This window comes from Heterocephalus glaber, unplaced genomic scaffold (assembly GCF_053883595.1).
Source record: "Heterocephalus glaber isolate CG9 unplaced genomic scaffold, H.glaber_assembly_v1.0 deba00001755, whole genome shotgun sequence".
Taxonomy (NCBI): Eukaryota; Metazoa; Chordata; class Mammalia; order Rodentia; family Bathyergidae; genus Heterocephalus; species Heterocephalus glaber.
The window spans coordinates 6,000,396-6,288,753 of record NW_028258453.1 but is presented as its reverse complement, the minus strand read 5'-3'; the positions used below and the strand labels follow the sequence as shown (position 1 = coordinate 6,288,753).

The following is a 288,358-nucleotide window of genomic DNA, read 5'->3' as shown; positions in this document are numbered from 1 at the left end:
TCAAACCGGCACTCCAAAAGATTTTAGACAATACCCTAAGAAAAGACAATGAGGATCACAACCCCAGGAAATCCAGCAGAAAGAATCCACTGGATGTGACAAATTAAAAACAAAGGGGGAGAATCCAACAAAAAGAAAAAGTCATGTCAAGACTTTTAAAACTTTTAACTTCATCTCTCTAATGAGTGTATAATTCAATCTTGTTATTGTACTGATTAGTATTTTTCTGATTCTAGAGTTGCACACCTTTCCTTGTGCTGTACTGGCTATTTACCATCTTTTTATGTCTACTTTTTAAATGGGTTGTCTATTAATGAGTTCTAAGAATTCTTTATGTATTCTGGTCATAGGTTATATACATTGTAAATATGGTCTGTTTAAGGATTACTTTTCATTTTAATGATGTCATTTAAAGTTCTAAATTTTGATGGAATCTCATTTATCAATTTTTTTCTTTTATACATCATGTCTTTTGTATACTAGGTAGTTCTTGCCTACCCTGAATTCATAAACATTTTCCCTTATAATTTCTTCTTAAAGTTTCATACTTTTAGGCTTTCATATTTAGGTTCATAGATCCCTTCAAGTTATTTTCATGTATGGAAAAAAATGGTTGAGGTTAATTTTTTATATACGAATACCCGGTGTTCTAATGCCATTTGCTGAAGACACTATCTCTTCCTCAGCTCTTGAATTGAGTTTATATTCTATAAAATGCTAATGTTAAATAATCTTTCAAAACTCAGTGGACCACATATGTGTAGTTCTATTTCTAGATTCTCTGTTTTATTCCAATGATCTATATGTCTTTCCTTACACCAACACTGCCTTGATTACTGTAGCTTTAGAAGAAGTCTTAAAATTAGGTACTAAACATCTTCCAACAGTGTTTTTTTTAACTTTTCTAGGTCCTTTGTACTACTACATAACTTTTAAATTTCAATATCCAATTCTTCATTTATAGCAAGTATACATAGACCTGAATTTTTATATATACCTTGTGTTTTCTAATCCTACTAAATTCAAATACAAGTTCTAGGGGCTCCTAAAGATTTCTTAGTATTTTCTCTGTAGAGGATCATTTCATCTACATATAAAGATTTTGCTTCTACCTTGCCAATCCTATCCTAATTGTGTCATTTTATTGCCAGACCATTTTGGTGGGGACTAGGTTTCAAAGTTTAATGGACAGATAAAGAGTAAGCATATCTGCCCTTGTTCCCCACCTTATGGAGAAAACATTGTATCTTCTCCATTCATACAAGGCATTCTCACTGAAAGTATGGAGTACATGTCTTTAATCTGTTGAGAAGGTTCTGTTCTACTTCTAGTCTCCTGATAGCTTTTACCATGAACAGCTGTAGAATTTAGTCCAATACTTTTTCTCCAACTAGTGACAGGATCATATGGCTTTTGCTTGTCCTCTGTTAAAACGATGACTTTTGGGAGTGGATCTTCCAATGCTGAACCAACACTGCCATCCCTGTAACAAAACCACTTTCTACATACTGCCAGCTCTGACTTCTATTAGTTTGCTTTCTTAAACCAATTTCTATCTATGTTCATACTTTTTTCTTCTATTATCTTTATCCAGTTTTAGGATTAGCACAATGTTGAGTTCCTAAAATGAGGGGAGATGTGTTCCTTCTTTTTTCTGCTTTAATTGTTTGATATAATTTATCAGTTAAAATGTATATGAGCCTGCTGTTGTCATATAAGTATGTTTTCAAGCTAGGAATATACTTTCTTTAATAGGTGCTATTCAAATTTTATATTTCCTCCACAGTTAGTTTCATTAATTTGTCTTCCAAGGTACTTCTTAGAAGTGGTCAAATTTATTTCAAAACAGTTTTTTGTAATATGCTTTCTATATCCTTTTAAATTCTGTAAAATCTGTGGTAATGTCTCCTAGATCTTGGTATTGTAATTTTAAAAATGTATAATTGATATTGTGTAATAGGAAGAAAAGGTCTAAAGGAACAGGGGAAGTGGGAGGAGTAGGGGAAAGGAAAAAATATGAGAAAAGGAAAAAAATGGAATCAAAGTCTTTGCAAATAGGGAAGGGTGGAGGGGGTGAAGGGAGGGCAAGGGAAGGGGAAAAAAATAAGAATCAAGATATTCATGTAAAGGTACAAGATCCCAATGATGAATGTAACTGTATTTTATACCGAAAATGTACCAATAAACTTAATGGGGGAAAAAAAGAAAAAGAAAATAGTGAAATCACAATAGACCCTGCAGAAATCCAGAATATCATTAATATTTACATCTAGAAGCCATATTCTAATAAGATGGAAAATACAGAAGAAATAGACAGATTTCTAGATACATATGAATTACCAAAACTGAATCAAGAAGCTATAGAAATTCTAAATAAACCAATATCAGCCAACGAAATTGAATACGTAAGTTAAAAACTATCAACAAAGAAAAGCCCTGACCCTGATGGATTCACTGCTGAATTCTACAAGAAATTTAAAGTAGACCTAATGCTGCTACTTCTCAAACTATCTAATGAAATTGAAAGGAAAGCAATACTCCCAAATTCATTCCTGGAAGCAAGTGTTAACCTGACTCCAAAACCAGAGAAGGATCCAATCAAAAAGAATTACAGGCCAATCTCCCTAATGAACACAGATGCAAAAATCCTCAATAAGATATTGGCAAACAGAATACAGCAAATCACCAAGCTTATACACTTTCTTGGATTCATCCCAGGGATGCAGGAATGGTTCAACATTTGCAAATCAACAAAATATAATACACTATATTAACAGAGCCAAGGACAAAAACTTTATGATCCTCTCAGTAGATGCAGAAAAAGCATTGACAAGGTCCAAAACCCTTTCACGATAAAAATTCTACAGAAAATTGTTATAGATGGTCTTTATCTCAATCTGATAAAAGCCAATTTTGACAAACCAACAGCCAACATCAAACTAAATGGACAAAACCTGAAAGCTTTCACTGTAAAATTAGGAACAAGCAAGGATGTCCACTATCACCACTCTTGTTCAATATAGTTCTGGAAACACTAGCCAGAGCAATTAGACAAGAGAAAGAAAAGGAATAAGGATAGGAAAGGAAGAAGTTTAATTATCATTATTTGCAAATAACATGATAACTCTACATACAAGACCCCCAAAACTACACCAAAAGACTTCTCAATTTGATAACTAAATTCAGTGCCATAGTGGGATACAAAGTCAACACTAAAAAACCAATAGCCTTCCTGTACACTAATAACAAACTCAGAGAGAAAGAAATTAGGGAAACAATCCATTTCACAATAGCATCAAAAAAAATGAAATACCTAGGAATCAATCTAATGAGGGAAGTAAAAGACCTCTACATTGAAAACTACAATACAGATTTAATGCAATCCCAATCAATTTTCCAACAGCATATCTCACAGAATTAGAAAAAACAATCCTAAAATTCATTTGGAACCAGAAGAAACCTAGAATAGGAAAGGCAATTCTGGGCAACAAAGGCTAGGCTTTAAATTATACTACAAGGCTACTGTGATAAAAACAGCATGGTACTGGCATAAGAACAGACCTGAGAATCACTGGAACAGACTAGACAATGCAGAAACAACTCCAGACATACTCAGCCACCTATTCTTTGACAAAGGAGCCAAACACTTTCACTGGAAGAAAGATAGCCTCTGTAATAAATGGTACTGGAAAAACTGGCTTTCCACATGTCAACGATTGAAACTAGACCCATAGCTTTCATCACACACTAACCTAAAATCAAACTGGATCAAAGATCTAAATACTAAAATGGAAACACTAAATCTGCTGGAAGAGAGACTAGGTGGAATGCTTGAGGACATAGGAGTAAGCAAAGATTTCATGAACAAAGCCCAGACCACACAGGAAATACTACAAAGAATCAACAACTGGGGCCTCAACTTATTGAAAAGCATTTGCAGAAGAGAAACCGCCAAAAGAGTAAAGAGACAACCTACAACATAGGAAAAAATTTTTTGCCAGCTATTCATCAGATAGAGGACCATTGTCTAGTACTATTATCTATATAAAAAACTCAAAAAAATCAGACCCCCCCCCAAATTTAAAGACCCACTCAAAAATGGTGATCTGAAATGAAAAGACACTTCTCAGATGAAGAATTAGAAATGGCAAATAAATATATGAAAAAATGTTCAACATCACTGGTGATTTGAGAGATGCAAATTAAAACTCTGAGATTCCATCTCACTCTAGAAAGAATGGCTGCTATCAAGAAATCAACAACAGGGCTAGGGATTTAGGTCAGTGCCACCTGAGTTTGATCCCCAGTACCAAAGAAAGAAAAAGAAATCAACAACAAATGCTGGCAGGGCTGTGGGGAAAAAGGAACCCTTCTCCACTGTTGGTGGGAGTGTAGACTGGTGTAACCATTGTGGAAATTAGTGTGGAGGTTGCTCAAAAAACTAAAACTAGAGGTTCCATTTGACCTAGGTATTTACCTTCTTACTATCTTCCCAAAAGAATTAAAAGCATCATATCACAGCAATATATGCACACCCAGGTGTATAGCAGCACAGTGTGTAATAGCTAAATCTTGGAAACAGCCCAAATGCCTATCAATTGATGAGTAGATAAAGATGTGAGGTTTTGTTGGTACTGGGGATCAAACTCGGGACCTTGCACTTGAGAGGCAGGTGGCAGAACCACTGAGCTAAATCCCTGGCATGTGGGTTTTTTTATACACTGGAGTACTAGTCAGCCATAAAGAAGGATGAGCTTTGGACATTTATGGCTAAATGGATGGACATTAAGACCATACCCTTAAGTGAAGATACTTTTTTTGTGTGTGTGCTGGGGATCAAACTCAGGACCTTGCCCTTGCGAGGCAGGCAGCTGAAGCACTGAGCCAAATCCCTGGCTAAATGTATGAATAATCTGGTTTTTTTTTTCAGTACTAGTGATCAAACTCAGGTCCTCGTGCTTGCGCAGCAGGCAGCGAAACCACTGAGCTAAATCCCCAGCCCCCCATAGCCTTAAGTGAAATAAACTGGACACACATGTTTAAGTACCACATTGTTTCTCTGCTGTGAGAAACCAAAAGTGGAAATAAGGACTAAAATGTATAATAGATATTGGGAAATAGGAAAAAAATGTTCAAATAGGAAGGGGAACAAAAGAGGAGGGAGGGAGAAAGGAAGGAAAGGACAAGAAAAAAAAGTGAAAATGGAAGGAAAAAAATGGAAACAAAGCTTTTGTACATAGGGAAGGGAGGGGGTATAATGGAGGGAATTGGATAAAATAAAATTTATTTTAAAAATAAAAATAAAAAGAGAAAGGGTTTAAAAAAAGAACAATGCTACAGTTTATATCTGGATGCACTCATAGGTGGGGCTTTTGGGGGGAAAGTGATTGGATCATGGGGTCATCTTTTGTAATTAAATGTGCTTTGGAAGGTAAAGCCTGGTTGGAGATGGTTGGTCAGTAGGATGTGGGCTGGAAGGGCAGATCTCCCTCCCTCCTCCTTAGATCTCTCTCTGTTTCCTGCTGCCATGTCCTGAGGAATTCTCCTTTGCCATGGTGCCCTGCCTTGGAGCCAGCCAACTATGGACTGAAACCCCTATAAACTATGAACCAAAATAAACCTTTCCTTTAAAAAAAAAAAAAAAAAAAAAAAAAAAGAACTAGAGAAAACAATCCTAAAATTCATACGGAACCAAAACAGACCCAGAATAGCAAAAACAATCCTGGCGAACAAGAGCAGAGCAAGAGATAGTACAGTCCTGTATTTCAAGTTATATTACAAAGCTATAGTGATTAAAAATAGCATGGTACTGACACAAAAAGAGACATGTGGATCAGTGGAACAGAATAGAGTATGCAAAATCAACTCGAGGCACATTCGGCCATCTGATCCTTTCCAAAAGGGCCAAAAAGATAAACTGGAGGAAAGATAGCCTCTTTAACAAATGGCATTGGGAAAACTGACTATCCACATGCAGAAGATTGAATGTAGACCCATATCGTTCACCATGTACTAAAATAAAATAAAAATGGATCAAAGATCTAGATATTAAAACAGAAACAATCTGCTAGAAGATAAAATAGGTAAAACTCTTCAAGACATACACATAGACTTTCTGAACAGAACCCCAATTGCACAAGAAATAATACCAAAAATCAACAAATGGGATGATATAAAATTTAAAATCTTCTGAAAAGGAAACAACAGACAATGAAGAGAAAACCTACAGATTGGGAAGAAATTTTTGCCATCTATGTCTCAGACAGAGAACTAATATCTCGGATACATAAAGAACTCAAAAATATTAGACCCCTCAAAACCAAAGACCTAAACCAAAAACCAAAAGACCCAATTTAAAAATGTGCAACTGAAATGAATAGACATTTCTCAGAAGTAGTACAAATGACCAATAAGTAATGAAACTACGTTCAACATCTCTGGCCTTTAGAGAAATGTGAATCAAAACAACACTCAGAGCTTACCACCAGCCACCAGGACAGGGTGAAGAGGACCTCCCCGGGCAGGCCCACCAGCTGACGGCTGGGCCAAACTGAGCCAGCGGGGCGGAGTGGGGCCAAGCGGTTGCAGGCTGACTGGGACCTGCTTGCTCTGGCTTGCTCCACCAGTTTGCCACCAGCCACCAGGACAGGATGAGAAGAACTCGCCCCCCCACTCAGGTCCACCAGCTGACCGCTTGGCCGCGTGGGCGCCTCCAATAATACTGACCCCCACCCCGGCCTCTGGTCTTTTGGCTGTGCAGCTACTTGGTTACAGACTGCAGAGGCACAGGGGGACAAAAGCCATTGTCCTGAGCTCCAGAAGTAAACAACAGAGAGAGTGCCTGTCTCAGGCTCCCTGATGAAAACAAGCCCACTGGAAAAGTGAAGGGAATCTCCGCAATAAAGGCACACCAGACCACCGTGATTGGTAAATTGGAGGGATTATCACCTCCCATCGGAAACTGGACTTTCTTCACGGGAAGAGCAGCTGAAACCTGCAGTAGAAACTTGCAAAGTGGGTCCGGCCCGCGAGGCTGCGCGCGCAGCTCGGGGCGGGGCCGCCGGGGGCTGACCGGCCGTGGCTGCCGAGGCGGCGGGGGCAGGGAGCATGCGGTAGCGGCCGCCCGTGCTCCCCGGGCCGGCGCCAGCGCAGGCGGAGCTAGGGCGTCTGCACCGCCCCCGCCCTCCGCGGGGCGGACCAGGCCTGAGGAGCCGCGCTTCTGCACGAGGCCGGGATGTGCTCGCTCCCGGCGTCCGGCCTCCCCGCCGCCGCCGCCTGCCCCTTAGGGCTATGACTCATTGATTACAAAGGACTTTTCCAGATATTTTGCACTTTTGGTTGTGTATTACGGATACCAAGGAAGAGAAGAAGGAACGGAAACAAAGTTATTTTGCTAGATTGAAAAAGAAAAAACAAGCCAAACAAAATGCAGAGACAGAGACGGCAACAAGTATAGCTAGCTACAAGGCCTCCTCCTGGGAAAGACAATGCGAATTCTGTCATTTTGGAACAAGACAAGTGCAACATTGCTGTGGAAGAGAAATATATTACTGACGAGAAGAAAAAAAGGAAAAATAACCAGCTAAAGGAAATCAGGCGTACAGAGCTGAAGAGATATTATAGTGTTGATGACAATCAAAACAAGACACATGATAAAAAGGAGAAGAAGATGGTGGTTCAGAAGCCCCACAAAACCATGGAATACACCGCTGGAAGCCAGGACACCCTAAACTCCATAGCTCTGAAGTTTAACATCACTCCCAATAAATTAGTGGAACTGAATAAACTGTTCACACACACTATTGTTCCAGGCCAGGTCCTCTTCGTGCCAGGCGCCAGCTCTCCCTCCGGTTCCTTGAGGCTCTCCTCCTCCAGCCCTGGTGCTACCGTCTTTCCCTCGTCGTCAGACACGGAGTACGACAAGCTTCCTGATGCTGACTTAGCAAGAAAGGCCTTAAAACCCATCAAAAGAGACTTGTCATCTACTTCAGAAGATGAGCCAGGCGTGGTGAAATTTCTAAAAATGAATTGTTGCTACTTCACCGATGGAAAGGGCGTGGTCGGAGGCGTCATGAGCGTCACCCCCAACAACATCGTGTTCGACCGCCGCAAGTCTGACCCCCTGGTGATCGAGAACGGCTTTGAGGAGTATGGCCTCATCTGCCCGATGGAGGAGGTCGTGTCCATCGCGCTGTACAACGACATCTCCCACATGAAGATCAAGGACGCCTTTCCATCGCCTGGAGAGTGGGAAGACCTGATGTCAGAGAGGGACCTCAGCCCCTTCAGTAAGTTCAAGTCCGTCAGTAAGGAGAAGCGGCAGCAGAGCAGGGTCAGGACTGGGGCTTCGGGCCCCATGCGGGCAGGATCCGCGGAGGGCGCCCCCCAGCACCCCGGCGACACAGGCCCAGGGCCCGCGGGCGGCCTCGGCTCGAGCGGCTCCGGGTATTGGAGACGCGAGGAGCTGCGGCCCGCCGGGGAAACCTTTCCCGCTGGGAGCGAGCCCGGCAGGGAACCTGCAGGTCCATGCCCTCACTTTAAATCTGCAGCCAAAGAAAAGTGCCTGGAAGGGGAGGACGATGACTTCGTGGACTTGGAAGAGATTACTTCTCTACTGAGAGCGGAATGAAGAAAAGCGACGCCTCAAAGGAGCACCTTTCGGTTGGTCCAGAGGAGCCGCGAACAGACTCTTCCGCTGCCGCGGGGCTGGAAGGGGACCGTGGACTCGGAGGCCTTCGAGGAGCGAGCCTCCGCGCAGGAAGTGGAAGCGGACACGCAGTCGGGCTGCGCAGAAGGCTGACTGGCAGACTCCTTGAGCTACACGAAGACCTCGATAAAATGAAACTCATTGAGTTCTACCTCGCTCAGAGCAAAGAAGGGCCTTGGGAGGCCAAGAATTCGCAGGAGGCAGAATTGAGCGACCGCGCGGACATAGACATCACTCTGAGCAGCGCTCTTCCCCAGCAGGCGACGCGCGACTGACAGCCCCCAGGATCCTGGTGAGGCCCCGGAAAAGGAGACAGAGCCTCTCGCCCTGCAAGGGGACCCTGATGCGGAAGAAAACAGCATCGAAGGGGCTCTAGCCTCCCCTGTGGAGCCAACCCTCGATGACAGCCGCCCTGGCGTGCAGATGAACAGCAAATCCGAGATTCAGTTGTGGCTGTTAAAGAGGATTCAGGTGCCCATTGAAGATATCCTTCCCTCGAAAGAAGAAAAGAGCAAGACCCCACCCATATTTCTGTGCATCAGAGTGGGCAAACCCATGAGGAAATCCTTCGCCACTCACATGGCTGCCATGGTGCAGCAGTATGGCAGGCGCAGGAAGCAGCTGGAGTACTGGTTCACCGTCCCTCGGAAGAGGGTGGATCATTTGTACACGTTCTTTGTCCAGTGGTCTCCCGATGTCTATGGGAAGGTTGCCAAAGAGCAAGGCTTCGTGGTGGTGGAGAAGGAAGAGCTGAATATGATGGACAACTTCTTCAGTGAGCCAACAACGAAGAGCTGGGAGATCATCACCGTTGAGGAGGCCAAGCGCAGGAGGAGCATGTGCAGCTACTACGAGGATGAGGACGAGGAGGGGCTGACTGTGCTGCAGCCCCACAGCGTGCTGCTGGAGAGCATGCACATCGAGCAGCTGGCATGACACCTCCCAGCACGGGTGCAAGGCTACCCTTGGAGACTGGTCTAACACACGCTGGGGCACGGGACCATCCTGAAGATGCTCTACTGGAAGTCTGTGTCGCTGGACAGTCCAGTGCTGCTGGTCATCAAAGACATGGATAACCAGATCTTTGGAGCACATCCGATGCATCCCTTCAAGTTCAGCAGCCACTATTACAGCACAAGAGAGACTTTTCTCTATACATTTAGCCCCAACTTCAAGGTCTTCAAGTGGAGTGGAGAAAATTCATATTTTATCAATGGAGACATAAGTTCTTTAGAACTTGGAGGTGGAGGGGATGATTTGGTTTATGGCTAGATGCTAATTTATACCATGGATGAAGCAACTCTTGCAGCACTTTCAATAATGATATTCTTTCCAAAAAGGAAGACTTCATAGTTCAGGACCTAGAGGTATGGACATTCGAGTGAACTTCAGTCTGCCTTGAACTATCACATGAAAAAGACTGGGTTAGCTCAGTCCTCCTGACGCTCACCAAAAGACGAAGAAGGTCCAGCCCCTGCTGCCTCATCCGACCACAATGCTTTTTTTCTGCCATCAGCTCTGAGCATGATCACCTTGCAGAAAGACCCCGAAAGGTACGTGTGGTGGGCAGACACTGGAGAAAGACCTTTAATGGCCAGATTTCTGAGAAAAGACTTTGTACTTCCACTTCTTCCAAATGCACACTGTGAGGAATCAAAGTGTTTATAGATGTATGAGTGGAATGCAATTTTTATTTTTGGTAACTGTGGAAAAAAAATACTGTGGAAATATATATATCTCTTGTGTATTTATCAGCGTAATTTTCATTACCAAAATGTACAGCTGTTGTTTGCCATAGAAAAGGTTAATCTCATTTAGAAAAATTGAAAGGAAATAACACTTAAAAAGAATGTATGATTTTTAAAAATTGTTTTATTTATTTCTAGTATATTGTCTGGAGTGTGTTAGCAGGGTTTTTTTCTTGTTAATATGTCAAATCTTGAAATAAATGTATACATTTTGTGCTATGTTTTGGGGGAACACCTTTGTTTGATTTATATAGTTTTATAATGATTTTTTTTTGCCCTGATTGTTTAGGGCAGTGATAGATCTTGAGCAGTATGTGTATATGTATGTGTATAATTTCTGAATTTTAAAAAGCTCATTACCAATGTTCATTGATTGTTATATAGGCCAGCTTTTTTTTAGTCATGCAAAGGGTACGTTTTAAATTACTTCCCCTGAACAAATTTGTGTAAAGCAGAAATATCATTTCTCACAGTCAAAAGTTCATATTTATAAAATGAATACTTTTATGAACCTAGAACAAGCTCTGGTTCTGAAAAGAAAATGTTTCGCTTCTTCTAAAATCATGTGTGCTCAGGTCATTCTCCGGAATAGACCACATGCTAGCTCATAGGACATGTCTAAGTAAATGTAAAAGAATTAAAGTTGCCCCCTGAATATTATCAGACCATAGTGCAATGAAATTGGAGATCAATAACATAAGAAACCACAAAAGCCCAACAAACACATGGAAACTGAATAACACCCTCTTGAGCAACCAATGGGTCACAGAAGTAATTAAAGAAGAAATTAAACAGTTTCTACTAGTAAATGAAAATGCCAGTACAACATATAGGAATCTGTGGGACACAATGAAAGCAGTTCTACACAGGAAATTCATAGCAGTGAATCCCCATATTAGGAAAACAGAGAAAACTCAGATAAAAAACCTAATGCAGAACCTCAAGCTCCTAGAAAAAGAAGAGCATAATGAATCCAAAGCTCATACAAGAGAGGAAATTATAAAGATTAGGGCAGAAATCAATGAAATGGAGACTAAGAGAACAATGCAAAAAATCAATGAATCAAAGAGTTGGTTTTTTGAAAGAATGAGTAAAATCGATAAACCTTTAGCCAACCTTATCAAAAAAAGGAAAGAAAAGGCACAAATACATGCAATTAAGAATGAAAAAGGTGAAGTCACAACAGATCCAACAGAAATCCAGAGGGTCATCAATACCTACTTCGAGAACCTCTACTCCAATAAAATGGAAAACGCAGAAGAAATGGGCAGATTCCTAGATACATACAAATTGACAAAGTGAAATGAAGAAGATATAGAAATTCTAAACACCCCAATTACAATGAGTGAAATTGAAAATGTAATAAAATATTTACCAACAAAGAACAGCCTAGGTCTGGATGGCTTCACTGCTGAATTTTACAAGACATTTAAAGAAGAACTATCACCATTACTCTTTAAACTCATCAAGGAAATTGAAAGGGAAGCAATACTTCCAAATTCATTCCTGGAAGCAAGTGTTACTTTGATTCCAAAACCAGGGAAAGACCTTACCCAAAAAGAGAACTACAGGCCAATCTCCCTAATGAACATAGATGCAAAAACCTTCAACAAGATACTGGCAAACAGAATACAGATCAAGAAGATCATACACCCTGAGCAAGTCAGATTTATCCCAGGGATGCAAGGATGGTTCAACATTCATAAATCAATAAATGTAATACACCATATTAACAGAGTCAAGGACAAAAACCATATGATCATCTCAATAGATGCAGAAAAACATTCGACAAAATCCATCACCCATTCATGATAAAAACCCTACAGAAAATTGGCATAGAAGGTCTTTATCTTAACCTGATTAAGGCTATCTATGAAAAACCAACAGTCAACATCATATTAAATTGTCAAAAACTGAAAACTTTCACACTAACATCAGGAACAAGACAAGGATGCCCACTATCAACACCCCTGTTCAATTTTCTGGAAACTTTAGCCACAGCAATTAGAAAAGAAAAAGAAATAAAAGGAATAAAAAAAGGAAAAGAAGAAGTTAGACTGTCATTATTTGCTGACGATATGATACTTTATATAGAAGACTGAAAAAACTCTGCCAAAAGACTTCTAGACTTAATTGACAGATTCAGTAAAGTAGCTGGATACAAGGTCAACACTCAAAAAACAATAGCCTTCTTGTACACAAATAACAGACTCACTGAGAGAGAAATTAGAGAAACAATTTCATTTACGATAGCATCCAAAAATATGAAATATCTAGGAATCAATGTAACAAAGAAAGCAAAAACCTCTACACTGAAAACTACAGCACTCTGAAAAAAGAGATCAAAGAGGATACAAGAAAATGGAAAGACATCCCTTGCTCCTGGGTAGGAAGAACCAATATAGTGAAAATGGACATACTTCCAAAACTACTATATAGATTCAATGCAATGCCAGTTGAAATTCCAACAATATACTTCACAGAACTAGAGAAAATCAAAAAAATTCATTTGGAACCAGAAGAGGCCTAAAATAGCTAAAGCAATTCAAAGCAACAGAGACATGGCTGGAGGTATCACAATCCCCAACTTGAAACTGTACTACAAAGCTACTGTGATAAAATCTGTATGGTAATGGCAAAGGAACAGACCTGAGGATCAGTGGAATAGATTAGAAGATGCAGAAACAACTCTAGACATGCTCACCCACCTCTTCTTTGACAAAGGAGCCAACCACCCTCATTGGAGGAAAGATAGCCTATTTAATAAACGGTGTTGGAAAAACTGGATTTCAACCTGCCAAAGATTGAAACTAGACCCATATCTATCACCATGCACTAAACTAAGATCAAAGTGGATTAAAGATATAAATATTAAGACAGAAACACTAAACTTGCTAGAAGATAAGTTAGGTAGAACTCTTGAAGACATTGGCATAGGGAAAGACTTCATGAACAAAACCTCAGCATCATGGGAACTGGCAGAAAGAATCAGCAACTGGGATCTCATCTTATTAAAAAGCTTCTGCACTGCAAAAGAAACCACCAACAGAGCTAACAGACAACCTACAATATGGGGAAAAAATTTTAGCAGCTGTACCTCAGACAAAGGACTACTATCGAGAATATATAAAGAATTGAAAAAAATCAGACCCCCCAAATTCAAAGACCCAATTCAAAAAAGGGCATCTGAAATGAACAGACATTTCTCAGACAAGGAAATAAAAGCAGCAAACAAATATATGAAAAAATGTTCAACATCCCTGGTCATTCGAGAGATGCAGATGAAAACAACCCTGAGATTCCACCTCACCCCACAAAGAATGGCTATCAAGAAATCAACAAATAACAAATGCTGGCAGGGTTGTGGGGAGAAAGGAACCCTTCTCCATTTCTGATGGGAGTGCAGACTGGTGCCACCACTGTCGAAGTCAGCATGAAGATACCTCAAAGAACTAGGACTAGAGGTCCCATTTGACCCAGCTATTCCCCTGCTGGATATCTTCCCCAAAAATTAAAAGAATCATACCACAGTGATATATGTGCACCCATGTTCATAGCAGCACAGTTTGTAATAGCTAAAGCTTGGAAGCAGCCCAAGTGCCCATCAACTGGAAACTGGGTAAAGAAAATGTGTTTTTTTTTATAAAATGGAGTACTACTCAGCCATAAAGAATGATAAACTAGAGTCATTTATAGCTAAATGGATGCATATCAAGGCCATACTCTTAAGTGAAATAAATAGGACACACGTGTAAATACCGAATAGTTTCACTAGTGTGAGAAACTGATTGTGTAAACAAGAGTTAAAATGATTAAAATGAATAATTGATAATTTGAAATAGGAAAAAAGGTCCAAAGATGAAGGAGTGCAGGGAGGGGAAGGGGAAAGGAAAAACTATGAGAAAAGAAAAAAAGAAGGAAATTAAATCTATGTAAATATGGAAGGGTGGAGGGGGTGAAGGGCACACAAGTAATGGGGAAAAAAATAAGAACCAAGATATATCATGTACAGGTACAAACACCCAATGATAAATGTAAACAAATTGTACACCTAAAGTGTGCCAATAAAATGTACCAATAAAATTAATTTTTTTAAAAAAAGATCCAACCATGATTCACAAGACAAAAAGAAAAAAAATAAAAAATAAAATCATGTGTGCTAATAACAAAAACTTTTTTCATAGTGCTTTCTTGCACTCCCAAAGTGTTTACATTAATGAGCAGGCCTTTGTTAAAAGGGACCAAGTGTTTTAATATTTACATTTCTAAAATCAAATGAAAATGTAAAATTGGACTAGTTGTCTCAGTTTCTAAACTCTTACTTGAGAAAAGTAATATAAGGAAATCTATTCATACTAAAATTAGCTGGAAGTATGGAGTATATGTCTTTAATCTGTTGAGAAGATTCTGATCTACTTCTAGTCTCCTGATAGCTTTTACCATGAACAGCTGTAGAATTTAGTCCAATACTTTTTCTCCAACTAGTGACAGGATCATATGGCTTTTTCCTTTCCTCTGTTAAAATGATGACTTTTGGGAATGGATCTTCCAATGCTGAACCAACCCTGCCATCCCTATAGCAAAACCACCTTCTACATCCTGCCAGATCTGACTTCTATTAGTTTGCTTTGTTAAACCAATTTCTATCTATGTTCATACTTTTTTCTTCTATTATCTTTATCCAGTTTTAGGATTAGCACAATGTTGATTTCCTAAAATGAGGAGAGAAGTGTTCCTTCTTTTTTCTGCTTTAATTGTTTGATATAATTTATCAGTTAAAATGTATATGAGCCTGCTGTTGTCATATAGGTAGGTTTTCAAGCTAGGAATATACTTTCTTTAATATGTGCTATTCAAATTTTATATTTCCTCCACAGTTAGTTTCATTAATTTGTTTTCCAAGGTACTTCTTAGAAGTGGTCAAATTTATTTCAAAACAGATTTTTGTAATATGCTTTCTATATCCTTTTAAATTCTGTAAAATCTGTGGTAATGTCTCCTAGATCTTGATATTGTAATTTTAAAAATGTATAATTGATATTGTGTAACAGGAAGAAAAGGTCCAAAGATGCAGGGGAAGTGGGAGGGGTAGGGGAAAGGAAAGAAGGGAAAAGAAAAAATATGAGAAAAGGAAAAAAATGGAATCAAAGTCTTTGCAAATAGGGAAGGGTGGAGGGGATAAAGGGATGGCAGGGGAAGGGGAAAAAAATAAGAAGCAAGATACTCATGTAATGGTACAAGATCCCAATGATGAATGTAACTATATTTTATACCAAAAATGTACCAATAAACTTAATGGGGAAAAAATTAAAAAATATATAAAAGTGTGTATATATATATATATATATATATATATATATACATACATGTGTGTGCATCTGGGTGCATATGTATATGTGTGTTTTTGCCTCGTGATCATTACATGGCTGCACAAATCTAGACACAGCAACCATATCCAAAGACAGGAAGCAGTAATATTTTTCTTGTGAGACCATCTTTTATTAAGAATAAAAAGTACTTCTCAGGAGACTTCCAAAGACTCCTTGTATCTCATTAGTCAGAGCTGGGTCATACACTGATTCCTGGACAAATTGTGAGAGATAACCTGACTCTATTTGTGTACCTGACTCCATTTGTGCAAAGTTGAGTGATTCCACGTGGATTCTGGGTGGTCGTCTTCCCCTTCCCCCTTAGAAGTCCCTCAGACCAACCAATTTTTGAGGACCTAAGCCCACTCTGGATCATCCAGTTTATAATAAAGGATTCCATTTAATTCAGAGTCTGGCACATCTCTATAGTTCCAACCTGCCTGGCCCTATTACAAAATCACTGGCAAGAAAAATGATAGAAAATACAGTTGCTGGTTGATACAAATCACTCATGGCTCTGAGAGAGAGACAAACATTCTCAGAGAATATGGCCTCTCTACCCATTCCTGAACCCAACTGTGGTTCTCTGAACAACTCTTGGGTGGACAATAATGTCTGCTACATCCTTACATCTAAGAATATTCCATATTTTTAAAAAATTAGTACTTTGAAGCTTCTACTTTGAATCACATTAAATTAATACATTAATTTAGAGAGAAAGCATTTTATGATATTTTCATCAAGATATGTTTTTTATTTACCTCAATCTTTGTCATGCCTGACTAGAGTCCTTCACAAAAAAGCAGGGCAAGGCAAACAGGCTGCTTTCAGCAAACAACAGCAGCTTCTCAGTAAATAAAACAAATGGACTCAAAATGAAGTATACAACCAAGCCCCTTTGCCAAGAAGTCCAGTTATTGTAGAGAGATAAGTTAATTAGATATTTTGTAGGCAGTTAGACAGGGCCAGCCCAGAAGAAGCCAATATGGAGGACAGTCAAGGAGCCAACATGGAGGGCAATCAAGACACATTCACTGAAGGCCAGCATTGGAAAAGAGGAGAAACTACCACACCGACACAGGATGAATAGCAGTGACTGGTATCCTAAATGGGTATCAATCAGTTGGGGGGGGGACCAATATCTTCCAAGAAAGATCCCTGACCCACCTCTTAGCACTGAAAATCCTTGCTCACTCCTTGTACACTTGCTATGTGACTTGTTTCCTCATTGGATCCCCATTTAATTAATATTACCTAAGCAAACTACCCTTATCATAATCTTTTGGTTGTTCATAGTTTTGTCCACCTTGTGATTTCTCATTGGATCAGTGTTACCTAAGAAACTGTACTTGCAATCTCACTAATTGACTATAGTTTTGTCCTACCTTGAACCCACCTCACCTCATGGCTTTATCCCATAAAACACCTTTGAGAAGTTGGGTGAGTGGGCAACCCACTTTCCGGTCCCCCTTCTGTCTCTCTTAGATGGGAGCTATCTTTCTGTCAATAAATTTTTCCTACACTTAACCTCCATTGTTCCTAGAATTCATTCTTTGATTTTAGAGAACACGAATTTGCACTTCCGATAGCTTGCAGGTTTGGGAGTTACATCTATTCCCCCTATATTACAGTGATTGTCTACACACCGATGCAGACTGTCCTTGGATTCAATCATAAATATTTCACCCCAGATTTCTTAGCCCATTCAACACCTATATAATCCTAATTCCTTTCCCAGTTATCTGCTAATATCACTCTCCTAGTGTTAGCCCATTCAAGCACAGATGAAATCTTTCCCAGATAGCTGCTATTTCTCTCTCCTAATGTCAGCCCATCTACACATGGATGTAATAAACTCAGCTTTTCCCAGGTAGATGCTAGAATATCCCTGTTTTTAGTCCCTGTTCACTGGAATAAACTTTTCCTCACAACAATAAAGCCTATTTTAAATGGATGGGTTCATATGCACTGTCTATAACAATCTTTTTTTTTTTTTTTTGGTATGGGGGATCAAACTAAGGACCTTGCCCTTGTAAGGCAGGTGGCAGCACCACTGAGCTAAATCCCTGGCCCAATATAACAATCTTATTTTAAGAGCTTTAGTAACACTTCCAGGTTGTTCACATTAATTCTGTAGCTTTCCAGTTCAATATAGGCTCATATAAATATTTTTAGAGTATTTGTCACAATCATAAGTGGCATATTTTTTTCAGTGTGTATTTACAGGTATTTATTGGTATATGCATATATCCCTTCTATTTGCCATTTTTCTAACTTGTCCCATGAGAAGCAATATAGCACAGTATTTCATATCAGAAAGTCAAACTGCCAGCATTTAATTACAGCCCCATACCTTTTGAGCTGTATGAGCTGGACAAGTTACTCTCTCAGTTTCCTCATCTGTGCAATGGGTACTAATAACTCTTCCAAATATTATTAAAAGAATTTAATAGGGCTGGGATTTAAGCTCATTGGCACTGCACCTGACTTGCAAGTACCAAAAAAATGAAAACAAAAACAAAAAACAAAGAATATTAATAATATTGCTTCTCAGCCTTTTGGTGAAGATCAGGTGTAAGAATTTAATAAAGTACATGCCGAATCAGCCCACTGCACACAGGAAGTTCTGTGCATGCCCTACCGAGTTCCTGAGTCATGCGGAAGACACCAAATCACCCTGCTGCAGACAGGCAACCACCTGGTTCCACACTACAAAGACACAGAGGACACCAGACCACCAGACCAAGGTACTGAGTCATGCTGTTCCTGGCCCAGAGGTAGGGGCTTCTGAGCTGTCATCCCACTGCTCCTGGCCCAGAGGAAGGGGCTTCCCAGCCACCATCCCTCCCGCTGCTCCCAACCCAGAGGAAAGGGCTTTTGGGCTATGTTCTGTCCCCCTGCTCCTGGCCCAGAGGAAGGGGCTTCCAGGCCACCATCCCTCCCACTGCTCCCAGCCCAGAGGGAGGGGCTTCTGAGCCACCATCTCACTGCTCCTGGTCCAGAGGAAGGGGCTTCCCAGCCACCATCCCTCCCACTGCTCCCAGCCCACAGGAAAGGGCTTTTGGGTCACCATCCCTGCTGCTGCTCCCAGCCCCTGTCCCACCTCACCCAGCTCAGAGGAGGTAATCCGGGCAGGTGCTAACAGCCACCCACCCCAGTTGAAATGAGAAAACAAACAAGTCTCAAAACCAGACTTCCAGATCACCTACAGCAACTACAAAGGGAAATGAGATGGACCATTCTGATACTCAACCACCTGGACCCACTGAACTGGCAACAAACGGGGATCTGGAAAAAAGGAAATCAGAAATAATTTCTCAGATAACAGGAGAAATTGTGCCCCTAGTGCAAGACATGATGAAAAAATCTAGACAGGAGCTCAGGAACATGATGGAATCCCAACATAAGAAACAAATGGAATCCACAAAACAGATGCAAATAGATTTCCAGGACATGAAAAACTCCACTGAAAGTCTACACAGCAGAATGAGCCAATGTGAGGACAGAATTTCAGATATAGAAGATAAGATTGCAATTAGTGACCAGGAAAAGAAAAATTGCTTCAAAATTATAAGGGAACATGAGAAATCAATCCAGCAGCTGCTAGATGATGGAAAGAAGAATAACATAAGATTGATTGGGCTCAATGAAGAAACAGGAGAGAGTGGAGATGACATAAAAAAGCTCTTCACAGAAATAATGGCAGAAAACATCCCAACCAGGGGAAAAGAACTTGACATACAGATAAGTGAGGCATATAGGACTCCAAATAGCCTTGATCAAAAAAAATCTACACATAGGCATATAATTGTTAAGATTCCAGAAACTCAACAGAAGAACAAAGTTCTCCAAGCAGTCAGAGAAAAGAAACAAATCGCATAAAAAGGAAAACCCCTCAGAATCACAGCACACTTCTCAACACAAACCATCAAGGCAAGAAGAGCTTGGAGTGACATATTCCAAGCCCTAAAAGAAAACAGCCTCCAACCCAGATTGATGTACCTTGCAAAACTATCTTTCAAAATGGATGGAGAAATAAGATACTTTCATGACAAAGAGACATTAGGAACTTAGTGAATACCAAACCAGCACTCCAAGGAATTTTACACAATATCCTAGGAACAGACATTGAGGATCACAACCCCAGGAAGCAAAGCAGAATGAACCCATCTGGCATGACAAGAAATTAAATGGAAAGGGGGAGAATCCAACGAAAAGAAAAAGTCATGCCAATGACAAGTCAATACGTTTCAGTTATAACCATCAACGTTAATGGTCTCAATTCACCAATCAAAAGAAATAGACTGGCAGAATGGGTCAAGAAGCCAAATCCAACAATATGCTGCATACAAGAAACTCAATTAATTCAAAAGGAAACTCATAGACTGAAAGTTAAAGGGTGGAAAACAATACTCCATGCGATGGGAACCCGAAAAAAAGCAGAAGTAGCTATCCTCTTGGCAGATCAAGTAGATTTCAAACCAACACTGATGAAGAGAGACGAAGAAGGACACTACATCCTTGTACAGGGAAGAATCCAAGAGGAAGAGATGACAATCATAAACATCTATGCACCAAACACTAGTGCACCCAACTATATAAAACAAATACTAATGTACATGAAAAGTCATATATGCACTAATACAATTGTAGTGGGGTACCTCAACACCCCACTGTCACAAATAGATAGATCAACTAGACAAAAAATAAGTAATGAAATACTAGAACTCAATTGAACTTTTGAACAAATGAACTTAACAGATGTTTACAGAGTCTTCCACCCCACCAAATCAGAATACACATTCTTCTCAGCTGCACATGGGTCATTCTCCAAAATAGACCACATACTCACACATAGAACATGTTTAAGTAAGTGCAAAGGAATTGAAGTTATCCCCTGTATATTATCAAATCATAGTGCAATGAAATTGGAGATCCATAGCAAAAGAAATTTGAAAAATTTCACAAACACATGGAAATTGAACAACACACTTCTGAATAACCAATGGGTCACAGAGGAAATTAAAGAAGAAATCAGACAGTTCCTTCAATTAAATGACAATGACAATACAACATATTGGAATCTATGGGACACAATGAAAGCAGTCTTATGAGGGAAATTCATAGCAGTGAATACACATATTAGGAAAACAGAACAAGTTCAATTAAACAACCTGATGCTGAACCTCAAGCTTCTAGAAAAAGAAGAGCAGGACAACCTCAAAGCTCATACAAGAGAGGAAATTATAAAGATCAGAGGAGAAATCAATGCAATGGAGACTAAGAAAATGATACAAAAAATCAATGAGGCCAAGAGTTGGTTCTTTGAAAGAATCAACAAAATTGACAAACCTTTAGCCAACCTTATCAGAAAAAGGAAAGAAAAGGCCCAAATCCATGCAATTAGGAATGAAAAGGGTGAAATGACAACAGACCCAGAAGAAATCCAGAGTATCATCAATACCTATTTCCAGAACCTATACACCAATAAGATGGACAACACAGAAGAAATAAACAGATTCTTAGATACATATGAATTACCAAAGTTGAACGAAGAAGACCTAAAAATTCTGAACAACCCAATGTCAACCAATGAAATTGAAAATGTAATTAAAAACTTATCAACTAAGAAAAGCCCAGGCTCTGATGGCTTCACTGCTGAATTCTACAAGACATTTAGAGAGGAACTGATGCCACTACTGTTTAAACTCTTCAATGAAATTGAAAGGGAAGCAATACTCCCAAATTCACTCCTGGAAGTAAGCATCACCTTGATCCCCAAAGCAGAGAAAGACCCAACTGAAAAAGAGAACTATAGGCCAATCTCACTAATGAACCTAGATGCAAAAATCCTTAATAAGATACTGGCAAACAGAAAGCAGAGGATCATCAAGAAGATCATACACCCTGATCAAGTGGGATTCATCCCAGGGTTGCAGGGATGGTTCAATATATGAAAATCAATTCATGTAATACACTATATCAATAGAGCCAAGGACAAAAACCATATGATTATCTCCATAGATGCAGAAAAAGCATTTGACAAAATCCAACATGCATTTAGGATAAAAACCCTACAAAAAATTGGAATAGATGGTCTCTACCTCAAACTGATAGAAGTCATCTATGAAAAACCAACAGCCAATATCATACTAAATGGTTAAAAACTGAAATCCTTCACATTAAAATCAGGAACAAGACAAGGATGTCTACTATCACCACTCTTGCTCAATATAGTTCTGGAAACATTAGCCATGGCAATTAGACAAGAGAAAGAAATAAAAGGAATAAAGATAGGAAATGAAGAAGTCAAATTGTCATTATTTGCAGATGACATGATACTCTATATAGAAGACCCCAAGAACTCCACCAAGTCTTCTAGACTTAATAACCAAACTCAGTCAAGTAGCTGGTTACAAGGTCAACACACAAAAATCAATAGCTTTCCTCTACACAAATGACAGATTCACTGAGAGAGAAATAGGGCAAATAATTCCTTTCACAATAGCATCCAAAAAACTGAAATACCTAGGAATCATCCTAACAAAAGAAATCAAAGACCTCTTCTCTGAAAACTATGGCACTCTGAAAAGAGAGATTGAAAATGATATCAGAAAATGGACAGACATCCCCTGCTCCTGGGTAGGAAGGATTAATATAGTGAAAATGGCCATACTTCCAAAACTGCTATATAGATTTAATGCAATTCCAATTGAGATCCCAGCAGCATACTTCACAGACCTCGAGAAAACAATCCAAAAATTCATTTGGAACAAGAAGAGGCCCAAAATAGCAAAAGCAATTCTAGGTAACAGAGACATGGCAGGGGGTATCACAATCCCCAACCTGCAACTCTACTACAAACTACTGTGATAAAAACAGCATGGTACTGGCAAAGAAACAGACTTGAGGACTAGTGGAACAGATTAGAAGATGCAGAAACAACACCAGACACACTCAGCCATCTCATCTTTGACAAAGGAGCCAAGCAGCCTCACTGAAGGAATGATAGCCTCTTTAATAAATGGTGCTGGATAAATTGGCTTCAACTTGCCAAAGATTAAAACTAGACCTATATCTCTCACCATGCACTAAAGTAAAATCAAAATGGATTAAAGATCTAAATATTAAAATAGAAACTCTGAACCAGTTGGAACAGAGGTTAGGTAGAACCCTTGAAGACATTGGTGTAGGAAAAGATTTTTTGAACAAAACCTCAGTAGCTCATGAACTGGAACAATCAACAAATTGGATCTCTTCTTATTAAAAAACTTCTGCACAGCAAGAGAAACTACTAGCAGTGTGAAGACACAACCCACAATGGGGGAAAAAAATCTTCACCTGCTCTTCCTCAGACAAAGGTCTACTATCTTGAATCTATAAAGAACTTAAAAAGATCAGACTCCCCAAATTTAAAGACCCAATCCGAAAATGGGCAGCTGAAATGAACAGACATTTCTCAGACAAAGAAGTAGAAATAGCAAATATATACATGAAAAAATGTTCAACATCACTGGTCATTGGAGAGATGCAAATGAAAACAATGCTGAGATTCCACTTCACTCCAGAAAGAATGGCTGCTATCATGGAATCAACCAATAACAAATGCTGGCAGGGCTGTGGGGAAAGAGGAACCCTGCTCCACTGCTGGTGAGAGTGTAGACTGGTGCAAGCACTGTGGAAATCAGTATGGAGATACCTCAAAGAACTAGGACTGGAAGTCCCATTTGACCCTGCTATTCCACTGCTGGGGATCTTCCCCAAAGAATTAAAAGAATCATACCACAGTGATATATGTGCACCCATGTTCATAGCAGCTCAGTTTGTAATAGCTAAAACTTGGAAACAGCCCAAATGCCCATCAACTGGAGACTGGATAAAGACGTGTTTTTTTTAAATAAAATGGAGTACTACTCAGCCATAAAAAATGAGAAATTAGAGACATTTATAGCTAAGTGGATGCACATTGAGGCAATACTCTTAAGGGAAATAAATGGGACACACATGTGTAAATACCGAATAGTTTCTCTGGTATGAGAAACTGAAAGTGTAAATAAGGACTAAATGTATAATAGGTAATGTGAAATAGGAAGAAAAGGGGCAAAGGGGAAGGAAGTGGGAGGGCTAGAGGAAAGGATAGAAGGTGTAAGACCGAGGGCCTTACCAAATGCTCTGAGGAGCTGACTAGTGAAGCACACCCAGGAATCCCAGCGGTGCCTTCAGAATGCAAGACCAAGAGCCTTACCAAACACTCCAAGGAGCTGACTACAGCGAAGAACACCCGGGAAGGAACACACCAGACAAGTTGGAAAACAGACCTTTATTAGTCTGGCCAGATGGCACTCCCAAAGCAAAATAGCTTGGAGAGGCAACTGGCTCAGAATCCGAGGCTGTTTTTATAGGGGGCTGAGGGGGAAGTTAACATGTAGAATTAAAGAAAAGGGGACAAAGGTTAGTGGTCGACTGTCACATATTGATGGTCAGCAGACATCTGCAGCTTGTTCTAACAATTATGGTGCCTGGAATATCAGTTCCGGGTAAACAAAGAGTTGAGTAGTTTACTCTGGGACTCTAGGTCTGTTACAGATCCCTATCTAGCGTCCCTAGACTAACAAGCATCTCCATCCATTAACTCACATTTTAATCACAATGGGGCTGGAGAAAAAGGAACAAAGGTTATGCAGTCCCACAAAGGGAATGGGATTAATATGAGAAAATGGAAAAATAGGAACAAAATCTTTGTAAATAGGGAGGACTGGAGGGGTTGAAGAGAGGGCTGGGCAAGGGTGAAAAATAAGAACCAAGAGAGACTATGTAAAGGTGCAAATTTCCAATGATGAGTGTCATTATATTGTATACCTAAAATGTACCAATGATTAGAATGAATAATCGATAATGCAAAATAGGAAGAAAAGGTCCAAAGGGATAGGGGTAGTGGGAGGGGCAGGGGAAAGGAAAGAAGGGAAAGGAAAAAATGATGAGAAATGGAAAAAATGGAAATAAAGTCTTTGTAAATAGGGAAGGGTGGAGGGGGTGAAGGGAAGGCTAGGAATGGGGAAAAAATAAGAACCAAGATGCATTATGTAAAGGTACAATTCCCAATGAGAAATGTAATTGTGTTGTATACCTACAATGTACTAATAAAAGAATTTAATACAAAAAAAAGAATTTAATAAAGTAACACATGTGAAGGCATAAAATAGTTCCTGAATAAGCATAAGTAAACTATATATTTTCTATTATTAAAAACTAATATTTTATTAATTGCAGTCCTTTTAAAATAGAGTATCTTAGGTTATCTACTGATTCAATCATTAATAAGAGTCTTCTGTTCCAGGGTTTATACTATTTAATTATTTTCTATTTTTCATCTCATTTTATTTCACTACAGTGGAGATATAGGACTAGTTCCTTAATTAAAATCAGCATTTTGAAATTTAAGATATTTGCTTTCAGGTCTTGGTAAAGCAACTTTATTATATTAAAGTGATTTGCTTTTATTTCTATTCCACTTAGAGTGAGTATTGGGAAATGTCAAATTTTAACCAAATCTCTTCTCAGCATCTATTGCTATCTAAGGAGTTTTGTTGCATTTAACTTCCTCACATAGACTGATACATATCGAGGCCTATCAACCCTCTGATCTGCCTAGAGAGGGGGACAGCAAGGGCTAAAAAAATAAAGACAATAAAGACTTCAAAGTACATAGGGGTGCTGGGAGGTCAATGCCAGAGTGGGCAAAGTCCAAGACACTCTGAGCTAGCCACTATTTATTGGGTATGCACAACAATTGGAAGGAGTATCAGGTGACTCAGAGGGCAGTGGTAATCCTATGTTGATGAGGAGCTTAGATTGATGAGGATCTTAGGTCACTGAGGGTCTTGTTTTGATGACGATGGTGAGATGGGCAAAGCATTCTTATAATAGTAGGTGAATGAGATAGGAGGCTAATAAGGAATTTGTCCTTCCCCCAGGTGAAACCTTTCTCTTTTATCATTATTAGGTCCTCAGGGAAGCAGGATGTCTTTAGCTGATGTAATCTTGCCCTTGAGCATCAAAGCATGACAGGACCATTGAGGGCTCAGCTTGTGACCAGAGGCAAAACAGAATTATGTTTCCGCATGCCATAGCTAACTCACAAGCAAGGAGGCATTAGGCCTCAGCCTTAATCATAATTTAATTATGAAATGATTTTTCCCCAAAATTATAAGGAATGGCTCTGAACAGATATATCTACTGATATTGACACTTACTTGTATTCCTGAACTAACTCTATTTGGTTATGGAATAGCAAACCCCATAATTTCCAACTTTCATAATTTTTGCATTTTAACATCACTGAATTTGGGTCATACATTATATTATATTGATGTCCTACAATTGCTATTGACTAGACAGTAGTTATCACATAGGTTGTCATGGGCTGAAGACCCATCAATGTGACCTAGCTGCTCACATTGTTGACCTTTTATTTGAATTACATACATTGTTTTCACTCCATGACTTAAGTTTAATTGCTGTATAAAAGCAAAAAGTTACACTCTGAATTGACACCGAAATGAAAAAGTTATTATACATGCATAGATTCATGGAATTGGAACAATGGGACATGAATTTGATAATAAACCAAATTTTGTCATCAGAAATGACTTTATTTTCTTTCTTTCAAAGCAACAATTAAGATACTTACAGAATAGAGAAAGAAAACTACACACACATGAAATCTATTATGTTTTGCTATTATGATGCCCACAAAAGAATTGCAGTATACTGGAAAAGTTGCCAAATCTCTTGAAATGGATAAAAGCAATTCCAAAGCAATTCATGTGTTTTGAAGGACTATCATTAAGAAAGTGAAATTGCCCAAAACTTCCTGCTAACTTTGAACAGAACACTATATAGATGGAGCACCCTTTAAAAAATGCTGCATTACCAATATTGCTAAAGGTCAAATGACAATATTGTATGCAAATCCAAAAATCACTGACTCTGAGTCCAAAAATGGTAAAGAAGTTGTATCAATTAGGGTTTATTAGAGAAACAGATTTTTATGATCATGTAGAGTACAAGGTAGGCTTATAATGGCATCCTGTGGAAACCGGTGGAAGAACACAGAATGGCCTCTGTGCTGAAGGGTCAGAGGAGCCACTTGAAGGTTGAAGGCCTAGTCCTCAGTGAAGAGCCTGGTGTGAGTCCATGTTGGAAAGCTGAACGGTCTGTGTTGGAAGACTGAGGAAAAGAGACTGTGCTGAAAGATGGAAAGAGATGAAGACAAAAGTCCAAATGCAATGGTAAAGACTAGAGCTCCTCTGAAAAAGCAAAATGTGGATTTCTTACTTCTATCCCTTTTTATTCCATTCAGCCTACACACATACTGGTTGGTGACACACACATAAAGTGTGGTCTCCCCTTCTTAGTCTTACTAGTCAAGCAGTAACAAACACATCCAGAGCTTTACTAATCTGCTAGGTTGTTCTGGTTCTTAATCAAGTCATTGACACATTACCACTATCACAGAAGTGTCAGACTTTGACTGTGAAGTTATCTAAGGAATGTCAGCATAGTTCATGTCTATATATTTTTTCCAGTGCCAGGAAGGACTTTTATTTTTTATTTTGAATCAGAGTCTCTTCCTAGTCACTAAGTTACCCAGACTAGTCTCGAACTTATGATCTCACCCAGAGTCCTGGGATAACAGGTGTGCACCATCATACCCAGCCTGAATTTTCTTTTTTTTTTTCTTTTTCTTTTATGCTCATTAAGTTTATTCATACATTTTAGTATAAAATATAGTTACATTCATCATTGGGATTGATAGGTCTCCCACTACCTCAGCAGCTATTATGTATAGTAGCTACCCTCTTCCTATCATGCCTTGCCCCTCCCCTGTGTGACATCATGCCAAGATGGTTGTTCCCACCAAAGAACAAACCCTTCTTCCAGCATGCCCCTGTTCCCACCTAGAGAGTAACCTAATACTCACTGACCTCCTACCATCTAGTGACATCACCGGCTCCTCCATTCCCTAGTCACTACCTCACTCAACCCCAGCTCAGCCATTACAAACCCCACCCCAGTCTCTATAAAAGACTCTCCCTGCCCCAGCCATATTGCTTTTGTCTCTCCTTTATTCAGAGACATCCTGGCAGATCTATTCCCCTAATAAAGACTTTTTGTGGCCTGGTCTGGTCTTGGCCTTCGGCCTTTTCCCTGACATTTCTGGTGCCGTGACTCAGATGGTAGATGGTCCATTAATGGACAATCCCCTGTAGGATGGGGTTGATCAGCCTTTTGGACATCTCCATCGGACCGTATCTGCTATGCCAGGACCCTCTGGGGCTTTCTACTTTTGCCATTGCTGACGCTACACATCCACACTGGTCACCAATGTCTGGGTGAGTAGGGAGTTCAGCCTCCCTCTCGTTGGATTCTCTGTCTCATTCTCTCTCCCTCCAGGGACTTCTCAGAAATCCAAGTGCTTGGTCAGAGAAACCTCCATGGCTACTGGGCCCAGGACTGTGCCCCTGGGAGACATCCCATCAGCCTGGCTCCTCTCATTCTCTCCCTCTGGGAGACTCACTCAGAGATTTTCAAAGGAGACAAGGACGCTTCTCCCCTTTATACTTCTCCCAAGGAGCTGCCTCCTCCTCACCTGCTCTAACAAGGGGGCCCAATGATCCAATCCCCACCCCTCAACATCTCTGGTCTGCCTCCTGGTACAACTCAAACCCCTTGGATTGTTGGGACCAGACTTTAAGCCAAAAAGACTTGTTTTCTATTGTAATCAGGTTTGGCCTCAGTATAAATTAGATAATGGGTATCCATGGCCCAAAAATGGCACTTTCAATTTTAGCATACTGTGTGATTTACACAACTTCTGTCAGCAGAATGGCAATGGTAAGAAATCTCCTACATGCAAGCCTTTTTCTACCTATGCTCTTGACCCTCCCTCTGTCAAACCTGTTTTCAAGTACTCCTAGTCTGAGCCTATCACTCACCACTCATACCTCCCCCACTTTATAACCCTGTTGATAGAAAAGAGTTTTAAAGTTTAGTAGATTAGCTATTAAAGTAGTTGTGAAAACAAAATAGGTAGTGTATCCCTTTAAAAGCTTGCCTTAGCCCATTGCTTCTGTTGTTTAAAGTGAAGGGTATATAACTCCTTTGATTTGTAGCTCCACTATAGATAACATCCTACCTCTGAAGAACAAAGTGGGAATCCCTGAACAAACTTGTGATATATGTGCCTTAACTGTCATGTGTTTAGGGCTATAATCAGTGACAGAAACCACCTGTGTCTAACTATTAAACAGGAATTGGAACTTTATTTACTTAACAAAGACCACTAGGGATGAGATAATCACTGGCAAAAGTATAAAAGGTTTATAGTGAGTCAGAGGCAAAATATTTAAAAAGCTATAAGTAAAAGATATATTTTTTATATAAAAGGATTTTATATGTTTGTCTTATTAACAGGACAAGACCAAAAGGCCTAGGTACATCCAGAAGGTGTGTGGAAGTGGTTTATAAAGGAAATATATATGCTTACTTGTTGGTTTCAAGTTTGTGATAAAGGTTTATGGGAATAGAGTTTCCATTCCTTCTGATTTTAATTCTACAAGAGATCTCTGTTAATTGACTTACAAAAAGTTTTGAATAGTCTTATTTACAATTATAAACCTAAAATTATAAAGAGATTATAATTCCATTGGGCTAAATACATTTGAGTGCACTCTGGTTTTATAAATTGTCTTATATCTTTGTTTTTTGTCCAATTGTACAGCTGTTTTGTTTATAGATAAAAGTTATTAAGTTCAAGGCATGCTCCCCTTGGTGAACAGAGGAGTGGCCACATGGAAATATTTTCCAGTCTTTGTTCACTAGGGGGACCTCAACAGTTTTCATCTTACAACAGACTGACCCAATAGTTTTCATAGCCTTATAAAAGACTTACATCAATAAATATTACTTCAATATATTATTATACTATGTTTACATCAGTTGTCATCAAAGGGATAAATTCTAAATATGTTATTATAGTATGCTTACATTGGTCATTTTCAAAGGTCTAAATATCCTTTAAAAAACAATAACAAGGTTTTATTTTTTCTAGTGTACTAAATGTATTTATACTTTCTGACTGTAAAGGTTTTCTAATATTTGTTTATGATAATAACCTCTTTTTGATTCAGATATTTGCCTTTTTCACACACTCCAGCTACTTATGACAAGAGATACATTTATGGGCTGAGATATTTTCTTTAGATGGTATCCTATCAAAAGATAATTATTTATTTATTTATTTATTTTTAAAGATTATAATTTAGGTAAAAACTTTTGGTGTTTTTAAAAAATGAGTATGTTTAACAATGGCTATTTTATATCAAGTGGACATATAAATGTGACAAAGGTAAAGTCATCATAATTTTCATGTTAAAATATTATTTGTGGCTCTTTTTTTGTTAATATTCTACAGGAATTCAAATACTAAAACAACCATGACTGATAACAATAACAGTTCTCTATATTTTAAATTCCAAAATCCTTGTTATTCAGGTAAAATTATAATAGTTAAATTCATTACTCTTGTACAATACTAATGCTATTGACCTCTTCTTCTGGGTGTTCAACAACTAAAGTTTGGACACCAAAACTAAAAAGGTAACTGGGCTATGAGGACAGCCAATATTTAAGCCCTGGCTCCTCAAGGTCAACAGAGATCCAGGACATGAGGGAACCTTCTCTACAGGGTCCTACATCTTTGGTAAGTCTCTCAACCTCTTAAACAGGGAGATTGCTGGACACCAGAGGACAATGTACTGTGTACCAAAGGAGGGTCACCAAGAAAAAAATCTCCCATGATTTCACTGAAAGCAACTTGGTCAAGTAAGGCCATGACCCATCCTGATGGCTGACATTGACAGAGGAGCAAAGAGGCTCTCTGCATGGTTCTAAAGTAATGGCCTGGGGAGACTTAACTGACCTTAATAGATAACAAGAGGTTCATATTGATTGACACAGGTCTCACTTTAACTTGGTCTTAAACACCTGGCAGAAAAAAATAACCAAAAGAGGCATAAAACAATGACATAATAATAAAGCTAGACTTCAGAAAACTTAAGACATAGCCCACCCATTAAAATCTTTTGGTTCACTCATGACACAGCCATTTCAAAAAAAACAAAACTTTGGGGACTAAATAGAAGGGAAAATCATTAATTAGCTACAAGTGTGTATAGATTCTTTCCAGAGAAATTAAAATAAGTTCTTTACAGGTGTCCAATCCTAGAAACCACTTGTCTCCAGATCTCTCCCTTTGGATGTGTTTTTCTGATTCTGTGATAACTAATTAACTGTCATATAGCGATCAAAAAAAAAACCCATAAAGTAAGAGTATTGGGAAAAAAATCATCTGCTTGTTAGCCACAGTTAGGATAATTTCTATACCAAGCAGCTACAAGATTTATTCCCTTTAAAATAATGTACATCCTTGTTCTCTGTTTATGAAGCGTCTTCTCTCATTGTGTTCATATTTCCTGGATATCTACTCATGTCTAAAAAGATCAAGCCTTTTATGTTACACTTGATCACCTTAAGTTGGCCAGTGTCCTTGTTGAGGTTAACAGTTCTCTTTATTTTTAAATATATCTAGGAGGCGTGCAAAAACTGAGAGATACAGGAGTAAAACTGTCCTTTACACAACTATTCCATGGCTTTGATGGAACTATCAACCTAAAATGTGTGTTTTCATGGCCTTGAATTTAAAGGACAAGTCAGGTTCATAGTAACACTACACTCATCGGTATGTTGGCCTCCAGAAGACATTTGCTCAGTTACATACACCTTTTATAGTCAAAAAAAAAGATTATAATGATCATATAAATTGTGTTTATCACTTTTTCATTCATTCTCTAAGAACAAGGACATGACACATGGGGCCTTAGATCATGGTCTATGATCTCTTATTTCCATAACAGACTCTTCTATAACAAATGAGACCCTAAACATCCAGCTGTCTCTGTAAAACCTATGTAAATAATGAAAAAAAATTACATGTCAAATGAAAAAAAAATTGACTCAATGGGCCAGATAGATATGGCCCCCAAGGTATTAATCAATGGTGGGGTACGTTTGGTTCCTGGAGCTCATGAATCCCCTGGCTATTACTACTCTTGGGACCCCTCAGTATTATTTGTTTAATTCTCTGCTTTGGACCATGCCTGGTTCGCTGTTTTCAAATTTTCTTGCAGGAACGAATGAGGGCATTCACCAGCCAGACAGTCACAGAATTCATCATGGCAGGGTACCAGCCAGTACAACAAAAGAAAGAGGTCCCCACTTGACATGGGCCTCATCAGAGCCAGGTCTAGCCCCAATCTTCACCCTTTGTCAGCAGGAAGCAGCTCCAGAAGAAGAGACCTTTGCCCAACTATCATAAAACAAAAGCCTGGAATGATAGGTCTTCCATTACCTCAGCAGCTATTATAGTAGCTACCCTCTTCCTATCGTGCCTTGGCCCTCCCCTGTGTGACTTCATGCCAAGATGGTTGTTTCCACCAAAGAACAAACCCTTCTTCCCAGCATGCCCTTGTTCCCGCCTAGAGAGTAACCTAATACTCGCTGACCTCCTAACGCCTAGCGACATCACCGGTTCCTCCATTCCCTAGTCACTACCTCACTCAACTCCACCTCAGCCACTACAAACCCCACCCCAGGCTCTATAAAAGACTCTCCCTTCCCCGGCCATATTGTTTTTGTCTCTCCTTTATTCAGAGACAGCCTGGCAGATCTATTCCCCTAATAAAGACTTGTTGTGGCCTGGTCTGGTCTTGGTCTTCTGCCTTTTACCTGACATGGATCTTGTACCTTTACATGAGTATCTTGGTTCTTATTTTTTCCCCTTCTATTGCCCTCCCTTCACCCCCTCCACCCTTCCCTGTTTGCAAAGACATTGTTTTCATTTTTCTCCTTTTTCTATATTTTTTCTTTTCCCTTCTTTCCTTTCCCCTACCCCTCCCACTTCCCCTACTCCTTTAGACCTTTTCTTCCTATTACACAATATCAATTATACATTTTAAAATTACAATATCAAGATCTAGAAGACATTACCACAGATTTTACAGAATTTAAAAGGATATAGAAAGCATATTACAAAAATCTGTTTTGAAATAAATTTGACAACTTCTAAGAAGTAACTTGGAAGACAAATTAATGAAACTAACTGTGGAGGAAATATAAAATTTGAATAGCACCTATTAAAGAAAGTATATTCTTAGCTTAAAAACCTACTTATATGACAACAACAGGCTCATATACATTTTAACTGATAAATTATATCAAATATTTAAAGCAGAAAAAAGAAGGAAGACTTCCCCCTCATTTTAGGAACTCAACATTGTGCTAATCCTAAAACTGGATAAAGATAATAGAAGAAAAAAGTATGAACATAGATTGAAATTGGTTTAACAAAGCAAACTAATAGAAGTCAGATCTGGCAGTATGTAGAAAGTGGTTTTATTACAGGGGTGGCAGTGTTGGTTCAGCATTGGAAGACCCACTCCCAAAAGTCATCATTTTAACAGAGGAAAGGAAAAAGCCATATGATCCTGTCACTAGTTGGAGAAAGAGTATTGGACTAAATTCTACAGCTGTTCATGGTAAAAGCTATCAGGAGACTAGAAGTAGATCAGAACGGTCTCACCAGATAAGTCATGTATTCCATACTTCCAGCAAAAATGCCGTATATGAATGGAGAAGATACAATGCTTTCTCCCTAAGGTGAGGAACAAGGGCAGATACGCCTACTCTTCATCTGTCCATTAAACTTTGAAACATAGGCCCAAACCAAAATAGTCTGGCAATAAAAAGATACAATTAGGATAGGATTGGCAAGGTAGAAGCAAAATCTTTATATGTAGATGAAATGATCCTCTACAGAGAAAATACTAAGAAATCTTTAGGAGCCCCTAGAATTTGTATTTGAATTTAGCAGGATTAGAAAACACAAGGTATATATAAAACTTCAGGTCTATGTATACTTGCTATAAATGAAGAATTGGATATTGAGATTTAAAAGTTAGGTAGGAGTACAAAGGACCTAGAAAAGTAAAAAGAAAAAGAAAACAGTGTAGGAAGACATTTATTACCTTATTTTAAGACTACCTCTAAAGCTACAGTATTCAAGGCAGTGTTGGTGTAAGGAAAGACATGTAGATCATTGAAATAAAACAGAGAATCTAGAAATAGAACCACACATATATGATCCACTGAGTTTTGAAAGATTATTTAATATTAACAATTTATAGAACATAAACTAAATTCAAGAGCAGAGGGAAAGATAGTGTTTTCAGCAAACTGTACTAAAACACCTGGTATCCATATGTAAAAAATTAACCTCAACCCTTTATTTCCATACATGAAAAAAACTTGAAAGAATCTATGAACCTGAATATGAAAGACTAAAACTATAAAACTTTAAGAAGAAATTATAAGGGAAAATGTTTAAGAATTTAGCGTAGGCAAGAATTTCCTAGGCTATAAAAAACATAATGTATAAAAGAAAAAAATTGATAAAGGAGATTCCACCAAAATTTAGAACTTTAAATGACAATATTAACCAAATGAAAAGTAGCCCTGCCCCACTTTGATCCCTGGTACCAAAACAAATTAAAAAAAGGAAAAGTAGTCCTTAAACAGACCATATTTATAATGCATATAAACTATGATCATAATATATAAAGAACTCTTACAGCTCATTAATAGACTACCCAATTAAAAAGTAGACACAAGAAGATGACAAATAGCCAGTACAGCACAAGGAAAGGTGTGCAACACTAGAATCAGAAAAATACTAATCAGTACAATAACAAGATTAAATTATACACTCATTAGGGAGATGAAGTTAAAAGTTTTAAAAGGAAAAATGTCAGTTTAGGTGTGAATGAGTTAGAATTTTCTAATACTGCTAATGTGAATGTAAAATGATAAAACCATTTTGGAAAACACTACAGAAATTTCTTGTATTACTGCTAAGAACCAACAGTTCTGTTCTTAAGTTTTTACTTAAGAGGAATGAAAACACATGTTCACAATAGATTTGTGCATACAAGTTGAGTATCCCTTATCTGAAATTCTTGGGACCAGAGTGTTTCAGATTTTCATTTGAAATCCATTTGATCTGCAAAGAGGATAGCTGCTTCTGCTTTTTTTTTCCAGTTCTTGTCACATGGAGTATTTTCCACCCTTTGACTTTCAGTCTATAAGTTTCTTTTTGAATTAAATGTGTTTCTTGTATGCAGCATATTGTTGGATTTTGCTTCTTGACCCAGTCTGCCACTCTATTTCTTTTGATTGGTCAATTGAGACCATTAACATTGATGGTTATAACTTATACATATTGACTTATCATTGTCATGACTTTTTCTGTTTGTTGAATTCTCTCCCTTTGCATTTAATTTCTTGTCATGCCCAATGGATTCATTCTGCTGGGCTTCCTGGGGTTGTGATCCTCATTGCCTTTTCTTAGGACATTGTCTAAAATTTTTTTGAGTGCTGGTTTGGTATTCATGAAGTTCCTAAGGTGCTCTTTGTCATGAAAGTATCTTATTTTTCCATCAAATTTGAAAGATAATTTTGCAGCGTACATCAGTCTGGGTTGGAGGCTGTTTTCCTTTAGGGCTTGAAATACATCACTCCAAGCTCTTCTTGCCTTGAAGGTTTGCATTGAGAAGTCTGCTGTGATTCTGATGGGCTTTCTTTGTATGTGATTTGTTTCTTTTCTCTAACTGCTTGTAGAATTTTGTTCTTCTGTTGAGTTTCTGGAATCTTAATAATTATATGCCTATGTGTAGACGTTTTTTGATCACAGCTACTTGGAGTCCTATGTGCCTCACTTATCTGTATGTCAAATTCATTTCCCCTGTTTGGGAAGTTTTCTGCCATCACTTCTGTGAACAATTTTTTTATGTCTTCTGAATTCTCTCCTGTTTCTTCCTTGACTTTGATCAGTCTTATGTTATTCTTCTTTGCATCATCTAGCAGGCACTGGATTGATTTCTCATGGTTCCTTACAATTTTAAAGATTTTTTTCTTTTCCTGGTCACTAATTGCAATCTTATCTTCTATATCTGAAATTCTGTCTTCACATTGGCTCATTCTGCTGCATAGACTTTCAATGGATTTTTTAATCTCCTGGAAATCTGTTTTATGGATTCCATTTGTTTCCTATGTTGAGATTCCATCGTGTTCCTCAGGTCCTCCATTTTTTTTTAATCTGTGTTCTCTCTAGATTGATTAATCATGTCTTGCACTATGGGCACAATCCCTGCTATTTTCTGAGAAATTATTTCTGATTTCATTTTTTCAAGATCGTCATTTATTGCCAGTTCAGGGAGTAAAGGTGGTTGAGTATCACAGTGTTGAATCTTGTTTCCCTTTGGGGTTGTTTTAGATGATCAAGAAGTCTAGGTTTGAAACTTGTTTATGTGTTTTCTCATTTCAACATGGGGGTGGGGGATGCTGCTGGTGCCCACACAGCTCACCTCCTCTGTGCTCCCCCATTTTTCTTTTTTCATGTATGTTCGATAATATGCAGACTTAGACTAATCAGACTTCAGCAGTTCTGACCAAAATGATTGAGCAATAAGAATGAAATCCTGGGCTTTGTTCATTCCTTCATCTAATTCTTTACTTCCCTATGCTAGATACTGGGAGCCTTCCTATGACCACAGGAGAACCAGCCTCGGCATGGAGCCAATACATGGATAAAAGAGTAGGGAAGCAAAAGAAGCTGGACAGTTGATAACATTATCAAACTGCAAGATCACTTCACAGCAATTGTTTTTGTTACTTGTTAACCAAGCCTTCTTAACTGAATGAAGTTTAGTGAATGTTAGTTAATAGTGCAAATGGTGGTGAATGAAGACACTTGAGCAGCCCTGCTTCCTTAGATGGGAACAGACTGATGCTATCATGTAGCTCTTAGCCATTGACTCATCTGGTAAGCCACAGCCCACAACTATGGAAGGCTCTGGAGAGTCCTACATGTGTTGATGTGAGGCACAATACAGAAGGAGAGCTTCTTTATGCTTCAAGGAGAAAAGATTTAAGGGAAATTGGAAAGTAGGCAAGATAATCTGTGTGCACTTTTATTTATTTATTTGTTTGTGTGTTTTTTTCATTCATAAACAATTTTTGATCTTGACTGGACTTGGGCATCCACAGAATTGGGAATCTGGGCCTCAGACAATGAAGTCAAGCAGCAATTTTTGGTTTATTTTCACCTCAATACTAGCTGATTCCTGAACTGTCACTTACCTACCTGAGGTCAGACACTGCAGGGCCACCAACTGAAAACATGTCAGAACCAGAGGCCCACCCAGATACCATTGGTAAGGGTGCACAGACCCCAGCCAGAAGCCCAAGTGGACAACAGTAGGGTGGGTACCCAGGTATCAGTTGGGGCCCCATGCAGACACCAAGGGCTTGGGCACACAGACCCCAGCCAAAGCCCTACCTGAGAAAGAGCTGCACAGATGTGCAGGCCACAGCCAGGGCCAGCCCAGATTCCAGCAGCTTGGGTGAACAGGCCCCACCAAAATGTCCAGCTGGAAAAGAGCTGTGCGGGTGCACAGGACACAACCAAAGGCCCACCAAGATACTATTGGTAAGTACGTGCTGCCCCAGCCAGAAGCCCACTCAGCACCAGCGACTCAGGTACACAGTCCCCAGCCAAAGGTCCTCCTAGACAACAGGTTTGCAGATGGGCAGGCCCCAGCCTGAGGCATGCCCAGATACCATCCCAAGTGTGCACAGGCCCCAGCCAGAACCTCACATGCACAACAATGCATGGCAGGGATCCAGAAGGCCATCGTTCTGAACCCAAGAATTGGCACAGTGGTGAACAGCAGAAAGAAGGCCTCTCTGATGCTAGCTGAGAATTTAAGCCCACTGGGTGAAAAAAGAGTCATCTCAACATAGGCACAGCAGGCTGCATCTATTAAAATGAGAAGACATGTAAACAAGACTCAAAACCGGACTTGTAGCTCACCAAAGAAAATCCCAAGGGGCAACGAGATAGAACAATCTGATACTCAACCATCTGGACTCCCTGAACTGGCAACAAAAGAGGATATGGAAAAAATAAAATCAGAAATTATTTCTGAGATAACAACAGAGATTGTGTGCATAATGAAAGACGTGATTAATAACCCTAGAGCAAACACATTAAAAAATTAAGGAGCTGAGGAACATGATGTAATCCCAACATAGGAAACAAATGGAATGCATAAAACAGTTGCAAATAGATGTCCAGATTAAAAACCCCATTGAAAGTATACACAGCAGAATGAGCCAAAGTGAGGAGAGAATATCAGATATAGAAGACAGGATTGGAATTAGTGGCCAGGAAAAGAAAAATTTCTTAAAAATAGTAAGGGACCATGAGAAATCAATTCAGCAGATGCTAGATGATGTAAAGAAGAACAGCATAAGACTGATCAGAGTCAATGAAGCATCAAGAGACAGTGCAAATGACATAAAAAAAACTGTTCACAGAAGTAATGGCAAAAATCTTCCCAAGTAGGGGGAAAGAATTTGACATATAGATAAGTGAGGCATATGGGACTCCAAAAAACAATCTACATCTAGACATATAATAGTTAAGATTCCAGAAACCCAACATAAGAACAAAATTCTACTAGCTGTTACAAAAAAGAAACAAGTCACATACAAAGGAAAACCCATCAGAACCACAGCAGACCTTCACAACACAAACACTCAAGGCAAGAAGAGCCTGGAGTGTAGTATCTCGAGCCCTGAAGGAAAACAGCCTCCAATGGAGGTTGATGTGCCCTGAAAAACTATCTTTCAAAATTGATGGAGAAATAAGATACTTTCATGACAAAGAACACCTGAGGAACTTCATGAATATAAAACCAGCACTCCAAAAAATTTTAAACAATATCCTAGGAAAGACAATGAGAATCACAACCCCAGGAAGCCTAGCAGAATGAATCTATCTGGCAAGACAAAAAATTAAACACAAAAGGGGAGAATCCAACAATAGGAAATGTCATGACAAGGATGTCAATACATATTAGTTATAAACATCAATGTTAATGGTCTCAATTCATCAATCAAAAGAAATAGACTGGCAGAATGGACCAAAAAGCAAGATCCAACATTATGCTGCATTCAAGAAACACACTTTATTCAAAAGAAACTCATAGACTGAAAGTTAAAGAGTGGAAAACAATACTCCATGTGACAGAAACCCCCCAAAAAGCAGGAGTAGCTATGCTACTTGCAGATTAAATGGATTTCAAAACTACACTAATTAAGAGAGACAAAGAAGAACACTACATCCTTGTAAAGGGAACGATCCAAGAGGAAGAGATTACAATCACAAATATATATGCACCAAATACTAGTGAACCCAATTATATAAAACAAACATTAACAAACATGAAAACTTAAATAAGCACTAATACAATAGTAGGGGGAACCTCAATACCCCATTGTCACAAATACATAGATCAACTAGACAAAAAATAAACAATGAAATGCTAGACCTCAATCATATTCTAGAACAAATGGACTTAACATATGTTTACAGAGTATTCCACACCACAAAATAAGAATAAACATTCTTTTCAGCTGCACATGCTTTGTTCTCCAAAGTAGACCACATACTTGCTCATAGAACATGTTTAAGTAAGTGCAAAGGAATTGAAGTTATCCCCTGTATATTATCAGACCATATTGCAATGAAATTGGAGATCAATAGCAAAAGAAACAGCAAGAATTTCATAAACACATGGAAACTGAACAACACACTTCTGAATAACCAATGAGTCACAGAGGAAATTAAAGAAGAAATCAGAGAGTTTCTACCATTAAATGAAAATGTCAATACAAAATATTGAAATCTATGGGACACAATGAAAGCAGTCTTAGGAGGGAAATTCATAGCAGTGAATAGTCATATTAGGAAAACAGACTTAGCTCAATTAAACAACCTCACGCTGAACCTCAAGCTTCTAGCAAAAGAAAAGCAGGACAAACCCAAAGCTCATACAAGGGAGGAAATTATAAAGATCAGAGAAGAAATCAATTCAATGGAGACTAAGAGAATGATACAAAAAGATCAATGAAGCAAATAGTTGGTTATTCAAAATTAATAAACAAAATTGACAGGGGGGTGAAATAAAAAAAATTGACAAACCCTTAGCCAACCTTATCAAAAAAAGAAAAGACTCAAACCCATGCAGTTAGGAAAAAAGGAGTGAAATTACAACAGACTCAGAAATAATCCAGAGCATCATCTACTCTGAGAAACTATACGCTAATAAGATGGAAAACAAAGAAGAAATGGACAGATTCCTAGATACATATGAATTACCAAAGTTAAACATAGAAGACCTAAAAATTCTGAACAATCCAATATTAATCAATGAAATTGAAAAGGTAATTACAAACCTACCAACTAAGAAAAGCCCAGGATTTGATAGCTTCATTGCTGAATTCCACAAGACATTTAGAGAGGAACTATTGCCACTACTGTTTATAAACTCTTCAATGAAATTGAAAGAGAAGCAATACTCCCGAATTCATTCCTGGAAGCAAGCATCACCTTGATCACCAAAGCAGAGAAAGACCCAACCAAAAAAGAGAACTATAGGCCAATCTCACTAATGAACATAGATGCAAAAATCTGTAATAAGATACTGGCAAATAGAATGCAGAAGATCATCAAGAATATCATACACCCTGACCAAGTGGGATTCATCCCAGGGATGCAGGGATGGTTCAACATACACAAATCAATCAATGTAATGCACTATATCAATAGAGCCAAGGACAAAAACCATATGATCATCTCAATAGATGCAGCAAAAGCATTTGACAAAACTCAACAGGCATTTATGATAAAAACCCTACAAAAAAATTGGAATAGATAAGTCTCTACCTTAATTTGATAAAAGCCATCTATGAAAAACCAATAGCCAAATTCATACTAAATGGTCAAAAACTGAAATCCTTCACACTAAAATCAAGAACAAGACAAGGATCTCCACTATCACCAATCCTGTTCAATATAGTTTTGGAAATAGCCCAGGCAATTAGACAAGAGAAAGAAATAAAAGAAATAAAGATAGGAAACAAAACACTTAAACTGTCATTATTTGCATTATTTACATGATGCTCTATATAGAAGACCCCAAGAACTCCACCAAAAGTCTTCTAGACTTAATGACCAAATTCAGCAGAGTAGCTGGATACAAGGTCAATACACAGAAATCAATAGCTTTCCTCTACATGAACAGCAGACTCACTGAGACAGAAACTGGAGAAACACTCCTTTCACCACAGCATCCAAAAAAATGAAATACATAGGAATCAACCTAACGAAAGAAATCAAAGACCTCTACTCTGAAAACTACAGCACTCTGAAAAAAGAGATCAAAGAGGATATCAGAAAAGAGCAAGACATTCCCTGGTCCTGGGTAGGAAGAACCAATATAGTGAAAATGGCCATACTTCCAAAACTGCTATATAGATTTAATGCAATCACAATTAAAATTCCAGCAGCTTAGTTCACAGAACTTGAGATAACAATCCAAATATTCATTTTGAACCAGAGGAAATTAAAATAACAAAAGCAATTATAGGCAACAAAGACAGGGTAGTGGGTATCACAATCCCCAACTTGAAACTACATTACAAAACTACTGTGATTAAAACCAGCATGGTACTGGCAAAGAAATAGATCCAAGGATGAGTGGAATAGTTTAGAAGATGCAGAAACAACTTCAGACACACTCAGCCACCTCATCTTTGACAAAGGAGCCAAACAGCCTCACTGGAGGAAAGATAGCCTCTTTAATAAATGGTGCTAGAAAAACTGGGTTTCAACTTGCCAAAGATTAAAAGTAGAGTATATCTCTCACCATGTACTAAACTATAATCAAAATGGATCAAAGATCTAAATATTAAAACAGAAACACTAAACCACCCAGAAGAGAAGTTAGGTAGAACTGTGGAAGACATTGGCGTAGGAAAAGATTTCATGAACAAAACCGCCTTTGCACGTGAACTGGCCCAAACAATCAATAAATGGGATCTCTTCTTATTAAAAACCTTCTGCACAGCAAGAGAAACCACCAACAGTGTGAAGAGACAACCCACAATGTGGGAAAATAATTTTCATCAGCTGTACCTCAGACAAAGGTCTACTGTCTAGAATATATAAATAATTTTTAAAAATCAGACCTCCCAAATTTAAAGACCCAATCCAAAAATGGGCATCTGAAATGAACAGACATTTCTCAGACAAAGGAGTAGAAATAGCAAATAAACATGAAAAAACGCTCAAAATCATTGGTAATTTGAGAGATGCATGTGAAAACAATGCTGAGTTTCCATCTCACTCCAGAAAGAATGGCTGCTATCAAGAAGTTAACAAATAACAAATGCTGGTGGGGTTGTGGGGAAAAGGGAACCCTTCTCCACTGCTGGTGGGAGTGTAGACTGGTGCACCCACTGTGGAACTCAGTATGGAGAAACCTCAAAGAACTAGGATTGGAAATCCCATTTGACCCAGCTATTCCCCTGCCAGGTATCTTCCCAAAAGAATTAAAAGAATAGGGGTCGGGGATTTAGCTCAATGGTTTCACCGCCTGCTGCTCAAGTGCAAGGACCTGAGTTCGATCTTCAGTACCGAAAAAAACAATTAAAAGAATCATACCACTGTGATATATGTGGGGCACAGTTTATAATAGCTAAAACTTGAAAGAGCCCAATTGCCCGTCAACTGGAGACTTGATAAAGAAAATGTTTTTGGTTTTTTTGTTTGTTTTTTTTGGTACCGGGGATTGAACTCAGGACCTTGGGCTTGCATGCAGGCACGATCCCACTGAACTAAATCCCTAGCCCAAAAACGTGTGTGTGTTTGTGTGTGTGTGTGTGTGTGTGTGTGTGTGTTTTATAAAATGGAGTACTACTCAGCCATAAAGAATGAGAAACTAGAGGCATTTATGGCTAAATGGATGGACATTGAGGTGATAATCTTTTTTGTTTGTTTTTGGTATTGGAGATCAAACTTGGGACCTTGTGCCTGCAAGGCAGTCGGCAGAACCACTGAGCTAAATCCCCAGCCCTGAGGTGATACTCTTAAGTGAAATAAATAGGACACATATGTATAAATATCAAACAGTTTTTCTGGTGTGAGAAACTGAAAATGTAAATGAGGACTGAAATGTATAACAGATAATGTGAAATAGGAAGAAAAGGTCCAAAGGGGAAAGGCAAGTGGGAGGTGTATGGGAAAGGAAAGAAGGAAAAGGAATAAATACCAGAAAATGAAAAAAATGGAAACAAAGTCTTTGTAAATAGGGAGGGATAGAAGGGTTGAAAAGAGGGCAGGTGAATGGGGAAAAAAATAAGAGCCAAGATGTATTATGTAAAGTTACAAATTTCCAATAATGAAAGTCAGCATATTGTATACCTAAAACGTACCAATAAAATTAATGAACTAAAAGAAAATATCACATCATGCTTCTGGCCGCTGCTGCTGCTGCTGAGCAAGCAGATGAAGCCAGCTGAATCAAAAGGAATCACAAGTCTCCCCAAATTTGCTTCCTGCTCTTAGTGTTTTCTATCTGCTCTTTGGGATTTGTGAACGACTGAAAAATACCCCAGCCACTGTCAAGATGTTAACATCTGTTATCTAAGTTGTCACAAATCTTGTCAACCAGTTAAATTCAAAACCTAAGGATATTCTATGGTCTTTATAACATTAGAATTATCTTTTTCTCTTTAAAAGTAGGCGGACTTTTGGGAAGTTCTAGGGTTTTTTTTTTTTTCAGGTTTTTTGGTTTGTTTTTGTAAGTTTTGTTCGATTTATCCTTGAGCTTCTTGAAGAAGTTTCTCTGTGCTTGCTTGCCCATAACTTTTTTGGGGGGCTGGTGGCAGTTGAATGAATTCAGTTTGTGCCTTCTTGTACGAAAAGAAAGTTGGGGTATGAGAAGCATATTAGTGAGCTACCAGATCCAGCTCCGTTTCTGAACTCCAGAGCTTTGGGATGTTCCAGAAGTGTAAATATATCACAGTGTTTTGGACTTGGTTAGGAAGTATATCTCAGCTAAGCCCTCAGAGCCTCTCCCATCCCACAGTTCTGCTATTCCCAAGGCACTGGCACTAAAGGTCAGTTTCTGCATGAATGTGTCCAAAGGAAATGGCACCCTGTTTTTTTCTAAGTGGCTTTCCTTGCAAACTTTCATCTTTGACCAAACTTCCTGTTTTAGGATGAAGAAATCAAGCCTTCTCCTGCTCCTCTTCACAGGTAGGGAGATACAGGCAGGTGTAAGGAAGGTCCTCTAGGGATGAGTAAATTGTCTTTTCATGACTATAGCCACATTGCACAATATATTTTCTGACCTTCAAATCAGATCCTTGCTCTTGTAAGAAAACTGCATTAGCTCACAGGTTGATCGATCCTTTTCACACCCGAATTTAGACCCACCCCTGTGTTTCACAGCACTTTTCAAGTATTACACCTGGATGCTGGCACAGGTCCCCACTTGGGACCTAGAGGTGAAGCAAAGAAACTCACAATCTGGTTAAGGAGTGACCCTTTGCATAGACTCCACAGTCCCCAGTGTTGTCCTCTGTATGGAAGGTGCAGTGGGACCAGAATCCAGGAAGGTTAACTTGGGAAGCTTCTAGACTTTGTGCCCAAGCAGACACTCCACAGGTGAGGGGGCAGGAGCTGTAGGAGGTGGCCACGACGACCATAGGCAAGGCAGCCTGCTCTGCTGCTTCCTGGCAAGCCGCCCTGTGCCCGGGCTCCTCAAGTTTTCAGGGATCTTTTAAATCTTCTATTGTGAGACAGCTAATCCTGTCTCTGAGACCATGTTCTCCAGTCCACCTCTATTGCTGTGACAGTGTGGGCACCGTGGAATAAAGGTATACTCGTCATCTTCGCTGTTCTGTCTGATAAGAACCTTTGAGGCTGAAAAGGAATGTGGGGTGAGGATGGAGGATGGCAATTTTGCATTTATTCTTAAAGCTTAAAGGAATGCTCGTTAGAATTCGTCAGTCCTAAGTATTCTCTCACCATGCCAAAAAAAAAAAAAAAAAAAACAACCCATCAGAAAACCACTCCTCCACTTGGGGACAGGTGCTTCTAGATCAGATTAGAGTAGCGGCCTAAAAGACGAAGAAGAGTGAAACAGCCAATGCCGTGGGAACTAGGGTCCAGTCCCGCAAACGCTCTCCCGGAGTCCGCGAAGGGGCGGAGCCGGTCACGTGGGAGCGGGGCCGGTCACGTGCGGCAGCGCGAGCGCGAAGCTGCGCTTGCGCAGACGGCCCCGGGACCCGGGCGGGAGGTTTTGGTCCTAGGCTCTGTCCTCCCACGGGGAGAAAGCGGGTGGGAAGCACCTGCGGTGGCCGCCTAGCACCCAGCTCTGCCAGGCTAGTAACGTCCACGGAGGCGGGACCGCCGCGGGAAGGTGAGAATCCGGGTGGGGCCAGGTGGCTGAGCAAATGTCCCGGTGGCTGAGCTTGGGTCCCGGGTGCGACCCCAGCCCTCTCATGCTGCCCCGACCCCCTTTTCGGTCACTACGCGCCGCGGTCGGTGGCAGATCCTGCGCGGGAACTCGGGTCTCTGCACGGAGAACCTCGTCTCCCCAGCCCGCAGGCTTTGAGGGAGGCGGGTAGCACGGATATGTCCGAGTGGCCGGGACTAAGGACTGAGGAAAGAGTTGGGCAACGCGGGGTGGCGAGGAGTGACGGCCGGCGCCCTCTCCCTGAGCTTGTGCACGGTCGTGTTTCACGAGCACATCAGTACAAGTTTTCTTACGATCTCAGAGGCACCTGTTCTCCCTCTTGCAAAGGTTACAAATCTGACTTGAAATTGGAACAAACTCGAGGGTCAGTTGTAAAGCAGTGGAGAGGTGCGAGGATAAGGTGAACCGGGCAGCCTGTGCTCGGTGTGGATGCGGGCCTTCCGTGGAGGAGGCATGGAGCTCGCTAGGGGCCAGGTGGGCAAAGTTAAGGCCATCCTGGCGTCTGAGCCCTTCCCTGCCTTTGCACAGATCGATTACCTAGACTGCATCTTAGCTTTGCTTTTATTTTAACAAATCGTGCTTTGAGCCCAGTAGATGATTTTTCTTTTTAAGTGAAAGCAGTTAGAACTTATTTTGAAAAGTATCGTCATGGAGCTGGCTTGTTCAGTCTTAGATACTCCTTTGGTAGAGCCCTGGAAATAGAATTGGGATTCAGACTTGCAAACCCTGACTCTACGGAAGGCATTCATTCAGCAGAAAACTCTCCATTTTAGGCCGGGGATTTAGCTCAGTGATTCTGCCTCCTGCCTCGCAAGCTCACGGTCCCGAGTTCGATCCTCGGTACAAAAAAAAAAAAAGAAAGAACGAAAAAGAAAATTCCTCATTTTGTGTATAAAGAACAACTGGGGGGCAATTAATTGAGAAATAAGCATTATCCATCATGATGTGCTTTATAAGGTAGCTTACAGAGTGTCTCATACATTTAATCCTCTGATTCTTTCACCTCTGTAGAAGGAGATTTGGGAATCATTCCCATTTTACAGAAACAAAAGCGTCCAGGTTCACGCAACTTGTCAGAATTAGAGTTAGATAGTAGTTGTTCTTGGTCTGGCATTTCCCCTATTCCACATCGTTTAGTTGAGACTATGTATTTTTGTTGAACATGGTACAAAGGACATTTCTGATGATTGCGCTGTCAGCTCATGTGTTACAGGGAAGGCTTAAGACTGGAATTCTAGGGTCCAAGCCCAAGGCTCTGTCAGTGTCTTAGGAAAAAAGCCAGTCTTCTTCCAGTTGGGTCCTTGTGGCGATGGAGTTGAGCAGAGGGCTACAAGCCTCGTTTGGTGGAGGTTTGTGTGGTGCGAACTGCTGAGTGAGGCTATGAAGAGTCAGGCTCACCTCTGAGCTCAGTGGCCTCTGGCACAGGGAGGTTTCAGCTGAGCAGTGCCCTTTGCCTTCTCTGGTGCTACTAATGCAGAGGGCAGTGTGGGTGGCCACAGGAGGGGCACAGATAGTGGGTTGTTGATTGAAAAACAGCAGTGGGGCAGAGATAAGCCAGGGATCCCACAGATGTGGAGCTTCTGCCCTAGAGGCAGCCTGCAGTGACACTGCAGGAGCAGTGGATCCATGTTTGCCCTGCTCCAGGTGCCCTGCCCTCAGGAAAATGAGTGAATGTGAGCCCTGCAAAGAAGATAATGCTAGCGCATTGCCGTGTTTCACATTACTCTTCACTGACCACATTTTGAGAAGCTTTGTTTTTAAGAACATGTTGAGGGACACAAGGGTGAGATAGATGACTGCTCAGAGTCACAAAGTGAGTTTAGGATTCGGGTTCTGGAGCCCAGTCTGTTGTTGTATCACCCGTGGCTTCCTGGCCACCCCCATATGAGCTGATAGGTGTAGCCCAGACTTGCAGATGAGGACAGGATAGCTGGATTTTGGGGGGGATTCTGCAGCTTCAGAGTCACTTCTCAGAGGAAAGGACCTCTCCCAGCCCCCACATGCCTCATCTTCTCCATGTCTCAGAGCTTCCCTGGTAGCTGGTTATATTGTCTTCTGTTCTGAGCATCTGTTTCAAACTTTCTGAATCTGGCATCTGAGCAGAGGCCTGGGCAGAGCCAAGCAGAGCTGAGAACTGGAGACTACAGCAGATAGGTGAGAGCTCATGCCAAGTGGCTAGTGCTGTGGTCCTTGAGGACACAGGGGGGTGCAAGAACATCTGCCATTGCCCACTGTGTCATCGCACTGCTATACTGGTATTTTAAAGGTTTCTCTTTAGCATCTAGAATTGATAGGGCCTTGTTACTCTGGGTAGGAAAAGTGCAGATCAGCTTCTCAGCTGAGAATGGGCAATGTGATCCTTAACAAAATATTTGGCATTAGTTTATAAGCTCTTTGCCAAGTCTTGGGCCCAGGAGAGGTTTGTGTTCTCTCTAGGCAGCAGATTTCCCAGGCCCATTCTAAGGCCAGACTTGGCTCTTAGCTTGCTTGCTTGATGCTGATGATCAGATTTCAGAACCTACAGGGACCCTTTATCTGAGCTCTAACCCCTACACTATTCTAGATTTAGAGATCACTGGTCCTTGGCTGGCTACTTGTGGCACCTGGAGTGTGCAGTGCAAGATAAACAGTCATAGTCTGGAAGGTGGGAAGGTGGGAGGCCCAGACCTGGGTCTCATCATAGCCACTGACAGCCTGTCCCACTTATGTGACCAGTATTAGCCAGCCCCATCTCTGGGCCTTAATTCTCTCATTTACTCCGGAAAGGAGGAGCTGAATTAGAACATCCATTGAGGGAAGAAGGGAACAGAGGAGAGGAGAATGAAGCATCCTTCCAGCCTTATTCACTGAGGGGCTGAGGCAGGGAGGCCCACATACATATACTGTTCTTTTGTCTCCCACTTCTCCTTTCTCCCCATCTGCCTCAGGCTAAGTCATTTTGAGGAGGGCGGATTCCCTGGGTAGGGCTGGGCTGGGTAGGTGTACCCTTGATGTTTAGAGTATGATACTGCCTGTACTTGTTTCAAACATGAATTAATCCACCCAGTCCTCTGCTTTATTTATTAAGACTTCAGCTGTTCCTGCCAGAGGCAACTTCTTGAACAGACAGGAGTTAGGCCAGGGAAAGGGGTACAAAGCCAGCAGGAGAGCAGTGTTGGTTGGTACCCCATTGCTTTCTGGAGTGCCCTTAGATCCTTGTAGCTGCAGTCATGGAATAGAGTCTAGATGTCAGAAGAGTTGGGATGTCTTCATTTCTAGTTCCTCCATCTTTACAGATGAGACCCGCTCCCACAATGTCTTTGTAGCTTGTGTCAGGAGCCTTTGCTAGAAGCAGGGCTAGGACCTAAACCTGAAAGTTGATGGTTATGGTTTTCTTTAATGTCAGGCCAGCTTTGTCCAAAATTACTTTCCAATTTCAGAACAAGGAGCTAAAATTGAATGGCTATAAGTTATTTACAACTACCTCACTGTGGAGGTTCAAGGGCCCTCATTAGACCTGTAATGTGTCTAATTATCAGGATTAATTATCAGGATGAGTTAAGATGGTAACGCCTGTCCTCAGACTATGCTACTGTAACTATGAAGAGACATGTAACCAAAACACATGAATACATGAAGTCCATTGGTGCGGTGTGATGGTGTGCATGAGTTCACACATCTGTGTACACTACAATCAGCAGTGAGGGAGCAGGCAGTTGGCAGGGCCTTTAGGAAAGGGTTTAGAGAAAAGGTGTTATTTGTGGTGGGCCTTACAGAAAGCTGGGCAGTCTTGGGCGCTGAGGATCTAGTGAGGCTGATATAGTGGTGGGAGCTAAGGCTGGGATGATGGGTTGAATTTAAGCTGTGCTGTTAATTGTAAGTGGGAGCTGGAAACGAAGGGAAGGGTGTGATCAAGTCCCTCTGGCTACAGCATGCAGAATAAACTGCAGAAAACCAAAGTAGAGCCCTGCCAAATTCAGTTCTGTGGCTACTGAAATAGATGAGGTATAAAATACAGTAACTGGCCAGGACTTGGACAGTAGCAGGGAGGTAGAGAGGATCTTGGATAGCAGATACATTTTTTAAGATGGACAGAAATTCCTGACTGAAAAGTGTGGGCAGTGAGGGCCAAAGAAGGGTTTTTGGCTTGAGCAGTTGGCTGAGTGATTGTGCTATTTTCTGAGATAGGGAACCTGAGAGGAAAAATTGATTTCAGTGGAGTAGCCACCAGTTTGGGACATGGTGCAACAGAGATACATTCAAAAAAGTGGAAACTTTGAGCCAGAAATAGGAATGGGGACCCAGAGTCAGTACAAAGATGGCATGAAGTACTGAAAGGAGCTGCCGTCACCAGGAAGGGAGTGTGAGTTGAGAGAAGCCATTTCAGTGGCAAGAAAAAAAAAGACTGGAAAACAAAGGGAGGAAGTGATGGTTCACTTCCTGGGCAAGGGGTGAGGAATGGGCAGGGGGGCAGGTGGCACAAGGAGCCATGGAGAATAGGACATCTCCCTTTGATGCTGTTTATGTGTCACATGGGCTGTGTTGAGCGCTTCGCTTCATTGGTCTGCACCGGATAGCTGGGGGTGTCTGCTGGCACTTGGGAAATGTTATAATCTGCATGACTGCAAATGACTCAAAGCTTTGCTCAACTTTTTGAAGTCCAGGGGGCCTTGGCAGCTCTCCATTTTGATGTTTTCTGGAGATTATCTGTTGAAAGCTGCAGGCCCCCCAGGGTTTCTGCATGGCCCAGTCCTGCCTGTGGAGTGATAGAGCTTAGGGACCTAGGCAAGACTCCAGAGCCCCACCTCCACCCCTCCCCTGTTGCCTGCCTGCACACCCTGCCTGCTCAACTGTGGGCCAGCCTCATTGTCATCAGAGGCTGGGATGTGAGCACTGCGGATGGTGAGTGTCTGTGCCCAGGTCTGACCTGCCCAGTATTGGGGATGGGGTCCATGTGGGGAGAGGAGGTACTTGTGAAGAGGCAGCCTAGGCAGGAAATGGAATGGGCAAGACGGGTGCGTATGGAGGGTGGTGTTGGTGAACAGTTAAGAATGTTCTGACTCCAAAATCAGCTGTTTGTGTTCGAATCATGAGATGTCACCAAGAGCTTTAGGAGTCTTTGTACCCCCCTCATTTTATAGATGAGAAAAATGGAGCATGGTGAGGGAGGCAAACTGGGCTCCCCAGGCCAAGCTGGTTGGTACTCTCCCTGCCTCACACCCCTCTTCACAGACCAAAGCTGCCTCGTGATCTTTCACTGTTTCGCTGTTGTCTGTCTGCTTCACCTTCTCCAGGAGAAGGAGGATCAGCCAAGCCCCACATGGAGAACTGAATTCTGCTGTGGAAGTTTGCTCTTCTGTAAACAGCCTTACTATTCTCTTTCAGAGAGACTGACCCTTTCCTTAGTGGAAGAGGGATAGAATGGGAGGAATGAAAAGGGACATCTGGCATATGGAAAATTTCCTAGAGCAAACACTTTGAATGTATTTGATTCATGACTTAATAAGTTGATCTTTTTAAATTCTCTAAGACAAGGGAGACCATACCCTGGAACTCCACAAACATACTTGTGAATACATGGTAAGGCAATGTGTGACAGCAGAAAGAGTATAAGGTCAGTTCCTGTTGACAGTGGTCTATGTGGCAGGTCCTGATGGCTATACCAGTGGGGAAGGTACTGAACTCTGAACCTCAGCCTTAGCAGCTGCAGACAAGCTGATCTCTGCATTACAGAACTGTTCAGTGAGTGAGCTCAGGCTGCCTATGTCAGGGACCCTAAGGAAATTCAGTGATAATGGTCTCCCTGCATCTCTTGTCAGGGAGCCAGATGGAGTTGCATGGTTCTGTTTCTACAATAGAGCTCCTCCTGCTACCCTTTTTGTTAGCAGGAATAGTGATTCAGGTGTGTAGCAAGATGTAGGGTTAGATGCTCCAAAGCTTGCTGGCATGGGAGGCCCCATGTAGCTTTGGGGTCTGGCAGAGCAGCTGAACCTATGTGTGCTCTAGGAATCCCAGGAGTTGGCTTTCACTGTCCCTGGCCGTAAAGCCATGCTGGGGACCCACTGAGAACAGCGTGTCCACTGAGGACCTGACTCTCTCCAGTAATTCTGATAATGCTCTCACAGCCTGGTGCTGTAGGACCTGAGGATGGGGGCCACCTCCCCAGAGGGATGACTGGTCACACATTCTGAATCATGGCTGGGGATGCGAGTGGGGCTTGGTGATGGAAAACACTCCTGGGGATTTTGAAGCCTAGATGTTGTACACCAGCTCTTGAACTTGAGGTAGGCAGATGGGAGCCTTTGCAGCATGGAAATTTGAGTTCTCAAGGTGCCTTCAGCACTTACATCTGCCCCCCAAATCAGCCTGCTCATTCCCAGGCTTAGTCAGCTGAGGCCCAGCCAAGCCATTTTGCCCTTCTTCCTGCACCCTGTGCCACCTTCAAAGCCACTTTCTCCCCCATGTTTCTGTGGCTTCCCCGACTGGCGCTCATCCTCCACTGCCATGGCCTCATTCATACTTGCCCCAGACTGCCTCACCTTCCCACTTGTCTGTCCTTGTGTGTCTGTATCTCCATGAGGACTGTGTATTGTTCCATTTCATGTCCCCCCAGAAATCCATTTATTGAACAGACCAGTGCTGAATAAATGTTTGAAAATAACCATTGAGTCTAGCTGAGTTGAGTCCCTTTGGGCTCATCAGCAAGCAGGCTAAATACCTGTGGCTGTGGAGGGGGGAGATGGAGCCCCTTGCCCCTCAGTGCAGCAGAGGTGTGTTGGAAGAATGCAGAGCTGTCAGGGTCTCTGGGCTTCCTGAATGCACTGTTAAGAGCTCTAGAAGTTGGAGCAAGTCCATTTGTAAGACAGAGGTAAGCTGGCTTTTGCATATTGATTCAGAAATGTTGACCACTCGTGTGGTTTTGAATAATACACACCTGTCAGAAATCCAAGATGTTTTTGAGGTATGTAAAGGCACAGACAGTGTTCCAAGCTCTGCAGAATCTCCTGTTTACCATAGGTTGTGAGAGCTATGATTTATTTCCTAATTGTCCTGTGAATTATAATCTAATAATGTGTAACTTTGCCACATTAAAAAATTGGAACCAGACCTGTGAAACATTCTTTCCTACTTGGCTCTGGAACTTGGTTGTCTGTAAGTTGTCATCGTCATCATTCAGTCCTATCAGATTCATTTTAGGTCACGTTTTGAGTGGTGGGGTTATAAGACCTCTGTCCCAGCTGGAGCCCCTCACATTGGAGACATCAGAGCAGCACCCCCTCTCCCAAAATGTGTATACTGACCTCCTCTTCTTTTTACACTGTCCTAATACATAGATGCCAGATTCCTCTTCCTCAGATGTTTTCTCTATGTGACCCCTTGCCTGGGGGTTCTTTTTTATCTTTTAACTCATATCTGAGCTTTCCAGGGTGATCTCAGGGCTACTCGGGCCTACTGTTTTCCTTCCCAAAGTTATCCCACTGATTGATTTTCTCCCATCTCAATGGGAGGCATCTATGAGTAGATGCCTCCCTCACAGTAACACAGATTTATGGATGGACCTTGGCTTGATCTTTGGAGAATTCTTACTAAATCTTAGGAAATCCTGAGAATTCTCCTGCTCACTTGAGTCTGAAGTTGGCTGGGTCCCCTCTCTTACCCACAGACCTATCCCCAGTGATCTCAGCACACAGAATCAGGGTGATGCTTAGGGAGGAAGGCACTGAGAGGCACCAGATGGAAGGATAGGTGTTGGAATCAGCAGGAGAAGGAAAGCTGGATGGGTTCCTACTGCTGTTACAAGGGTAGGATGCTTCCAGGGTTTCCCACATGGGAGGATTATCATTAGCAAAGCACCTGGGCTCACTTGAGAACCAGACTGGATTCCAATGGCACCTTCCTGAAACTCTCTTTCCCTTGCAGAGTCCCCTCCTCTACACAGGCACCTTTTGCCCAGCCTCTTCTGAAGCAGACACCCACCTGCTCTCCTGTCTCCCACACATTCAGCAGACCTTGATGCAGCTCTGTTCCCAGGGCACACTGGTGTCAAGCAGTGACCATCTTCACTTCAGAGAAGATTTGTTTTCTTGGTTTTATGTATTGCCTCTCTTTTAATTTTTAAAAAATTTTTACCATGGAACTATTTTATTTCTATAATGAGTAAAAAATAAAGCTCCTCTTAGTTGAGAGAAATGTACTGAGATTGCCTGCCCACCATGTGTGAGCCCCTCCTGGGCACTAGCGGGGGCCTTGATGAATAGGATATGGGTCCTTGTTTGGGGAATTTTCAAAATAAAGAAGAAAAATTGAGTAGCAAAACAAATGTCATCTCAGAAAGCTGCCCCTACCCAGGGAGGTTATAGCTAAGCCACTTGGGTAGTGACAGGCAGGTATCATTGCGAAGAATAGGCAATTATTCTGCCACCAGGTTACTGCAGGGCAACCACCACCACCTCGGGCTTGAGGGGAAGGAACAGCAAGAGAAGAGCTGAAAAGGGTGTCATTTCCCTGGACTGGCACCTGACTTCCTGGTGAGCTCCTTGGGATGAACCTGCACATGCCATTCCCTGAGCTCTGGGAGGGCAGGTGCTCTGCAGCCCTGTGCAGTCTGGTCTCTGACACTGTGGCCCCTCCTCTGCTGGCTTCCTGGCTGTCCCCTACCCCTTCAGCCTTGCCTGGCAGATCAGATTCCGGCTGTCCTGTGGGAGCAGTAACATCCTCCTTCCTCTCCATCTCCAGAAATGTCTTTCCTCCAGGACCCAAGCTTCTTCTCCATGGGGATGTGGTCCATTGGTGCAGGAGCCCTGGGGGCCGCTGCCTTGGCCCTGGTCCTGGCCAACACAGACATATTTCTATCCAAGTCTGAAGAAGCAACACTGGAGTATCTGGAAAATATAGACCTGAAAACATTGGAGAAGGGTAAGTAGTGACCCTGCTGCTCCCAGTACTTTTCCAAGGTGCTGAGGTACAGGCTTACTTATTTTTTTCTTTCTAAAATAAATCTTTCTTTTTCGAAAAAGCAAAATAACAGCTAGGGAAATTTTAATACTTTTTAGATTACCAATCTAAATACTTTTTAATACCAATCTAAATTAATACTTTTTAATTACCAATACTTTTTAGATTACCAAATTAAACACTTTTTAGATTACCAATCATTCCATTACTCTTAATACAATCATTGTTTTTATTTTGGCCTATTCTTTTCCATGTATACACCTTGTTATATTGTTATGATTTTGGTATAAGTTGCTATTTTACCTTTTTATTTTCAGGGTCATTTTTCACTCTGTTGTCCCTCTAACTGCACTGATAAATTACTCAGTAATACTTAGTGATGCTATAACAACACTTAACAAACCAGCCCTTCCATGGAGTGTTCTGAGGAATTCCAGACTTGTGGTATCTCTCTTAAAAAAGGAATTCCTGAGTCCAAGAAGTCTGAGACTCACTGTTTGTCCAGTTCCATGTTCCTGATGCTCAGCATCGGGCCTGGTACACAGTAGGGATTTGCTTATTGAAGTGGGGGTCTGGGTTGCTACTGATGAAGTATGGTCAGCCCCCTCTTCAGTCTAGCACTATGGAACAGACCTATGTGTCTGCCTCCCCTGGGGACCCACCCAGAATCCATTGTAGTGACAAAGCCACACACTCAGTCATGGTTGCCCTGCCTCCACACTGGCTGTATGCATCATGTAGGCTGTAGCTCAGCAGGGCTCAGTCATGCCCAGATACACACTGGAGCTTATGGGCTGGGTGGTACCCAGGTTAGTGCTCAAGAGGAAGCCACTGTCATCTGTTCCCTGAGAGGCTTCTCTGAGGAAGGCAGAGGTGTGGTTGCAGGGACTCCTGGTAGATAACCTCAGTAAGGTGCAAAGAGGCCTTTTGAGCTTTGTTCAACCCAGGCTTTCCAGTCTTCTTCGATTACAGTTTCACTCTCTCCCTCCTTCTTTTCTCGTTCACATAACATCCCACGGGGACATGGACACATCTAGGATATAAGTAAGGGTTCATATTTATTGAGCCCTCACTAACTCTCTACAACTAAACCTTGGTGAGAGCACCAAGACCCAAAGAGAAAAAGTAACTTTCCTCTTCCCAGGATCCCACAGCTAGATTCTGGCTCAGAGTGACCTCTGAAGCAAGCTTGGGCTGCTGTAATGTCTTGCTTCCAGCATTTCCTTATTGGACATCATCTGGCCTGCTTTATTAGTAATAGTGCAGTTAACATACTTACGTTAAATTCCTTTTTTATTTCTTTGAATACATTTTTAGGAATGGAGTTATTTTGTTGTTGTTCAGAGTATAAGTCTTTGAGTTTAGAGCACATGTATGTGTTCCATAGGGTGGTTAAGTGTCCCACGATGCCAGCCATAAAGGGAATTGCAACTGAGCTGGAAATAGTGCAGTGTGGAAGATTCAAGTTTGAAAGTAGATTGTGGGGGAGGGACCTTTGGAGCGCACAGTCCACTCCTTCAGCTTTACTTCCTCTCCGCAGGAAGATACATAATCCCTGTATGTGTTTGCCTTTTCCCGAGTGTGAAGTGCCTGTCCCAGTCCTCTGCCAGGCCTCATTTCTGACCTTACCTCAGCATAGTGCAGTTCAGGAGCTGCTCAGGGGCTGGGGCAGGGCTGGGAGGAGGGGATGTTGTTTTCTATTTCTTCTCCCTTAGACCCAAGGACTTTCAAAGCAAAGGAGCTATGGGAAAAGAACGGAGCAGTGATTATGGCTGTGCGGAGGCCAGGCTGTTTCCTCTGTCGAGAGGTGAGTGCCTCTGAGGGTCTGTTGGGAGCAAATGATTCCAACAAGTGGGGCCAGAACATTTCCTGTGCTGCAGGCCCTCCTTATCCTTTATTCATTGGACCTTGAGCTGTTCTCTTTTATTTGCACTAGGTATTTCTTTTGGCATAGGCTCTGTTCCTGTTCTATAATACTTGCCATCTCCTACTGGGGTTGGCCACATGTCTGACTCCCCTTTGGTATGTCCAAGCTTTTCATCATGTGTTGTTTTAGCGTCTATGTCCAGACTACTCCCATTTAACCCAGGGCAGCCGCGAGGTCCAGTTCTGTGCTCCTAACAGTCAACACAGATACTGAAATGGGGGTTGGGCTTATACTGATAGGGACATGGTCAGTCTCCACCTATGATGGGGCAGCAGCACATACAGAAGCTGTTCAAGGCCATGCTTTGGAACAGACCTGCCTGTCTGCTAGCCCTGGGGACCCACCAAGAGTCCAGCATGGACAGCTGAGCATAGTATTCTCCCATCATGGTTGCCCTTCTGCCTTGTTGCCCCCTTACAGGTTTGCTATGCCAGTCATGCTGATGGCAAGGGTGCATTTGGCATGAGAGCTAGGAAAGAGTTGAAGGTCACTGACTGGGGAGTCTCCCGGTTGGCTTTTCAAAGGGAAGCCATTGTTGCCTGTGCGGAAAATGAGGAAACATATCAAAGGAAGGCACCTAGTGTCAGAGGGAACTTGTCACTTTGTGGAAGGGCAAACCAAGGGCCAGAGTGGTTTGGTGGGCTGCCCAGTTGGTAGCAGAAGCTGTAAGTTCTAAGGCCACTGCCTTGCTAGGAAGAAAGCTGGGAATGACAGTGCTCCTGCCCTGGAGGCATCCTGGTTTCCCAAGTAGTAGCTTTGGCCTTGTCCAAGTTACCATCCGCATTCCCCTGGTCATCTCCCGCACTGTGAGAGATCACCTCTGTGGCCTGGTGGTCTCTCCTGTTTGTGTGTGAGGAATCCATCTGCTTACATTGGCATATCTATGCCTGTTATCTCATTGGCCCCTCACTGTATCTCCAGGAAATACAATCTGTAGTTACTATTCTCAATTCACAGAGGAGGCAGCAGTGGTGCGTTGCTTGGAAGACACTGCCTAGAGAGGTGTCTTAATTTCCTGTTGCTGCTGTAGCAAGTGGCCATGAATTTAGTGCCCTTAAACAACACAGTTATTGTACAAACCTGGATGTAATTCGGTTGCATTCCTCCTGGTGCCTGTAGGGAGGATCCATTGCCTTGCCTTCTCCAGCCTCTACAGGCTGCCAGAATTCCTTGGCTTATGGCCCATTCCTTTATTTTCAAAGTCAGCAATGACTCATCAAATCATTCTCATGTTGTGTCCCTATGAAACTGACTTCTCCACCTCCTTCCTTCACATTTTAAGGGTCCTAGTGATTACATTGGGCCCAGTATGATAACCCAGGAAAATGTGTGTGTGTGTGCACAAATGTGTGTGTTTGCGTACACATGTCCTGGGACTTCAACCCAAGGACTTGGGCATGTTAAGCATGCTCTACTACTAAACCAAAGCTCCAGCCCATAGGACAATCTTCTTACTTATGGTCAGCTGATTAGCAGCCTAAATTTCATCTCAGACTTAATTCCCCTTGCTATGTCATATAACATATTCATACTTTCCAGGAATCAGGACGTAGATGTGTTTAGGGTCTTACTATTCCACCTACCTCTAGAGCGGAGTTTAAACTCAGGGCTTTCCATTGTAAATCTGTAATGCCTCCAAACACCAACCTATAAGACTGTTTTGACTTGGTCTCGTGAGATGAATGAAACCCAGAAGGTTCCAAAAGCAACACTTCTTGCTAATTGCATCCTGTTTTCCTCTGTGCTGGTCTGTGCTTTGGCAGAGCATTTTGTAAAAACAGTTTTCAAAGTGGTAGATGGGTGGCAGTCTGAGTTATCTGGAGAGACAAGAGGTGGAGGTGCATGACTCGGTTTCCACTTCATGGCTTTGTACAGTCACATATCCAACTTAAAAGAGCCCAGAAAAAGCAAGTGAAACTTCTAATCTTTGATAGATGGTCTTTGACCACATCAAACACTGTAGTCTTCCTCTCTGCTCTCTGGCAAAATTTCTACTCACAGAAACTCTTGATAAATACATTATAATTAATTCTCCTGCGCGCGCTATCTTTTCTTTCCTGTTCTAGAAAGTAATGAAAAATTAAGTGCAGTTGCCAACAGAGCAACACATTTGTATTGGAGGTGAGCAGGCTCCATTTAAAAGGACTTCCTGCTGATTCTTTAATTCTGACACCTAATGTAAAAAGGGAATTTATTGTTAAGGTTGAAGCTTTACCATAACTCATGCGGTATTATTTATTCATCCAGCACACAGTTCATGAAGATCAGGGACGCCTGTACCATTCAGCTCAGCTGCATTCTCCCCATTGTCCACCTTCAAATCCTTCCACCTGGTCTTTATACCCTCTCTGTACCTAGGCATGTGCTAGACACTGAGAGGTCCAAGAAATGGAAGACTCAGTTTCTGACTATGGGACACATCAGGAATTTAATGACAATATTCAACTTAGTGGTAACACCCAGACTCTGCACAAAAAGTTGCCAAGCAGGGAATATAGGAATGCAGAAAAGCTGGGCCTACTGTCCAGGGAGATCTTTCTAGACCAGAGGGCAGGTTTGAGGTGGAGAGAGATGGAAGATTATACCAGGGGAGGGGAGCCCCTTGGGACAGCAGTATGGCACCCATGGTCACATGGCCTGCATGACATCTGTCATGGGTCCTTGTGCCAGTTTGGCCTAGTGCAGGAGAGGGGCTGGGAAGTAAGGTGGCAGAAAAGTGCAAGGCTGAGAGTGAAGAACCTGCTGGGATACAGCTTCCCAGTCATGACTGTTCCCATGCTGCAGTTGGGACACCCACAGAAGCCCCGCTCTCCTTCCCAAAATGAGTCACCTGCCCTGAGGAGGGCACCTGACACCCAATCAGGAAGCTGGAGCCCAACTGGAACAGGTACATGCTGGGCTTCCTGGACCTGAACTGTCTGATGTTTCATTGCCCCTGTTCCTCTACCTGCAGAACCAGCAATACTCTGGCCAGTAAGGAGGAGAGGTGCATTGTTGGCCACAGAGCCCCAGAATTTCATGCCCATGAAGCTGAACCCCTTCTCTTCCTCAGGAAGCTGCAGACCTGTCCTCCCTGAAACCCAAGCTGGACAAACTGGGCATCCCCCTCTATGCTGTGGTGAAAGAGCAAGTTGGCACTGAAGTGAAGGACTTCCAGCCTTATTTCAAAGGAGAAATCTTCCTGGATGCACAGGTGCATGTGCTGTGGCTGGTGGGAACTGTCTTGGCGTGGAGTGTTGGGTGGCTCAGTCTGTGTCTGGCTGAATCTGTGGGCTGGTCCCCCTTCTGCTGCCCTGAGCTTCCAGAGGGCTCACCAGCCCTTAGAGTAGGCCATCCTCTTGCTTATCACTGGAGCCCTTTCCTGCAGTATTATCCAGGAGGGTGGGAAGTAGGTGAAAACTCATCAGGTTCCCAACATGCACATGGGAGTCCTGGCACAAACTTCCAACCCTTGGTTCATTGAACCTGTATTTTTCTTCTCTAGTTCACCCAGTGTAGGATGTAGCACTGTTGTAAGTGTAAGAACAGTGAGAGGTTGAAGCTGTAGCTCAGTGCTTGCCTGGTGTGTATGAGGCCCTGAGTTCCATCTCCAGCACTGTGAAATAATAATAATCATAACAACTATTCACTGGGCATGGTGATACACATTTGTAATACCAGCTACTTAGGAGACTGAGATGGGATCATAAGTTCAAGGCCAGCCTGGGCAAGATAGTGAGACCTTATCTCAAAAAATATAAAGGGCTGGGGATGTATCTCAGCGCTTTCTGAGTTCATCCCTGGGACCACAGAAAACAAAACAAAACAGTGAGAAGTTAGAGTTGCTTCCCTAGGTCAGGCCTGCCTCAGGTCAGAAGCTGAACCCATGGCTGGTGATGTAGCTCAGTGGTAGCCCATTTGCTTGGTATGTGTGAGGCAAGCACATGGGTGGGTTCCATGCCCAGCACCACCCCCCAGACACACACATGCAGGGACAGTTTTTAAGGAAGAAACTACACCCGGCAAGATTGTTTCCTCAGATAGTTGAGGGTGGTCCTGAGTGGGAGTTGTTTGTGTACCAAGTGGGGAGAGGATGTGACCCAGCAGGCTGTGGGGCTTTGCCTGAGAACAGATGCCCTGCTTGGAACCTGACCTCCCTGGGTAAGGCAAGCATACAGGCTACTAATGTGATGTCTTTCTTGCACTGTAGAAAAAGTTCTACGGTCCACAGAGACGGAAGTTGTTGTTCATGGGATTCATGCGCCTGGGTGTGTGGTGCAACTTCTTCCGGGCCTGGAGTGGAGGCTTCTCTGGAAACCTGAAAGGTGAAGGTGTCATCCTTGGTGGAGTTTTTGTGGTGGGACCAGGAAAGCAGGTAAATTCTTGGTGTTTTCCTTGTGGGTCAGTGGGTATGTAGGTCAAAGGCTGGGGAGAGGGGCTGACTTTTCCTATTTGGGGCTGACTTTTTCTATTAGGGGCCTCCTGGCCTTCCTTCCTGGACCAGCGAACATGAGGAAGGGAAGGGTGGGTAGTTGTTGCTGATCACACATTTGGTGTCTGCTGCATCACACACGTCATGCGATGGTCTGACGTAGTCTGATCGTGTTGCAGACACAGAACTTGGGACAGGAGGGGATGAGTGACAGCACCGGTGAGCACAGCTCAGTGGTAACACTGCAGGCTTGAGCCTAGGCCTTCTCACTTCAAGTTCTGTCTTCTGTGCTCAGACCAAAGCATGATTTTTATTCTCTTTGTGAATTATTCCTTTGGTGCGTTCCTAAGCCATCAAGGATGAATGATGGAGAAAGTGAAGAAGAGAGAAGGAAGGAAAACTGGCCTGATGGGGGAAAGTGGCAAGGAGGTGGGAGGGGACCACACTTTTCCCTGTGGAGGTCTTGGTGTTGGGACTGAGCCTGGAGAAGTAACTAAGCCCTCTGTAGATAGGTCATTGTGGGGCAGGGTTATAAGGACCCAGAGTCAGCCTGGGGATCCCAGAGGAAAACATAGAGAAGAGAGATGAGGTCTCTAGGGGCCTATGAGCAGGTATGTGGTGCCCCATGTGGTACCAAGAGGGGCAGTGCCCTCACAGACAGCTGTACAGCAGGGATGGGGCAGAATAGGTGCAAGCAGTGCAGGGAGGACAACCTGAGACCGGTGACCTGACTTCTAAGCCAGTCTGTCAACTTTGGTCATGATGTTAACATGAGAAGAAAGTGTTGTTTTTTTTTGGTACTCGGGATCGAACTTGGGACCTTGCACTTGCGAGGCAGGTGATGGAACCACTGAGGTAAATCCCCAGCCCAAGAGTGTTTTCTTTATGTGGAAGTACAGGGCTGGTCTGCATCTCACCACCAATGTTGATAATTGCTCTTTCTCCAGTTTAGCAGAACTGAAACTGGGAATAGAAATCCTTGGATTTTAAGCTTTATTTCTTATCTCTTCCTTTTATATTTTGGTAACTGCTTTTGCTTCTCTTAGAACTTGGCATTAAATGGTGTTTAATAAAACCTATTTGCTCAATTTTTTGGTAAATAGATCAAAATGTCAGTGGTAATGGCTACCAGAGCATGCCTGCCTGTCTGGGTGCTCATACAGGACTGTCTTCCTCACAGCAAGTCTGAGATATCAAGAATTCTTGTTCCAATCTACATGGAAGGAAATGGGCCTAGAGATAGGAAATCAGTCACCCAGAGACACAGCTAGTAAGGGCTACGATGGAAATGAAACTTGAAACACAAATGTGTTTCACTCCAGAGAGCCTGTCATGCTCCTGCCCACGGACTGTCTTCAGAGGTGGCTCCCTGGGGCCCTTTCAGATGCCCTTCCATGTGGGCAGGCCACTTCCCCTTCCCATGCTGCACTGTGGTGTTCCTTCCTCGCTGGCTCTTCCTTCTCCTGGCCTCCAGGGCAGGGTTTGGTGTACCTGCCAGCCTTTTCTTGCCTAGCAGTGACTCACTTGGTGTTCATGGGCCCTGGTGGCACATTCCTGGTGTTGCTAGGTGTGTTGTTTGATTTTGTTGGTACTTCCTGGAACTCCTGGCTTTCCTCTGCCTGGGGGAAGGCTAACTAGGCTAGCTTAGTATTGGGACTTACCCGCCAGGTGCCAGGTGCCACCCAGTGGGGATATTGAGTTTTCATTTTGTTTTGTCCTTGTTTTTGTTTTTGATAATAATCTGAAAAGCATATTTAAAGAAGTATATGTGGACTATAGAAAATTTGAAGGGAGCAAAATGATAGTGGGGTCATTCTGCAAGTTGAGCCACCGCAGATGACCATTGGAACAGAGCTGAATGGCTTTAGCTTTGTTTATTTTCAGAAAATAGTGTCCTACTAAATAGATTTTTTTCTCTTTAGCAGTGTGTCTTGCACATTTTGCCATATTATTACATACTCTTCCTCAGTATTTTTGCTGCCTATATTATGCTTTATTGAGCAAGTAAATATGATTTCCTGATCCTGCTCCCTTGTAGTCACCACAGCATGGTGATTTTTATTTTTAAAGTTTTTATAGATAATAACGATGTGTTTACAGATTTTTAAAATTAAATTTATGAGTTTCCAGGTGTAATGGGTTAAAGAGCTTTTTAATAAGGATTACTTGATGCTGATTTCAAGCAGTAATAATATATGTATATAACTTTAGGGTAATTTGGGGATATCCTGTATCTCAGTGCATTTTCCTTCACTATACAGAAGAGTGGCCTGCGGTTTCTTAGGAAGATTGAAGAAAAGAGTTGGCTCTCCTTCTCAGCTGTCATTCAGCACCTGCCAAAGTCTCATCTCTTGAGTTCTGCTTCATGGGGTTTTCCTGTTAACTTCATTCTGTTTTCTTTGGCTGCTATGTTCTTTTACCTCTCTCTCTTCCTGTTTATATCCTGGCTACCTCCCGTGCTTGTCATCTGTGAAGCCTGTCCTAACACCTTTGTCATAAGTAATCATTCCTGGCTTCCTGCTTCAGTGTGCTGCTTGTGTAGTACAAATACTGTGATGTGGCTTCCCAAGAAAACTGGACTCCATGGCAGGTATCTGGCCTGATACTGCTGTGTTCTCTGCTTCCAGGCATAGGGCTGGACAGACAGCTGGCACTCAGTGACTGTATCATGAATGAGGACTGACATTCCCTTTTGTTTCTTTTTAGGGCATTCTTCTTGAGCATAGAGAAAAAGAATTTGGAGACAAAGTAAACCCACTTTCTATTCTGGAAGCTGCTAAGAAGGTCAAACCCAGGAGTCTAGCTTCAGAGAACAAATGATCACATAAAGGGGGCCAGCTATGGCTAACTAGGGGCACTCACTTGTGTTGCTGGGAAGTTAGAAACCCACTTACACCATATTCTCACTATGGATTATTAATGCATTGTAGTATTGTTTTTAGTATAGGCCCAGTAAGGCAAAATAGGTCCAAAAACAAGACTGACAAAAATCTAAGAAACTAGTGAAGAAAAGACTTGGAAAATATGAGGCATAAAGTTGACTGCTGCACCTCACTACAAATGTGTGTTTGAGCACTGTTACTTGAAATTTTTATTTTCATACCTTCAAATACTAAGATAAGGTGGGGCTGGTGGGTACAGCTCAGTGGAAGAACACTTGCCTAGCATGCATGAGCTCCTGGGTTCAACCCCCTGTGCCACAAAAAAATAGAAATAAAATAAATGTTGAAATCTAAGAAAAGATAATGATTGAATTAAAGATTGGAAAATATAAGGCTTTTGGCTTGAGAGTCTTTTTTTAATGACTTATTATGCAATGTCAAAGTAATACTCATAAAGAAGTTGATGTGTAATCAGATAATTTGATAAAGGTAAATTATAAAGTGAAATATCGTCTTCCATTCTAGCCTCAAAGATTTGTGTTTCTAGAAGAGGTCATCATCTCTGACTTTAATAAAATTGTGCATCAGAAATCACCTGTATGCACACATTTTTTGATGAAACTAATAACAAAAATATTTACCATAATGTTGGCTGAAACTGAAAAAATCAATATTCTCCCCATGTTTAGAGTACGGTGGTGGGCTTTAGTTTGAACGATCAAGTGGTTTTAAAAATGATCAGAGACTTATCCTGTCATTCATGTTGGTAATTTTGCTGTCTTTCCTGGAAGAATGATTTTGGTATTTAAAATTGCTTGCTGCTTCCATTTCTGGCTTCCATTCTGGTTTGCTAAGTGGAGAGGAGAAAGGACATAAAGATAATGAAATATAACTTGATGCATTAACTTGTTACTGTTGAGTTTTGTCATGTGTGTAACCAGGGAGTCTACATCAAGACACCACATCAGCCCCTAAGTGTAGGAATCACATTCTCCCAGAGGACTGGCCCAGCCTGAAGAAGGAAACTTGTCATTCAGGAAAGCAAGAATAGAGAGGAGGTTGGAAGTTGAGTTGGGACAATAGGATAGGTGGGGACTAAGTACGCAGAGTCAATAGGGCCGAGTTCTTCAGGGCCTGGAGCAGGTCTGGGTCTGACATCATGTGGTGGTGGCTGCAGGGAGAGTACACAGACCCAGGCTAGTCTGGACTTTGGCAGCTTTTGAGACAACACCTTTCAGTGCCTGCCCAGGTGGACGTGATGACTTCTCTCCCTGGACTCCTGCTACTGATAGGATAACTCACAGCAGAGTTCTTTGGTGCCCAGATTACACTTGATGACTGAAACAAGCATGTTCTCTTACAGTTAAAGAAGAGCAAAGCCTGAGGGCCGTTACATCAACAGATGCATGAATAGAAACCTTATTGCATGGTCTTCTCTCTCCTGTTGGCATAGCATTGAGGAAGAGCACTGCATTGAGGCATGAGATGGGTTTTATTTCTAGTTTACTAGGACCTTAAAGCACTGACTCTCAACATTCCCTCATTGGTAAAAAATGGGTGTAAAAATTCTTCCCTACCATTCTGGGCTGATTATTAGAAGTTATTGAGGGAATGATGAATATTATAAGACAGTGGCTGTCCTACTTTATCACCTAAGGATCTTACTAAAATAGAAACTGTTGAAGACAGGTGTGGACACTAAAGGCAATGAAGACAGATTGTATGCCCTTTAGGAAACAGGAGCAACATGTCTTCAGTGTAGAACTGAGGTCAGCTTTAAACCTGCAGAAATGATGGGATTTTAAACAGAATCTCATTCAGCATAAGGAAGGGAAAGAGGTGACTCAAATAGGGTCAGAGAAATGGAAAACTACAGAAAGCTGGTGGAGGATGGTGGTCAGTGTGTTGAGGGTCTCAGCTGACTGACAGGTTTTTGAAGTCAGGCTTCTGCCTGCCCACAGAGCTTGGGAGGCAGCCCTCCCTTTCTTGATAATTACATCTTAGAGATGGCTCCCAGTCCTTGGCTCCCAGTCCTTGGCTCCCAGCTACTGGGTTATAAGAAATACATGTGTACCTCAAAGGGACTGAGAAGAGGTTTACAATTGTAATTTTACAAAGAATGTTTTAAGAAAAGGTAGGTTAGTAGCCTATGGTCAGGTGTTGGTTGGAACAAATGGTAAATTCTTTGAGCCTCCTTGAGTTTCCCCCTGGCAGGGATTCAAAAGAATATGTAGTCTTGAGCTGCTAGAAACTGCTGGTGTTTGTTCAATGTGTGTGTGTGTGTGTGTGTGTATTGGAGGAAGGCTGGACAAAGTCATTTGCCCTGAAAGTTTTGCAGCTGTCAAGACTCCAGTACAGCATCCTGGGATTTCTGTCAAGCTCTAGGTAATCCTAATGTTCTGCTGGGCCTGGGATCCCACCTAGAGAAGCAGGGCTCTAACGACAACCCCACAAATCAAAGGCATTAATCTCTGTTGACCTCGGTTTGAAGCTTCAGTAGTCTTTACAAACAGATTTTCTTTTTAATTTATTTTATGAACAAATTGAGAGTCCACAATGAAAACTTCCAAGAGAATGAACACGATGTCCTTTACTGTACAGCTGGAGGTTCTTGATCTTGAATACATGGTAGAATTCTCTGGGGAGGTTTTCTAAACTTCTGATGCCCGGACCCATTAAATCAGAATCTCTGGCATGGAACTCAGGCAGTAAATATTTCTTTAAGTTCCTGGATGATTACAATAAGCAGCCAAAGTTGGGAACCACACTAAAAATTCAGTGTCAAATTTGAAAGACCAGCAGTTACACCCCAAGAGCCCTTTCCAAGAGTCAGGCTGCCCTTGATCATCTCAAGTGAGTTGGGGGGGAAGTCTTTGGGTGGCAAGTGTCAGGGATGGAGCGGACGTGGTGGTGAGGGGACCCTAGCTGGTGCAGAACCTTCAAGGTGGAAAAGATTTGGATAGTAAACAGACACAGGAGAACTGAGAGGATTCTGTTAGGTTTTGGTTATCTAATTCTATGTCCTTTTCCCATGTTTGGACTTCTCAAAAGCACATCTGTGTCTATGTTCTCTGTCCCCAGAGCAGGGCCTTCCATTGTGGTGTGGACACATGGGTGAGGACAAGCTCCAGGGATTTGTGAGTACAGAGAGTGAATGAAATCAGAGCAGACGCTGAATATTTTTCCCCAGCCCTGGCTGCCTTCCCTCCACTGTCCTGGGTTGCTTATGGCCCATGGGACTGGGCAAGTGAGTATTCATGAGTTTACATTTGGAAAGAGAGGAAGGAAAAGTTGACTTTTTCTGGTTTAACCCCTAAATATTTTCTAAGCTTAAAGGAGAAGTGGTTGTTTGTGGTTTTGTTTGTTTTTAAAGAAATACCAGAGGATGATGGTGGGTACGACACCCAGGTTTGGTCAGGTGTATGAGATCCCCTTCTGTGTTATATAGCAGTGATCGGGGCCAACCCCACACACTAGCCAGGAGCAGGAGTTGGTTCTTCCCATAGAGCACAGGGTGAGATAGAATGTGTGTACTACGTGAGACAGGTTGGCCAGGGCAGTGTCTCTCACAAGATGGCATCTGGGAGGAACTAGGTCTTAGGAATACTGGCAAAAGTGCATACCAGGCAGAAAAAGCAACTGCAAAGGCCCCAAAGTGGGAATTGGATTGCTATGCTCACAAAATATTTGAGAAAGCAAGAATGACAAAAGTAACATGATGTAGGACAATGGCAGCCATGGTAAGAACTTCCACGATTACTGAGAGAGATGAAGTTCGATGGAGGAGTCTAAAGAGAGCAATGACATGATCTGATTTCCATTATTCTGGCTGCCTGGAGAGAGCAGACTGTAGAGGACTGAAGGTGGCACCAGGGAGACCACTTAGCCACTATAATGATACAGAGGAGGAAATGGGAAGAATCAGATGGGAACAGGCAGGCATTGGGCAGTCAGATGCCGAATGTACCTGAATACGAGGCTAAGAGGATTCCTGACCCATTGCATGTGGGGTAAGAGGGAGAGAAGTCAAAGATGACACCATGATTTGGGACCAGAACAACTAACTGCATGTAAATTTTGCATCAAAGTTAGCCAGAAGATGATGGGGTAGTGGAAGATTTTAATGTGCTACAGCAGCTACAAGGAATGACCCAGAGGTGTGTCAACTTGGATGCACTGAAACAATGCTAAAGAAAACAACAAGCTGGGCCAGGAATTTAGCTCAGTGGTTCCAGCTCCTGCTTCAAAAATGCAAGGTCCCAAGTTCAATCCCTGGTACCAAAAAAAGAAAAGAAAACAAGCTTCCGAATGACGTGTACAATAGGATACAATGTACACAAATGTTTAAGGTGTGCAAATGGTATCGTTTAGGGCTCCAGACATACTTAGTGCATAAAGACAAATATAGGATGATAAACAATGTGTAAACAGGACTGAGCCCCCTCTGGAAGTATGCTTTTAAAAATTACATTATTCAGGCCAGATCCTGGGCCAGTTAAGTCAGAATCTCTAGGGATGGACCCAGGCACTAGTATTCTTTAGAACTCTCTAGGGGGTTCTAGTATGCAGGCAAGGTGGAAAACCACACAATTGTGAAATCTTAGAGAAGCAAAGGAATTTTCCCCTTGTGTACCAAAACCTTGGTCACTGTCTAGGATTTAGGCAAGAGCCACCCATGACCTAATTTCTGTGATGTTCATCCAGGAAACATGAATAACCTCTCCCAAGAGGCAGCTGAGCCCAAACTGTAGCCTTAGCACTAGCAACTTCCTGTAAAAAGAACTCCTTGGAGAAATGGCGGGCTGTGGGCTGGGAACAAAATGTGTGCAAGATAAGTGTAACATCTTGTCATACCAGAGAGCAAGAAGGTTCTTTTGTTTTGGTTTTTTGAAACAGAGTTGTGCTAAGTAGGTCAGGCTAGGCTTGAACATGCAGTGATCCTTCTGCCTCAGCCTCCCTAGTGCTGGGATTACAGGGATGTGCCACCACGTCTGGCAGCAAGCAGGTTTTTAAAGACCACCAAGGGCTTGTAGAAAGGACAGACTCAGGAGACAAAAAGGCCCTCAGCTAAGACGGGATGATTTGGGCATCAATGAGAATTACTGCAAAGACACAAAATATATCAGACGTGTTTAAGGGTATGACCCTTTACAAAAAATCTTGGGATATTGCTTAAAAAAATTCATTTTGAAACCTGATAAATAAAGAAAAGTATTTACCCTGGCTTTGCTACTCAAAAGAAACCATAGTTGATGACAGAAGTGTCTCATCGCAGGAGTAGTAATTTGGACCTGGAACGAGTGATGATTAGAGTGGGGGTTCCCCTGGGGTAGCCAGTGGAAAAGGCCTGAGCCACTGAAGATGCCACTCTGGGCCTCTCCAAAGAATAGCTCCTTACAGAGCTTTGTCCCAGCAGGCGATGCCTCTAGCTCCACTCTCTTCATCCAGCAAGGTGTGTTCTTCCCCTTCCCTGTTTATAATACTCCCCCTGGCAGAGATTGAGTCCATCAAAATCTAGATCCTACCTTCTCACTTTATGTGAGGAAAAGTGTTCTCAGGGGATGGTGTTAGAAGTTTCAGCGCTGGTCAGGAGCAGCGTTTGAGATAAAGGGAAAAGAGCTTTAAAGTCACCCAACAGAGGTGGGCCCACCTGTTGCCATGGAATCTTGGGCTGGTCTGCCTTCTCTGGGACTGCTTCTCCATCTGTACTGTGCAGGAGATGTTCTCAGTTTGCCTTCATCAGGACAAACCTAGAGCCCAGGTCTCTGTTCACATCCAGTGCTACTGTTACCAAGCCAGTCCTCTTTGTATCAATGGACTGGACATTCCATGAAGTCAGAGAGATGTTGGTCTTTTTCATCTTGGTTTCCTCAGCTTCCATCACACAGCCTGGTCCTCAATAAATAATGCATACACCAAGTCAAAATACCAATAGATAACTAGGAAAAATGTGAAATTCATACCACAAGTGGCTAGGTTTCCTAATATACAATGAGGTCCTACAAATCAATAAAAAAAGGCTAACCACGAGGCTTCTGGTGTCTAGCCTCACGTGTCAGTTGTTTAGACCCAGAGTTCCTCCAGACTTTCTTTTAGGCTAGGTAGGAGAGGTATGTGAGATTGCTAACTCCTTTTGTCTGGATAAATACCCCAAGTATCAAAGAGACAAAGTAGAAGAGATGCAGAGCAGGATCGCAGTCTGTAGACACTGAAGCCACCTACCTGAAGGATCCTTCTTTGGTCCCTGTTACAGTTTGTCTCTAGATGTCCCCTCAAAGCCTCATGTGGTCATAGGTGGGGCTTTTTGGAGGTGGCTGGATCTAGAATATGTGATGCTGGGATCAAGGATGTGATGCTGGGATGGATTCACAGTGTGATGCTAGGATTAAGGCTGCTCCTCACTGGGTGTTGGTACTACCTGCCCTAAGGGTGGGTAGCCTGGATAAAATATGAGGATAGCCTGGATGATAAAGAGGGTCGCTGGTTGTCACTTGTCCCTTGCTGCTTTGCTGTCTTCTGCCTGCCAAGAACTGTTTCTCCTCTGTGATGCCCCTCTGCCATGGACCCTGCCTTGGAGCCAGCCAGCTATGGACTGAAACCTCTACAAACCATGAGCCAAATAAACTTTTCGTTCTTTAACCTTGAGTGTCAGATATTTTGTCTCAGCAACAAGAAAATTAATTAAGGCAGTCTTTTTAGCAACTTCATACCTGGATCACTGGGTCCTGGGCTTAGGTAATTGCACCAGGTGAGCTTAATGTCCTATTTGTAGTAGTGGTCCTCTTGGGCTTGATCAAATGCGCTGTGGCTATGTCTCAGTGATATTGTGCTGAGGTTGTGTCAAGCAAGGTGATACACTGATCTGATAAGACAAACCTCTGCCTCAGATCTACAGAAGTTGGTGGGCCTACAAAACGGGCTAGCTTTGCTAAGATGACATCTGCCTCATCCTCACCTCAAGGAGGTGGACTTTAGGACAATTCACCAAGTGGCCTTGGACAGGCTCAGCTCATTCCACTTCCTCATTTGTAGTTATTCAGAATAACTATAGCATGTTCTGGGAAGTGAGCATGTTGAGGTAAGGAGGCACTGGCCAGAACAGTTTGTTCTGTTCTGATCCTTCCTAGGAGAAGGATATCTCCGTACTTTAGCCCAATGAGTCATGTTGCCCTGGGGTGTAGCACCCAAGGTGAGACTGCTTTCTGGGGTCCCACAGCTGCCATGCAAGTGGGGCACTCAGAGATAAGACTTGAGACTTCATCTACCCTGTGCAACTTTTCTCAGCCTCAGGGGACTTGCTCACAAAGAATCCTAGGCTTCCATTGTTCCTGGCTACCCATCTGTAAATAATAAATCTGCTTTATGTGGATTCTTGTGTGTTGGTCACCAGGGCGCAGTGAACCTGTTCACACTCAGGAGGAAATAACCATTTAACCTCAAATCTGAGATTTTATCAGAACTCAATTGCAACACATTGTTGCCATTCTGTTCAACCAAAGAGACAGGGCAGGGGAGACAGAAAAGTACTTGTGAAGTTCATAGTGCAGAAGTACTGGCTAACTAAAAGATTTAAGGCCAAATCGTAGAATTAAGGACTAAATCTTATCACCATATCACAAAAGAACTATTAGCAGGTGTTCCTTTTATCTAGTACATTATGTCCCTGTATCAAGAAAAAAATATGAGGCATACTAAAAGGCAAAAACAAAAACATAGTTTGAGGACACAGAATGAGCATCAGAATCAGATTCAAATGTAATCGTTTTCATAGATACCTTTGTACCCAGCTAAAATTTTGTGGTTCTAACCCCCCACCCCCACCCTGGGCTGCCACCCAATAAAATAATGGATTTGGGAGGAAAACCAACATAGTCTCCTCTAAAATATGTATGGAAAAATACATGAAAACCTGGTATCAGTATTTGCCTCTGGGAACAGGGTCGTGGTGGTTGGAGACATGGGTGGAAGAAGAATGTTCCATTGAGTACCCTTTTGAAACTTTATAATTTGTTCCATGTGACTATATTAACTAATCCAACATTTTGAAGCAAGTTATAAAAACAGCACCACACTATGCTCAGTAACCCTTCCTAGCTGGTTCCCTGATGAGAAGTCCGTGGGCCCTCCCTTCACCCCCTCAGAGCGAGTTACAGATAGATGTGCTATGAAACTCAGGCCACTTGAGCTGCAGAAAATCCATATGGTCCGAGGAGCGGGGAAGTCCCTGGGGCCTGCAGGTGCTGATCCTCGAAGGGAACAGGAATCCAGATAAGCACCCTGGGACAGCCCAGCTTCCAGTGCTGCACTGGGCTAGCCTGACAACCCCCCCCACCCCGGTCCCCTGTGACTGGGCCAGCTTGGGAAGAGAGGAGCTCCACTCAGCTATCAGGCCGCACAGAGAGGGAGGAGGGGCCTGGAGTGGGGCCTGGAGACCAAGGCTCAGCCAACTCAAAGGCAGAGGGTGCTGCTTGCTCTTTGAAGCAGGAAGCCTTTGAAGACTGCCAAGTGGAGGCCCAGATACCCTTATCTGATCCTCAAGTCTTCTGGAAAAGATGTGGGGCAAACTTCAGGACTGCATGGGGTGAGGTCAGCCCCTTCCCCAGCAGGAATACAGGACAGATGGCAGGACCCACAGTCCCCACCCTGCAGACCTGGTTCAGGCCATGCTTCCTGGCTGGCTCCCAGTACCCTCAGGGTGTTCTGCAGATGGAAGTTAGTGCCCGAGGGGTTCTGAGCACACAGAGAAGCACATTCAGTTCCATGTCTTGTCTAAGGTCCAGCGAAAGAAAATGGCAACAACTAGCATTCCTCTAAATATTCATATGTTATATGTTACTCCTACAATTAAAAAGTCAGTTTTTTTGGTTTTAACAGAATAGACTTTTCCTGAACACTTAAACATAAAATGTAATTGGTTACACTTCCCAATTCTAATGACTCAGTCTCATAAATATATATATTTTTTTTGGTACCAAGGATCGAACTCGGGATCTTATGTTTGCAAGGCAGGCATCAGAACTGCTGAGCTGAATCCCCAGCCCTGTCTCATATATGTTTCACACACATTTTTAAATCGACAAATGATAACATAATTAACCTAAAACAGGATCTGGATGCACATGCTAAATTTGCTTACAGATACAGTACTAATATGTGGATAAAAATTTGTTTATCATTTGGTATCAACGGCTCTAGAGCCAGGAAGCATAATTATGTGGCCATATGTCACTCATCACTGCCCCCTCCTGGGGACCTGTGGCTATGTCATACCTCACCCAGATTGTCCATGTTCTGTCTCCCACACTCCCCACCCTGGGCACAGTGACTGAACCAGAGACAGGCCCTGGTGGGCTGGCCCAGGACCTACCAGGACCTACCAGACTTACCCACAGGTTTCACCCAAGAAGGGATGCAAATATTGCTGCGTGACCAGAGCAATCATCTGCAGGGGGTGGCAGGAGGCTAAAGCCAGAGCCTCACAGAGGAGGCAATGGGCAGAGGTCTGGCGGAGGTCCTGAGGGGAGCTGACCAGAAGCTGCTAAAGCAGTGGGAGCAGAGACACAGCCTTAGAGCTTGATTGGGAGTGGGTGACGTGGGGACAGTGCTCTATCTTGACCCCTCCAGATCTCTTCTCCTAGGGACCTTGCTTAGGGGCTGGCTGAGTGGCTTTCTACCTCCCTGTCCTCACCCAGGCAGAGAGACTGGTCAAAAGGTGTTCTGAGCCTTGGTGACAGTGCATGCAGAGCCCACATGCACAGGAAACAGAAGCTGGAGCAGAACTGTGTGTGCAGGAAGGGAGGGAGGCAGGACCCAGGGACAGATATTGACCTGCAAGGCCTCCACTGCTCCCTGGGGAGCTCTGAGCTGGGAGGACCCATCAGTTGCTAAGAAATGAGGCATGGGGGCTGTGTGACTCCTGCCACCATTTAGTGGGTGTAACTGAGACCTCCTCACCCCTTTGATCCACTACCAGACTGGGTGAAGGTGGAGCACAGACTTGGGCCCTTGGACAGGGACAGAGCTCCTTCCTCCTGCCAGCATTCAGATTCCAGCCCAGGGTACTGTCTGTGTGGCCACTAGCTAGAGGTAATAAGCCAGCATCAGACTGGCAGTCACTTTTATCCTAGGGTGGATCAGAGTTTTGTTCTAGGAACAGGGAGTGTAGGAAGTAAACTAAAGGAGAGAGAGAAGTCTGGTAATAAAGGCAGGGTGTGGTCAAGTGCATGGTTGATGTTAAAGAGACAGAGGCTGAGACCACAGGAGCCTATAGATATGCAGTGGATGGCTCAGCCCATAGTCTGGAGCAGCAGCTGTGCAGGCTTGGGGAGCAGGGTGCCACAGAGGAGACTGAGGGGTGCTAAGTGAGTAAGTAGAGGCCAGAGAACAAGGGCTCCAGGGAGTAAGCAGTACCAGATAGGACTGTACACACACACACACACACACGCACACACGCAGACACGCACACACGCACACGCACACACGCACACGCACAGTTTGATAAACTCAGAGCTTCAACTGACAGCCCCTAGATGGCGGTGTGCACATGCGGCAGCTACTGCCACACTGCTCTCCCCAGGGACAACCAGCTTCTCCCAGGGGACCCACCAGAAGCCCCCAGAGCTAGGAGAGGGACAGAGGGAGCAGCATTCACTGATCTCACCTGCTTCCAGGGACAGGTACAGGGGAGACTTCCTGGGTTTCTCCCGGCAGTGTCTGAACCTGAAGGTCCCCTCCCAAATCTCTGGGTGAGACTGAGACAGAGGACTCCAGTCTGAGCCTAAAGCTGAGATCTCGGTTCTGCTATTTGTTCTGAGCCTCCTTCCACATTTACTTAACTGACTCAGAGTTTGTGAAGGTCAGCCCATACAAGAGGGTTCCAGATGTAACACCTACACCATCCAGTGGCTTCTACATCTGTGTGTATCCATCCCATAGTTTCTTTCTTTCTTTTTTCTTCCCCCATCCCGTAGTTTCGTGAGAGACAGGAGCATCTCTGAGCTTTGAGTGGAAGCAGTTTTCTTGGGCAGAGTTGGGGATGAGCCAAGCAGTCTGATTCCTAGATCTTTGGTCTTAACCTCTAAAACCTGCTCTGTCCCTCTGAGGTCTTATCTGGCCACGTACGGGGTTTCCTTGGTTGGCAAAGCCACCTTCTCCCATTTGGGGTAATTACACTGTGCTTGAGCCAAAGACAGGGGCAGGTGAATCCTGGAAAGTCACCCCTACTGAACAATCTTCCATCCTCTGCCCCCAGTTTATGGATGGACAACAGAGACCAGAGAGATGATGGAGCCACTTGTCACCACTATCTGCTAACACAGATCTACACCCCATCACTAAGGTGTGCCCCTGTGTCCTAAGCTCACACATGGTCTCCGATCACTCGTCTTAGTTTTGCCTTGTAGGGGCCACTATCTGAGGGCAAAGAGGTCCCATGGCTGAAGTTGCAGATACTAAAGGAATAAGAGATGCTTGGAAGTTTGCAGGTTCTTTAAAACTGGTCATTCTGGAACAAATAGGGCGGGCATTTAATGACAGGCCCAGAAAACAATTTCTTTTTTGTTGTTGTTATCTTTTTTCCAGGGCTCCCTGACCTCTTTTTTTTTTTTTTTCAGATAACCGAAATCAATTCCAAACTGAGCATGGATCAGGGCATGGTGGCATATGCCTGTAATCCCAGCACTCTGGGAGACCGAGGCAGGAGAATCACAAGTTCCAGCCCAGCCTGGGGCACTAAGGAACTTAGCAAGAACATGTCTCAAAAAATAAAAAGGGTAGGGATGTAGTCCAGTGTAAAGGCCTTCAGCTCAATTCCCAGTGTCAAGAGTCACTGTACATAATTTTTTGGGAAAAATAATTTCATAATTAAAGTATGACTATAGCTGTTTTAAGGCCCAATGTCACCTTGACGCTGAGCCCGCTATGGCACATGGAAATGTTATAGGGCCAGGCTAGTTGGAACTATAGAGATGCACCACACTCTGAATTAAATGGAATTCTTTATTATCATAGCCAGGGTCCAAAGTGGGTTCAGGCCTCCAAAAACTGGACAAAGGAAAGGCAGTTTGCAGTGTCTTTTTAAAGGGTCTTCTATTTGGGGAGGGCTCAGGAGTCGGGGAGCACAAGCAGAACTTCACAGGAACAGAACTTTGCTAAATCAGTGGGGGTGGGGCAGTTTCACACAGTTTAGTTAAAACAAAGTATCACATAGGTGCAGGAGTCTTCTGTTTACAAGGTAGTAAAGATAACATAGTTGCAGACTCACACAGGATGCTGTGGTTGGTTTGTTACACATTAACTGAGGGGACTCCAAAGGTTGGGGGGGGGCGACCACTGGAAATCACTGGATTTTACACAAATGGAGTCAGGTTGGTTATCACAGAAACATAACTCCATTTTTCCTCTGGTCACAAGTTGAGGTCTCAACGGTCTCATGATGCTGTGACTCCCGTGATGCTGTGATGCTCATGGGTAAGATTACAATAGTGGAAGTCATCCCGGTTCTTGAGAACCGAGTAGCAATTAAAAAAAAAAAAAAGGTTTCACCTAGGGGAAGGACAACTTCTTTATTAGCCTATCTAGTCCCACCCACTATTGTAAGAATGCTCTCCTTACTGGCCTTATCAACATAAGATCCTCATCAACATAGGACTGCCACCATCGTAAGTCACCTGATACTCCCTCCAATTATTGTGTGTACCCAACAAATAATGGCTAGCTGAGTGTCTTTGTCCTTGCCCTCTCTGAGGCACAACCTCCCAGCCCTCCAACCCCCTCCCCACTACTTGGAAATTATGCAAGTCTCTATTGTCTTTCTTTCTTTAGCCCTCACAGTCCCCCTTTCTAGGCAGTCAGAGGATTGATCAGCATTGATCACCCTCAGATACCTAGTACTGGAAAAACAAAAACAAACACTTGAGGTCCGGCTGGACCTGATGATAAACAAATAATCCTAGCTTCCCAGGAGGCTGAGGCAGGAGGATTGCAAATTCAAGCCCAGCCTAGGCAACTTAGCAAGAACTTGTGTCAAAATTAAGAATCCTGTTTCCAACCAAAATGTCCTGGTTATTGTGAAGAGTCTTGGTAGTCTGGCCCTAATAGACATCATTCCCAGGTAACAGAAATAACAGATTTCTTTACAGCTTACCTAATGTGTGTTTGTTTTCAGTACTGGGGACTGAACTCAGGCTCTTTGTGCTGAGCTACAACCAACAGAGCTCTGAATCCAATCTTCACACTGAACTACATCCCCAGCCGTTTTTATTTTGATGTAGGGTCTTGTTGAGTTTCTACATTGCCCAGGCTGGGCTTGAACTTGCCATCCTCCTGCTTTATACACCCAGAGAACTGGGATTATGGATATGTGCCATCACACCCAGCTCCATGCCTGGCTCCCAGTGATTTCTAAGGTTTTACAATCTTGAGCTAGGCATGATGGCACACACCTGGAATCCTAGCTATTGGAGAGGCTAAGGCAGGAGGACTGCAAGTTCAAGTACAGCCTGGGCAATTTAGCAAGATGCTATCTCAAACTAAAATTAAAAGGGGAGCTGGGGATGTAGCTCAGTGGTAGAGCACTTGTCTAGCTTGTGTGAAACCCTGGGTTCAATCCCTAGACAAAAAAAAGTTTTACAAACATTATGTCATTTGATTTATTTGTTTGCAATGCTGGGAAAGAACCCACAGCCTTGTACATGCTAGAAGAACTGGTCATCAAATCCCTCTTCCCTTCAAGGCCCCTGAGTCTGTCCCTTGCTTGGGCATACACAGGTGCTACTAAGAGTGAGGGCCATGAGGGGCAAGAGCAGAAGCAGAAATCAGAGACCAAATGGTTCCATTCAAAATTTTGTTTCTAGTAGTTTTGGGTCTGGGGGAAAGAAAAACAAAAATAAAAAAAGCAACTCTTGGCTTGTTTTCCTCCCTCACGTACTGTTTCTTGTTCCCACAATCCCTACTTCAGGCTTGCAGTCTGCACTGTAATTCATCCACATTCTTGGCAATTACAGATCAGGGGATAGCCTGTAAAGTAAATCACAGGTTACGATATAAACACTGTATGAGTTGGGGCTGCCCTATCCTAATTCTTTTCATTTTTTAATAAAGTAAAATAAAATAGGGCTGTTCTGCAGGGAGAATCCCTGATGCTCTCAGAAGCCACCCCATGTTGCTGAAAGAATATGAAGCATGGTGAGTCTCATCAGACAGCCAGCTGGGAGTGGCAGACATGGCTGTCCAGTGAGGTCTGTGAGGGGGCTGGGATGGGGAAGTATGGCCAACTGCTCCAGAATGGAAATGTCTCCCTGAGGAGACAAAGTTGGCTTCACCCTCTCCTTCCTCCTTGTTCTACACTCAAGACTTTGTTCACATCCAGGATTAAGCAGAAATCATCAGGTAAGAATAATCATCTTCTCTCCAACGGAAACATCTTCTCAGCCTCCCTGCCCCTCTCCTTAGTAATAAGGGAGGTATCCTTCCATCTTCACAAGTGCTCAGATCCCTTCTCCTTCCACCTGCTCATCAGAATCACTGCTCCTTCCTTCTCTCCTGGATCATTCCTATCACTGTGCAAACTGGCTCCAGCTACTCACATAGTTTAGCAAACTTTTGTGTATTCTGACAAGGTAAAATTAGACATGGTAACAAGCATCAGAAAATAGAAATATAGCCAGGATTTAGCTCAGTGGTTCTGGCGCCTTCCTCAAAAGCGCAAGGTCCCAAGTTCGATTCCCAGGACCAAAAAAAAAAAAAAAAGAAAAGAAATTTAAACAAGACAAAAATTTCTTTCTCTCATGTACAAAGTTGAGAGGTAGGCGGATCAGAGTAAGTTTGGTGATGTAAACATTAGGAACTCACTATTTATTCTAACTTGTTCCACTAAAACCTTCACACGGCTTCCACTAGAATCCAAATGGCTCCAAGAGCTTCAGCCATGTATCCATCTATCTCAGTGAAAAAGCAATGGCTGAAGAAGCAGTGTTTCCCTTTAACGCCAATTTAGAATTTACACAGGGAAACCTCCACTTCCTATTGGAGTCACATGACCATCTGTAGCTCTAGGAAAGGCTGAGAAAGCTGCCTTTATTCTGGGAAGCCATATGGTCAGATAGCATTGACAATTTTATTAGTGCCATCTAGCAATCTCCACCCAAGGCTCCCATACTTCCTAGACCTCCCCCTCTGTTCTGTTCATTGAATGGCTAATAGGCATCTCAAACTCAATGTGCCAAAACTGAATTGATGTTCTTCCCTGAGATAGTGCCTTTCCTCTGGGCCACCTCATCCAGTAAATGAGGCACTGCTCACCCTCTCCTCAGAATAAACTTGAAAGATACCCTGCTTTCACTACTTTCTCCTCCTCTGTCCCTGCTACAGTTATCAATGTGTCCTGTTAAGTTCAAACTTGCCTCTCCTACTCAGCATGGCTACTACTTTGGTTCAAACCACCAGTCATCTTTGGCCTGGACTGAGGCAATGGTTTAATTGGCTCCCTGCTGTCAGTTTTGCCTGACACTCACTAATTTTATTCTCACAGCAGAAAACCAGACCCTGTTAATCTTCTGTTAAAACCCAAAGAGAGCCCATTCCTCTACACAGTCCACAGGCCCTGCATGCCCTGGCCCCAGCCCACCTCCCCACTTCATTGGAGCCTGTTTGCCAGGCCTGATGTGTTAGCCACAGTGATTTTCCTTTGGGTCTTGCACAGCCAGAGCTTAATCGGCCCAGGGCCTTGGTACCACAGCTCTCAAGGTGTCTTCTGCTAACTTTCCCCTAAGGCTACCTTGATTCTCTTGACTCCAATTTTCCCATCTCCTCCTCAAAGACCTTTTCTCCAACTGCTCTATCTAGAGGAGCGCTTATTTTCTATTCCAGAACTGCTTTTATCCCTATATTTACTTCAACTTGCAATGATTCATTTGCCTTTTCCACTAAAAGCAAACTACATGGAGCGAGAGGCTTTGGCGACTGTATCCCCAGCTGGAAAACAGGACCAGCAGCCACCAAACACCTAACGCAGCGCGTGGCGTGCTGAAGGTGACTGCCAGGACAGCTTCCCCGGGGGTGGGTCCTTGAGCTATGGGGTGGGGGGTATCCACGGGGCAGGCTGCATCCCTTTAGTTAAAACAAACAGGAATGGACTCAACAGTTGCCACGCCAAGATTTTTCTCTTTACATTGGACTTGGGCTCTTGGTGGCTTGTGCTAAAGTGTGGCGCGCCTCCTTCCAGCCCCGGATGACAGAGGGACCGCTGTTTTGCATTACCCCGCAAAGCAGATAGGCAGGCCTGGGCGGGAGGGCCTGCACCCCTGACTGCTCACCTCGGCCTCCCAACAGCCGAGGGTCAGTTCAGTGCTGCGTCTCGGCATAGAGGTGAGGTACAGATCTCTGCAAGCCGGGAAAGCAAGGTGAGTTTTTTAGCATCAAGGCTGGAACGAGCGAGGCTTCAAGGCTGGGCTGGCAAAGAAATAAAAATCTTCATTTACTCTGCCCCTTCACGTGAAGAATCCTCCCGTCCTCAGCTTCCAAGGCCCGGCAGGAGCGCCTTTCACCTTCGCCATCTTCCTCGCCCCTGCCCAGGCCCCTCGCACCCCTCGAGACTTGGCTTCCCGCAGCTCCCGGTTCTCCCCTGTTCGGCTTGCCCAGGCAGGGGAAGGCGGCGGTCACACGTGCCTGCCCGGATCCACGCTCAGCCCGCGTGTCGGGAACCGCCTGGAGCCGGACAAAGGGGCAGACCAGCCATCCAGCCTCGGTTCCGGTCCACGATCCCCCCCCGGGGCGCCCCGCAGGGCTCGGCGCGCGGTGGGCGGGGCGAGCGGCGCAGGGGGCCGTGGGCCCGAGCGAGCGATGGGGGCGGGGCAAGTGTCGGGGCGAGAGGAGAGCGAGCCTGCTCTGGAGCGGGGGCGGGGTGAGCAGAGGGGCGGGGAAGAGAGGAGGCGGGGCCAGGCCAGGCGGGGCCAGGCGGGGGCCTCACGGGGCGGTGCTGGAAGCGGCGCGTGTTCTTCCGCCGCCAGGCGCCGCGCCCCCGGCCCCGCCCCCGGCCCTCCGCGCCCCGCCCCCGCCGCTCGGACGGCCTGAGTCGCGCCCTCCCGCCCGTGGCTGCCGAACTTGCTGTAACTTCCTCGGCCGACCGGGCCGCCCCGCTGCCGCCTCCGCCGCCTCTGTCGCCGCTGCCGCTGCCGCCGCGCCCGGGTGAGTAGAGCGCGAGCCCAGCCGAGCTCCGGGCCTTCCCCGTCATTGTCTGAGGTCGGCCTCCCCCCGAGCGTTCTCCGGGGACGAGGGCCGCTGCCCGGGCTCCTGCTTAGCTCCGCGGGCTCCCTCCGGGTCGGTTGGGGGCGGCCCCGCGGGCGACGCTGGCTTTGTCCTCTTGTATCGCCCGCCGGGCTGGAGGCCGCGGAGCGGACTCCGCGGAGCCGAACCCGGGGCTCCCGAGTCGTCGCCCGCGCTCCAGCGGTGTCCTCGGGCGGGGTGGGTGGGGCGCACCGAGGGAGGGGCTGCACCCCGCAGCGGGCTTTGCCCCTGGCGCTCCCTGCCGCTCGTTGGCTGGCCCCGGGCCCCCTGGAGCCCAGGTCAGGGGCGAGGGTGGACGCCTACCGGAGAAGGCGCCCCCACCCAACCGCACCCCGCTTGATGTGCGCCCCATTCTACGCTGGGGTTTGGGGCTGCGGGAGTTTGAGGAGATGGCGACCCAGCTTTCCTGTGACCCTTAACCTGCCCGAGTTTTGGTTCCGTGAGGTTTGTGACTATGGATGGAGTTGGGTCTGCCCTTGTTTACTGCAGCCTCTTGTCCCCGAAAGGTGTGAGTACAGAGGGTAGGAAATGTGTTTGTGTGTGTATATGTGTGCATGCAGTGACTTCGACGCCTGCACTACTGGAACACGTGTCTCAGGGACTTAAGTTGGTCCTGTTGAGAAGAGTCTACTGGTGTAGTGGACTACGCACCCCAGCCGCCCCGGCGTTCTGAATCCCCCTCTCCCCAGGGGCTCATTTTTGGGCGTGGGTGGGAGCGGTCAGTTCCGGAGGAGCCTGCTCTCTGCCCCTGGAACACAGGAAGAAGTTCGTGCCTGCTGGGCACTTGGGCCATCCTTCCCTGGTTGTGAAAGTAAACATAGGGCCCCACATTTAGCCCGCCTAGTGGTTGGTGGAGCACCTTCCTTTCAGGGAACCTCCTGGGCCCTGGCAGCCTCAGAATGAAGCCCAGACTTCTTCACAGCTCCTTGTGCCCTTCTGGTCCCTCCCTCAGCTGTTCCCAAGCTTTGTGTGTCATTTTGAGGATTTCTGATGTCTGGGGATTAGGCCTTTGGAAACCAGGCCACCAGTTGATTTTCTCCTTCCTTCTCTTTTTGTCCTTCATTGCAGGCCATTCTTAGCTGAAGACTTTCTTGCTCTCTGTGGCCCTACACTTTTGTGCCCCACTGCTTGGACTACCTAATGTGATTTTGAGATCATTTCATAAAGCAGGATTGAGAGTCTGTGGGGTTCTAGGTGCTGCTGCAGGCACCGTCCCCTGGCCCAGGACTCCCTTAGCAGCTGTAAACTCTTCGTGGTCTTAGAATCCATGCTGGACCTGCGGCATTTACTGACCTGATCTTGATCCCAGCTTAGAAGCCTCATTCAGTGTTCCTGGAGCTTTGTGGCTGCTGCCAGGAAGAAGGGGATGGACTGTTAGAAGATCCCCCCCTTCCCAGCAGGGCAGCTGTGCTAGTCTCAGAACAGGTGAAGGCTCCTCCCATGGCTTGTTTGGAAGCAGGAGGGCAAGCTCAGGCCTTGTGTGGGAGGAGCAGGGCCTGCCCTGCAAATTGGGGCAGTGACCTCCCCTAGGAGGTCAGGGCACAGGGAAACCCTGGGTTTTGGAATTGCTTCCTGAGGCCTCACTCTAGGCCACTATGTATGTGCTCAGGGATTGACCCTGTTCAACTTCAGCTTTGGCAGTGCCTATGAAGTGCCATTGTTCCAGGCCCAGGAATCCAGTGGAGGTTATGGACAAGCTTAAAGCAATTATGTGGAAAGTTTACTAGCATAGTTATGGTGAGTTTATTAAGGTTTAGTATTTACTGAGACTTAGATCAAGCACTACCCTAGTTTTACTTGAATTTAGTTTGTTTAATCCTTAAAACAACACAGTGTGGTAGATGATAATAGTCCCATTTTACAGATAAGGGAAACTGTGGGGCCCAGAAAGGTCACAGAGTGACTTGCTTGAGGTCTCAATATGAGATGGATTTCCTCATTTCTAATTTAGACAGTGCTTTCCTCTGGAGATGATTAAAACTGATTAATATTCTGAACAAGCCTGGCTCACAGCAGAGCTACTGAGTTAAGTGTTTACAGCACAGGTGCCCTTTTATCTCTGCTTCTGGAAGCGTCTCTGTCTAGCACAGGTTGGGCTCACAAGTAGTTCCCCTGACTCCCTTCTGTTGGACTGGTGATAGAGCTTCTGTCCTCTAAGGCCAGGTAATGGGAGGAGAGGTTGGGGAGACACTGCTTATGTCCAGATTTGAACATCATCTCAGAGGCTTAAAGCAATAAAGGTTTATTGCCTGTTCACTACACATATCGAATTGCATATCTGCTTTACGTTGTCCCTGCTGTAGGACCCACACTGATTCATTGGAAAATTTCCTGTCCCACTTGGATCGAGGGACAGAAAACAGGATGAGTCTTATCTGGCTTTTAAAGCTTCTTCCTGGAAGTAGCATTTCATTGGCCAAAACAAGTCACGTGGCCATCCTTACTTGCAAAGTAGGGAGTGGAAGAGGATCAGAAGCATGAAGTGAATCACATCAGTGCCTAACACTTGCCTGCTGCTGTGTTTTCGTCTGTGCTTCCCGAGTTACGGGTCCTAGTGTCCTTGTGTGTTCTGTATTGCCAGGAACACTGCATATGGGTTAATCAGAGAAAAACTAGATTAAGGAGGATTGTGGTACATTTGGAAGGCAGAGATGGGGTAAGCAGAATGCATTTTGGAGTAGTAGGTGGTTTACAAAAGCAGCTTCTCTGTCCTCTGGTCCTAGGTTTACAGTTTCTTGAGTTCTTTGGGTCTTGTTTTACTGATTTATTCATTCATTCATTTGTAAGCCCTAATGACTAGTGATGAGTTCTAGGTAAGGACTTCTTAGCACATGTTCAGCTCCAAGCCTGGTGCCAGATACTATGAACAGGGGTGCTGATCCCTATTTGCTGCTACTGGATCCTAGTGGCCATTCAAGAGAAATGTTAGTACCCATGAGAAAGCAAGCAGGTTCTTTTTCCACTCACAGTTCAGGCTTCTGATCCTCTGACATCTTGCACTCCCTGTCCCTACTTGGATATAGCTAATAGGGTCAGTCACCTGTCCTAGAAGCGGGAGCTGGTAGAAGTACTTCTAACTGCCATGCCTAACCTGTTTCTTCTGCGGGACTGAGACTGAACTTGCACACCTAGGATGATGTGTAAGGTAACTAGAGAGTGACTCCCACCAGAACAGGACTGAATGTGGGCCTGCAGTGGAAGGGAGTAGAAACCTGTGAACTGTAGTTCTGTCCGCAGGCCACTGTGGCAGAATGTTAAAGAGACAGCCACCTTGCAGTTCTTGTTTTTGAATATCTCTCAGCTGTTGGTTTCTGGTGATATCCAGCAGGGCCAGGAGATACCAGTGGAGGTGGAGAGACCTCGGGTTCTTTTGCTACTTGGTTAACTCTATCCTTAGGCATACAGTATTTCCTCCTCTTTCAAAGTCCCTGGTTCCCACTTATGAATGGAGGGAGAGGCAATGATGGTCTCCAAGGTTCCCATTCTTGGCTGGTCATTGATTCTTCCAGGGAGCTGTGCAGACCAGTATTTTGAGACTCTTTGACTTAGGTGAATGCCAGCATTTTTGTTGTTGTTTGGCCTTATCTTTCATTAGGGCAGTATCTTCTCTGACTGTGAACTGGAGTAAGACTTCATAGTCTCCTCATCCATTTACTCCCTAAACAGCTAATGTTTTGAGTTCAGACAGAAAAGTGACTGCCCTGGTTTTGGCACAGAACCTGCCTGGCCAGTAGGAAGTATTTGGTGCCTTATCCCTTTCAGTGTGAATGTGGGCTGGCACTGTCCAGCTTGCAGGGCACGTAGTGGGAAGCCAGCTTTCTAAATCATGTCTACTTTTTTTTTTTTTGAGACTGGATCTTGTTATGTTGCCCAGGCTAGGCTCAAGCATCCTCCTGCCTCTGCTTCCCAATAGCTGGCACTGCAGGTAGGTATATCCCACCACTCAGTGACATGTCTACTCTCCAGCTGAGTGATCTAGACCAAAGGGTCAAATTTTCTCATCTGTAAAATGAGCAGAATCAAGACTACGCTCTTCCTGTTTCAGAGTTGTTGTAGCATGAGAACATAGTTCAGGTTTGAGAAGCAAGGTCCGATATCCCTGAGTTAGGCCATCTGTCTGGTAGCTCTCAGCAAAGTGCTCATTGCAGCTCCTATGGGAACCCCACTTCCTCCGCCCTTGGGCCTGGTGGGTTGGGTGGGGCTGGGTGGGGCTGTGGTTTTCTTTTAGGAGGCCCCTAGCCAGGTAATAAGAGCTTCAGTGGGGCTGGGCAGTCTGGAGCTGAATCTTCACCTCCTAGGGTCTGTTCTGCCTCCTTTATGTAGCCAGGGAAAAGGCCTGGAGCCCATGTCCATCAGCTAGAGGGCTGGAGGGACAGGCTCCTCCTTTGTCAGGCTCTGCCAGCCTACACTGGGTAGCTGACAACCATGGTACTTCTCTAAAGTGGCTGATGGCATCCTGGCAGGGTGAGCTCCTAGTGCCACTTCTGACTCTGTCCTGTGGCAGGTAGTGGATCTGTGGGTGCCTATCCTGCATGCATAGGACCTGGGAGGGGCCAGGTCAGGGGCTGGTGCGCCTCCTCCTGGGTTTTCCCTGGATGTGTGTGCCAGCTGTGCTCATGTACGCTGTGCATTTATGCTATGGGCCTGGAGAGTACTAAAAGGCTCTGAGAAATTCAGAACTCCAAGCACACCCTGACAGCAGATGGGAAAATGAGTGCCCTGAATAGTGGTGATCCCAGGACAGGTGAGGGCAGCAGTAGGTCCAAAGATAAGCATTTGGCGGGGGCCAGGGAAAAGATACGCATTTAGGAGGCAGAGTCTTGCACTTAAAGCATCAGAAGATGAGAACAGCTGCCTCTGTTTCAGATATGGATCTGCTGGGGAAAAGAGACTGGACTCCATAAACCTGCTGCAGTGAGTGTTTCAGCCCATGGTGGGGCTCTGAGCAGCAGGAGGGTATCTTGTCCTTAACCTGGGGTGCAGGGGTGGCACTCAGCAATGCTCCAGGCCCTGCTCCTTCCTTGCTCCCAGACTGGTTGCTCTGTGGAGAGTCTGTAGTTGCTCACTAAGAGAGACTGCTGCTGCTTCTCCCTGACCTCTCTGGTCTCTGGCCAGCCTGTGGGTTAGCAGTCTGGTTCAGCCCTTCACTCCTGGGCCTGATGCTAGGGGTTGGAGGGGGAGGCTGGCCCCAGCCCAAGTGTGGGTGACACTTGGGGTAACCCACTTGGGGTGAGTGACTGTGAGGGGTGAAAGCGATAGGTCTAGGAAGATTTGGGGAGTTTTTATGGATAAAGAAAGGTTGTCCTGGCACTTCTTAACAGGTTATGGCAGGCTATTAAGGACTATTGCTATGGGGTTCTTAAGTAGAGGAGAGATTGGGCTCAACTTCAGATACAACGGAGGAGAAGTGGGGACTCACGAGCCAAGGAGCAGTGTGTTTGCTGGGATCTTGAAAAATTTCTAAGTGGGTAGGGAATTATTTTGTTGAACAGATCTATCTAACATGATTCTTGCTGAAGTCAGGCTGGGGCAATCAGATATCTGGGAGAGGAGGGTGTGGAGCATGAGGACTTTGGTTAGATACTGAAAATAAACTAACAGGATAGAGACAGAAGTCCAGAGTCAGAACTAGTTGAGCTAGACTCAGAGACTTGACCAAACATTGGTGAAGAGAAGAATTTTTTTCTGTGTCCTGCATGCAGTCTTGCCCATGGGCTTTGTGCTAGCCTAAGCCTGTGCCCACGCAACACCTGTCCTTCAGGAGTGGTAGCTCTCTTTGTGGCTTTGTGGGTGTCTCTCCTCATAAGGAAGAGGTCACTCTCTTGTTTCTAGAAACATGTCCCTTTTATTTTGAGCTGCTTCTGGCTCCTTGTCTCTTGTCTCCCTCCCTGCCAGCTTGCTGGGCTTCTCTACACTCAAGAGGCTTGGTTCAGGCAATCCCCCAGCCTCCCATCCCTGGATCTCTGGTACTTTAGGGTAAACCAGTCTGACAGGTTTTCTGACTCTCCCTCTCTCCCTCCCCCAACCTAGGTGTCTCACCTGTCCAGCTGGGCCCAGGGAGGTGCTATGGGTACTTTGGGTGCCTAGACTACATGGTTGGTTCGGGCCTTTTTTTGTTTTTTGGTACCAGGGATAGAACTTGGGACCTTGCGCTTGCAAGGCAGGCGGTGGCACCACTGAGCTAAATCCCCGGCCCTAGGCCCTATTAGGGCCTTGTTGTGAGAGTTACTGGAGGTTCTGCCCATGGAAGTCCCACCAGCTCCTTTCCTGTCTGAGGTCTTTGGATCCCGGCATCCAGCCACCCTTGTTCCTCTTCCATGAGTGACCTGGTTTTCTGTCACTCCCTGTATCTATTTGATCAGACCCTGCTCTTTGCCAGGACTGGCTCCCACCAGCCTCCTGCACTGATGACCTGTTGGGCCCAGCCTGTCTCCATCTCTGGGGGCTGCCGGCTCTGCAGGCATCTGGCCTGCTGTTGTAAGGGAAACAGCCTCCTGTTGGCTCCATGTGGGGCATGCCCAGCTTCCCTCCCTGCTGCCACCCTTACAGAGGAAGGGCAGGTGACATAGCCCTGCTCTCTGCATCATCCTGCCTGTCATGTTCATTGTCTGTTGTCTTAGCTGCTTCCTGTGAAAGACAAGCAATGGTATAAATAGGATGAGTTTTGGGGGGCATGTGGAGAAGAGAATGGGTGGTAGTGCTGAGTATTCATTCCCAAGAAAAAGGAGAAAGGGGGAATGGCATGTGCCCAGATCAGGAGTAGGGTGGCTGGCTCTGTGCAGAGCTTCCCTCTGGAAGGGCCATGAGGTGGCAGGCCAGGTGGCAGCTGCAGGGTCACAGGATTGGCTGAGGAGGATCAGTGCCTCAGTGGTGGGGTGCACTTGATGAGGGGTGGCCTTGGGCTAATGAAGAGTTGTGGGATTCCAGGAAAGGTCGCCCAGGGAGGCTTGCCCTGGCCTCACCAAGGGGAGCAGGACTTGTTCTAGCAATGAGATGAGGGTTCCAAGTGCTGGTGCGGTTCTGCTTGTGAGATTGCATTTGAGCTTATTAATTTGGAGATCACTTGTTGAACACTTAGCCATCTCAGTGAGCATATGAGAGAATAGGGGAGCTAAACATGCACCTCCCTGCTCCCAGCCTCTTTCTCTGGGCTGGGCAGGCTGTGCCCTTGAGGCCTGGGTTGTGCCTGCTGTGATGTCCCCAGGGGTCACATATGGAGTTCTCTGGAACCACTCCCTGCAGTCCAGTTGTCTCCATCAAGGGTCTGGCCAGTCCTGGCTCTAATGGCCATTGTGTCACTCCCTCTAGCAGCAGGAGAGACCGGAAGATTTTTGTTATTCCATGGGGGCAGAGTAATGTGGAGGAAGTACATCAGAGCCTCTGAGTGCAGACTATTTATGGACTCACCAGTTAAAGGGGGCTTTTAAACTACATGGATGTATCCTGTTAGCAAGGGATAAATACAAAAATACGTCTTGAAACTCCATTTTGCAGCTTCCATTTTCTGAAAATTACATGGAGTTTAGTGGTTAAAGGATTGGGGTTTTGAGCTGGGATTTTGGAGCAACTGTTTTTAGTTTGTCCTTGGAGTTGAGCCAGGCCTAGAAATCTGTTGAAATAGCTTTCTTTAGCTGCTAAAGTGGGGATGGGTTCCTAACACAAGGATATTGAGCCTTGCTGATGAGTTGGGGACGCTTCCCCCAAGCCTCCTCATCACACAGTGTCACCTGGACCTTGGGGCCCTACAGATGGTCCTCAGTGTGGGATAACTTCAATTTCTTTCTGCTTTTGTCAGACTCTGTTCTTATTCTTGCTCATCTTAGGGAAACTTCTATTTTGGTACTTGGGGTGGAGTTGTAAGCAGGGAGCTGAGTTGGCTTCCAAGGCTGGCACTCCCCTCCCCCTCCCCCAGGACTCCGTGTTTTGGGGGGATAGCAGAAGCTGCCTGCAGAGAACTTTAGGTCAAATATTTTGTGCCTCTATGCCCAAACTTCAGGCATTAAAATATTAATTCAGGTTTAACTTTTCCATTTAAACAAACAATAATACACGTGATGAGAAACACAGAACAAAGATACAGCAAACATTCCTATTTCTGTCCTGACTCCTTTGGTTCTGCTCCCCTGAGGCCTCGTCACCAGATGTGCTGGCCCAGTCAGGCATGGCTGGACTCTTCCCTGCATATTCCCATGGTGGTACACCTACTCTTACACTGGCCTGCGTGTCAGCCCATAGTCAAATCCATTCTGTAACAGTGGCAGGCCATTGTGCTGAGTGGCACACCTTGACTCACTTTAGCTGCCTTCTGGTGATGGACCTTGAGGCTGCTTGCAGTCTTTTGTTTCTACAAGCCCAGTTGCAGGGTGCCCTGCAATGCTGGGATGTCTGACATCACTTGTGGAGTTGAGGCACTGGGTACCTAACAGGAAGGAACATGGCTGTTGTGATTCCCAGAGGGAGAATGGAAATTTCTGAGGGTTTTTTCCTGCTTCCTAGTGGAATAAAGTTGGGAGGGGCATTTGTGCTGGTTCCTGCCACACCCTTATCTTTGGCTCAGTTCAGGCCAACCTGTCTCCTGGAACATGGTCTTTGAAACCCTTGGCTGTGGCCTGTGGCCCTGAGGTCTGTGTACCAAAGTGTGACAGGAGTGTGAGGAGGCAGCCAGTGCTGGATCGCGTCTGGGGGTTGAGGTGGCTTTTCACATGTGGGTTTGAGCTTCCTTAGGAGTTGCCAGGACCTGGGTGGGTGAGAAGCAGGAACCTTGTCCTGAACCTTGTCTAGCTCCCCTAATCTGGAGCTGGCCTTCTTCCTTAGAAGATCAGGTCTGGGGCCAATGAGTGAGGGTCAGGCCTCCTGCCCTGGCCTCTCTGCATCCTCTGCTGCTCTGGAGTCCGCAATCTCCTGCCTGCTCTGACAGGCACACTGTGATTTGAAAAGCCTAAGTAAAAGGCACGGGTAAATAATAGATTCTGTTTTGAGCAACACTTCCTTTCAGAGCAGAAGCAGGGGTAGGGGCAGAGGAGGTTTTCCTTCCTGGGATGGATTGGGGGACCGAGAGAGGAAGGATTGTCTCTTCTGTGCTGGGAGCTTTCTGGCTTTTTTCCTGTCCCTGAAGCCCCTGTGTATCTCTGAGCTGACCACAACCTCCCCCTGTGGGGATCTGGCTGCTCTGAACAAGGGAAGGGCAGGAGGCAGGGAGATTTTAGGGCTGGCTGGCCGATAGCCCCTCCATGGGGCCCTGCCCTGGTGGGCTTGCAGCCTGTGTCCCTGCCTGGTCCCTCTCCTCACCACTGCAGGGACACACAGTCCTGGGAGAGATCCAGAGCTCCTTATGCCCGAAGCTTTGTTGTCCTGGCCTGGGCCAAGGTAGCACAGAGGCTTCCATTATGGCCTGGTGGCCTGGGGCCTGACCTGTGGGGCTGAGGAGGTGGGGCCTGGGCACTGACAGTGGAGCTATTCATGGCTCTGCCCTGGTTTCCTGCTGCCTCCCATTGTGGATTTTGAGGCTGGGGACAGGACTGGGGAAGGAGTGGCCAGGGCTGCTATTGTTGTTGGAGCCCCTTGTGCTCCACAGAGGTCCCTTTGTAGACAGCTGAAAACCTCCCCTGGACTCTTACATGTTCTCAGACTGTGGGCCCTGCCTTTTACTTGTGCCCTCCCCTTCCCTGGGAACAGAGGAGCCCCGCTCTTTGTAGGTACCTCTGTCAGGCTCCCATTCCCCTCCACAGCCCTGTGCTGTGCCTGGTGCCCCCTGGGTAAGTGTTTCTAGCAGCTGGGACAAGCAGGAGTGCCTGGCCAGCTTGTCTGCTGCCTGCCCACCACCTTGGGGAGTGTATTCTGACTCAGCCCTCGCAGGCCAGCTGTGCCCTTGGGTGGGGGCCAGGCTCGTGCCTGGGTTGTTGTCAGTCTCATGGGCCCCCCACATTCCTTTGTGCTCACCCCGTGTCCTTTGTCCCTGCTCGAGCACTCAGCTTTGGAAAGGCCTGCTCACTGGCAAGCCGTCCCCACTGCCTGAGCCGCAGCCACTTCCCTTTGTTCTGCCATCTCAGGCTTAGGAGGGCGGTGGGCAGTGGGCATATTGCACCAGTCAGAGCCTGCCTGGTGGGGATCTGACCATGGAGCCAATGGCATGGCAACCCCCATGCCATACCCCAGTTCCTCTGGCTGTAGCCCTGTCTGCTAGTGATGCTGAGGTTTACCTTTGTTTACTGCATGGTGCCTGGCACAGTGAAGGCACAGAAAGAGAGCTCACCTGTTTTTAGTTACTGAGGATGTGCATGGGGCCCTGTCAGGGGTAGGAATACTGGCCTGTTCCCTGGAAGAAGGAGCCACTCCTGTGTGCAGTTGCCATCCTTGAAACTGGTGTAGCCATCAGTGATAGGGCTGGTTGGGAAGACAGTTTATTTTGGTCTCTCTGATCATGGGGCTTTTTCTTTGACTGAGGAGAAACACCCCGTGCCCCTTCTAAATGTCTCCCTTCTCCCAGTTTTTGGTGGGCAGGAGCATTCTCTCTGGGCCTCTACTGTGTCAAAGGTGGGGCTGAGAGCCTCTGTCTCATCACTGTCTGACTTCCTCCATGGAGCTGTGCCTGTGCCAGCCTGTTCTCTGCCTCTTGCTGTGAACTGTGCAGGAGTCTCCAGTGACCACCAGCATTTGAAATGCAGAGTTGTTTTGTACAGAACAATTTATTTTGCCCTTTCAAAACCCATCCATTTTCAGATCAGCCCTGTCTGTCTTACCTGACACTCTTATCAGCCAAGTCTTGCAAATTACGAAGCAAGTTTCAGCCTGGAGAGCATTGAGCCTTGGAGTGTCCTTTATTCAGCAAGTGTTGTGACATCCCTGAGATTCAAAAGTAAAAAGGGCTGGCGTTCACTGTTAAATGAATGAAACACAGATGCCACTTACAGGGTAGTTGTACCCAAACAAGATTGGGAAAGGCATGTTTGAGGCCTCACTGTGTGAGGAAGGACACAGAGGTAGAGGCTCAGATTTGAATCCAGCCATGGCTCGCTGGTGACCGTGTCACTATCCTTCCCTGAGTGTGGGTCTTAGACTAGAAAATGGAAGGAGAGATTATTCATATGAACTTGGGAAAGGTTTTAGCTATGATCTTTCTAGTTTTATGACTTGAACTTCAAAAAGTCAGCTGCTGCCTTGCACCATTCTCATTGACTCAGGATCCTTGGGAAGAGCATGTCATTAGGTAGGAGGAACAAAGGCCCCTTTCTTGCTGGGCACTTCTTCCTCATCCTAGCCCACCCAGGTCTGGCTTTCTAGACAAACTCAGCACAACACTGAGTCCAGACACAAACCCCCAGTTCTCAAGGGCTGTGCTCTGGGCACCAGACCCCAGCTTGACTCTTTCCTTGGAAGTACCACGTTCCTCTTGCTTCTTAGTGCAGCAGCTTTCCAATGTGAAGTTGGACCCAGGGACAGAAATAGAGCTTTTCATTTTACCTCTTGCCAAAATAAGGCCATGCTGTTAGTAAAAACAGAAAGAAAGAGATACCCTCTGCACTCAAATATCCCTTTTTTTCCTCCCTTAGGATTGGGCCTGGGCTTAAATTTTGCCCAGGTTCCAGGAGAATGTTCTTTCCCTAACCCCTTTAACCCCTTCAGGGTGGGATGCTGGCCTCTTAACATCCCCCCCTCCCCACGTGCCTGTCAGCCTCCTTCCACACCCCTCACCCACTGCCTGCTGCTGTTTTCCTCCCATTGTCTTCAGGCTTCACTGGACTCTGCCTTCTAGAAGTCCAAGGGGCCCAGAGGCAGGCCTTGATCCTCATTTGGCTGGAGTAGATTTCACAGCTGTGAAAGGGGACTGAAGATGACCTGTGATGGGCTGGGGTTCTGGCTCAGTGGCTCCAGTGTCCACAGGTCCCTGGATCTGATCCCCAGTACCACAAACAACACACACACACACACACACACACACACACACACACACACACGTGATGATCTAGTGAATTGCACTAAAATACTGAACAAATTCCAAAATTAAAGCATTTCTCTAGGAAAGCTGATTAGATCCCTGTAAAACCAGTGCAAGAAGGATGTGCTTCCCTTAATGGTTGTTTTTTGTCTGTGTATCAGTGCTGTGGCTTGTTCTCTCAGGCATCTTCTATCCTCGCCGGGCCGAGGTGCCACCCACGGGCCTGCGGTTGGGCAGTGTGGCCTCACCAGGGAGCCTCACCTGCCTCAAACTCTCTGAATTAGAATCTGCATCTCAAGGAGAGCTCCAGGTGATCCACTTGCACTTTCAAGTTTGAGAAGCATCCACCAAGGCATCTGTCCTGTTACTCTCACACACACTGTCTTCAGTCTGCTTTGTGGTTTTGCAGGCTTCCTTCTTGTCTTCCTTAAAATTGTCCACTTTAAATGGGCCTGCCAGCTCTGACTCCGTGATCCCTTCCTTTGGGTGTGTGGTGTGAAGTAGAGATCCCGCATGTTGGGGCTGAGGAAGCCGCCTTGGCTGGAGGCCTGCTGGTGAGGTCGTCTCCAGGCCATGGAGCTGGGGGGGGTAATAGGAACCTCCCTGCCGTCTGGCGCACAGCACTACTCTCCCAGCCCCATGTGCCCCATCCTTTCCAGCTGGAGGACAGGATCAGAATTAGGTTGTAGGTGTTGTTTGCATTTTGTTGAAAACTCAAACTATTCTGTATAAAGATGTTTTGTGTATGTTGAAGTTCAGATAAACACTTTTCTCAGAGTGGACCCTAAATTTACATTTTGTAGTAGTTTTGCCGCAGAAAAAACTTGAGGTGGCTCTTGATTATGCCAGCACTGCCTGCCTTATGAAGGGGTGGGGGTGAGGCTTGTCCCCCTGGCCTGAGGTCCTTTCCCCTTCGGGCCTCCTGCCCTTCTGGGCTCTGTTGAAGGCTGATCCACTAACCTTCCCCGGACTCCTGCCAAATTCCTCTCAGTCCCTGTCAGCAGTTTCCCACCATTGATTTGCAGTTTTTAAAAAACTGCACTCCTCCCCTGCTCCTTTTCTTTTTTGACATGCTTCAGCACTTGGTATTGTTTATTTTTCCCCAGTAGGCTTCATTTTTCATAGCTTCTTTGGCAAGGTTGTTTGTTTGTTGTAAATCTTTTTGTCCTCAGGCTTTGTGCTGCTTGGAGGCCAGGAGCCAGGCTCTGCCTTGGGCTGGAAAGTGTCCTGCCAGAGCCACAAGAAAGGATTGGGGTCCTCCAGAATGCCATGGGGGGTGGAGAGTGGATGGTTTGTCTTCAAACACACAGTATATTGTAGCAAAGTACACAGTTTTCAATACAAAGATTTTAAAACATCTTACAGCCATAATCCTTTTGGCTTTGAGCTATGAAAAATGGAGAGGAGTAAATATGTATAATTCTGTTTTATGAGTTTCTTTGTGTTAGGGGAGGTAGGAAGAGAGAGCAGCCACACAAAGAACATTCCAAATCCCATTAGATATGCAGGTCTGACCCTGGCAGCCACACAGAGCTACTCCCAGTTGTTGAGACAAAGTTTGTTTCTTTCCACTTGGAACATCTGTAGTGCTTAGCAGCGGATCACGTTGGACTGTGGCCCTGCAAAGGTACTCGTGCTGCTTTTGTCTTGGTTCCGTCTACAGGGCGAGGCTCAGAGCTGGATGCACACTGGCGGTGGCTCTGCTGACATGCATCAGAGAATGTGTGGCAACAATAGGCGGTTGCCCCGTTTCCACATCCACCAGGCTTTGCTGTTGCTCCCAAACCCATGTTCCCCTAGATGTAGCTCCCTCTGCTAGTTCAGGTTAAAGCCAGCTGCTCTGCGGAGGATTTTCTGACAGCCTCCTTCCTTCCAGCACCAACCTAGCCCTGTGTTTAGGAGACTGGACTCCTGGCGAGTCTCCAGACCCAGGTCCCACTCTGTGCTGGAGTCGTCTGTGCAGCGTCATTCTGGGTGCCTTGTACTCAGCAGTGCCCAGAATGTGGAAGTGAGTTGTTGTCTCTCACAACAAAGCCTTTTCATCCTGGTGCAGGTTGTCTGCAGCCTTGTGAAGCTGAGAGCCCTTGCCATCCTCCAGCCCCAACTTGAGAGTTGCCAAGTGGACACAGGGCCAGACCAGTTCTCCAGAGCGGGAGGTGCACAGCATGCTGGCCTGAGTTCTTGTCTACCTTGGTGGTGGTGCTGAACACTGATGCAAGCTCTCCATGTTCCTGTACAGCTGACCAAGGAAGAGGCTGTCCCGTGCTTCTGCCTGGGGCCCATAGGAGGAGTCTGTGTACAGAGGCTTCACCTAGACCTAGGCTTTGAGAACCTACCTTGAACAACAGCATGTAGGGCACCCTGATGGTGTTGCCCCCACATCTTGCTGTGAGTGGGCAGCTTCCCCTCCCATGGCAGAGCAAAAGTAATATAGGAAATCAGCTGGCAAGCCTGAAAGGCCAGGCAGGGCCAGGCGACTTCTCTCCAGCCATATGAGCAGCTGGGTGGGGTTACAGCTGTGGTGACCAGGCCATGCCTTAACCTGTGCAGGCAGGTGTTGTCCTGAAGCTGGTGTGGTTGAATGAGCTGTCTGGTGATGAATCATTCAGAAAGTCTCAGCAGGGGCCTGAGGTTTGTTTATTGCCCAGAAGGTTTTGTCTGTCTGTTTTCTTTCTTCTTCCTCTTTTTTTTTTTTTTTTAATTTTGAAGGGAAAGGACAACATACTCTATGTTTTGACTTGAGGCTGGTTATTTGCAGGCTCACCTTCAATTTGAGTTTGATGTTTCTTCATGATTGGATTCCTTGTGATTAGATCCAGGTTATGCATTTTTTTCAGGATGTGTAGGAGTGCTTGTCCTAGGTGAGTGTTCTGGGGAGGCACACGATGTTGCCTTGACTCAATTTGACTGATTACTAGTGGTATTAACAGTGATTATTTGTTCAGTGTGATGTCTGCTGGGTTTCTCCTCTGCTAAATTATTATGTTGCTCTTTGTAATTATAAGTGCCCTATGGGGAGATGTTTTGAGACTTTGAAAATGTGCTGTTTCCTGTCAAGCTTTCATCAACTAGTTTCAGGGACCCATTGATGAGTCTTGACAGGATGGGTTGTTTTTGTCATGGTTTCTGAATGGTGATGATTTGATTCCATAATTCCTTCTACTACTGTAAGGAGCTCTTCCTTCTCTCCCATTTGTTCATTTATCTGTGGATGCATATGTGTGTGTGTGTGTGTGTGTGTGTGTGTGTGTGTGTGTGTGTTTATAGAATAGACTCATAAATTCTTTAGATATTCACCTTGCTCTAGATTTGGCTCATGGGGGCCTCCTTGAGCCGACTACTGTGAAGAATAGCTCTGTAAAAATGTACATTTGCTAATCTGCCCCAGTCCTGTTGCACTGGTCTTGGTGAGATTCCACACATATCTCCTGGAGAGTCTCACATGTTCTGTGGAGTTTGGGTTATGCTGGATCATTTTCCAGAGGGCGTCTCACAGAGCCCCGCTTTCCCCCAGCCATCTGAAGAGAAAAGCAACCCGCTGTGCCTGCTTCGTGCTGAGCTTCTGGGTCAGAGCTTCTTTGAGCAAAGGCTCCTATAGCTTAAAAAGTAATAAAAATAATAAGTTTGAAAATCACTGGATAAGGTGACCTCCATTGCAGGCCCAGCCTGTCCCACTGAGCTCTCCCTTCCTCCCTGCTTCCTCTGACCCACATACATCCTCCTTCAGTTCCTTTCCTGATGACAGTGCTGAAGTAACAAAAGCCGCCTCTCACCAAATTAGCAAGGAGGCCCCTTGATGCTCCTGAAACTCAGCAGGTTTGGCTTGTGGGGTTTTGGTGGTAAAAACTCATAATGCTTAATTTGCTAAGTTCAGTGTTTTTACAGGAAGCCAAGTGCTTAGAACCCCAGGCCCTTTGGAAAGCCTGGTGGGGCTTAGCTGGCGGCCTGGCCTCACTTGAACCTCCATATGGAGGCTATTCAAGGGCTGGTGGTCAGGGCCTGGTGGCCTTGAGATTGTAGGGAACCCGTGTGCCAGGGCACTGTGTCACCCTAAACAGCTTGGTTGTGTCTTCCCATGGTGGAGTGACATTTCTTGGTCCCAGTGAGTGGCTGCTGCCTTGGTGTCTAACTGAGCCTGGGCTTGGCCTGTTGAGTGGCTGAGGATGGGTCAGGAGAGGACATAGGTACTTCTGACTCTATAGGTGTTCACTCCTTGCTTGCAGAGAAGGTGGCACCTTGGGGCTAAGGCACAGCATGGTTACTCTGTAAAATTTTGGGGGGTACTACCTGCTCTGCCAGCCACACCAGCCTCATCTCCTACTGGAGCCTCTTCCTACTCTGTGCTCCATGCCCTCTCCTAGCCTCTCTTCTGGTGCCTACTTGTTGTTCCTTGGTGTCCCGTGGACTCTGAAACTCCTGGGATGGACCTGCTAGAAGTTGGGTGCCAGTCTTCAGAGCCTCCCAGGACAGGGAATGGTAGAGTCGTGGTAAGTGGCTGGCTCAAGTCAGCAAGGGGAAAGGTCAGTTACAGTTTGGAATATTGGTGTGTGGTGTTGTCATTGGGGTCACCTGGGACCTCAGAACAAAGAGGAGGGCGAGAGGAGGGTGGTGGAAGTAGGTAGGAGACCTCAGTCCTTCCCCATGTGGGGAGTAATGAAGACTGATCTTCGATCCTCAGGAGGGAGAGGACAGAAGTCAGGGGCCCTCCCGAGCAGATGGTGTCTGTGCCTGGGTGGTGGACGTATACTTGGGGAGCCCGCAGGGTGTCCACACTGATGGGGATACCTGAGAGATCTGGGGACACGGTTTGGATGGCCAGATAAAGTTCTGTGCCCCAGCAGAGACAGGGTGGAGGGGCTGTGAGGAGCAGTACATCACAGGATGGTGGTAAACAGTCCCACCAGAGGACAGGCCACGTGAAGCCCAAGAGCATGTACCATCTGTGTGCAAGATCAGACAGCACCGTGTGGCCTGGCTGCCCCTGGCCTCCCAGTACCCAGTTCCTGTTCTCCACTGACCTTGGCTTCCTTCCCTTTTGGCCTCAATCTGTATGTCTGTTTCTCTTTGTCTTCTTCCCTCTTATTTGTATATCTGTATCAGAAATGAGTATTATCTCAGAGCTTCTCAAATTTTAATCTTATTTCAAGTTCTTGTTAAAACACAAGTTGAAGGGGACTGAGATTCTGCATTTCTCAAAAGCTCCTATTACTGGTAGTGTTCTCGGACCCAGGAGGTCATTGCCCCATTTTAAAGCAGACATTGTCCAAAGAGGACAAGTCAGAGGGAGGTGGTGCTGAGGAACTGCAGGTTGGAGAGATCCCACAGGAGGTGGTGGCTGTCCTCCCTTTGAAGGCTCCATTGGAGGGGCAGAAGTCTAGCTCCCTGGGTGTGGGGTGCCAAGCACCAGATGAGAGGACACTTGTTTGGTTCTTAGGGAGTGCCATTTGGTGGAGATGTACAGACTTTTATCTTGAAGTTATTCCCTGTACAACAGAAAGCAACTGTGTACAAAGTATTTACATTTTATTAGGTATTATAAGAATCTAGAGATGATTGAAAGTTGATGAGAGGATGTGCATAGGTTACATGCTGCAAGTACTATACCATTTTACATAAGGGACATTAATGTCTCTGGATTTTGATGTCCACAGGATACAGCTGTGTGTTGGACCCACACAGTAACCTCCCTATTTAAGACTAGTTGATTAGTGACCTTAATTGCATGTACAAAGTCTCTTTTTTCTCTTTCTTTTTACAGGCTGATAGATTATACCTCCTGATTTTTTTCACTTTGTTAAATAAAAAGTGGTAACTAAATATTCTTTGAAGTTTTTCTGAGTTCTAATGGGTAAAATGGGTGATTTGAACATCACCCCTAATTTTACTTTTACTTTCTGTTAAAAATCACATATAAATTAAGGGGAATTTTAGAAAGGAATCAATCAATTTACCAGGTTGGGCATGGTGGGAAAGAAAATAGCAAAAGAAAATTGGTGAGCTAGGAATACATGGATGGATGACTCAGGTTAAAATGTAATAATTGGGCTGGGGATTTAGCTCAGTGGCTCCGCCGCCTGCCTTGCAAGCTCAAGGACCTGAGTTTGATCCCTGGTACCAAAAAAAAAAAAAGTAATAATTGATGGTGCTAGATTGTTTCAGAGAGTAGGAGGGGAAGGCAAGCATCAGAGGTGGGTAAATGTGAGAATAGTTGGAAAGCGGATTTCCATCTCCAAATTGCTTTCCTTCCACAAGGTGCTGCTGAACTGCCTCTCCCATTGTAACTGAGCATTGGAAAAGTGAGATCTTAGGAGGCTCCAGGTATTCTTGGGTTTACAATGTTGAGATCCCCTGCCCCAGTCTTCTAACCCCAGTTGGATCTTAGAACACTGACAGCCATTCCCTTGATCTGCTGGGGAAGCCACAATAGGCTAAGAAGAAAAAACCAAGGGTGCCGACTGCAAGGATTTCCCACCAAACAGCCAGCAGGTCATCCTAAACAGAAACTCAGCTGCCTGAGGACTCAGCCTCTAGCTACTTCATTAGTCACTCAATCGTGAGAATTGCTAAGAGTTACTAGAATTACTAGACCTCTGAGGAAGGCGCCTAATGAGAAAGCAAAACAAATAGGAAAAGAGCAAATTGCAGCAGCCTGTTTACAGAAAAGAACACTTGGAGAAAAACCTCAGATACTTCCTTAGATAAGAGAAATACTGTATTTATGACACAAGACAGGACACTATAAAAAAGGAACATTTACAAAACAAAAAGTTATTTAAAAAGTTAAAAAAACAGGGCAGAACAAAAATATCAGAATTATTAGAAGATAAAGTTGAGGCAGTCTTTCAGAAAAGATGAAGAAATGGATAATAGGACCAAAAAAGTCAGAAAATTAAAGGGTCCGTATCCATTAAAAACAGCTGCAGAAAGGGAGAACAGAGAAGAATGCAAGTGGTAAAATCCTGGAGGAAAACGTTTCCTAGAATGAAAAGTTAGAAGAATAGAATTTGGAAGGATCCATGGAATGAGTGTTAAGCCATGTGGGAGAGGCTAGATCTAGACCAGTACCTGAAATCTCAGTGCCTGCAAATCTACAGGAAGAAAGAGTTAAATACAAAGATGAGAAGTCCATGGCTTTGGGCGTCTCAGTGCTTTAGAACATAGAAGAGGGTGAACAGCGCCTTCTCACTGTTCTCCATGAAACTGAGTCTCAGCCTAGCATTCTACACACAGTCAAGCTTATTGCATATTGAAGGTAGAATAAAGATGTTTTTCAAAATACCTGGTCAGAAAAACTCATCTTTTGCACTGATGGATTTCTCTACAAAGATGAACAAAGACTGGACATCCTGTAGGCCGTATGCTAAAAGAAGTTTGAAAAGGGAGTCTTGGCACCAGTGGAGGTAGAAGCATCACAGGAGGCTTCCAGAGGGATTTCTTCTGTAAGAAGAAACAAATAGAACTAACTGAGAGATTTAGACAACAGACATTGAATTTGAGGTTGACTATTGGTAAATTAATAGAAAATAAAGCAAACAAAAATAAGAATTATAAACTCCAGAGAAAACATAGTTGCACAGGAAAAGAAAAGCAATTGTGATTACATGGTTCACTTTGATAGCTCACGTGGTCATCCTAATGTCAACTCTGAAAATGACTCCAGTCAGCTCTATAGTTTAACTATAATTACATAGTAGAGAGATGGGAAGGACAAAAGTGACAGGGTAGCTTGTGGGCGGGGAGTAGAAGAGGTCTGTGGGAAACAAGAGTTAAATGAATCCACATCTTCTAGGGTAGGAAGTAGACAGGTAATTCCCCCGACTAGAAAAACCAGGGAATAGTAATGCAAGCATATTAGATACCGACATTTCTAAGACTGTAAACAGTAAGAGTCAGCAAGAAGGTTAGTGTCCCATGGAAAGGGGATAGCTTGGCCTCAGAGTGAGGCTGGGCTGTGCTCTTTTCGTAAAGGGAGATTGTACAGTGATTGATTCTTAGATTATGTGTAGGTATAGTTTTGAAAAAGATTGACAGCAAGTGTAGACTCCATAGCATGTGATGAAGATACTGTTTAAAGAAAATTATTTTAGTAGTGCATGCAGGTGTGTACATACTGTATTGATTTTTGTTAAATGTATTTTGTTTGATTGTTCTTATAGTGTTGGGGATATTTGAACCTAAGGCCTTGTGCCTGCTGGTCAGTGGCTGCTATGGCCTCAGCCCATATAGTGTATTTCTTACCATCATGGTGGTCAGACCATTGGAAAGCTGTTGTTTAGTGGTTTCTCAGTGGCAGTTCACTTTTCACATTTCTAAATTGATCAGATATGTACATATGTATATATATTTTCTTACAGTTGAGCATGTGCCACTTTTTTAATTAGAAAAGGGCAGCAGGGAGGGATGTTACAGTTTAATATAGTATAGAGGTAGAAGGGAAGCCCTGTTTGTTGTGGTGGCTGCAGGTCTTGGGTTCGGCACCCCCTTAGGAAGTGACCCCCATTTGCATTTATTATACCAAAATGTTACGTAAGGGTGAGAATGGAAACTTTGCAAAATCACTTAAAGGCCACTGCCCCTTGCAGCCATTTTTGTACTCTTATAATCCACTGGGGCCTTTCCTCACATGCTTACAAATTGTTTTAAAATTGCAAACCAGGATGTTCGTTTCATATTTAATTCATATTCTTTTTCTTCTACTGGCTTATTTTCATGAGGCAAATCCTTAGTCGTGAGTTTATTAGATTAAGGATATGACCAGATGTTTTTAGTGTTGAATGTCTGTAACTGTTGCTTTCCAAGGGTAGAAACAGATTGGTCTGCTGCCAGCCAGGTGTGAAGATGCTTGCCAGCAATAGTAAATTTAGTATTTACTATTGGTAAATAGCGGTATATTTAGTGTAAAATAGTACTTCCTGGTTGTCTTTAAATTTAATTTTCAGTGCGTTGAATATTTCTTTATCTGTTAATTATATTGACCTTTCATTTCTATATTATATCAATATTCTTTGTTTACCTAAAATGAGAGTCTTTTGTTTTATTAGATATGAATCTTTCCAGGTCATAAATATTTACCTTTTCTCATAATTGCAGCTGCAGACAGCTTTATCATTTCTGTTTCCTTTATTATTTTACTGTTACTTTTAATCATGTGGGAATTTTTGATAATCTTGTACTTTGGATTTGTTTTCCTGTTGCCTCAGGAGAGAAAATGATTAACATGGGCTTGCTGAAATAGCCTCTCTTGGGTATTTGTACACATGCGCATACCTGTGTGCCCTTTAAATATTTAGATTGAGTTTTGCTTATTTAATTCTCCTCAGATTGCTAATCAGCTATCCCAACACTATTAAATAATTCTACCTTTGCCCTGTTTTGAGAAGTTGATTTGACAAACATATGCCTTCTATTTGCCATGTAAATGCTTTGTTTTGTGCTAATAAATTCTTGGAGTTGAGATAGTTTGAGGTCTTGGTACTTTTCTACTCTCACAAAATAGCTTTTGGTTTCTTCTCTGCTGGAGAGGTAATTAGTATTAGGGAAAAGTTCATTCACTTATAGAAAACTAAGATTCTTAGTTGTGCATGCATGTGTGTGTGTGTGTGTGTGTGTGTGTTTTGTGTGTGTTGAGGTAAATGGTAATGGTTTAATTGAACATGACAATTGGTAATAGGCTAAAATAAATTTTGCTAGCAGTTGGTATGACTTGGTTTAGCAAAGAAGGTGAGGTGCCAAGTTCCACAGTCCCTTTGAGGTCATTTGGGATCAGGTATCACTGTTTGATCATCCAGCTTGGGCTTGGACCGCACCATCTGTGCACACAGAGTTATCTCCTGGTCAGTTGTGTGGCTTGTGGGGTGGAAGAACTGTGAAACCAATGGGGGAAAGAAGCCAGGCGCCATGTGGAGGTTTCACTGCTGCCTGCCTCTCTGTGAGGTTCCCAATGATCTGTGAGTGTCCTTAATGACTGGCCTGGAGCTGAAAGAGACTGGGTGAGGGTCCCTGGGTCAGGACAGGATAACCAAGTGCCAAGGGCCCTAGGCAAGAGAAGCGGGGCTGAGTCACCAGTACTGGCCTGACCTGTTTGCTCATTAGGTAGTTCCCCTGTGGAGCTGCAGTCTGGGGGAAAGGAGGGAGTCTGGCTTTTTTACTTCCTCAGAGCTTCTGGGAGGTTCTTTGCTGTGGTCACAGGGCACCTTCTAGGATCCCTAAGCATCTGGGTGCTGTGTGTGACCAGGCCTTCCAGACTTCTCCAGGAACTTGGAGGAAGAGGGAGCACTCTTAAGGGTCTAAATCATCTTGTTCACAAAAACAAACAGGGTTTCTACCATCCAGAACATTTTTCCTGCCCACTAGTATACTTCTATACAACTAGTATAGTTGGCTGTTCACTTCATAAACTTAATTGAGTTGTAGGTTTAAAGTACTTTTTTCCTACAGTCATGAGTCCAGCCACCTGTAGCCCCCTCCACCAAATATATAAAACCAAAACCCCCAGTGCTTTGGGACTCTGTCATCTGTGGAACACAAGCAGGTGAGTGTTAGCTCCTTTGGTTGGTTGTTACCCTACCCCTGACAACATGGTTCTTCTGCCTTCATAGGACCTCCAGAGGGACTGCATCCCCCTTCCCCGTGGCTAACCCCTGGCCATGGATCCAGAATGTCTTAGTCACCTGAAGTACTTGTCAGTAAGAAGGACTTAGGGCCCCACCCAGGCCCACTGCAGATCTGGGGTCTGGGGAATCTGATTCTGATAAGTGATCCTGATCCTGCCAGCTGGGCCTTTCACACTTTCGACAGCAGGGCCTGGTCACTAAGAGCCACGTTTCAGTTGGGATGCTGAGGCTCCAAGTGCAGCGCCTTTGATGCGCTTGGCTGCGCCATGCTGCTGCAGGAAGGTAGCTGTGTCTCAGCAGGGAGCTCCTTGCTCTGCCTGCAGCCACCCTGTGGCCCCCTTCACATCCAAGCTCAAGTGTGTGCCCTGCCACGGAGTGCTAGGCCCTAAGGATGCCTGCGTTCCCTCTCACTCACAGAGTGGTGTTATAGGCATGCAGAGAGGGCGTGGGCATGGGAGCTGCCAGGTGTTGTTGCCTCTCTGGCTAGGTTTTGAGGTTAGATAGGCTTTCTTATCAGGGCACTGACTGCTCTTCTGTCCCTCCTGGGAAGGCCGAAGCAGGGCGAAGAAATGGTAAGTCTGCTCCACACCTGAGGGCTGTTGAGCAGCCACAGGGCCTGTTTTCAGGGGAGTATGGTCTTGTGTCCCCTGCTGACATCATTTTCTCAGAACATTACAAACCAGCACTGGTCTCCCATGGCCACCTCCCTGGAAGGGGTTTTGCAAGTAGCTTCTTCCCCGAAAGGTGCATAAGCTGGCTTTTTACTGGCAGTCAGGGCTGGTTGTTTCCTTGCTGCCAACCATGGTGGACTTGTTTGTTCTTGCCCTGGGCTCTCTGTGCGTTGGAAAGTGGGAGGTGAACAGGGCCAGGGTTTGGGCGCATTTCCCTGTGTGACCTCAGAACCTGCCTTGCCCCCATCTTGGGCCCCCTTCCTCTCTCCCATTCAGCCTTGCTTAGGGAACAGGGGATGGTGGAGGAGTTCAGGGTCACTGGATTGCCACGGGGGTTCAGAGTAATACTGGTTGGCCAGGCCTTCAGAATTCCCCTTTGATGTCATTCCTGCCTTTTCTTAGGACTCCATGAGGGACTTTGGGGATGGCCACAGACAAACAGCTTCCCCCTCTTAACCCCTCAGGTCACAGGCTTTCCCATGAAGGTTCTATAGTCCAGGCTTCACTGCAACCCCAGGGGCCTGAGGTCATGGTAGGCAGAGCAGGGCTGGAGTGAAGAAAAGCTGGGTGGGCTAACTGCTGGCCACTGTGGGGTCAGGGGTCCCGACCCAGGCCAGGTTGTCAGGGTTCACCTTGCTGTATGCTAGATTGGGAGGTGGCCTCAGGTGTTAGAAAGCAAGGACAGAGCCTGCCTTTTGGCTTTGCGTAGTGCCCACACGTTGACTTGAGCCCATGCTGCCTGACCTTTTATCTCTCCTTCCTAGACATGGCTCTTTTGTGGTCAAGTCCTGTATTCTTGGTTGGCTCTGGTAGATGGGAAGAATGTGGACTGTGGAACCCTCTGTACTTGGTTCAGATCCTAGGCTCTGTTGTTGCTTCCTTGTCCTTGAGCAAGTCACACAACTTTTCTGAACTGTTTACTGAGCAAAAGATAGAAAAATCAAAAAGGGTTAGGAATGTTTGGGATTCCAAGCAGAATTCCTGGGACTTAGAAGATACTGTGAAACTTGTCATCTCCCTTCTTTAAAAAATTCTCCTCCTATTCTTTTGTTTGTTTTTCAAGGCTAACAATTCTGCTTCCCCAGGAGCTGGCACTGGTCTAGCAGTGCCTGATCTAGCAGGATACTAGGGAGACTGTGTGGAGATTTCTGAAGCCTGACTCTGAGCCTCACCTTTGCTTTTTGCTTGGGGGATTTTCTGGAATGATATTTGGAAATTAAGCCTGCCATCTCATCGTCCCTATCTCTGTAGGCCCTGCCTCTCAGAAGATGCACTATTACAGATACTCGAATGCTGAGGTTAGCTGCTGGTACAAGTACCTCCTGTTCAGCTACAACATCGTCTTTTGGGTAAGTGCAGGGGTGTGGCCATGTTCCTACAATTCCTCATTATTGAGTAAGTCACCATTCTTCACAAACATTTGATGTGCAGCCCCTGGGTGAGGCTCTGAGATGAGCCTGGTGGGTAGGCTCTGTGGGCCGGTCAAAGAAAGCAGACTAAGGCCCTACTTACCTCTGCCCAGATGCCCGTCTCCCTGTCCTCATCCCTGCCTCCAGAAGGCTCCATGAGATCATGGCAACGTGGTGCCTCATGGGCACTTGACCATGGACCAGGCCCTTCTCTAGGGTTCTGGGAGGTGACACTGGACAGGGAGAAAAGTTCTGCCCTTGTGCTGACAGTTCACCAAGGGTGGTGGGGCTTGCTGGGCATCAGTGAGCAGATAGGAGGCCGGGGAGTCTAGAGTGATCAGGAAAGAACATCCTGAGGAGGTGACTTGGGGCTGGACTTGGGATGAATTGAAGAGGTAGGTAAGTCAGTTCTGGGGAGGAAAGCTCCAGGCCAAGCTCAGAAGCCTTGAGGCAGGAATGAGCTTGGCATGTGCAAAGGACAAAAAGTGTCATGTGGCTGGAACTGAGTAAGGGCAAGAGGGTACACAGGCAAGGACAGAGGTCCCATAGGGGCAGTAAGGATTCAGTAGATAGTTGGAATTATTTTCTACTTCTGTAAATAACTCTTGGAAGGTATGAGTTAATGGAGTGACTGCAGAGAGGGTGGAGGGTGGTCGTATCCTGTTCTCTAGTGGGAATTTGAGTGTGGAGTGGTAAGTTTGAGTTGTCTCTTAGCCACCTTCACAGGGATGGCACTTTCTTTGGTCTTTGAGAGCATCACCAAGAACATGTTGACTGAGAGGAGGGATGACTGAATACTGGGCCCTGGGGGCTAGGTGTAGGAGGAAAGCCGGCTCGTAGCTGACTGGTAATGAGTGTCCCCAGGTGAGGAAGACCATCAGAAAGGAGCAGCCAGCCATATCCAGTGTGGTGATGCAGGATAAAGATAGCAGCCTAGTGATGGCTGCACAAGGTGGAGGCTGTGGTGACCCTTACTGGAGCCGCTCTGTGCTCTAGGTGAGGGTTGGGAGATGATATCCAGCTGCAATTGGCCGAGGAGCCAAGGGAACGTGCTGGAGTGAAATGGTGCCTTCTGACAGTTCTTTTAAAGTCTGTCCTGAAAGAGAAGAAGGAAAACTGGGCCTTGGCTGGTAGTGGTCAGGGGTTCCAAGGGATAATTGTGTGTCTTGCCTGAGGGATTGGTCCAGCAAGAGGCAGACAATAACCCTGTGCCAGAGGCTTTTAAATCACACAGGAAGCATGGTTTAGAGGTGTCTGTGGGGGCAGATAGAGGCAGGGACAGAGTGGCCGTGATACATTGTACTTCTACTGTGGATTGGTGGTTCCTGTTTGGACTGGTGGTACTGGAGAACAAAGCTAGTTTACAAAGACCTTTTGGCTTTTCAACTTTGATTTTATAGCATCGTTTCCTGGCAGTTTATCTCAGTGTGATTGGTTTTTTTTGTCCTGAAAGACAAGGTGGGATTTAGTGATTTGTCCTTTGACCAGCAGAATCTTCACTGACCCTACAATAGTGAACGGCTATTGTGGGTTGTGTTAGCCTTCTGTTATTCCGACAAGACCTGAGGTAGTTCACTTACAAAGGGAAAAAGCTTACTTTGGTTAATGCTTTACTCATGATCAGGTGGACTACCTGCTCTGGGCCTCTGGTGGGGAGATTTGATTTGAGCAGAACAAATTATCTCATGGCCAGGAAGCTAAAGGGGTGGGAAGGGGCCAGGTGCTCGCAATCTCCTTCGAGGGCTCATTTCCAAAGACCTGAAGATTTCTTCTCCACCTGCCTCCTAAAAGTGCTGCCATCTCCCAGTAGTACAACCCTTTAACATGCGGGCCCTTGGGGATATTCAGCATCTGAACTACAGCCATGCAGCTCCTGCGGGTCCCTCCTTTGGGAGGACTGTGCCTCATCCTAACCATGTGTAGAGGGAAGCCCTCTGCTTCCACATGGTCTACTTCTGCCCCCAGGCCAGGTGTGATGGACAGCTGCCTGGGCTATGTGGGCAGCCTGACTCTTTGCATACTTGAACACCTGGCTCTTCCCCTTCTAGCTATGCTTGTGAACATTTATGCCTTGGCCTCTGACTCTCACCCTGATTTCTGCAGCTGGAGCAAACTCTACTGCTGCTGTGGCTAAGGGCCCTGGTCAGCTCTGTTTCTTCAGAGGGTCTTCAGACCTGTTTCTTGTTCCCCTTGCTTGGCAGTACATTTGCACCCCAAATTTAGGTTGCAGAGTTTGTGAATTCAGAGTTGTAAAAAATCTACTTGGTTATAGAGGGGCGTTATTGTGTTACCAGGGTTTCACAGACCTAACAGTGTGTGTGGTTAAGAGTTAATCACTTTTCAGTTAGTGTGCACTGGGGCAGAACAGGAGGGCATAGGAACAGTTGGCAAATGAGAGTGCTTGGTTGGGAAATAGAAGTGTGAGGCCAGCTTCCTGCTCAGGCAGAAGCTGCCCAGCCTCTCCATGATGGTTCCTTGGAGGGATTTTTTTCACCTCATCTGCCCAGGAGCTGGCAGGGAGGAGTGAAGCCTGAGAGCTGAGGGTGGGCACAGCTGTCTAGGAGCTCTCAGAAAAGGAGGGAGCCAGGCTGCTGGGGACTGTCACCTGGGCTGAATGTCTTTAAAAGCCTGGGGTTTCTATTGTGAACATTGCTCTCTGCTGCCTGTTGTCTGCCTCATAAGGTTGCTGGTATGCTAACAGTCCTTACCTCTTCAGAGAAGGTTTTTTAAATGGGGAAAATAGAAAAATATAATGAGCCTCTCGTTCCCATTATCTGGCTTCAAAAACTACCCATGGGGCTGGGGAGTTAGCTCAGCAGCACCATGCCTGCCTCGAAAGTGCAAGGTCCTGAGTTCGATCCCAGGTACCCAAACAGCAACAGCAACAACAACAAAAAACCTACCCACTCACTCCTGGCTGATGTTATTTCATTTGGGTGCCTTTGTATTATTTCGGAGCAAAGCCTAGAGAGATGATTTTGCACAGTGTTAGATTTGGTTTGACAAATGAAAGGTGAGCATTGGAGGATTGCTCAGCAGGCAACTCTGAATATACAGAAGGCAACCTGTTGTTTCTGTGACCAGTTCTAGGTGCAACACACACATAGCTTTTAATTTTTAGCAGTTTGCCACCATTTAGTGTTGTTTTTACAATAACTTTCTTTGTAGATATTACCTGTGGCAATTTCTGACTTGGGGCTGTGATTTCCCATGGACCTGGAATACCTGCCTTGGGTAAGAAACATGGATTCTGCTGGTATCTCTGTTGTGGACCTCATGGTCATGGGGATGTTAGGGAAAATTGCTTCCAGCCCCCACCATTTTGAGAATACTAGCACTTTTTACTTTTTTAAAATCACTTTTTGTTTGTGCTAGACCTATTTCTAGTGCAAAATCTCACTTCAGCTCAGGGGAATACAAATCAAAACCACAGTGAGATACCACTTCTGGTCCATTAGGATGCCTGTTTAAAAAGAAAAACAAAAATCCCAAACAGAAAATAAATGCTGGCAAGGCTGTGGGGACATTGGTGCCCTGTGCACTGTTGGCAGGGATCCATCAAATGATGCAGCAATACTAGGAACAGCCTGGTGGGTCCTCAGGGAGTCACACAGAAGTGCCACAAGACCAGCAGTCCTCCTCCTGGGTACAGACCCAAAAGGGCGGAAAGCATATGTGTACACCATGGGGTTTTTTTGGTTTTTTTGTTTGTTTGTTTTTGGTACTGGGGATTGAACTCTGGACCTTGTGCTTGCAAGGCAGGCGGCGGCACCACTGAGCTAAATCCCCAATCATGCACACCATGTTCATAGCAGTGTTACTCACAGCAGCCCAAAGGTAACCATTGTTGATTGAATGGACAGATAAAGCATGGTGTGTATGTGCCAGAGTCTTATGTGCCCTTAAAGGCAGGCAGTTAGGACACGTGCTGTAGCAGTGGATGAAGGTGGAGAAAATTATGCTAAGTGAAATGAACCATGTAAAAAGGCAAATACTTTTTTCCACTTATAAGACATGTATTGTGTGGTTCCACTTTTCTTATAAAACCATAGAGACAGAAAGTGGAACATTGGTTGCCAGGGAATAGGGGAGGAGAGAGCAGGAGTGTCTTAATTCATTTGTGCTGCTATAATGAATACTGCAGCCTCAGTAATTTATATACAATAAAGGTCCATCTGGCTAATGGTTCTGGAGGCTGGAAAGTCCAAGAGCAGGGGCCCACATCTGATGAGGGCCTTCTTGCTGTGTCATAAGGTGGTGGAAGACATCATTTGGGAGAGAGAAAAACATCATTTGAGTGAGAGAGAACAAGATGGGGCCAGACTGTGGTGATAATGGCATTAATTCATTCACAAGGACTTTACCTTCATCACCTCTTACAGATGTCAGGTGTCAACACTGTGGCATTAGGAACTGAGTTTCTAACACATGAATTTCGAGGACACATTCAAACCGTAGCAGGGAGCATTATTTAATAAGTACAGAGTTTCAGTTTTACAAGATGAAAGACTTCTGTACACAGATGGTGTTGATGGTTATACCACACTAGATGCACTTAATGCCCCCAAACTGTACACTTCAAAATGGCAGAAATAGGAGCTTGATTTGGAGGCATATATGTATAATCCTAGCCTAGCACTCTGGGAGGCAGAGGCAGGAGGATCACAAGTTTGAACTCAGCTTGGGCAACTTAGTGATATAGTAAGAACCAGTGTCAAATAAAAAGGGCTAGGGATGTGCTTGAGGCAAAGGCCCTGGGTTCAATCTCCAGTACACTTCCTTTTTAAAAAAAAAAAAAAAAAAGCTAGAATAAGTTTTCAGTCATACATGTTTTAGCACACTAAAAGTTTTCAAAGTCTGACTTTGGTTTGCAGAGGGAGGGAGCTGGGAGAGGCACCCTGGAGGAGCTACGGGTGGCCTCTGTCTTGTTCTTCACCCTAGCCTGGTTCCACAGAGTGTGAGCTCTTGCTTTTGTTGAGTGAATTCTGGGGATGTTTCAGATGATGCCTGAAACTGCAGGATTGCTTTCCACCACATGTATGGAGTTTAATCTGAAAACGCTGGAATAAAGCCCTTGCCTGGATGTAGCTCAGAGTGAGGAGGAACTTGGATTCTTATAAAATACAGACAACGGGTGTCAGTTACACAGCAAGGAGAGTCCTGTGCTTGTTTTAGTTATAAAAAATGTCCTTTTAAGTGATGTTCTGCCATTGGCATTCCAGTGACTTAGATTAAGTCTGAGCCATGGCTTTTCTACTTATAAGCTTTTGACCTTCATAATCAGCCTGTTTCTGACTGAGGAGGGAGCCATGGACATTTGTGCCCTGTGGACAGCATGACGTGAGGTCCCTCCTTCAACTAATGGATGTTTCCCACCAGGAGGGTGGACATAGCATCTGTGGTCCAAATCAGGAGACCTTGGAGAGTGACAGATTTTTGAGAGTTCTGCCAGAACAACAGGTGTACCCCAGGGTCTATCCCAGCAAAACCTGGCCACCCTACCTGAGAGTGGGGGGGGCAAGGCTAGGGCTAGAGATGAGCGCCCTTTCCCTCCATCTTTGTGGGAGGAGTCTTGCAGTCTGCATGTGACCTTGCCTGTGCTCCTCTTTGTAAAGGGTGTGGCACCCTCCCTCAGGTGGTCTCTTATTCCTGGGCTCCTCTAACTGAGAACTGCTCTTTGTGAGCTGAGCTTGGTCCTTGTGATGTCAGACCTGAAAGCCTGATCCCCAGGTCTGAATGCAAATGGCTTCTGTGCTTCTGCCTCTTGGTAATTAAAGTAGGGGAAAGGGAAAAGTCTAGCGTTTTAATGTAGACAAATATTATATATAGATATACATTGGTATTGGACTGCTTTGCAACTTGTCGAATTTATTACATGACCCATTTTGAAGTGAAAATTTTGGCCCCATACTCATTGTTTATCTAAGGATGAGTATGGAAGTACCACTGCGCTTTTGCTTTCATTGCTGAAAAGATGCATTACCTTTTTTTCAAGTGCCTTTTCCTTTTCAAGTATTTTTTTTTAAGTTTACAATTACATGGGAATTCAAGAAGGCCAGACCTTACATCCCAGGATGACTGTATGTTCTCCAACATGTCAGTCTCCACCTGTAGGTATGCAGATTTGTGTCCGGTGCTCAGTGTCCTCATGTTCCTGAGGTTTGCATTTCCACATCCGTATCTCCTGGTGTAGAGCAGTGCCAGTGGCGACATAGTCTTCCCAATTGGGTTTTGTTTTGTTTTTTAAATTCCTGTATTGGAGCCAGGTATGGTGGTGCAGGCCTGTAATTCTAGCCCTCTTGGAGTCTGAGGCAAGAGGATTGCAAATTTCAGCCCAGCCTTAGGCAGTTTAATGAGATGCTGTGTCAAAATTTTAAAAATGTTTTTAAAAAGGACTAGAAGGTAGTTCAGTGCAAAGACTCAATCCCTAATACTTGAAAAAAAAAATCCCATATTGGACATTAGATTGTTTTGAGTTTTTCACTCTTCCAGATAAGGATGTACTGATTAGCTGTGGGTCGTACAGATTAGATTCTTCCTTTTGGGAGGGGAGGGAAGTCAGTCATTTGCGGAGACAAAGTCCCAGGAGTGAGATGAAATGGGTCAGAAGGTGTACATTGATTTGACCTGCCTGGCATACTTGTGTAGTCAAAATTACTTCTCCAGAATGGCCATCTTCCAATTCACAGAAAATAGGCTGCCTTATCTTTTGCCACGCTAGATGTGCATTTTCACCTCGAGTCTTGCCAAGGCAGAAGGTGCAGACTGTTGGTCAGAGACTCCAGAAGAACTAAAGGCTCGGCCTGGGCTGCTGGTCCCTGTGCTCCCCATTCAGCCATGGGCAAGGCGGGGACACCCAAGAGCTGACCAATGAAGGGACGTCAGGGTGCTCTGAGGTTATTACCTGGTGCATGTGATTATCGAGGGCTTACAGGGTACTTTGAAATTGAAATGACTGGCTGTAAGTGTGGGTGTTAATGCTACATCCCTTGCCGGCACCAGGAAGCATGGCACAAACTACTAGAGTGATCTGTCTTCTGTGTGCCAGTGTCTGGCTTTTACTTGCATTTCTTTTATCTCTCAGAAATTCTTTTTGTTTTGGTTTGGTTTGGTTTTTTTAATACCGGAGATCGAACTCAGGACCTTGCACTTGCGAGGAAGGCAGCGGAACCACTGAGCTAAATCCCTGGCCCCAGAAATCCTTTCTGAAAGTCACCTCTGTTGAGGTTTAATTTCAATAAGAATAACATTTACTCATTTTAAGAGTACAGCCTGATGACAGCTGTACCATGATGAAAACATTTGCGTGTTGCCGGAAGCTTCCCTTGTGCCCTCTGCAGGCTGCCTGCCCCTACATCTCATGGCTATACTTAACTTGACTCTTGTGTCTGACTGTCAGACTTCTTTTAGTTAGGCAATGTTTTCCTATTATTTTACTTTTCTAATTCCAAAGATTATTAAAATTGTTTTTTATTTTTAAAGATTATGGTTGGTAAAACATGTATAACAACATTTATCATTGCAGCTGTTTTTTTTTCTTCCCATACTGAGGATTGAACCCAGGGCCTTCACACTGAGCTGCATCTTCAGCCCTTTTTCATTTTTTATTTTGACACAGGGTCTCATTTAATTCACTGAGTTAGGGCCAGACTCAAACTTGGAATCCTTCTGGCTCAACCTCCCAGAGTGCTAGGATTACAAGCATGTGCCACCATATAAGGCCATCTCAACCATTTTAAGTGTGCAGTTCATTAGCATTAAGTATATTCACATTTTTAAATGATCATTATCACCATGTATCCAGTTTATTTCATTTATTATTGTTATTTCATTCTCTTCTTTATACTTGGGGATTATTTTGCTTTTTTCTTAGTTTCTGACAGTTTAAGATTAGATTGCTGAGTTTCAGGTTTTTCATTTTCCCTAATACAAGTATTCGAAGCTAGCGCATCTCACACTGTTTGATATGTTTTCACTTTGGTTAAAGTGTTTTTTGCATGTGCAGAACTGTGCATGTGATTTGTCTCCAGCTCTTCAGGCTAACTTCAGTAATTTCTTTTTTGTTACTGGATTGTGGGGTTTCTTTGTGTTGATTCTGTTTGGGAATCAAATCTTGGAATGCTGTATTTCCATCATTACTTTTTCAAATGTACGCCCCTCTTTATTTCTGGGACTTTCATTCTGCAGATCACCGAGGCTCTGTTCAGTTTTTGTTTTCTTTTCTTCAGTTTGTATGGTTTCTTCACTTTGCTTCCAAGTTCACTATCTTTTCTTCTTTAATATAATAGACTGTAAATTCTTTATTTCTAGTGTTGCTTTTCTGTTTCTAGTGCTAGTTTGATATGGGTCTTTTTATCATTTATTTATCTTATCATGTTTATATTTTCATTTAAATCCTAAACACTTTTACAATATTTGTTTTAAATATTTGTTTGCTAATTCCATTTTTCAAGTCACCTGTGCCCCCTCCTTACCGGTTTATTTTTTCCTTGTGGGTCACATTTTTTCTTCACATCCAGTACCTTTTGATAGGATGCTAGGTATGTTTTTTAGTTTTTTGTTTTTTGTTTTCTGGTACCAGGGATGGGACTTAGGATGTTGCACTTGCCAGGCAGGCATGGCACCACTGAGCTACATCCCTGGCCCCATACGCGAAGTCTTTTGTGCCTGATGTTTTTGTTAAGTTTAATGGATGCGATTCGTTCATGTTGTTAATATGTAGTTGTAGCTCATTCATTCTTATTGCTGTGTGAGATTTCATTATGGAAATAGATCCTTTGGGTTACTTACAATTTGAAGTGATTAAAATCTGTTAAATAAGTAGTGTACGGGTGTCCCACGTCCAAACATTGGAGCTAAAGGATATCCTGCCTTTTGTCTGTAAGCCCAGATGGTGTTAGTGTGATAGTTTAGTGCTGGCTTGGCAGACCCAGCCTTGCAGGCCAGACCTAGCCTTCCGCCTGTTTGTGAACATGCTTTTATTGGAGCCCACCACACCCATTCATTTGCACATTTTCTGTGGCTGCTTTCCTGCTATCACTGCAGAGCACGAGGTTGCAATAGAGCTCTCCCAGCACACAGAGCTGAGGGTGTTTCCTCTTTGAGCTAGTCCAGTGTCTCTGGCTTCTGTTCACTATTGGTCCTCAGTGGTAGACTGGGGTGCTGCCTCTGCCTTCCCTTGGATGATGACTCTTCTTTGCCTTCCTTTCTTGACAGCCAGATTCCTGTGTGGGGCTTGGTAGGCTTCTGTTATCTTGCAACACAGAGACAGCTGTGAAAGCTGCCCAGGAGCCCTCTGCCTAATCTAGTGTTGTGAGTCCCCCACAATGGGTTCACCACTGTGCTGAGAAGGCCGTGTGCTTTGTTCTAGGAACCACCCTTCCGCTGCAGGAAAAGCTGGCTGTGATAGCTCTGTGATGGGTACCTCCTGCCCTGGGACCGGTTTCCTGTCCAGTGAGAGGAAACTCAGTTCACTCTTTGGGACCTTGAGGCGAGGTTTCTAACCCAGACAGACACCCTGTGAGTCTGCCTCAGGCCAGGTTGGGTCTGGGGTCTGTGCCCTCTGGTGTCCTGTCTGGGTTCAAGTTCAGTTGACTTTATTGGTGTTTCAAATGACCAGAAGCATCTCTGGTGTTCTCTGAGTTTGGCCTAGGAATCTCCTGTTCTGGAGCCTGCCATGACCATGGGCTTTCACCAGGCAGGTTAGGGTGGCAGAGCTGAGCACAGAGGCCCTTTGCTCACTTTGCAGGTTGGCAGACTGAGCTCCAAGAGAACTGCTGCTCAGTGTTCCAAGGTGAGTAGCACCCAGCTGAGGCTCAGTTCTAGCCTTCTCCACTCTTCTGCCTGGTTTTCTTTCTGTTGCCCTTTGCTGCCTCGTTGGAGAAGCCTCTGGAAGGCCCCGTTTCCCTGTACTCTGCATCACTGTAGCCTCCAAAGTCCAGTGAAGCAAGTCCTCTGGGAAGGAGGCCTTGTCATTAGACAGCCTGTGCTGGGAGTTAGGTGGGGTCAGGACACAGTGAGTTTGCAGTACAGCAGTATGTGTGGTGTCACCCGATGGCCTCTACCCTTCTCTCAGCCTGCATCTTCCTTGGGCCAGCTGTTTCCTGGGGTAAGCATGTCACCTAAGAGTCTTCCTCCAACACTTCCAATCTTCCTGTGACTAAGGAAGGGCATCCATCTTGTGCAGGGGAGCACATAGGCCCAAAGAAGGTCCCCAACTTGCACGAGGTCCTGTTGCTGAGACCTAGTGGAGTGGAGCTAGGTCCCCGGCCCATTAACAGGACTGAGTTCTCGGCACCACTCAGGGCTGCCCTAGGCTTCACTGGCTCACTCCTGAGTTTCCTTCTGCTTATCTCTGAGACACCCATGGTGCTCTGTGAATGTCAGTCTGACTCATCAGGGAGTTGTTTAAGAACCAGAGGCTGGAGGGCAGTGCCTGAAATTATCTGCTTGTGCTTTCTGGGAGGCCTCTGTCTCCTCTAGGAGCTGCCTGTGTGCTCTCTCCCACGCTTACGTGGAGTCTTGCAAGGCACAAAGGCCAGAGATCCTGGTCAGGAGCCTGCCCCTCTCTCCTGAAGTCCTGCAGGGTCTGGCCAGGTGCTGGCACTTCTAATGGGACTTGATCCTTCTTGGGTAAAGTGCCACAGGCTTGCATATGTGGTGAGGAGATTCCTTGTGGCTTCCAGGACAAAGCAGGGCTGAACGAGCCCAGAGAGCCCATGAGGACCTCTTGTTTCCTAGAGGCATTGCATAAGGGGGAAAGGCCAACATTGAATCTTACAGTGACCTCACAGAGGCCCTGCTTCCTTGTCCAGTGCTGTGCTCAGGAAACAGTGGGCCTCCCAGTTAGTGGTATGGGTTGTTGGCTTCAGAGATGCAAAGCTGGAACCCCTTGTTGGCATTTTTACCCTGTTGGGCTCCTGTGTGGATGGATGCCCTCCTGAGAGGGAGTGGCTGCCCTCTCTGGCCTGGGAGGCAGTGGTGGCTGCCCTGTGGGTGGTGAGATAATAAGTGGTCAGGGTCAGAAACACTAGGATTAGGTTCTCAAGTATGTCACTAGCTAGCCTTGTGGCCTTGGACACAAATAACCAAGTTGCTCTACAACATGAAAAACGAGGGTAAGAAGGACTGATGAGGTGTGTTGTGTTTAAGTTGTGATTATTTTTCTTTTTGTGGTATGGGGATTGAACTCAGGATCTTGCGCTTGCGAGGCAAGCATGGTGCCACTGAGCTAAATCCCTGGCCCATGTTAAGTTGTTTAGCACAGTGTGTGGCACTCAGGAGAGTGTGACCCCCAGGAGTCTTTGTGCCCAGTGGCGCAAGCGGGCAGAAGGCTGGCTTCCCCCTGGCTTGGCTGGAGTTGAGGGTCCTCTTCAGGAGGGAACTCATTGAAGTCATAGAAAAGAGCCAGAGAAGGCTACTCTGGGGCTAGAGGGCACCCAGCAGAGGTGGCACTCCTGGATGGTTGGCAGGCAGGGAAAGTGGCTCAGCCTGCCCCCACAGACATCTGCTCCAGAGCTCTAGGGAAGGCTTCATTGTACGGAGCTGGCAGGGTACCTGGCTCACTCATGGGGCACTGTGTGATCTCTGGTCCCCAAAGTTTCTGCTTGGGCCAGTGTTCATTAAACCCATGATCAGACATGTGACCTCCTCACCCTGACCCAGTTACTATCTTTCTGCTGTGAGTTGACCTTAGCTCTCTTTTTAAGGCACAATGGGAAAAAACCCCTGAGCCTTAATTCTTAGAGCCCAGTCATTGTGAGAGACCACCCGTGCTGCAGGGGTTTTCTGAGTCTTGGGAAGAAGTAAGGATTTGTCTGGGCTGGGTTGGTGGGCAGACTGGATGGGAGCACACCTTTCTGTGCACTTTCTTGAGGACTTTTGTTTGTATGCTTTGACAGAGCAGATTTCCTCTTAACTGTTTGATAACCTGGGGGAAGAACTAAAACATCGAAAGTAGCTCCATGAGGGGAAGACAGATGTAGAAGGTGGGGTAACGGAGTGAGCTGTGTGGTGCAGTGGGGAGGGGAGGAGAGCTCTGGGTGGTGGCTGGGTAAGAGTTTCAAGGGCGCCTCCTCTTACCTGGCCACAGGGTGGAAAGTGAGTAGGCAGGCTTGTGAACGCTGCACAGTCTGCAGGCCCTCTTCAACTCTGATCCTAGGGTGACACTGCTGTTCAGGGCTGCTGTTCAGGGCGTGACCATGGACCCAGCCAGCTGGCTCTTACTTAGCCCTGGGGAGTGAGTGAGGTGTGGATGTGTGCCTGGGAGGAGAGTTGGAAGGACCATGGCCCAGGAGTGCCTGGTCTTGCAGCCCTGGTGCTGTCTGTGTATGTGCCAGGTCCTTGCCCACAGTATTGGACAGAAGCCAGCAGCCCATGTGGTCGGGTCAGTGCTGTGAAGAGAAATGAGCAGGTCTGAGTGACAGTGACTGTCAGGGAGCACTTTCCCCTGGGATGGTAAAGGAAGGCATCTCTGAGGAAGTGACATTTGAGGACCCTTGAGGGAAGTGAGGAGGAGGCCAAGCACCAACAGTGTGGGGGCAGAGCCGTGTGTGGGAGGGTCAGCAAGCTGTCTGGGTCCTGGGGCTGGCTGGGCAGACCAGCAGGAGGTGGTGTCTGAGCTGTGGGTGGAGGACTGCTGCATAGCCCTGTGGGCTGTAGCAGAGTTCATATTTTGTTCTAGCTGTGAAGGACAGTCACAGGAAGGTTCTGAGGAGGAAATTACCTTATCACATAGTCATCCTTCACCATCTCCGGAATCTTCTTCTGTGGATTCAGCCAACCATAGAAGATAATTTTTAAAAATCTGTGTCTGTACTCAATGCGTAGACTTTTTCCCCATAGTCCCTAAACAATACAGTATAACAGGTATTTACACAGAATTTACATTGTATTGGGCATGATGATCTAGGGATGCTTTAAAGTATGGGAGGATTGGATTAGGTTCTAATACGCAAATACTATGCTATTATATGTATGGGATTGCAGTATCTCAGTTTTTTGGTATCCACAGAGGAAAGCTTTTCCTGATTATCTGCAGAGCCTCTATATTTATGTCTTGCGGCTAGAGGGCTCTTACTTCCTGGGGCCGAGTTGCTACCCTAGACAGGAGCCAGGAGTGTCCCTGACTAGCAATGGACTCTGCTCTCAGACAGTGAGGGGCAGCTATATTTTGAAAAGATCACTGTGTTTGCATGGAGGCCTGGGAGGAGGCCCCTCCATATCCTGACCTGAACAGGGGGATCATGGACAGATGGGAACAAAGTCAGAAAGAAAATTGGTCAAATGCATGATACATTTTGAAGATAGAGCCACAAGAGGGTCCTAGTGGGTTGAATGTGGGACAAGAGGGAAGGAGGCATCAAGCAGCAGGTCTGGGTTGTCCCCTTACTGAATGAGCACCACCAGGCAGTGGTACCATTTAGTGAGGAGAGGAGGAGTTGGGAAGGAGCAGGGTGGGGTTTGGAAGACCCAGACTTCCCTGGGGCGTGGTAAGATTGGAGTCTCCTTAGACAAGCCACAGAGACCTTAGGGTGTGTGACCCTGGGGAATGGCCAGGGCTGGAGATCTGGATCCACAGGCTCTGGATTGATGGTGTTTAGAGGCATGTGAATGGTGAGGTCACCTAGAGGGCTCAGGCAGGGCAAAGGGCCTAGGAATGAGCACGAGGTTCAACAATACTTACTGGGGTTGGAAAGAGGAGCCACGGCATGTAGGGAGGAAGACAGCCTGGGGCAGAGGGAAGCTGGTGTCTGAGGATGGGTGTGTCAGCAAACTGGTCAGAGGAAGAGGGAAGACCAACCTTGACTTCACCTCAGCTGAGGTAAGCTAAGATGACCTTCACTGTTGGCTAGAAGTCAGTCAGTTATTGGGGACTGTGAGGAGTGACCATTTGCCTGTGGGCTGCTTATCATGCCATTGTGAAACCCGTAGGGTGAAGAGGGGAAGTGGCCCATCAAGAACAATGGAGATCTTACCGACTAGGAAATGGGTGTGGTTTGGTAGGCAGAAGGAGGACAGTGGGCCCTCTGGAGCCTAAGTGCCAGCAGCCCAGAGGTGTGCCTGCTTGGTCCTGTGCTGGCACTCAGGAAGTGCTGAGTGGATGTTTGTGGAACCAGTAAGTGAGGAGCAAAGGAGTAGATGAACTGAGGTGAGGATGGAGACCGCCGTTTTGGTCCTGGTCCTCTCCAGGTCCTGGCGTTCTGCTTCGTGACGTGCAAGGATCAGGTCCTGGCAAGGCTTCTTCCTTTGAGGGATCCACAGACTACTGTGGGAACCAGCCACAGGAAGCTGGGAACCCTCTGAAACTGTGTACAAAGTAAGGGTGTTTTCTGAAAGCTGTTTGTGATCTGAAAGAGGTGGAGCCCTCCCAGAGCTTTCACTGTAGTGGGATTTCCTTCCAGGCTATTGAATAAAATGGGCAGAAACAGCCAAAGCTTGAGAACAATTGACTTTGAAAGTTGAAAGTCATGGAGAAACCTTAGCCCAGTTATTTATTATGAGGTACTGATGAGTAGCAGCGAAATGTCAGCATGGTATCAAGTAGTTCACCTAGGAGGCAGCTTTGCTTGCAGAGAGCCTGACATGTCTAGGTTTTACAAGAAGCCCTCCCTGGCTTGCAAACTTGAGTGCTGCATTTAGGCCCCTTTCTCTTGGCCCACAGGTTTGAGGTCAGGCTTGAGGTGCTTCCTCCGGAGTAAACTCAGTGCTTAGTTCAGGCCTGGGTTAATTCAGTAGCTAATAACTCAGTATTTCCTGGGCACATATGTGTCCTCTGCTGGATGTAGGTGCCACAGGGAAAAGGCTCAGTCCTGCCCAGCAGATGGCCGGGGTGGCTGCTTGTCTGTTGTTGGAACCGGAGTCCAAGCTTAGAGGCCTGAGGTAGAGCAGAGAGGGTGCTGTCTCTGCTGCCCCACCTGCTCACCTTGCAGAACATCACCTGCTTTGGAGGCCTCTGAGGCTCCAGGGCAGCCCTCATGAAGTCCATATCTTACATATGGAAAATTCGTTGAAATGAGTTGAGGGGCCGGATGCAAAGTGCAGAAGAAACGAGGCACAGCCTGATGTCTCCACTCTGTGGTTCCCCGGACTGAGTCTACTCCGAGATTTTTACCTCTGCTCTCTGGGTCGCAGGGCCCTCTGAATTTGAAGGAATTTGTCAGAAATTTAGGAAGGCTCTTCCTGGTTATCTGCAGAGCTTCCACATACCTGTCTTGGGGTAGAGGGCTGTTATCTTCCAGGGCCTAAGTGCTACCTCAGACAGGAACCTGGACCATCCCTGACTAGCAATGGACTGCTCTTGGAACCATGTTTGTTGGACACGGCTGGACTCCTAGCACTCTTGAGAGGCTGAGGCAGGTAGATTGCAAGTTTGAACCCAGCCAGGACATCTTAGCAACTTAGAATCTGTGTCTCAAATTAAAAATAAAAAGGGCTGGGAATGTAGCTCAGTACAAAGGCCCTGGGTTCAATCTCTAGGACCACAAAACAACCAACCAACCAGTAAAACTCAACCCAACAACAACAAAAAGATGTTCATGTTGCTGGTTTCTGACCTAACTGTCTTTCTCTCTCTGCCCCCCTGTGCCCAGTTGGCTGGAGTTGTCTTCCTTGGAGTTGGGCTGTGGGCATGGAGCGAAAAGGTAGGTGGATCCTATACGGGGGGACCTGAGTAACAGGCAGCCCCAACCAGATTCATTCAACTTGAACTGTCCCCTCCATTTCTGTTTCTTGACAAGTGTTTCCTGTGCGGTGTGGAGGTTCAGGGAAGCAGCCCGAGGCTGGCTCCACTCCTCTACCTGCAAGGCAAACAGCTCGTGACCAGTGCTGGGGCAGTCCAGGTTCTGGCGTTTGAGCTCTATGCATGTGCAGACTTCTCTCTGTTCCCAGAATCCTCCTGTGGCCCAGGGCTTTTGTGTAGCTGGGAGCAGGGGAGGTAGGGGTGGTGCTGCCTCCCTAACCCCTTCTGCCCCAGGCTGTAAGTGAGCTGGTCCCAGAGCACAGTCCTCTTTACTCCTGAAGCTCCTGTCCTTGTCTGGACGCACAGCTGGACTCTCTCTGTGCCCTTGGGGCCCCTGTGGGTCTTTATGCACCTGTGAACCCCTCACCCAGCTAGTGAGGAGACCAAGCTAACAGTCTGGAGGGACCAAAGCCTTTGGAGCCCCAGCATCTGTGCTGGTGTGGGTAGGGTAAAAGGGGTGCTGTCCCTGACCTGTGGTGGGTTGGTGGTGAGGGCCGAAATCCAAGTGGGGCTGTGGAGAGAGAGAAAGCAGCAAAGTGGAAAGGGAAGTAAAGCCTCCAGAGCCCCAGTGCCAGGGCCTCTTGTTCCTTCAGTGGAGCCTGCCTTTGCTCCTACGAGGAGCAGGTAGCAGGAGTGCTTAGGTCTGGACACTTTACTGCCATGCTTAGAGGAACTGGATAGGGTCTGCACTTTCTAGGTGTCCTGTGAACCCCTAAATGGCAAGAGCAGAAGCGCAGGATCCCTTTGCTCCACTGACCTGGAAGCTGGAACAGCTCTCAACTCAGCACCACCGTGTGGCCACCTCCAGAACTGCAGCAGTATGACCAGGCGGAACCCTGGCCTGGGCCTGGTGGCTCTTTCCTCCTTACTCAAAATTTTGAGTCTCAAGAATTCTGTCCTTTGTAGTTACCACTAGTCACCTATTATTGTGTATATTTATGTTTAAATTAATTAAAGTTAAACAACATAAACACAGGTTCAGTTCTTCAGTCTAACACCTGTGGCCGGTGGAAGGTTTGCAGAGGAGCAGCGCTGCAGCCTTCTCTGTGAGTGTGTGCTCCACAAGAGGGCGGGCAGGGCCTCCCTTCCCCCTAGGCTACAGAGGTATCCACAGGAGACCAGGAGCTTCCATGCCTGAGAACGGCAAGGAGCTGTCAGCAGAGCAGCCTCCAGGAGGTGGGCAGGGCCACCCTCTAGTCTGGCTTCTAATGATAGGACTGTGCCTTGGAAGGCTGATCCCTGTCCTCAGTCCCTGACATGGCCCCACTGACCAAGTGCCTTTCTGGGGCCAAGTGAATCCTGAACTCCCTCCTTGCCCCCAAGGACACTGTCCCTGTGGCACGATTTCCATTATCTGTTTGGTGGCTCTTCCTTTTTTTTTTTTTTTTTTTTTGGTACTGGGGCTCGAACTCGGGACCGTGTGCTTGCCAGGCACGCGGCAGCACCACTGAGCTAAATCCCTGGCCCCACAAGTGCCTTTGACTGACTGCTTTCTCTGCCTCCTCAGGGTGTGCTGTCTGACCTCACCAAAGTGACCCGGCTGCATGGCATTGACCCGGTGGTGCTGGTCCTGATGGTGGGCGTGGTGATGTTCACATTGGGCTTCGCTGGCTGCGTGGGGGCCTTGCGGGAGAACATCTGCCTGCTCAAGTTTGTGAGTGATCCTCAGCCAGGGTGGGGGCGGGGACCAGGGGTATGGTCTGTGCTGGGTGGGCCTGTATGTTCTCCGGTCTAGGCTGGGGCAGCAGGAAGCAGCCTTTGGTACCCTGCTGCCTCATGGAGTGGTGGAGTTAGGAAAAAGTCCAGATGAGCTGGCTCCTCACCCAGGGAAACTAGATCCAGCTGGTTTTCAGCCCTTGTGGGAGGAGCTGGCAGAAGCTCACTCCTCCCTCCCTGGCCTTTTATCTGTTCCCACAAGTTCTAAAGGGTTTATTTGCTGCTCACCTTTGCCTTTCCTGGCTAATATCAAAAGATGTTGCCAGTAACATTGAGAAATCATTTCCCTCCTCTTGGGTGTATGAATCTGGACATGCAATGCAAAATCCTAATTTCCTGGCAGAACTGCAAGCTACTTGGAGTTTAGTTTTATATTTAGATACAACTGCATTTTTAAATGCATTCAGTTAAAATTAATAGCACCCGGTGAGGAAAACACATTATCATTTTTCACAATATATTATTTGTTGAGTTATTAAATCAAGGTTTTTCTTTTCTGGGCTTAATTTAAAAAGCAAAGCACATTTTTTTTTTTCTAGTTTTTTACCTCTTAAAAATGCTATGTTTAGCATCTGGCTTCCTTGTAAACAGATGACATTTTGGAGGCCTGTGTGTATGTGTGAATGTATGAGTGCTTGCTTCTGTTTCTTCTCTTACTTTGAAAGTCTCCACCAAATTTGCCGTTTGTGGCAAAGCTGTGCACCAGAGTGTACCTCAGTTCCCTTGTCCCTAAAGTGGGGGTGACAGGTGGGATTTCTAGGAGGTTAGGGGGTTGTGTGTACATGGCAGGTGGCCATTTAGTGCCTGGGCACAGGCTTTGTCCACAAGGAGCTGCCAGCCTGGTGGTGGGCTGGCCATTCACTCGCAAGGTGTGGCTTCCTTGGAGGTGGTTGGCAGGTAGGGCTAGGCCTGCTTATATACTCCCCCAGTTCCTGTGCAGCCAGTGACATGGCTGTGATGGGCATCTCCATTTACAGAGGGCCCACAGTTGCCTAGAGTCTCCCAGCTAATAATGGGGGATCCCTGGGGTGTGTAGCTCTTGCTGGTTGCAGCAGGCAGTGGTTCTAGGTCAGAGCATGGTCCACGGGGCTAGGCCCGGCTGGTGGTGTGGTAACGCCCCCATCCATGTCTCCTGCAGTTCTGCGGTGCCATCGTGCTCATCTTCTTCCTGGAACTGGCTGGTGCTGTCCTGGCCTTCCTGTTCCAGGACTGGGTGAGGGATCGATTCCGGGAGTTCTTCGAGAGCAACATCAGGTCCTATCGGGATGACATTGACTTGCAGAACCTCATTGACTCTCTGCAGAAAGCCGTAAGTGCCACCCAGCAGGCTCTGTAGTGGTCTGCAGCCTGTAGCCGAGGCTGGGGGACCTGATCTTGTGGGTTTTCTTCTTGCATTGCACCACCCTATCTCTGGTCAGTTCTGCTTCGCTGGTTGCTGGTGGCCTGGCGGTATCTTCCCCTGTTTGGACAGGGTAGCCAAGTCCATCTGTACCTGTGGTTACCCAATCCCAGGAGCCCAGCTCACCCCACCTTTCCCTTTGGGGCCCAGATATCCGTAGCCTTGCCTAATAGCTATGTTGGCAGCTAGTCTTCGCTGGGATCCTGCACCCTATAGGAATGGTGGGCCAGATCTCCTCCCACCAAAGTTCATGACTCACCTTCTGAGGTTATTCCTGCCCTCCTCCCCCAGGACCTTTCCCTTCCTGCTAGAGAAGGGCAGAGCTTTGAGGAGGAAGCTTCCTCTGCTGGAGGGGAATGTGACCTCTATGGAAGACCTCTGGGGGCTAAGCAGTCAGCTCTCCTCAATGCATTTCCCCTCCCCTCCTGTGTTGGCGGCTGCACCCAGGACCTGAACCACAGCCATTCTGAGCACCATCAGTCATCCCATGCAAGGCTCCTGTTGGAGCTGAGCTCTGCCAGAAGCCCAGCTTCCTTTAGAACTTTGATACATAGCATTTTATTTCCAAGAAGAAAGTAAACTAGAAGGCTCTAAAAATAACCATGCCCTACTCTTACTATAACCCAAACTTGCTTGTCGTTAGTTCACATATCATGGGATCCAGCAAAACTCATTTATGTGACCAAAGAATCCACTCATATAGTTACTACTCACCCATGCTTGCCTGTGCAAGTCAACAGACCCCCACTATGTTTGCGTGTCCCTCACCATTGTTTTTCTGTCCTGTGTCCTGGTCCCCTTGCTTTCTGAGTTCACATGGCCTTGGGTTAAGGTGTTTCCTTACAGGGAGTGTAGGCTTCTACCACACCTTCCTTTCCTCTCAGAAACAAGGCTTCCCTGGGGGAGTTAGTAAGTTCGGGATCTTTCTTGGTGGGGGTGGCATAGTAGGTAATCATTACAACAGCTGGCATAGGAAGGTGGGATTTTATTTTAAAAATAGTGACAAAAAGGACACCGAAGACGGATACCTGTGTTGTATTTTGTTATGACTTCTGCCACCATGTCAGCCTTGAGGGCAGGTACAGAAACGATGGCTCCTGGGTCAGATGCCTCCTGGGTTGGGTGCCCCTCAGGTGGGTGCCATTATTCTTCATGGTGATGCTTTCGGGGTAGAGGGTTTTCTTTGCATCTGTACCAGATAGTGGGAAGCAGGGACAGAGACCCTGGGAGGGGGCAGAGGTGGATGTATCACTGTTTACCTCAGTCAGAGCTCTTGCTGTAGGCGAGACACTCAGCAGCTCTTTTGCAAAGAGGCAAAAAAATAACTGGGGCCAGAGTAAAGTTTCTTGAGGACAAGGCCTGCTGCCCTCTCAGGGTTCCCTCTGATGAGAGAGGACACATCCACATATGAGGAGCCTTAGGGCAGGAGGAGCAGTGAGGTGGAAGACACAGGGAGGAAGGGTAAGTGTCTGGCTGAGAGGGGGCTGGAGCCATGTGCTAGTGGAGCCAACCTGGGTGTTGGATGGAGATGTCAGGGCTGCCTTAAAGGGCTACCTGTGTTGCAGCACCCGGCATTTCTGTGCACACGATAGTTGTGGGTGGGCCTTGATTTCCCTGTCGGATAGGGGCTTACTTCCCTGCCACACCAGACACACCCTGTGGTGGGCACCCTGACCCTACCTGGAGGCCCCTGACGGTTCTGGCCGTTTGTGATTACAGAACCATTGCTGCGGGGCGTATGGCCCTGAAGACTGGGACCTCAATGTCTACTTCAACTGCAGTGGTGCCAGCTACAGCCGTGAGAAGTGTGGGGTGCCCTTCTCCTGCTGCGTGCCAGATCCCGCGGTGAGTCAGCTACCCTGGGATCCTATAAAGTTACAGGAGTGCTCTTGCATTGTCCCTACCACATGGGGTGCTGGCTAGGTGAGGAGGAAAGCAGTATCCTCACTCCTTTGCCTGAACAGGATGCTGTGAAGGCAGTGAGCCCTGGCCTGTCCTCTTTATGCCCTCGCTGTGGAGAAAGCGCCCAGGCCTTAGCAGCCCCCAGGGGCTGTGGGGTACAGTGCTTTCTGGGCACTGTCTCCATGGTGGAACATTATTTTGTGTTCTCCTTCACTTGTTTTCATTCCCTGTCCAAGGCCCAGGTCCTTGGGGTTCCAGAAACTGGACTTTAGCTGGGAGATGTGGAGGGCTGGATTTTGCCTGAACTGAGCCTGAGCAGAACTGGCCCCTTGGCAGCTATGTGCATAGTTGGTGATGCGTGGTGCTCAGATCAGGCAAGACACCGCCTCCATTGCATGGGCAAGGTCTGGCCCACTGTTTTCTATGATCTGCAAGGCAAAGTGCTTTTAGCTGTTTTTAAATGGTTTGTGTTAGCTTTCCATTACTATAAGGAAGTGCCTGAGATAGTACTTTTAAGAAGATTATTTTGGCTCACAGTTTTAAGGGTTCTGGGCCATAATCGGGCAGACTCATTGCTTCTAGGGCTCTGGTAGGGGTGACAGATGGTATAGTGGAGAGCACATGGCAGAGTAAACGGCTCATCTTAGCTCCAAGAAGCAAAAGGAAAGGGCTAGGGTCCTGCTCCCCCTTCAAGGGCACAGTGACTTAAGGGCCTCCAACTAGGCTCTGTATCCTTAAGTGCCATCTGGGACCAAGTGTTTAACACATGGACCTTGAGGAGGCATCCAGCACCCAAGCTGTGGTGTGGTTGAAAATAAGTGAGAAGAAGGATAATATTTTGTGAGAGTTGTGTGAAGTTCACACTTCATTGTCCATGCAGTTTTCCAGAAATAGAACTGTGCCTGTTCCTTCACACACCTCCACTGTCTGCTCTCCTACTGTGGAGGAAGAGTGCTGGAGACTGGGGAAGGATTTACTACCCACATGGTTGGAGGGTGTACACAGCATAGGCTTGCTGGTGTGCACTTTGATAGGATTTGTACAGATTTGCTGGTGCTGGGGTGTGACTTTTCTAGGGCCTCCAACCTCCAGCTTCTCAAGAGGATAAAAGTGACTTACCTTTCTGCTTTTTTACAGCAAAAAGTTGTGAACACACAGTGTGGATATGATGTCAGGATTCAGGTGAGAACCCCATACACAGAACCTTGAGGGTTCTGTAGGGTAACAGCTTTTAGGTTTTTATTCTCTATGGTCTAACTTCCTGTTTTAGCAAAAATGTAGATGAGGGTGTGAAATGAGGGGAGATGAGCTCAAAAGGTTTCATTCAAGGTGGGAGCAAGCCAGGCGAGAACATGGTACTACATACTTGGTCTCTGAGCTGGTAGCAGGAGCCCAGGGAGAGGGATGGGTGGAGAGTTAAAGCCCTAGGACTCCAGTCCCCAGACTTAGCCATTGGTGCATTAGAGTGGTAAAGCAAAAGTTCTGGGGAACAAAGATTGCTTTTTTCCTTGTTTTGGACCGGGATCAAACTCGGAACCTTGCACTTGGAAGGCAGGTGCCGGAAACACTGAGCTAAATCCCTGGCCCCCAAAGATTGCTTTTTAAGAGGCTCCTTAATGGAGGTTCATGGTGACACTGTGGGAGTGTATGGCTTGACCCAGCTTCCACAGGGAGGCAGTGGTGATGGAGTTTGGGGCTCATGGCAGGAGGGAGACAGCCTGAGGTGGGGCCTCAGAATTCTTGGGCCTCCTTCAGGGCACAGAGGGATGTTTGCATGTGGAGAGAAGCAGGACCACCACCCCAAAGACATAGACATAGCCTGCTATCCCCACTCCAGTCCTTGCTCTGGTGGCCTTTGTTGATATGAGTGATGCTGTCCTGAAAGGGAGGGCTTGGGGAATCTAGAGGACCTCCTCTTGGCTATGGACACTGGGATGTGTGTGGGCAGCTTGGGAAACTCAAGAGTCCTTCAGTGACGCCATTGGCCATTTCTCAGGGATTGGCAGCTATGGTTGAGTGTTTGTGCCCTGTCCCCCACCCCAGTTCATAGATTGAACCCTAATTGCCAGTGTGATGGCTTTTGGAAGATGGGCTTTTGAGAGGTGATTAGATGATAAGGGCAGAACCCTGATGTATGAAGTTAGGGGTCTTGGAGCTGGCCCATCCCTTCCACCATGTGTGGACACAGTGGAAGGGATTGTCTGTGAACTAGAACACAGGCCCTCACAGACCCCGAATCTACCAGTGCCTTGCTGTTGGACTTCCCAGCCTCCAGAGCAGTGAGACACATGTTACAGTCTTCTAAATCACCTGGCATGTGGTATTTTGTTATAGCAGCCCGGACAGATCTGTGGACCTCTATCAGCTAAGCTTCCTTGGTTACGAGTTTCATTGCCCCTTATGGTAGTTAGCTAGGGCGGCCATGACAAGGTACCAAAGACTGCACGGCTTAGACAGCAGAAATCTATTTCCTCACAGTTCTGGAGGCTGAGGGTCTAAGATCACTGTATCAGCAGGGTTGGTTCCTTCCGGGGCTGTGAGAAAGGGGTCTGTTCCAGGCCTCTCTCCTGGGCTCTTGGATGAGTGCCATCTTCTTGTTGTGTCTTCACATGGTTTATCTTTGTGCCCATGTCTGATCCTTCTTGGAAGGGCACCAGTCCTACTGTATCAGGACCCACTCTAACAACCTTTCTGTCCAGATCCCCTCTCCAAATACTTCACATTCTGAGGACCTGGGGATTAGCACAGGAGCATAACACAGCCCATAAAGCTGCCAGAATGAATGAGTGTCCATCACTTGCCACAGAGGAGGTTCGTAGGGAGGGAGCTGGACCCAAGGCTGTGGGATGAGTAGGGGTTTGGCCTGGGACACAAGCTCTGTGTACCTACTGGTTGTCACCAGAGGTTGGCTTTGGAGGAACCTGGTTGCCTGATGGTCCTAGAGCCAGACTTATCTGTGGGAGACACTCCCCAAAGAGCCACTAGCCCTTCCTTCTGTAGTTCCTTTGACTGTGCACACTCAGAACCTCCCCTCCCAGTTTCTCCCTTCAAAGGCACATCTTCGTCCACACCTCCAGGCCCCTTCCTGAAGGGCTTTGGGAGTGTCTTTGAATCTCTGGAGGCCCAAAAAAGATAGGGATTATAGATCAGAGCCAGGGAGCCTTTGGTCCGACCGGTGACTGGGGAGTCGGAGAGTCCTCACTGTTCTCAGTACCTGCCCCTGGAGTCTTTTGTGAGGTTTTCCCTGCTCTGTCTTGGAGCTGGGCTCTAGGGGACCTGGGTGGGGACATCGTGTGTGCCACAGTCTCAGGCCACTATGTATTTCTTGTAGCTAAAGAGCAAGTGGGATGAGTTCATCTTCACAAAGGGCTGCATCCCGGCCCTGGAGGGCTGGCTGCCGAGGAACATCTACATCGTGGCCGGTGTCTTCCTTGCCATCTCACTCTTGCAGGTGCGTTCCAGGATCCCACGGAGCTGTGGTGGGCATGCTGCTTTTCATTTGAGGAGTTGGGCACTTAACAGGATACTTATCCAGCTCAGGAGCCCATCAGAAACCGGATGTCCAGGCTCTGTGTGTGTGTGCACACATTTAGCATGGTGGCTCGCATAAACGTTGCATTTTGAGAGGCTGGGCTCAGACTGGGCTGGGAGGGCAACATAACCCTCCAGGAAGGTCCAGTGGGCTGCAAGAGGTGTCTCACCTGGCTGGAGCTTGGGGTTGGAGTGCACATTGGTTGGGCTGCCACCTGCTTTGAGGTCCTTCCCTGCTGGTGAGTAGAAGCAGCAGGCTTTAAGGAGATACCAAGAGCTGCAGAACAAAGGGTGAGCCTGTGGGCCAGCTGGGATCCATGTGGTCACTCAGGACTTCTTCCTTCCTGTCATTGGCACACATCTCACAGGCGTCTTTCCTGTTCATGTGAGACCCCCTGGGTACTGCCCTTTGTGACTATCTTTCTTCTGCAAGGCTGCCCTTGTGTTCATTTGAACCAGATTTCATGTGTGGAAGGATGTTGGTGGCAGAGTGGCAGCAGGGTCTGGATAAATGGGCTACCAGTGTCCTCCCGAGAGAGTCAAGAATTCAGTGACATCAGAGAAGAGGCAGTGTCTGCAGGGCTGCTCAGGGCTGCTGAGGAAATGTGGCAGCCTTTGGCAATGCCCAGCCCTGGATGCGGTGTTTATGTGGAAAACAGGTGTTGAGATAGTGTTCAACTCTGGCCGGGCCCTGAGGGTAACTGCAGTGGCCCTGGCCACCAGCTGCCCCACATGCTTCCTCCTTCGCTCCATGGTCCATGTTATGTGGGGCAGAGGAAGGCCAAGAGATAGAAAGACTAGAGGAGGAAAGGAACAACTCACTTTGAAAACAGGCAGGGAAATCAAACTTCAGAAAGACTGGCTTGTCAGTTACAAACTACAGCAAGAATTACAAAAGAAAAAAAAAAACTAAGCCAACGTCAAAGCCAAGTTCATGCTAGTCAGTTCAGGTGAAAAAGCCTCACTCCTCCCTCTTGATCAAGGTCGGGACATGTCTTCATGCATTCGACAGCCAACAGCAGGCACTGCTTTGGTTTATGATGAATCTAGGTTTATAGGAAACATTTGAGATTTATTACTGGAAAACAGAACCAGCTGAATCAGCCCTGTTACTTTTAGTTTAACAAAGGGCATGGGTATGTCCCGCTCCGTGGCTTGTGACATGATCACTCATGTTAAGAGGTGGGGCTTAGTGTCCCTTTTGCTCTGTGGTACCTGCTCTTGCCTCTTCTAGGCCCTGCGGACACAGAAGTGACCCTGGGCTCATCTCCTCTTGGTGGGTCTGTTGTACTTCTCACTTGCCTCAGAATTGCTCTCTCTGTCCTATGTCCCCACAGGGTGGGCAGGGGTCCTGTGTGTAGTGGGCTGTCCTCAGCCTGTCCCCTACTCTCTGCCTTTGGGCCCTGCTAATGGCCACTGACCGCTGCCTTTGGTTGCAGATTTTTGGCATCTTCCTGGCGAGGACCCTGATCTCAGACATTGAGGCAGTAAAGGCGGGTCACCATTTCTGAGGAGCCGAGCCACGTTGTGGAACCCGAGCCTTCACCACCACCAACCTGCACCTCGAAGGAGAGGAGCTGAAGCTGACAGCCATCCAGAGTCAGCGCCGTCTTCAGCATCAGCGCAATATGACCTCTCTGTTTCTGCTTGCTGGTGCTGAAGACCAGGGCCCCCTCTTACATGCCTGGACTCGAGACCGCATCCCTGGGGCCCACCTGATGGAAAATGTGTCTTCCCATGTGGTGGTGACTCTGAGGGACAGACAGGACCCCCGTGGCTGTAAAGAAGGCTTCACTCAGCCCTCCTCGAGCCTGAGGGTATCTGCAGGCCCTTGCCTTTCACTGTAGCCTGCCTGGCCCCATGGGCAGCCACATCTTCCAAGGGCAAGCGGGGGACCGGGGACAGCAAGTGAGGACAAGGTTGGTTCTCTCCATCAGGTCAAGCAACACAGGGCCTTCTCTGTTCGGGGATGGGGGTGTCTGGGTGGTAACCCCAGTACCTCAGCCACATCAACACGAAGCGAGCCTGAGCCAGTGCGTGACTGGTGCCCCAGCCAACAGCCCTCTGCCAGGGTGGGCGAGATGGGCCTCCGGTCTCTACAGCATTAAGTGAGCCTCAGGGGGTCCAGGGAGGGTGGGGTGGGGCCCGGATCTTTGCTGAGAGCCGGCTCTCCTGTCTTTATGTGTACATAGTTTATTTATAGTGGTAAAAGTGTCCTCACAGCAGGCCTTCGTTTCCTCTTCCTTTCCTCGGGCATTCTCCTCTCAGCAGCCTTACATGGTGTCCCTGGAGTGTCTCAGAACCACCATGACAGCCTCTCCTGTCCATTCCTGTCACCTTCCTCCATGACCCACCCCCACCCCCCGACTCCCTGATTGGCCTCACTGTCTCCTGGTTTTGGTGCTACTGAAACTGTTACCCAGAACTTGAATCCTTACCCTCCCTCCCCGTAGTGCCCCAGGGAGCCCCAGCCCCAGGAGGCCAACAGAAACCTTCACTGGGACTCCTGTCACAGCCACACACTGACACCTGATGTGTGCTTCTGGGAGAGCGATGCTGCCTTAGGGCCAGGCCACAGTTGCTGAGAAGCTCAAGGCATTTCGTTCCTAAATGTCATGGTGACTCCCTGCTGGCATATCTGTGGTCTTGGTGTCCGCCCTGCCTGTGTGGGCCACCTGGGGCTCACTGTTGGACGCGAAGTCTGCCTCTGTACCGAGTGCCCTGGTGATGGCCCAGTGCTCTCCTCCTTGGCCAGGTTCCTCCATTGCTTTCCCAGCCTTGCCCTTCTGGGCCAGGGGTCGAGTGCTGCCTCCAGTCACTTGCTGAAGTGTACATGCTCATGTGGTGATACTGGTGACACTGGTGGGTTGATGATGATGATGATAAAATTTTTGGTTTTTGTTTTGGTTTTTTTTTTTTTTTACAATTCTCTGTAGACTAGAGGAAGAATGCTTGTGTTTTTAGGAAGTGTGATCCTTCTCTTTGACTGCCAAACTCTTTTATGGAATATATCTTTATATTAATGCTGCTGTTCTGGTCATTTTTTGGGGGGTCACTATTAAGAATCTTGTGGCAAATCCATCTGCCAGGGAAGTCAGTGGGATCAGGTGTGATGAGGCTGTAAGGGATCATAGAGAGCGAAAACAATCTGTCACTGGCATACCTGACGTAAATTCCACTTATCCTTCCCATCCAGGGTACAGCTGGGACAAGTTGGCTTGCAGTTGTATATGGAGCTGGAGGACTTTGACTGCAGGCTCAGAGGGAGCAGTATTCTAGGTTATCTCTGCCCAGTCCTAGGCAGTGCTGTTGATCCAGGAAAAGAGCTTGGGGATCATGGGGCTGATGTGTGGACAGTATGCTTGCAGGAGTCACCAGTGTGTCCTGAACTGGCTCCTTTGTGACAGGAGAAGGAGGAGGGTCAAGGACATTACCCACCCTGGCAGGTGCCTCTGCCCTGGAGCACTGGTAGCCACAGCCCTTCTGGCCAGTGTGTTGGCACCAGGCGCCCCAGACAGATCCTGCTGACCCATGTCACACAGAAGCACTGGCTGGATCCCTCTTGAGTCTCTTCCTTGTCACAGCCCAGTTCAGGATGAAGTCCAGTCATGACTTCCTGAGTTATGCTTTTCAATGAATCTTTCAAACTTGCTGGCAATCTTATGTAACTGAGCAGATGATTGCAGAAAGAAAAGGAGCAGAAGATAGAGAGAGAGAGAGTGTGTGTGTGTGTGTGTCTATCCCTGACAGGGTGCTGTCCTCACAGTTCCAGATGCTGCACCATACCATGGCTGTGCTGGACCCCACATCTCTGTCCTCTGTGGAATAGGCCAGCCTGGGACCTCTGTGCTCTTTGCCTCAGATCTTGGCCTCCTGTGTCCCCTGCCCACCTCCTCTCAGGATGGTGCCTCAGGCTTTCAGGCCACAGGTCCTCATTTCCCATCCTAAAGGCTCTCTGTGGCCCTGTCACCTTCCCAGGTGGCTTGTACCCCCTTCCACCACTCACATGCACAGCTCCCTTCACCTGGCTACTTGTCAGCCATTTGGCCTCCATGGCCTCTAACACTTTGGGCCACTCCTCTTCACTCTGCTCCGGAGGCCCAGGCTCCCATTTCAAGCTTCTGGTTTGCATCCCCCTCAGGCCAAGGGCTGGGCCAGAAAACAACCTGCACTGCTCCCCGAGAACCCATAGCACTGAAAACGAGTGGATACAGAACCTTCCAGAAATATAAGTGCACAGTCTTTAGTGTTAATAAACAGGCAATCATCAGAACAACTCTGAGGAAGCCATTTTCATGCCCAAAACAAGGATCAGAGAAAGTTGAATGGCTGCCAGGGATTTGGAAGGACTGGGTTCAAACCAGAGAAGTCCTAGAACTCTGCCTGCTGTAGAAACAGGTAGCATAGTGCCCTCCAGCCCTCAGTGCTAAAGGAGGTTGGCTTCCTGCAAAACCAGCACAGGCGAGCCTGAGCTGGGCCAGACCTGGAACGTCTTACAGCTCTGGTAGGTCCACAGGCATTGGGAAAACATGGGAAAGTGTTGATTCCTGCTCTACCTGGATTTGGATGCCAAGTTTGTTTGGGGACCTGAGGGAACATTTATTGTTGCCCCAAGGGTCTCAGCCTCTTCCTGGGCTGGAGGGTCTGGTGCTGAGCAGCAACTGCCAGCTCTTCGAGGCTGAGCTGCACCAAGCTGTCGCAGGTTGCTCCCTACTTAATGTGAGATGCCTATTTCCTAAAACAAGGTAGCTGGGAGGGCCAAATTCTACCCTCCCCTACTCTGTAGAGGGCAGATGGGGCATCCATATCAAGGCTGTGGGCTGCCCCCCGGAGGAGCTCCCAGCAGAGAAGGAACAGTCTGCTGGGGACTGCAGAAAGGGGAGGTCCTGCAGCAGTCCCAGCACCTGATGTAGCTCACAGGAAGGTTCCTCCCAGGTGTCAGCTGGTGGAAAGCCCTCAGCTGTACCAGGTGAGAGGGGAGAAGGGACAGGATATGGCCTTCATGGTTGGGCCTTGCTCCAGATCACAACACCCCACCTGTCCCCAGGCAATGGGGTTTTAGGTTGTCTGCCCTGAAACTATGGAGACCTGTCCCCCATGATGGGTCTTGATAGAGAGGTGCTTGTGCCTGACCATGTCCGGAAAGATATGGCCAGGCCTCCAAGGCAGACTAGGGCTCCTGCAGTGCTGTTCTCTCCAAAGAGCCAGAGACCTATCCACCTTCAGGACTTTTGAGCGCTTTCTGGTCTTGGTGCTACTGAAACTGTCGCCCGGAACTTGAATCCTGACCCTCCCTGTGGTGCCCCAGGGAGCCCCAGCCCCAGGCCAGCAGAAACCATTAGGACTGTCAGCCACACAGGCCGGTACCTGATGCGAACTCCTGAGAGGGATGCTGCCCTAGGGCTGCGCCACAGTTGCTGAGAAGCTTGCGGGATTTCTTCCTTGAGTTTATGGTGACTCCCTGCCTGGATATCTGTGGTTCCAGTGTCCACTTTTCCTGTCCAGGCCACCTGGAGCTAGCTCTTGGACATGCAGTCTGCCTCTACTAAGTCCATCTGGCCTTTCCCCTTCTAGGCATTAAAGCCATGTTCCCTCTCAAAATACTTTTGAGGTCTCCAAGGTGCCTCAGACAAAGGTCAAATGGGCATCATAGAACTGGGGCAGTGTTGTATCTTTGGAGAAAAATAATTTTAGGATATGTTTGAGTGGATGCTCTTCTAAGAAAGTTACCTTTGGTGGGACCCCAGCGTTAGAGCGAGAGCAGTGGATATCCTTACGCAGGTCAGAGGCAGTTATTTCTTCACTCAGCTTTCTTCTGTGCCCTGTGTCTTACATCTCAGCAGGAGCTTCAAAAGCATGGCTTCATAACTACCAAAATAAATTATCACCTCAGACTGTAATTTTATCACCTCAGATAACTTTTAAACCAATCTTTTCAAAATATACATAAGTAAAAGCAGAGTAAATAGAAGGTAAAGTGAAAAGTATGTCTTCTGGTGCCCAGAGGTGGCCACTATTAAGAATCTTTCCAGAAAGTGTCTCCAGATCTTCACACAAATGACAGTCATTTTACACAGCATCCTCATGAGTTTTACTTAATATGCTGATCTGTGGTGCGTTCATGTGGTCGCACTGCCACTGGTAGGGCTGTGCCATGTGCCAGTGGACCTTTTTTGTACCAGGGGAGTATGTTTACAGACACAGGTAACACAAAACCCAATTCAAACTGCCCTGGACAACGAGGGGAGGGTTTTGGCTCCCGAAACTGGAAAGTCTGGAGGTGGGGTGAGTTTCAGGGTTGGTTTAATCCAAGCGGCTCAGTGACGTCAGCAGGATCCAGTTTTCTTTCCTGTCTGCTCGGCCTTCCAGTATCCCAATCATGTGAGGCAGAGGAGGAATTACTCTGTCTTGCACAAGCCAGGAGCCTCCCTCTGCTGGGGCCGACATGGTGCCAGCGTAAGTGAGGGAAGGGACACCTTCTCCCCTTGCCTGGTCATTCCACTAACCCAGTGACAGGGAGAGAGTCCTGTGGGCAGGGGAGGGCTCTGTGACCACTGTCATTGTGCTGTGGGTGACCATTACGGGCTTGTGCAGAGTTTGCTCTTCAGAGGGCTTATAAAAAACCCTAGTATTTGGTTATTGGAATTACCTCATAAGGTTTGTAAGCAAAACATGTTAAGGGAGCTCTTCAAAGAGGTGGCTCATATCTTGATGAGGCCATTTTCGGGGATGGGGTGTGCCTCTTTCTACTGGGCCACTGCTGTTATGTATGTAGGAGAGGCCCTGAACTTTTTTTTGGTAAGGTAATAATATCCCCCTCCCTTGTAGGATTGTTTTAAAGATTAAATGAGATGAAGCATGAAAACCATTTAACATAGGTTCAGAATACTTACTATGGGAGCCCCACCCCCATTATTACTAATAGAATTTGAGGGCTAAGGGGATTTTATTTATAGCTGCCAGTTGCTATTAGGCTGAGCTGTCTGGGTTTCATGTCATACAGCTCAAGTTTGTCCCTTTAGGTGGGAGTCATCTAACCCTGCAGGGAGCCTCAGCAGCCATTTGGAGTTCAGGGTCTCTAATTCCTGTACCATAGGGGTATGGAGACTAGAGGGGGGCTTGCTCCTTTCTTGGAGTGTGGATCCTGCCCAAACCCTATACAAGCAAAGAAGTTTCCCCCTGGGTCCCCCAAAACAACAGTATGTTGCCAGAGCTGCTGCGAAAGCCCTGGAGCCCAGGAGGATCAAGAAGAGGGGTTAGAGGAGCTAGGAACAGGGCAGGGAAGGGCTGGAGGCTGGTGCAGCAGGGCCTGGTGTCCCTGGATGTGTTCTGAAAGCTGCAGGATATCATCTGAATGCGTGATAGACTCCATGTAAGGAGAACGAGGCCCAGGAAAGTGCTGGGACTGCCCAAGGGGGCCAGGTGCTTGTCTCCACCCTCTGAGAGCCTCCACAGGACTGGGGCTCTCCTGAAAGCAGAGAAAGTGGGTGAAACCAGTGCAGGCCCTCTGGGCTTGCCTGGGTGCCAAGAGATAACTGCTGAAAATGTGGGAACTGACAGGAGGTCCAGAAAAGCCAGGTGGAGTGTGACATTTGTGACCCTGCAGTGAGAATGCAGAGCATTCCCCTCCCCTAGCACTCCACCACTGACATCACCACCCAGGCCTGTGTTGTCCTTGCCTTGTCCTCTGAGTCCATCCACTTCTGCCTTGGTGTGTCCTTCTGAGGCAGCTAGGTGTCTTAGTTACTTTTCTTGTTCCTGGGACAAAATACCTGACACTCAAAAGTTAAGGGAGTTATTAAAGGATTATTTTGCCTCACAGTTTGTAGAGGTTTCAGTCCATAATCGGCTGGCTCCAAGGCAGAGCGGCATGGCAGAGGGGCATCACAGAGGAGAAACAGTCTATGGCAGGCAGAGCAGGCAAGAGGCAGCATCAGCAACCTTCCCCTTCCCTTTTATCCCATCTAGGCCACAAGCCTTTTGGGTGGTGCCACCTGCACCCAGGGTGGGCCTTTCCATTATCCACACCCAGAACTATGCTAAACCAATCAGTGGACTGATATAATTATCATGCCTGTAATCCCAATATACATACCCTTGATCCAGCCAGCTCTGAAAAGCCCCATCTATGAGTGTGTGAGGCTTTGAGGGGACATCTAGATGCAAGCATAACAACCAGGGTTACAGGTGTGTAGATTCTCTGGGTCAGACAGACACTCAGCTATCAGCTGGAGGGATCCTCATGTTTTCTTGTAGTTTTAGATATGGTTTATTTTGTGAAATCAGCATGGCTGTAGTCCAATATGGAAAGAATTGGAATGGTCCCTAGGAAGGACTAGGAACTTTGTCCCTAAAGAAATTCAAGCTCAGGCAGGATACCTGTCCAGGAGGGTATGGATGGGACAGTGGGTAGGTTTTGTGCTTTGTGGATGGAGCCAAGCCTTTCCATCTCAGAGAGGCAGTGGTCCTTCCCAGACCCTCAGTTAAAGTTTTCAAAAGAAATTTAAAAAGCACGACTCATAAATATTACATGCACATATCTCAGTTTTTACTTAATTCATTAAACAAGGGAGCTGATAAGATTAACAACCAATTCAAAGGAGAAATCACAATGAACTGAATCTATAGATGGAGTAAAGAAAGATTGAAATGGCTTTTTTTAGGAGCAAAGGAGTCTGTTGAATCTTATTTGTATATGTTCTACATATTACACGAACATCTATTGACAGTAACTACAACTGAGAAGTTGCAAAACAGCTCAAAGGCAATGAAAGTCTAGGACCAGAACAAAATAGCTGCAAGAGTATTCCCTAAACAATGCACAGGTTTCCACTAGGGACACCCTGAATCTTTTTTGCTTATTCCAAATTTCCTTCCACATCTTGTCCATCTGAGAGGCCCCAGTTTTAAAACAGGACCCAGGCAGGTAATCCAAGAAGCCAGTGTCTCAGAGAGAAAAGTGACACCCGAGGGTTACAGCATCTCTACGTTGTCCCAGGTGATGGCCAGCCCCCATGGGAGACATTCTAGGGGTGCTGACTGCCTTCTTTGTGAGAACGAATGGCTCAGGGCATGTCTGCCACCCAGAGAGCCTGTGTCTATCTGTCTCCCCATCTAGTCTATGGACAGACGCAACATTGCTGCATCTAAGACCTTGTCCTCTTCCCTGTCCTCGATCCCACCCATACTCCAGCCTGCCCCATCCCATCTCAGCTAAGCACATCACCATCCGTCCATATGCAGCCAAATCCAGGAATGTGGGTATCACCTGGGCTCTGAGGTTGCCCTAGGCTCCTCTGAAGGAGGACAGTGACTGTCTCAGCCAAGAAATACACAGTGGGTCCCTCCCTTGAATGGCCATTGTAAGAGGTCTCACGGTCATCCCCCCCCCTCCCGCCCACCTTTTTGTCTGAATGATTCCTTGGGATTCCTGGATTCTTTTTTCCGGCATAGCTGCATTTTGAAGTCTATTTAACTCGCTTCTCTGTGGATCTCAGAATGATTCCTGGAAGGTGGATGGAGGGAGGATTTTGGTAGTACAGAAGAGTAATGGGGGTGCAGAGGATCTCTAGGTCCTAGCTGGTGAATCCTTGGAACAGTTTTTCTAACTGGCAAAGACATCCATTTTAATTTTGTAATTCTAGTCTGTTTATTTTTCCTATGACTTCCTGTGTCGGTCAGCTTTCTATCACTATAGTGAAATAACTGAGATAATCAACTTACAAAGAGTAAAGGTTCATTTCGCTTCACAGATTTGGATTGGCCCATTACTTTGGGTCTGTGGCAAGGCAGCACATCATGGTGGAGCACACTGCAGAACAAAACTACTCACCCCGTGTCCAGGGAAGCAAAAGAAGAGAGGGAGGGTCTGGGTCCCACAGTTCTTTTGGGCCACACTCCAATGACAAACCCCCTCTTCCTGAAGTCCACAACACCTCCCAATAGCACTACTCTGAGGAGTAAGTCTTGAACATGTGGACCATTGGGAGACAGCAGCCAAACTCAGCACACCATCCCACCCCAAGGCTGTCCCAGGATAGGTGTCTGCCACTGCCCCTGCAGGCTGCAAAATGGACCAATGTTCACTGTGCTTCTCAGGGTTGAGGCTGGGGCATCTAGAACTGGAAGCTTTTCCTTCAATCTGCTCCAAAAGCAGCAGTCAAAATCCGCATAGAAAACCCACCCTGGGCCTACAGCCAAAGTGGCAGATGGAGGGGTTGATATTGTTTTTTCCATATTACCTATGAGAAAAGACTTACACTCAGGAATTTGCTGATACCACACAGCTGGGAGGTGGTATATCTGGATCTCAGCCCAGGATTTCTACTCCAAGCACTGTTCTCTCCCACTGGTGATGGTGTCTCTGCGCACAGCACGGCCATGGGCAGGGTCAGCAAGGGCAGGTGTTGGACTGCACTGATGTGGCCCAGTGCAATGGCAGCACAGTTTGGATGAATGATCCAGGAAGCAAGTGAGTTGTACATGGCCAAACAGGGACAGTAATGGGCTTACGAGTCAGTGGAGGTATGGAGCTCAGACTAGCAGCTGCTCCATCACCTCAGCACTTGGAAAAATGCAGATTCTATGCCCCTCACCACCAGGTCTGTAGAGTCACATACTTGGGTAGAGTCCTGTGGTCTTTTCTAACCAGCTCCTGGGTGATTCTAATGCACACCAAAGTATAAGAACAATTACATAAGGCTAGGATCAGAATCACTGCAACAAACATCCACAGACCACTCCAAGTCAAACTAAGGTCAACTTCTAGAATGAAAACAACCTAGGAACCTAGGAAGAGCCAAGGTACACAGCAAGCACGCATCTGCAGGTGCCTCTTGTTCTCTATGCTATCCAATTGGTTCATTAAAAGAACAAAGTGAGAAGGAAAAAACGTTTTCCAGACAGGTAGGAGCAGAGTCGTTATAGTGGGCATCTACCTCACTCATTACCCAAGTTACCTCACTCGTTTCAACTTGAGACTTAGTTGTCCACCTGGTTCTTGTTAACCCGTGACCTCAGCCCCCTGCTTATCTGACTGAGGTCTGGTCACCCTGACTCTTGGGTCCAGTGCCTCTCTAGCTGTCTGCTATCTTCCTAACTTGCTTGTCTATAATATGTGGATCCAGGCCCTGGTGTGGAGCACACTGCCGGTGCTCATGTCCTACTGGCTGGAATTGCAGGTGGTAGAGGGCTGTGTCTGGGAGGCAAGGAGAGGCCAGTGATCTGTGCCCCTAGTCCCACGCTTCAGGGAAGTATAGACCGTAACTGCAAATCTCCCTCTGTGGGAAACAGGGTCCAGGCTGAGGGTGCTGGTTTGCCCCTCTACAGCCCTGCTCAGCCACATCTCTGTTCCTCTGAGTGGCTTGGAGGGTGTGGGCTCTCGGGACCAGGGGCAGTGTGGTTTGTGTCCAGATGAGGGGCGGGCAGTACACTCATTGGTGCAGTGTCCTCCAGGTTGGCTCAGGGACATATGGCAGGGTTGTAGCTCCTGCCCGGGAGGCACCAGCATGGCCTTAAAGGACCAACCAGCCAACAGCAAGAGCCTTGCGTGGGTGTGGGAGAGCCAGAGCCAGTCAGGCTCAGGGACACTGGCTTCGGTCCTGGATCCTCCCTTAGCTGAGTGACCCTGAGCCTCACTTTCCTCAAATGTAAACTTTAGATAACAAATGCACCTTCCTACTGATGATATCCTGAAGATTAAATGAACTATAGAAGGAAAGCCCCTGGAGGTGCTTCTGTCACACAGGAGACAAGGAAGAAATATTATCATTTCTCCCCTGGATGCCCCCCCCCCTGCCTTAGCCTCATATCCTGGGCATCTGTGGAGCACCCATGGCTCCAGGGTAGCAGGGTCTGGACTCACTACTTGCAGTGGTCTAAAACCTTAACTCCGGGTAGAGCAAAAGAGAATCTCCAGGTATCCAGTGCAGGGAAGGACAGTAGAACATTAACAGATGGAGACGAGCCAGAGCCTATGGGGTTATACTCTCTCTCTCTCTCTCTCTCTCTCTCTCTCTCTCTCTCTCTCAAGTGCTGAGGATTGAACCAGGGCCTTCATACTGAGCTACATCCTCAGCTATTTTATTTATCTTTTTAAAATTTTGAGACAGGATCTTACTAAGTTGCTAGGGTGAAACTTGAACTTCCGATTCCCCTGTTCCAGCCTCCCTCAGTGCTAGAAGTATAGGCATGTGCCACAGTGCTCCAACTAAACTATTTTTTTTTTTCTTAACAGGTAAGACAGGCTCTACTGTCCATGAGATGTCACAACCCAGTTTCTGCCTTCCTGTTTCATCATGACACCTTCTTATGCCTATGCTGGTTGCCATATCACTGTATTGTATCATGTTCGATCCTGTGGATGTGGCTTGGTTTAATCTGAACTTCTTTTGTTGAACACATCGGTTATTCTGAAATTTTCACTATTTTGACAACTTTTGCAGTAATTACTCTCATTTATGTCACAAAATCCCCATAGAATATGAGCACTGAGCAGTGTCCTGGCAGGATCCCAGGTAGCAGACAAGGATCTAGCAAGTTATCCCAGCTTCATTTATTGGACATCCGTTCTCTTTGCACTAGTTTGAGCTGCTGGATCACATTTTAATGGTGTAGTGAGCTCTTTCTTGGTTCACTCCACCTGTGTTCTTGTATCAGAATTGAAATGCTTAATTTTATGTTTGAATACTGGTGGTGTTGTTTAGAATTCCTTAATAGTTTTGAGGCTGTTCTCATTTGTTGATTCCCTTTTTTTATGCTGTTGGGGATAGAACTGATGACCTCATATCTGCTGGGCAATACTCTTACCACTGAGCTACGTCCGCATCCCTTCCTCTGTTCAGTCTTTTGGCCAATTTGAGAATCATTTTATCCAGCCTCTCTGCCACTTCCCAATTTCCTAATTTGAGATTGTATTAGCTATATATTACTACATAACAAATCACCCCAACATTTAGCAGTTTATATAAAGGATTAGGAATCTAGGAGTGGTTTAGTGGGGGTGGTTGTGGTTCTGTGACATTCATGAGATTATAAGGACACTGTTGGCCAGGGCTGAGACTTCTCCAGGCCAGAGCTGGAAGGACCCTCTTCCGGCCCCACTCTGTGACTGTTGGCAGAAGCCTTCATTTCTTACACACATGGGTCCCTCATGGTTTCCCCAGGATGAATGGAGATCTATCTATCTATCTATCTATCTATCTATCTATCTATCTATCTATGTATCTATCTATAGAGAGAGAGCCAGAAGCATAAGTCAGATGTCTGTTAAAACAATCATTTCTGGTATATGTGATTGTTCACTCATATCAACCCTGGCATGTGTTAGAGGTGACGTCACAAGGATGTGAGTTCTGTGGCATGGAGATCACTGGGGACCTCTTTGGAAAGGGCTAATTTTACAGCATTGGTGTTTTTTTTTTTTTTTTTTTGCATTGGGTCTTTGTGATGGTGAATGAAGTGTGTGTTCCTAAACCAATTTGAGCCTAGGTGTGTCCTCAGCAAAGAGGTCTGCTTCTCTTCACCACAGGTCTCCACAGGTTCCTATGGGACAGGGATCTTTTTTTACACTGCATTTTCTAAGTTGTTGCTGCTCTCATACAAAGACACTACTGATCTTTATACCTGTGGTTTTTCAGTGGTGACAAGCAAAAACTACTCTCAACTTTTACTGAGCCCTTGAATTGCAAAACTGAGACCAGGTGAGATCATACATGAACTCTTGGGAGAGGGCAGGTCAGGAGGGGTCCTCCTCTAGCTGATCCTTACATGGTGGCTGTGCCCATGCTTGGCTTCAGCTGAAATGACGGGGTCCTCTGGCCATCACTGACCCTACCTCCTAGGGACCATGTGGCCAAGACATGACAGGGAAGCCAAGGTAGGTGCCCTGTTCTAAGGCCACCATTCACTTGATTTAGCTCATCTGTCCATGATCCCCAGGTCCAAGTGTCCTGTTACCTTTCCTCTGGGCACCTCCCCAGCATTTGCACAGGCTCTGGTCAATTCCACCTGGAAAATTCCTCCTTTGTTCTTTTTCAGTATTTATCCAGCACTACAATGTGTTTAGGCAGTATTGTCTGTCAGCGAGTCAAACAGGTGAAAGCCCTTGCCCTTGGATCCTTATTGTGTAGTAGCAAGAGCAAGACAGAAACATGGTCCTCAAATAAGTACATCAAATGGTGTTTTACGAAGCCTTAAGGAGAAAAACAGCAGAGAAAAGGAGGGGGGACCAGGACTATAAGTCAGGTAAGAGTTTGAGCAAAGACTAGAATTTGGTGACAAAGCCAAGTGGGTTCCTGGCAGAGGGATAGGCAGCGCTCACAGTGGTGGGTTCCTGCCCCATACAGCCTGATCTCCAAAGATAGGCATTTGTAGATTACATTTCAAGACTTGAAATAATATGATTTCAGATATATGATTTCATTGTACAACAACAGAATAATAAGTGGTCTCCATCCCATTCTAAGAAGAAAGAAACTATGTTAAGCAATTAGGTGTAAAATCATAGTTTTTTCTGTTTACACAAAAGTAATCAATGCATCAAACAATTTTTATTTTTTTCTCCCCCTTCCTGCTGCCACCTCCTGGATTCAAACATAGACTTTTAAAAGGAATTACACTGTGCACGGTGCCTCTTCATGTTATGTGTCATTGACATCTCCTTCGTCAAGACTGTCACCTGGTTCCTTGAAACAGGCTTGCAGTTGCGCGCTGCTGACAGCCGCCACCGAGAAACGTCCAGGTGCTTTCCAGCTTCTTGCACAGCAGCATCGCGCACTTGTGCGTCTCGGACTCCGGAAGAATTGCACTTGCCTGCAAAATTAACCACACCCCAACAGCCAGTGGAAAATCAAAACAAAACAAACAAATCGAACAGCGGATGGGAAGGCGGGCAGGAAACTTGTCTGAGCGCCCGGGGCCCTCACCGCCTTTCCAGCCGCAGCTCCGCTCTTCCTCTGGCGGGGACCACTGCTCTGGTCCCTGGCCCTGGCCCTGAGGGTCTACCCAGTCCAAGTCTACTTAGTCCAGGCTCCGGCTCTTTGTGCACCCCAGCAGCGCCCAGTCGGGTCACCAGGGGGCGCCCCAGGCCGGCCCAGCCTGTCCTGCGGGCAGACTTCAGGCCTGAGGTTGAGCAAGAGCGGCTAAAAGGCCCCTACCGGGTCTGTCTGGAAACCGGATACTCGCGGCAGAGCTGCGCGGCTGCTCCTCGCTTCCCCGGGATTCAGTGTCTCTTGGCCTCCTGCCTCACTGACCTGGGATTGTCAGGGAGCACCCTTACCCCGTGAGAACCCCTCTGCCGCGCCACCGGCCTCCACCGTTGGCCCCCTCCCGAGTCCCCACGACAAGGATGACACCATCACCACTCTGCCTGAGGCGTGGACCTCATGCCCTCATCCAGCAGGGTCCAGGGTCGGTGTACCTCTCTGCGTGTGTTCTGTGCCCTCTACCGCCGTGTGACCCAGGCTTCTGGGGAACGCAGAAAGAAAGAAGAGGCTTCCACCAGGAGGCCAGAGCCTGAGTGATGGGCTCCTCCCTGCCTCCTGTCTGGAGGGACGCAGCTCCACTCAGTCACAGTTGAAGTGCGAAGATAGTAGCCCTACCAGAGGCTGGAGAGGCTGGGGAATACCCCTGTCCACGAAGGAGGGGGAGGGGGAAGTGGGGAAGAAGAGCAGTGAGCAAATAGGAGGGCAAAGACCACTGCTCTGGGTGAGGTCCCCAGAATATCTGGGTCACCCTACGACCAGCTTATTGTGCCTGAAGAGAGATGCTGGAGTCCCCCTTTCCATTTGTGCCTGACTGGAACCTGCAGAGACATTCTTGGGGTGTGTGGCCAGTGCAGAGGGTAGGGGTGCTCACCCACCATCTGTCCAAATCTGGTGGGTGGCTTATCACCTTCCATCCCCTGGGAGGAGGAGCAACTGTCAAGGTCACCAATCCAACCAGGCCACAGTGCCAACTCCTGTTCCTGTTTGTAGGGTTAGCTTTTTAAACTTTCAACAGGATTGTCACCAGGTAGCATGAGTCCTTGCTTCAGTGATAATGGAAATTCAAAGTGAGGCATTCGGCATGAATTTACAGGAAAAGGCTTTAGTTGGAAAGTAAGAGAAAATGAAGTTGTTTACAGCTCTGACAAAGATCAAGCCAGCCCCCTGACAGAGGAAAGAAAGGGCTTCAGGGGGCTGAAGAGGAGGATCAGACTGGCCCATTCACAAAGGGAAGCAGTTTTATGGGGTGCTGTGGTGGCCTGAGGCCTGGTGGCCTGAGGCCTCGTTGTCTTGTCCTGGTTTCATGCCCTGGAGGAATCTTCATGGTTTGAGGGGTGTTCAGTTTCCTGAGACATGATCATCCTTGCTTGATAGGGGGAAACTTGGGTTCTGGCATGAGGTAGTTGCTCCGCTTTGGGGAGGTGAGCTTACAGGGCTGTCAGCAAGGCTCTGCTCTTCCTGGAGCCTGGGGTGACTGCAAGGTTAGAATACTGTCTAGGGAGTTCCAGGCATCAACGCTGGGGGTCTGGAACTGGAAGTTGTGCAAGCTGGCAATTGAATGTCCCTGAAAACCCTGAAAATTATTTCAGTTATTCTTGTCTTGGTGTCCTCAGTCTGGAAGGAGAATGAGATAGGCTTGGTAAACTTCGGGCTAATGAACCTTGTGATGCAGACCCTCCCTGGGTAACTAGCACGCTTAAGGTTTAAGGTAATAAAAGAGACATAAAATGAAGGCACGAGATGCCAACCGTTTAGCTGCCCTTTCAGTGTCTGCAGGTCCAGCACCTGTTACAAGATGCCCACCTTGAAAACTGGATGGCACCCCAGTCCAGCAGCTTACTGACCATGCAGCGCTGGCAAACCACTTACCTTCTCTGAACCCCGGTGGGTTTTTTTGACCAAATGAAAGAGCAGTTATGAGTAGCTCTGAGCATGTTTTGGGGGAGCTTTTGGTCTCAGCAACAGCAGCTGGTACCCTCATGGCCAAAGAGGATGGGTTCCCTGTGAGGAGGAGATAATGTCCTGTCCTGGCCAGGGTGCCTCTGAGCAGGGCCTAGAGACTGGGAAACTTCATGTTCTTTCTTTTTGATGAACTCCAGACACCTGCAACAACAAGATCAAATACAACAACCAAAGTGGGCCCTTGGAGGTTTGTCTGTCAGGATCATATCTTTGGAGTCTCATTATAGGAAAAGGGTGCCTGCTTTCATCCTGTTCTTCCTGTCTTCCTGTCCTTCCTGTCCTTGAACTCTGTAATGACAGGCTTTCAATTGTCACTACTGACTCTATTCATTTTTTCCTCCTTGGCTGTGATGCAGGTAGGAAGCAGGATCCTTTCTCTCCCAAGGCAGAGTTTTCAAAACATTACCTTTGCCTGTCAAGTGTCCTCAAAAGAAGGTTCACAGTGGTGGAGTAGATAGAGCAAGGGGCTGAGGAGTCCAGAAGCTCCTGGTTGGCTCCTCCAGCTTCTCTTTGAAATTGGCTTAAAAGACATGGAATGAATAGGCAAAGCTCCCTCCTCCTCCCCTCCTCCCGTTATCTGCAGAGGAGAGATCAGTTGGCCAGGGCAGTGTCATCGATATGGCTGGTGTCATCATTACCTTCCACTAACAGATCACTCGACACCTACCGGCCCAGGCTGGGCTGAGTCTGGCACTGCTCAACTCAGCTGGAGCTTGGACCCTCCCCATCATCCCCAAACCCTGGGTGAGGCCAAGACACAAGTGATTCTGGGATGTGGTGCTTGGTAATCCAACAGAAGGACTAGATTATTCCCGGTGTGCTTGAGGCCCTTGGTTCCTGCTGCCTGGCTTCTTTTGCTGTCCTAGGCAGAGATGAGTTCGGCGCTTGCAAAGTGGTGATGCTGTACAGAGGAGGCGTGTGGGAACCAGCCCTGGAGTGAGGAACTAGGGCTGAAGTGTGGCCCGGGGCATCTGCTTGGCCCTACTGTGCTGGTGCATCACAGTCGGTGCCATGCTGCAACAGATCTTGCATGATCTGTACATCGACCCTGAGCTCCTGGCTGAGCTCAGTGATGTGCAGAAGCACATCCTCTTCTACAAGATGCGAGAGGAGCAGCTGAGGCGCTGGAGGGAACGGGAGGCCTGGGAGGCCCTGGCCCAGGTGGACAGCCTCAGGCCCCCGAAGGTCAAGCGAGGTATGTGCCTGGGAGTCACCACTCACCCATGGTATGGAAAAGTCAGTGAGGCCAAACTGGGCTCTTCTGAAAGATGGCTCTGGTGTGATGAGGGCTGCAGACTTGAAACCCTGATGCTGTGGGTGTCAGGGCTTCTAGTTTTTGAGCAGGACTATATAGGTCAAGGTTGCAGCAGAGGCTCTCCTGGACACAGGATGGGTGGAAGAAAGGGGCTTGATTTGTCTTTTTTTGTTTTTTTGAGACAAGGTCAGGCTATGTGGTTCAGGCTGGACTTGAACTCACTATGTAGCCCAGGCAAGCCTCGAACTCATGGTGACCCTCTTGCTTAGCCTCCCTGGGGGCTGGGATTACAGGTGTGCACCACCATGCCTGGGTTTTGCTTTGTCTTATTAGGAAGGCCTAGGTTCTGGGAAGGCACCAGTGGGACCTCAGATTGTGCAGAAAATCTGGGTATAATTGCATATGGGCAAGGGCATGGTAGGTACGGATGAATATTCTTGACCCTGACCCTGGACTCTGGCCAGGGTGCAGTGTGCAGTTGCTTTCTCCCCTGCATGCAGGCTTAGTTCTCACACTGTGCACCATACCTCTCTCTATGTCCTCATGTGAGAAGACACTATGGGTTGTGCATGGACCCCTGCTGGACATCTGGAGAAGGGTGTCAGGAAATGTCATGCACAATGAGTCGCTAGCCCCAAATGGCAAAAGTGGCTGCAGACAAAAAGCCAGGGCCTAAGTACCTTTCAAGAGGTTTATATTCAAAGTCATGTACCGATCAAGCCCCTGGATAGGTGCATCTGTAAGTGAAGGAGTTGTTCAGGACCTCTGGGCTGGGGACAAACAGGTTGCTGTGGCCTGGCATGGACTCAAGTCCCTTCTGGGGATGGTCGTTTGTGTGGACTCTGCACTCGTATACACTTTGCAAAACTCCTTCACCTTCTCCTTCTTTCACTTCCATAACCCTCTACTTGGCCTTCATGCTATGTAACAAGTAGAGTTAAAGCTTAATCTCTTCAAAGTGTTCAGTCCAGGCAAAGTCTTGTTTCAGTGCTGGGCATGCAGCCTATTGGTTATCCGGTTTTTGTCTTCCACTTCAGCCTCACTGCTGGATCGCCCACAGGCTCCCTCACACCTGGACATGCTTGCTCTCACTCTGGCTTTTCGAATGGAGTTCTCACTATTGGGAGTATCCTCCTGCCTTTAGCCACCTGGCTGACTCCATCAGTACTGGCCCTGCCCCTGGAGTCTTTGGGAATGCTCCTGGCATAGGGAATACTTGTTTCTCTGCAGCTGCCTAGCATGGAGGGCCCACCCCATCCCTGGAATTTGCCACACTGTCATTGTCATTCACCATCTGCATGCCTGGTTCTCCCAGTGGACTCAAGACCACTGGAGCATGAGGCCACACTCCATTCTGCCCTCCATTCTGCCCTCCTGGGTCTAGTGTAGAGCTGGGACACAGTGTTAAATCCCCATTTTGAACAAGACACAGCTGGACCCCAGTGATGGAAGGCTGTGGCAGAGCTATGACTTGACTGAAGATGGCTAGGGCCAAGGCCGGGCCCTTCCAGGCCAGGCTACATACTGGCAGCTGCCTCATTAACTGGTAAAAGTGACAAGCTTCCTTTTCAGCTCCACCTGGCCTGACCCATGGGGCTTTACGTCTATCTGCTAGCTCCTTAGGGAGGAAGACAGATGCCGAAAAATTTAACTGTAAAAATATTTATACGGAAATTTGTCACACATTGACATCTACATTTTCATGTATAAATTATGCATAAAGTCATTTGGGTTTCTGGTGCAGAAGATTCTTTTCTATGTAATTGATTTTCTGATTTATAAAGAATGGAAAAGAATGGGAACTTGCAGAGGAGTGTGCATGTCTTAGGTCAGGATCCTTTTCAGACCAGACCTGTGCTACAGTCCTGCCTCCATGAACTGTTCAGGGAAGGCCACTGGAGAGCCCTGGAGGGCTGGCCCTGCCCCAGTGGTCTGAAGAATTTTTGCCAGAGGACAGAATGTACAGTGCTTGCTTCTGTCCTGGAATCATGATAAAGTGTCACAAAGACCCTGGAACTTGTCTGCAAGCTTTGTGTTTACAGGTTCCCACCCTGCACTTAATACTGCTAAGGAGTCCAGATGCACATCCCATGACCCAGGGTCTGGTGACTCATGTTTTTCCATTCATTCATTTCTGAACTTGAGACTCCAATTACATGATCTGTACACACCTCCATTTGTCCACTCATGTACTCAATCATCCTTTTATCCAACATTACTAAGTGCTGGCTTTGGTGACCTGGATGGGACTTGGACCCTGATTGTAGGTAGACAGATCATAGGTACCAGAGCTGTCTCAAGTGCCAGGAGCCAGCTGTGTTCAAGACAGGTGCATGAGGGGTCCAATTCCTTCCACTGCATCTTTTTTCTTCCTTTTTTTATACAAACACCTGCTTTCCAGGCCCTCTCCCCTAGTTTGTCCAGATGGGGGTCATCTTTTGTGCCCCTGTTGAGATGTGTGCTAGCCTCTTGGGATCCCTGAGCACAACTTTGCTCAGTCCTGGTCAGCCTGGAATGACACTATTCCTGCTCCTGGCTATCATCCCCAGGCCTGCTTGTCCAAATTCTGCCTTTCTACCTTCTTTTTTCTGGGAACATTTTCCAGTCCTTGTCAGGCCTAACCTCACCATCCCTAGGGCTCGGATAATACTCTGATGGAATTTATGGGCACGGCAGGGCAAGTCAAGGTGTCATTCAGAGGCAGGCAGCCCTTGAGTTGTGTCTGATGAGCCTGGGCATTAACACTGATCATTCTAGATCTAGATCTAGATCTAGATTAACATAGATCATTCTAGATCACAGAAACTTGGGGGTTTTACGATTCCTGGGACACAGACTTTAGGCCCACAGAATGAAGCTGGGGTGAAGGTTTGGAGTTAGGTTGTAAAAGGAAGGAAGGAGAGGAGGTGGGGTCATTGCTAGGCACACATCATTTCCTGACCACGTGGCACTTCTTTTCTCTTTTCACTTTCCACTTTTTTTTTTTATGTGCAGCATGTAGCTTAATATGTTTTTTTTTTTTTTTGGTTTTTTTTTGTTTGTTTGTTTTTGTTTTTTTTGGTTCCGGGGATTAAACTCAGGATGTTGCACTTACAAGGCAGGCACGATGCCACTGAGCTAAATTCCCAGCCCTAATATGTATTTAAAAAAATATTCTCACTTAGTTCTCCCAGCCATGCTGTGAGGCAGGTGGAGGAATCGTTTTTTATGTATGCATGTATGTATGTATGTATGTATAGAATTTGGTTGGTTGTTTTTTTGAGACAGGGTCTTACCATGTAGTTCAGGCTGGCCTTGAACTCACTATGTAGCCCAGGCTGCCATCAAACTTGAGGTGATCCTCCTGCCTCCGCCTTCTGAGTGCCGGGATTACAGGCGTGCATCACTGCACCTCCTTCCCCCTCCCTGTTTAATGTGGGAGTGGAGACTGTTGTGATGGTCTCACTAAGTTGTCCGGCTGGCCTCAAACTTAAGTTTTACTTTCCGCTTATTTGTTTTGTGTTTTTGAGACAGGGTCTCATTATGTAGTTCAGGCTGGCCTCACACTCTCAGGGATCCTCCTAGTCTCCCAAATGCTAGGATTACAGGTATGTGCCACCATGCCTGGCTGAACTTGTGATCCTCCTGCCTCAGAGTCCTAAGTAGCTGGGATTACAAGCATGCACCACTATGCCTGGCTGTGCCACGTTTCTTTAAATGCAATATGGCTTTTCTTGGTGCTAGCCTCAAAGGGATACTGTCCCGTGAAAGACTGTTGTTTTCTTTATTTTTGAAAGCCTCATTCCACTTTTCCCTGTGTGTTCCATCCTTTTCCTCCCGTTTCAGCTTTTGTGAATGCCGCTTGCAGGACCTGTATCTCTACATCTACTCTCCTGTGACCGAGGGTGGCTCTTGGCCCCGCCCCAATGGCCAGGGGCTGGGGAGGGGGAGGCGTCCTCGGTGACGGAACAGAAGCCCCAAGCCCCCCTCGACCCTTCCTGGCGCCACTGTCGCGTGCCTCGCTCACGCGGCATCCGCGCACTCGGAACAGACTCAAGAGCCCCAGGCTCCTCCTGGGCAGCTGGTCGTGCCGCCCACCGCGGACGACCCGGGGAGCCGGGGAAGCTGGGAGGCCCAGGGGCGGTGGTGGCGAGACCCCCTCACTTTCCATATTGGTGCATATCTTCAAGGCTTCTACCCAGTTGTGGAAGGTATAGACCCTCAGCCTGGCAGTTTGCTCATCTACCATCATGTAGACTGTTTTATTGTGTTTCCTACAATGTTTGCTATCCACCATGGAGTTGGTGTTGTCATACCGAGACTCTGGGAGTTTGTGATATCACACTGTGCTCCTGCAACATTGAAGGTCAGCCCCTCCAACATTCCTGGGGCCTAATGCAATCTGCTCTCCTCTTGCTTCCCCTTAGCACCACAAGATCTCACACTCTGAGAATCACAAACTTCTCAATTTCATGAGTTACATTTGCTCAGTTATTTCTCGGGGCTGGAGCAGAGTGTGGCCTGGAGACACAGGACTCAGGACACCTGTGCACACTGCTGTCGTGACCCAGCAAGCTTCCCCACTTGGATGTGTCAGCTCTGCCATGCCTGTTGGTTTCTTCCAGTGTTAAGTTGATTTCTTTGTGCCCATCTTCTCATCCAGATCTGGTTTGCCTAGGAGGCAGACAGCTCTTATTGCTCTCCTTCCTGCTTTCTCCTTTAATGTGGCTGAAGCCAGCCATGCTGTGAGCCAAGCCTGCATCCTCAGGGCACTGACTTCTTCTCTCTGGGGTCTCTCAGCATGCAGCCAGCCCTATGGAAGCCTCCTATGTCCCTCCTTTGCGGTGCACTGGCCTGTGCTCAGTCCAGCCTGTGGAGGATTCCATTCCCCACAGTTGGGTTCAAGATAAGCTCCCACCACCTGGCCCACTTCTGCCTTCTTGGCCTGTACAGATGCAGCCTGACGAGAGTTAGCATTCTCTATGTCTCAACCATGTCACTCCTGCCTCTCTCGTGGAAGCTGTGGGATGCAGAAATTCTCACTATTTCCTAGGGACCATCCAATAAATATGGCAACCTCATCTGCTGGTCCTGGTCCTCCTAGTCCTGGTGTATATATTCCCTTTCTAGGCACAGAAGTCTTGACCTTGAATGCCAGCCTTGCCTGCAGACGTTCCTAGTGTGGCCACATTCTCAGGGGCCCCTTTGGCTAACACTCATCCTCTACACAGCCACCAGGGACCTTTTGGCACATGAATGAGCTCATGCATACCCCTACCTGGGCGGTTCCATTGTGTTCACAAAATTGGTGTCATGGCATCTGCCGTCTCTCCAACCTGATTTCCACCCTTTGTATCCCACTGTGTCCCAGACCCTCCGGAGGCTTGTTTCTTCTCATTGGTCATTTCTCAGATGTTGCCTGCACTATTTGCTGACATCCATTCTCAATGAGTGCTATCCCGTCTCTGTTGCACATCCTGCCTCATTTTCCTACTAGCACCTGCTACATCTGCAAGATCCTCTTTATTGTGGTAAGATACATATAACATGAAATTTATCATTTTAACCAATTTGAAATTTGCAATCCAGTGACATTTAATACATTCAAAATGTTGCCCAGTCATTACCACTACCTAGTTTCAGAACATTTTCCTGAATGCCAAAAGGAAACCTCCTATCTACTCTCTCCTCCCCTCTGCCTCCAGCAGCCACTGCTCTACTTTCTATGTCTGTGAATTCCTGCACCCCACCTCTCTTCCTCCTCCTCTTCTTTTTGTTGGTACTGGAGATTGAACTCGGAACCTTGCGCTTGCACGGCAGGTGCTGCAACCACTGAGTTACATAAATCCCCGGCCCCCCTCCTTCTCTTCTTAATGAATGTGTTTGCTTGTTGATGGTCTGTCACCTCCATTATTCTGAATACACTCTGAAATCTTGGGTGTCTCTTGTATTGTTTTACTTTCCATTCCTATATCTAGAACCGGCCTGAGGTAGGATTGGGTTTGTGTGGGTATCGACCAAAGTTTTGTGTGCATAATGTGTCAGAGGAATTTGATCCAAGAGACAGGAGTCAAAGGATTTCTAAGTGCAAAGCTATATACTGTACAATATGTCCTCTCTCCTGGACATTGACAGTCTTCAGTAAAATCGTAAAAAAACTCATGTATTTGTGCTTGGGGATTAGTTATAGAAACTGACATACAACGCTATACCATATAAGTAGTGACCATTCTGTCACTTTTTCACTCATAACTTGTTTCATTTTCTTTTTCTGTTGTGGATTTTGACTTGGATTTGAGCTTGACCAACACTGTTTTTTTTCTGTTATATTTACTCTGTGCATATTTACTGTATCCTTTTCTCCCAGAGTTTTGATACCATTTTTTATTAGCTGACTGTATGGAGAAATGTGTAATAAGCAGCATAAGGTATTTTAAAACTTATTTTAGTAAACGTCCTCACAGCTATTTTCTGTATTTTGCTCAACAATGAAACATTGTCTATTGAGGATGAGAAATAAACATATTTTTACATTCTCCATGATTTTGTGGGTATAATCAAGGATTTTAGATTGATTTTGCTTATACTACTTATTCAATCTTTTTAAATTTTATTTATTTTTTGTTGGTTTATGTTTGTGATACATAATAATTACATTCATCTGAGGGAATTGTTACATGTACTGTATATCATATCTTGAACATTTCCAATCCCTTTTCCCTCTTTCCCTTCTACTTCCCTTCCCCTGATTTATTTAATCTTTCAGGAATTTTTTTGTTTAAGTAGGGGTTTTGTAATCAAATTATACTAACGATAATTATTGGAACATTAACTCCACTTTGTGCTGCTTTTACTGCTCTCTACATTTTTTCTCCTTTTGTGAGTAAAGTGATAAATATCTTATTTTCCCTTTGCCATATTGTACAAGTGGTTTAGTGAATCAAGCAGTACACTGCCTTGTTGGGATTCTCAGGACAATATACAGAAGTCACTAAGCATCAAGGTAGATCCGTGCTTGAAACTTCTTTTTTTTTGGTATCAGGGATCAAACTCGGGTCCTTGTGCTTGTGCAGCAGGCAGCGAAACCACCGAGCTAAATCCCCAGCCCTTGAAACTTCTTTTGCACGTCCCTATTCTCGTCATAATGTGTTGAGACATCACTGATGTTAGCATGCTCTTTGTCCTCAACCTTCTTGGATTTTTCTCTTAGTTCCAACAGTGTTTTTGTTGACTCAATGGATTATTTAGGGAGCAGAGTTGGGCTGGTGTTGCTCCTTTGCTAATGGCTGTCACTGAGGCCTAAATCCTGGTCTGTGAAGGGGCAGGGCCCTGCTGAATTACGTACAGCTGAGGTCAGCTTGACCCCAATTAAAATCCTTCCCTCAGAATTATCGACTCTCACTAACCTTGTGAGTTGCTTGCTAATTGCGCCTGGTCACAGTACCAGTTTGTTCTTTCCAAGCAAGATAAACAGTGCTTACTCCGTTAACAGCTCTGCTTGGTGCCATCATGCCAGGAGTTCGGCAGTATTTCACTAGATGCCTTCAAAGCATACCCTGGTCCCTATTCTTTCCCACGATTGTATTCAATAAATACTGGATGTTCTTGGGGGCTTTTGTCTTTGGTATCATCAGCAGCACTGACCAGGACCCAAGACTCAGCTTCTCCACACTAAATCTCGTTTCTGTCTTTTCTTGAATTTGCCTTGTGCTGGGCGGGGGTGTCACAGGCCAGGACCCAAGGCAGAGCTTCTGGTAACATCCCCTTCCCTATTCCTACAACTCGTCAGATGCTATTCCACATTTCTGGCTTCTGTGTCAGGAAGAACTGGAACCAGAAAGTAGTCAAGAGTACAAATCCAAATGGAACTCATGTTAGTTTCAGGCACAGATCTCCCTTGACTCTACATCATACAGACCAGGTGAGTGAAGCAGATAGGTCTAGCCACTAGCTCCCCTCTCCCTGTCACAGACTTCCAGCAGGATAATATCAATCACACACACACACACACACACACACACACACACAGAGTCCTGCTCTGGCTTTCAGAGATCAATTGCCTTGATCAGGAGGGGACCCGCATCCAGCCATGCAATCCTTACAGTCACAATCATGGTGGTTCCAGGCCATACATGCTTCCCACATCTACAGATCACAGAAATTCCCTGTGGACTATTCCACATGCCCACCATATGGTCACATCTGTGTTCCATCCATAAGTAAGCTTATTAGCATCCCATGGACCAAGAATGGTCTTTGCCTGGAATAATTTAATTTATTCTAATTTGTCCCATGAAGACTATATCTGCAAATCACACAAGTGCTGATGGTTTGGCAGACACTGGAAAAGCCCCACACTCTAAACTACCCCATATCCAAGGTTCTAAAACAACTGAGGATGGCCAGGTAGTGATGTGGCTGGTACTACAGCCTAGGGCTAGGGTAGAGCTCTCCAGAAGAGGCATGAACTGGCTCTAAGGAGTCCTGCCACCAGAACCGGGAGAGGAGGGAAAGGAACGTGACTCAGCCCTTAAGTGCTTGCATGGTGATAGAAACTTTCCATCAGTGGAAGAAGCTTTTTGAGTTGTCCCAACTTCTGCTGGTAAGGGGTTGTTATTCCTCTTCCACAGATGATTTTCTAAGGTTACCCCAGTACTGAGGTGGCCTGGTTTGGGGGCATTTTGAAGGTTGATCTGTGACACATTTTGAAGGTTGATCTTATTTTCCAGCCTTAAATACCTCAGGATATGAGATAATGGAGCACATCTTGAGTAAGGAAGCCTGAAAGGACAGGCAAGACATTCTTGACCTCTAGGCACCCCAAATCTTCAAGGAGTGCTTACTTAGAGCAACTCTCGTGGAGCAATTGGACAGCCCTGTGTCTCCACAGATACACTTTTCATAATTTTCTTCTTACCTGTCTTCAGGGGTTCCATTCAGAAGCTAGGAACCTGTTGTTACTGTCACCCACTGCTTTAGCTGCTCTTCAAGGGCGTTTTCTCAGTGACCACAGAACTTCACACTAGGACCCACTTCTTAAAGTTTCCACCATCTACCAGCACCACCAAGCTGGGGGCTATGCCTTTAGCATAAGGGCTCTTAGCGGGTATTTAAAGATATAAGCACAGCCTATAACGATGGGGTAGGGAGAGTATTAATTACCTTTGATTGCAATACCAAATTACCGTAGGCTGGGAAGTTTAAATAAGAAACATTTATGTTTCACAGTTTTGGAGACTGGAAGTCTGAGGTTGGGGTGCCCACATGGTCAGGTTCTAGTGAGGACCCTCTCCTAGGTGGCAGATGGTTTACTTCTCCTTCTCTCATGGCAGGACAACAAGCTAGCTCCCTGGCCTCTTCCTAGAAGGGAACTAACCCTATTTATGAGGGCTCCACTCTTGGGACTTAGCCACTCCCAAAGGTACGTCTCCTAATACCCTCCCATTGGGATTAGGGTTTCAATATCTGAATTTGGGAGTCCATCACAGGCAGTTTTAGAGAACAAAGCCCCATGTCCAGGATCTTACAGCAGGTCAATTGTCAGTGAACAAGCGGGGAACTTGAGTTTTCAGGTACTCTTTCCTATTCTCCCTCTTTCTCCCAACTGCTGCCGAAAGCACAAGGACTGGTAGAGCAGGATTGAGTTTTGTTCAGCTCTGCACAAAGAGGGGCACCTCTCCTGGGCTGATGCAGGTTCTCAGTAGGTGACATTGGACTAAATTATCCAGTCTTAATTTCTCTTCCCTTGTCTCAAGGATACTCATGGCTGCCACCTCCTGTTTCCCCCTCTGGCCTGCAGCTCAGCAGGGGGCCATTCCTGAGAAAGGCCACCAGCTGGTTATCTTTGTGTAACCAGACCCCAGCTCAGCTCCAGCTCAAGGCAGCTAGGCTGAAGTAACAGCTTGCAGACTGTTCCTCTGCTATCTTAAAGTGGCTAGCATTACTTCTTTCGAGGTTTTGCTCACCTAAAGATCAGCAAGCTTCTTATGATTTTCCCATTTAGCAACAGATGTTTGCATTATACTTTGTGGTTTAAATTCTTTGAGTTCATTTTCACATCAATTTTTTCTGTGTCCTTTCAAAATTAATGACCTTAGATTGCAAGGATCATTTGTTTTCTATCCTATCATTTTACTGATGTGCTTATTTTCAGGCCACCATGGTTGGGTTTTCACATTCAGACTCTGTGAGATGCTAAAGATTTAGGTATTCTCATCCCTGCTTCCAGAATGTGTCCAACTCCCTCCTTTAACAGCTGAGGTAGTTTGTGCTTGAGACATTGTTTCATAAGAGACAATTGAGCTGGTGAGGAGCAATAGGAAGACTAGGGTCCTAGCTCCTCATTGGCACATTGATTTTCTTGTGTCTCAGTATTGAATTCCAGGACTGAGTTCTCAGCACTGAGTTCAATTGTAGAGCACTTGCCTTACATGTGTGAGTCCCTGGGTTCAATACTCTGTAAAAAAATTCAGTACTGAATTCCAGACAAGGAGGTGGGGTTGGAGGTGGATTGCTGTGGATTCCCTAACAATAATTGCACCAAGTCCCAAGAAACACTTCTTCAACAGGACGTATGGCCTTGAGCTGGGGCATCATTTTACAGTCACAAGTTGGAGAGAATGATGAGATGGTGGTTTAGTGTGGCCTAGTCTTATGTCTCTGCTAGTGACACACACAGCAAAGATGGTATTGAATATGACGTAAAACAGCTTGGGACTGTCCACTGTGAACCTTGTGTCTATACCATGCTGGGCCTTTGCCTCCTTATGCCAGATGGGTTTGCATGTTGGTGAATATGATGGTGTTTGGGGTAAACTTTGGCTCTGCTTACTGCCTAACCATGGCAGTATTCACTATTAACTTGATGTTGACAAGATAGTCAAGACTCTATGTAAAAACTGGAGATGAACTGTACTCCACCTTGTGTAAAGATGAAGTAAGATGGTCCCAGGGAAGCTTGGTGTGTTGTATTTGACAATCAGTATGAAGATTCCTCAAAAAGGTAAAACAGGAAATTTCATTTGACCCAGCTGTTCCTTTTCTGGCTATCTTCCTGAAAGAGTTAAAGACATCATATTATAGTGATCCATGTGTATGCATGTTTATAGCAGCACAATTAGTAATAGCTAAATCTTGGAAGCAGCCTATATGTCCATGAACAGATAAATGCTTAAAAAAATGTGGTATTTACATACAATGGAGTACTACTCTCCATAAAGAAGGGTAAACTTGAGTCATTTGTAAGAAAATGGATGCATCTTGAGACCATAATATTAAGTGAATTAAATCAGATACATAAGCTTAATATTGCATTATTTATTTTATATGAGAAGCCCCAAATATAGATAAGTTAAAGAGAAAAGTAAAAGATAATAGGAAATGGGGAGATAGATCTTTTGCAAAAGGGAAAGAGACATAGAGATAGAGGAATGGGGGAAGAAGGGGGACGGGGATGAAATAAAGAATTAAGACGTGTTATGTATGTGTTCCGACTGCCAACAATGAATGTAATCATTATGTACTGCAAGCATATGCTGATAAAAATAAAATTAAGCACATTACTTATATTCCTATTCCTAGTCCTACTATATTCCTAGTCTTTTTTATTTTTCCAGAAGATTAAAGTTCACTTATGTTAAGGAATCATGCACCCTGTTTGTTTGAGACAGGATTTCACTATGTAGCTCAGCTGGTCTTAAACTTGCTATGTATCCCAGGCTGACCTCAAACTCACAATCCTCCTGCCTTAGCCTCCTGAGGGCTGGGATTACAGACAACTGTGCCTTATTCCCAATCTTAGAGGAAGGCATTCAATCTTTGATTCATTAGTATGGTGTTAACTGTAAATTTTTCGGAGATTCATTTTATCAGAGTGAGGAACTTTCCCTGTATTTCTAGTTTGCTAAGAACTTTTATTAGGAATGAATGTTTGGTTTGTCAGATGTGTTTTCTACAACTATTCAGATGACCGTTGCTTCTTTTTTCAGTGTGCTGATGTGAAGAATTACTTTGTTTGAATCTTGAATGTTGAACCAGCCTTGAATTCCTATGGTAAACTTTGTATGGTCATGATAAATTACCCTTTTCCTTTTTTTTTTTCTCGGTACCAGGGATTGAACATAGGACCTTGTGCTTGCCAGGCAGGCAGGGCACCACTAAGCTATATCCCCAGCTATCCTTTTAACGTATTTCAGAATTCCACTTGCTAATACATTATTAAGAATTAAAAAATGTCTGCATTTGTGAGAGATATTGGTCTGTAATTTTCTTGAAATATCTTTAGTTTAATATCAGGGTAATGCTGACCTCATAAAAATGAGTTGGAATATGTTTATTCTCTTCTCTTGCATTTTCTGGAAGAGTTTGTGTGGAATTGATATTATTTATTCCCTAAAGGATTAATAGAGTTTACCAGTAATGTCTGCTGTGTCTAGGCTTTCATTGTGAGAAGATTTAAAATTATAAATACAAGTTCTTTAGTAGACATAGAGCTATTCAAGTAGTGTTTGCTTCCTTTGTCCATCAATACACGAATGGATAAGGAAAATGTGGTATGTATACACCATAGAGTACTACACTGTCATAAAGAAAGATAAACTTGAGGCATTTGTAGGTAAATGGATACAACTTGAGAACATAATGTTAAATGAAATAAGTCAGACACAGAAGCTTAACTATCACCTGGTTTCTCTTTCATGGGAGAAACACGAAAACATGCATATATGTACATATATAGAGGTGGAGAGGGAGAGGAAGAGGAAGAAGGAGGGGGGAAGAGAGAGAGAGAGAACATCAGAAGAAGGAGAAGTTCAAATATTTCCCCAAATTACATATTCTATTGATTAAAAAATATTTTAATACATATATGAATTTGTTTCATTTATACTATTAGTTTATCTTTGTTCATTGAAAAGAAAATTTTGTGATATGTTTGTTTCTTCTCTGTAAGAGTCTTTGGGTCAATGTCTCATACCTTGACTGTCTACTTTGAAGATAATGGTACACAGTGTATTAACTATTGTTATTCTCTTATTATTTTGTTATTAAACTTTATCTTATTTTTTATAAAATAAAAAAAGAAAAACAAAAAGAATTTCTTTATTTCATCTAAGTTATCAATTTATCGATAGGCAATTGTTCATGAAATTCTCTTGTCTGTAGGATCTGTAGTGATGACCTATCTTTTGTGCCTAATATTGGCAAGTTATGTTCTTTCTCTTGCTATCATAATCATTTTGGTGAAATTTTTATCAATTTAATGGTTTCAAAGAATGTATTTTTTTCATTGTTTTTTCTTATTTTTCTGTTTTCTATCTCATTGATTTCTGCCATTACTTTTAAAATATTTTTTCTTACTTTAAAAACATAATCTATTTTCTACTTAGTGTAGAAGTGGAAGCCATTGATTGGAAATGCTTTTTTTTTTTGAGACAGGATTTTGCTCTGTAATTAGGCTGATTTTGAAGTCACTTTGTATCTCAGACAGGCCTTGAACTTATGTCAATCCTCCTACCTCAGCCTCCTGAGTGCTGGCATTACAGGTGTGCACCACCATGCCTGGCTTGAAATGCTTTTTATTTCTGACTATACACATTTGATGCTACAAATTTCTCTCAATGAACTACTTTCATTAAATCCTGTAGATTATTATGTTGTTTTTATTTTTCTTCAATTAAAATATTTCCTAGTTCACTTTGAGATTTCTCTTATCCACAGGTTATTTAGAGTTGTGTTGCTTAATTTCTGTATGTTTCAAATATTTTTCCCTCAGATATCTTTCTGTTATGGATTTCTAGATTGATTTCATCGTGGTCAGAGAATTTACATGAATGATTCCAAACATTTAGTATTTGTTGAGTTTTTCTAAATATGTAAAAATATGACCTATCTTGGTGAATGCTCTGTATGCACTTAAAAAAAGTGTTTTGTTGTTGTTTAATGTTCTATACATTTCAAGCTACATCCATCACTATGTCACTATAACTCAACTATTTTTTCTATTTATCTTATCAATTACCAAGGGGTATTTAAAAACAGCTGTATTGAGGTATAACACACCATATGAGTCATCCATTTAGAGTGTACAGTTCAATGGTTTTTAGTACAGATTGAACATCCCTTATCTGAAATGCTTGAGACCAGAAGTGTTTTAAAATTTGAATTTTTTAAAATTTTGGGACATTTAAATACACATAATGAGATGCATTGGGTTGAGAAACAAGTCTAAACACAAAGCTCATTTATGTTTCATATACATATACCTTGAATGTAGCTTTATAAAATATTTTTAGTAATTTTTTGCATGGAACAAAGTTCCATAGGGTATAGTGTGGCACTATGTTGATACTCAAAAAGTTTCAGATTTTGGAGCTTTTTGGATTTCAGATCCTCAGATTAGGGATGCCCAGCCCTATCACCTTCACAGATATGGGCAACCATCATCACTATTTCAGAATATTTCATCACCTTAAGAATATTATTTAACTGTCAATCCCTTTGTCGTCCCTCCTCCTGCATTTTGTCTTAGCAAACAGTAATCTACAGATATTCCTCATTTAATGACCCACCTGTTTAATGACTGTTTGGACTTACAACCTGTTTGGTGTGTTTTGTACAGTTCTGTACATCATTATAGAGCCTTTTTTCTTACAGTACACCTTATTTATAGAATTACTGTAATGTTTTGCTGATTGTACTGTATAAGATAATACTGTAGTTTTGTGTTTTGTTATACAATACAGTACAGCATGTACACAAATAAAAAGCAAAGGGCCAGGGATTTAGCTCAGTGGTTTCGCCTCCTCCTGCATAAGCTCAAAGACCTGAGTTCAATCCCTGGTACCAAAAAACCCCAAAAAACAAAAAACAAAAACAAATAAAAAGCAAAGTCATCAAGTTGGAGTTTCCTTTGACCATTTTTTGTTCTAAATATTGTAATGTACATACTATGTTCAATTCCTTTTAGCGACCAACTTAATTAAAGACCTAGTCATGGGAATGGAACTCAGTTGTTAAGTGAGGAATGTCTATACTTTATTGCCTCATAGAGTTGCTTATTTTGGACTTTCATATGAATTAAAATGTATGAATGTGGACTTTGGAACTGACTTCTTATACTAAGTTCAAGATCTGAGGCTGGGGTGTAGCTTGGTGATAGAACACTTGACTAGCACATGGGAGGCCCTGGGTTTGATCCTCATCACTGCAAAATGAACAAACAAACAAACACACTGTCCCTCAAGATCTATACATGTAGGAGTATTTCATTCTTTATATCCCCCTGAATAATATTCCACTTAAGAAATATACTGTATTTTGTTTATTCCTTTTTCCGTTAATGGACATTTGGTTTGTTTCCACTTTGGGGGCTTTTATGAATAATGTTTCAGTAAGCATCTGTGTACAAATTTCTGTGTGGACTTATGTTTTCATTTCTCTTGAGTGCAATCATTGGGTTATTTAGTAACTCTATATTTTGACATTTAAGGAACTGCTGGACTGTTTTCCAAAGCAGTTGCACCATTTTACATTCTATCTTCTTTAGGGAAATGTCTGCTCAAATTCTTCATGCATTTTTTTGGATTGGGTTGTCTTTTCATTATCGAATTTTAAGAGTCCTTTTAAGTACTCTAGATACAAGTTCCTTATCAGATATTGATTTACAAATATTGTTTTCCCATTCTCTGAGCTGCCTTTTTACTTTTTTGGTTGTGTCCTTTGAAGCAAAAACATTAAAATTTCAATTTATATGTTTTCTTTTAATGGTTGTGCTTTTTTTTTTCTGGTACTGGGGATTAAACTTGGGACCTTGCACTTGCAAGGCAGGTGTGGGGCCACTGAGCTAAATCCCCAGCCCTTAGCTAAAAAATGGTTGTGCTTTTATCTTATCTAAGATACCTTTGTCTAATCTAAGGTCACAAAGATTTATGTCTACCTCTATATTTTCAAATTTATTTTGCTTGCTTCGGAGCACATAAACTAAAATATCTTCAAATATATTAACAATATAGCATATATATTCTTACAATCACTTTTTATATTGTCTGTTATTCTTAATGTTGTATAGTTTGTTTTATTTCATTTTTATTTAGACATACCAACTACTTTCTTATTTTATTAGATTTTCCAAAGAAAAAATGTTTAGCTCTATTTGTGATATATGCTATTTCGTTAATCTTAGCTTTTCTTTTCATTTTCCATTCTGCCTACTTTTCTTTTGTTTTTATTGTTCTTTTACTAATATCTTAGATTATACTTTTTTTTGGTCAGGATTTTGCTATGTAGTCCAGTCTGTCCTTGCACTCACTATGTAGCCCAGACTGGCCTCAAATTCATGTTGATCCTATTGCTGGGGTTATAACCATGTGGCTCCACACCCAGCTGATTATACATACTATGCATTTTAAAATCATACCTTTAATATTTTTCATCATAAAACACTTGAACATAGAGGTACAATAGAAAATTATGTAAATACTCACAGGCCCATAATATCTTTATCAAAAGATTATATAAGTACCTCTTTTGTTCTAATGTAGACCATTCAGATACTTCTGAGATCCATTTTGATCCCTTTCTACAATCTTGCTCCTCATCTCTCTTACCATATGTAACTATTAATATGAATCCTGTGTATATCATGTTTATGTCTGCTTCTTATTGTAATATATATTGTCACCATAAGTAGTATGTCACTTAATTTTATTTATTCAAATGATATTTTATTACTATACTATACTATAGTAACCTTAATTTAATTTTGTGGTTTTAAATTTTTTGAGGGATGTAACTATGTTGTTCAAATCTATTTTTATTGCTATACACTATTGCATTATAAAAATATACCATGATTTATGTTTTTCTTTATTGAGTATATATTTTTCAGGTTTTCATATTTTCAGGAATCATTTTGTTCAGATTTCTCTTAACACATGTAGAAGATACTTATTAAATTACTTACCTAGAAGTGCTATTCTTTAGTAATAGTAGGAAGTATTTTCAATTTTTCTACAAAATATTGCTATTTTAAAAGTGGCTGTATCATGCTTTCTATCAGCAGTTTGTAAGAATTATCATTAGTTTATATCCTTTCCAACACTTGCTGTCTTTAGACTTTCTCAGTCTTTCCAATCTTGTAGGAGTGAAAATTTTTCCTGTTTAATATGTTTATATTTAATTAGTGGAGAAGTTCAGTATTTTTAATGCATTCATTAATTTTTATGTTTCCTTTGAAATGCTTGTTCATATCAATAACCTGATAGGAATGTGTTAAGCTGCAAACAACAAAATATCCAATCACCAAGTACTTCCATAAGTACTCCTTTTCCCACTGTCTTAGTTCCATTTTTGTGGCTACAACAAAATGCCCAAGACGAGCAATTTATGTTGAATAGAAATTGATTTTCTGCTCATGTGAGTGGCATATATATCAGAACAGCAAAATATTTCCCACAACTTTGCAGTAAATTTGTACTTATATTCATTGGTCAGAACTTTGTCACATGATCATCCTTGCCTGAAGGGTGACTGAGAAAATTATGAGAATTGTAAGCAAGCAGATTGCTGTCTGGATTAAATTTAGAGTATTAATAGCAAGGAAGCAGTGGACAGAAACTAGAGGGGTAACCAGTAGATAACTAACAGTGTTTGCTACAGTGCCTATTGCACTTTTCCTGTAGGGTTGTTTTCTTATTCATTCACAGGAATTCTTTGTATATTCTAGATAATATTTTCAATCAGAATTTTATTATTTTTTAAATTATTTATTTATTTATTTTTTTGGTATAAGGAATAGAACTCAGGATCTTGTGTTTACAAGTCAGGCATGGTGCCACTGAGCTAAATCCCCGGACCCCAGTCAGAATTTTATAAAAATACTAAACTCTACTATTTTCCAGTGATTCTCAAAGTGTGGTTCCTGGATTCTTGTGGGTCTGTGAGATCCTTTCTGGGGTGTCAACAGGTCCAGTCTATTTTCATAATAACATTAAGATGTTATGTACCTTAAAAAATGCTAACCTGTACTCAAGATGCAAAATTGATAGTGGGAGCTACTGGTTGGATCTGGAATACCCTGAAAGGGCCCAAATGTTAAAAGCATAGTTCCGAGCTTGGTGATATTGGAGGTGCTGGAGCCTTTCAGGGGCGGGACCTGCAGGAGGTCTTCTGGTCATTGGTAGTGTGCCCTTGAAGAGTACGTGGGACCTAGTCTCCACTTTAAGCCATGAGGTGAATGGTTTGCTTTGCCATGTGTTCCCACCATGTTGTTCTTCCCCTCTACCCAAGGCATAAAAGCCATGAGTCTGTTCAATCATGGATAGAAACTCAAAACTGTGAGTCAAAATTTGTCATAGTGACGGAATACTAAGCAACACAGTGGCTGAATCTGCTGGCACTGTAATAGTCATTGCATTTTTCACCATCAAACATTCACAATAAATTGATGGTTTCACTCCTTGATGAAATGATAAATCTCATTCATTTTATTGTGTGACAAACAGGCAGTATGCATAAAGCAGTGGGCATCCTGTGGAAAAGTGCTATGTGGTACTTACTTCAGTTCTGTGATGAGCTAGCTTCATTTATATATATTTTCAGATGTGGTTATTTGAAAATGAATAAAGTGAGTCTGTTTTTTGAAGGAAAGCCAATGATAAAATTTATGTCATTGATAAAATTCCTGCTTTCAAGGAAAAGTTAACATTTTTGGAAATCTTGTACCTACCATAATGAGCTTACGAATTGCCCAAAATGTAATGACTTTTCTCATAAGATCTATAGGGGTATTTATAAATGCAACTTTTTCTGATATTGTAAAATAAAATAAGTTCATATATGGAACATCTGCTTGATTCATTGAACCACTATTTTCCAAAGGATCAATGAGTAATGTTGCAAAATCAGGCATGAGTTAAAGCTCTATTCAGAGTGAAAAATAAACCAATGGACTTTTATTTTGCTTTTTAAATGCTTAAACTTTTTATTTTCAAGTAACTGTAGACTTAGAGAAGACTTGCACAGTTCAGCGAATTCTCGTATAACTCTGTTAGCTTTCCCTAATGTTAACAATCATACATTTTCAAGGTATACTGATAAAACTGAGAAACTAGCTGAGCACACCTGTAATCACAATACTCTGAGTGGCTAAGGCAGGAGGATCACAAATTCCAGTCCAGCCAGGCCAACTTTGTTATAGCCAGACCCTGTCTCAGAATAAAAAATAAAAAGGGATGGGGATGTAGTTCAGTGTGAAGTTCCTGGCTTCGATCCCCAGTACCGTAAAAAACAAAACAAAACAAAACATGATTAATGCATTTTAATCTAACAAAGTATAATAATTTATTTATTAATGTGGCTTCATTATTTATTGATTGTAACTAACCTTTAATAAACTACCAATTGTTTGGATTTGGTGTAGTATCAAAGATATCTGGCAAAGCTTTAATTTTTCTCTTTTTTTACCACCTACATATCTGAATGAAATCAAAGTTTTAAAAAATATACTTCAACAAAAAATTACATATCACAATTAAGCAGTTGCAGGAGAAGATATGAAAAAATCCATCTGCTTCCTATTAGATTGGACATTAAACAGACTTGCAAAATTTTAAAGCAAGGCCAGTCTTTCAATTACATGTGTATCTTTTCTTTATTTGTTCCAACATTGCCCCAATCCTTCCTGCTTCCAGCCCCTGTTAACCACTTTTTGCACTCTACATATATGTGAGTTCATGTGATAATTGTCTATCTGTGCCTGGCATATTTTACTTAACACAATGTCCTTCAAGTTCATCTGTATTGTTGCGAATCATAGGCTGCCCTTCTTTCCCAAGGTTGAATAGTATTCCTCTGTGTGGAATATTTTCTCTATCCATTCCTCTCTTGATGAATGGACACTGATTCTGTTTCTTGGCTACTGTGCATGATGCTGTTACAAATATAGGAGTACACACATCTCCTTGGCACACTGATTTCATTTTCTTCAGATCTATATCCAGTGGTGGGATTGCTGGATCATATGGTAACTCCATTTTAATTTTTTGAGAAACTTATGTACTGTCTTAGTGCCCATAATAATTTACCTTCCTACAGACATGTGTCTGTATATATATATTCTTTTGTTTTTGTTTTTTTTGATACAGGGTCTCTCTATGTAGTTCAGGCTGGCCTTGAACTCACTATGTAGTCCAGGCTAGCCTCAAACTTTTGGCGATCCTCTGGGATTATAGGCATGGGGCACCATGCCCAGCTCTTATCTTTCATATTCACTTTGACTTTGGGGACAAAGCAGAAGTTGCAAGATGCAAGATTCGGTGAATAAGGTGGGTAAGGAAACACACTAATGTTTTTATTTGACAGATATTGCTGTAAACATTTTGAATTGATTTAGAATATTGAGGTAGAAAAAGACATTCATGAAAGGGGATTTCCAGAACTGCTTCAGAACATAACAAGAATGATGAGATAAGTATGTTCTAAATTGGAGGAGGGAATTTTGAGGGGAATTAATGGTAATGTATCTTTTACTGTAGTAAATTTAAAAATTTTTATTTAAATATTCACCATATATTTTGATCATACCTTATATGTAATGAATTCACTCCTTTACAGTGCTTCTAGTCTAGTGCAACCCACATGTAATCTTTGGGATAAATGAGAAAAATCATCATTCAAATTGTGTTTTATGGAGCTTATTTTTCCCAAAGAGTGCTGGTTGAGAAGATTATTCCAGATCTTAAAGTTATTACATATGAAATATACTGCAATTAGCAGATAAGCCCTCTTAAATGTTAGTTGTTATTATGTTTATTAATAGTTGCAAAATTTTATGGTTATATGTATTCAGATATCTTCTCTCAGTCAGTGGCTTGACTTTCAATTGTCTTTATGGTGGTTTGTTTGTATGTAGAAATTATAAACTTTAATCTTCACACAAATTTGTCAACATTGCCTCTCACAACTTATTCTTTTTAATGTCATGTAGTTCTTTTCTTCCTCGAAGTCATAATGATATGCTTTTGTATTTTTGTCTAAAAATTTCCAAGTTTCCAAATACAGCTTTTCACAGACTTATGAAACTGGCCTTGTCAAGACACCAGTGACTTCCATGTTGCCAAGTCTAGTGGTCTGTTCTCAGTTCTCATCCCACCCACCCATCAGCAGATGGAATCCGATGGTCCATTCTCAGCTTTATCCTACCACGTAAGGGAAGATGGAATCCAGGGTCCATTCTTGGTCCTCTCTTGCTTCCTGGAATGTTTTGTCTTTTGGATTTTGAGATACCACCTTCTTTTGGCTCTTCTCCTGCCTCACAGGCCTTTTTGTCCTGGTCTCCTTTGGGATCCTCCTCTTTCTGAAATGTTGGAATGTCCTGGAGTGCCATCTTTAGACTTCTTATATTCACTTTTACACTGATCTAATCCATCTTCTTGGCTTTAAATATCATCTGTACACTGATGACTCCAACATTTTATTTTAGTCTCAACATCTCCCTTGAACTTGATTTTACTCAACTAACTATTGGAAGTTTAATAAGCATCTCAAACTTAATTTGGCCAAAGTAGAAACATTGATTTCTCCACCCTCTTTCTTCCATGTTACCCATTTTGGTAATATGATCATTTAGTTGCTTAAGCTGAAATACTGGGATTTTCTGGGGGTTTTTTTTCTTCACAAACTACAGCCACAATTTAAGCAAATTTTGCTCTTTCTTTCAGACTATATCCTACTTCTTAGCCACTTAATGCCTTCAGTATGGCTTTAGTTCAAGACATGATTGTCTTTCACCTGGAGTCTAATCAGCTTTTCCTCCCTTTTTCCCCACCCTTCACCCTGGCCCCACCTATTTCCTACATAATGGGCAAAACCAGCAGAGTGGATATTCCGAGATGTAAATGAGCTCCTGTCACTTTCCCCACTTTCCACTTTCAATGGCTTCCCATGTCAGAAAAAAATTTAGGGCAGCAATGGACAATGTGCTCATGTCTGCCTCTTTCTCCAACTTGCTTTTCACTGATCTGCCAAGCACATCACTTGCACCTTGCTTCAGCATGGTCCTGCCTCACCTGGAGAGTATTTGAGATTTTTTAAATTGTAGGAGTCAGGTTTCTGGTGATCACCATTTGCTTTGGGACCCAGGTGATGTGCAGGCTGTAGATTCCCTCACTCCGTAGTGTTGTGTAAAGATGTGATTGAGGTGTTTCTTGTGTCCCTCTATATTTTTTCTTGTTATTTTGTATGCATTGTTGTTACGTGTTTGAAGAGAGGAATATCTTCACAAGGGCATCAAAATAAAACCTTTCAAATCGATGTTTTATTTTAAGCTAACAATGTGCATATTTCTTGCTATATTTTCTACTCTAGATAATATGTAATTTCAGTGCCAATTCCTCCTGAGATTCTCAGGTTATCTGGAAGACATATTTTTGATTATAGAGCAGTTAAGATTTTTTATGAGTATTTTTCCCATTGATTTGTAAGTTTTGGATTATTGTTAGGGAAGATGGCCTGTAAGTTTTTCTCACAAAGAAAAACATACTCTCAATATTTATGGAATAAGAATCTGTAAATATTTAGTAATTTTTACTGTATCATCTAAGTCCTCTATATTATTATTTTTAAAAAATGTGTTTGACATATTGACTTCTGAAATAGACCTAGCACCCCCCATCGTGAATATATATAGGTATATACTTTCAAATTCTTTTTGTTTTATCAGAGTTTTTGTTTTATGTAGTTGGCTGTTATGTTAGTTGATGTATAAAGCTTTATGACTGTTCTATCTTTGTGGGTTGTGGCTTTTATTATCACACAGTATTCTTCTGTGTCTTGTTTAACACATTTGTCCTTGAATTTTGCTTTGTGTGACAGTGCCACTTTGGCTTCCTTTTTGCTTGTTTTTGCACAAGTCTTGTTTAAAACAAGTCTGTTGTTGCCTCTATTTTTAACTTTTTGTTTGAAAATATGTTTTTTAAAAAAATAACACAACTGGGTTTTATTTTAAATTGTGCCTGACAGTCTCAGATTTTTAAATAAAATTAATTCTGTTCACATTTATTGTATTAACAAATATACTTAAGGTTTGTGTTTGTTTTCTATATCAGTTAGGTATGTGCTTGACCAGAGATAACAAATCATAGAACTAATAGTTGGCTAATTAAACAAATCTTTCATATTTATATTATCTCCTTTCATTTAATAACTGCAGAGCTTTATTTTTGGAAGTGTCTTGTTTTTCTCAAATGACTAGAAATCTGCCAATGTCTTTCAATGAGTGGTTCAATTTAGTTGTTAACAAGATCTTTCAGGGTGCATCCTTTTCTGTCTTTCAGCTTCCCCATCTATTACTTGCAGAAGTCTTCCAGCAGCTTTGAGCCTCACTTCCTCATTCCACAGAGGAAAAGAAAGTGGGGTAAAAGAGAAAGGAATGAAGGACTTTCTCTTAAGAAGCTTCACTTTTTCTACAGCTAGGGAGTGCCCTTCATGGAGACTTTTGCTTGTATCACTTTTGTCAAAAACAGGGACATCTAGTCACTCCTGGTTCCATTACTTGCCAATGAGAATAATACTACATGCTCAATTTAGATGATTGTTATTTGTCCTTTGAGTATGGGATAGAAACTCAGCTTTTGTGAATATAAGAATTTCTTGCTATTCCCCAAACAATTGGGGTTCTATAGAGAAGGAGGAAGGTGGCCTGGGGTAGTTAGTAGGTAGAAATTGACAGTGTTTGCTGTTGTAGTTATACTTTTTTGTTGTTTTCTCTCTCTTAGTCAGCTTTTGATTTCTTTTACAAAATACCCAAGAAAAATAATTTAAAGAAGGAAAGATTTATTTTGGCTCAAGGTTTTAGAAGTTTCAATCCATGGTCAGCCAGCTGTGCTGTTTCTGGACCATGGGGAGGCAGGACATCATGGCAGAGAACAGTGGTGGAGGAAAGCTGCTCACCAGATGGTAGCCAGGAAGCAGAGAGAGAGGAAGTCTCCAAGGACAAAACGTCTCCAGTGACCCACCTCCTCCAACTAGGCTCCACCTCCTGAAGTCTCCACCACAGCCCAACAGCACTAGCAGCTGGGGACCAGGCCTTCAACAGATTGAGCCTTTGTAGAACATTTCAGATCCAAACCCTAAGACTCTGCTCACTTTACTTACTTTGCAGGTGTGGGGAGCCTCTTACCACTTACTCTCCCCACTATGAATGGGCAGGTTTTATAATTCTAGTAGTGGTTGCCTCCTTGTGTATATTAGTCACAATTAAACCCTGTTTCTCTATTATTATATTGCTTTTAATGTATAAGAAAAACCCCAGTGCCTTCCTATATTAGGGAAATTAATGGTACCATGTGCAAGAGATGAACCCTAAAATTTTAGTAGATTAATACAATGAAGGTTTATTTCTTGATCACATCACAGTTTGGTGTGAGTTGGGTAGCTCTTCTGCGTGACTTTCTTTCAGACACTGACTCATGGATCAAGCTGCTTTATTTCCTTGAAATTCTGTCATTTTGGATTCATTTATTTCCTGCAAGGTGGACAAGAGAGAAAATGTGGAAAGGCTTATCCACTGTTAACAGCCCTAGCCTGGAAGTGGCACCAATCACTTCCTCTGATATTTCATGGACTAGAAGTCAAGCATAAGGTCCCATGGGACTGGAAGGACCTGGAGGGCAACTGTAGCCATTGGTGGGCTCAAGAAGAGGACTATGCTTAGTGGACATAGCATTTCCAGTGTCACAGATTGTCATCCTAATAATTTACATACTTTACTCTTCTTTGTATGAAATATGCTTACTCCTTCAAGGGCAGCAAGCCACTGTACTGAGCTCAAAGTCTGTGGTCTTTAAGGTACTACGTTAGTCTGAATGTACTATGAATACAAGCCATTTGAACAATGCCTCACCCTTAAGCCACAATATATAGTGGTGGACCAGGGCCAGGCATCTCTAAGGGGATTTGGAAAAGGGAGAATGTAAGAAACAGTTTGTAGCAGCCTGAAGCCTGGTGGATCAGGTTCTGAGCAGTTCCTGCTTTGGCAGGACAAAACTTAGCACTCAAGTGAGCTCCTCCTTCGTCATGACTCCCTTTTGCCTTCCCTGAAGTGAACCTTCCTTGGACTAGCCTTCCTTGGATCAGGGTAGCCTTGTAACCTGCCTCCTGCTCATTGCAGGTGGGTACCCAAGGAATTTTTGAGTCTTCAACAATCAAACACTTTTTAGTGCAGACTCAAAAACTTAGGAGATTTCTCATCTGTTTGCTTCCACGTCCCAGGAATAACTTCTAAAATTCTTTTCTAGATGTTGTCTCACATTCACTGCATGTGTTTGGCTCTTTACCCCGATATGTCTTCCTTTCACCTGTAGAGCATCTACCTTGGGGTTCTTTGTAAAACTGTGAGAGATCACACTTTTTTTTTTTTTTTTTTTGTGGTACGGGGACTGAACTCAGGACCTTGCACTTGTGAGGCAGGCATGGTGCCACTGGTGCTTGCGAGGCAGGTGGTGGAACCACTGAGCTAAATCCCTGGACCCCGAGATCACACTTTTAATATGCTTGGTCAGGCAGGTTTCTCTGAAGAGCAGAGGCCAGAGTGGGATTTATCATGAAAGGGATTAATTAAGGGACATGGCTGTGTAAGAGGGCAGGAGGATAGAGGAGACTGCAGTGCCAGGTTGACCTTGAGTGAAGGAGAGAGGGAGGTTGGGAAGAGGTGTTCTAGACAGCCATGCTGTGCAAATGAGGTTTTGCAGAGATGGGTGTCTCCCGGGAATGAGTGTGGCGTGTTGGAAGCTGCGGAAACTTCTGAAAAACATGGGCTTTGGTAAGCACAAAGGTCTCAGTGTTACCAGATCATGGGTCTTAGTCAACAGATTCCTAGTGTCCTGAACAAAGATTTGAGCAGAACACTAAAAGGGAGCAGCAATGTCAAAGATTTATTGAATGTGAAATTATACTCTACAGGGTGGGAGCAGGTCAGTGAGAAGAGTGCATGGCTCTGAGGGGGCCTGGTCCTGAGGGTTTAAGTCTCAGAATTTGGGGTGGAAGTGAGGGTTGGTCTAAGTTTTGCCCTTGCCAATAAGTGGTTTGGCTCTGTTCCACTGGGCAGTGGAATTTTTGATCTTTCATGGCCCTTGGAGGAACTGTCATCATACTCAAAGCCCATGGGGGTGTGGCGAAAACTGCATAGTCAATAACATGGTAATTAGGGCTGAGGTTGGCCAAGGGTTGCTGAAGACCACTGGGAAACTGCCCAGAGATTTACTGTATATAACTTGGGTTACCTGGTTACTGTCTCCCATTGTAGTTAGACCTGGATATCCCAGGCCTGGGTTAAAGGTTAACTCAAAAAAAGTTCATCTAGCCCAGAAAGCAGGCTCCAAGGCAAGGTTTTCCTTCTCTCTATAGCCATCTTTAAACTACCTCCTGCCTCACTGGGGCTGGAGAGCTTGGTCACTTATGCCCCTTGAAGCTGGGAGTCAGTGCAGCACATTCTCATAGCCAGCGTAATGCTTTGTGTCCTAGGTTATTTTATTCACCCAAGAAGTTTGATTGGGGTCTGTCATGAGGAACCTTTAATAATCCCATCTCTTCAATTTGGGCCCTAGAAGAATATGAGATGGTTTTTCTAATCCTATGCATTCCCAAATTTCTGTATGGTCTCTATTCATTTTCATTTCTAGTTTCAAAACACTCAATTGTTCTGTGAATTCATTTAACACTTGGCCAAACATGACCACTAGCAACCAATACACATTACTAAGATTTTGTGTTCCAACTTCTTCCCTTAGAATGACAAGTTCAGGAAGCATGGGGACCTGCCTTTTAGGTGATCGTGTTTGACATGTTTACCAAACGCTTTGCTCCTGCATTACATGGGTCTTCAGTCACTCAGCCCACTGGATATCACTCACCACCCGACTGCTAAAGCCGTAACAAGGAGCTTATATTTGTTTCAACAACACCCTATTTTAAAGACTGATCTCTATTTAAGACACAATAATTAGTGAATTTTGTTCCAATAGGCATACTGAGAAATCTCAGTGGCTGGATCTAGCACAGATTTATTTCTTGCTCACATTACAGTCTGATATAGGTCACAGAGACTCAGGTGCCAGATTTCTTCCTTTTTCAATTCACCGTCTCTGGTTCTCTTTCTAGCAGTGGATAGCAGAAAGAGAGTACAGAGAAGGGTCCCAGCCACTAACTGCCTCAGGCCAGGAGTGACACAAGTCACTTCCTACAGTGAGTGCTGCCCTGGCACTTGGTATCCTCTCAGATGAGGAGCTCAAGAGGGCTCAGTCTTAGATGCCAGTTTTGGCCCTGGAAAGTGCCCCAGCAGACTGGCTGGGCTGTCATGCTGCCCCCTAGAGGGAAGGGAGGGACAGGGGATGTGGAGGAGCCCGCGGGCCATGTCTCCCTGGGCTCCTTTGGAGGATGATGGCTTTGTTGAGTGATGTAATGGGTGCATGCCATGGGCCAGTTTAAGTCATCCCTTACTGCTTAGAAATCAGATATGTTTCTCCTTCCTCATTTGTTCCTCCTCCTATTGTGTGGCAGCCAGCAACAGGCATATCCAGTGGCTCCTGGGAGAAGATGGTGAGGTCTGGGTCTGGGTCATGGGAGAAGGCCCTGGTGACAAACCCTATGAAGAGATCTCAGAGGAGCTGATCACCGAGAGGGCACGGCTGCAGGCGCAGAGGGAGGCTGAGGAGCTCTGGTGAGGGGGACTGGGGCAAGATGGGCACCGGGGCCTGAACCTTGGGGTGGGTTTAAGCAGAGGACCAGAGGGAATGGGTGGGAGGGACACAGTTGAACTCAGCTAAGGACAGGTGACCAAAGCCTTGGAGTCCTGTGTCTGGTAACCAGGTAGGTTCAAATCCTGGCTTCACCAGTTAGCAGTCAGCTGACCTGGGCCTGCACTTTCATATCAGTGGTGTGGGCCTAACAGCTCCTTCCTGCACGCCTACAGCATGGAGCCACCTAGATATGGGTGCCACATGCATTTGCTTTGCCTTCACTTGGCTCTCACGAGGACAGGAAAGCAATTTGGATTCAGTTCTGTTATTTGCTTGTTTCACTTCCTGTTGTCCTCGTTTCTCACATAAGAAGGACAGGTGAGTCCTGGGTGAGGTTTGGAATTATCCTTCTTTCATAAACAGCTAACGTTTCCACCAACCTGGAAATCCACAGTTGACCCAACCCCTCCATCCCAATTTTGAATGATGGTGTTTTAATTGTAAAATTGTAAAAGCATATAAACAACACTGAAAATTATACAGAATAAATTAGAGAACAATCAACACCCATCACCTAATATAACCACAGTGAACATTTAGGTGATACATGCTTTGCAAAGTGTTTTATTCACATCTTGACAAATTGATGAATACAAATCCATATCACTATTTAAGATTATTATATATAATATTCTATTATAGGGGAAACCCAACTTATTGGTCCTATTGATAAACACTTACACTGCTTGCCATTTTCTGCTATAAAAATCTGATGAACATTTTCTGCATACCCCTTTGTATAGTTGACCGAGATGTGGGATTTCTAAGTCTGGTTTTGGGGGCTTCCAGAATGATTTGGCTGGTTGACACCCCAGCACATGACAGTGCCTATTTCTTCCATCCTTTGCCAATGTTGAATTGTGTTGATCTTCAATATTTTCCATTCTTTAGACCCAAGAAAGATTTCTCATTGTTGTTCTGTGAAGCCCACTGTGACATGGTCCTTCAGGCTTTCACTCAGGCTGATTCTTGCTGGTGCTTTCTTGAAAGGAGACAGAAAGAAGCAGAGATCACTAAGAAGTTCCGGGATGCTCTGGCCAATGAAAAAGCCCGGATCCTGGCAGAGAAGTGGAAAGTGGAGATGGAGGACCGCAAGGCTGCCAAAATCCTGGAGGAACGCATCCATGAGGAATTCAAGGTGGGACAGAGCATGAGTCACCGGTGTGTGGACAATTGCTCCAGCCCCTGCAATTATTGGGAATGACCTCTGGCTTGGACTTGTCTCTGGCCATTGGTTGTCACTGAGTGCTTAATGAGAACAGAAATCTGGCATGTCTGAGCAGGATAGAATTTGACATACCATTTCGGCCCATCCACTTCTTAATGTACACATGAAGAAACAGAGGGTCAGATAGGGAAAGAGTATTGCCAAGGCTACAGGTAATAGTGTTGGGGACAGAGTCAGGACTAGAACTCAGGCCTTCTGTATCTTATACCACGGGTCCTGAAATGAACTGGGTCTCTGGTTAGACCAATGTGGGATCTTGTTCCTCCTCAATTGCTTACCACTTAGTGACTCTAGGAAACTTGTCCAACTTCTCTCAGCCACCACTTTCTTTTTGCTAATATTTGGGCAATAAGAACACTCTACTTGAGTTTTTAATGAGGTTTTAGTGAGATGATATATGTACATTTTTGGCCCCAGGATAGGTTGATAACGTTTCATGTCTGCTTGTTCTAAGAGACTTTGGATACGGGAGAGGGGCTACATTGTTTTTTGGTAGGAAGCTTAAATTGCTTGCGGACACGTTTTTTTCCTGCTCTTCATTCTGTTATTTTTAACTTTTTCTTTTTTGCTTGTTTGTTTTGCTACAGGATCAATACATTTTATTGGATAAAAGACAAAGAAAATACAGACCAACAGAAAAAAAGATAATCATGCTAAATCACAACCTTGCATTATTTTATGAGTTGCATTGTCAAAGAAATACAGCCAGACATTAGTTAGAGCAGTGAAAACAGATTTTTTTCCCCCAGTAACTACTGGTAGTGGAGAAAGAGCTGAGCTGCCTTCCAACTGGTGCAGAGGTGATGAGTGTTTGAATGGGTGAATGAGGGAGAAGGGAGAGTAGATTCTCAGTGAATTTGAGAAAGTGGAAAGGGATGGTCAGTGTAAATGCCACCAGGCAGCTCTGTCTTCTGCCTGGCAGTTACTGAAATTTAGACTCTGCCCTCCTTCCGAGCCTGGGAGCCAGAGGGGCTTGCTTTCCCAATGAGGACATTTCAATGGAATGACTCTCCAGTCCTTGAGAGATATACTTCTGAGTTGTAAGAGACACACATTCAGCATTGTAAGCTTTTTCTAGTAAATGCTCTAAGAAAGAGTAGTCTGGGCCCATCATTAGGTGCTGGTCAGGGAAAACAGTATATTTTTTCTGGTAGCATTGAGCTTTCTCAGGCAGGCACATTGACAAGGTCGGGAGTCACCCTTGGGCAGGGTCATGTTTGGTCCAGACTTTCAGAGCAGGAGTTTGGCAGGAGTTATTTGTCTGTATATTTGTGGCAATTGCCCATTTGAAAATACTCCTTCCCTTCATAATGATTAGATAGTAAAGACACTGGGTTTTCTTCTTTGTTATTGTTTTTTCCTAACATGGTTATAGCATCTTCAGATGTACAGAAGCTTAATATTTTACTCACCAAATCTATGACTTTTTCTGTATCATTGGCTCCATGCTCAGAAAGATCTGTGTCACCATGAGCTTATCAAAATATTAATCTACATATTTTATATATCTTTCATGATTTTATTTCTTTTTTCATCTTACAGAGTGCTATGATATAAGGCTCTGATTTTGTATTTGTTCCAAATGATTAGCAAATTATTCCAGTATCATTTACTATGCAATATATCTTCTCCTTTTCCACTGGACTTGCTGCCTTAATTGGAGTTTTACTTTTTACTTAGTTCTAGATTTCTTCATTTATCTTCTCTGACTTACTGCTCCTAAGCCATTCTTAACTGTTTAATTATTGTAGCTTAACACATTTTTAGATGTATTAAGATAAGAGACTTACCATTACTCTTCATTTTCAAAATGTCCTTGGCTAATCTACCCATTTTTTTCTACCAGGGGAACTTTTGAATTATTTTATCATTATCCTTTCCCCCAACAACAAAACCCACAGTGATTTTCACTGGTATTGATTCAATGTGATGGCAGTGTTTATGAAAAATGGACACTTTTTACAATATTGAATCATTGAATTTTCTTCTTCAGGAATGTGGTATATTTCTTCTGTTAGCCAAAGCTTTTTGTCTTTGCTAAATTTTTGTTAAACATCTGTAAAATGTACTAGTCACCTAATTCTGAACATCCTCAATAATTTATATATAATTATGTGTTTCTATGTTTTGGATCTTGGTAAAATTTATTTACTTTGGGTGTTCTACATTTCTTTCTTTGTTTTTTTTTTTTGGTACCGGGGATTGAACTCAGGACCTTGTGAGGCAGGCGCTGGAACCACTGAGCTAAATCCCTGGCCCCCACATTTCTATTTTTAATTAACACTTAGGATTAATGTTCATTGCAATTTTGAATGAGATTATCCCCATTAGTTTGCAACTACTCCAAGTATTGATATACATATATGTATATAGTTACTGAGCTCTTTATTTAACTTCCTATGAGTTGCAATTTTTGAGGGGACATTATCTTGAGTTTTTAAATAAAGCAATATTGACTCTTAAAACATTTTATTGTAAAATTTTCAAATATGCAAAGAACATGAAAGAGATATAGAATTAATACTTATATTTTCCACTTAAACTAACAAATTATTAATATTTTGCAAAATGTGCCCTTTCTCATATGTATGTATGTATATATACAATATATATGTACACACATATACAGTCAGCCTATCTATCATCTATCTATGCCATTACTGTTGTGTGGAACAGTTTGTAAGATAGTTCCTCTGATCAGTTTCTGTAAAGGGCCAGGTAAATATCTTAGCCTTTGGGGCTGTACCATCTAGGTCACATTCTTCAGCTCTGCCCTCCTAGCACAACTGCAGTTAAAGGCAATATGTAAACAAATACATGGGGCTGTGTTCCAATAAGACTTCATTTTAAAAAATAGATGGGGGCCAGATTTGGTCTGGGAGCCTCAGTTTTCAGACTTCTGGGAAAACCCTAAGAACTTTAGCACACCTCTCCTATGAATAAGGACATTGCCCTAGGGAGCCACAATAGCCACACCCACCGAAATTAACAATAGTTCTGTAATCATATGTCCAACCTAATCCACAGTGGAGAGAGATTTATATTTTTGGATTTTGCATATGATTATCTAGACTACTGGGGAAGAATCACTATTTCTTTTTATAACTCAACAGCAATACTCACTTGTTCCATCTTGGTCTCCCACTGCGCCTATGGGGCTGAGCCCCCGTGTCTGAGGAGAGTTGAGGGCAACTGCGTCTTGGGCCAGTTCATGAGGAGATCACGGAGGGATCCAGTTACTGTTGGAGACCTTCTGGTCGCTGGTCACCTTGAGAGCCTCTGTGATAGAAGAGGTGATAAATTGTGGGGTTCTTGGTGCCCAGGGTTATGGAGGGGCCAGCGAGGCCATCTAGCCAGGTCCTCAGGTCACTAGGGTATTCCAATGCAGGCTTTTGTTGTTATTTCCAAAGAAAGTTACAGTTACGATGCATTTGTTTGTGTTTTAAAAATTAATTTTTTAAATAAGAATGTTTCTTCTTTAGTAGAAATAGTCATACTGATTCTGTTTGTCTTTGTTTTGAAGAGCTTCAGAAAACACCATTGAGTCTGAACACCCAGATGGTGTTCAGGGACATCCGATCAAAGACTCAAGTTGGTTGGTCCACGTGTATGAGCTGGGGTATTTCTTGTTAGATTTGTCTTTAATGCACTTCCCTTTTGCTGTGTCCAGTTCTTCATCCCAGCAGGTCACTAAACACAGACAGAAACATTATTTGAAAATGTTTGAGTCTATGCTGGCTTTGAGGTTAGCTTTGATTTATAGAAGAGAAATGACTGTAACTTTTTAAAAATTTCTAATTACAGCATGTTTTACAAAATTGTAAATAAGACATCTAAATATCCAAAAAGCATAGAAAATAAAAATATTTTGTTGAATTCACAAATTCAAAAACATCAATATTTTCCACATTTGCTTGATATTTTAAAAAAATGATGCTGGGGTGGTAGTGGTGGTGCATGCCTGTAATCCTATCTACTCTGGAGGCTGAGGCAGGAGAACCACAATTTTGAGGCCAACCTGTGCAACTTAGCAAGAGAACCTATCTCAAAATAAAACAACAAAAACAGTTGGGAGTGGGGTGGGTAGCTCAGCACTTCTTGGGTTCAATTCCCAGTTATATGTATTGCTAAAAGTACTAAAGTCCCACATTTCCATCTTCTTTCCTTGCCGCCACTCTCCTAAAGCTATGTTTTCTTCTTGTTTGTACTTTATAAAATATATAAAGCCATAGTAACAATTTCTCATGGGATCACTATTTATAAATTATATAAATATCTAAATAAACTGCCCATCCCAATTCTCAATTTTTTCAAAATCTCTTCATTCTGTGCATTCCTTTCACAGCTATACACCATGTGAGATGGCTTTTCCATGACTGGTAGCATGGGCAGTAAGAGAATTTACCTAGACCAGGGCAAGGAAAAGAGAAGATTTATTGAATATATTGCTGGGTGGAGAGAGAGGGCAGTGGGTGAGACAAAGGGAGGTCTTCATGCAGGAGCAGAGGTGTGCTGTTTTTAGAGGGAAACAGGGAGTGCCTTGATTTGGTGCACACCTGGGGGAATGTAGGAACTATTGAGGCTATAGATCCAAGAACAGGGGGAAGAAAATATAGGAGGGGGTGGTAGGGCCAGATGGTCTTTGTCTTCTCTGTAGCTTGTGAAGATGGTATTCTTGTGATAAGGTTAAGTGTCAGGAGCAGGGGTACCATAGTAATCGTACTTGTTAGGGAAGGAGTATTAATGGCTATTTTTCTGTGAATTTCTGGAACAGCTCATTTAAGAACAGAGTACGTGACTCTGATATAGGGCTGAATGATGGGACAAATGGCCTCTCTTTGATTACTCAGCAATCCACAGTTCAACTTATAAAAGACAGCTGGAAGTTTGCTTGTAAAAACCATTTTGTTGTGACTGGTGCCATTTGAATGCAATACATGCACATAAAAGCCTCCTTTAGAACAAAACAAAACAAAACAAATCGGGATCCTTATACAATTTGCATCCCCTCATCTTGATTTCTTAATGTAAGGTGGCCTCTGTGTGCTTCTTTTGTTCAAGATCACAGAACAGGGCTCAGCAAGGCTCCTGCTCTCTCCCTCTGGTCCTGTCACCTTCCCTCTCCTCTCTCAAGTCTCCCTTTCACCCCACCCTCGGTTTCCCTGATAAAGAGCAGACACAAGATGTCCTCTGACTTCACTCCATTTTCTACTTGAAGCTGCTCTCTTGTTTTTCTCTCCTTTAATGTTGGAGTTCATGTGGGCCACTGAATGACGTCCTTCCTAATCATAGAATCTATCACTGCCTTATTCTCAACAAGACCATACATGGTAGGCAAACTTTCCACTTCTCAATTTTCTCTTGAAAATTTTAGACTTCACCTGATTCTCTCCTGACAAGGCTGGCCTGAACAAGATAACTTGATCTGGCTTACCCTTTCAGGGATCATACAAACCTTGTGTTACCCTTACTGCTCACTAACCACCCATCTCTCAGCATTGGTAGAGCACCAAGTTCCTGCCAGCCCCTGCAGTGTGAATTGCTGGTGGAGGAATGAATGAATGGCACATTTGCAGCCCTGCCCTTCTGCAGTGCATCATCAAGTGAAGCACAGTGGTATTGGGGCTGGATGAACACCATCATGATGCCTTATTTTTCTCCTTGACACTTTCCACTGGGGAGAGATGGCCCCAGGCCTCTGAGGGCTTCCATGGTGTGCTGTTACTGATGGGTTACTAGGAGAAGGCAGATGAATAAGCTGGACTGCTCAGAGGGCTTGGAACAGCTGGAACAAGGCCCTGCCTTACAGGGTAGCCACCAAGCAAGAGAATTGTGATGGCAGGGAAGGCAAGGATAGGCTGATTGGGACTGGCATTTTTGATCTCTAGTTTTCAAGGGTGATTAGTTTCCAGCTAGGTCTTATTTTCAGGAAAACATGGCACAGTAACAAGAAATCTTTAGGGTGGGTGGGATCAGTATAACTGGGTTCATTATAAGAAAGAAATTTGGACATAGGCAGCACTCACACAGAGGACAGATTATGTGAGGACACAGTGAGGTGGCCTCTTATCTCCCGAGGAGACAGGCTACAGGATGAAACAAGCCCTGCAACACCTTGTTTTTTAATGTATGTAATATGTATAGATATATAATGAAATTGGATATGTAATGCAAATTTAGTTAATGTTTTAGGTAGTTTTCTTTTACTCCGACTCACCCTAATCTGTTTTTTAATTTCATTTTTATTAGTATATGTTTACAATACATAATAATATTTATCTTGGGTAAATGGTATATATACGTATTGAATCTTAATTATTTCTACTTCCCCTTCCTCTCCCTGCCCTCTCATGTCCCCATAAAGACAGATAAACTTTTGTCATTTGTAGGAAAATGGATGCACCTTGAGGCCTTAATGCTAAAAATGAAGTATATCGCACACGGGAGGTTAAATATCTGATGGGTTCTCTTATATGAGCAACCCAAAGTATAAATAAAGAGAAAAATAAATGTAGATATAAGAAATAGGGAGGCAGCCTTTGCAGAGATGGGAAGGGGGCATCTGGATTTCGGATCTGTAGTCTCTAGTCTTGAGGAAACAGCTTTCTATTGCTTAAGCCACTGTGTTACGGTAGCCCTTGCAAGTTAATGAGCCCCTAATGTGTTCCAGGGAGTAGGAACAGGGGTTGCATCCAGGACCTGATAGGATGCATGGCTTCTGTGCCCTTATGTTCATGGAGCCTCAGCAGCTTCAACTTGATTTGCCACTCCCTTCCCTTGACATGCTGTCTTCTCTTGGCTGCCCAAGAGGCATTGCCCCATATGGGCTTTTATCTTACACTTGACCTACCCTTTTGGTCCTCTTTTCTGGCTTGGACTTTCTCCACTTACAAATAATGGAGTGATTGGAAGCACTCTGATTGTCCTCTCTTCATCTGCACTCTCTCTCAGTGATGCCATGGATCAGAGGGAGAGGAAATTTGAAAAAGGAAAGGTTCAGGGCTTTACTAGGCAGAAAGAAGAGAGCAGGGCAAGGACAGGTAATAAAGAGGGAGAAGAAGGTCTGAACTTGGAACAGTGAGACTCAGAGGAAGTTTACCTTATGGTGTACAGGGCTGGCACCTAATTTTTTGCAGGGTCTTTGTATTAACAATTAGAGCCTGTTAGCTTTGCTGTGAAACCAAATCTCATGTGATCTTGTGATAAAGATACTATGCTGACCATAGTATCTGCTTGTTTACCTCCTGTAACTGAGGCCCAGGCACCCGGCCCCAGGCTGGTGCCAAGAATATGAATCCTGGGGTTCCCTGAGGCATCTGGTCACCTTGTTTCATATGGGAGCAGGCCAGGGAGGAAACGGGGACCAGAGCATATATGGGATTTAGTCTGGGCATGGGCGACTTACCTGGACAACACTGCTGCCTGCAGTGCACCCCATTCCCCAGTCCTAGGAAGACCCGGCAAAATTTACAAGGAGATACTTCAAAGTATGGGTTCCCACAAAGCATGGGGCCCAGGCCAGGGACCCTGCTTGCTCAGATCTAAGAGCAGTCCTGCTTGTAGTCTGCTCCTCCACTGACTCCTGGAATGATGTTAGCCAGATAGCACTCAGGAAGGACAGAAAGGATTGTTCACCTTTCTGCGAACATCTTACAGAAAGGACCCCTAGAACCTTACACTTGTGATCCCAAAGTAGACAAGGACATCAACCAGGAAGTAGAACAAAGAAAACAAGAGATAGCAAACAAGAAAGAAGTGATAAAGCAGTTAGAAGATCAACTCAAGATAGGTAGGAGTCCTGCAAAGAAAGAAATGAGAGGAAAAGAAATTACCAAAGAAATTCTAAGCAAAGATCACACATTACACTGGACAGACATGAGACTCTAGACCTAAAGCACCCAAGAGCCCAACACAGTGAAGAAAAGAAAACCCACACCCAGGTCCATCATTTAAAACAGTTCAGAACATCAGCACCAAAGAGATCCTAAAGGTTTCTGGAGAGAAAATTTTACGATCTATGCAGAAAAGTGAGAAACAAAATGGTGGTACTGAGTGCTAGAAAACAAGGAAGTCAGTAAAGTCTTTAACATTTTGCAGGAAAAGAATTTTTAATCAAATTCTGTGCTCAGCTAAATTAGTAACTATACGTGAAAATAGCATATGAACATTTTCAGGTAAGTAAGGACTCAGAAGTATTAGGAAATAAATTGTAAAAACCCAAAACAAACAAACAAACAAACAAACAAACAAACCAAAAAACCAAAAAAAGAAGGAGTGGCCAAGAAAGAAACAGGGGCTCCATCTCAGGGAACACTAAGAGGTGGATCCAGAATGAATGGGTAGGGACCCAAGCTATAGCCAGTTCAGATCAGTGAAGAAGAAAAAATGGCCCCCAGGAGCACGGGTTTCTCTTTGGAAAAACACAACTACTGTATTATCTATTATAAGAAAGTGCACTTGGTTAAACCTGGGGAAGGATTTACTACATCTGACTGAGTTTCATATCCAACTTACAACATAAGAACAAGTATTAACCCAGGAAAAAACAAACAAAAAAATGGAAAGAGAAAGTCATCACATTTCCAGTTTACTAAATTTAAAATGGCATTGATTATAAAAAACATTAAAGAAAAAACTATTGTCCATTATAAAAAAGCAAACTGTAAGTTATAAGATACATGAAAATTTTAGGGAAACTAAAAAGTTTAAAAATGTACTTTTAAAATGGGTGAAAATAACATCCTCTTTGGCTTCGCAGTGCACTACGTTAGCAATGATCATTGATTTATCCATATTGTGATGCAAATTTATTGCATGGATGAGAAGAGGAAAAGTATGGATGTTCATCTCTGTGAGAAATTTAAGTGCTAAAAACTCATGTACTGAAATAGAAAGGAATAACTTAATGTTTAGAACTGATAAATAAAAAATTAGTAGCATCCATCAAACACATCAATATAGCTGCAGGGAAGAAGGGCCGAAATAGTTGGAAATGGCAGCCCTATGGGCACTGGATGAGGGTGGAGAGGTTGAGTGAAATAATTTTGAGGATGGTTATTTTTCATTAAAAGTCTTTTATAAGGTCATGATGCATGCTTAACATAAACATGTTGCTTCTGTGTAAACAAAAGTAAACACACAGGTACACATACAACCTTTTTGGAACTTGAAGTTGGGACAGATGTGAGATTTGGGCCCCTGAACCTTTCTCAGAAACACCTTGCCCAGACTCCAGGTTAAGACAAGCTCACATCCTGCTGAGTTGCCTCCAGGAGGGCCAGGAACCTTCCTGTATCCGCCTTCTTTTTTGTCTCCTAATGGAAGCATGACCAAGGATGGCCCAGAGTCCTCTTATCTTTGTGGAAAGCTTTAGAGTTTACAAATTCCTCCACATATTTCAACCCATTTGATTTTTTTCTGTTAATCGGAATTAAAACCATGGCTTTGCACCTGCTAGGTAAGTGCTCTGCAACTAAGTTGTGTCTCCAGTTCTAACCCATTTGATTCTGACCAAGTGTGACTATCGCCATCCACCTGGGTAGGGTCTGAGAGTGGCATGGTCACTGCTGGCCCAGTCAGCCCAAATTCAGTTCAGCCTCCACTCGCTGTAGAATCACAGAGGCACATTTTTATTTTGAGGTGCTATAGTCCCCTAATGTTATTCTGTCCCCATGGCTTTTTAGAGGAAAGAGGAAGAGGAGAGGAAGTGGGGAGAGGAGCAGATTCGCCTTCAGGAGGAGCAGAGAGCGAAGGAGCTGTACTGGACCCTGAAGCAGGCACAGCTGCACAGCCAGTGCAGTGAGCACGAGGAGCGCGAGTGGAAGGAGCAGTGTGAGTAGAGCTTGCATCCCAGAGAGGACCCTGGCCCTGTCTTGCTACCCATGCTCCTGCAGCCAGCATTGCAGTCCACTCACTCATACACAAGTCTTTGTCCAGGGCAGAATGCGAGTGCATCCTACCATGCACCCATAGGGCAGGGGCTCCATGCTCAAGGAGTTCCATCCCTGTTCTGGAGATTTCTTACATTAAAAAATGAAATGCTACATTTCCTGAGCTTCCAATAATTCCTGGCTCCGTGCCATGCCCCAGGGATCCTGAGATGAGCTATCTTGGTCCTTATGTTGGAGGGACTCATCAGCCAGAGTGCAAGACAGACACAGGGACTTGATGACACAGGAATTAGGGAGGCCCAGCCTGGAGAGCATCAGAGGCAAGAAAAGTCAATCAGGAATGAGGAGGTGGAACCAAGTTTGACAGGTGTTTCATTTGTGCCCAGGGTTTGTTGTGGTCAGGTAGGATAAGACATACAGGCACAGAACTGACTCAAGAAGGAAGAAGTCAGGGCAGGAAGAGTGATGGGGATGGAAATGATCCAAATATGTTACGTGCATGTACGAATCTGCCAAAACGAAACCCATTGATCTGTATAACCAACGTGAAAAAGAAAAGACTGATTAGGACCTCCCCAAAAAATAAAAAGGAAGGAAGAAATGTTTTAGTATATGTGCTGCCGAAGCAAGCACGAGGAAGAAATGTTTACAGGAGCAGAGAAGGCCACCTGGAGAGGCACCAGGTTCAGTCAGGAGACAGAGGGAGTGAGGGGAAGCAAGAGCATTTATTGTGCTGTCCTCAGGAAAGATGTGACAACCAGGTTTAGGACTGGCCAGTCTGGATGTTCCCTGGGCACTGGGGTAAAGTGGCTGTCTCCAGGTTCCTGGTATCTGTCCCTCTGGGATTAGGGAAGGGGATACAGGCCCAGGGGGTAAGAGCTAGTTAGGGGCTGGGGGCATGGGTTTGGGTTGGCTGGTTTGCAGCTAAGTCCTTGACTTGTATGTCAGATTCATTCATTAAACAGGCCCTTTTGAGAAATTGATGTGTCATTCATTAATCACAAAATTTATCCTTTTAAAGTATTTTTTTGTAGTAAACTCACAGGGGTGTAGAACAACACCATTATCTAATTCTGTAACATTTTCATCACCTCAAAAAGAAACTTGGTAACAATTGACATCCCCCATCTAACCTGTCTCTGATGGATTTGCCCATGATGGATATTTCACATGAACACAATGATATATTATATAGTCTTTTGTGTCTGATTCTTTTATATGGCAACTGCAAAGGTCCATCCATGCTGTGGCATGTATCATTAGTTCATTCTTTTTACAGTTGAGGAATATTATAATTCATGCATATGCCACATTTTTGTTTTTTAGTTTAGCAGTTGATGGACATTCAGGTTGTTTTCCCTTTTGGGTTATTACAAACAATGTTGCTATGAACATTCATGTGTGTTTTTGTATGAGCAAATATTTTCCATTCTCTTGGGTGCATATCTAGGGGTGGAGTTCCTGGGTCACATAACTGTATTTCACATTTCAGGTAACTGTATGGTGTTTTCTACAGTGACAGATCCATGTTACATCAGCAGTGTCTGAGGGCTTTTCTTTCTTCATGTCCTTGCCAGCACCAGTTACTGCTGGTGTCTTTGACTACAGACAATCTAATAGGTGCTGAAGTGGTAGCTTATTCTTGTTTTGATATATTCTTTTCTAATGATTAACGAAGGGAAGCATCTTTTCATCTGCTTTATGTTCATTTATATGTATTATCTTTGGAGAAATTGCTATGCGAGTTCTTTGCCCATTTTTTGAATATTTTGTTGATGTGTAAGAGTTCTTTACACATTTTGGATATTAATCTTTTATCAGAGATATGACTTTCAAATATTTTCTCCCGTCCTTTGAATTGTTTTAAAATAATTTTTTTCAATTTTGATGATATTCAATTTATCTATTTTTTCTTTTCTTGCTTGTGATTTATGTCATATCTAAAAATCCCATAGCCTAATTCAAGGTCACAAAGCCTTAACATCTATCTTTCTTCTAAGAGACTGATAATTTTAGCTTGTACATTTAGGTTTTTGATCCATTCTGAGTTAACTTTTGTGTGAAAAAGGGCTCTTGCTTGATGCAGTTGTTCAAGCACCACTTGTTGGAAAGATTATTTTTAAGTACTTGGCACTCTTATGAGATCAATTGAACAAAAATGTAAGTGTCAACATCTGGACTCTCAATTCTATTTTATTGATTCTTATCTCTGTCTTATGTCAGTACCACACAGTCTTTTAACTTTGTGGTAAATTTTTTTGAAGTTGGGAGTATAAGACCTCCATAGTTGTTCTTCGTTTACAGGATTGCTTTGGACATTCTGGGTACCCTATATATACCCATATGTGTTTTAGGATCAGATTGTTGATTCCTGCAATAATTCGAGCTGAGATTTTGATAGTAATTACATTAAATTTGTAGATCAATTTGGGGAATACTGTCATCTTAACAATATTTAGTCCTCTCATTTGTGAATACAGGATGCCTTTCTACTTAAGTTTTATTTAATCAATTTAAATACTGTTTTGTAGTTTCCAGTATTCTTTTGTCCTTGTTGCAATGTATCTTTAATTATTTATTATTTTTGATGCTATTATAAATGGAATTGATATTTTATTTTCATTTTGCATTGTTTATTGCTAGTGTATGGAAATGCAATTGACTTTTGTATATTGATTTTGTACCTTAAAATCATACTACACTTGATATTAGCTTGAATCAATTTTTTGTGTATTCCTTATGCTTTTCTACATACAAGATAATTTCATGTGCAAATAGATACTTTTACTTATTTCTTCCCAATCTGGATGACTTTTCTTTTCTTTTCTTGCCAAATTGCTCTAACTAGAGCTTCCAATATTTTGAATAAAAGCAGCAAAAGCAAGCATCCTTGTTCTTGGTTTAAGGGTAAAGTTTTCAGCCATCCTTCACCAGTAAGTATATTAGCTGTGGGTTTTGCATATATAAGTTTAGTGGACTGAAGAAGTTCCTTGGTGCCCTAGTGTGTTTTATCATGAAAGGCTGTTGGGTATTGTCAAATGCTTTGCTAGTACCCATTAGGATTATCTTATGTTTTTGTTCTTTATTCTATTAATATGGTGTACTCCACAGTTGAGTTTCATGTGTTAAATCAATCTTGCATTCCTGGGATGAATACCTTTTGTTCACAGTGCATGATCCATTTTATATGTTGCTGGAATTCAATGTGTTAGTATTTTACTGAGGATTTTGTGTATGTGTTCATGAGGGAAATTAGTCTGTAGTTTTCTTGTGGTGCTTTTTCGTCTAGGGTAATACTGGCCTCAAAAATGTGTTGGGAAGTGTTCACTCCTATCATTCTGTGAAGGATTTATGAAGAATTTGAATTAATTCTTTCTTTAATATTGGGTAGAATTCACCAATAAAGACATCTAGTCCTGGAATTTCTTTGTAGGAAGTTTTCCTGATTAGTAATTAATTTCTTTGCTTGTTGTGAGCCCTTTTTTCTTGACACCTTGGATTGTTATAAGCCTTTGGTTAATTTCTAACATTCTGAAAAAGTTGATTCTGACAGTTTGTCAAAGTTTTTACTGCTTATGAAGAAAAGGATTTTCAGAGGTCCTTAATTCACTCTTTCTACTATGTCCTCTGAGCTGATAGCTATTAATTCATTGTGGACCCGGAATACTTAATTTATGGGCCATCTTCATAGATATAACTAGGTTTCGGCAAGGTTGGTATGTGATAAGTATCTATTTTTGTGTTACAGTTTTAAAATTCTAAATGACCCAGCACATAACCAACTACTAGAAAAGAAGTAGGTTAAAAAGAAGTTAGATAAAATGAAGAATTGATTAAATTGCAAATTTAACTTTTATTTTATATTTTACATTTTTTAGCACCTTGAAGCTGTTATGGTTTAGATCTAAAATGTCCCCAAAGGCCATGTGCTGACAGCTTGATGATTGGATCATGATAGCTGTAACTTCATCACTGATTAATCCACTGGTAGATTCATAATTTTAAGGCCATATAGGGAGGAGATAGAAAGTTAGGCAGTGGGGCCTAGTTAAAGGGTGTGGGTCATGGAGGCATGACCTTGGGGATGACATTTGGTTTTCACCTTCCCCGCCTCTCTCTGTGCTTGTGGCTACTATGGGATGGATAGCTTCTCTTGACCATGGCCTCTGCCATGATGCTGTGCCTCACCAAAGACCCAGAAATAATGGAGCCATTTGACCATGGAGTGAAACCTCTGAAACTGTGAGCCAAAATGAAACTTTTCTCCTTGGTTTGTTTTTCTTTTTTGGTATTTTGTTACAGAAATGGAGCTGGCTAAACCAGAGGCAGATGCAATTCACAAGACATCAATATCCTTCCTGATTCTCAGTATTGATGTGTGTGCCAGTTATTTTTGTCAAGTTGACTGCATTAAGAGACTCCAGGAGGGCTGGGGATTTAGCTCAGTGGTTTCGCCTCCAGGAGAGGTGACTAAATCATGGGGCACTATATTCATTAGTGAGTCAATCCACTGATGGTCCCTGCTTAATGTGCTGCTAGGAGCTGGGGTCCAGTTAGAGGTAGGTTACTGGGATGTGCCTTTGGAGTGCATATTTCTTTCTGGCACTTTTCTGCTGGGCTCTGCTTCCTGGATGCCATGAAGTGAGGAGATTTCTTCTGCCATGCCTTTCTGTCACGATGTTCCTGCCTCACACGCCAGCTGACCATTTACTAAAATCTCTGAAATTGTGAGCCAAAAATAAACCTTCCTTCTATGAATAGTGGGTGTCAATTAGTTTTTCCCAGCAACGGGAAAGCTGACCAATACATTGACCTTGACAGGCCTCTTGTACCTTGGCATCCCTCTGTGCCAGGCCCAGACCAAATGTCATCCTGTATGGAAAGTCTCAAAGCATCCATATCATCATGATGTGATCATTTCTCAACCAGGCCCATGTCTCCTCCTCCTGTCGTCTTACTGTTGTGGTCACAAAAGAGCTGGAAAGCAGGGCTCTCTGTTCTCTCCAAAGATATTTTCAGCTGGTGCTGGTGCTGAAGCCCATTGGGGAAAGCGGGAGCATGCGGATGGCTCTGCTGAAGGAAATGCGGGGCTCATGATGCCCTGGTTTCTTTGACTCCAGGGACCCTTCTGTAAAACCCTTTGAATTCTGCATAATGTATTTTGAACACTACTGCCCTACCCTTGTGGCTGCTCTTTGCTTGACATTTTCTTCCCCTTAGGAAACTTCCTTTCTTACTCAAGGGGTCTCCACAAGACTCTCTGAATCACTGGGAGCCTGAGAGAGTGTGTCTTCTGTGCAGAACTGAGTCTCAGCCCATTGTAGCAGTATGAGAGGCAAGCTCCCCAGGCCTCCTCTAGAGCACTAGGGCAGTGAATCCCTTTGGATCCTCAGTTCTTTCTTAACAGCATGTGAAGGGAAGGGTCCTGCTGGTGCCTTGTGGAAGACAGCAAAATGCTTCTTTGAGAACCCTTTATTGGAAAAATAATGAAATCACATTATTAACCACATGTGCAAGTAGTTAGAATTAGTGTGAAGTTTTGCTTTTCAGTCTGGATTTCTTGTTATTTGGTCAAGGTGTGCCTTTGGCCCTGGTGGAAATGCAAGTAGAGATCCCATTCAGGACCATGCCCTCCTTCTGCTGATCACATCCACTGTGGGACCTGGGTCTTGCTATGCTATCTTCTGGCTCCCTTCAGAGCCAACATTACATATACCAACATTGTGCTCTAAGCTTTTTGTCATCCACAGTGGGTTCTGTGTTGATAACTCCGGGATGGAAGCACAAGGAAGAGCCTGTCCCACTTGCCCAGTGGTCGCTGCTGGGCAGATGCACTTGAACTGTTTTTGCCCATTTACATAGGAGTTTTTTTTTTTAACAATTGCTAAATAGTTCTAAGCACTGGTATCCACTAAATTCAACTGAATGACCCAAGCCCTGAGAGTTCACAAAGTTTTAGGACATTCATCGCTCTTATGCTTAGAACAGCCTCAGAATACAGCAAGCCTTGCTATTTCTAATCTGTTTATAGAAGAAGTGGAAGCCCAGACTCAGTAGGCAGATTGGGAGGTTGTGTCCTTATTTCTGGATGTGTGTTCTGGCCTGAGCATCTATTTTTGAAAGGATGTGGGAAGGATCTCTCTGCCCATCAGCCTCACAAAGTATCTGGATACACGGATGACTTTTCTCATTGCTGAGACAAGATACTCCATACTTACAATTTAAAGGATGAGAAGTTTATTTTTAGTTCTTAGTTTTCAGAGGATTCAATCCATGGTTGGTTGGCTCCAAGGCAAAAATGGCGTGGCAGAAAGGCATGGCGGAGGAAAGCTGCTCACCCATGGCAGCTGGGAAGCAGAGAGAGAATAGAGGAGCCAGGGACAAGAACACAGCCTTCCTAGTCACCCCCATGTGACTCCCCACCTCCTCACAGCACAGTCAGCTCTGAACTCATCAGCGGGGGAATCCACAGTGGTGTGTAGAGCACCGCCATGTTCCAATCACCTTGCAAAGGGCCCACCTCTCAATCTTTGAAAAGTTTTGGGCGGGTGCATGTTAGGTCTAAACCATAACACCTGTGCACAGGAAGTTTCACGGAGAAGCTGGAAAGGCTCACTGATTCCACTCTCTGATGTTTCTGCAACATACTGCCAAGCATCCCCAGGACCTTTGGGTGGTGGCTGAGGATGCAAGAACACAACGCATATATTCTCAATAACAAATGTGTTTGAATCTTTAGAATAAAGGCAGATGAAAGCTCTGTCTCTATTGGAGCTCAGAGCTTCTGGTGGTGGAGAGAGCAAGGCAATTTTGACCTTGGTGACAGTACCTTCCTCCACTGCCCTGCACCTTGGGGAAATGCCCATCCTTGGCACCCAGAGCACACTGAGGAGCAACCTTAAACACAGACTGAGTGTCTACTGCATGCCAAGTGTGTGTTAGACATAATCCCGCTCCTTAAGAATCTCAGGCTGGACAAAGAAGTTCCCAAGACAAATTGTTACAATTCATTGAGTAGGTGCCCCATTAGAAGTCAGTGTCAAATACACACAGAGCATCAATCCATTTGGAGAAGGGAGGACATTTGGAAAAGCCTTTGAAGGAGTTAGCATTTGGCTTAGGAAAAATGAGTAGAAGAAGCTAGGGAAGGGTGTTGTGGCAGTTAGGGTAGAAGTTCAACTTAATTGGTCCTGGGATGGGCCCAGGGGTTGGGGGAGCACACTTTTGAGTCTATCTGGGTAGTCATGGAGACATGGCCCTGGGGGGTCTATGTCAGTTCCCTCATCCCTGGCACTATTCCTCTCCCTCTTCCCAACCACCATGAACTGAGTAGCTCTGCTTCACCACACCCTCTACCATGATGTTTCTGCCTTGGAGCCAGCCAGCCGTGGACTGAAAACATGAGCCAAATTAAACCTCTCCTCCTTTAAGTTGTGGATGTCGGATACTGTGTCTTCGCAAAGGGAATGGTGACTAATACAGATGTCATAGCAGAAGGAATGGCATTGACAAAGCAAGGTCACTGCATTAGTCTGTTTTCCATTACTGTAACAAAATACCCGAGGCTGGGAGCTTTACAAAGAAAAGAGGCTTATTCAGTTCACAGTTGTAGAGGGTGAAAGTCCAAACAGCAGGTACAAGGGCCCCCTGGTGGCATCACATCGTAGCAGGTAACATTATGGAAGGCAGGAGAGGGAAGGGGGAGAGATAGAGGGGGAGAGAGAGAGGCAGAGAGAGGGAAGGAGGCAGAGAGAGAGAGAGAGAGAGAGAGAGAGAGAGAGAGAGAGAGAGAGAGAGAGAGAGAGGGATCATATGGTGAGACAGGAGGCTAGAAAAAAATTTGGGGCCAGGCTTGCTCTTTTATTATCACTTGCTCTTGCAAGAACTGACTCATGGTCCCATGAGAACTACTTAATCCTTTCAAGGGTGGTTCCCCCATGGCCTCCTCACTTTCCTCTAGGACCTACCTCTTAAGGCCTATCATTCCTACTCTCAATAGTGTCACACCCTGGTGACCCTGCCTTGAACACATGGACCTTGGGGGTCATACTCAGGCCAGTGTGTGCCTGTGCCATGGTGCATGTCAGGATGTGACCACAGCCCAGAGCTCCTTTTGAGGAGTGATGAAAAATGAGGCTACAAAGTCAAGATGGGCAGTAGCTAATGAGGAATTCATAATGGAAGAAGAGGCAAGTAGAAAAAGGCGGCTAGGTAAAGGTTTATATTGAGAGAAATCATGAATAACTATGGAGGAAAGTCACTTGAAGTGACTAGTGTGGGGTGGAGCACCAGGTTGGGGGTCCTCTGCTGGCTCTGCTGCTTCCTAGGGAAAAGTGTTTACCAGTTGCTCAATGTCCTGCTTGTAGAAAGGGGTTAATCAAGCAGAATTGAGGCTTTTCAGAGTGAGGAAGGGGAAGAAGGATGCGAAAGCACTTTCTAGTTGTAAAGGTCTGCATGTGCACAAAGCACTTTCTCTTTTATAGCTGCATGATGTATGGAAAGTTAAGAACTGGGATGATTTTTCCTTGGGCAAGGATTATGCAGTTACTGGTTCAGGTGCTTCCTGGCTGTGGATTAATGTCTTGTGCACAAATGGAAAGGAAAAAAAAACTTCCAAAAAACAGAAAAGATGTGATTATTTAAGTTCCCTGAATTTGGTTCTTCATTTTATACTTCCTTAAAGAATGATGAGCTAAACTCTGCAGCTTGTCATTCAAATCCAGCAAAACCACATTGCTCTCAATTAACTTAATATGAAAGATAGAGTGGGTCATTAAAGTGTGCAGGAGCAGCAGTTTTTGATAATACAGCCAAATTAAATTCAAGTTAGAAACAAAAGGAATTATCCCTTTTCGTGTCACTTGAGTACGGAGTTAGTTATTTCGTTCAGACAGGAGAGTTCTGGCTTCCGAGAATCCATGAATAGATCAAGTGCAAAGCTTCATTTGATCATTTTTCAGCTGTGAAATTGTAGGAGTGTGGAGTTAGGTAGCATCTAATTGTCCAGAGATTGGAGGTAAGCCAGCATGACTTGGCAAAGGATATGATTTTTAAAAACTGGACGTTTATTATTATTGTTGGGTTTAGAAAGGTAAAAAGGGTTTTGGAGCCATCCGTGGGACTTGGACTTGCCTCTAACCCCTTGTGATCTGGGTAGTGGCCTCGAGCCTGGAACCTGCATGCTGCTGTCTCCCTCCCTGCCAGGCTGTGGACAGGGCTGAGTGAGATCAGTTGGAAAGGGTCCGGGACTTTGGTTCCATCCCCTTCGTTGGGATTCTGGAGAGAGCATCAATGATCCTAAAATGCTATAGAGGCTCCGGACAGGCTGAATCCGAGGCATTTGTGAGGATACTGGCTTGGAAGTGGGGTAGGGAAGAGCAGAATCTGGGGCTACAAAGAAAGCGAAAGGACAACGCAAAAGGCGGGCTTTTTCTATATAGTACTGATGGGTGGGATACGACACAGCTTCCCTTTAGACATAACTAAAGATGCTCCTTGACTTAGACTGAGATTGCGTCCCATAAACCCGCCATGAATTGCAGATAGGGTAGCCGGAGAATAGGCTGCGGCAGCTCCCCGGGCTCCACCTCAAGGTCACGTGACGCGGGGGTGCGGCCTCGCCCAGCACCCCAAGGCGGGCTCTGACTGCACACCGCTAGCTTCGAAAACGATCCAAATTCAAGATTTGAAGTACGATTTCTATTGAGCTCCTATCACTTTTCACAACTGTAAAGTCAAAAATCCTAAATTGAGTCATAAATCAGGGACCATCTAGTTGGAAATGCACCCTAAACTCTGAGTACCACGTTTTTGGGATTACAACTCAAAATGGTGCTAGCCCCAGCACCTGTGTGCTAGTTTTCGGGTTCTCTCTCCTCCCGAATTCCTGGAGAATACGTTCACGTTACTTTTCCGAAGCCTGCGGCTTCCACCGGCGAGGAGCGCTCTGGTCCTAAGGGGATCCCGCAGTTGCGCCTGGCAGCCACAGGAGGTCACTGTCGGCAGCCATCTGCTGGGCGAGCAGAACAAGGACAGGCGGCAGAGGCCTAGAGTTGGGGGCTGGGCGCCCTTCCCTAGGCCTGGCTGGGACAAATCTCTTGCTTTGATTTTTATTTTTAAATCAGAAATGGGTCTTCTCACTGAGCCACATTTCCAACCCCTTTTTAATTCTTTAAATTTTGGGACAGGATCTTGTTAAATTGCTAAGTTGCCCAGACTGGGGTGGAATTTGTGATCCACCTGCCTCAGCCTCCCAGAGTGCTTGGATTCCAGGCGCGCAGGTGAACTTGCTTGCTTTCCCGGAAGTTGGTCTCTCAGGGCTCACTATCTGTAGTGTCAAACCTCCTCATTCCTCAGTGACCTGGGCTCAGCAGGGGGCTGCGTGTTTCCTGTCTTCAGGGGCCAGGAGGGCTCCCCTTCCCACAGGTTTTCGGGTTCCCATTCCCTTAGCCCCACCCAGTCCCGTGCTCATCCTCTCTCCACCCCACCTGGGAGTGACTCCTCCTGGAGCAGGGTTCCGGGATGGGGCCCTTCTCACTGCCTGCCAGGCACATCCGGCAAGGTTTCTGGGACTTCTACTGTGTGCCAGCCAGGCCCTGGGCACACCCTTCCTCTGGACTCCTCCTCCACATCTCCCTAAGGTATCTGAGGACAAATTGAAGCACGTCCACCCCCGTACAGCTGGGATCTGAGTGAAGCCTTTCCCTGCCCTATGGGAATATTCAGTGATATTCATCCACATCCTGCTTCCCCACACACTGGAGTTGCTCAGGTGCCCTGCAGGGTGCACCTGGCCCTCTGACTTCTCCCCGGGTGAGGCAGGGAGCACAGACAGCTTCATTAGAGAGGGGCCTTGAGGGGCAGCAGCTGGCATCCTGAAGAGTGAAGGCCCCCTGGACCTTCCTCCTGGGCCCCACATGCACCTATCCTCCCTGCCTTTAGAACTCAGCCCTCCTCTCCTCTACCTGCCTTGTCACTGCTGTCAAAGGCAGAAACATGGTGGTTTTCTGGATTCTCCCTTCTAAAAATTTACCCACGGACAGTTTCCACCTCCTATATGTCTCTGAATTTATGTCTCGATTGCCCTGGCCATTCATTCAGCCATCACCACTTTCCCCACATTGTCTTAGCTTAGATCCCCATTGCTCACTGTATTTCTGTTTTCTAAGTCTCCTTTCTTGTTCCTCTCCAGTACATTCCCAACATGGTAGCTCAATCTTTTAAAGGTGCAAATAGCATCCTGCTCTTCTGTTTGAAACCATGCAAGGGCTTCCCGTCCCCTTTTGGTGAAGCATTAGGAGTCATTAGCCTGTATTCATTGCTCTCCTAGATGGCCTCTTCTGTTTTTCAGGCCTCAGCTCCTGCCCTCCTTCCTGCATGTGTCCCTCAGGCTACACTGACCTAGTCCAGGAGGGACACACAGCTCCTCTTGGCCTCCCGGCCTTTGTGTCTGAGCCTTTTGTGCTGAGAACGCCCTCTGCTTTCTTGGTTGAATCTCGTGTGTCCACCAGGCTCCTGCAGAGGGTGTCCCTGTCCGGAGGGGGTGTCCCTTCTCTGGGGCCCTCAGCACCCTGTGCACTCCTTGCCACTGCTCTACCCACTGCTTACAGAGGGGCTTCTCCTCCTGGAGTGCAGGCTCTCAGAGGGCAGGACAGTGCTGTAGCCACGTCCTCTAGCCCCAGCCCTGCCACCAACTGACACAAGGAAAATAGGAACCCCTCCTCAAGACCCTATACTGCCTGCCACCTGTCAGAAAACGGTGAAGACAATCTGACTCAGCTGTGTGACCATGGGCTGATGCACCCTGGGAGTTGTGTAAGTGGTGGCCCCAGTAGGCATGAAACACATGAATGCTGAATAAGCACACACACCTTGCCCCAAAGCGTTAAAGTGGAAAAAACACTGTCGCCTTGCAACAACCAGCCTGGTGGTGATTCAGGAGCAGTGGGGCTGCTCACAGGAATTCTGCTGGGAGAAACTCACCACTGTCGCCCCCCCTTCTGGGTCAGAGGACTGAACAGGTGCTTGAGCATAGAGGAGGATGTGATTCCTGAATAATCTGGCTGTGTGGCAGCCCTTGGGTGAAGATGTCTCATTTTTCAGGGAGGGAAAACTAAGACTCAAAGAGATGAAAAGTTGTCCAGGCCAGACAGTGAGCCAGCAGCAAAACCTACCTGTGTGTCCCTGTCTCCCCAGAGCTGTAAACTCCCCAAAGCCAACAGTGCCTGTAGGACATGAGCTCTGGGCTTGGTTTGCAGTGTAGTAACCACAAAGCTTGTCCTGGGGCATTGACCGGGTCAGACCCTGCACCATAGTGCCAGGAGGTTTCCTGATGTTCTTCAGGTCTGCAACCCAACCTATGGATGGGCCTGGGGGGTCCCTGAGACCAAGTTTCCTCCCTGGAATGGCTTCCTCCTCCTCTTTTCTCTGGAAAATGCCTTTCGATCTTTCCAGACTGTTTTACTTCATTTTCTGTTGCTATAGTAGAACATCTGGCCCTGGGGAATTTTGAAAGGAAAGAGGTTTATTTTTGTCTCACCGGCTGGAAGAATAAGAGAGACTGGGAGGGGACAAAGGAGCTGACCTGCTTTTAGCCACCTGCTCTCCAAGAGTTAATCTCTTCCCATGAAAACTAACCTGGTCACACAATGTTTGTCCCTCTGAAAGGCCCACTTTCCAATGCTGGTACACTGGTAACCCACATTTTAGCATGCACTTTGGTGGGAACAAACCACAGCACTCCAGGGCACAGAGAGAACTATGGCTTCAGCTCCCTACACAGTGAGAGCAGCTGACTAACTCTGACAAGACTGTATTAGTCCCTTTTTAGTTTTGAGGTACTGGGAATTGAACCCATGGCCTTTGCACTGAGCAACATATCCAGCTCTTATTTTTTTTGTTTGTTTGTTATTTTGAAACAAGTTTTCTCTAGGTCACTAAGTTGCCCAGGCTGGGCTCCAACTTGTGATCCTCCTACTTCAACCTCTCAGAGAGCTGCTGGGATGACAGGCCTGTGCAACCATGTTTGGCTTTTGGTCCTTTTAAAAAATGATGCCCATTGCTTTCTTCACTCAGGTAGAGGTATTTATTTGTTTTATTTCCCCAGTTTGAGTTCCTTTGTCATTTCTCTATCCAGTTTAGGGGCAAGAGCAGAGCTAAATATTTAATTGGGTGCATTCAGTCATCCAGAAATGCGCATTGCCTGAGGGCCTGTTCTAGCCCTGGAATCCTGCAGTGAGCAGACTGGAGATACTTCTTCACTTGCTTGGTGGAACTCACAGCCTGCCTGATGCTCTGGACCTGTGACAGCCCCCAAATGCCTTATTAGGACAGAGGCATGCTCAGATGCAGAGATGTCCTGGTCAGGGAGGAGGTTCTCCACCCCTGTGGAGGACAGTGCTGTCTTTCAGCACCAGGGCGACTCCCCATGTCCTCCAAGGGCTAACAGGAAGTGCACTGGGGCAGTGTTGGATGGAGCCAAGGACAAACTGCTTCTGGGAAGATCTCACCCTGGAGGGGAAGGTGAGCTGCAGGGCTAGGGCGAGCTGCATGAGCTCTCTGAAAAGAATTTGGATTTTAGAGGGAGGCAGGGGCCTGGCCAGACACTGATGAAGAGCTGGTTTTAATGGAGGACTTGGACTACAATAGGTCTGGTTCCTTCTCTTCCCTTTTCTCACTTTGAGACTTCTCTTTTGAGTTTCAGAAGCACCAGCAACCCAACACACACATGCACACATGCACGCACACACACACGTTTTAAGGCCACTTGTTTGTGACAGTGCTCTGCCTTTAGAAACACAGAAAGGAGGAAGGCCTGAGAGAAGCGTGTCCTGGAGTCTTGTGAGCTATGCAGTGACAGTTACCAAAAGGTTTGCCCACAGCACCTCTGTCTGGAGGCCCCAAGCCTCCGTGGAACCCACACGGGTGAGTACTGGGGCTCCTGGTGAGTGCCCCTGAATCTCACCCTAACCAGGTTTGTGCAGAGCGCACTTTGGGCTTCGGGTCAAGGCCAGCAGTGTGTCTCTCCCTTTGCAGTGTGCAGGATCAAGGCGGCTGACGAGGAGCGGAGCCGGCGAGCTCAGCGTGCCCGGGACGAATATCAGCGACATTCATTCCGCGCCATCCAGAAGGGCACCGTGGCTGGGCTCAGCTCCATGTTTCAGGAGCTTGGCCAGAACCAAGAGCAGGAGGCGAGACTCTACCACCATCTGCCTGGCCCCGGCCCACCCCTGCCCCTCGCTGCGCCTGTTGGGTGAGTCTGGGGCCCTGGAATACCCTTGAATTGGGGCGGGCAGAATAAGGTTCCAGCCCTGACTCGCTAGTCATTTTCCCCTGCGGCCTCAGTGTCCCAGGATGTATGACGGGGTGATGGGGGGAGTGGAAGGCGGTGGGGCTTGCGCTTTTCTTTCCATATTTAAATTGTTAAACTTAAGGGACGTACAGTATTTTATCACTGTAATGTTTATATTTTCCTCTTTCATTTTAACTCTTTGTATTAATGTAAAATAATTGCACACAATGCTGGGATTTGTTGTGGCCCTTTTGCATAGGCATAGAGTACGGAGGTTTGCACATTTCCAACAACTTTGAAATTCTGTGAGTCTTAACCTCTTTGGGGTCCAGGATTCCCTTGATAATCTGAGGAATGCTGTGTACCCCCTCAAAATGTGCATATATAAATACTCCAAAATGTGTGCATACAGTTTTTTATTCGTAAAGGTCCCTGGGCCCTAGATTAAGAACACATAATAGAGGACCTCAAGTGAGTTAAATGGGACCCAGTAGCATGGAAATGGGAACTTGGCCTCTTCTAACTATGGCTGGTGTTGGTTTGTCACTGTGTGAATAGAGGTCTGCAGATCAGTGTGGGTGATGGCAGGGGCTTTCACACAGTTTTTGTCCCCAGAGGTTTGTTTGGCAAGAACATTTAGGTGACAGCCCATGATTTCGAGGACTGATGGTCAGGAGACCACTGGAAGCCTTTCCAGGTCCATCTGTCCCCACCTATGGACACCCTAGATATTGCTACCTCTGCTCCCAGCCTTCTCACCATTGCTAAGCAACCACTCTCCCTGGGGAGAGCCTAGGAAATTATCTGGGGACTCAGTTCACTCCAGGAAATGGAGGTGTCAGTGGAGGTGTCAGCGTTGTGCTTTAATTAAGGACTGGAGTTGCTCCTAATCCCCTATCCCTTCCTCCGTGTCTAGGGAGTGCTGACCATGTCTTCATTTCTTCCTGCCTTCTCTCTTCTGTCCCTTCCTTTCTTGGCATGTGTGATTCTCCGACCAGGAAGGAGGTGCATGCACTCAGAGCCCTCTCCCTGTGTTCCTCCTCCTCGAGTCCCTCTCCCTCTGGGTGGTGATGGCTCTTGTTCATGTGTCCTCTCAGTATCTTCCAAAATTGCCAACGTGAACAGTGTTGCCCCCTCCCTCTTTTGTTACAGCTGCCTGGTGGTCTACTGCAGAAGTGTGCTATAAGTTATTTCTTAAATGCTCTGTTAGTGGACATTGGTGGTGTTGCACAACTTTAGTTATCACCGACAATGCTCTGAATGAATTACCTTGTAGAAATTAATCATATATACATGGCAAGAGAAATTCCCCCAAGTGAGATCACTACTTGCCCTCCACAGAGCTGGTACCAATTCACACCACTATCCTTTGGACTGGCCAACACTGTGTTGTCAAACTATGGTTCTGAGTGAGAAGTAACACCTCAGAGCAAGTTTAAACTTGTGCTTTTATTTATGAGACTAAATACTTAAGGGTCACTGGAATTTGTTTACCTCTTTCCCTATCCATTTTTACATGGCGTGAGTGGTTTTTTCCTTAACCATTTCTAGGAATGCCTTACATATTAGGGAAAAGGATTTTTTGTTTGTGGTGAACATTTTTTTCTCCATTTGTCATTTGTATTTTGACCTTTGTGATGGAATTCTCCGGCATGCCAAAATGCTTGAGTTTTTATGATGTTATTATTTAAGAAATGTCTTCTGTTTTGGAGGGCATAGTTAGTGTATTAGTCAGCTTTCCCATCACTGGGACAAAACACCTGGCACCCACAATTTAGAGGGGAAGGGTTTTTGTTTGGCCCACAGTTTTGGGCTTTCAGTCCATAGTTGTCTTGCTCCAAGGCAGAAATAGCATGGTGGAAGAGCCAGTGGAGCAAAGCTGCTCGTCTGCTGGCAGTCAGGAAGCAGAGAGCAAGAGGAAGAAGGGAAGAGCAGAGGACGAGAATACATCCTTTCAGCTGACTTCCCAGTGACCCACTTCTTCCAACCAGGCCCCACCGCCTAACAGCGCGTAAACAACTGAACTGATCAGTGGATGAATCCAGGGATAAATATAGCGCCCCCATGATCCAATCACCTTCCAAACTCATGAGATGTTGGGGGGACATTTTAGATCTAAGCCATAGCAGGCACAGTTAGAAAAGCCCTCCTCCCTTCCATGCTTTTGAACAGAAACCTATAATTTGTCTCTTGGGTCCATGTGGTGAAGCTGTAGGGACCATGGTGCAGCCTGGCTGTGCATGGTCAGGAGGAGAGGGGTGGCCTCTGCCTTGAGCCTGGAGAAGTCAAGGGGCCAGGCAGGTGGAGGAACAATGCTGGCACAGATGGAAGCACCTTCTACCTCCTTGCTCTGCCATAGCAGAGGTCCCTGTGGTCTCTCTGTCTTCAGCTCCATGGTGCCAGCCTTGCCCAGAGGTGGACACTCACTGCTGAAGGGAGGAGCATCCTTGGTGCAGTAGTGGGGCTTCTAGCCAGGAGTAGCCATCCCAGTGTTTGTATTCTGAGGGATCAAAGTTTCTGCTTGGAAACACATTCACATTCAGTGCTTGGAGCTGAGGGACCAGCATGGGTAGGTTTTCTTTGCTGTTGTTTATAACCTGCTATTGCCTTCTAAGAAGCTGGAGGCCTGGAAGCTACAAGGATCTTTCCTCATGGTGCAGTTGGTTTTGGGGGATGCAAATGTGGAAGAAGAGGCTGGGTGGAGCAGGGATGCTGCTCAGTAGGGTGAGGGTGTCTGGGGCCCTGAGAGGGAAGGGGAAGTTCCCAAGCGAGGACAGAGGAGAGAGCAGACCTGGCTGCGGGGTCCTGGTGGGTGGGTGAAGCCGAGCCTGGAGCGGGGGCAGGGAGGCCAAGTCAGGAGACCACATTCCTGCTGGGCACTGCTGTGGTCGGATGTGTGCATCTTCGTGTGTCTGTCCTTCGTGGTTCCTACTGTGCCAGTGCTTAAGTGGTGCCCTGTGGAGGTGCTTACACTATGGGGCAGGTGTGCCTGGGGAGTAGGTTAAGATAGTTCATGCAAAGAGCTGGGAGAGTTCTCCGGAGAGCCAGGTTCACAAAGGCTGATCCTGACCCCGGTATTGTTTTCTGCTTTGTGATGTGACCTCTTCCTCTCGCACACACTCCCACCAATGATGCCATCACATCGGGCCCTCCAGATCTTAGACTTTCAGCTCCCAAACTGTGAGCTAAATAAACCTCTTTTCTTCATATGCAGCCTGCCTTGGGTGTTTTGTTATAGTAACAGAAAACTGACTGTGGCTTTAAGGTGTGTGTCCTCTGTTTTTCTTCTAGCATCTTTCCTAGAATCTATAGTGTTCAGTCCTGTGTGTCTGTGTGTGTTGTGCTAACACATATGTGTGTGTAAGTGGATCCATTGTAAAGAGTTACTGAGCTCTTCAGTGTTAAAGTGTTGGTATAGAGCAAATATAGTTTATTTTATAAAAAATGGTGAGGACAGGGGTGCCCCCAAGTGCTAATCCTATTAGGGAAATAGCAAAGTCAAAACAAGATTCCTATCACTCTTTTAGAAGCAGTGAAGAGGGCAGTTTTGCTCCAGGTGGGCCAAAGTCTTCTTTGGACACTGCATTTCCACACTGTAATTTAAGGCACCATGGCCTTGCTGCCAGGTGATTCAAAACTTGTTGGGTGTGTGCCTTGTGTCACATGCTGTCAGACTCACTGTGCAGCCTGAATGTAACGCAATCCTATGTGGCTTGGTCTCTGTGCAGCCAAGAACCTCAGTTCATACACGAAGCAGTGGAAATCTTGGCTCCCTGTGAGATGACATTAAAGGTGTCCAGTTTGCCCCCTGAGATCCCTCACTTGCTCCTGCTCATCCCTCTTAGGTGCCTCACTGGGTCCCTGGGCCAGGGTCATCCGGTGGACAGTTGTGTTCCTTTCCTTCTCCCTTTCCCCAGTGACAGGACCCACATGGCTAAAGGGTTCACTGAGAAATGAAGGTGGGAGATTAAGAAAGACAAAGAGATATGGGTATAGGCGGGGCCAGGTGGGGCTCTAAAGACCCCAGGCAAATGGCTGTGTGCTTATTTATAGTGGTAGAGATAAGGGAAGTACAATGGGAGGTAAAAGGGGCTGGTCTGTAACTGGAGCCAGGAGAGTAGCTAAGGTCTGCAGGACATCATGTTTGATGGTTTTCTGAGGAAGGGGCAGGGAGGAAGACAGTCCTCTTCTGGGCCAGGCCTTGCTCCACCACACCCTCTTGTGGCCGGTTCTCCTCCTGCGGGGCCCTGCCTCATCCATGGGAGGAGGTGAGTCAGGCCTGGCCATAGTGATCTACATTGCAGCACTCTGAGCACACTAGTACTTATCTTTTTATTTTCTGGGAGGGGAATCTCAGCTGTCTCCGGAGCAAATCAAGGTTCTGTGGTTTCCCTTTCTGTTCACTGTCCTGATTGTGCCTCACAAAAGCCTGGCTGGCTGGCAAAGGCAGGGGTCCTTACAGAGTGTGGGGCAGGGGACCCCAAACCAGGACTCTCCTTAGTGGGGGTAGGGGACACTCACACCTTAATGAATTTGCTCCTGTCTCCTGAGGACCCGTCTTCATCCATGCTGATCTTTTTGCACTGGCCATCCTCAGGAAAAATATACCCTTTCCCACTGTAGACATCTCCTTCTGTCTTCTTTCCACTTACACTTGTGTATTTTTCTTTGAAGCAAGTGATAACTGCATTTTGGACAAATAATCGTACTTGCTGCATTATAATTTGCAAAGTGCCTTTAAGTACCCACGCTCAGTGAATCCCCTTCAGAGGCCTGAATGAGGCACTGTGCTTACTCATTCTCAGGGGCTCCCTTCTCTCTCTCTCTATTCCTTTTCCCTCCTCTCTCCTCCTGCACTCTGCCCTAACTCTCCCACCTGCCTCTCTTCTTAGCAGGACCTGGGAGCGACCATTGCGTCCAGTCTCCAGAGAAATCATCGTCCGCTGGTTTAAGGAGGAGCAGCTGCCTCGCCGAGCTGGCTTCGAGAGGAACACCAAATCTATCGCTCCCTGGTTCCATGGTAGGACCTCTATGTGGGCCCTGAGGCAGACGCTGTCTGTATATCTGCCTCCCTCTGTGGACAAGGAGGTGTTAGAGGACAGTTGTAATCAGGGGATAGGATTTCAGGCTCCAACTGCATCTGTTCTGCTCCCTGCAATTCCAGCAGGGCTCCTGGAGCTTGGGGGACTCTTGGCTCACTGTCTGCTGGGAAGGGGGGGAACAGGAATTGTGTCTGCTGCTGACAACACATGATGACTTGGCCACCAGGTCTCCTCTGAGGCATCTTCCCTGTATTCATAGGACTGCGAACTCTCTGTGGGCCAGGAGGTGCTGGTGGGCAGCCCCACATCTTGGTGTCTGAGCCTGCGCTCCTGGGTCCTGGCTGTAGCCCGGCACACTCCAGGCTCTGAACAAATCCTTGCTGATTACACGACAGATGGCTGGATAAAGAGGTCACAGTCATCTAAACAGCGTTGAGATAGGAGGCTCCATGGAAGTCTTCCAGTCCCTTCATTACAGATAGGAAACTGATGCTTAAAGAGGGGAGGAAGTTTTAATAAGGTAACAGGAGACTTGTAAAGTCAAGTTCAAGAATGCATCTCAAGGGTCAAGACCCCAGTCCAGTGATCTGAATATGCAGTGACCTCAGGCAGGGAAACAAGACTGTCACTTCATCCCATACTTGCTGCAGGGAAATGGGACTTGCTACTGGCCGTCAGTCCCCTCTGTATTGGCTAGCTAATGCTGCATGACAAATCACCTCCAAACTCAGTAGCTTAGAGGAGTAGCTTATTATGTATTCATGAATTTTTGAGTCAATTGGGACATTATTCTAGCATGGCATAGGCTCAGATGATCTTGGCTGAGCTGTCACTGGACAGCTGGCAGGTCAGTTCGGTACTGGCTGATCCAGAATAATCTCAGCTGGGACATCTCCTCTTTACTCCATGTGCTCATTCATCCTCCAGCAGCCTCAGGGTTCTCTGCAGAAGCTGCACGTGTGCTTTGCTCCCTGAGCCTCTCTCTAACCAGCTCAGATCTGCCTAGGGATACCCCTGGTAGAACTGATCTCACCTGCCATGGTGATTATCCAGTTGACCCTCACCTGTTTCTGCTTCCCCTCTGCCTGCTCCTGGGAGCTTGACCAGCCTCCCCTCTGGCCTGTTGTAGTCCCCTGATTCTGGTATCTTGAGGGCCAACAGGCAACTGGGAGAGGTGCCCTCTAGGCTAAGCTCTGGGCATGGTCTGGCTCCAAGACAGGCAGCTGTGGCACTGAGAGGAAGTCATGCGGGGGTGAGCAAGTGCATCTGCATCCTCATTCTCTTCAGTCCTTGAGCCTGGACAGCTTGTCCACCAGGAAGTACAGGCAGCAGGCCCACTCTGCAGATGGGACACAGAGGCACAGCACTGTAAGGGATGGCTGAAGGTCACGGAAGCGGCAGAACCACCAGTCCAGGCTGCAGGAGAGTCCTCATTGGTCTGGGCCTTTCACCCTGGCCCCTCTACAGTTCATCCTCCACACACCACCCCGAGATTCTTTCACATATAACCAGATCCCATCACTCCACTGCTCAGGACTTCTACTTCCCCCTGTACCTGCAGTGAACTCTAAACACCCCAGGGGACTGGTCCTATTCTCTACCCCAAGCTCGTGCCAGAACGTGCTCCTTGCCCATCTTGCCCTCAGCATGCTGGCCTTTTCCATTCTTCAAATGATCCTTCCTTTTATCATCTCAGGCCCTTTCTCCTTGGTGTTGCTCTGCTTACTTTTGCTCTTTCCCCAGTTCTTTGCCTGGCGGACACATTCTCATTTTCATCAGAATTAGCCTCTCTTCCATGAGGCCTTTCCTGAACTCCCATCTACAGCAGTTTTCCTCAATTTCTCTCAATTCACTCTGTTTGAGAGAGCTCACCCTAGTGGTGTTCATCTCCTTGCTTCTTGTCTGTTCTCTTACCTGAGTGTAAGCTCCTGAGGCTGGGGACCTTGTGAGTGTCCCCAAGTATCTATGGGAGGAAGGGTAGAAGGTGGAGCGAAAGGTTCAGCGTTGGGAATAGATCCAGGTGTGTGAGTCCCATCAGGGGCTGGGAATGATCTGAAAACCAGAATCACACTGGAGGGGATCAGCTTTGCCTCTCCAGTTGGCCATGTGCTCAATGGGGCCAAGGCTTGCCATCTTAAGCACCTTTGTGCCCACCTCTTACTCTGCCATGGCCAGGTGCAGAAGGACATCCAAGGCAGAAGGTGCAGAAGGTCACTGTCTCCATCTGTTGTCACTGTTGAGCTCCCAACTTCACGAATAGAATCCCCACTGGGCAGGTCACAGTGCCTACAGTAGGCTTTGTTTTTACCTTTGTAACATATGCAGTCAAAAAGTTAATGACTCTGTTTGAGCCCCTGTACCAAAAAAAATATTAATGACTCCAGCCACATTCACTTCTCACCCATGTTTCATGCCCACTAGGTATTGGCTGAAGAACTGAATGAGGGACTCAGACCAGGGAGCTGCCTCCCTTGGAAACTCTGAGGGCCTCATGGAAGAGAGAAAAGAAAGACTTGGCAAGCCACACAGTGGCCTGAAACTTCTGCACAGTTGCACACATTTCCCCAGCCAGAGCCAGGCTGCTGCCTGTGATGTACTGGGTAGTTTTAAATGACAGGAGAATCTGTTACAGTCACCATTTATGTTAGACCTATTCCTTCTCCAGGGCCTCTACACATCCTACAGGAGGCTGGTGAGGCTCCTTATGGTGAGAGGATTTTGTACAAGGGTGTCATTGGGCCCCTATACCCCTGCTGGAGTTTCCATTTGAATCATCACCTTCCCCTTCATCCAGTATCACCATTGTGGAGGCACAGCATGGCACAGGGTGCAGCTCAAATGTCCTGTGGGGTGGGGGTTGGCAGCTATGCTGCAGGCTCACAGGTGCTTGTGGCAGCCAACAGAGAAGGCCCAATGGCAGTGCTCGAATTTATCTTTAGTTTTGTTTTCTACCTTGATGGGGAAAAGGTAACTTTTATGTTGTCATAGAACAAACAGAACCAAGATTTGAGACTCATGATTTATGTAACTGATTGCACGTTCTCCTGACAGTTCTACCATAAAGCATGCAAGAAAGTTGCTAATACACTAAATGGAACTATCACATGACCAAGTTTTCATTGCTGTGTGACAGAATGAGAGGGAAAGGCTCATGTCTGGAGGACAGCCAAGTGTCTCTGCTTGGAAAGGACCATGCTGTGTTTTAAGATTATAGCCTTAGTTTTAGTGTTAAAATGTCTCATCTTTTATAAGATGATGGTGGTGGTAAATAGTGATTATTTTTATATATTGTCTTTGTTTAGAAAAAGAAAATGTTGGCAGCCTTATGTTGGCTCCTAAGACTTTTATTTTTAATAACTTTTAACAACAGGCTCTAACTTATTACCCGGGCTAGGGATTCCCTGATGGAGGAGGCAGGACTCTTGTCCCAATCCTTACAGTGATGGGGAGCTCACCGCCCCACAGGAAGCTTGCAACAGTTTAATTGCTAGGGCTTTTTTGATGCAGGTTGGTGGGGGCTCTGCTCTACATTAGCTGTGGCTGGGATTCTTAGCAGGGGAGGTCTGCTCTGCTCGTCTCTCCTGCTCTTCCTGGGGCCATCTGAGCAGCTCAGGCCTGTGCTTCTCATGGTGCCCGTGCAGGCATCAGGGAGCCATTGGCAGCATGTGTAGCTCCTGATCTCTACTCTCAGCATCACCACACTGCCACTTCTGGCTCATGCTGTTGGCCATAATATGTCTCAGAGTTGAAGGTGGACAATATATTCTGTTACTCTCTTGAGAGGAACTTCAGAGCCACTTGTCAAAAGTGTGGAGGCAGAGAGAAGAATTTGAGCCTGTAATGCAGTCTATCACGATCCCAATATAGATCTTTACTTTCCTGTGTAAAACGTTCCTAGTTAATTTAGCTGGATTTTAGGAGCAAGCTAAAAATGACTACTGGGATGCCTGTTTCCTTTTCTCAAACTTTTGGAGATGCCATGGTATAACTCAAATAGCCACATGCACAAGGGTCTGAAGATGGGGGTGCTCATCTTCACTGTGAGCTTGGGTGAGTCCTTTAATTCCCCTTTTTGTGAAACTGGCATTATAACGTTTGCTTCACAGGATATTTAAGAAAAGTAAGTCAACAAAAATGCTTTGTCCCTCACACAGGGCCAGGTCAATGGGAAGACTGATGTCTCTGGAGCCTGGGATCAGTCATCAGATACTCACCTCATTTGGGAAGCAGGATTTGGAAAATGGGGGTCAGGACACAGAAAGGGAAGAGACTGGCTTCCCTCTGGGGCAGTCCTACATGGTTGGCATCATGGATGTACAGAGAGTTTTGAAACACAACATCTCAGGGTGCTCCCAATCACTCTTTGACCTGGGCATGGTTAGCACTTCACAAGTGATCACAGTGATGCCAGAGAGCTTGGCAAATGGACACATCTTTTTTCAGTTAAGTACAAGAACCCAGAAAAGAACCCACAGGAACCCAGAAAAAAGTAGGGGTGGCAATCTTATTTGCAGACAAAGTAGATTTCAAACCAAAACTAATTAAGAGAGACAAAGATGGTCACTACATCCTTGTGAAGGGAACAGTCCAAGAGGAAGAGATGACAATCATAAGTATATATGCACCAAATACAGATGCCCCCAACTATACAAAACAAATATTAATTGACATGAAAAACCAAATAAGCACTAATACAGTTGTAGTGGGGGACCTCAATACACCACTATCACAAATAGACAGATCATCTACACAAAAAATGAACAATGAAATTCTAGAACTGAACCAAGCTATTGAACAAATGGACTTAATAGAGATTTACAGAGTGTTCCACTCCACAAAATCAGAATACACATTCTTTTCGGCTGCACATGGGTCATTCTCCAAAGTAGGCCACATGCTTGCTCATAGGATATGTCTAAGTAAATGTAAAAGAATTGAAGTTACCCCCTATATATTATCAGACCATAGTGCAATATAATTGGAGATCAGTGACATAAGAAACTGCAAAACTCCCACAAACACATGGAAATTAAATAACACCCTCCTGAACAACCAATGGGTTACAGAGGAAATTAAAGAAGAAATGAGAAAGTTTCTACAAGTAAATGATAATGCCAGTACAACATACAGGAATCGATGGGATACAATGAAAGCAGTTCTATGTGGGAAATTCATAGCAGCGAATGTCCATATTAGGAAAACAGAGAGAACTCAAATAAATAACCTAATCCAGAACCTCAAGCTCCTAGAAAAAGAAGAGCATAACAAACCCAAAGCTCTTACAAGAGAGGATATTATAAAGATAAGAGCAGAAATCAATGCAATGGAAATTGAGAGAATGATACCAAAAAATCAATGATTCAAAGAGTCGTTTATTTGAAAGAATAAATAAAAGAGATAAACCCTTAGCCAACCTTATCAAAAAAAGGAAAGGCTCAAATCCATGCAATTAAGAATGAAAAAGGTGAAGTCACAACAGACCCAGCAGAAATCCAGAGGATCATCAATACCTGCTTTGAGAACCTGTATGCTAATAAAATGAAAAAAACAGAAGAAATGGACAGATTCCTAGATACATATGAGTTGCCAAAGTTAAATATAGAAAAAGTTAGATATAGAAATTCTAAACACCCCAATTACAATGAGTGAAATTGAAAATGTAATAAAAAATTTACCAACAAAGAAAAGCCCAGGTCCTGATGGCTTTACTGCTGAATTCTACAAGACATTTAAAGAAGAACTACCACCATTACTCTTTAAACTCATCAAGGAAATTGAAAGGGAAGCAAGCCTTCCAAATTCATTCCTGGAAGCAAGTGTTACTTTGATTCCAAAACCAGGGAAAGACCCAACCCAAAAAGAGAACTACAGGCCAGTCTCCCTAATGAACATAGATGAGAAAATCCTCCACAAGATACTGACAAACAGAATACAGAGGATCATCAAGAAGATCATGCACCCTGACCAAGTTGGATTTATCCCAGGGAGGCAAGGATGGTTCAACATTCATAAATCAATGAATGTAATACACTATATTAACAGAGTCAAGGACAAAAACCATATGATCATCTCAATAGATGCAGAAAAGGCATTCCACAAAATTCAACACCAATTCATGATAAAAACCCTACAGAAAATTGGAATAGAAGGTCTTTATCTCAACCTGATTAAGGCTATCTATGAAAAATCAGCAGCCAACATCATACTAAATGGTCAAAAACTGAAAACCTTCATGCTAAAATCAGGAACAAGACAAGGATGCCCACTATCACCACTCCTGCTCAATTTTCTTCTGGAAACATTAGCCACAGCAATTAGAAAAGAGAAAGGAATAAAAGGAATAAAAATAGGAAAGGAAGAAGTTAAATTGTCATTATTTGCTGATATGATATTTTACATAGAAGACCCAAAAAACTCTGCCAAAAGACTTCTAGACCTAATTGACAGATTCAGTAGAGTAGCTGGATAAAAGGTTAACACTCAAAAAACAATAGCCTTCTTATACGCAAATAGCAGACTCATTGAGAGGGAATTAGGGAAACAATTCCTTTCACAATAGCATGCAAAAAAGTGAAATATCTAGGAATCAATGTAACAAAGGAAGCAAAAGACCTCTACACTGAAAACTACAGCACTCTGAAAAATGAGATCGAGGAGGATATACGAAAATGGAAAGACATCTCTTGTTCCTGGGTAGGAAGAACCAATATAGTGAAAATGGACATACTTCCAAAACTACTATATAGTATAATGCAATGGCAATTGAAATTCCAACACTATACGTCACAGAACTAGAGAAAAAAATCCAAAAATTCATGTGGAACCAGAAGAGACGTAGAATAGCAAAAGCAATTCTAAGCAACAGAGACATGGCTGGGGGTATCACAATTCCCAACTTGAAACAATACTACAGAGCTACTGTGATAAAAACAGCATGGTACTGACAAAGAAACAGACCTGAGGATCAGTGGAATAGACTAGAAGATGCAGAAACAACTCCAGATATACTCAGCCACCTCATCTTCGACAAAGGAGCCAACCACCATCATTGGAGGAAAGATAGCCTATTTAATAAATGGTGTTGGAAAAACTGGATTTCAACCTGCCAGTGATTAAAACTAGACCCATACCTATCATCATGCACTAAACTAAGATCAAAGTGGATTAAAGATATAAATATTAAGACAGAAACACTAAATTTGCTGGAAGATAAATTAGGTAGAACTCTTGAAGACATTGGCATAGGAAAAGACTTTATGAACAAAACCTCAGTATCACGGGTACTAGTACAAAGAATCAACAGCTGGAGTATCATCTTATTAAAAAGCTTCTGCATTGCAAGAGAAACCACCAACAGAGCTAAGAGACAACCTACAATGTGGGAAAAAATTTTCAGCAGCTGTACCTTAGACAAGAAGGACTACTATCTAGAATATGTAAAGAACTGAAAAAAATCAGACCCCCCCAAATTCAAAGACCCAATTCAAAAATGGGCATTTGAAATGAACAGACATTTCTTAGACAGAGAAGTAAAAGCAGCAAAAAAATATATAAAAAAATGTTCAACATCACTGGTTATTTGAGAGATGCAGATGAAAACAACAGATATTCCACCTCACCCCACAAAGAATGGGTGTTATCAAGAAATCATCCAATAAGAAATGCCGGCTGGGGTGTGGAGAGAAAGGAACCCTTCTCTATTGTTGGTGGGAGTGCAGACTGATGCAACCACTGTGGAAATCAGTATGGAGATACCTCAAAGAACTAGAGTTAGAGGTCCCATTTGACCCAGCTATTCCCCTGCTGGGTATCTTTCCAAAAGAATTAAAAGAATCATACCACAGCTATATATGTGCACCTATGTTTATAGTGGCACAGTTTGTAATAGCTAAAGCTTGGAAGCAGCCCAAGTGCCCATCAACTGGAAAATGGATAAAGAAAATGTGTTTTTTTTTCTTTTATAAAATGGAGTACTACTCAGCCATAAAGAATGACAAACTGGAGACATTTATATGGATGCATATCGGGGCCATACTCTTAAGTGAAATAAATAGGACACATATGTGTAAATACCGAATAGTTTCTCTAGTGTGAGAAGCTGAAAGTGTAATTAAGGATTAAAATGATTACAATGAATAATTGATAATTTGTAATATGAGGAAAAGGTTCAAAGGGGTAGGGGTGACAGGAGGGGATGGGGAGAGATCAGAGTTACAGGCTGGAATCTGGAAAGAATCCATATATAGATTGTGTTTAAATCTATAGGAAGAGATGTAGATAGAGACTAGGCTGGAGCTTATCAGTGGGTTGGGAAGGAAGAGTCGCTGAGATCAAAGGAGAGAAGGGTGTGTTTCCAGAAGAAGTACATATATACAACTATGTGTAGTAAACAGTACTTGATAGTGTGATAAATGACTGTTACTCTTTTAGGTACTTATCATAACATGCTGTGCTTTTCATCCTTTAAAGCATAATCTTACGTATATAAAAGAGTTTACTGTAAAACAGAGTGCTGCTCTGCCAGTGGTAGCTTCATGTATCTCTTGTTTAACTGAGTATTTGAATAATATCAAGGGCCATCACAGATGATTGACACATACCTTTTCAATTTGCACTTAGAAGTTGGCACTCTTTGTGGTACTTTGTGATACACACGGATGAAATTGCCTAATAACATATTTCTCAGATTATATTTCCATCACATGTCACATGACTGTATTGAAATTTAAATTAAAAAAATTTGGCCTATGTGGAGCTTACTAGCTAATTAGAATGTTTTTCCAGACCACTATTTGTTCAATATTACTTTTGAAAATCTCTCTAAAACTAATCACATCCTTTGATGTCTTGTTAATGCTTGAGATTTTTTTTAAATTATATGGAAAAATGTTTAAGTACTTCTTAGTTTTGGTTTGGTTGAGTTCTATTATATTTGAATATTATTATAATTTTTTCCCTTGCATTGCTTTTCTTTGAATAATTTTAATTTTTGTATATGTGTGTGTTTAGTGAATGATAATAAAGTTATACATTTAAAAATAAAGTACAAGAGCTGGAACAGATAGAAGTTTTCCCGCTCTTAGTTTAACCTACCCCATTCTGGCTGTATCCTTGAATATCTGGCAATCTGGGGGTGGAAATAGGGACAAAAATATCTTCTCTCTGGATTTATAATCCCTACTGTGAATTTCTTGACAGCCAAAACCTTATCCCTCCTTGTTCCATAACCTTACAAAGCAGAGCTGGGACTGGTCTCCTGCCCTGGCTTCAGGGAGTATCTGAGAATGCCTTGTTTCTTATTTGACATAGGGTCTCTGGGGCCAAAGTGGAGAGAGTGAGTCAGCCCAGCCCCTGTCCTTGGCTTACTGTAGTGAGGCACTAGAGTCGTTCTAGGCAGTAGCTAGGAAGAGGTGCTGGGAAACTTGGAAATTTGTGAACCCAGGCACTAAAATCCAGGGTAGACAAGGAACTACTGAAGAAACTAGGGAGGGGGAAAATAATAATACTGGTGATGTTATGAGGATTAAACATCTTAATATTTATAAAATATTTAAAACATGCCTGGTATGTGATAAATGCCACTGTTACTAGGTTGGGGTCTTATCCAGGTTCTTGATGTCTAAACAAAGACTTGAGCTGGACACCCAAGAGAACAGCAGGATCAATAATTTATTTGAAGGAGAAAAGACAAGATGCATTCCACAGGGTGGCAGTGGGCCAGTGAGAAGAGCTCATGGCAACAAAAGGCTTGGTGTTGAGTTCTAAGCCTTAGGGTTTGGGGTGGGATTGAGGGTTTCTGTCTGAGGTTTGACTCCTGCCAGTGAATGGCTTGACTCAGCCTTTTGGCAGCGAGTGGAGTTTTGACGTTTTATGGCCCCTAGAAAAAGCTGTCATGGTGTCCAAAGCCCACAAGTCAGTGTCAAAACTCCATAGTCAGTGAGTCAGTAATTAGGGTTGGAGCCAGCCAAAGGTTGTAGACCATTTTTCACATGCTCCAGGATTTAATGTGTATAAATTAAGTTACTTGGTTACTTTTTTCCTTTGTGTTTAGACCTGGGCATTCTGATCCTGGGCTAATGTTTAACTCAAAACATGGACCTAGTCTCAGAAAGCGGGCTCCAAGGTGGGTGCTCCTTTCTTTTCCCAGCCATTTCCTAGTTACCTTATGCATCAGATCTAGCACAGAAAACAGGCTCTATGGTGTCTATTCTTCCCTTCTTCAGTGTTTTCCTTAGTTACCTCCTGCCTCACTACTGCTTGTTATATGGAATGAATCAACATGGTAGCCTTTGGAAATGCATAATGGGAGTTGAAGCATGTACAGTTGTGGCTTTGTATCTTTAGGGCATACTTACCACAAGTAAGGGCTGTTAAAAATACAGAAAAAGGTGACATCAAGTGACTGCACAAAAGGAAGGTAACACTTATTTAGCATTCCAAAAAAGGTTTAAGTCTAAATTTTCTTTCATTTTGAGTATGATGCACATTTTGGGATGATTTTTCAGTCATTAGGTATAACACACAGACCATTTGGATGGATAGTTAAGATGTCAAGTTAGATTGCTAATTTCCCTCTCCTAAGCAGAATTTGGAGTGGAAATTATCCACCAACTGTGATCTCAAAGTAAGAAAATGTAGGTCAGTTGACTCACTGAGTTCTTAACTTTCTCTGTGTTTCTTTCACAATTTGTGGTGCTGAGAATCAAACTTGGGGCCTTGCACATGTGAGGCAAGTTCTGTACCACTGAGTGATACTCTCAGTCGCTTCTTAAATTCTTGCTTAAGCTGTTTCACCCAAGGAAGACTTCATTCTTATTTAAAGAATAAAAAAGAATTTATGTTCAAGACTGGTGAGCCAATCTTGAAAAGGCATTGCAAAGAATGGAATTGTTTTGGCTTTAGGAAAGCATGGATTGTTGCTGTTTTCCCAAGGCCTCAACTCTTTCCTTTCAGAGATCTATAATTCTGGCAGCTGCTCTGCTCCCATGTCCTTATGCTGTATGAGCCCTGTCTACCTGGAGGTACACAATGACACCACTTGGATCAATGGGTTCCCTGTGCAGGGGACCTCTGACCACACCTGTCCTCAGGTGTGCACTGGCTATGTCTGTGGGCTGTGGTAGCTGACTACACCTAGGGGGTCATGCTGGGTTTTTATGTTTTAACTAATAATTTTTAAACATTTACTTTGTGCTGACATTGTATCAGTGAACACTGAACATCCAGTATTGATTTACTCTTCGTACAACTCTCTGGGATATTTTGTAATAGGTGCACAGTGCTTACCATATGCTAGGCACTCTTCTAAGCAATTCATGTATATTAACTTACTGTGTCCCTTTAATATTCCTGTGCACTTGCTGCTCGCCCCATTTCACAAGTGAGGAAGCTGAGGCAAAAAGAAGTGAGGCCACTGATGAGGTAGGATTCAAACTCAGGTCACCTGGCTTCCGAATCCATGGTTGTATCTGTGACACACTGCAACCATATTGCCATCTCACAAGGGAGGAATTAGAAACTCTGAATGTGAGGTAACTACCCCAGGGTACACAGTGCTCGGGGGACAGCTCCCTTCCAGTTGAGGATGTCTCTGTGAGGATGGAGAGATGGCTGCTTCTTTAGGAGACAACCAGCTATCTCTGGGCTGTGGGGCCAGCTGTTTTAGGTGCCACACCTGTTTCCTAGATGAGGCAAGTAGATGATTCTCCTGAGCTTGGTGCCATCCTTTCAAAGCATTCCTGAAGGGCACTATCTGAGTCTCTCTTCAGTTGGTAGAGTTGTCATGCAGTGAGTAGAGTAACGCAGGTGATTGTCAGCATTTGGAATCATTCGGTTACCTAGGGAGGCACTAGGAGGCAGGCTTCCTGTGTTAAGGCATTTAAATAATTAATTAGTTAACTATTAATATTAAACTTGGGCTAAGTTACAGGATATAAAGTGGCAAGTAGAAGTGATCATTCTCCTAGTGTCATGGAACTTATATTCATTTGCAAGTAACAGAAAAGATGCAAACTATTATAACCAAAAAGAGAAATGTTCAATTCACATGACTGAAAAACCCACAGTTAGGGCTATCCTCAAGCTTTGCTTGACTCAGAGAACTTAAGCAGTTATTGACTTGCCTCTTTCCATCTCTATTTCTGTTGCTTTTCATGTTGTCTTCATTTTTAAGCAAACATCAGCCTGAGATTCAAATCCAGCAGAAGAATGGGCAGACTTTTATCTCAACAGTGCCAATCTTAGTCCCAGTTGGCTGCTTTGTTGGGTTTTGTTTGGTCACGTGCCCACTCCTAGACAAATCACCATGGCCAAAAGGATGAGCTGCCTGATTGGGTAGGCCCAAGTCACATGACCAGACCTGGAAGAGGAGAGGCAGTCAGAGTCCATCCTGTTGGAATGCTATAGGCTGAGAGCAAAAGAAAGGCACTGTTCCTCTGTCAGAAGCTCACTCTAGAGGAAAACAACCTGATTTCTGCTCTAGTGAAGCAGCCAGTCTCATTGTGAGACTATTAAGTATTCATACTTTATCACTCCAGCTGATGGAAGTGAAGCATAGGATCCTTGCATAGCCAGGTTCCCAGGTCATATTTCTGGGAGGTGAAATATTTTGTCATGAATAGTGACACCACAGCTTGGATCTGAATGTTGCACAAAGACCCATGTTAAATGCTCAGACCCTGGGTGTTTTTGGGAAGGTGGAGCCTCATGGGAATCTTTAGGTTATTGGGAGTATGCCCTCAATGGGATTGTGGGACCACACTTTTTAACTCTCTTTTGCTTCCTGGTCACAAGGTGCACAGTTTGCTCTGCCATGTGCTCCTCACCATTGCCACCATCCACCTGCACCAGGGGCCTAAAAGCAAGTGATTCACCTGATCTGGGACTGGGACCTGTAAAATCATGAGTCAAAGTAACCTTATTTCTCTGAATAAATTGGGCTTCTTGGCTGTTTGTTATAGTAATAGAAAGCTGACTGGAACAAAGGTGTTAGTGATGAGAGTCTGGCACATCACTGTTCTGGACATGTCTCTTGCACATAAATATACTTGGGACCAAGGAACTCATCCAGTGAAACCATTGTCTCAGGAGTTAACTGTGGTTAAATTTCACTTGGAGTCATAAAAGATGAATGCATTTGAGGCCAAGGAGGTGAAATTCCAGGCCACTGTACCACCACCCTGAGTGGAGAGGAGCAAAGCTGTCCCCAGTGCAGAGGAGGTAAACCATCCAGGCAGCCATACCACCACCCCAAGTGTGGAAGAGGTGAGCTCCGTGGGTGCCAGCAGCACACATCCTCCCCCGCACCCCTGTTGAATTGAGAAGACACATAAACAAGTCTCAAAATCAGACTTGAAGATCACCTAAAGCAACCCCAAAGGGAAACGAGATGGAACAACCTGATACTCAACCACCTGGACTCCCTGAAATGGCAATGAATGGGGATTTGGAAAAAATGAAATCAGAAATAATTTCTCAGATATCAGCAGAGTTGTGTCCTTAGTGCAAGACATGATAAATAAATCTAGAGAGGACAAAGATAAAAAAATAGAGGAGCTGAGGGACATATGGAATCCCAACATAGGAAACAAATGGAATCCATAAAACACTTGCAAACAGATTTCCTGGAGATTAAAAACTCCACTGACAGTTTACAAAGCACAGTGAGCCAATGTGAGGACAGAATTTCACATATAGAAGACAAGATTCCAATTAGTCACCAGGAAAAGAAAAATTTCTTTAAAATAGTAAGGGACCAGGAGAAATCAATCGAGCAGCTGCTAGATGATGCAAAGAATAACAGAAGACTGATTGGAGTCAATGAAGAAACAGGAGAGAGTGAAGATGACATAAAAAAACTGTTCACCGAAGTGATGACAAAAAACTTCCCAAGCAGGGGAACAGAACTTGACGTACAGATAAGTGAAGCATATAGGACTCCAGCTAGCCTTGATAAAAAAAATCTACACCTGGGCCTATAATAGTTAAGATTCCAGAAACCCAACAGAAGAACAAAATTCTACAAGCAGTTAGAGAAAAGAAACAAATCACATACAAAGGAAAGTCCATCAGAATCACAACAGACTTCTCAACACAAACCCTCAAGGCAAGAAGAGCTTAGACTGATGTATTTCAAGCCCTAAAGGAAAACGGCCTCCAACCCAGATTGATGTACCCTGAAAAACTAACTTTCAAAATTGATGGAGAAATAAAACACTTTCATGACAAAGAACACCTGAGGAATTTCATGAATACCAAACCAGCACTGCAAAAAAATTTAAACAATATCCTAGGAAAAGAAAATGAGGATCACAACCCCAGGAAGCACAACAGAATGAATCTGTCAAACACAACAAGAAATTAAATGCAAAGGGGGAGAATCCAACAAAAAGAAAAAGTCATGACAAGGATAAGTCAATACGTATCAGTTATAACCATCAATGTTAATAGTCTCAATTCACCAATCAAAAGAAATAGACTGGCAGAATGGGTCAAGAAGCAAGATCCAACAATATGCTGCATACAAGAAACACACTTAATTCAAAAAGAAACTCATAGACTGAAAGTTAAAGGGTGGAAAACAATACTCCATGTGACTGTAACCTGAAAAAAAGCAGGAGTAGCTATGCTCTTTGCAGATCAAGTGGATTTCAAACCAACATTGATTAAGAGAGACAAAGAAGGACACTACATCCTTGTAAAGGGAACAATCCAACAGGAAGAGCTGACAATTATAAACATATATGCACCAAACACTACTGTGCCCAATTATATAAAACAAATACTAATGACATGAAAAATCAAATAAGCACTAATAACAATAGTAGTGGGGAGCCTCAATACCCCACTGTCACAAATAGATAGATCAACTAGACAAAAAACAAGCAATGAAATACTGGAACTCAATCAAACTTGAACAAATGAACTTAACAGATGTTTACAGAGTGTTCCACCCCACAAAATCAGAATACACATTCTTTTCAGCTGCACATGGGTTGTTCTCCAAAATAGACCACATACTCACACAAAGAACATGTTTAAGTAAGTGCAAAGGAATTGAAGTTATCCCCTGTATATTATCAGGCCATAGTGTGATGAAATTGGAGATCAATAGCAAAAGAAACTGCAAGAATTTCATAAACACATGGAAATTGAACAACACACTTCTGAATAATCAATGGGTCGCAGAAGAAATTAAAGAAGAAATCAGACAGTTCCTTCAATTAAATGACAATGACAATACAACATATCAGAATCTATGGGACACAATGAAAGCAGTCTTATGAGGGAAATTCATAGCAGTGAATACTCACATTAGGAAAACAGAGTGAGCCCAATTAAATAACCTGATGCTGAACCTCAAGCTTCTAGCAAAAGAAGAGCAGGACAAACCCAAAGCTCATGCAAGGGAGGAAATTATAAAGATCAGAGCAGAAATCAATGGAATGGAGACTAAGAGAACAATACAAAAAATCAATGAAGCCAAGAGTTGATTCTTTGAAAGAGTAAACAAAATTGACAAACCTTTAGCCAACCTTATCGGAAAAAGGAAAGAAAAGGCCCAAATCCATGCAATTAGGAATGAAAAGGGTCAAATTACAATGAACCCAGCAGAAATCCAGAAGATCATCAATACTTACTTCAAGAAACTATATGCCAATAAGATGGACAGCACAGAAGAAATGGACAGATTCCTAGACACATATGAATTACCAAAGTTGAATGAAGAAGACCTAAAAATTCTAAATGACCCAATGTCAATCAATGAAATTAAAAATGAATTAAAAACTTACCAACTAAGAAAAGCCCGGGTCCTGATGTCTTCACCACTGAATTCTACAAGACATTTAGAGAGGAACTACTGCCACTACTGTTTAAACTCTTCAATGAAATTGAAAGGGAAGCAATACTCCTGAATTCATTCCTGGAAGCAAGCATCACCTTGATCCCCAAAGCAGAGAAAGACCCAACTGAAAAAGAGAACTACAAGCCAATCTCACTAATGAACATATATGCAAAACTCCTTAATAAGATACTTGCAAAGAAAATGCAGAAGATCATCAAGAATATCATATACTCTGACCAAGTGTGATTCATCCCAGAGATGCAGTGATGGTTCAACATACACAAATCAAGCAATGTAATACACTATATCAATAGAGCCAAGGACAAAATAATGCAGAAAAAGCATTTGACAAAATCCAACATGCATTTATGATAAAAACCCCACAAAAAATTGGAATAGATGGTCTCTACCTCAAACTGATAAAAGATATCTACGAAAAACCAACAGCTAATATCATATTAAATGGCCAAAAACTGAAATCCTTCACACTAAAATCAGGAACAAGACAAGGATGTCCACTATCACCACTCCTATTCAATATAGTCTTGGAAACATTAGCCACAGCAATTAGAAAAGAGAAAGAAATAAAGGGAATAAAGATAGGAAATGAAGAAGTCAAATTGTCATTATTTGCAGATGACATGATACTGTATATAGAAGACCCCAAGAACTCTACCAAAAGTCTTCTAGACTTAATAACAAAATTCAGTGAAGTAGCTGGATACAAGGTCAACACACAAAAATCAATAGCTTTCCTCTACATGAACAACAGACTCACTGAGAGTGAAATACGTCAAATAATTCCTTTCACAACAGCATCCAAAAAACTGAAATACCTAGGAATCAACCTAACAAAAGAAATCAAAGACCTTTCTCTGATAACTATATCACTCTGAAAAGAGACATTGAAGATGATATCAGAAAATGGAAAGACATCCCTTGGTCCTGGGTAGGAAGAATCAACATAGTGAAAATGGCCATACTTCTAAAACTGCTGTATAGATTCAATGCAATCTCAATTGAATTCCCAGCAGCATACTTCATGGAGCTTGAGAAAACAATCCAAAAATTCATTTGGAACAAGAAGAGTCCTAGAATAGCGAAAGCAATTCTAGGCAACAGAGACATGGCAGGGGGTATCACACCTCCCAACTTGAAACTATACTACAAAGCTACTGTGATTAAAACACCATGGTACTGGACAAGAAGTAGACCTGAGGACCAGTGTAACAGATTGGAAGATGCAGAAACAACTCCAGACACACTCAGCCACCTCATCTTCGACAAAGGAGCCAAACACCCTCACTGGAGGCAAGATAGCCTCTTTAATAAATGGTGCTGGAAAAATTGAGTTTCAACTTTCAAAAGATTAAAACTAGACCTTTATCTCTCATCATGCACTAAACTAAAATTGAAATGGATTAAAGATCTAAATATTAAAACAGAAACAGTAAACCGGCTGGAACAGAGGTTAGGTAGAACTCTTGAATACATTAGTGTAGGAAAAGATTTCATGAACAAAACCTCAGTTACCCGTGAACTGGCACAAATAATCAACAAGTGGGATCTCTTCTTATTAAAAAGCTTCTGCACAGCAAGAGAAACAACAACAGTGTGAAGAGAGAATCCACAACGTGGGAAAAATTTTTCATCTGCTGTTCCTCAGACAAAGGTCTACTATCTCGAATCTATAAAGAACTTTAAAAAATCAGAACTCCCAAATTTAAAAACCCAATCCAAAAATGGGCATCTGAAATGAACAGTCATTTCTCAGACAAAGAAGTAGAAATAGCAAATAAACATATGAAAAAATGTTCAACATCACTGGTCATTTGAGAGATGCAAATGAAAACAACACTGAGATTCCACCTCACCCCAGATAGAATGGCTGCTATCAAGACATCAACCAATAACAAATGCTGGCGGGGCTGTGGGGAAAGAGGAACACTGCTCCACTGCTGGTGGGAGTGTTGACTGATGCAACCACTATGGAAATCAGTATGGAGATACCTCAAAGAACTAGGACTGGAAGTCCCATTTGACCCAGCTATTCCCCTGCTGGGGATCTTCCCCAAAGAATTAAAAGAATCATACCACAGTGATATATGTGCACCCATGTTCATAGCAGCACAATTTGTAATAGCTAAAACTTGGAAGCAGCCCAAGTGCCCATTAACTGGAGATTGGATAAAGAAAATGTGTTTTTTAAAAATAAAATGGAGTACTACTCAGCCATAAAAAATGAGAAATTGGAGACAATGATAGCTAAATGGATGCACATTGAGGCGATACTCTTAAGTGAAATAAATACTGAATAGTTTCTCTAGTGTGAGAAACTGAAAGTGTAAATAAGGACTAAAAGTTATAATGCATAATGTGAAATAGGAAGAAAAGGGGCAAAGGGGAAGGGGAAATGGCAGGGGTAGGGGAAAAGAAAGAAGGGAATGGAATTAACATGAGAAAATGAAAAAATGGAATCAAAGTCTTTGTAAGTAGGGAGGGATGGAGGGGTTGAAGGGAGGGCAGGAGAAGGGGAAAAAATAAGAACCAAGAGGGATTATGTAAAGGTGCAAATTTCCAATGATGAATGTCATTATATTGTATACCTAAAATGTACCAATAAAATTAATTAAAAAAACCAGATGAATGCATTTGAACTCATTCATCACAATCTCCATGGCTTTAGGATACTTTGAGAAACTGCTGAGTATGAAGAGCTTAATAATTCCAGCCTCCTTAATAATATCACCTGGAAAGTGTGGCAGTAAGAAAGGAAAGTTGCAAAAATGAATGAGAAATAGCTGTGCAGTAATGGAGGAGCTGTCAGCCAGTGAGGTGAAGCGGTAGAGGAAGCTTTAGGAAATATGCACATCAGATAAATTGAGACCTATAAAAAGGATGCAAAGCATCGTGGCTGGCCAGCCTGCATTTCTTTGTTCTCAGGGTGAAGTGCTAACAGAAAAATAAAAAGAGCTCATTTGGTTACCCAGGTTCAATTCTGAGCTAATAATTTCAGGGGACGGAATGCATTTGGAGAGGATGCTGGGGGTGGAATCCCAGATCTGTTCAAGAGTGCACTCACAGGCGGATTTATGGGTCCATTAGGGCACAGGGACTTCTGAAAGTATAAAGTGGCTTTCCTTTCCTGGAGCGGCTGCCTTTTAGTGCTGAAGGAGAGCATCTCTCTGAGACCTAGGGAGATGACTTGGGGATGTGTGAAGAAGTACACCCTGGATTTGCACTCAGGATGCAGGATCAGGGAGCTGGGCACTGCTGGCCTGCCTCACTGCAGGCCATAGCTAGGAGAGGGAGGGCAAAAGCCCCTTGGCCTGTTGGCTAGGCCAGTACTTGTTTTCCCTTCTGGATTTCCTGCCATCCCACTGCAACCTATAGGGACATGTATGGCAGGGAAAGGAGGCCCAGCAGAGGGCGCTGTAATTAGGGGGTGGCAGTCTTGTGTGTCAGTCCCAGAGGAGCCCTGGGTACCTGCTGACAGGCTCAGTGCGTGTCTCCTTGGTCCCCATCACGGGCTCAAGTATGTGTGGTGTGCTTTTGCCTCCGTTTCCTTATTACAGCTCTGGCCACTTCTGGCACTGACCTTTGAGCCATGTGACTAAGGCCACGGCCAACTGGGTTTATGCCCTATGTCATCTGTCTGCAGCAGACGCTGTGATTTTTCTGGCATCATTTCATTTCATGTGGCCAAGAACTTTGGGTGATACTAAGATGAGTCGATTTTGCATGCAAAGAGAGATTGACTTGTTCAAAATTAAGCCATAATTAGCAGTGACACAATTGGAAATTCAAATTTATTTGACTTTAGCACAGGCTTTCTGCCAGAGTATATTCAATGAGCCCTCCATGTCTGTAAGTTCCACATCCTCAGATTCAACCACAGATTGAAAATGTAGTTCGTAAGAACTTGAATGTTTGCATAATGAACACGTATACACTTCTTTTCTTGTTCTTATTTACTAATCAGTGCAGTGTAGCAACTATTTACCTAGCATTTACTTTTGCATTAGAAGCAGTCTAGAGATGACTTGAAGTACTGTAGATGGGAGAATGTTTGTGCAATGTACTACAGCATTTTCTCGAAGGAGCTGGAGTGTCTTTGGGTTTTACTATCCATAGGGCAGTGCTAGACCCATCCAGTCTTCCTTGGACACGTGGGATGATTGTCCTCAATGTCCCAGTCCCTGCTGAGGAATCTATCCAAAGGGGAAAGAGAGCCCTGCCCTCTGTTCTGGGCATAAGTGCTGTTTACAGATGTTTGTTGCTAGTTTTCACCTCCACATTAGGCCCCTTGGCTGCCACCTGGGATAAAAGTGGATGGGCATTACTTCTCCAACAGCAGCCAGCCTTACAGTGGGCCTGCACCAGAAGCCCTTGTCTAGGCCCAGCCACAATAGCAGTGGGCCCAGGTCTCCACAGATCTCTGGGCCGAACCCTCAGGGTGCTACTGTGAGCTCAGGGAGTCTGGGCCAGAGGCTGGTTCTCCTAAACCATTTGGAGCCATTGGTGCCTCCTGGAACTCCTGCCTTGGAGGCCCTGGGTATGGGCTGTACCTGGGAGACCAGGGAAGAGAGACTGACTCACAGGCCTTATGCACCTGGTTGACCTTAAAAGGAGTGCTGCTCCTCCATCCAGCTGTGTCACTTCCCAACAGTGTGCCCTTGGCAAGTCAGTCAATCTCTCCTTGCCTGCTTTTCCATTCTGTAAAATGGCAAGAATAAAACCCATGTCAAGAGGTTATTGTGAGGACTGAATGAACTGATGCTCATAAACCTCTTAGCACAGTGCTCGGCATAATGTCCATGTTCCATAAAGCTAGTTATGGGATTATAAGTTTAATTAGTTAATGATGTATTCAGTGCTATTTATTGAGGGCCTACATTCCAGACCTCTTCTAGACATGAGAAATAGTGGGAAAAAACAGACAAAATTCTTACTGTCTCAGTTCTTATGTTTGTATGATAATTTTAAAATAAATGATTGTGAGGCTATTTTTTTTGGCGTAAATTATATCATACATCAAAATGTTATTCTATACTGTTTCAGTCATCAGTATGTTTTAAAGATCCCTGCTCTGTATACACAGCGGAGGCTCTCATCAGGGTGATTGTGTCACCAGGGGAGGTTTGATAATATCTGGCCACAATTTTGGTGGTCACAACTTTGAAGTGCCTCTGGCCTTTGGTAGGTAGTGGCCAGAGAGGATGGTAAACATCCTGCAGAATATTGGACAGCCCAGCAGAACAGAAAATTTCCTGATCCAAAAATGTCAATAATACCCAGGTTGAGAAATCCTTTTCTATATTTATATTTGTATCTGTTTTTTCTTTAGATTTTAAATTGTTGTTAGAAGGATCACAACAGATGGAACTTCTTATTTGCTTGTTTTGATAAGTGATCTCATTTTACTCCAGACCTCTATTTCGTGTTAGTGACTCATAAAAATATAATTTTCTTTTTTTGGTACTGGGGATTGAACTTGGGACCTTGTGCTTGCAAGGCAGGCACTGGAACCATTGAGCTAAATCCCCAGCCCTAAAAAATATAATTTTCCAATCACAGATAGTCTTATCTCTAAACATCACATGGCACCCTATATATAAATATACTTTTCATGCATCAGTTAAAAATAATAATTAGCAAAAAAGAGAAGAAACAAAGTGTCAAACTCTTCCATCAAAAAATAAAAAAAGATAATCCTGTCTTCTCTGCCTTAAGTCTTTCAGTTTAACTCTTCCATTTTCTAGCAAATATTTAGTCTGCTTTTTTGATGGATTGCTCAAACATTGTTCCCCTTCCCAAAGTAGTGTTTGTGTGAGGTAAGCTCATGGACTTGGGAGGAGCCAAAGAAAGGGCCTGCTTGGTGGATAATCTGAGGGCCTAGGCCCATGCTGGTGGACTATGGTCAGTCTCCAGCACATCAGGGGCCCGGGGATCCCCTCCCTGCACTGATTGGTGCCTAACAAACTTGGCCCTCCCTTACCTCCTTCACAAGGCCCCGTCAGCTACCTCCTGGGTGAGGGCATTTACCCTAGAGCCTAGTTATGGGGTCATCTGGCCTCTTTTCTAAGAAGCTGGACAGTGCTTTACCTTTTAAAAAACCCTAATGGTGGGCTGGGGATTTAGCTCAGTGGTGCTGTCGCCTTCCTTGGAAGCACAAGGTCCTGAGTTTGATCCCTGCTATCAAAAAAAAAAACCAAAAAAACCCTAATGCTGAACGTTGAGTTTGTTTTGTTAGCAGGCCCTCCTGGTTTATTATTGGAAGAAACAATGTTTTCCCTTATTTACTTACTCTTCATTATCTTCATTTTCCACTCATATTCTCCTCCCTCCCCTATTCTTGTATGTTTAACATCAGCTGTTGAAAGGGTTCCCGTGTTTGCTGTTGATCCTTGGTATCTGTAAAGAATTAGTTCCAGGACTCCCACGGAGAGCAAAATTCTCAGGTGCTGAAGTCCCATATAACCCATGCACACCCTCCCACATACTTTATCAGTTTACATCACCTCTAGATTACTTTTATCACACCTGATATGACCTATGTGCTATGTAAATAGTTGTTATCCTGTACTGGTTAGGGAACAATGATAAGAAAAAAGGAGTGCGTATATGTTCAGAACAGACACAGTTTTCTCCCAAATTTTTCTTTCTGCTCTTTGTTGAATCTGCAGATGCAGGACCTGCAGAGGCCACCTGTGTCTTGAACATACATCACCTGCAGGGACGTTGTTCTGATCCTTCTTTTCTTCTTTGTTTCTCATGACAGTATTGTACATGATTTCATCTCAATGCCTTTCTGTGAAATTAGTTTTCTTGAACTTTTGCAGTGAGAGAAGGGCCAGGAAAATATTTCTAACTTCCTCATCGGTTTGTAGTTTTTATGCAGGGTTTGCAAAGGCAGCTTACATCTGGAGGCCTCCAGCTCGGTGCCTGCCTCTGGGGGCCTGGCACTCCTCTTTTCTTTCTTCCTTCTGCTCCCATCATGCTCACTGTTGGTCCCATTCCCGTTGGTGGATGGTGGCTCTGGAGATCCTCACTGTGGGCCCCTAGCATTCGCCCAGGATTGGGGAGGGCAGGACTTTCCCTAGTTTCAGCTGGTTGGTCTCCTGCTTTCCAGTGAATTCTTTTTTGACCATTCCATCAACCACCCTGATTGTTTCTTTGTTTGTCTCTCCTGTGTAGACACTGATATCCTGAAGGTCTTGTGTTAGTGGTTTGTTTCCACAAATATTTGTATTTGGGAGATTTTCCTAGTCTGTTTGGGCTTCTGTAACAAAATACCTGAGGCTGGATAATTTGTAAAGAACAGAAACTTATTTCTTTATAGTGTGGAGGCTGCAAGCCCAACGTCAAGATGACAGCAGGTTTGGTGCCTCGTAAAGCTCTTGTGTGTGCTTCCAGGATGGTCTTGAAAATTATACATGCAAGAAAAGCAGAAGAGAATTAGCCTGCTCCTCAGGTTCTTTTATTGGAGCCCTAATTCCACCCACAAGAGCTCAGCCTTAATCACATTATCACCTCCTAAAGACTCCATGTGTTTACACCTTCACCTTAGGGATTAAGCTTCAACATATAAATTTTAGGGGACTCATTCAGATCCTACAGGCTTCTTGGGGATACCTTGTCAGCAAGTTTTGTTGTAAACCTAGCGTGGGCTTCTAGTTCTGCTCTGCAGTTGCACTGTTAATTTCTATTTGGGAATTTGGAGAGATGGAAAACCATGCTGTTGCCATGGCAGCCACCTTTTCATAAGCCACTCCCCTCTGGTGGACTCACATAGCAATTTCACTCAGAGTCAGGGTTGGGAGGACCCAGACTTAGATCCATGGGTTGCCTGCGGTTTGTCATCTTACCTGCTGCACTGTGTTCCCCAGGGCCCAGAGTGCATGACTTCCTGCTGTCTGCTTCCTGCCCCATTTCTGGAGACTGGGCTGTGGAAGAGTCATTGAAGACACACCCTGCAGTCCTTCTTTCCCTCTGCCTTGGCCCACACCCAGGAAGAGCTCTTTCCTTCCTTTTCCTGTTTGACCCACGCTATATCCCCTCTGGAGCAGGTCTGTAAAACTCTGCTGTTGGACCTCCAACCATTGCTGTGAATATAAAGGGGGTTTCTAAGCTGGGAAAACCACTTTTCCATTTAGGCCAAGATGGCTTGCAAGACTATTGACATTCTAGCTCCGTATGCCTCAAACCTGGTTCTATGTTAGGATCATCTAGAAAATTTTAAGCATTACGGATGCTTGCTGGATACCAAATTAATTAAATCAGACTCTCTTGAAATGGGACTTGGACATCAGCCAAGGCCAAGAGTGATGCTCAGGGACTCAAGGCAGCCAGCACAGAGATTTAAAACACGAGTGACCCTTTTGTTCTTTCGAGGTGATAACCTGCCAAGTCCCCGAAGGACACTGACCAATTTTGAATGAATGCCGTAGTGGCAGTGTGTGGGGATTTGCAATGTTGGGGAAGCTGCAAAGCAACAACACTAAGATATCTTTAGCATGTAATATGCAATGTATGTACTTATGTACGTGAAGGGCATGAAGAAAGCTTAAGAGGTGGACACAGCAGCAGTTCTGGCAGTTTCTGTATACTTCATACTGTCACAGCCCTGTCCTTTCCACCAGGTAGAATGTGTCCCAAATGCTTTGTTCATCATTTCTTTACTTCTTTATTGCTTATCTATTAATCTCTAAGCACTATAATGTTTACCTTTGTGAGCTTTTCAATCTAATATTGAATTGCAGTATATTTTTCAGTTGTTCGCTTTATTTATACTTCATTTGAAATTTTTTTCCCATCCATTTTTCTTCTCATGTTATTAGAAGGTTATATACTCTCAGTACCTGTCTTTAGTGGTTAATTCAAGTTATTTAGCATGCACACCTCACAAACTCTAAAGTTAGTATATACATATTTACCCTAAACAACTTTCAAACATTAATCATCCTACTCCCTACTTCTAAGATGTTGTCTAGTATTATAGTTCTACCTCAAAACCTTCTAATTATCCATTTGTTACGTCCCCCCAAAGTCTCATGTGGTCATAGGTGAGGCTTTTCAGAGGTGGCTGAGACTGATTCTTGGTGCAATGCTAGGATTAAGGGTGTGAGTGCTACTTGGCCTAAGGGATGGAAGCCTGAATAAGATATAAGAGACAGAAAGAGGCTTCTCGATTGGTGCTTGCTTGGTTTTGCTGACTTCTGCCTGCTATGGACTGTTTCTCCTCTGCGACGCCCCTCTACCATGCCACCCTGCCTTGGAGCCGGCTAACTATGGACTGAAACCTCTGCAAACTGTGAGCATAAGGCTGGGTGTGGTGGCACACACCTGTAATCTGAGCACTCTAGAGGCTGAGGCAGGAGGATTTCTGCAAGTTCAAAGCCAGTCTGGGCTACATAGTGAGTTCAAGGTCAGTATGAACTATATAGTGAGACCTGTCTCAAAAAATAAAAAACAAAACAAAGCAAAACAAAAAATGTGAGGTGAAATAAACCTTTCCTCCTTCAACTTTGGGTGTCAGGTATTTTGTCGCAGCAACAAGAGAAGTAACTAAGCTACCATTATTATCATTTTATAAGTCTTTTTGCTTTTAGATTTACCAACAGCATCTGCATTCATCTTACTTATGGCATCTCAGACTCTCTGTCTGGAATAATTTTTTTTTCCTGAACTACAACCTCTAGAACTTCCTTTATAGTTCAACTCCTTTAATTTTTTTCCATGAAGATGGCTTTATTCTGTCCTTCTCCTTGAAAGATAGTTTTCGTAAACACAGCTATTATTCTCTCAGCACATTGAAAATATTATTCTAATGTCCTCTTGCTTCTATTTTTACAACTGGGAAGCCGGCCCTAAGTCTGATTGTTTGTAGGGAATCTGCCCTTTCTCTGTGGTTGATCAAAGGAGACACTGAGAATCTTTGTGCTATTTCACTGTTACATGTCTTTGATCATTCTCAACCTTCACTCCTTCAATATTGCATCTTCTCTTCTCTCTTCTCCCCTCTCCTCCCTTCCTTTTTTCAGGGGGTGGAGAATAGTTGTTAGACCATTCACTCCATCCTCCCTATCTCTGAGCCTCCTGAGATTTACATTAAGCTTCCTTCCATCATATTTATGTGAACGACCCTGGATGTGCCTCTTGTGGTCTGCATTCTGACGCTCCCTCACCTCTCCTCCACACTCCTCACCATTGATATGGAATCTTCCAGCCTTAGGGGCCACTTCCTATGCTTTCTGGTACCTTGCAGCACCCATCCTTACTTCCACAGGCCTCCTCAGTCTCCTCCTTCTGGTGTCTTTCACAGCACCTTCTGTCCTCAGCAGAATGGACTAGGGTGGAGGGTACTGAGCTTGGATTCTCAGGATCTGAGTTCAAATTCTGGCTCCACCATTTAGTAGCTCTGTGTCCTTGGGAAGTCACTTGTTGCCTTACTTAGTTTCTCCTCACTGAGGCACAATACCCACAACTCTAAGGGGGAAAGATTTATTTAGGCTCACAGAATGTAGAGGTTTCTGTCCATAGTCAGCTGGCTTCAAGGCAGGGCAACACGGCAGAAGAGAAACATTTCATGGTATGGAGACAGGAAGCAGAGAGAGGGGTCAAGGAAGAGGGAAAGAGACAGACCCTTCCAGGTCACACCTCTACAGTGACCTACCTCCTCCAACCAGGCTTTCCACTCAAATCCCATTTAGCCATAAACTTATCTGTGGACTAATCCACTGATGAGTATCACACCCCCTTGATCTAATCCAACTCCTTTCTAAAAGTCCCACCTATGAGTGCACGATGCCTTGAAGGGACATCTAGATATACATCATAACACTTGTCTTCGTGACCCTCAGTGTCCTTGGTTGTTACCTATGATGACAAGGTTGTTAGGAAGATTAAATGAGTTGAGGGTCACAGTGGCCGCAGCTGGTACCTACATGCTGGCTCTGACATAAGCTTTTCCTGGGACCCTAAGCACATCCTTTGGCCTTTACACCTCAACATGAAAGCCGTTTCTGGGAGGTTAGTGGCCAGAGAGCTGAGACCTCATGGTGCAGCTGTAGAAATGTATTCACGAGGCAATCTGTGGGCAAGGACGCCCTTTGGAGTTGAAATCCCAGGCTGTGTGTACTCCTTTGTCTATTTCCCCCAGGTCTACATTCTCACCTCCTTCTTCTGCTCGGGAAGCATCAATGGCTCCTCACTGTCCCCAGAATTAAGCCCAGAACCCTTCCCTGTTGTGGATACCCCTGTGGACTGGATTCCTATGACCTCTGTATATCTTCCCAGTGCCCAGCTCCTGTTTCAGCCCTCCCTCCAGCCCCCAACAATACTGCGCTCATTGCATTATCAAGCTGCCCTCCTTGCCTTGTCCCTTTGCTTTCACCTTTCTTGTTTCTGTCACTTTTATCCCAGGTTCCAGAGCTGGGAGTGAGCTGCCTCTCCTAGGTACTTCCATAGTCCCTGAGCCTATGTCTATGTGACCTCTATTGCTATTGGTCACAGTAAGCCTCAATTAGTTGGCTTGATGTTACTACAGTGAAATACAAGAGGCAACTAACTTTATAAAGAGAAAAGGGTTATTTAGCTCATAGTTTTGGAGGCTCAGAGTCAAACAACATGGTGCAAGCTTGGGGAGGGTGACTCTGGGCTGGATTGTCTCATGGTGTGGATGGCAGTGGAGTGGAGTAAGTGGCAGAGTGGAGCTGTCACATTTCCAAGAGGAGCAGAGAGACCTTGAAGCCATGGTCCCGCCATTCCCTTTGAGGGTATGATCCCAGGGGCCCAAGGACTTGCCACCAGGACCCACGTGTTGAAATGTCCCAGCACCTCCCAACAGCGCCACCATGGGAACTAAGCCTTTAATACACGGGGCTTTGGGAAACTTTAACATTCAAACTATAGGATAGCCTTTTTTTTTTTTCTGCCAATCTTGACATCTGTCTGAACTCAGAGGTTCTGGAAGGCAGGACCTAGGTATCATTTCCTGCTGATCTCCAGGTGCCCAGCATGGGGTCTGGCCCTGAGATAGTGCTAAATAAATATTTATCAAGGGAAAACAGGAAGGGGAAAAGGAAGGAAGGAAGGAGACAAAATGCTTCTGGAGCAGAACAAGCTTTTTCCTTTTGTCCCGTGGCTGAGAAAGAACCTGCAGGTGCACACACTAACAAACGTCCCAGATGACCCTGGAGCACTGGGAGGGGAGGTCACAGCCCTCAGCAGCCCTGGCCATGCCCCAGGTCACGGAGGTGTAAAGCTGTGGTGACCCCTGAAGGGGAATGGCTCCCCAGCTGAAAGGCGGGAGGCCAATGCTTGCTTCCCAGCCACTCTCTGCTTGGCTGAGATCCAGGGAGAGGAGACGGAGAGGGAGAGTGGATGGGGCAGGGACACTGAACAGCTTCTCCCTTTGGTGTCTTAGTTACTTTTCACCACTGGAACCGAATACCCACTACCCACAGCCTAAGGAAGGGGAGATTTATTATGGCTCACATTTCAGTTCATAGCTGGCTGGCTTGAAGACAGGATGGCATGGCAGAGGGGCACGGTGGAAAGGAAGCAGAGAAGAAAATGAGGAGCCAGGGAGGGAGTTAATCCATTCCAGGCTATGTCCCCATTGATCCGCCTCTTCCAACCAGATACCACCTAACAGCACGTCAGCTCTCAGCCTCCAGAATCCATAAACCTTTCAAAAGCCCCACCTATGAGTGAATGAGACTGTTGGAGGACATCTAGACAGAAACCATAGCAGTCAGTTTTCTGTGCAACACCCTTTGCCACCTGAAGGTAAAGGCATTGTTTTGCCTTTGATCTTGTGCCAAATTACAATTTTGATTTCAAGGCAAGCATGGAAAGGGGCAGAATCCACAGACAGCTGGAGAGTCTCCTGGGAAAGGCCTGCTAACTGGCCCCTTCAGCATAAGTTGCTCTCAGCATTCTGGATTGCAGGAGGTGGGTGGGGATCAGCCAAACCTGCCAGTGCCATGACCATGGCTGGCACCAGCACAGGTAGTCTGAATACTAGTGCATGTGTTGGTACCTAGTTCATCCAGGACCACTAGTTATACTAGATGTTTATTATGATTTTAGGCACTGTGCTGTGCACAAACACTAACTTAATTCTTAAGCTACCTTATGATGTCAGGTTTTTACCAGCACCAGGGAATAGATGAGTCACCAAAACAATAATATACTAGGGTTTCTGTGGAACAAGTCCCCAAGCTGGGATTGAGTTCATGCTTTTGATTCCTGCTCCAATATCCTGGACATTCAGGACCTAAAGACAAGACCTGAGGTTTCCGTGTTGGTCCAGGTCTTTGGGGAGCGGAAGTACAAGAGATTGATGAGAGAAAATGCCAGCAAAGGACCACATGGAGAGAGAGTGGGGCAGGCAGCAGGAGAAGGTGGGTGAGTGGTCAGACATGGTGCAGGTCTGACCCCTGTGAGGGACAGGAAAGAAGAATCCCCCCTTGGTCAGGCTGATGGGGAGTCCAGAGCAAAGACTGCTTTGATAGGAGTCCTGGGCTGGGTGGCAATGGTGGCTGTCATGCCCCTGTGCTCAGTGGTAGGGTGGGGTATCATGTCTCTAGGGTGCATCCTCTAGGCTGTGACACTGCTGCTTGTAAATGTCTCTCCTGAAGGGAGGCTAGGCACAAGCTCCATGGCTGCTGCTGGCTCTAGCTTTGAGCAGTCCACAGCCTGTTTACCAGGCCACTGCGGGTTTGGGAGGGATTTTGTGAAAACTCAAAGTGGAATGTCCAATGCAGCCTTCTGGGACAGAAATGATTTCCTGATTGGTTGAGCAGGGACCCCATCAAGAGGGCCGGTTGGAGTCAGCAGGGGATTGACATGCAGGCACCCCCATACCCACCCTCAGTCAAACTGTGGGCTTTGCTGTGTGGTGTCAACCACTCAGAGGGGCATCTTTGTCTAACCTGCACCAAGGTGGGGAGAGTGTAGGAAACCAGCAGCCTTCTGAGAGAAGAGGAACTGGGCCTCCCGTGAGGAGTCTGGGGCAATGGGAACAGGGCAGGGAATAGGTGGAGGTGTTAAAGTAGTGAAGTCTTCAGTACAAGGAAGGTGAGCAGTAAATCTAGAGAGGGAGGTGGGGTACGGGGCCAGGGAGCCTCATCTTCTCTGATTGTTCCTGGGCCTGCATTTCAAGGGAGAGAGACAAGACAGGGCCAATTTGGTGTTGCTGATCAGCTTTGGATATGAAAAAGTCAAGTCTGAAAGATAACAAATGTTGTCAAGGGTGTGGAGAAATGTGTGCCCTTGCACATTGTTGGAGGTGTAAGTTAGTGCAGCCACATGGAAAGGTGCAGGGAGAGCCCTAAAAAAAATTAAAAGTAGAGCTATCTTCTGATCCAGCAGTTCACCCTCTGGGAATGTATCCAAAGGAAATGAAGTCTATCTGTCAGAGACATCTATACTTCCGTGTTCATTGCAGCACTAATCACATAGCCAAGGTATAAGATTTAACCTAAGTATCCATGATGGATAAATGGAGAAAGGAAATGTGGAGTGCTATAAAAAGAGAAAAGCTTGTCATTTCTGACAACATGGATGAACCTGGAGGACATTATTTTAAGTGGAAAAGAGCCAGCCACAGAGGGACAAGTACCGCATGATGTCACTTACATGTGAAATCTAAAAATGTTGGACTCGCAAACGCTGATGGTAGAATGGTGATGAGAGGGGCCGGTGAGGGGACACTGGGGAAATGTTGATCAAAGGACACAAAATTTCAATTAGACAAGAAGACTGAGTTCAAGAGGCTTGTTGCACGTTGTGATGACTGTAGTTGGTTAACAAATACTTCTGTTTGCAAACAACTTGATTCTCAAACAGAAGTGTTTGGCAAAATTTTGTTTTTGTTTGCCAACTCTTCATCGGGTGACAAACACGACTGTGGCCGTCTTTCCCACACAAACACAAACGTGACCATATTTTCCAAAATCGTAGAACAAATTGATTTTGGGCACTGAGATACCATTGTATTTGAAAATTGTCAAGAGAATAGATCTTAAGTATTGTTACCACAAAAATTTGATGTGTGTAAGGTAATGCTTATGATAAGTAGTTTGACTTACTCATTTTGCAGTGGATACACATATCAAAATGGCATGTTGTGTATCAAAATCTATACCATTTTTGTCAATTAAAAAATAAAAATAACCAAAGGATTTAAAAGACACTTGTTTAGAAGAAAAGAAATAGACAAGTTGAGTCCTATTCAGATGTAACTGTGAAGTCCCCACTCTGTCACACCACTATCTTTCCATCCCTGGCCTTAGCGTGGTGCAGCATGAGGTGCCCGGTGGGGTTGGGAGTGACATCTGGCCCTTCTTTCCAGCCCCCATGCCTTTCTCTGTCTCTCTCATTTTCCCCTTAGACAGTCTGGTTGGGGATGGGGTAGCTGGCCTGACTGCCTTTGGATATGAGTCCTGGGAAAGGAAGAAATTGGTGGTTCCTAAACATAAGGCTGTCTTGAGGGTGTGGAGCATCTGATAATGCAGTTGCTGCTGTGTCCTCTCCTCTGGCCATCAGGAAGGGGAGGGTGTGTGCTGTGTTGGGTAGGCGAGCCATGGGAGGGGATCTGACCATGGATACGCTTGGAAGTGACTCTGTGGACTCAGTAGGGGGTGGTCCCAGGTGGGTAGCAACTCTCAGAGTCACAAAGATGAGAAGCTCAGGTACTCCTACCCCTCTGCTTGGCACGGACCATGATATTCCTGCTGGCTGAATGAACACGAGGGGCCAACAGGTGGGTGTGCAAAGGGACAATGTGTTGTAATTTGCTGCTCCTTCAAAACAGCAGATGATCCCAGGACCCAACATCTCCACAGCTATTCTCCTGTAAAGACCAACTTGAATTCTGTATGACTTGAAGGTCCTAGTATGCCTTTGAAGTAGACAGTTATAGTGACTTAACTGTCAAAGGATATTGGACAAACTGAGGGCTTGGCAACAGGTCTGATAGCCAGGGGAGGGCAGAGTTGGGGATTTGTCTCTTTTGACTCCTCCTCCTCTTCTCAGCTTCTGCCCTTCAGAGCCCGGTCCACCAAAAGCGTGGTCTCTCCCCATTTTTAGGTGTTAGCTTTCTATCACTGTGACAAAATACCTAGGAAAAACAACTTCAAGGGGGAAAGTGGTTTCAGACATTTCAATCCATGGTCACTTGTCTCCATTGCTCCTGGGCACATGATGTGGCAGAACATCATGGCGGGGAGTGTGTGAAGGATGAGGACAAGGGCATGTCTTCAATGACCTACTTCCTCCAGCTAGGCCCTGCCTCCTAAAGGTTTCACCACTTTCCAATAACTCCATCACTGGGGACCAACCAAGCCTTCAACACATGGATCTTTGAAGACATTTCAGATCTGAGCCATAACAGTCACCAGTGTATAGCGCCAGGTGTGACATCCATTCTGTGAGCAAACCACACTGTGTAGGATGGCAACACCTTAGGGAGTTCTGTTCCTTTAGGGAAGGGGAAGTTTCAGCTTCAATCCATGCCCCTTTTGTATTTTTGGCTTTGTATTTGGAGGGAGGAAATTATTTTAGGCCATAAGGGAAGACACTGTTTTCAGGATGTCACTTATGGTAGCAGAAAGGTAAGTGGGGCCATAGTCGCCAGTCATTCCAGGGAGTCATTAAAACAGGACTCTAAGGCTCTCCACAGAGCAGTGACTGCTGACTCATATCTGTAATCAATAGATGCTATAATTCTAGCTCATTACTAATTCCTTGCTTAACCAATTATCCAAATTAGGGTGGCTTAATTTGGAGGAATGTGTGTGCAACTCAGGGCCTGGTAGAAACTTCCCTTACATTCACAGCTGATTTCTTTGGGCCAAGATGCCCTTCTGTGAATGGAGAGAAGCACGGATCAGTCCCGGGTCCTTCCCCTCCTTTTCTAGTACCCTACACATCAGGGTCTGTGCATGGACTGAGCCACAGGATGAGGGGCAAGAGTGAGTAGGGGAAGGAGGGGAAGGAGGTGCAGAATCTGCTGACTTTTTAAATTTTTTTTTTTAAATCAGGAATTATTAGCCGAGAAAATGCAGAGGATCTCCTGGAGAACATGACTGAGGGTGCCTTTCTGGTCCGAGTCAGTGAGAAGATCTGGGGTTATACCCTCTCCTACCGCCTGCAGAAAGGCTTCAAGCACTTCCTTGTGGATGCGTCTGGGGACTTTTACAGCTTCCTGGGAGTGGACCCCAATCGCCATGCGACTCTCACGGATCTCATTGATTTTCACAAGGTATTCTTCTTCAGCATGCCGGTCAGGCATGAAATGGGTGGAAACCTGGGCCCAAGAGAGACCAAGCAAGCACAGGAAGTCTGCAGGTTCCACATCATGGGCCACAGTCTCAGGAACCTAGAACACCAGGGGAGAGGAGACCAGAGGTTGTCCAGGCCAGGCCCTGAAGCCCACTGTTCCTCCTGCCTCATCCTCTGACTCACTGGGGCCCTGCTACCCTGCTTCCAGGCCTCTTCTCCCTGAGTCCTTGGTGCTCTTGGGGTTGTCAGTCCTCCCTCCAAGCCCAGGCTCAGTCTCAGGAGAGCCCCCTGGAGGACATCTAGCTAGGCCTTTTGCAGCTTCCAGAGCTCACTGCAGCATAGCTAGCAAGCCTGTGGCCAGAACGGCTTTTCTAAGCATGGACTAAACTACTTTTCTTATCTGAACTCCAGCTTTTTTTTTTCTTAAATTCTTTTATTGGTACATTTTAGGTATACAATACATTTACATTTATCATTGGGTGCTTGTACCTGTACATGATGTATTTTGGTTCTTATTTTTTCCCTATTACCTGTGCGCCCTGCACCCCCTCCACCCTTCCCTATTTACATAGACATCATTTCCATTTTTTTTCTTTTCTCATAATTTTTCTTTTCCCTTCTTTCCTTTCCCCATCTCCTCCCACCACCCCTACCCCTTTGGACCTTTTCTTATTTCAAAGTATCAATTATTAGTTATTAATCCTTTTAATCCTTATTTACACTTTCAATTTCTCACACTAGAGAAACTATTCAGTATTTACACATGTGTGTCCTATTTATTTCACTTATGGCCTCAATATGCATCCATTTAGCTATAAATGACTCTATTTTCTCATTCTTTATGGCTGAGTAGTACTCCATTTTATAAAAACACCACATCTTCTTTATCCAGTTTCCAGTTGATGGGCACTTGGGCTGTTTCCAAGCTTTAGCTATTACAAACCATGCTGCTGTAAACAGGGGTGTACATATATCTCTGTGGTATGATTCTTTTAATTTTTTGTGAAAATACCCAGCAGGGGAATAGCAGGGTCAAATGGGACTTCCAGCCCTAGTTCTCTGAGGTATCTCCACACTGATTTCCACAGTGGTCACACCAGTCTGCACTCCCACCAACAATGGAGAAGGGTTCCTTTCTCTCCACACCCCTGACAGCATTTGTTATTGGTTGATTTCTTGATAGCAGCCATTCTTTCTTGGGTGAGGTGGAATCTCAGTGTTTTCATCTGCATCTCTTAAATGACCAGTGATGTTGAACATTTTTTCAATGTTTATTTGCTGCTTTTACTTCTTTGTCTGGGAAACGTCTGTTCATTTCAGATCCCCATTTTTGAATTGGGTCTTTGAATCTGGGGTGTCTGATTTTCTTATATATTCTAGATAGTAGCCCTGTGTCTGAGTTATAGCTGCTAAAATTTTTTTCCCACATTGTAGGTTGTCTGTTAGCTCTGTTGGTGGTTTCTCTTGCAATGCAGAAGCTTTTTAATAAGATGAAATCCCAGTTGTTGATTCTTTCTGCTAGTTCTCATCCTATTGAGGTTTTGTTCATAAAGTCTTTTCCTATGCCAATATCTTCAAGAGTTCTACCTAACTTATCTTCCAGCAAGTTTAGTGTTTCTGTCTTAATATTTAGATCTTTAGTCCACTTCGATCTTAGTTTAGTGCATGGTGATAGATATGGGTATAATCTTTGGCAGGTTGAAATCCAGTTTATCCAACACCATTTATTAAATTGGCTATCTTTCCTCCAATGATGGTGGTTGGCTCCTTTGTCAAAGATGAGGTGGCTGAGTATATCTGGAGTTGTTTCTGCATCTTCTAGTCTATTCCACTGATCCTCAGGTCTGTTTCTTTGTCAGTACCATGCTGTTTTTATCACAGTAGCTCTGTAGTATTGTTTCAAGTTGGGAATTGTGATACCCCCAGCCATGTCTCTGTTGCTTAGAATTGCTTTTGCTATTCTACGTCTCTTCTGGTTCCACACGAATTTTTGGATTGTTTTCTCTAGTTCTGTGACGTATAATGTTGGAATTTCAATTGGCATTGCATTATATCTATATAGTAGTTTTGGAAGTATGTCCATTTTCACTATATTGGTTCTTCCTACCCAGGAACAAGGGATGTCTTTCCATTTTCTTATATCCCTGAACTCCAGCTTTACCACTCATTTCATGTGTGACCTTGGGCAGGATGCTTAGTCTCACTAAACTCATGTGGCCTAGCCAGGAGTCTTAGTGGACTTTGTGTGGCTGGATAATTTATAAAGAACAGAAGCTTGGCTCTTACAGTTTTGGAAGCTGGGAAGTCCAAAGCTGAGGGACCAGCATCTGGTGAGGGCCTTCTACTTACATCACCCCATGGTGAAGGTGGAAGGACAAGAGGTTCTGAGAGAAAAAGAGGGGGCTGAACTTCACTCCTGAGATGGTGGCATTAACCTGTTCATGAAGGCAGAGCCCTCCTGGCCTAATTGTCTCTGATACTTCCTACCTCTTCAATTGCATTTTCAACACATGCTTGTGGGGGGACACATTCAAACTGTAACAGATGCACATGATGTACATCATACTTGGCTGGTATCTTAGCCACTTTCCTCATTGCTGGGACAAAATACCCAACAGCCAGAACTTAAAAGAGGAAGACTTTATTTTGGCTCATGTTTCATTCCATTGTTAGCTGACTCCAAGGCAGGAAGGCATGGCAGAGGGGCATGGCAGTAGAAAAGCTGCTCACATCATGGTGTCCAGGAAGCAGAGAGTGAAGGAAGGAGCCAAGGGAGAGATACACTCTATCAGGTCACAGCTCCAGTGATCCACCACTTCCAACCAGGTCCTTCCTCCTGATATCACATTTAGCTACAGCATCTCCATGATGCAGTCGCCCTTCGAAAGCTCTGCCTATGAGTACATGAGGTTTTGGTGTGTTGGGTTCTTGTGAGCTTAAATTAGATTATGGACATCACCACACTCTATGACCATGGAGCGGTTATGGAAGTTCCTGTCTCCTAGCATTCTTTCTGTTATTTGTCCACTGAGGAAGATGTTGTCTTCTAAACAATAAATGCAATGGAAAGTAACTTTTGTGTTAATGTTGCAGTTGGTATCAGTAGCAACTGGGGAAAAAGACAAAGGTGAAACTCAGTATTCCAGAAGGGAAGGACCAAGGGTGTTGGCCACTCAGGGCTCTATCATCTGCCTGAGCTCTGCAGGCGTAGAAAGAGCCACAGGATTGCCGGGCCATCTCACTGGGCTTTGATACAATAGGGCCTCTTGGATTTGTGTTTCTTCCCCTTCATCCCTTTATGGTTGCTCCTGGGGCAAGACAGATATGTAGCATGTAACATGGTCTTATGATCAAAGCACATAGCAAGTCACTCATCACAAATATCTGGACATTGAGTATAGAGTGCTGCCCAGAAAATTCGACTAACTGGGAAGAGGGCAGATCTCTATTTGTGTCAGGAACCAGAGGAAAGAGGGATGGGAGGGAATGTGTGGGTCAAGCCTCCAGCCTCTTGTCTCATCCATGCCCTCCTTTCGTCCTCACACAGCCCTCTGGGGATGCACATGAGCCCCAGTTCACAGATCCGAAAACCAAGGCCAAGAAAGCTGAGAAACTTGGCCTAACTCTCCCAGCTGGTGCCAGCTGGGTTCAGAAGTCAAGCATTAGGCTGTGTGCCTCTAAAGCCTGTGCTTTCCCCACTAAATCCCAACGTTTGTTTGCCCTGCGCAATATGAGCTGCTCTACCACCAAGGAGCACCTTGTCCCTTTGTTTCAATCAAAGTGTAAACGCCTGTCTCCCAGGAGAAGTTTCTGAACAGCAAGGCCTGACCAGCTATCTTTAAAGGTCTTTATTCTCTTCCAAATCTAAACTTTTGAGATTGGAAATACAGAGAGATATTACCTATGACATGTGGAGATCTGGTGGCCAGACTGTATAAATTAAAAATTTAATTACACAATTCATTCATGATCACATTTTAAGAAAAATCAAATGCAATACAAAATGAAAGCCTCATTCATTTCAAATCCTTGTTTCTATCCTCCATAGGATGAATAACAACTTTGCACACACTTGTCCAGGATTTCCTGGGTAGACACTCAAAACTTATGTTCATAGGAAAATACATAGTTTTGATATTTTTCACAGAAATTGGTTAGCTCTTCACATATAGCTCAGCAACTTGGTTTTTAAAAGAATACCCTGAATATATCATGCAGCATCATATTTAGAAGCATCATCCCTGGAATCAGAGTACTGAGTTTACATTCCGACTTCATTGCTGTGTGTGACTTTGGGCAGCTACTCAAACTTTTGTGCCTTGGTTCCCTCCTCAGTAAGTGGGTTTGATAACAGTACTTACCTATTATGGACACAGTGAGGTATCAACAAGGCATCACTGAGTAAAGTCTTGAAAAATATGGTATTCCCAGTGCTTACAAGTTATCAGACTATGTTGGCTATTATTAAAATATGTTGATGAGATTGTTGGTGTCAGTACATGCACCATCCTGGTAAATGCCCTGTGGTATTGCACTGTATGGATGTATGTTACAATTTAATCACCTGCTGTCTTCTTACATCTACTTACCCACCTTCCAGCTTTTCACGATCATGAACACTGCCACAGAGACTTCTGTACCGTGTATATGTCACTATGTCACTGTGGATACATGCTGAGTATCCCTGGAACTGGAATTGCTGGAGAGAAAAGTATGCACATTTTAATTAGAAAAGATCTGCCAGATTGCCCTCCAAAACATGGTGCCAATTCATGTTCCTGCCAAAACTACATGAGGCCGATTCCCTACACTGTGCCAACACTAGGAATTCTCAATCATTTAATTTTCCCCATCAGAGAGGCAGACACTGTATCTCCCTATTGTTTAGTTTGCATTTATCTGATTACCACAACGCTGAGGATTTTTTCATGCACTTAATGTCCCCTTGGTTTCTTTGTCTGTGATTCATCTGTTCATATCCTTTGTCTATTTTTCTATTTAGATGTCTCTTTCTTATTGATGCAACAATTCCTTCAGCTGCTAAATTGCTCTTTAGTTATGTCCTTTCTGCTTTTCAGTTCTCCTACTGAAATTTTTCTTTTTAATTTAACTGGTCATGGTTTTCATTTGCAGATCCATTTTTTTAAAATAATAGCCCATTCTTGTTTCATGGATGACTTATTCCACTGAGAAAGTTAATACACATCTCTTAAAGGCACCCTCTGTTTGTTTTATAAACTTGATATTTTCTTGGGAATCAGTTGTATTACTGAGTTTGGCATCTTGCTTTTTTAGTTCTGGTTGTTCTCAAATATTTATAAATTTGGGGCTCTGGGGGTGATTTTCCAACTTTAAATTTCCTGTTTATCCATGAGGGGACACAGTTTCTTTTTTCCAAGTCAATTCTGTCTACATCATAGTTGACAGTGGCCAACTCATCTTTTGGATCTCCTTGGCCTCCCTTGGAACTGTTTACTCCTGCTCATTTTCTGATCTTCCTGAGACAAGTGCCTGTTTGGAGTTCTGCTCTCAGCCTGTCCAGACGTGCACTGGCCCTGTCCCACACTGACTCCATGGAAAAATCTCATCCTATGGGCTTTTGTTTTTCAATTGTTCAACATTTTTATTTTGTTGATGGCCATCTCTTTTATTTTCCAATACTTTGAAATTTATGTCTTCTTAAAGGCAGATTTTTTGCTGCTATTTCTAAAAAATTGAGAGAGGGGAAGCAGAAGTATGGTCATAGTCTTTCTATTTTGAATCAGTTTCTTTCTGATGAGTGTCTATAATCCTTTCTTGGTTATAAGTACATTTTTTTCTTTTTTTCCCTTTTAGGAGGAAATTATCACTGTTTCTGGGGGAGAGTTGCTGCAGGAACCCTGTGGACAGAGGGACAGCCCCCCAGACTATCATCTGTTGTTTGAATGACAGTTTTTCTCTTCATCAATTGGGTTCCTTTTTTTTTTTTTTTTAAACCCAGCTTAAGAACTTCCCAACTCAAATCCCTATGGCTTTCATCAAGATCCACCACAATCCACAGGCACAAATAGATTAATATATCTCAATCCATATTAAATACATGGCATTTGTGCTACTGGTCCCATCCCCATGCTGGGGCCAAAATTTGGGAGTGGGTGATGCAACCTGTTTTGTGGAGAATTTAGCTGTGACCTCAAAAGATGAAGCTTATTTGTCATGGTTGCCTTAAACCACACTCCTAGAGTGCATGGACCATGTTTTGATAATTTAGAATAACCCCAGTGCTGAACCCTGAATCTAACACATGGTAGACTTTCAATAAGCATTTGTTGAAAAAATGCAGTTCTTCCAAAAGTTTTCCAACATGAACCTGCAATTATTATTTCCTGCTCCACACTCTAAAGTCATAGAAGTAAAAAGAAAAGTTGCACAGGATTTATATGGAGAACACAGATGTGACGTTCTTCCTGACATTCATCACCCTCATTGATATCTTCACTGGAATCACCTGAGGCTTCCTAACCTCAGCTTCCTGGACAGGTGACAGATTCTGCACTACCTTCCTCATTTAATCTCTCTTTTTCCACCCTCGTCTTGTGTTGGAGACATATCTTGGCCCTGGTTTTGCAGTATTAAAGCAGTGATCTTAAATATTCCTACAGATGTGCCCAAGACCTAGAGTGAATTATTAATCCAAGAATGGTGTTTAGGCATCTAACAAGGCCTGTGCCCTCTAGGATGCTGTCTACATGAAGTAACTCAAATGATTAGGTCTATCCCCATTGCTCTTTTGATTTTGATACTACAGCCTATTTAATCTGAATATGTTCTTCATATTAACAAGAAGACTCTCCCAGTGATCCCTCAATAACTCAGGGATGGTGTCTATTTGTTCCATATGGCCATAGACATGGAGACAGCAGATTGTGATAAGAAAATTACAGGCTCTAGGGTCAAGAAGACCTGGTTCAGATCCACAGCCCTGAAACTCACTACCTTGAAGCTCAGTGCTTGGTGGCCATACAAAGACAAGTGAACTCTGAGGACAGAGTTCATAATCAGGGGCTGGTTAACGTTTCTTGGTAGCTGCATCAAACCTCTCTTATACTCTACTTCTCTTCTTACTTCACCTGTTCCTCACATCCTTGGCCACTTGTTTCCCAAGCCACTGTCACTGTAACCAGTTTTGCATGAGCTATGCTCTTTTTTTTTGTACATGGGGATTGAACTAGGGACCTTGCACTTGTGAGGCAGGTGGTGGCACCACTGAGCTAAATCCCAGGCCCAGAAAGATTGTTATACCTGCGTCCTTCATTCTAGCAGGGACGAAATGAGGCAGTAATGTCTTTTTATTTTTGGTACCGGGAACTGACTCAGGACCTTGCGCTTGCCAGGCAGGTACAGTGCTGCTGAGCTACATCCCCGGGCCTGGGCTCTCCTCTTTCTCCCTTTTTTTTTTCTTTGTACTGGGGAGTTGAACTCAGGGCTTTGTGCTTGTGAGGCAGGTGCTATGCCTCTGAGCTACATTTCCAGCCCTCTTTCTTACTCTGTTGATCATCCAGCAGTGCTTTGCCACCTTGGTGCTATGGGGTCCTCATCTCTGGTTGCTATGTTTCAGAAGAGCTGAGAAGTCAGTGCCCATGAGTGAGCCCTAGACCAAAGGAGACCGAGGCTGGTGAATCAGTCCTTCTCTCTCTTTCCTCCTAGCGGGACTGTTTGGAGAGGTTGCGCTTCAATCAGCCTCTTACAGGACAGTTCTGCAAGATGGAGCAACTAGTCACAGTGATACTAAGCAGTGGCCAGATCAGATGGTCCTCCCTCACCCCTGCTTGCTCTTTCTCCTTCTTGGCCTCACCTCACCTCCACCTGTGTCTTTGGGATTGCTCTCGGGAACCAAGCAATAGCCCAGAGGGCATAGGCTCTGCCCTTTGGGGACCCATGGGAAATCTCCATCATACACGTCAACCCCCATCAACTTTGCAATTCAGGTCCAGAACTTCCTTCCCTGTCTCTCTGGATGGATGAAATGAAGCAATTTTGCTTCTGAGCACTAAAATACTTTGAAACCATAGCCAAGTATTATCAAAATCACCATATATCTATGAGGACTCACCAGAATGAAATTTTAAAAAATTTTATTTTGGTTCTCCTATGTATCAAATTGAAATTATTGAAGTCATTTTTTAATCTTGCAAAACCCCTGTATAACACGGAAGAAAATTTTCTGTATGACTGTCATTAATTGTTTTTGGCAGATCTATTAAATGGCAAATGCAGAAACTGTTCAAAGGAAAGGTGCTGATCACCATAATCGCAAACAGCGACAGCTTTGTGCTGAGTGGCGACATGTCAGGGATCTGATGTGATTTTTGACAAGTTGGAAGAAGCTTCCAGCAGTAGCTTTGAAAGCAGACCAAGATGGGTTGAAAACCTGAATCCCCAGCCTGTTGTTGCTGTCCCCTCCTGATTAATATATGAGAGACAACAGCTGAGTTTTCTATCCCTAACACATGCATTTCATTTTATTTGGGGCTGCATTTTTTGCATGTCTCATATATTTTAGGTTTTTACCTGGCGTTAAAATAAATTCCTTGTAAGTTGTCCTGCAAATGAAATTACTGTCTGGAAACCTGCAATTTCATCTTGAGAGTTTTATTATGCTAATAAATGTCAGGATTCTCAAATAAAGGAATTGCCTCTTTTTGTTCCCCAAGCCCTACAAATATAATGAAAAACAGTCAGCTACGACACTCAGCAGAGGGAAAATTTACAATCTATATCTAGAAAGAGAAGTTATAAAAAACGCTATGCAACTTGATGGAAGATAAATTTCAGGGAATGAAAAGGCAAGTGGGGATACAGATCCAGGGAGATCCCTGAGTGACAAATCTTTTTTAGGACCATCTAGAGGTTCAGGGACTTAAACAGGGGTGTGTACAGAGTGGGCCCCTAAATGGAAACACGAGTATGAACATCTGGGGTCCCGGGGGGATTTGCTCCCCTTTGGTCCCTTTGAAACTGCCCTTATCCTCAGGACTGACTTGGAATCTCAGATGAGTTTCTCCATCTCTGGACCATAGGTTTTGGGAAATGGGCTAAGTATTGACTGTTTCTGAAGGTAATTGTGAAAATGGCATAAAAGTTTGTGATAATGACAAATTTTTTAAGCCACATGAGTGTGAATTCTCACAACCAGACTTGAAGAAGGCAATGCTGTCATCTCCATTTTGTACAAGGGGAAACTGAGGCACAGAAAAGTTCATATCTTTCCGAGAATCACTTTTTTGGGAAGGTACAGCACAGGGATTGGTCACAGCATGGCTTGTGCAACGACATGAGCTTTAAATCAGTGCTTCTCTGACTGATGTGTCAGCTGAATCCTTGGCAATGTTAGAAATGTAGATTCTCCTGTGGATGTCAGGTTGAGCCTGAGGTTCTGAACTTCTAACCAACTTCACCCACACCCCCAACCTTGAGATGACAGCTTTTAAAGCAGGGGTTGTTGGGGAAATATAGCTGGAGGTCAAATTTGGCCTCCTGGTGTGTTTCCATAGGTGGAATGGTTTTTGTATTTATATAGTTGAAAAAAAATTTTAAAAGAATATTTTGTGACCTGTGAAAATTACATTAAACTCAAATTTTGGTGTTCATCTATAAGGGTTTATTGGACTATGGCCACAATCATTTGCTTATCTTTAGTCTTTGGTCATGTATAACCCACAAGAGCTAAAATTTTTACCATCTTGCCCTTTGTAGAAAAATCTTGTTGATTCCTGCTTTAAATTACGGTGCATACATTAGAAATTATTTTTCTTCCTTTCTCTGTCTTGTCTAAATCTACTCTTATTGTGTTATTTTTCATCACTGTGACAAAACACGTGAATCAACTTAAAAGATGAAAAGGTTTATTTTGGCTCATGGTTTCTGAGGTTCCACTCATGGTCACTTGGCCCTTTTGCTTTGGGCTTATGGTAGCATGGTGTATGTTGGCAGGGAGAATTTGGCAGAAGAGGTTGCTTTAAACTTCAGGGGACCTCTATGATAGAAAAGCTCACACTGAGCATTCTTGCTGCTTTGGGTTAGAACCCCAAGTCTACTACTTTTAAGTTGTTAAGAGGAATAAACAAGCATGCAAACTAATAAGACTGAGAAAGTACAGAAGAGTTCTACTGACAGCTAGTATGAGATAGGGTATTGAAACGGAAGTCACATCTTGCAAATCTGTTCTGTGACTCACAGAACAGGGAAACTGAGTCAAGCCAAAGCATCCAAGAGCAATTGCCTAAGGTCATTCTCTTTTAACCATCTCATGAAGATCTATGTGGAAAAGAAGACACCAGATAAGCTGATCCAATAGGAACTCTACATGGCTTTTTAAAGAAAATTGTGGTAAAATGTACATAACATAAAATTTTCCACTTAGGCCATTAAATATAGAGTTCAGTGGCATTAAGCACAATCACATTGCTGTTCAATCATCAACAGCATCCATTCCAGAACTATTCTCATCTTGCAAAACTGGAACTCTGCAGCCATTGAAAAATAATTCCTCTGTAAACCTAGCACTTTCAGGGGCTGACACAGGAAGACGTCAAATTTGAGCCCAGCCTGGGCAACTTAGCCACTTAGCAAGAACCTGTCTCAAAATAAAAAAGTAAAGAAAGTCTGGGGTTGTAACTCATTATGTAGGCCCTGGGTTTATTTCCAGTACCACAAAAACAAACACAAAGAGACAAACAAAACCAACTCCCCTTAATAACTCCCTATTCCAGCCGCCTCCAACCCCTGACAGCCATCATTTTACTTTCTGTGTGCATGAGTTTAACTATTCTAGGTACTTTATGTAAGTGGAATTATACAATATTTGTCCTTTGTGGCTGGCTTATTTCACTTATAATGTCTTTAAGGCTCATCTATGTTGTAACACATGTCAGAATTTCCTTTTAAAGCTATGTAATATTCCATTGTATATATACATTTTATTTATCCAGTCATCTGTAGATGGATGTTTTGATAGCTTCCACTTTTTGCCTACTATAGATAATGCTGTGATGAACATGAGTGTACATCCGATTCTTGTGCTTTCAAAATAAAAATCATTGACTATTTAAGTGACTCCCTTGTTCAGAGATTCTCATCAATTCCTGCCAAGGACATTTAATTTAAACTCCCCAGCCTCAGTAAGCGTCCTTTCCTAAAGTTTTCCTTTTGCTGTTCTGTGATTCCTCTGGTGTGTCTTCTCCCTTGCTTAATAACCTAACAGACCTAACTTTAGTTGCACATGTGTCCCTGGCAGGCTTTATCTGATGGACCACAAAAAGAGGACACCTTGAAACTATCTATGATAAGCACTCAATAAGCCTCAATGTCTTGATTTGCATTTCCCTGACAATTTGTGATGTTGAGTATTTTATTCATGTAATTTTCAGTCAGTTGTATGTCTTCTTTTGAGACATGTCTATTTAGATCATTTGCCCATGTAAATTTTTTTTTTACTTTTTTAATCAAGTTTTTTAGTTCCTTGTATATTTTAGATATTAATACATACCCTATTAGATGAATTCGGTATGTTGTCTCTTCACTGCCTTGATTGTTTTATTTGCTCTGCAGAAGTTTCTTAGATTGATATAATCCCATTTCCCTAGTTATGCTTTTGTTGTATAGACCTTTGGGATCTTATAAAAATTTACTGCCTATCCTGGTATTTTGAAGTGTTTTCCATATGTAATCATCTGGGAAATGCAAATCAAAACCACAGTGAGATATAATTTCACCTGTGTCAGAATGGCTATTATTGAAAAATAAAAAATGAAAGCTGCTGCTGAAGATGTCGAGAAGAGAGAATTTTACATGCTGCTGGTGGGAAGATAGATTAGTGCAGCCATTATGTCTGCTTTTTTTTTTTTCTTTTTCCTTTTTCACTGCTGGGGATGGAATCTAGGGCCTTGTGCATGACAAGCAAGCATTCTATCTCTGAGCCACGAGCCCAGCCCATAGTACAGTTGTGAAAAACAGTATGGAGATTCCTCAAAAAAACTAAAAACAGAACTATGAAGTGTGATAAAAATACTTTATGTAATGAATATTGAAATACAACTTTATTATAGTAAAAGATACATTGTCATGAGTCCCCCTAAAAATACGATCTCTCATTTTGAACACACTTATCCCATCATTTTTTCCACTTTGTGAAGCAGTTCTTGGAGTCCTCCTTCGTGAGTGTCTTTAGGGTTGCCTCGTGCCATTCAACGGAAAGGCAGGATTATAAAAACATTACGGTGTATCCTTATCCACTTTATTCCCTGGATCTGACACTGTGCACCTTCTGGCTCTCTCCTAAAGTCAAAGTCGAAACCATAAAGATTTTTAATCAATTCAGTTTATCAAGGCAGCCACCATATTAGCACAGATAAAAAGACTCATGAGAGAGAACTTCCAGAGCTGCTTCAGAAAGTGGCAAGAAAGATGGGATAAGTGTGTTCAAAGCAAGGGGAAGATTCTGAGGGGGATTAACAATACCATGTCTTTATCCACTGTATATTGTATAAGTTTGTACAAATATTACATAAGTTAAAAATAAATTTAGAAAAGATCCAGTGTCTTCTCTCCTCTCACCATGCTGAGTAGGGCACAAGTGCCTCTTGTGTCTATTTGTATCCTCATCTCAGAGGATGAGCATGATGTGGACCTGCTGGTCCTCTGAGCTCATCCCCCAGGATGGTGAAGTGGAGGGTGGTGAGGAGGTGGAGGCAGTCAGGCTCAAATGTGGCTGTTCCAGCTGCTCTTCTGAAGACACTGACTTACCACAGAGGTCCAGGGATCACAGGAAGCTCCAGCTGAAGGGAAGAAGACCCAGGAAAAGGAAGAGAAAACAGAGGTTGTCTAAGGTGGACCCTTGACATGTTTGCCCAGAGACCTCTACCCTTCATGGTACTCTTTCCTTCTGCTTCTCCTTCAGGTAGGAGGAGGCAAAAGGGTGCAGAAGGAAGAGTAATTCTTTGTAGGTTGTCAACATAAATCTGAACTTAAATGGCACAAAAAGAATAGAATAGGCTTTCAGGAAGAGGCAAAAATTGGCACAAGCAGAAATTCACAGGCGTGAAAGTGTGTGTTTGTATCAGTATAGACCTCAACTGGATTTCCACCAAACCCTATTTCTCCCTCCTCAAACCAAATAAACGTTTGCACAGATTCTTTATAAAGGACACGTTCTGTCCAGATTCCCAGCCATGAAACTTGGGTCTTAAGTACTTCTGGAAGCCTATGTGCTAAGGAGAATTTATACCAACAACTTGAGCATTGGCCATTTATCTAGACCTTGCATGAGTTGGCCTGCTCCTAGTATAGCTTTTCCTAACTTGGCCTGCTCCTAGTATAGCTTTTCCTAACTATTTAATTAAGATTGTATATTGCAAGCTATGTGTTATGTTTGTATGCTGGCATTCTTCTGGATAATTTCCATCTTGTTCTCACATCTTCTTAGATTTTTGTATTGGGTGTATTCTGATTGGCTACAGTTATTGCTTTTCATTCTACTCTTCTTTAATGATTTTTTTTTCCTCTCTTGGCAATTTGATAAGGGGGAAAACCTGACTCCTTTTATCTAGACTGTGTGTTCTTTTGAGCCTCATATTTCTATTGGCAGCTGGTTGTTGAACAAAACCACAAGAGTTCTTTGGGATAACCAAGCATCTTTTTTCCATTTCTTGCTTCAGAGAACTTATGAAAAGTAAGGAACACTTATGGCAAACACAAGTAACAGAACTACCAAAATATTACACAAGAAGAAAAAATAGTATTCTAATACACAAGTAAATTCATAACAGGTAATCAGTGAGCCGGTGTCTCAGAGTCTGGCTCTAGCAGTGTCTTAGGAACAAACCAGACCCTTTCCAAAGCTGTTTAACAAAATATCATTTTCCATTAGCAATTTCTAATTTGTTTAAGAAACATCGAATCCCTGAACAAATGGGCCATTGGAAGCTAATTAATGGCACTGCACAATCTTAACCTAAAAAAGAGACACTAAGACACAGCTGAAATAGAAATGTAAAATCATCTTAGCAACAACTTAACTTTTATTACTTAGTATACACCAAGGGAGGAATATTGTGTGCTAACAGCATTTACCTGACACATATATACAAACGATAAAGCTCAGGCTGGTAGATCCAGCTCACAACGCCATTAAAGAGTAAGCATCAGTATTCACAAAAGAGATCGATGTTCTCCATTAAGCAATTCAATTATTGGTTTAAAGGAGTTACCATCTCTCCTAACAATTTTAAAAGTCCCTGAACTCTAATTTTTAACCAATTGTACTCAGAAGTATAATGGCGACTCAAAGAGGAGAAAAAGTTAGACACATTTTAGACTCTTACGGGCTTTTTCCCTGTGTGCATCTTACTTCCTCAGATGGAGCCATTCTTCTGTCTTACTGAATATACAATTTATCTTTCTCCACAGACATCAGAGAGTGACTGGCAAAAAGAAGGCTCAGGGGCAGTTGGTTTCTATGTTAGTCAGAGTTCTTGTGGGAAAGACCAGGGAGCCTCAAAATGAGGTCCTCCGAGGAAGGCTTATGTGATAATCTTGATTGTCAATTTGATTGGCTTGAGAGATGCCTAGGAAGTTAGTAAAGGACACTGCTGGTGTATGTCTGGGTGGGTCATGGATATATGACCTTGGTCCTTGGTCCCTTCTTCTTTGGGTCTTTCCCTGTTCTCTGCTCCCCAATGCCATGCATCCTGCAGCTTTCCTCTGCTGTATTCTTCCACCATATTTGTGCCTTTGAGCCAGCTGACCATGGACTTAAACCTCTGAAACTATGAGCCAAAGTAAACCTCTGCTCCTTTAAGTTACAGGTGTAAGGTATTTTGACCCGGCAATGGAATAGCTTATTAATACAGCTCATTTACAAAGGTAGGGATGTAAGGAGCCACAATGGAAAGTATGATCAAGTAGGATTACTCAGTAGTATCTCAGTCTTTACCCAGATAGACCAGGAGGATAAGAGGCAGTAGTTCTGGGGAAGCAGAATGTTGAACATAGAGATGGCCATTTTGAAAGGGTAGAACTATGGCCAAGCAGGGAGCCAGGCTGAGGCAGCCTTGCAGGTGTCAGCAACCAGGGCAATGAATACATACACTAACCTTGCCTATTCTCACTGAGCTATTTATTGGCTGAACCAGCCCAAAGCCAGTGGGTTTGGAACTCTTGGCATAGTATACTGAGGTCAGCTTCCTATGATGGAAGAGGACATGGCATACATCCGGAGGGTCAAAGTTAATCCTATAGCATCTCTATAAATGTCTAGGAAAAAATCCAATGTTTTTCCTACTCTCACATGTAACACTGAACACTTCATCATAGTCACCAAAGTATGTGTGGATTTCTCCCCACAACCAACCTGTTCTTTAGCAGAGACCAGCTGGGTACCCTACAAATGAAGTCAACTCAGACACTACCTATCTGGAGTTGGAGTCAGATTCCAGTGGTTGAGGGCTCAGCCTGATAATGCGGCCCCACTTCAGGTTCCAGTTGAAAGCCCAGGTGGTGACCTGTGCTTTTGTCTGCCTGGATATCAATCAAGGTTCCTGTGACCCCTTTCTCAGGTCCAATAAAATTTTCAGAACAGCTCATAAAACTCCATACTTGTGCTTACTGGTTATTATAAAGGATGCAGACTCACAGTCAGGTGGAAAAGATACTTAGAAAAAGGTCTGTGGGAAGGGCCACTGAGGTTCCATACCCTCCAGGCACACCACACTTCAAGTATCTCCATACTTTCAGCAGTCCAGAAGCTCTTTTGATCCTGTCCTTTGGACCTTCAGGGTTTTTTTCTTTTTGGTACCGGGGATTGAACTTGGGACCTTGCACTTGTGAGGCTGGTGGCAGAACCACTGAGCTACATCCCCAGCCCCCAAGCTCCTTTATGGAGGCTTCATTACATAGGTGTGATTGAGTATATTATTGGCCATTGGTGGTCAACTCAACCTTTAGCCACTGCCTCTCCTCACCAGAGTTTTAGGGTGACGCTGAAATTTCTGACCTTCTAATCACATCCTTGGTTCCTTTGGAAACCAGCCTCTATCCTGAAGCTGTCTAGGAGCACAAAAGGAGTCCTCTCAATAGAACAAAAGATTCCCTTATCATTCAGGAACTTATGAAGGTCTTAGGACCTCTGGATCATGAACCCAGGATAGAGACCAGATATAAGAACAAAAGATTCTCCTAGTATCTTTATCTTCAAGGGTTTTCGGAGCAGTGTTTTAGGAACTGAAGGCAGAGTCCAAATATATACATTTTATTATATCATAATATCTTGCCAACCTTGTCTCGCCAACTTTGTCACCAACCTTGTCCTGCCAACCTTGAGTCATCTCAGATATTGAAAGATAGTGTTTCTCATCTTCCAGCCACAACAGTCCCCTTTCCATTTTCCCTCACAGTGTCCGATACTGTGTTTCTTTCTCTTGCCTTGAAGGCAGAAGCTGTAGCTCAGTCCAAAACTCTGACTTTAACATTTTTCTGTGTCCCATGTGACAATTCTCGTTTCTCTCTGTACCCGAGGAGATAGACAACATCCTAACCCTGGGATGGCCGACTGCCTATCCCTGATGCTCCAACCCTCCTTGAATGTGGCATTTTTGAAAATCAATTTCCAGTTTCCTAGTTGGTTTCATTTTTTATCAAGGAACCTTTGGCACATTCTGTACTATCTGTGGCTATTAAAACAGTCTCCAATTTAACGTTGACTCCACACCTTCCAACTTCCTCTACTCTCCCTATGGAGTAGATCGTCTCAATTTTGTAGTCTCCAAGACATAGTAACAATGGGAGCCTTAGGAGATTCATCAGAATAGGTTCTAGCTGGAGTTGGTACACTCTGAGCTCTCTCTTTCTGGCCTCTCTGAGGATTTTCATCTGAACCTGAGGTTCAGTGCTCTCAGATGGATCTTTCTGGGGCTGGCAGTAATGGCTCTGCTTCTGGGAGAAGATGTGGGCTTTGGGTCCCACCCACTAGGCAGCTTTGTCCAGTTTTTCTAGATTGCTTTTCTTTTTTTGGTACCAGGGATCGAACCCCGGACCTTGTGCTTGCGAGGCAGGCGGCAGAACCAGTGAGCTAAATCCCCGGCCCTGTCCAGTTTTTCTATATAATTGTTTTCTAGTTTCTGAAGAACTAGAGGATAGCCACTAAACATAGTGGTTGTCATTTCCTCACTGGCTAATCTGAATATGAGATAAAATTACAAGATTAATCTCTGGCAGTTTAGAAGAGAGAGGTAAAATTTAACTATAGTTAGGACTCCAGGTTAAGTTTGATATGGCTGCATGTCAAACAGATGGGCAGAAAACAAACCAGCAAAGAGATGAAACATCCGCAGCTCTCTGCTTGTATCTGTCCAGTCAGTACCTTGTGGGGTTACATGCTTGGTATGAGTGAGATCTAACATAGTTCCCGCTTGTGCTCACATTAGAATAATTGAGGGATCTTAAGAACAAATCAACAAACAAACAACAGCATTCTTATTCTAGAGATGCTGATAGCATTGATTGGCATGGAGGTCTTGCATGACCACATTCTCAAATAATGCAAATTCTGTTTCTGGGTTAAGTGCCTGGCTCTGAAAGGCACAGGATAGAATGGATATGTTCTCTTTATGTGGGGATAATGACATTTAACCTTCATAATTCAGGAAGTTGTGCAAGACATGCAACTTTAATTTTCTGTAATTAAACCTAATTTACCTCAAATTTCCATTCTATTGAGAATAAAACTTTGGTATTTCAGGGTAAAGTCAGTTGACTCACTAGCTCCTCTTCTTACCAAGGTGAATTTCCAGCACTGGAGGATTCATAATGTGTCATGGGATGTGGTGGGGCTGGTGAGGTGGCTGCCTCTCGGGAGGTGTTTAACTTACATAGCATCCATTGATCTTTAGTGTCTGTCCTGCCTCTCTGGTGAACCCCGCAGAGGTTCCCACCGGGATCTCAGCTATAGGAGTCTCACTACACCAGCTGATAGTCTCAGCCCAGATTCAGATAGTCTCACCTCCAGGTCTGGTCTTCCTCAAAACCACACAGACTGTTTTCTGTCTTTGGGTTTCCCTCCATCCAGGTTGTAGGGACTCTGTGACATTACTTTGGATCCATCATCCTGGGTGCCTCCATGTGGTCCACTGTGTTTGGCTTTTCTGAGCCTGATGAGGTCCTGGGCTATTGGAAGGCTCATTGTCCACTCTGGATCCAGCCAAGCCAGTTGTCTCTCTCTGAGTTCAGACTACAGCATTCTAGGTGGCTCCTTTGGGGCTGCTTAGCAGAATATAACCATCTTCAACTTCCAATTCTTTTTTCCTTTACCAACATGGAGGACCTAGTCCAAGGTTGCAATGAGGATCTAGTTCAAGGGTTGGTCTAATTTGTAGTCTTGGAAATCATTCAGTTGGATGGTAGCCTTTGAATTCAAAGCCAAAGGCTGGGGATGTAGCTCAGTGGTTGTGCCCTTGCCTACTCTGCTCCTTGGTTCAATCTCCAGCACTCCATCCCCACCACCCAAAAAGCCATGAATTTAAAGCCAAACTGTGCTTTGATAATTGTGAAGCTGGGTAATGAGGACTTGGAGACTTGGGATTCGTTATCCTATTGCTTCTACTTGGGTGTATGTTGGAAAGTTTCTATAATAAAAATAGGTCGGAAGAAACTTTCAAAAAGGCAAGGATTTGACCTGTAGAGTCTCTGGTTCCCTTGTGAAGATAACCCTAATAGGTGCTTCGTATCTAGACTTCTGAATAGGTAAGAGTCTCGGGGCAGAAAGTAGTGTGTGTATCTATGTGTGTGTGCCACATCCGCTCTGCTTCTTCACCCTGAAATGGAAGAGGGAAAGGCACTCCCCACCGAATTTGTTTATTTTTTTCTCTGAGGTTGGTCAATTCGAAGGCCCCAGATGAATCCTCTGGGGCTCTCCCAGGAAAGCCCATCTGTCAGGGGCTCATGAGCCTGTTCAGCCTGCTGCTTGCTGGGGACAAGGAGAATAGAGCTGCCACAGCCAACCATCCGTGTCTGGTTATTTTATGAGACTTCTGGAAGTCGAGCACATTAGCTCCAGCTTCTCTCTTCTCCTCCCCCTGAAGGGATGGGACTTGCAGTGCTGCTGTGTTTGAGAGCTCCAGAATCTGGTTCCCCTCTATGGAAACAACACGTTCACTGGGCTGAAGAGGAGACTCTGCTGGATCCTTTGCAATAACAGGGGTCTCTGTCCTTGGAAATGCCCAGGATCATTTCCTTTGTCAGAGCCAGTGTGGCTAGGACTTGTAAGACCATAAAGGAATGTAGAACTGTTTTGTAATCCCCAGTTCCAAACTGTTTTCCTCCTGCTTGGGTCTCTGTGTTCCTGCTGCTTCATTTTACACTCTGGAAGCTGTATGTCTTGACAGGTCCCCTGTCAGGGAACGTTTCCCAGATGCCTCCTAGCCTGAGCTGCGTGCTGAGAACATAGGAACAAATCGGCACAGGTAGTGCTGATGGATCCAGAGGGCCCAATTCCATGAGCCCCTTTACCATTGCTGCTGTCTGCATCATGCTTTGAATAGCTCCCACCTGCTGCTCTTCCTTGGAGGACTGGACCAGGGCCACTGCTGTCACTTTTCAAGGAGGTGTCTTGGTGTTAATGATTCCATGTTCCTCCTGCAACCCTGGCTGCCATTACCAAGGCCATTCGAGAGAAAGTTATAAGGTCACTGTGAGGCTGAAGCCACCTTCTGCTTCACTCTTGCCTGAGATGTCTCCTGGCTAGGCTTCTTCCTCTTCCTGTCCTCTTTCCTGCTTCCTCCCTGTTTTCTCCAGGAGAACTTCCTTTGTACACCGCTTCGACATAATTCTTCCTCTCATGGTCAGCTTCTGGGATATCTGTGCTAAGCCAGTCACAGAGCATCAAGGGAGGTTCAGTGCCACCGTGATGCTCATGTGGCAGTAGTGATGGTGGTAGGGTGGCTGCAGGGATCCTGCAGGTTGGCAGTGTTGGTGGTGCACAGGTGTGCACACGGATACCCTCAGGTGGTTGTTGGAGGTGGCAGAGGCGTCATCCTTGGTCTGTTCTGTGTTGTAGTCTCAATTGTGGTTCTGACTCTGTTTTCCTTAATTCCCATTCTCCTTTTCAGATGTCTCTCCAGCCTTCTTGGGGATCTTGAGTTTCCTGATGTCTTTAGTTGCAGCCCAGAGCTGTCTCTGAACCTTGGTCAGAAGTTTGTGGAAGACTCAGCAAGAGAGACATGTTGATCAGGCAGAGAGTGAGGCAAAGGGCACCTGGGTCTCGAGGGGCCTGGGGACTTGACATTAATGGAGATGGTGTCAAGGACAAGCTGGAGAGGACTGAGAGCCAGTGCAGAGGGAAATAGGATTTCAGAGTTTTACCACTCGGCTCCAAGATGTAGACCTGATGAGCCACCAACCATTAGTGACCTAAACTCTTTGCAACATAAATTGCTATCTGACTTATTTGCAAATGAACATTGCTATAACATCTGCTGCTTCCAGCATCCTGGATCCATAGGTCCAGAGTTAACAGTGGAGAATGGGTGCCAGTTTATCTTAAATTCTAAGCTCTCTCACATAAGAGGAGCCAAGACAAGGGGGACAATTATTCTCATTCTACACATTCTGTATCTATGTAGGATGCACTATTATCATCATTTCATTTTACAGGTGAGGAAACTGAAGTTCCAACAGCGTGAAAGGCTTGCTGGAGTTGCTTGGTCGCAGAGCACAGAAACCACTCCATGCACCCAGACTTTCTCACTGCACAGCACTGAGTCTCTCCCTCTGTGCTCTCAGAAAATTGTACCTGCAAGTCACGTTCCAGTGTCTGCCCAGAGCACCTGTGAAATACAGCTCACCTCCAGCGTGGCGATGAGGCATCAATCTTGCTCTTTCTGTGTCTTTCCAGTTTGGATGTGAGAGAAGATGTACGTATATCAGGGACGACTGAAACCGCTGTTAAAGATTCAGCTCTGAGCTGACTGTAGGCCTCAGGTTTACAGATGTAGGTGGGTCTAACCTTGGCAGGAAAGAGCTAATAAATGAAACCATGGCATTCATAAGGTTGAGCTGCTATTATTTACATGTCTGTGCAAATCACAGGCTTTTACCAGGATCCATAAGCAGTGGGCTGCCGAGGATGTGAATCTATTGGGAGAAAATCCCCATGATAGAAGTTAATAGTCACCATTTACTGAATGTCCACTATGTGGCAGACACTATACGAGGTATCTACAGTATATGTGAGGTATGTGCACTGCACATGGGAGTGCAATCAGGAAGCTGTGGACCCCTCATTTACACATGTGGAGTGCAAGGTTCGAGGTGGCTGAGGGTTTTTTCTTCTGAGATCACACAGCTAACAAGTGGAGAAACCAAGACCCAGACAATGTTACCTGACTCCAAAGTCCCTACACTTTCACCTGGAATCTTGCTGCTCAAAATGTGGTCCTTAGCTCAGCAGCATCTCCTGGAAGCTCTGAGAAATTCAGGGTCCTAGGCTCTACCCTAGACTATGCAGTTGGTATCTGCACTTTAACAAGATCCCCAGGTGACAGCTGTGAGCATTAAACTTCAAGAACAAAGACTAATGGAACGTTTCCTTTCCCTTGTATTGTGGAAAGCTGTTCCATTTTAGTCTTAGGTAGACTTTTTTTCACTGTTTAAAAAATTGGTTACACAGATTAATGAGTTTCATTATAAATGTACATAACATACTTTGATACGTCCCACCCCCCGTCCACATTCCCAGTCCCCCCCCCCCCCCCCAGTTTCTTATTTTGGAAGTTTCAATGTATGCACAGTAATTGTTCATGTCCATCCCCAAGGGTGGGTAGGCCGGCCTGTGATATTCTGTTTGGCCAGCAGGGGGCACCCGCAACAGCTTCCCCAGCAACCTCTTAGGCTGCAGGAAAGAGGTGAGAAGTTCAAACCCTGGCCATAGCGAGGGTGAAGTGTGTGAATTAAAAGCAGCTCAATGGGGGAAAAGCCTTGCTCTCTGCTTGCTGGCCCTAGAGCACCTGGCTTTCTAGCACTGTGCACAGAGGTGCAGAGGGGCGTCGGTCATGCGCATGTCTCAGACTAAGCCTCAGGAAAAGCCACCGAGCTTTCGCATTGGACTGCAATCCTGTGCCTGGGGACAAAGGCAGGGACTTGGCTGCTAATTTTGGCTTTGCCACTAACTCTCAGTGTGACTTTGGGCCTTGGTTCCTCTTGTCAGTCTTAGATTCCTCGGCTATTTGAGGAGGAAAAGTGCCTAAGATCACCTCCATGTTCTTTTTAAGTTGTAATATTCTATGAAATTATAATTAAAATGCCTTGGGAGACTGAAAATAATCTTTTTGTTCAGTCAAAACATGCAAAGCTAATTATCACTCCTTAACTCTTCTATTTTATAATCGTCACTTTTTTCTAAGTTTTTAGAAACCGTATAAAAGTGAAAGAAAATCTAAAATAGGAAATCACAAATTTGAGGAAGCTATCGAATATCCTAAACATCCCCAGATCCTGAAAGACGGCATACACAATATTTTTACCAAACTGCTTGATATCTCTCCATATGAGGCTTCATCTCTCCAGCTAATTGCCATTTTATAATATTTTTCATACAAAGAATTAAAAATATAAGCTAGCTGTTCCTCTAACAGAGATGATCAAGATTTTTATTTTATTATCGACAGCTGGGACATACCAGGGTCAGCTACAGACCACTCTAGTTTTGCTGCAGGGTTTTGTTTGAAAAATCATACCGCACCCATTTCCCATTAGCAGAAGAAAAAACTTATGGTGGATTTATAAATTTATATCCTGTATTTTTGTGTATATTCTTGAGAGAACTTTGACTAAATGCCAGTAAGAATCCTGGCTTCTGTCATTAATTGCATAAATATTACGACTTAAAGACTCACAGATTAACTTTTGGCTCTGTGTATTTGACACCTCTGATTTCCTCTACTCCTCATTTACTTCTGGTGCTGGGTGCGGTAGGACATGGCCCTAGGATGGTAGGACTGGTGGTTTCATTTGTTCATCACAGGATGTCAAAAGTGTCTGGGCATAAGGTATGCCTGGAGGCCACCCCTACAGGCTCCAAAGCTGTGGCTGAAACCAGGGCTGAGGCTGCATCCTTACTGGTAAACAACTTCCACCTGCAGGGGGCGGTGCAGGTGCTTGGCTATGGCTGAGTGGGGCTTTGCTCCTGCCAGGTAAGGTTTCAGGGAGGATGTGGGAAACCGGTCTCAGTTTTTCTTTACCTGTTCTGAGCTGGTTGAAACTTCAGTGTCATTTCCCTCTTCCCTTGTGTGTCCTTTGTTCCCATTACTACTTTTCCCACCACATTCTCCAAAGTTGGGAACATTTCTAAGAGAGCCTTGGAATGGGAATAGTTGGACCCTACTTTTTTCTCTCATTTCAAATCACAAGTTGAGAGATTAGTGTAAAAAAAAAAAAAAAGGATAGGAGTGCTTTGTTTATTCATCTAGACCATATTTTTTAGGTAAGTCTCCCTGCTTCTTGCCTGTGCTCTCCTCTCTCTCTCTCTCTTAACCTCATATGAGGATGCAGTGAGCCAAATACAGAATAAGGGAAAGTATTTTAAAAAGGTAAATTGAGGCAGTACGAATTTGAAGAATGTATCTGAGCAGACAAAAGCAGCTGGAAACTCAAGTGGCTCAGGAACTCCACAGATGGAACCAAAGGTTCTGCTTTCACAGGATGAATTTGGAAGTAAAACAAAGAAAATATCTGATTGGCTATAGTCATAAAATTATACTATTTGGTCTATCCTACCCTACTGGAAAGTCCCCAGTTAGATAATTATAAGTTTATTGGCTGCTTTTTTTTGGTACATGGGATAAAACTTGGGACCTTATGCCTGTGAGGCAGGCAGTGGAGCCACTGAGCTAAATCCCTGGCTCCCTGTTGGCTGCTTTTGATTAATTGAGACTAAATTCTATTTTTCTTTAATAGGCATTTGCAAAAAATCATTCAGGTTACACTTTGCTTATGGTTACATGGAGGGACAGCTGAACTGGAATTTTTCTTAGTTGCAATACAGTGATAGTTTGGTTAAGGCTCCCAAATAGCTATCACCTAGTACACACACCCCTCAACTGTAGGGGCTAGACAGGGAAGGAGAACAAAGGCTCACAGAGGTGATGACTGGGACCCCGGTTGAGGAGTGGACCACGAAGCCATTTTTCTTTATCCATTTTCCCATCCAGTCATCTCTTTCCTTGCCCCTGGTCTTACTTAACATGTGGCTACTTCTCAAGACGCCCTCCCTGATCTTTTCCTTCTCTGCCTTCTATCTTCCTTACGCAGGATGGACTCTTGCTGAACCACCAGGTCACTCAGTGCCTGTCCCTTCCCTGAACACCCAGTTTTCTCACTGAAATTATAGACCATGACTTAAAGATCAGGCTTTGTTCACATGCTCACTTCCCCAGCTGGACCAGGGCTCACTGAAGACTGTCCAGGGATGCATCTGATATCAGCTGCAGTCCTCATATACCTGCTCAGAAGCAGTTTGCTGATTGAAAAGTACACCAGGCCCAAACAAGTTGTTCTGGAAAATGTATCAGAATAGAGATGGAGTGGGCCCAGCAATGTCTGCCCCACTGGTGGAGCTTGGAGAGATGGGAACACCAGGCAGGAGCCCTGGGGATATGAGCAGTGATAGGGCTTTGTTGGCTCTTCTCCCTCCCACCCCCTAACTGTGGCCCTCCAGAGAAGCATCTCTGAACCACGAGCTGGGACTCCAGGCAGGCAAAGTGCTAGGTGACTCTGCTGGCCCCACATTGTGATCATCTGGGTGTGGATAGGTGTTTACTCAATCCCGAAGCTCTGCATACACCTGAAGACTAATTACAACACAGTCTCTGGGGAGTGGGCGCCCAGGCATCTTATGTTTGAAAACTCATCCGGAGGATAGACCAGTTGCAGCCCAATCTGAGAAGCAAAGGGCTGTGGCAGTCTTTGCCTCTCCACAGAGCTAGGATATAATGGAGCCATTTGCAAAACTGCCAGCTGTTCCTTGTTGACTGTGCCAACAGAGAGAACAAGCCTACAGCTTTTTGTTTCCATAAAATACAGTCAGTAGTCCAAACAGGAAGTAAAGGAAGGTTCTTAAAGACATATACTTCAGTAGAAAAATTGGGGTCTGAGCCCTGGTGCCCAGAGGAGAAATTCAGAGGGAGGGAGGAATTCAGAGGAGGAAAAGAGGAATGTGATGGAGCCTTTTTGCAAAAGAAAAAGGGTTGGATAATCAATTTAGAAATGTTTAAATTTATTGTTAAAGGAAGAGATTTGGAAGAAAAGAGCCAGTAGCCTGAGATGGGATGGGGAGGGGTGAAAGGGTAGGAAGGAGGGAGGCTGAGGACGTTGGAGCACTCTTGACTTGCAGCCAGAAAGAGCTCTGCTGGTCCCAAGAGGACTGACTCCCAGAGTCTCAACCTTCCACCTCCTTGAGCCTCAGGGCAAAATGTCCCTCTCCCTGGGAGCCTCAGTGAAGCCCTCTGTGTTGTGGCCACCCTTGCCCACAAGATTTGTGCTGGTAGGGTGTGCCTGGGAGCTGAGTGGGGCATGGGTGGGTGGCCGAGGGGTCCTGTGTAAGAAGAGACATGGACTAGCCAAGGCATGTCCCTCTGCCCCTGTAGCAGGTGTCTCTCTCCAGCCCCCATATGCCCACCTGGCACCCCATATGGGAATTAAGTGGAGGAAATTATGCATTACTTAACACAATATGGGTGATACATAAAATAACATATTTCTTAATTTTCCTGAACAATATATATTACCACTGTGAAATTCAGCTCTTCAGGAAGCCACGTCCAGTCATCTCCGGGCTTTCAGAAGACAGAGTCCTGAGGCTCACACCACCTGCCTCTGACACTGCCTCTTCATTCTGTGGCTAACAGTGCCACTGCCCACCTGTGCCAGCCCTTGACCTGCAGCCTGGGCAGTTCCTACCAGTGCACCTTCACATCTGAGAGCATTTCATTGTTGGGCTGCTAGGCTGTACAGGGGTTGTGGTTTCACTAGGAGCAGAGACCCAATCCCTTCTCTTCTTGCTGTGAGGGGCTGGAACAGACTTCCTTCCATCCTGAGTGTTAAAGCCACAAATGCCCCACCTTCCATAAGTCATTCCCTTGGGACTCCCCTGGGAAAATGTGAGAAGTACTGATGATTGGTGCCTACCACTAGATTCTCTCATTTAATTGATCTGGGTAGTTGGGACACAGGGACTTCTGAAAATTCCAGGTGGTTCTAATCTGCAGCCAAGGCTGAGAGCTGCTGCCAGCCTAATTACTTCGCATTAGGCATAGATGGGTGGATGGGCAAGTGGGTAGATGGGTGAATGGATATGTGGATAGGTGGGTGAATGGGTGGATGAGTGGATGGGTGGATGGATGGATGAGTGGATGGGTAGGTTGATGGGTAGCTGGGTGGATGTATGAATGAGTAGATAGTGGATAGATGGGTGAGTGGGTAAAAAAAATGGGTAGGTGGGTGGACAGGTAGGTGGGCAATGGGTGGATACAGGATGAACCAGACTCCCTGGCTCCTGAAATGCTCTGGTAAACCAGCCTGTCATGCTGGGCTTGTAATTTCTTTTCAAAAGCCAGAATCAATGAGGTACATGTGAAAGCAGAGCAACCCATACATTCAATTTTTAAAAGGCCAGAATCTTAGCACTGGTTTTATTTTAGCTATTCAGTTGGTCACAATTTAAGATTTTAAAAGTGGCTGCCACATCAGCCTTTCCATCTTATGACATGCAGATCCCATGACCGAAGACTAGAAAGAAAGTGCATTCTTAAGAAAGCTGTCAACCTCAAAAGGTGACCTTTCAAATACAATGGTTTATAAGAGAAGAAATAACTGCTGCAATGAAAAGAATACGATTTCTTTTTTTTCATTCTTTTCTAGCTACCTTTATGCCCAGAGAGAATATCTTTGAGGTGCCTTTTATTCCTCCATTGTATAGGCCTTCCTTCTGGAAGCTGTAAGAAGGGACTCCTCCAGGACAGAAGTGTTTCTGAGCAGGTGGGGGCGGGGGGTGGGAGGACTTGGGGAGGGCTGTTGTCAACTCTTGACCTGGTTTCATTCCAACCATTCCTCATCAGCAGGCGGGGCCTGCAGCTTCTCACCTCTCTTCCTAGTGAGGGACCAGAAAATAGCTGATACCCTTGAGCACTGTCCATCTTTGGCCAGGGACAGTGCAACTGGGCCTGTCTGTGAGACCATGTGAGAGGCCAGCAGGTTCTTTTGCATGCCCTCTGAAAGGCCAGTTTCACAGCCTGAAGTGGCCAGGCCTTTAGGACAGAGGGCTGGAGTGTTCATCAAGAACTTTAGGGCAGTGGTCTGTTCTACAAACCAGAGCAGCAGTCACCTCTGACACCTGGCTCTAACCTTGGCAGGAGCCAAGTTCACCGAACCCTACTTTGATACTTTCTTATACAACCATCTGTGATAGCCAGCTTCCTGTTAACGTACCAAATACCTGAGACAAACCAATTTGCCCATTTATAAAGAGCAAAATTTTATCTTGGCTTACAGTTTTGGAGGGTTCTGTCCATGAGCAATTGACTCAGTTGCTTGTACCCTCTGCTAAGGAAAAGGGAGGACAGCATGGTAGGGAGATTTTGTAGAGCAAAACTATTCATTTCATGGCTGAGCAAAACAGGAAGAGGAAGAGATCAGGACCCCACAGTCACCTTCGTGGCACAACCTCAATGACCAAACATCTCCCACTAGGCCCCTCTTAAAGTTTCCACCACTTTCCAATAGTGCCAAGCTAAGGACTCAGCTTTTAACACATGGGCTTTGGGGGCCACTTGAGTTCCAAACAACAGCACCATCCTCTCCAGGGAGTCTGTGTCTGAGGGAGTCTGAGGCACTGAGTACTTGAGATGATGGTTGAGATGTTCTTGACATCCCACCTGTCCAAGAGTCAGTGGATGAGGCCCTTCCTGCACAGACAGAGCTAGATACTAGAACCATAAAGGTCCTGGTGAACCAACAGAGAGTGTCAGATTTGAGGATGTGAACTTTCCTTACTGGAGTCCTGCCCCTCTTAGCTTGGCATTTCAGAGGCTTAGAGATTTACCTCCTGGAAGTCAAGGGCAAAACTAGACCTTACCCATTGGGAAAGTAAATTCTTTACTACACAACATCCAAGTAAGGATGGCAAGTGAACTGTTGCATGTAAGAGTCTAGAACTCAATGGATACGGCCAAGATAGAGCTGAAATGTCTGAGAGTCTTGGATATAGGGATGTATCAAAAGCCAGGGGTAGATAACAGAGGTTTGAGGGCCTAGGACAAAACCTGGGCACTCCACCAGTTAAAGCAGGCACCCAGAGATCCTGGATCAGCAAAGGACACAGAGAGGTGTCGGCTAGTGAGGTGGGAGGAAATTAGACATTTTCCAAGAGTCTTTAATGTCTATGTCATTATGATAAACATCATTAAAGAGTTGGAACCACAAAAACCAAGAGAGTTTAAAAGGAAGAATGATTATTAGCATTTAATGGAGTGCTTAAGATGCATTAAGACATGTTTTCATTGTGCACAAAACTTTAAGACTTATCTTCTTCAAAATCACCATTTTATAAAAATTACTAACATTTAGTGGATTCTTGATATGAGTTAGGATTTGTGCTCACATTGTGTGGAAGACTCCACAATGCATCTTTTCTATTAAATTCTCTGTATTATGGAAGAGGCATTAAGGCTTAAGAGGGTAATGGAATCGGACCAAGGCCAACCTCCACTCACTTCTTGTTTCTTTGACTTGAAAGCTCTTGAGGTTAAGCCCTTGGCAATCCTGCCTCTCTGGTGACTGGACACTGAGAAAAGAAGAAGGGGTCCTTAGTGGACACAATAGCTACTTTCTTCAGGACCACTATATTGAGGCGGATGTAAAACTGCTCCATGGAGCAACAGAGGACTGGCCAGGACCATGTTGGGGGCCAATGACAGGAAAATTTCACTGGACACACAGAAGCCTTTTCAATACCTCGGATTCTGTGAGCTGGGTATGCGCAGTGGGATTCTTGGTCAGTGAAGGTGTGCAGGCAGAGGCTGGTCAGCCATGGTCAGGGAGGCATGGACCATGAACTGTTCTTTTGCTCCTTAGGTGTGACAAGCCACTACTAGGGGCAGAACTCTTTTTTTCATGTGCTGTCTAGGTCACTAAGTATAATTCAAATATGGTAATCTCCCTTCTAACTTTCACCACTCAGGTTTGCTTCCTGTATCTTCAGTTTTCATAAATGGAAATCAGCCAGGCGAAAAGCTGCAATTTGGTGTTGTTGCCATAGGAGGTTATGCTGAGCACTAATCATATGCAGGTGCAAGGCTAGACTTAGTCCAACAACATAGCAAGGCAGGGATCATTATCCTGACTAAGGGGTCAGGAAACTTCATAAATGTGACTTTGAGGAGCCAGGATTCAAGCTCCACTTACCCTGGCCCCATATTTTGTCCCTGAAACTCCTGTGTACAACTCTGACTAGAATCTGGCATTGCATTTTTTTTTTGAAGTGGTCTAGGCTAACGTGCAAGCTGTCTTCTCAATCTTACACATTAATTACAGGATTGCTGTATTTCCCCCCATAATTCATAGAAAACAAATGACTAGGCATTGATGTTTTGGTGAAGACCCAACATCAGAAATATTAGCTAAGGTATTATATCGTTTTTCCCTAAATATCAGCCATGGGCAATAGGGGTTGGAGGCCCCACCCATATCTATAGCTGCCAGTATTTGTGTTGAGCTCTGATTGTGCCTGGGGGTTGGGCGCACACAGCTTGCGGTGAGTATTTATATCTACGTAACTTGAGTCTTCAGCTTCAGTCTGTTTTTGGCTAATGATATTTGTCTGTGGCAAAAATCACTGTTCAGTTTGCAAATTGTATCCTCCATAACCTTAAATGATCCTACACCCGGTGGCCCCCGAGGCAGATGCTATTGTTCCTGTTTTATACATGTGGAACTAAGATCCAGAAAGGTTGAGGAAAATGCCCCAAATGACATTGTCCATTAATGGCAGAACAGGGGCTCCTGTACGCTTTCTGCTGCTTTTCCAAGGACCCAAGACTACCTAGCAGCACCTGGACTGTGGACCCAGGGAGAGGCAAGCAACCTACTTCCAGTTGAAGAGGTGAGTGCTGGAGGAGAAAAACAGAGGCAGCAGCTATTGTGTTTCTCTCTGAGAAACACTGTACAAAATTCGATTATCCCCTATTCCAAGCAAGCATGGCAGCTGGGCTATACCTAATTCTTAGGCTTGCCCATGCATGGAGGAAAATGGGAAATTGAAGGCATATAAGGTCTTATTGCTTCAGGAATGCAGGAACTTGGAGTGATTACACTGTGAAATTTACCTGGCAGCTCAGCAGTGAAGTTGCAGCTAATTAATTTTGCCTGACTTTATGGATTCTCTTCATTCCTGATCCTTGCTTCATTCTTTGCCAGAAGATAAGTGAGGGGATGTGGATGCAAGTGTTATCTGTTACTTGCAAAGTAGCTTCTACGTGTGGCTCCTTGGTATTTGCTCCATAGCCCACCCCAGTTTACAAGCACAGGGATTCACTCCTTATGGGGCCTGGGTGGGAAGGAAGCTGGAGGCTTGTAGGGGGTTTGTCTTAGTCATTTTCCTAGTAGCTAGGACAAAATACCAACACCCATAACTGAAAGTAGGAGAGATTTATTTTAGCTCATGATTTTAGTCCATAGTTGGCCAGTGCCAAGGCAGGAAGGCATGGTAGAAAGATCTGGTGGAGGAGAACTGCTCACCTCATAGCAAGTAGAGTGCAGAGAGTGAAGGGAGGAGCTGGGAAGGGAGCTGAAGCTTTCCAGGTTACACCCCCAGTGACCGCGTCTTTTGACCAGACCCCACCTCCAAATAGCAAGACAACTCTAGCGCCCCCACAATCCAATCTTCTTTCAAAAGCCTGCCTAAGAGTGCCTGGAGCTCTTGGGGGACATATAAACCCTAATAAGATTTCATTCATTCCCCACAGAACTGCAGAAGAATTAAAAGTAAGAAACCAGAGGAAGAAAAAAAAAAGGGTTTTAAGAGTCTGACTATGCAAATTTGCTGGAAGGCCTCTATTCTGCTCTATTTGAGCTTGAGCTCATAAAATGGTAGTCTTTGGGTCAGTTTGGATAGAGCCTTGGGATACTGACCTGTGGGTCTGAGGGTGACACCAGAACCCACAGCCCTACTGTCCAGTGCTTGGGAAGGCTCAAGGGCTGGGGTAATACCTGAAAATGAGCTGTGGCTGCCTGAATGGACAGTGGCACCTGATGCCAGAGCTGTTAGATCCAGACTGACCATGTTAGATGTTCTGGCTGGTGGATGAACCCCGATTAGGCGGTTGGGGTTCCCCTTGACTGCTGTACCTCTGCAGGTGTCAAGCTTAAGGAGTAGGGGAGCAGGGGTCTCCCCATCTGTGACTACATGTCCCTGAGGTTTGCCAAAGATCCTTTGGGGAATCATGTGGATTGTTTTGCTGATCAAAACTAGGGCCCATCCCCAGGCATAAACCATGTCTCAGAATTCTCACTTCTTCCTTTGCTTCGCCATGTTTTCTTTTTGGTGTTTCCACTAGACTTTCTGTCCCATGGCCTGGGAAGGTGATGAGAAGCTGACTTCCATGTCTTTCCACTCTTGGTGTCCCAGGCCCTGGCCTTTGAACCTTTAGAAATGATCTCCTCTAAGCATTTCTCCTAAGACATCCTCCCCCTTGCAACTGCATGAGTCAGCAGCCTTGGGCACTTGGGTGTTCCTGTGTGAGCAGCCATTGCCATGCAGGGAGAGAGACCCTAAGGGCTCTGTGTGTGAGGGGCCCAGCAGAAAGGATCCAGATTTGGCCTAGCTGTGTTTCAGCCCTTGGAGAGATGGACAGGGCTTAATCTTTGCCTCTTTCCTACTCTTTGTTTCTCCTTCCCAGGGCTCAGATGTGGAAAAGCATTCTGAACTCCAGAGATCCCTGTGTGGAGAACTTCTGTCTACTCCAGGACAACCCTAAGGATGGTCAAAACTTTGCACCCAGTGGTATGAATCTGTTGGATTATGCAGAGGGTGCAGGGAAATAGCATTCTAGGCAAGGGAAAGGCAGACAGGCTAGAAGAAGCACGGCATCTTTGTAGAGGTGCAGGATGAAGGGAGGTCATCAAGGTGCTAAGTCTACAGAGATCAGCAGGCATTCACACAAAGTGATGCATACATATCCCAAGATACGATCCAGTCATCTTCCAAAACCCCATGTCTGAGCACATGAGACCTCTGGGAGACCTTTTAGACCTAAACCATAATACTCTTCACAAAATTCAAAATAGAATTTTTAAATTGTTAATAGGTTTTAAGCACTTACTGCTTTCATTTCTGATTTTGTTCAACCAAATGTTACTCATACCATATAATCTTGTTCCTGATACATGGGATTTTGAAACTAACATTATGTTGGTAATTTTTAATGTTATGTTTCATGAGCAGAGAATACCCTCTATGATGAATTCTTAGACTTATTGACATTTCCTTTGTGGCTTAATACATGATCATTTTTAGTGCTGGTTAATTTTTTTTTGAGATAAGAGTCTCATTTTGTAGTCCAGGCTAGTCTTGAACTCACTCTAAAGCTTAGGATATCTTTGGACACTTGATCACCTGCCTTAGCCTCCAAAGTTCTGGGATTACAGGTGTGCACTACCATACCTGGCTTGTTCAATATCTGATTAAAATGTGTTTTATATTTACTAAGTATAATGTCCTCTATATTCAACAGTACTGTTACTCAGATATTCTGTAGTTTTACTTATTTTGTTTCCAGCTTTCTCTATCAGTTCCTGAGAGGGGTATTCTATTCTCAACTATAATTGTGGATTTGTATAGTTCTTTCCATAGCTTGTCAGTTATTACTTCGTATATTTTGAATTAAATTGTAAGGTACATAAATATTCATGATTATATTTTCTTACTGTGCTATTTGTTTTGATCAATATGTAACCTTTCTCTTTGTGTTTGAATTTCATTTTGTCAGTTATTATTCCCCCAGCTTTGTGTGCTTTCTATTTATGTGGTGTATCTTTTTTGCTAGCGTTTTTTTTTAAAAGGTTTTCTCTATTCTTTAGTTTCAAATGTGTCTAAGATACTTTTTGGTGGATATTCTTTTCTTTACTCCAATGTGTCACATTTTAAATTGGTAAATTTATCGCAGTTTGTTGTTGCTAGTTTTAGAACTTATTTCTTCCATTTTATGTCATATTTTTCATTTGTTGTATATTTTTTCCCTTTTTACTGTTTTCCATTAAGAAGGTTGAGTTTTACTTCACTGATATAAAAATGATACATTTTGCTTGGCTCTTACTGTGCCTTCCTTTTCTTGTCTAATTGAATTGGCTCTTGTTTCTGGGGTATTGAGTAAGAGTAGTGAAGCAGGCACTTTGTCTTATATCTGGGTATAGTGAGGACATGTCCAGCCCTTCTCAATTAAATATAGCATATTCTGTGAACAGTGCATTATTTCTGTTATTATAGATAAGGATAAAACTCATTTACCTTCTCCATTTGACCCCAATGCTTGAGGAATTTAATGGTCATTTACTTTCACACTTTCTACTTGCCAGGCTTATTACTGTAACTTAAGAGTCTTGAATGAGCACACTATTAGTATATAAGTGAATGAATTTTCTTTTGCAGGAAAAATGATTATTGGCATGATAGCTCTAAAATAATATCTACACACTGTTGCCAGTTATAATTAATATTAAGCATTTGTAGCAAAGACAAATAGTTGGCTATCCTAATACCCATTTCTACTTCACAGAACCTTTGATTTGTACTGGTATACACGGCTGCATGGAATGACAAATCCATTTCCCTTCTTCCCTTGCAATTGGGTGAATCCATACCATCAAGTTCTCAGCAATGTGGTTAAGTGGCTTTGATGTATAATGTCTTCAGAGGTGATTTGCCCCTTCTCCTGCCCTGGTGGTAGGGATGTGACTGGAGATTTATGTTGGCCAGGAATAGAAGCATTTTCTCCTGGAAATGACGGCAGTAGATGACCCTGAAGATGTAATCCAGTGTGGCCTGCTGAGATTGTGAAACAAGAGAAACATAAGGATGTAGCTGACTTAAGTTACTGTAATTTCTTATCACTGTTAGTTGTAGCTGTTAATTCTACTTGACACAGTTAGAATTTTGGGGCATTCAGGTCTTACTGTTCATCACTTTATGCTATAACTTATGTTTTTTATTTTGATTTAATGTTTAGTCTGTAAAACTAATCTTGGATTAGTTAGATTTGAGCTTCAATTCTAGTTTTATCAATTATTAGCACAAAATCAGGAATATTTTCTACTTTTAATTTTAATTTTTTTGTTAAATAATTAATAACAGGCATCTTGTATTACCACTGCAAAATTAAAGTGCTTAACAAAATGCTTGTCATAGAGCAGACACATTGTGTTAGTTACTTTTCTCTCATTGCTAAGACAAAATACCTGACACCCAAAGTCAAAGAAAAAGGGTTTATTTGGCTTACAATATGTAGAGGTTTCAGTTCATAATCAGCTGGTTCCAAGGCTGGGATGGCAAACAAGCATCGCAAAGGAGAAACAACATGGCTTGGACAAGTCAACAAAGGTAACAAGGGGGTTTAACAGCATCTTTCTGCCCCTTTTATCTTATTCAGACTACCAGGATGAGGGCAGTGCCAAACTAATCACTCACACGTAGTGGTTTAGTAATCACACGCCCTTAACCCCAGCATCACACATTCCAGATTCAGCTACCTCTGAAAAAGAAAGTCCCATCTTATCAGCATGAGGCTTTGGGGGGACATCTAAACCGAAACCATAGCACACATGGTGCATTTTTATGCATTCTCTTTACTCTCTATGTTGAGGAATCTGATCCTGATTCCACAGAATAAGATTCCAAAATATTTCCCATAAAATGATTTCATTTCAGCACTAATTGACTATGCAAGAATTTCTTCCCAATTCAAAGCATTTGTTAATCTTTCATTTTCCTAGCAGCTTCAAGGTACTTTTTCTCATTGGCTGATGCCTAGGATAGGAATAGGTTCTTGTACTTCAAGGACCTATTGTCTTTAAGTATCATTTCCTTTTTTTTTTTTTTGGTACCGGGGATCGAACTCGGGACCTTGCGCTTACAAGGCAGGCGCCAGAGCCACTGAGCTAAATCCCTGGCCCTTAAGTATCATTTTCAATGAAGATAAAAAATATATACTCAAAAAATATATATACTCAAACTCTTAAGAAAGGGAATTAATGAATTTCAGAAGTTTCTTGTAATGAGTTTGGATGAATTTAGTTCATTTCATTGCATGTGACACACTCCCCAGATATGTGAGAAGGAAACCAAGGTCTCTGTTCTTCAGTAGTTCTGAGTGTCAGGAATTAAGTCTGCAAAGTCTATAAAGCATTCATGGTAAGGACTGCTCAGGGATACAGGAGAATAGAGGTGCTGGCAAGTATCATGTATTAGGATGTACCCGAAGAGGTATTTGAAAGGAGAGATTTTCTGAGTGCATGATTGGAAATGTCTCAAGAAAGCATGGGAAGGGGCATTTCATGGAGGAACAGCAGTCCCTGAAGATCACAGGTGTGAAGCAGTGTGGCCAGGTGAGTCTCTGCACCCAGGGGTGGCTTTGTCTTGGTCCTGTACTGCCAGCAACATGCCTCCTATCTGGGTATAGTTCTGGGGAGGATGGACTGACAGTGAAAGGTGAGAAATAGCAAGTACAGTGTTTTCAGGGGTTAGAGTCTGAATTTCCTAAAAAGCACTAAGGCCTCAGAGTGGAAGAAAAATTAGACTGTTCAGGGGAAATCACAGATGGCAGACCAGCCAGAAAGCTATTGCAATCATCTGTGTGAGAGCTGATAAGAGCAGGAATCAGGTAATGCCCTTTCAGGATGGAGAGAAGATGGCATGTGTGAGATATTAAGGAGACAAAATTGACAGCACTTGACTACTGATTGGATATAGGATTTCAGGGTTGACTCCTGCTCTCTGGAGTGGGTGGCTGAATGAACAACAAGGCCATCAACCTGGACAGACCACTCAGGAGCTCAATTCTGGACATGCGAAGAGGATGCTACTCTTCTTCACCACTCTGATCTTGTCTTGATTTTTATAGGGTGCTTCTTGAAACCAATGATCATTTAGCTGCACTGTTGTTGGGACATAGTAGCTCAGTTTCAAACATGTGGTGATTTAGGAAAAGTGTTTCTAGCAATAGAAGAAAGCCTTGAGCAGGCAGGGTGGGAGAAAAGGGAACAGAGTTGAAGAAGGCACTCAGTGAGTGTGCATCCAGGTTTCAGTAGATTTCTTAAAAGAAAAGTAAGGGAAGTCTCAATGGATTAAATCCAAGGAATCCTTGCATCCTAGAAGCCCATGAAGACAAATGGAAGGAGGAGACCAAAGTCATAGCTCATGCAGGAGAGGATTGTGAAGTGGTGGGAGCACTGGACTGAGAGTAACTATGGCAGAGCCCAAGCAGGGAGGAGGGATAGCACTTTCTCTGAAGAGGCAGCCAGGTGGCCTATTGCATCCTCTCTCTGTCTTTACTTTGCCCAGGGAACAGTGACAGGGGGTATTGACTGCTAGGTGGGAAGAATAAGAATAGCACATGAGGGCAAAGGCAAGGCAGTGCCTGGTGCCAGGAAGAGGTCTCTGGCCTCGGCAGAGTCCGTGCTCCTCTACCACAGCACAGCAGCACTGCAACCTACACTATGCTTCGTGCTGACCCCAGGTCAGCCTCCCCTGCCCTAGTTCTCTCCAACGGGAAAGCAATACTTTATTGGGAAAGTAAGACTACAGGAGGGAAAAATGAAAGAAAGTCTGTCTCAATGTCTGTCAGAAAAATTATCTCTAGTTAGTTTGTAGTGGGCATCGTTTGTATTTAATGTAAAACGTTATAAGTATGATTCATCAGTAATCTTTTCAATATCCAGCCAAATTCTGAAATTTTGAAGATTTTAGGTGGTTTTATGATGTGGAGTGATATTCAGTGTTGAGTCACGATGTCTGTGTTTTGGCTAATGGGTTTGTCAATTCTAAAAATTAAAAAGCATTTAAAAATGCATCTGAGATTTGTGTAACATTACACAGGGACAGGATGGAACAAGCATACAGAGTGCTCTGCTCCACTGGTTGCAAATCTGGGAATTAAAGTATTCTTTGCTGCTTATTATTTAATTACTTAGGGAGGTAATTTCTTTGTGAAGATTGCTTGTAGCTGCAGGAACATGAGGGCTTGTTTTCTAATGATACAGTCACAGGAAGTGGAGTTGTCTACAAGGCTGGGCAATGTGGTAAGAGGCAGAAATATGGGTTTTGGGGTCAGGTAGACTTGAATTGGAAGCCTGCCCTTGTCATTCATTTGCTGGGTGACTTCGGCAAGTTACTTGACCTCCTTGTTTCCCAGTTATGTCATTTATGAAATAGGAAGTGGCAGGTCCCAGGATCTGTCTCATGGAAGTAATGCAACAATTAAGTCAAATAAAGCACATAAAGACATCTGGCACATAGTGGGTGCTCAAGCAAGTTGACTTCTCCGTGGTAGAGAGGTTGCATTGGAAAAAGCATAGCAACCAGGGGCAGAGAACCTAGATTCAAGTGCTGTGTCCATGCTTGCAGCTCTGAGATGCTCTTAGCGTCTTTGAATCTCACTTGCCTCATTCATAAAAAAGATTAATATAATTATACTTTCTAATTACCTGTAGCAGACGCTATGAAACCTGCAATTCTAACAGTATTGAAGGTCCCTAAGAGCTCAATCCTCTTATTCTAACTAAGCCCTCTTAGTTACCATGATGTAGAAAGATGTTTATAGAGGAGCAAAAGATGAAGGAAGGGCATGTGTTTGTCTCTATAGTTTATGGAGATAAGACATTCATTCAGTATTCTACTGGTGTTTCTTGGTATGGCCGATAGCTATGTCCACTCTGGGAGGTAGGACTGTCTGGAAGTGGAATTTGACTGAGAGCTAATTCAGTGGAAGATGGTGGGATCCCTCTGAACTTGAACTCATCAGAGGAAAGACAGCACTGTGTGCCTATGCTTCAAGCGAAGGGACCACTGTGGGAGGAATGCAGTGGGATTCCCAGGAGGATGGTTCTGCACTCCATGCCCTTTGACAGTAGCTGAGCCCTTAAGTAAACAGGTCTAGTGGGGTATAGTTAAAATCTTCTGGAACCTAGCAGTCAATCCAGAACCCCCAGTAATCAGATCCGCAATAATAGATTTTGAATGCATGAATAAATGTGTTGAGTGTGTCACTGTGTGACCCAAAAGAGATAAGGCACTGATGGTTTTGGGGTTGAAGATGGCAGTAACACTGACCTTCAATGCCCTTAACATTAGGCTTCAGTGCTTAATGAGAGCAAGTGGGACTTACCCAGCATGGGCTCATGGCTCCAACTTTTAGAATGAATAAATTTTAGAGATATTGCTCTGACAACTTTTGCAAGATGGGAGTAAATTGCAGATGTCTTAGCCGAGAGGGTTTTTTTTTCTGAGCTCATGTGGCAAACCTCCCAGCCATTTTGAGAATTGACTGGAGGGAACTTTAGAGGGATCAAAGTTTCCATAGGATGAGTGTTGTTGTAGCTGGAGAAGTACTTTTCCAATGTCCAGGCTGATGTGTTTGTGGTATATGTCCAAGACATGTTGGAAAGAGAGATACATGAAGAGGAGTCTCAACCCTAGAAATAGACTATATATACAGATACTGATGTAGGATGGGAGATCATTAGGGTCGGGAGAGAGGACAGGACAGGTGACATGAGTGTTCAGGGCAGGACAAAACGGTGTGAAGGGTGGGCTTTGACCTGATCCTGGAGTTGGCAGGATTGGATGAGGGATCTGAGACTCAAGGTTACTAGACACCAGCTCTGCCTCTTGGGAGGGGGAATCCAGTTGTCCTCCTCTGTCATATGTCTATGGCACTCCTCTAAACTTTAGCCATGAGGGAGATGGGATCATGGGGGGAAGATGTGGATCTAGGGGTCTTCACTCTTGTCCCACCACTCAATCATTAAACCTATGGGCAGGAACCTCCCTTTGGCATTATTGTAAAAGACTCTTTGTACCTAGTTGCTGATGGCCTGGCTTCAGCAGAGCTGCCTAGTAACCTCTCAGAATTCTGACTTTGTTTATGTGTTCACACTGCTGTAAAACTTTCAATGACCCCCATTTTTCTCTGCAAAGTTTTTCAAACATCTTTTTTTTTGTTAAATTCTTTTATTGGTACATTGTAGGTATACAACACAATTACATTTCTCATTGGGAATTGTACCTTTACATAATGCATCTTGGTTCTTATTTTTTCCCCATTCCTAGCCTTCCCTTCAACCCCTCCACCCTTCCCTATTTACAAAGACTTTATTTCCATTTGTTCCATTTCTCATCGTTTTTCCTTTCCCTTCTTTCCTTTCCCCTGCCCCTCCCACTACCCCTACCCCTTCAGACCTTTTCTTCCTATTTTGCATTATCGATTATTCATTCTAATCATTGGTACATTTTAGGTATACAATATAATGACATTCATCATTGGAAATTTGCACCTTTACATAGTCTCTCTTGGTTCTTATTTTTCACCCTTGCCCAGCCCTCCCTTCAACCCCTCCCTTCCTCCCTATTTATAAAGATTTTGTTCCTATTTTTCCATTTTCTCATATTAATCCCATTCTCTTCTATCCTTTCCCCTAGCCCTCCCACTTCCTTCCCCTTTGCCCCTTTTCCTCCTATTTCACATTACCTATTATACATTTTAGTCCTTATTTACACTTTCAGTTTCTCACACCAGAGAAACTATTTGATATTTATATATGTGTGTCCTATTTATTTCACTTAAGAGTATGGCCTCAATGTGCATCCACTTAGCTATAAATGTCTCTAATTTCTCACTTTTTATGGCTGAGTAGTACTCTATTTTATTAAAAAAACACATTTTCTTTATCCAGTCTCCAGTTGATGGGCATTTGGGCTATTTCCAAGTTTTAGCTATCACAAACGGTGCTGCTATGAACATGGGCGCACATATATCACTGTGGTATGATTCTTTTAATTCTTTGGGGGAAGATCCCCAGCAGTGGAATAGCGGGGTCAAATGGGACTTCCAGTCCTAGTTCTTTGAGGTATCTCCATACTGATTTCCACAGTGCTTGCACCAGTCTACACTCCCACCAGCAGTGGAGCAGGGTTCCTCTTTCCCCACAGCCCTGGCAGTATTTTTATTGGTTGATTTCATGATAGCAGCCATTCTTTCTGGAGTGAGGTGGAATCTAAGCCTTGTTTTCATTTGCATCTCTCGAATGACCAGTGATGTTGAACATTTTTTCGTATATTTATTTGCTATTTCTACTTCTTTGTCTGAGAAATGTCTGTTCATTTCAGATGCCCATTTTCAGATTGGGTCTTTAAATTTGGGAGGTCTGATCTTTTTAAGTTCTTTATGGATTCGAGATAGTAGACCTTTGTCTGAGGAAGAACAGGTGAAGATTTTTTTCCAACATTGTGGGTTGTCTCTTCATGCTGCTGGTGGTTTCTCTTGCTGTGTAGAAGCTTTTTAATAAGAAGAGATCCCACTTGTTGATTGTTTGTGCTAGTTCATGGGCAACTGAGGTTTTGTTCATAAAATCTTTTCCTATACCGATGTCTTCAAGAGTTCTACCTAACCTCTGTTTCAACTGGTTCAGAGTTTCTATTTTAATATTTAGTTCTTTAATCCATTTTGATTTTAGTTTAGTGCATGGCGAGAGATATAGGTCTAGTTTTAATCTTTGGCAATTTTGCTAGCACCATTTATTAAAGAGGCTATCTTTCCTCCAGAGAGGGTGTTTGGCTCCTTTATCAAAGATGAGATGGCTGAGTGTGTCTGGCGTTGTTTCTGCATCTTCTAATCTGTTCCACTGGTCCTCAGGTCTGTTTCTTTGCCAGTACTATGCTGTTTTTATCACAGTAGCTTTGTAGCATAGTTGCAGGTTGGGGATTGTGATACCCCCTGCCATGTCTCTGTTACCTAGAATTGCTTTTGCTATTCTGGGTCTCTTCTTGTTCCAAATGAATTTTTGGATTTCTCAAGGTCCATGAAGTATGCTGCTGGCATCTCAATTGGAATTGCATTAAATCTGTATAGCAGTTTTGGAAGTATGGCCATTTTCACTATATTAGTCCTTCCTACCCAGGAGCAGGGGATGTCTGTCCATTTTCTGATATCATCTTCAATCTCTCTTTTCAGAGTGCCATAGTTTTCAGAGAAGAGGTCTTTGATTTCTTTTGTTAGGTTGATTCCTAGGTATTTCAGGTTTTTGGATGCTATTGTGAAAGGAATTGTTTGCCCTATTTCTGTCTCAGTGAGTCTGTCATTGGTGTAGAGGAAAGCTATTGATTTTTGTGTGTTGACCTTGTAACCAGCTACTTGACTGAATTTGGTTATTAAGGCTAGAAGACTTTTGGTGGAGTTCTTGGGGTCTTCTGTATAGAGTATCATGTAATCTGCAAATAATGACAATTTGACTTCTTCATTTCCTATCTTTATTCCTTTAATTTCTTTCTCTTGTCTAATTGCCATGACTAATGTTTCCAGAACTATATTGAACAAGAGTGGTGATAGTGGACATCCTGTCTTGTTCCTGATTTGAGTGTGAAGGATTTCAGTTTTTGACCATTTAGTATGATATTGACTGTTGGTTTTTCATAGATGGCTTTTATCATTTTGAGGTAGAGACCATCTATGCCAATTTTTTGTAGGGTTTTTATCATAAATGCATGTTGGCTTTTGTCAAATGCTTTTTCTATGTCTATGGAGATAATCATATGGTTTTTGTCCTTGGCTCTATTGATATACTGTATTACATTGATTGATTTTTGTGTATTGAACCATCCCTGCATCCCTGGGATGAATCCCACTTGATCAGGGTGTATGACCTTCTTGATGATCTTCTGCATTCTATTTGCCAGTATCTTTTTAAGGATTCTTGCATCTGTGTTCATTAGTGGGATTGGCCTATAGTTCTCTTTTTGAGTTGGGTCATTCTCTGCTTTGGGGATCAAGGTGATTCTTGCTTCCAGGAATGAATTTGGGAGTATTGCTTCCCTTTCAATTTCATTGAAGAGGTTAAACAGTAGTGGCAGCAGTTTCTCTCTAAATGTCTTTCAGAATTCAGCAGTGAAGCCATCAGGGCCTGGGCTTTTCTTAGTTGATAAGTTTTTAATTACATTTTCAATTTCATTGGTTGATATTGGGTTGTTCAGAACTTTTAGGTCTTCTTCATTCAACTTTGGTAATTCATATGTATCTAGGAATCTGTACATTTCTTCTGTGTTGTCCATCTTATTGGCATATAGTTTCTGGAAGTAGGTATTGATGATCCTCTGGATTTCTGCTGAGTCTGTTGTCATTTCACCCTTTTCATTCCTAATTGCATGGATTTCGGCCTTTTCTTTCCTTTTTCTGATAAGGTTGGCTAAGAGTTTGTCAATTTTGTTGGTTCTTTCAAAGAACCAACTCTTGGCTTCATTGATTTTTTTGTATCATTCTCTTAGTCTCCATTGCATTGATTTCTCCTCTGATCTTTATAATTTCCTCCATTGTATGAGCTCTGGGGTGGTCCTGCTCTTCTTTTCCTAGAAGCTTGAGGTGCAGCCTCAGGTTGTTTAATTGGGCTCGTTCTGTTTTCCTAATATAAGTATTCACTGCTTTGAATTTCCCTCATAAGACTGCTTTCATTGCGTCCCATAGATTCCGATATGTTGTATTGTCTTTGTCATTTAGTTGAAGGAACTGTCTGATTTCTTCTTTAATTTCCTCTGTCACCCACTGGTTATTCAGAAGTGAGTTGTTCAATTTCCATGTGTTTATGAAAGTTTTCGAGTTTCTTTTGCTATGACTCTCCAATTTCATTGCACTATGGTCTGATAATATACAGGGGATAACTTCAATTCGTTTGCACTTACTTAAACATGTTCTTTGTGTGAGTATGTGGTCTATTTTGGAGAATGACCTATGTGCAGCTGAGAAGAATGTGTATTCTGATTTTGTGGGGTGGAAGACTCTGTAAACATCTGTTAAGTTCATTTGTTCAAGAGTTCAATTGAGTTCTAGTATTTCATTACTTATTTTTTGCCTAGTTGATCTATCTTTTTGTGACAGTGGGGTGTTGAGGTCCCCCACTACAATTGTATTAGTGCGTGTATGACTTTTCATGTCCGTTAGTATTTGTTTTATATAGTTGGGTGCACTAGTGTTTGGTGCATAGATATTTATGATTGTCATCTCTTCCTCTTGGATTCTTCCCTGTACAAGGATGTAGTGTCCTTCTTCGTCTCTCTTAATCAGTGTTGGTTTGCAATCTACTTGATCTACCAAGAGGATAGCTACTCCTGCTTTTTTTCAGGTTCCCGTCGCATGGAGCATTGTTTTCCACCCTTTAACTTTCAGTCTATGAGTTTCCTTTTGAATGAAGTGTGTTTCTTGTATGCAGCATATTGTTGGATTTTGCTTCTTGACTCATTCTGCCTGTCTATTTCTTTTGATTGGTGAATTGAGACCCTTAACATTGATGGTTATAACTGAAACTTATTGACTTGTCATTGCCATGACTCTTTCTTTTTGTTGGGTTCACCCCCTTTACATTTAATTTCTTGTCATGCCAGATGGGTTCATTCTGCTTTGCTTCCTGGGGTTGTGATCCTCAATGTCTTTTCCTAAGATATTGTGTAAAATTCTTTGGAGTGCTGGTTTGGTATTCACGAAGTTCCTAAGGTGCTCTCTGTCATGAAAGTATCTTATTTCTCCATCCATTTTGAAATATAGTTTTGCAGGGTACATCAATCTGGGTTGGAGGCTGTTTTCTTTTAGGGCTTGGAATATGTCACTCCAAGCTCTTCTTGCCTTGATGGTTTGTGTTGAGAAGTCTGCTGTGATTCTGATGAACTTTCCTTTGTATGTGATTTGTTTCTTTTCTCTAACTGCTTGTAGAACTTTGTTCTTCTGTTGAGTTTCTGGAATCTTAACAATTATATGCCTATGTGTAGATGTTTTTAGATCAAGGCTAGTTGGATTCCTATATGCCTCACTTATCTGTATGTCAAGCTCTTTTCCCCTGCTTGGGAAGTTTTCTGCCATCACTTCTGTGAAGAGTTTTTTTATGTCATCTGCACTCTCTCCTGTTTCTTCATTGACTCCAATCAGTCTTATGTTATTCTTGTTTGCATTGTCTAGCAGCTGCTGGATTGATTTCTCATGGTCCCTTATAATTTTGAAGCAATTTTTCTTTTCCTGCTCATTAATTGCAATCTTATCTTCTCTATCTGAAATTCTGTCCTCACATTGGCTCATTCTGCTGTGTAGACTTTCCTTGGAGTTTTTCTTCTCCTGAAAATCTGTTTGCATCTGTTTTATGGATTCCATTTGTTTCTTATGTTGGGATTCCATCATGTTCCTGAGCTCTTCTCTAGATTTATTAATCATGTCTTGCACTAGGGGCACAATTTCTCCTGTTATCTGAGAAATTATTTCTGATTTCATTGTTTCCAGATCCCCTTTTGTTGCCAGTTCAGTGGGTCCAGGTGGTTGAGTATCAGAGTGATCCATCTCATTTCCCTTTGGGGTTGCTGTAGGTGATCTGGAAGTCTGGTTTTCAGACTTGTTTGTTTTCTCATTTCAACTGGGGTGGATGGCTGTTAGCACCTGCCCGGATTACCTCCTCTGAGCTGGGTGAGGTGTGACAGGGGCCCGGAGCAGTGGTAGGGATGGTGGCCCAAAAGCCCTTTCCTGTGGGCTGAGAGCAGTGGGAGGGATGGTGGCCAGGAAGCCCCTTCCTCTGGACCAGGAGCAGTGGGATGGTGGCTCAGAAGCTCCTACCTCTGGGCCGGGTGCATCAGGACTCAGTACAATGGTCTGGTCGTCTGGTGTCCTCTGTGTCTTTGTAGTGTGGAATCAGGTGGCTGCTTGTCTGTAGCGGGCTGATTCAGCATGTTCCGCATGACTCATGACCTCGGTAGGGCATGCGCAGACCTGCCTGTCTGCAGTGGGCTCTCAAACATCCTTAATAATAAGAATCTCTGGAACATCAGGACTCTCCCCGCAATATGCCAAATCATCACACCTAGGTTGGGGTCCAGCAATCTATTTCTTTAATGAGCACTCCACATAATAACATTAAGCAAATTAGACAATCCAATTGACCTGCAGAATAAATCCAAAACTCATGACTTTAAGAGCCTGGAGAATACAGTAAAGTGGTCTGCAGGTAAAGGAGAATAGATGGATGTTTAAGTGAAGGCAGCATTGCAAGATTAGGAAAGTCTCTCTAATTGCTCTGTTTTGAATTTGGTTTGTTCCCTCCACAACTCATGTTGAAAATCAGTTGCTGATGTCACAGTATTGAGAAGGGGTGAAAAGGGATGATGAGGTCTTGGGGCTCTACCCTTACGAATGGATTAGTGCCCTTCTTGAGGGAGTGGGTTCTCCGTAGAGTGAGGGAGTTAGCGTGAGAGTGGGTTGTTGTTACACAGTAAGTCATCCCCGCATGCTTTCTCTCTTGCATGTGCTTACTCTCCTTTCTCTCTTTCCATGTTAAGAGTCAGAAGAAAGCAAAAGCAGAATCTGATGCCATGCTTTCCTCAGCCTCCAGAACTGTGGGGCCATGTAAGCTTCTTTCCTGTACAAATTCCCTCATCTCAGGTGCTCTTTTACAGTAACAGAAAGTGCGCTAAGACACCAATTTTACACTTTTCACAAGACATTTTATGTTCTTAAAATAAACACCTTCTGCATTTTGCCTAAAAATCCATGACCAATAATGCACCATCAAAGACACACAATTAACACAGGAAAGGTCCCTGGGGTCATTATTCTGGTGTCACACATGAACCGACTGGTGAGCACACTGTCCCCTTCTCTGGCCCTTTCTCCTAGAAGGTAGTTTGGCTCCCTTGTCCTCTTCCCTTCTTCCCTCTTCTTTCTTCACTCTAAACTTGAGTACAGAGAACTTTTAGAGTTTATAAGACAGCAGAGTCAACTTGATCTTGTTCAGACGTGTCCCTGCTGCTGAATTTCTTTTAAAGCACACTCAGCCAGTCCTTGGAAGCCTTCTATCTCTGCCCACACTATCTCTGAAATGATGGGGAACTCACTACTTCACAAGGTAATTTTCCCAATTTGAAGAGTTCTGGTGGTCAAAATGTTCTTTTTTCTCTCTCCATTGAGTTCAGCTTTGCTCTCTGAAATGACCTATAGCAACTTTGTTCTCCCATCTTTCAGCCATCCAAGTTCAGATATAATTTGTGTTTAGTTTCTTTTCTATAGACTAAACTTCTTTGGGGCTTTAAACCCAGTTTCTCACATTATTATTTTGAGTCAGGTTACTTTTCTGGGGGAATGCTCTAGCTTGACAATTTTCCTCTTCAAGTGAATGTAACCCTGCACATGTCTTAGCTGAGAGGACTTTTTTCAAATATGCGGATCTCTCTTACTTTGGAAAACATGTTTGTTACAATTAGTGTGTGTGTGTGTGTGTGTGTGTGTGTGTGTGTAATAGTTGTTGCCTAATTAATGAGTACTGTCTTCACTATCTTAACCCATTCTGTGCTGCTGTAACAAACTATTATAGACCAGGTGATTTTTAATGAGCAGAAATTTACTAGCTCATGGTGCTGGAGGCTAAGGAGTCCAAAATTAACGGGCCACATTTGATGAAGGAGACCTTATTGCTGTGTCATAAGGTGAGAAAGCATCATATGGTGGGGAGCGAGGAAGAATGGAAGCTAAACTCATTCTTCATAAGGAGCTCATGCTTATCATCATGAACCCACTCCTGTGATAAGGGCATTATACCATTCTGCCCTCGTGACCTACTCACTTCTTGAAAATTCCACCTCTCAGTTGCATTTCACTGAGGATTTAGGTTTCAGCACCTAGACTTTGGGGAGGGGTGGCACATTCAAAATGTGGCAAATTCTTTGACCCATACTTGGTGAATGGTCACTTTCACAGTGCCTTTTGAATCAACCAAAGCCCTTGACACTTATCATAGGGTCGTGATCAGCCAGTTCTACCAGCTAATGCCCTCCATTGAAACATACTTAGCCCTTTGGAGGGACTATTAGGATGCTGAGCTTTTCTGTGTAGCAATATTTAAGTCCGGAATTAGCACAGCACTAGGTTAGCAGTCTGGCTTGTGTGCTGTGGTCTCAGCTCTGTCATTGGACCACACCATGGTGCTGACTCCATTTTCCCTTCACCTGGCTTCTGCATTTTCTCCTCCTTCATGCAAGAGGCTGGGGCCACAGCACTGGCTCCCAAGCAACCTCTGGTTTTGATATGTGTCTATGGAAGGGCAGAGGTATGCCCAGAAAAACATATCCCACCCCCAGTTCCTATTCCCACTGAGGAGGGAGTGGAGAAGGGGCTGAGAGAGGCTGTTGCTCCCACTTTCGATGTCAACTTCTAGGAAGAGACAGCATCTTATTCTAACCAAGCTACTTGAACATCAAAATATCTGCATGTGCTCCTGTATCTGGGGCTGCCTTTGCCATCCTTGCCTCCTGCTTGGACCTGAGAGGTGGTGAAGAGGTGGTTAACAGGTGTGTGTGGGCCAGACCTACTTTCTGAGGGGAAATGTACTGCTTATGAGTGTGACAAGGATGTTACAGGTGAATATGGCAGTTCTTGCAAAGAGGATCTGCCCCTGACAGGTATCAGGAACGTGCAAAGTGGAGAAATAAGGCCAACTGGAAAGGCCTGGATCCTATAACTGAGAGGCTGAGACTGGCCATCCTGGTCAGGTAGTTAAAGAAATAATCCATCCCCCAATTCCCAAGGGGTACACAGTGTCAGAGGAGAAGGTTCCTGAACTTGGAGGCAAGGACCTTGGCCCTAGCAGTAGGGGGGAACAGGCTGAAGGGCAGGAGCCAGGCAGATCATGTTTTACCTTCGTTTGGTTTTCTGCCTGTTGTTGAGATCTAGAATGTCCCCCAAAGTCTTTGTGAAGGTGATGATGGGTTATTGGGGTGCCATACTATACTCATCAGTGGATTCATCCATTCATCCATTGATGAGTTCATAGCTGAATGTACTTTTAGAGGTTGGGCCTTGCTGGAAGGGGTGTGTCACAGAAGGAGTGGTTTTGGAGGATGTATTTCTCTTCCTGGCTCCTCCTTCTCTTTCTGTTTGCTAGCTGCAGTGATGTGAGAATTCCACTCCCCAGGTCTTTCCAACATGGTGTGTCTGCCTGGGAGCCAGCTGACTATGGACTGAATTCCCTAAACTGTGATCCAATTAAGACTATCTTTTTAAGGGTGGGTGTTAGCTGTTGTATTCAGCAATGGGAAAGCTGACCAAGACACTTCCATTTGAAGTTGTAATATTGCCAATGGCTACTGGGATTTGATTTCCTATCATGAGAAGGAGATAAAACAGCTTCTTGTGCCAGCCCAGAGTTAGGGCTAGATAGGATTGGCCTGGAGTGAAGGTCAGCATGCACAGCACACCTTGTGTGGAGCTGAAAGAGCAGTTATTAATCTGATGAAATCAGAGGTAGAGTTGGAGCCAGAGGATGGAAACCTGGAATCCTGAGAAGCATCCACCTATTGAGGATAGTTGGGGTTCTCAGCTGCACCAGATACCAAAGGGGTGCAGTTCTGTGTCCTCTGTGAGGCCAGTTGGCTAAAGGCTGCAGATTCTGCCTGGATAAATAAGACTACCTGTGGAGTCCTTATGGCTAGAGGCAGGGGCTCCTAGTGCTCATCAGTGTCAAAAATCCTTTGGCAATTCAGAACATAGATAATCATGGGCCACTGAGGATGTGCATAAATCCTTAAATACTTCAGGGAACGGTGCTGAGAAGGAGCTACAGGAATGCAGGGAGCTATCTTGGCATAATATGTCTCCTCATGCTGCCCCTCATCCTTCCCAGCCTCCACTTCCCACCTCCTTCCCCAGGCCCAGTGATCTGTGGCATTTGTGATGTGCTGTCATTCTGGTGCAGGTGCAGAT

General features: G+C 44.3%; 3 protein-coding genes, 1 long non-coding RNA gene and 1 pseudogene across 21 annotated transcripts; 4 read left to right on the top strand and 1 right to left on the bottom strand.

Moving 5' to 3' along the window:
• The first annotated feature begins 7,244 nt into the window (after nucleotides 1–7,244).
• Nucleotides 7,245–10,512, top strand: LOC101713093 (nuclear receptor coactivator 7 pseudogene; annotated as a pseudogene).
• A 34,488-nt stretch (nucleotides 10,513–45,000) lies between these two features.
• Nucleotides 45,001–63,937, top strand: Prxl2a (peroxiredoxin like 2A). Of its 12 annotated transcripts, none has more exons than XM_021246734.2 (7): nucleotides 45,168–45,334; nucleotides 53,291–53,898; nucleotides 54,124–54,286; nucleotides 56,041–56,132; nucleotides 59,305–59,445; nucleotides 60,442–60,606; nucleotides 63,370–63,937. In XM_021246734.2, the coding sequence occupies exons 3-7, from the start codon at nucleotides 54,142–54,144 to the stop codon at nucleotides 63,481–63,483; spliced, it is 657 nt and encodes a 218-aa protein (XP_021102393.1). In that variant the 5' UTR covers nucleotides 45,168–45,334; nucleotides 53,291–53,898; nucleotides 54,124–54,141; the 3' UTR covers nucleotides 63,484–63,937. The 12 variants fall into 12 exon arrangements, with proteins under 12 accessions (XP_004867808.1, XP_004867805.1, XP_021102393.1 ...); XM_021246732.2 differs by having other exon boundaries at nucleotides 54,107–54,286; XM_087201134.1 differs by having other exon boundaries at nucleotides 45,170–45,334; nucleotides 53,796–53,898.
• Nucleotides 63,938–75,528: 11,591 nt separating this feature from the next.
• LOC106007960 (uncharacterized) lies at nucleotides 75,529–80,580 on the bottom strand. Of its 2 annotated transcripts, XR_002390229.2 has the most exons (3): nucleotides 80,090–80,580; nucleotides 79,859–79,994; nucleotides 75,529–77,561 (listed from the first exon to the last, which is right to left on the bottom strand). It is a non-coding gene; the product is annotated as an uncharacterized LOC106007960 (long non-coding RNA). The 2 variants fall into 2 exon arrangements; XR_001182523.3 differs by having other exon boundaries at nucleotides 79,859–80,580.
• A 17-nt stretch (nucleotides 80,581–80,597) lies between these two features.
• Tspan14 (tetraspanin 14) lies at nucleotides 80,598–132,766 on the top strand. 6 transcript variants are annotated; one of them, XM_087201135.1, is made up of 10 exons: nucleotides 101,905–102,710; nucleotides 103,201–103,294; nucleotides 105,299–105,396; nucleotides 121,047–121,097; nucleotides 122,703–122,849; nucleotides 124,050–124,220; nucleotides 126,030–126,155; nucleotides 127,350–127,394; nucleotides 129,544–129,663; nucleotides 131,183–132,766. In XM_087201135.1, the coding sequence occupies exons 3-10, from the start codon at nucleotides 105,316–105,318 to the stop codon at nucleotides 131,252–131,254; spliced, it is 813 nt and encodes a 270-aa protein (XP_087057261.1). In that variant the 5' UTR covers nucleotides 101,905–102,710; nucleotides 103,201–103,294; nucleotides 105,299–105,315; the 3' UTR covers nucleotides 131,255–132,766. The 6 variants fall into 6 exon arrangements, with proteins under 6 accessions (XP_012922120.1, XP_087057261.1, XP_004867802.1 ...); XM_013066669.3 differs by lacking the exon at nucleotides 103,201–103,294 and adding an exon at nucleotides 108,625–108,690 and having other exon boundaries at nucleotides 101,918–102,710; XM_013066666.3 differs by lacking the exons at nucleotides 101,905–102,710; nucleotides 103,201–103,294 and adding an exon at nucleotides 80,598–80,729.
• A 138-nt stretch (nucleotides 132,767–132,904) lies between these two features.
• On the top strand, nucleotides 132,905–248,824 carry Sh2d4b (SH2 domain containing 4B). The gene is made up of 7 exons (XM_021246757.2): nucleotides 132,905–175,635; nucleotides 176,705–176,852; nucleotides 186,626–186,773; nucleotides 200,867–201,083; nucleotides 206,015–206,142; nucleotides 239,060–239,280; nucleotides 245,136–248,824. Exons 1-7 carry the CDS (start codon nucleotides 175,385–175,387, stop codon nucleotides 245,226–245,228), a joined length of 1,206 nt encoding a protein of 401 aa, XP_021102416.2. The 5' UTR covers nucleotides 132,905–175,384; the 3' UTR covers nucleotides 245,229–248,824.
• Nucleotides 248,825–288,358: the final 39,534 nt, after the last annotated feature.

Bases quoted from the DNA above. Each gene is read 5' to 3' on its own strand.
- Tspan14 (XM_004867745.4), top strand. From the start codon at position 102,638: ATGGGGGAAAGAAGCCAGGCGCCATGTGGAGGTTTCACTGCTGCCTGC. The intron at 121,098-122,702 runs GTAGGTGGATCC...CTGCCTCCTCAG, and splicing joins TGTGGGCATGGAGCGAAAAG to GGTGTGCTGTCTGACCTCAC. The intron at 122,850-124,049 runs GTGAGTGATCCT...TGTCTCCTGCAG, and splicing joins ACATCTGCCTGCTCAAGTTT to TTCTGCGGTGCCATCGTGCT.
- Sh2d4b (XM_021246757.2), top strand. From the start codon at position 175,385: ATGCCATGGGCCAGTTTAAGTCATCCCTTACTGCTTAGAAATCAGATA. The intron at 176,853-186,625 runs GTGGGACAGAGC...ATGGCTTTTTAG, and splicing joins GCATCCATGAGGAATTCAAG to AGGAAAGAGGAAGAGGAGAG. The intron at 239,281-245,135 runs GTATTCTTCTTC...TTTCCCTTTTAG, and splicing joins ATCTCATTGATTTTCACAAG to GAGGAAATTATCACTGTTTC.
- Prxl2a (XM_004867748.3), top strand. From the start codon at position 54,109: ATGTCTTTCCTCCAGGACCCAAGCTTCTTCTCCATGGGGATGTGGTCC. The intron at 56,133-59,304 runs GTGAGTGCCTCT...TCTCTTCCTCAG, and splicing joins GCTGTTTCCTCTGTCGAGAG to GAAGCTGCAGACCTGTCCTC. The intron at 59,446-60,441 runs GTGCATGTGCTG...CTTGCACTGTAG, and splicing joins AAATCTTCCTGGATGCACAG to AAAAAGTTCTACGGTCCACA.